This window comes from Schistocerca gregaria, chromosome X (genome assembly GCF_023897955.1).
Source record: "Schistocerca gregaria isolate iqSchGreg1 chromosome X, iqSchGreg1.2, whole genome shotgun sequence".
Lineage (NCBI taxonomy): Eukaryota > Metazoa > Arthropoda > Insecta > Orthoptera > Acrididae > Schistocerca > Schistocerca gregaria.
Genome location: NC_064931.1, coordinates 719,361,317 through 719,649,674, shown reverse-complemented (window position 1 = coordinate 719,649,674; position 288,358 = coordinate 719,361,317). Strand labels below are relative to the sequence as shown.

Genomic DNA, 288,358 nt, shown 5'->3' with positions numbered 1-288,358 from the left:
ACATGGGCGGAAGACGTGTGAAGAGTGGGACTGAAGTGGCTTCTCAGAGCTTCTAGAAGGTTGGCGTATGAGCGCGGGGGAATGAACTGGTACCTGACTCTGACCTGAGTGAGAAACGAAACAGTCCGTTAACAAAGATTCTGTTTGGATAAGAAATACACATCTAAAACTCTTGCAATAGTTGATCTGAGTGAATATAAGCGTTCGCGCCAGTTGGTGTTAAGCAAAGCATTTTCATTACGTGAGCAATGAAAATCTGACGTATCTGATGCCGCAGGCAGGGAAGAGTTTACAAATAGGTCTAGAGATCCCTGGTTTAAGGAAGACCGTGACGAGGTTTGGAAAAGCGCGGCAGACGACGGGCTGCCAACCTTGTGTTGGCGCGGCGTTGAGGTAGTATCTGTGACAATGATACTACAGGATTCATGGTGTCAGTTCCCTCCAGCACTACTTCAGACATTAGTAGAGTCCATGCCACGTCGTGTTGCGGCACTTCTGCGTGCTCTCGGGGGCCTTGCACGGTATTAGGCAGGTGTATCAGTTTCTTCGGCTCTTCTGTGTACAACTATTGTTCATCAATCAAAGACACTTCCCACGCGACTGTGCATACTACACGTAACTGCATGAAACAGACTTCTTTTTCTTTACCCCACTGAGATTCGAGCTATGTACGTAAAAAAAAAAAACAGTATTTCGTTTGAGTCCTTAGACGTATCACGGCACTGCACTGAATAGATATTTGAATATTGTGCAGGGGCAGTTGAATTTAGTGGATCTAAATTCTAATTGTTGTTCTTTATTGGTCGCCTAACTCTGACTTCAGAGCATTTCTGTTAAAGCTAGAGAGGGTTCTTAGTACACTTTATAGGAAGTACCAAAAATTAGGTATATGTGGTGACTGTAGTATTAATTTTGGATATGATCGTGCAAAGAAAAGTATGTTGGTAGATCTCCTAAACTCATATGACCTGATGCATTTTTTCTTTCTAGGGTGCAGGGGAACAGTACCACAGCCATAGAAAATATTTTATTCATTCTTCATTAATAGATGGACATTCTGTTAGTAAAAGGGTGAACGGCCTTTCGGACCATGATGCACAAATTTTAACACTAAAAGGCTATTGTACTCAAACAAATGTCACATATAACTATAAACTATGTTGTTGTTGTTGTGGTCTTCAGTCCTGAGACTTGTCTGATGCAGGTCTCCATGCTACTCTCTCCTGTGCAAGCTGCTTCGTCTCCCAGTACGTACTGCAACCTACATCCTTCTGAATATGCTTAGTGTATTCATTTCTTGGTCTCCCTCTACGATTTTTACCCTCCATGCTGCCCTCCAATACTAAATTGGTGATCCCTTGATGTTTCAGAACACGTCCTATCAATCGATCCCTTCTTCTAGTCAAGTTGTGCCACAAACTCCTGTTCTCCCCAATTCTATTCAATACCTCCTCATTAGTTATGTGATCTACCCATCTAATCTTCAGCATTCTTCTGTAGCACCACATTTCGAAAGCTTCTATTCTGCTCTTGTCCGAACTATTTATCGTCCATGTTTCACTTCCATACATGGCTTCACTCCATACAAATGACTTCAGAAACGACTTCCTGACACTTAAATCTATACTCGATGTTAACAAATTTCTCTTCTTCAGAAACGCTTTCCTTGCCATTGCCAGTCTACATTTTATATACTCTCTACTTCGACCATCATCAGTTATTTTGCTCCCCAAATAGCAAAACTCTCATTACTACATTAAGTGTCTCATTCCCTAATCTAATCCCCTCAGCTTCACCCGCGCTAACTCGACTACATTCCATTATCCTGGTTTTGCCTTTGTCGATGTTCATTTTGTATCCTCCTTTCAAGACACTGTCCATTCGGTTCAACTGCTCTTCCAAGTCCTTTGCTGTCTCTGACAGAATTACAATGTCACCGGTGAAGCTTAAAGTTTTTATTTCTTCTCCATGGATTTTAATACCTACTTCGAATTTTTTTGTTTCCTTTATTGCTTGCTCAATATACACATTGAATAACATCGGGAGAGGCTACAACCCTGTCTCACTCCCTTCCCAACCACTGTTTCCCTTTCATGTCCCTCGACTCTTATAACTGCCATCTGGTTTCTGCACATATTGTAAATAGCCTTTCGCTCCCCGTATTTTACCCCTGCCACCTTCAGAATTTGAAAGAAAGTATTCCAGTCAACATTGTCAAAAGCTTTCTCTAAGTCTACAAATGCTAGTAACGTAGGTTTGCCTTTTCTTAATCCAGCTTCTAAGATAAATCGTAGGGTCAGTATTGCCTCACGTGTTCCTATATTTCTAGGGAATCCAAACTGATCTCCCCCGAGGTTGGCTTCTCCCAGTTTTTCCATTCGTCTGTAAAGAATTCGCGTTAGTATCTTGCAGCCGTGACTTATTAAACTGATATATCGGTAATTTTCACATCTGTAAACACCTGCTTTCTTTGGGATTGGAATTATTATATTCGTTTTGAAGTCTGAGGGTATTTCGCCTGTCTCATACATTTTGCTCACCAGATGGTAGAGTTTTGTTTGGACTGGCTCTCCAAAGGCTGTCAGTAGTTCTAATAAAATGTTGTCTACTCCCGGGGCCTTGTTTCTACTTAGGTCTTTCAATGCTCTGTCAAACTCTTCCCGCAGTACCATATCTCCCATTTCATCTTCATCTACATCCTCTGCCATTTCCATAATATTGCCCTCAAGTACATCGCCCTTGTATAGACCCTATATATACTCCTTCCACCTTTCTGCTTTCCCTTCATTGCTTAGAACTGGGTTTCCATCTGAGCTCTTGATATTCATACAAGTGGCTCTCTTTTCTCCAAAGGTCTCTTTAATTTTCCTGTAGGCTGTACCTATCTTACCCCTAGTGAGATAAGCCTCTACATCATTTTTCCCTGCTTCATTTACTGCATTTTTATATTTTCTCCTTTCATCAATTAAATTCAATATTTCTTCTGTCACCTAAGGATTTCTACTAGCCCCCGTATTTTTACCTACTTGATCCTCTGCTGCCTTCACTACTTCATCCCTCAAAGCTACCCAGTCTTCTTCTACTGTATTTCTTTCTCCCATTCTTGTCAATTGTTCCCTTATGCTCTCTCTGGAACTATGTACAACCTCTGGTTTAGTCAGTTTATCCAGGTCCCATCTTCTTAAATTCCCACCATTTTGCAGTTTCCTCAGTTTTAATCTATAGTTTATAACCAATAGATTTTGGTCAGAGTCCACATCTGCCCCTGGAAATGTCTTACAATTTAAAACCTGGTTCCTAAATCTTTGTCTTACCATTATATAATCTATCTGAAACCTTCTAGTATCTTCAGGCTTCTTCCATGTACACAACCTTGTTTTAGGATTCTTGAACCAAGTGTTAGCTATGATTAGGTTATGCTTTGTGCAAAATTCTACCAGGCGGCTTCCTCTTTCATTTCTTACCCCCAATCCATATTCACCTACTACTTTTCCTTGTCTTCCTTTTCCTACTATCGAATTCCAGTCACCCATGACTATTAAATTTTCGTCTCCCTTCACTATCTGAATAATTTCTTTTATCTCATCATACACTTCTTCAATTTCTTCGTCATCTGCAGAGCTACTTAGCATATAAACTTGTACTTCTGTAGTAGGCGTGGGCTTCGTGTCTATCTTGGCCACAATAATGCGTTCACTATGCTGTATGTAGTAGCTTACCCGCACTCCTAATTTTTTTGATTCATTACTAAACCTACTCCTTCATTACCGCTATTTGATTTTCTATTTATAACCCTGCATTCACCTGACCAAAAGTCTTGTTCCTCCTGCCACCGAACTTCGCTAATTACCACTATATCTAACTTTAACCTATCCATTTTCCTTTTTAAATTTTCTAACCTACCTGCTCGAATAAGGGATCTGACATTCCACGCTCCGATCCGTAAAACTCCAGTTTTCTTTCTCCTGATAACGACATCCTCTTGAGTATTCCCCGCCCGGAGATCCGAATGGGGGACTATTTTACCTCCGGACTATTTTACCCAAGAGTACGCCATCATCATTTAACCATAGAGTAAAACTGCATGCCCTCGGGAAAAATTACGGCTGTAGTTTCCCCTTGCTTTCAGCCGTTCGCAGTACCAGCACAGCAAGGCCGTTTTGGTTAGTTTTACAAGGCCAGATCAGTCAATCATCCAGACTGTTGCCCCTGCAACTGCTGAAAAGGGTGCTGCCCCTCTTCAGGAACCACACGCTTGTCTGACCTCTCAACAGATACCCCTCCATTGTGGTTGCACCTACGGTATGGCTATCTGTATCGCTGAGGCACGCAAGCCTCCCCACCAACGGCAAGGTCTAAAGTCTTTTAAACATCGTTAAGGAATAAGAGTGGCAGGATGTTTATAGTGCTGATAAAGTAGATGACAAATACAATGCTTTCCTTAAGATATTTCTCATGTTCTTTGAGAATTGCTTTCCTGGGTGGCTGACTAGTGGGATAAGGATATCATATATAACAAAGCGGGGATTATATCAAAATGTTGTATTGTATTGTATTGTATGGAACTAGGGACCTAGAGACGACGGAGAGGCTTCGTCCCCGCCGTAGCTCGCAGTGGTACACAACCCCACAACAGGCTCCAGAAGTCCACTCACCCCACCACCGCCCCAACCGAACGCAGGGTTATCAAAATGTTATAAGTAGTCACAATCAAGCTACAGTAGCCCATTACAAACAGTATTGTAAGGTGCTTAAGAATATTATTTGGAAGGTAAAGAGTATGTCGTTCGCAAATAGAATAGCTAATTCACAGGATAAAATTAAAACCATGTGGTCAGTTGTGAAGAAAGTGTCTGGTCAGCAGCAAAAGGTCGATGATATAAAGTCAGTTCGTAGTAAAAATATTTCTGTTACTGATAAGTGATATATATGTACCGTATTTAAGAATCACTTTCTGAGTATTGTTGGTGAACTAAAGAAAAATTTAGTTTCTACAGGGAATCATATAACAGTCTTGGAAAATGCCTTTTCGAGTCTGATATACTCTGAAATACTTCTCTGTGACAATGACAAGGGGGAGACGGAGTCAATAATTAAATCATTGAAGACTAAGGGCTCTCATGGATAGGATGGAGTACCTAGCAGAATATTAAAGTGCTGTACTGTACATGTTAGCCCTGTACGTAGTCATACTTGTAATCTTTTCTTTAAGAATGGTCGGTTTCCTGAACGATTAAAGTATTCAGTAGCAAAGCTGCTTCATAAAAAGGGGAAAAGGATAATGTAGACAATTTTAGACCTATTTCTATGCCATCAATGTTTGCTAAAGTTATTGAAAAGGTTATGTATGTAAGGATCCTTGATCATTACATATCACATAATTTTGCTATCAAAGGTACAGTTTGGCTTTAGAAGTAGTTTAATAACTGAAAATACTATATTCTCTTTTCTCTGTGAGGTACTGGATGGGTTTCAACAAAAAGTTTCGAACGGTAGACATATTTTTTGATTTAACTAAGGAGTTTGATTGTGTTGATCACAAAATATGGCTTCAGAAGTTGGACTCACAATTGATTCACCTCTTACTTCAACAACAGGCAGTAAAAGGTCATTATTCATAGTGTTGAAAATGACTGTGATGTGGGGTCTGAATGGGGTACGGTCAAATGGTTGGGGGGGGGGGGGGGCGAGGGATCAGTGCTGGGGCCACTCCTGTTCCTTATTTATATAAATGATATGCTCTCTCGTATTACAGTTAAGTGTAAAACATTTCTGTTTGCTAATGACGCTGACTTGGTAGTAAAGGATGTTGTGTGCAACATTGGCTCAAACCCAACTTTTAATTTCACTAAATAGGTATATTATTAGTGGAACTGAACAGCTCAAATTTCTAGGTTTTCATATAGATAGTAAACTGTCATGGAAAGCCCACATGCAGGATCTTGTTCAGAAAGTTAATGCTGCTGTTTTTACTATTCGAACGGTATCTGAAATAAGTGATCGTTCGACATGAAAATCAGTCTACTTTCCTTATTTTCATTCGCTTATGTCATACGGTATTATATTTTTGGGGTAACTTTCTCATTCTCAAAGGATATTTTTGGCTCAGAAATGGACAGTTCGAGCAATAAGTGGTGTAAGTTCACGAACCTCTTGTCGACACCTGCTCACTAGTCTGGGTATTATGACATTGTTCTCTCAATATACACTCCTGGAAATGGAAAAAAGAACACATTGACACCGGTGTGTCAGACCCACCATACTTGCTCCGGACACTGTGAGAGGGCTGTACAAGCAATGATCACATGCACGGCACAGCGGACACACCAGGAACCGCGGTGTTGGCCGTCGAATGGGGCTAGCTGCGCAGCATTTGTGCACCGCCGCCGTCAGTGTCAGCCAGTTTGCCGTGGCATACGGAGCTCCATCGCAGTCTTTAACACTGGTAGCATGTCGCGACAGCGTGGACGTGAACCGTATGTGCAGTTGACGGACTTTGGCGAGAGCGTGTAGTGGGCATGCGGGAGGCCGGGTGGACGTACCGCCGAATTGCTCAACACGTGGGGCGTGAGGTCTCCACAGTACATCGATGTTGTCGCCAGTGGTCGGCGGAAGGTGCACGTGCCCGTCGACCTGGGACCGGACCGCAGCGACGCACGGATGCACGCCAAGACCGTAGGATCCTACGCAGTGCCGTAGGGGACCGCACCGCCACTTCCCAGCAAATTAGGGACACTGTTGCTCCTGGGGTATCGGCGAGGACCATTCGCAACCGTCTCCATGAAGCTGGGCTACGGTCCCGCACACCGTTAGGCCGTCTTCCGCTCACGCCCCAACATCGTGCAGCCGCCTCCAGTGGTGTCGCGACAGGCGTGAATGGAGGGACGAATGGAGACGTGTCGTCTTCAGCGATGAGAGTCGCTTCTGCCTTGGTGCCAATGATGGTCGTATGCGTGTTTGGCGCCGTGCAGGTGAGCGCCACAATCAGGACTGCATACGACCGAGGCACACAGGGCCAACACCCGGCATCATGGTGTGGGGAGCGATCTCCTACACTGGCCGTACACCTCTGGTGATCGTCGAGGGGACACTGAATAGTGCATGGTACATCCAAACCGTCATCGAACCCATCGTTCTACCATTCCTAGACCGGCAAGGGAACTTGCTGTTCCAACAGGACAATGCAGGTCCGCATGTATCCCGTGCCACCCAACGTGCTCTAGAAGGTGTAAGTCAACTACCCTGGCCAGCAAGATCTCCGGATCTGTCCCTCATTGAGCATGTTTGGGACTGGATGAAGCGTCGTCTCACGCGGTCTGCACGTCCAGCACGAACGCTGGTCCAACTGAGGCGCCAGGTGGAAATGGCATGGCAAGCCGTTCCACAGGACTACATCCAGCATCTCTACGATCGTCTCCATGGGAGAATAGCAGCCTGCATTGCTGCGAAAGGTGGATATACACTGTACTAGTGCCGACATTGTGCATGCTCTGTTGCCTGTGTCTATGTGCCTGTGGTTCTGTCAGTGTGATCATGTGATGTATCTGACCCCAGGAATGTGTCAATAAAGTTTCCCCTTCCTGGGACAATGAATTCACGGTGTTCTTATTTCAATTTCCGGGAGTGTATATACTCTTTACTGCCGTTTCTTGTTAACAATATTAGCTTATTCCTAAGAATTATCAGCATTCACACAGTTAATACTCGCCAGAAATGCAATCTGCAATTGGATCGCACTTCCTTGACTCTGTGTAGAAAGGTGTGCAGTATACTGCTACATCCATTTTAAGCTACCACAAGAATTCAAAAATCTTAGCAGTAATCCATGCGTTTTCAAATCGAAACTGAAGGGTTTTCTCATGGGGCACTCCTTCTATTCTGTTGAGGAGTTCCTTGAAAGATTAAGCTGATTCTTATGTTAAATTATTGATTGCGTTTACTTAAACTTATGGCTTGACTTTTTTTGGTTCATAAACACTTTATTTTATTTACTAGTACTTTTTTTGTTGCAATTTCATGTACTGACACGTTCCATGACCTTCAGATTGCTCCTCGACTTGGTCCTACGGAACTAGACCTGTAAATAAGTAAATAAATAAATATGCATGTAATCTGTATGGATGTGTTGTTACTCAGTAAATGAAAATCTTGCAGGTCAAGGAAATGATTTTATGAACTACTCTCAAATATGTTCAATGCAGTTGCGTGATAAATCGTATGAGAAATTTCTATCTTGGTATGTTCCAGTTTATACTATACTACTTTAGTATCTACACTACTATTTACTCTATATGTAGTTATTACTAGAAAAAATTATTATTCACCATTTAGAAGCAAAGAAATTGCAAATTAACTGGTAAATGTGGTAGGCAATTTCATTTTGTACACATTTTTTTAAAATTTCTAGTATGATCCCAATACTGTTTGCGCGATGGCTTGGATGCTAAATAAATAAATAAAGTAAGTGCCTTCTCAAACACGGCGCCACTCACCTGTAGAGACGGCAGTAACAGCTGGCTACAGAGCGTTTTCACTTACCGCCGAAAATAGGGTGTTAACTGTCCAATGCGGAATGGACAAACCACAGGCCGGCACTTAAATTGAGGATGATCTTTTTACTATAAAAATGGTAGTTGGCTTCATTACAAATAGGAAAAGAGGGACTTTGTTCCAGCACGTCATCTGGGGAAATTTTTTATTCTTATTTAACATACAGTTGATATAAAAATAATACTGAAAGCTGAAGTAAGGTGGGGGGAGGTGCCGGACCCTGACTCGCTAGCGCATCCACCAGTTGTGCGAGCCTGCCTGGAGACGAAGGTTCGGAAGGACACTTGTTGCTGGGATCTCGAGAAGTGCAGATATGCAGAGAATACGTCAGATTCGAGTTCTGTGCTTCGCTGGTGAGCTGTGGTACAACCAGTACTTTGCTGGTTCACCGTTGAGTCCTCCTCTTAACTATCGATCGTGGCTGAGTTAGTTTTAACGGAAAGGTTTAGTAGAGGATGCAAGTAGCGACTCCTGACAGTCAGTCAGTGCTTTAGCTGTGTTAAGTGAGCAGCCTAGTATTTAACTTGTGCATCTTGTGTGATTATAACAGAATTTTTAAATGTAATTACATGAAACAAATGTAAATGGGCGATGACTATAGTAATGAAACGCTGACTGACACGACTGTCAGGTGTTCGTTTCTGGGTTGTTATCTGGTGGCGACCTTGGCGCTTTAGCGATCCCTGCTGATGTTGTCCACCTACTATATACAGAGATTGAGTGTGTTCGTTGTGAAACAGGGAACAGAGATGACAATTTGGGGTTGGGAATAGAGGTTACAAGGTATTATAAAGCACATTTCGGTCTGTTGGATTCTGAACGTGATGGAATTCCGCATGCACTATCACGGCTATGTCATGGGGTCAGACGTTATTCATTTATATGTAGCTTTCCAAGCCGAAGGCATGCTGATAAACCTCCAACACCCATTTTTTTTTATTTCCCCAGACTAGTAATTTCAGCCCTCTGCTGATCCTTAGCCATATAAACGACTTAGGAGACAATCTGAGCAGCCGTCTTAGGTTATTTGCAGATGATGCTGTCGTTTATCGTATAGTAGAGTCATAAGGAGATCAAAACAAAATGTAAAACGATTTAGAAAAGTTATTTGTATGACGCAAAAATTGGCAACTGACCCTAAATAACGAAAAGTGTGAGGTCATCCTCATGAGTGTTAAAAGGAATCCATTAAACTTCGACCACACGATGAATCAGTCAGATTTAAAGGCCGTAAATTCAACTAAATACCTAGGAATTACAATTACGAACAACTTAGAGCCGGCCGCGGTGGTCTCGCGGTTCTAGGCGCGCAGTCAGGAACCGTGCGACTGCTTCGGTCGCGGGTTCGAATCCTGCCTCGGGCATGGATGTGTGTGATGTCTTTAGGTTAGTTAGGTTTAAGTAGTTCTAAGTTCTAGGGGACTAATGACCACACCAGTTGAGTCCCATAGTGCTCAGAGCCATTTGAACCATTTTTTAACCAACAACTTAAATTGGAAGTAAAACATTAAAAATGTTGTGCCCAAGGCCAACCAAAGACTGGGCTTTATTGGCAGGACACTTAGAAAATGTAACTGATCTACTAAAGAAATTGTCCGTCCTCTTTTAGAATACTGCTGCGTGCAGTGGGATCCTTACCAGATAGGATTGACGGAGTAAATCCAGAAAGATCCAATAAGAGCAACACGTCTTGTAATATCGCGAAATAGGGGAGAGAATGTCACTGAGATGATACAGGATTTGGGGTGTACATCATTAAAACAAGGCATTTTTCGTTGGGGCAGAAACTTTTCACGAAATTTCACTCACCAACTTTCTCCTCAGAATGCGAAAATATCTTCTTGAGGCCGACCTACAGAGGGAGAAACGATCATCATAACAAAATAAGGGAAATCAGATCTCGCACGGAAAGGTATAGGTGTTCGTTTTTCCCGCGCGCTGTGCGTTGTGAATGTGGTTCGATCAACCCTCTGCCAGGGTCTTAAATGTGAAGTAGAGTATCCATGTAGATGTAGATGTAGATGTAATTTAATCGTACTCATAACGACACTTGGATCTATGTACAGTTCGAAAGTTATATATCGCCCGTGTTATCTAGGTAGCTGTGCACTTGTTAGAACTTTAAATGGCATGCAGGACTACTTTGTTCTGGATACGATTCAAACACTGCACTCATATCCAATAGTCACTGAACAACATTGTCGTGCCTAGCCGAGGCTTGAACAAAGCACTTAACGTCATTGTTGGCTGCGTATCAAGAGATGCGAAATGTCTTATTTTTGACCAGTATCAATTAATAAGTGTCTACTTTAAAATTACACGAAAAAAAATTTTTTTTGAACCAAGACTTGTATCCAGTAATTATTGTCCGTGTCACCTGATCATGTAAGATCTTAAATATGGTTTCTTTCACAATCAACAATTTGTGCGCCTGTTTAAACTTGATATCACGCCACGTGTAACTTTGTGTTGGACGGCATTTCGACTCCAGCACCTAATTGGATTGTTAATTAAGCACAATCAAATGTAGATATCGAATTGTTGTTGCTTTCTAGCCACGAGTAGACGTTATGTTTCGGTTTATTTCACACGAGCGAGATGTGTGCATGTTTGACATAAAAATAACTTGACGATAATTTCTGTTCTAACCGGAAGTCGAAGCCTGCACATATCGCTGTTGTTGACTACGTTAGCTATCGAATTGTCTTTCACCAGTTACTAGGAGCAAGGTGTAAGAACCTGAAATGACGTGATGAAATGTTCTATATCTGACTGGGAGTCATTCCGCCAGTAGTTTGGTGTGCACGTGATACGGCTTGAAATGTCACGACGCAAATTTTTGTGCCCGACGAAGATTAGATCCCAGACAGGCTACTTTGGTGGAGAACTAGAGTAATTTGGATTCTTATGTAAGTGAAAAACGCAACGACTGAACCGTGTCGTTTCGAATGGGTAAAATCCCGTGAAAGAAGAGATCTGAATTCGAATCCCAGACCATAATCAGTATTTACATCTCAAGTTCAAGAACAATAAAAAGTGAGTTCCGTGAGATCTTACACGACGAATGGTTCATTAAATAAAATAAAATTTCTCGTGTAAGAAATTTTACTAGTGACAAGAGTTCCTACTTTCAAGACTTACACTTCTGTCATGGCCAACCTAAACCGACTCTCCTCCAGTTAGTACCTAAGGGACATCGTGTTTTGATGCGGATTTCAACGCGCGATGCAACCCTACGTTGTTCAATTAGCGTTACCAGAGATAAAGAGCGACTGTTGGTGCATGCTGGAGACGGTTGCCTGAAGCGTAAATCGAACCCAGATCTCGGGCATACTAAGGAAGAATCATTCCAGCGAACCGTCTAACTCCCTCGATTTCGTCGTAACGGAAGATACACTGCCTTGAATGAGAATTCTGACTCCTAGAGGTGGATTACAGCCTATTCAATACATTTACTTTCTTGTACGGCCACGTCATTCAGCAGCTGGCTCGGCTACCCGATGCACAGTTTCGACTTGGATTTTTAGTCACTGAAATAAAAGCACGTAACGGACAAACGCATGAACTGGCAGCTCTGTAGGGTGGGAAAATTCTTAAAGGAAATGCTGCTTTCTACTAGTGGTCCTCTGGTGCTGTTCGAGTTTGCCATCTAGTTGTAAATGTTGCGCAGAGAAAATACAAAGTACACAGCAGAAATTATTCCTTCTTTTTTTGTTTTTAATCGCATTTCGTGTGTGTGCTAAAAGTATCTCTCAGAAGGAAGTTCCAATATAAATTTATGTACAGAAAAAACACCTTGATCAAATATTGATAGGACGTTCATATTCACAGGGCATGTACATTAGTATATTCTGCAGAAACGATTAGCATTTCAGTTACCTGGGTTTGTCCTCCATGGACCCTGATAATTTTTTCCATGTGTGATAACATCGAAGCGTATAAGGCGCGAATGGTGCCCTGTGGTATAGCCATCTATGCTGCACCTGGTTCGAAAGTTCATCTGTGGTGGTTGGCATTGGGCCACAGTGCTGCATCCGCCATTTCACCATAACCCACAAATTTTCGATTGGCGACAAGTCTGGTCATGTGGCGGGCCAGGGCAATAGGCTAACATCCTGTGACACCAAGCAGGCACGTGTTCGTGCACTGTCTTGCTGAAAAATGGCGTCTGGGATGTTGTGCAGAAACGGCATAGCTACGGGTCGCAGGATGTCATTCACGTAGGTCACGCTGGACGCGCATCAACTTCTGATTGCGATTGTACGCAGTAGCACCTCCCACCATAAGGCCTCGAGTTGACGCTGTATGTCTTGTGCAAATGCAATCACTGATATGCCGCTTCCCCTGTCAGCAGCGAACCAAATTGCGGCCATCATTTTCAAACAAAGAGAACCTGGATTCGTCCGAAAACACTCTCTGATGACATTCGTGTCCCCAGTGATGTCATGCAATACACCATTGCCGTCTAGCGTGTTTCTGCACGTCCGTCAAAGGTAGGCAGATAAGTGGACGGCGCTCACGTAACTCCTGATAGTGTACGATGTATTACAATGTTACGTCAGAGCCGAGGACGATGCAAATCTGTCCTGCAATGCTATGAGGTGTCGATCTTCATGGGGGTTGGTCTGGGTGGTGCGACCTGACCCATCTCGTCGTGTTCTACCGCCTTCCGTGAACCATTCTACACACACACGTTGCACTGCCGAAACACTTCGTCCCACATAAGCAACAATTTCCCGGATGGCTGCATCACATTCTCTCATGACAAAAATCCACTCTCTTTAAAACTCACTGATTTGACGGTGCGGTTCACGCATTCGTCTGCAAGGCATCTTGAACGTCTGCTCAAGGCACACAGTTCCGTTACCTTCGGTTTATAGTGACACTGACAGCCGCAGGCACACTTTACCGGTATGTGGTGTTGCGCGGCGACATCGATGTTGGTCTTAAACCTAGGGGCCGACATGGTTCATATGCTAATTATTTCTGCAGGACACACTAATGTATTTGTCTTGTGAATATGAACGTCCTATCTCCAGTCGTTAGGTGTTCTGTTTTTTTCTGAACATGACTGTAATTTACTTCACTTTCTAACCTGCCAGTAATAGCACAACTTCAAAAAAAGGTTTCTGTGAAAAAGTCGTGGCTGTCTATCCAGAACAGAACAATTAATGCACAGGACCTTCTTCTGGATGCAGCAGATGCGGCACCCAGGCGATCGCGATGTTTCGTGCTATTTGCCTATGGCGTGCAGCTTACATGAGGGTATTGGAGGCAGTCCGAAACGCTTGTTCCATGCGTGGAGCGAGTGCCATCGAGGAAATTACCTCATAAGAATCACACGTCATAAAATGGTTTTCTCGTTTCAGGTAGGATAGTTGTGACGCGGATTATTCGCCATTCAGGAAGACAACAGGCTGTAATAAAAATCGTCTTCATGGGTAACACTATGGTCCACGTTAGGATACCTGGTAACTGCCAAATGTAGTGACTGTGACCATTTAAACTTGTGTGAAATTTACATCCCCTGGCTAAGATTCGAAAGTTGGATGCAGGTACACTACATGATCTAATTCAAAGCAATAAAAGTGAAATGGGTGGCCAGATTTACAGGTTTACTTGACCTCCATCAATCCCTCACCGAACATTCCTGTCCATGATCGTTGTAGCTAAAGGGATATGGTGCCCTTATCTCAATTACATAGGAAGATATTAATGTGTGAGCCCTAATGCAAAACATCTCCTCAAGCAAAAGGTAGTGTGCTATCGCCAGATGTATTATTTTGCATCCAGTGGCACAAAAAGCCTGTTGTGTAGTACAAACTGCTTCCCGGGAGTATGTCATCGCCGCTGATATTTGTTGGATCATCTGAGACAGATTCTGGTAAGAAAAACGACCAAAAAGATACCATTGAGTTTTGCACTGCTTATTTGACAGAAATGGCTGTCCAGCAGTTTGTTTTGGATGACATCCGTCGCCACACATCTTCTCCTGATATTGCACTCTAAAATCTATACCTTTTTCACTCCTTCTCAAATGACCATCAAGAAAATACCTTTCTGGATGAAAATGTACTGCAACTTGGATGACCGACATATCTGCCTTCAAACTAGTAGATTTCTACAGGTGTGGAATCGAGGAGGTACGTAATTATTGTCAGACTGTTGTATAAAATATGAAAGACTGTATTGTTGTTGGTAAATTTCTGTCACATGTTTTTCTGTTATATGAAGTAAATCAACGACAAATATTATAAAAAGCACAAATGTACATTCCTGGAAATTGAAATAAGAACACCGTGAATTCGTTGTCCCAGGAAGGGGAAACTTTATTGACACATTCCTGGGGTCAGATACATCACATGATCACACTGACAGAACCACAGGCACATAGACACAGGCAACAGAGCATGCACAATGTCGGCACTAGTACAGTGTATATCCAACTTTCGCAGCAATGCAGGCTGCTATTCTCCCATGGAGACGATCGTAGAGATGCTGGATGTAGTCCTGTGGAACGGCTTGCCATGCCATTTCCACCTGGCGCCTCAGCTGGACCAGCGTTCGTGATGGACGCGCAGACCGCGTGAGACGACGCTTCATCCAGTCCCAAACATGCTCAATGAGGGACAGATCCGGAGATCTTGATGGCCAGGGTAGTTGACTTACACCTTCTGTGGAGACCTCACGCCCCACGTGTTGAGCAATTCGGCGGCACGTCCACCCGGCCTCCCGCATGCCCACTATATGCCCTCGCTCAAAGTCCGTCAACTGCACATACGGTTCACGTCCACGCTGTCGCGGCATGCTACCAGTGTTAAAGACTGCGATGGAGCTCCGTATGCCACGGCAAACTGGCTGACACTGACGGCCGCGGTGCCCAAATGCTGCGCAGCTAGCGCCATTCGACGGCCAACACCGCGGTTCCTGGTGTGTCCGCTGTACCGTGCGTGTGATCATTGCTTGTACAGCCCTCTCGCAGTGTCCGGAGCAAGTATGGTGGGTCTGACACACCGGTGTCAATGTGTTCTTTTTTCCATTTCCAGGAGTGTATTATGACTTATCATGTTAACCTTGCGATGACAGTCTGTTTTAGTGAAAGAAGAAGTATATGAGCATACCCACAACTCCATGCATTACTAAGATATTCTGCATTTTTAATCTCTATATGATCAGTGTCAGCATCAAATCCTATGTCATACCCAAAAAGTATTTCAGTACTATCACGAAAATACGTAAATCTGGCAGTCAGAGTAGACCCAAAAAGAAATCCAGCTAACAAATTAGTCAGTGATACACAAAAATAAATCAAATTGTGTATGAACAAAAAACTACAAGAGTTCAGTGCTGCAGTTTCTTAAGTTTTGCGCCTTTAGGCCTAAGTGATGTTTAATTGAGGTTGCGAGTAAACTTATGATGGACAAGTTAAGATTTGCTCATTGATTTTCGATCTGGAAGCTTAGAGATCAGTAACAGAAGAAGTAAAAAATTGAGAAAGTGTCTTGCTCTCCGTCAATAGCTGAACCAAGGGCTAACTGATCTTTTCGTTCACAAGAAAGCCACGTCATCTCATACTTAGCGAGCAAGTGCTGTTTGTTCTACATTCCCATTGTCACAGTAATTGATTATACAGACAACTCGCAACATAAAATATGAGATTAGTTGTAGATTCTGCCGGGAATGACCTTCCAGGAATCAAATCATAAATTTGATAATCTGATGTTACATAATAAATGAGAATGGTTCATATTATTTCATGGAAATAACAAGAAAATACCAACTGGATTCAGCAGGATAATTGTAAACCACTCTTGGAAGTAAGTCAATGGTCACACAGTTGCTAAACATTTCTAGAATGTTGTCAGTTCTCCATTAGAGCAGCAGAAGGAACGATATATTTCTTGAGGTGGCTTGTACTTGGGAAGCTTGCTGTTCGAAGACACGACAGCTCAGTCTAACTCTGCACTGGTTGCGATCTGAAATACCTGAAATATAGACCAATGAGTTTCATTTCCATTGCTGTAACGAGGATTTGGAACTAATACATAGTTACAAATTAATATCCAGATGTGCCAACTGAAAATCGAACATCAATAATGAAGAACATTGGGACTTATTTGAGTATAGCTGTTGTAGTTACGTTTTTTTCACATTACTAGAAGCTATTCCCCATTTACTGGAAGCGATTCGCTTATTTTAGCATTACCAGATGTTATTAATAATATAAGTAAATAATTTTTAAAATTTTATACACTTAAAAACAGTTTTCGTTAAGAATTCTTTCAGTGTGTAACGGATAAATACAAATCTACTACCAAAAACCATAAAAGACTAGAAATTTTTTTAAAAAAATTGAATTTATCTCGGTTTAAATTTTTCTATGTAATTTCCTAATTAATTTTGCTAATATTTTTGTGATATTTTTGCCGAATGAATGTGTAGAATGATACAAGTATCTCCAGGAAAGTAGGTCTGTAAAACCTCATGGAAAACTGAAACCGATTCGTATTGATAGTATCATACCTGTGTATAACACAAGTCAGAATAAGATTTTTATTTTCCATTAAGTAGATATTTAGCTAGCCAGCCAAGTCCCCTTGAAAACAATCGGAGCATAGCACTAATCTATATTAGCATCAGTCGTAACATATGGTGCAAACGTTTGGGTTCGTAGATTGCATCTAGTGAAGCGAGCCTCATTAGCGAGAAGAACTCGTCAATGAGTGGTACAAAGATTAACGGCCGCCTACTACACTAGCCCGAATGATGCTTTGTTAGTAATTTTAGAAATATGTACACTAGACTTGAAAATTTTAAAAGGGGAGCTCTTTACTGGTTAAGAAAGGTGAAACTAAGTCTTTACATTTTTTATTAAACACTAAACAAAAAAGAATTTTCCCTGACAGACAACTCAGATTTAATCTATACATTTATTACCCACAATATACAAGCCAAACGCGATCTGGCTGCTATACATTGACAACGTGACTTCCAATAATTAACACAAAAGACTAGCCCTGAATTGCAAGAAATCCTAACAATAATACAAATCCAAACATATAAAATTAAAGAAATATGAAACTACCTCCAGCTCTGTTAATTGCCTAAACTCACTTCACTCACGAATCCCCATAGTGGAAACCCAGTACTGTGTCATAAATCACTTACCTCACAGAAAATCTTCATAACACGAACTACAGCAATTACAGGAAGTAGCAACAACAGCCAGCTAAATAAAAGGGTTCTAACTATTTAGACTCCAGCTACTAAGAGGCATATGGTTAGCAACAGAAAGATTTTGTTGAAGAGCAAACAATGAATTCAGAAAATTTTACCTTATTCATGTGACATCCGGTTCCAAAATTATATATTTGTCAATAATTCCACTACCCAAACATTATCAACCATACATCCATTATCATGCCTTTCCTTGCATCGTTTCTTGTAAGAAATTTCATCCACTTTACATTGTGTGTCCTACCAACACATAGTCTCCACTACAAACAACATTTCGATACACTTCTCTATTCACTCGCTAACTGCTAGTGTGTCCAACCACAGAATCTCTTGCCGATGGCGCAGAGCGCTGTCAGCGATATTAACACAGTCTACAGCGCTGCCAACATACAAACAGGCTACTTGCAAAGGCAATCAAATGGATGTATGAAGGATGCCTGGAACTGAAGACAATACGAAAAAAGTTAATAAGTGATAGCATATTACATCTGTGGCAAAATGAATGATACATGTCAGGCATAGGCAGGAGAACATACGAATTTGCATATTACAACTGTGACAAAAGGGATGATACATGTCAGGCACAGGCAGGAGAACATACGAATTTCTCCCTAATATCAGGGCTAGACTAAAAAAGAGTTTTCTTAACCCGTTGAGTGCATTCATACATTACCTGACTGGTCACGGCCCGTATGCTAAAAATCTATACAACATCAAAAGACTGATGAACGACAGTTGCTCCTCCAGCAGTGTGTATACACCAGAACACAAGTTGTGGGATTGCATGCTCCATGAAGATGCGGTGGGTAATGACCATCAGGTATTAAGGATGTTTAATCTCAAAGCCGCACTGGGGAGTGTGTCAGCCTGGCGCGTCTATGACGACGCTGCAGCCACATTATCCAGAAAGATCCAGGAAGACTTCACGAGGCATTCAGCCACACATCAGCGTCCTGCCATCCCAGCTGGACAACATACTCTGAATGTGGAGGAAAGACTACAGAGGTTAGCGACCACAAATGAAATGATTTTTCAAGAATTTACACTGCTTTGGTGCAAGTGATCATGAAAGTTTGGCCTCTAAGATGTAACAACAGTTGTTGCTTAGGGTAGTTTGGGAGGGGGGAGGGGGGGCGAATTCAGTTGTAGAAAAGACCATCTATAGGTTAGATGCATCAAAATAATAAAAAAAGGCAGAACAGATTGTTTAATCCTAACAGCAGAATTAGTAGCTGGGTAACTGGTTGTGTGGTCTACTGTATTTCTGCAGTGGTAGAATTTAAAAAAAAATTAATTATCAGAAATAAGCTGTTAATATACAAATGCATTATTATCCAAGAAAATGTGATCAGTATGCTCTCTTTTAGCTTTTCAGATAACAAGATGTAATTGTGAAGAATAAATAAATAAATAGCCAACAAAGTAAGGAAAATGTTGCTGCATTATTAGTTAAGAAATGTATTCTTGCTCAATTAAAGCTAACACATTAACAGTAGTTAAGCACACTCAATAATAATTCATGATAGTAAAACTATTCCACGATGTAAAAGTAGGCAGAAATTGGAGCAGTCATTAAGTTTTTTACCGTTGAAAGAATTACACACTGGAGGTTAACAGAATTATTTTACGACAGTAAACAGCAATAAATTTCACCTATGGACAGTCAGTAAAAATTGCTACGTCAATGTCAAAGTGAGACCATCTGTTTTCCTACACTGGTCATGTAGTAAGTAATAGTTAAACAGTCTCTGCAGTGTAACTATCTGTAACTTCATCATTTTAGTTTGCCAATGTATACATAGCCACAATAAACTATTGAATGCATACTGAAAAGTTCTGTCAAGTACAGGTAGTCTTTTTGCTTGGTAATTGATGAAAGTCCAGTTAGAGTACATTGACACTATGTTCCCATGTATCAAGGCACAATAAATGCCTGCTAAAGCATCCAGAGTTCATGCTTGTTTATCAGTTTTAGAAGTCACTTTAAGAATCAGAGCTAACTTCTTTAAAGACATTTTGAGCCAATCAAACTTTTCAAATCAAAGAAACACTAAATTTTAGGTGGAACATTTAATGGTAGGAAGCAGCTCTTATCTTTCTTGAATGTACAGTCTTAGACATAAAACCAGGCCGCCGGCTGGCCGTCGCAGAGACAGTCGTAGATGTGTTCATAACCCTGTGGCAGGCGTGCTTAAGACTGTTGCGTCAGCGGGCACGTGCGGCACTCAGTGCCGCCTACATTTAAATACATAAAAAAGCAGTTTTTTTAATTTTTTGGTGAAACTAATTATTTATTATTTATAACATCATTCTTAACAGCAACTTTTAATATGATCTGTATACATACACTCCTGGAAATGGAAAAAAGAACACATTGACACTGGTGTGTCAGACCCACCATACTTGCTCCGGACACTGCGAGAGGGCTGTACAAGCAATGATCACATGCACGGCACAGCGGACACACCAGGAACCGCGGTGTTGGCCGTCGAATGGCGCTAGCTGCACAGCATTTGTGCACCGCCGCCGTCAGTGTCAGCCAGTTTGCCGTGGCATACGGAGCTCCATCGCAGTCTTTAACACTGGTAGCATGCTGCGACAGCGTGGATGTGAACCGTATGTGCAGGTGACGGACTTTGAGCGAGGGTGTATAGTGGGCATGCGGGAGGCCGGGTGGACGTACCGCCGAATTGCTCAACACGTGGGGCGTGAGGTCTCCACAGTACATCGATGTTGTCGCCAGTGGTCGGCGGAAGGTGCACGTGCCCGTCGACCTGGGACCGGACCGTAGCGACGCACGGATGCACGCCAAGACCGTAGGATCCTACGCAGTGCCGTAGGGGACCGCACCGCCACTTCCCAGCAAATTAGGGACACTGTTGCTCCTGGGGTATCGGCGAGGACCATTCGCAACCGTCTCCATGAAGCTGGGCTATGGTCCCGCACTGCGTTAGGCCGTCTTCCGCTCACACCCCAACATCGTGCAGCCCGCCTCCAGTGGTGTCGCGACAGGCGTGAATGGAGGGACGAATGGAGACGTGTCGTCTTTAGCGGTGAGTGTCGCTTCTGCCTTGGTGCCAATGATGGTCGTATGCGCGTTTGGCGCAGTGCAGGTGAGCGCCACAATCAGGACTGCATACGACCGAGGCACACAGGGCCAACACCCGGCCTCATGGTGTGGCGAGCGATCTCCTACACTGGCCGTACACCTCTGGTGATCGTCGAGGGGACACTGAATAGTGCACGGTACATCCAAACCGTCATCGAACCCATCGTTCTAACATTCCTAGACCGGCAACGGAACTTGCTGTTCCAACAGGACAATGCAGGTCCGCATGTATCCCGTGCCACCCAACGTGCTCTAGAAGGTGTAAGTCAACTATCCTGGCCAGCAAGATCTCCGGATCTGTCCCCCATTGAGCATGTTTGGGACTGGATGAAGCGTCATCTCACGCGGTCTGCACGTCCAGCATGAACGCTGGTCCAATTGAGGCGCCAGGTGGAAATGGCATGGCAAGCCGTTCCACAGGACTCCATCCAGAATCTCTACGATCGTCTCCATGGGAGAATAGCAGCCTGCATTGCTGCGAAAGGTGGATATACACTGTACTAGTGTCGACATTGTGCATGCTCTGTTGCCTGTGTCTATGTGCCTGTGGTTCTGTCAGTGTGATCATGTGATGTATCTGACCCCAGTAATGTGTCAATAAAGTTTCCCCTTCCTGGGACAATGAATTCACGGTGTTCTTATTTCAATTTCCAGGAGTGTATATCCAAGGTGCATGAGAAAACTAAAACTGCTACAGAATGTCTGACATACGTTTCCAGGATATTTCCTAAGCGCTAATTTAATAACAAATACTAAATAAATTATAACCACAGATATGATTCGATTGTTTACCATTGTTAAAGCAAGTTTTACAAAAACGTGTAAAATGTATAAAAACTTTGATGTAATAATAAAGAATAAGGCAGTCAATAAATACAGTACATATCATGAATCACACACTTTATTCCTCCGGAGAAGCTCTGCAATCATTATATGTGAGAACATTGTGGCAATGTTGCTTGCAAACGAAACTTTTGCAGCTATTGCAAGTGGCAGTAGTTTTATTATTTTTTTACCACCACAAAAATGGCACGTCCCACACCTTCTTACAGTCTCATCGTGATTGGCGGGAATTGATTGATGAGGTGACAGAAATCCTTGACTATCTCGTGGTAGAGTAGAGAGCTGAGCCCTTTCTTTCAAATGGCAGTCCATCAGAGCCAAGGCCAGGTTTGTTACGTACGTTCTTCTTCTGAATCTTTTCTCTGGATTGTTTGCAAAAAACCAGACCTGTGAATTTATCCCAGCAGTATCCAGATAACGAAAAAACAATGCTAAGGGCCATCTTCTTGTGGTCCTTTATGTAGAGTATGATGTACACATAATGGCTCTGAGCACATGGGACTTAACATCTTAGGTCATCAGTCCCCTAGAACTTAGAACTACTTAGACCTAACTAACCCAAGGACATCACAAACATCCATGCCCTAGGCAGGATTCGAACCTTCGACCGTAGCAGTCACGCGGTTCCGGGCTGAAGCGCCTATAACCGCAAGGACATCGCGGCCGGCGATGTATACATATAATCCACAGTATCGATTCGAGCTTTTGTTGCATTGTAGTCCAGATTTACAACAGACTTGCCTGTAGCGGTGCCGATTTCAGCAGTTTCATGCATTGACGACAGGAAAAGCACAGCCTTATTCCTTTTTTGTTTGGCAAGAAACAAGACAGAAGTCATCTTGAAGTTCGAAAAAACAATTTCCAGTTTCTCACGATTTGTTGAGCAAAAATTCCGGAGGATTTTCCTTCTTGTTCTTTTTCAATGTTCCAATGAACGTTAGCTCATTTTCTAAATGATGGGCTACAGGGTAACTACTGTAGTAGTTGTCCGTAGTTACATTCCTGTGAGTTCCCTTGATTGGCTCAACCAATCTCTTCATAATATCCATTGGCTGGTTAGATGCAACATATGGTCCAGGATTCTGTCTGCCGCAGTATACTTCAAAATTAAAAGTATAAAATGTCTTGCTATCGCACAATGAATACAACTTCAGTCCATACTTAGCGGGCTTATTGGGCATGTACTGAATAAAACCACAACGTTCGCGAAATGGGACAAGCATTTCGTCTATGGTTGTGAAGTCCCCTGGACTGTAGTTATTTCAGCAGTTGTTCAGAAATTCTGAGTGGAGATTGCGGATGGCAGCAAGTTTATCAGTTGCTAGTCGTTCTTTTCTTGTACAAGTATCATCAAACCTGAGTGATGGAGCAAGAACAGGCAGCGCTTGTAGCTAAATGCTGCCCTTAGAATAATCATTCCTGTTCCATTTGATGCCCACAGTTCTAATACATTTGTGCGCCCTCCTTTTTGTTCAGCAATGAGAAACAGTGCTCCTAAAAGAGTCGTATTTCAGAAGCAGAAGTAGTTTTGCAATATCAAGCCTTTGAGTAATTCACAGATGATCTCTTGTTATTTATGTACTTGTTTGTGTATCTATTATCTCAGGATAAAACAATTTGAGAAAACTTTCAATTTCAGTTTTAGCTTCTCTACCATTGCGTTTCGGGCCAAGTAGGACTTTGTATTTTACGTTTTGGTTTCCCTGTTAGTGCTAACGGATTATTTATCCACAAAGTTTCTTGGTCCTTACCAATATAAAGATGGCAGTCATCATGTGGCATTCCTTTCACTTCATTGCCGTCAACGCATGACTGATCAGATTCGCTGGAATGATCTGCAGTTTCAATTATTTCTGCTTCCTCATCGCTGTAAGAGAAATCTGCGTAATCTTCTTCGTCAGATGATTGCAGAAGAAGACGCTCAATTTCTTCTGGCGTTAGTCCTTTCCTTTTTGCGGACCTGGAAGACAATAAAATAATTCTAAAACCAAAGCAATGTTAATAACTAAATCATCATTCACACACAGAGTTGTAAAACAAAGCATCTAATCATCAAAACATTCGACAGTGGTACGGCTACATGTACTTACATTACGGGGCGCGTGAGGTACGCAGTGCCGTCTCGCAGCAGTCGTCCACTTCACAGGTGAGTCGCAGCTGTTATGGTGGGTATAATGACGGCGCAGTAATGAAGTTTGGCGCGTGACTAAACAATCGAAGCATTTCTAGCACCACTGTTGTGTGCTCGGCGCGCTGACGTAATTATTGAACGAAAACAAAATTGGCGGCACTGTATGCCGCCACGGGCCCGCCGCAGGGTTAAGAAGACCAACATAACCGGCGCCCCTTTGAATTCTAAGTCTGGCCGTATGTATGATCTGGCAACACTGTAGGATGTGGAAACGTACAGGGGAAGTGCTGACGCTCTTCAAGAGCTGTTAAAATTCTCTGTCTGCCTATGGTCCTATTCTAAGCGTCGAGCAGTATAGAAATGAAGTCTCGAGTCCATTCCATCCCCTACATTTTTAAATCGCATTTCGGTTGGCCGCTACAGCTATCAGTTTGATGGAACCTCAAAGACAATTCGATTCACTTTCTAACCCATCTGTAATAGCAAAAATTTCCAGAAACTATTCTGCAGAACAGCTCATGGCAGCACCAAGATCGGTTTACGATCGAGAGTTTCCTTGCTCTACAGCGGCCACCAGCTACCGGCTGCTAGCTACACACAACGCGCCGCCACACGTCACGCGTCTTCCGGCCAGGCGACTGTGGCACAGCGCTGTGAGTGTATTTAGCGTAATTTTCCTATTTGAAGGTGTAGTATTCATTTTGCAGTTACGTATTGAAGTTTGTATACTTGAACATTAGGAACGTAAATGCTTCAGAATTAAAGAAGACCACTCACAGAAACGCAGATGCGTTGAGTTGTTGATAGGGACACACAAGAAGAAGAAAAATTGGTAGCTTACTGATTTTATGCTTTCACGTCATAGGGCAAAATAAAATACACGAATACTCACAAACACGCAAACACACGACTATGCCCCTACTAAACACCTTTTTCCAAAGCCGTTTCACAGAGGAAGACCGCACTGCAGTTCCTTCTCTAAATCCTCGCACAAAGCGAAAAGATGGCTGACATCGAAAAACGTGTCCAAGGAATGGAAAAGGAACTGAAATCACTCAACTGAGAAAAGTCCACTGGACCTGACGGGATACCAATTCGATTCTACACAGAGTACGTGAAAGACCTTGCCCCCCTTCTAACAGCCGTATACCGCAAGTCTCTAGAGGAACGGAAGGTTCCAAATGATTGGAAAAGAGCACAGGTAGTCCCAGTCTTCAAGAAGGGTCGTCGAGCAGATGCGCAAAACTATAGACCTATATCTCTGACGTCGATATGTTGTAGAATTTTAGAACATGTTTTTTGTTCGCGTATCATGTCGTTTCTGGAAACCCAAAATGTACTCTGTAGGAATCAACATGGATTCCGGAAACAGCGGTCGTGTGAGACCCAACTCGCTTTATTTGTTCATGAGACCCAGAAAATATTAGATACAGGCTCCCAGGTAGATGCCTTTTTCCTTTACTAACGGAAGGCGTTCGATACAGTTCCGTGCTGTCGCCCGATAAACAAAGTAAGAGCCTACAGAATATCTATGTGGTTGGATTGAAGAGTTTTTAGCAAGCACGACACAGCATGTTGTTCTCAATGGAGAGACGTCTACAGACATCAAGTGCCACAGGGGAGTGTTATGGGACCATTGCTTTTCACAATATATATAAATGACCTAGTAGATAGTGTCGGAAGTTCCATGCGGCTTTTCGCGGATGATGCTGTAGTATATAGAGAAGTTTCAGCATTAGAAAATTGCAGCGAAATGCAGGAAGATCTGCAGCGGATAGGCACTTGATGCAGGGAGTGGCAACTGACCCTTAACATAGACAAATGTAATGTATTGCGAATACATAGAAAGAAGGATCCTTTATTCTATGATTATATGATAGCGGAACAAACACTGGTAGCAGTTACTTCTGTAAAATATCTGGGAGTGTGCGTGCGGAACGATTTGAAATGGAATGATCATATAAAATTAATTGTTGGTAAGTCGGATACCAGATTGAGATTCATTGGGAGAGTCCTTAAGAAATGTAATCCATCAACAAAGGAGGTGGCTTACAAAACACTCGTTCGACCTATACTTGAGTATTGCTCATCAGCGTGGGAGGTTGACGGAGGAGATAGAGAAGATCCAAAGAAGAGCGGCGCGTTTCGTCACAGGGTTATTTGGTAAGCCTGATAGCGTCACGGAGATGTTTAGCAAACTGAAGTGGCGGACTCTGCAAGAGAGGCGCTCTGCATCGCGGTGTAGCTTGCTGTCCAGGTTTCGAGAGGGTGAGTTTCTGGATGAGGTATCGAATATATTGCTTCCCCCTACTTATACCTCCCGTGGAGATCACGAATGTAAAATTAGATAGATTCGAGCGCGCACGGAGGCTTCCCGGCAGTCGTTCTTCCCGCGAACCATACGCGACTGGAACAAGAAAGGGAGGTAATGACAGTGGCACGTAAAGTGCCCTCCGCCACACACCGTTGAGTGGCTTGTGGAGTATAAATGTAGATGTAGATGTTTTCAGCTGAATGTGTACAGTGCACTGAAATATAGTTTTGGGAAGATGCGGGCCACTGGCAAAACACCCGATCCAAAAGAGATAGGGCGTGGTTACTAATAATGCTCAGATACATCGCCTGCAAACTTAACGTCATAAATCAATAAGTTTCAGTGTTACTTATCTCAAGCCTACTGAAAACTAAAAAGGACATTCACCAGATGCGATTCACATTTTAGAGCATCTCCAGTGGTTATACTGTAAAAAGTATGAACAGGCAGCACATGTTAATTATAATTATAGACCCTGAAAATATGTTTCTCGAGATCGCTGTCATTGGCACTGTAGAGTCCGCGCAGCGAATGTTATGTAGAAGCCACTTCCAGCTGTTTGAAAACGGTGGGGATCCACCGATACAGTGAGGCATTGTCCTCATACAACAACGTAATGGCACATTGTTCCTTCTTGTGGAGAGCTTGGATCTCCGCGATCTGTACAGTCATTAACTGACAACTCTCCTGTAACTCGGCAGCAGCAGCAGAAACGCCTGTCGAATTCTTCTACTCAACGGACTGATATGCCTTCCGCATCGAGGCGGATCGATAGCCAACACTGTCGCCTCTACGCGGACGGCAGGACTGATGCAGATATCTTTGTGTGGTGTGACCCGCCGGCATCACAAAACACACGACCGGGTGCAGTAGATTGAACAGGAGAGTGTGGCGGTCTAACTAGTTCACTAAATCATGCATTACAGATGGTTCAAATGGCTCTGACCCTTATGGGACTCAACTGCTGTGGTCATTAGTCCCCTAGAACTTAGAACTACTTAAACCTAACTAACCTAAGGACATCACACACATCCATGCCCTAGCCAGGATTCGAACCTGCGACCGTAGCAGTCGCACGGTTCCGGACTGCGCGCCTAGAACCGCGAGACCACCGCGGCCGGCCTGCATTACAGAGAAATGATGTAAGAAAGCAGTGCCCAAGATAGCATGCTAACATCCGCCCCAACGTAGTACATTTATGGCGGAAATTATGATCTGAATCCAGAACCAAATTTATCCTTTCAGCCGCGCCAGTGGCCGCGGAGTCTTGGGCGCCATGTCACGGATTGCGCGGCCCATTCCGCCGGAGATTCGAGTCATCTCTCGGGCATGGGTGTGTGTGTTGTTCTTCGCATAAGTTGGTTTAAGTAGTGTGTAAGTCTGGGGACCGATGACCTCAGTAGTTTGGTCCCTTAGAAATTCACACACATTTGACAATTTATCCTTTCAAATGTTGCAGTTGGCGAATTGTTAAGGAAAAGGTCACTGTTTAGTTTGTCATTCACAATAAGTCTAGCCAAACCCGTCATTGCAGAAACTGTATCGGTTCGCATTGGTTGTAGGCGCTTCAACTGGCGGAGACGAGTGAGTGAGCCTACTACCACTCGCCCTTGGAGTTTGGGTAGACACATGACATGGAACATTTTCTTTCAGCCTTACCAAAACGTCGCTGAAAACCGACACCATTTGCCGCCCTGATTCCCAAGCGCGGGCGCACGACTTGCCTCTTCCTGCTTCTGAAATCTTGCGTTGAGGCGAGCTAATTCATCGACTAAGTTGTTCATAGATGGCTCCGGTGTCGGCCTGTGAGACGGTGGCGTTGTAATGCATAGTACGGTAGCAACCGAACCAACTGCCCATGATATGCGTGGTTCGGGGCCGACCGCCATATTTGCTTGCGAGTTCATCTTCAGGCAGATCTGTGAAGGCTGATAAGATAGCCCGAACATGCTGAGTTGAACGACGGAACCAAAACAGTTTGAGAGATTGTTGAGACAGTAGGCTCCGTCCAGGTAGTGCAGATGGCGAACGGACCACTTGGGATGGGATTCGACTGGCACTCGCTTCGCTGTCAACGATCTTATGCAACCGTGATTCTGGCGGCAACACAAAACGTTGCAAAACTGCTTCATTTAGAACTTGCGAAAGACTGGCACTTGTGCAATAACTGCCGTGAACTGTCACATATCCGACATAATGTCGAGCAAAAGGAAGATGGCTTCTACTTACGTCAACCACAACTGAGTAATGGTAGGCCAAAAGAGGTGGGGGGATCCTGACTTTCCTGTTGCCCATCTGATTGCCGTTTCTTGCAGTCGCCACACGTGTCGTAGTAGAATCTTGCTGATGAGTCTCAGGTTCTTCTTTTAGAGAAGTGGATCTGCTGAAGCCGCATTGCAAACAGGTTACAGCAATACATTTGCAGAAGATATTCGTCAAGTTCGATGTCATCACTGTGGCAAATGCATTATTTCCTCTTCAATAAAAGGATATACGCTGGACGTGAATGCACTGTATACTTTACTCTCAGAATTCATATGTATTAACTGAAACGCGTAAATGCACAGTACAATGCAAACATAGAACCAAACTCGGGCACCATAGAACCATGGAGACAAAGATAACATACAATTTTACGAAAGATCATTAAACTTTAATGCTCACACTGTTTCGACTTGTGTCGATCTTATTGTCTGACGTCGCCACAGCACTACCCCCAAAAGATAACACCCCTAATAAAGAGACAATAATACACAACTGACTGCAGAACATGAATATCCGCAGGGAGACTTCGGGAGATACGAACAACATAAAATTCCAAATCAGGAAAGGCTACTGTGCAGGAAACTGTACGCAATGACAGGAAATGCGGGCTCCAAAATCCGTTGAAAATCAAACCAGCGAACTTACGCAGTCTACGTCCGACTCCATGTTATGTTAACACGAAAAGGGAAACAGTTGTTGTCGGAGCGTGGAAAAAGAAACGCAAAGCGCTGACGTTAATGTCTAGAATAAGTCATCCTCAAGCAAAACTGTCATTCCATCTATAAAGAGTGAAAAAACGACATCTATCATTTACTCGTTATGAACACAATATGTCTGCTGCTGACGCATTGTCAATAAAAGCGAAGAGCTTTTCAACCTTCAGTACACTTAAGAGCGAACCTGAACGAACAACAGGTTCACCAAGCCGAGCCTAGTGCTGAGATTCTATGCAGCGCTGGTGCAAAGTGTTATTAATTTAGCCACTGCCGTTTTCATACGAACAACGCCTCTAGGCTACCACAAAGTTCGTATGAAAATTATCGAGTTGCAGTGCAACGCACAGATGGGCAGACGGTTGTAGAATTTGCCGATGCTATCCTACGCTGCTGATGTATAACGCCAAACTAACACTACGTCGCATGATAGCCCAGACTTAATTTTTGCCTGTCAATGACTTACTCGACAGTGCGTGAACAGTATCAACACCCCTACACCCCATATACGACACAGACCCATTACATGTCAATTAATCGCAGCCAAATGCACTATGGTTGTATTTTTCTACCATCATCATCAGTGTTCTGCCTAAAGGCAGGTTTACGCATGGTAGTTCTCCAGGCTGTCCGGTCTACTGCCATCCTCTTCAGGTCTGCATAATTTCCTCTTCCCTTTATGTCGTACATCACCTTGTATCTCCTTCTTCCTCTCAGTCTTCTCCTACAAACCAATCCTTCCAAAGCATCTACTAGCAAGCACTCCCTTCTCAATGATTGTCCCAACCAGTTCTTTTCTCCTTCTCTTACAACCTTCAGCAGACATCTTCTCTCACCAACCCTTTTTCTACCAACAAGCTAATTTCTTCCGCAACAGACTGACTGTCACCCTGTTGTGGAGTCCGCCCCGGTAACTGTGTGGTCAGCGAGACGGATTGCCGTCGTACGGGCTCGGGTTCGATTCCCGGATGGGTTGGAGATTTTCTCCGCTCATGGACTGGGTGTTGTGTTGTCTTCATCATCGTTTCATCCCCATCCGGCGCGCAGGTCGCCCAATGTGGCGCCGAATGTAATAAGACCTACAATTATATCAACAAGGCGGTCGGACCTGCCCCACAAAGGGCCTCCCGACCAATGTCACCAAACGCTCATTTCTATTACCCTGTTGTGGAGACGAGAAACAAGTGCTACGGTTTACCACATCACCGTTCGCGCTCACTCCCTCTCCCACCCGCCAAAACCTCCGTGGACGTCTCATAATTTATGACAATGAACTGAAAATTATACCCACAAGGCGATTGAGTGATGATGGTGTAAACTTTCAGGAAAGATGGAGAAGAGTAGATGTATCAATTTGAGATAAGGGACCCTGGTCCGGAAACGACTGAGTCATTAGTCATAGCCAGCAGTTGTGGCCGAGCGGTTCTAGGCGCTACAGTCTGGAACCGCGCGACCGCTACGGTCGCATGTTCGAATCCTGCCTCAGGCAGGGATGTGTGTGATGTCATTAGGTTAGTTAGGTTTAAGTAGTTCTAAGTTCTAGGGGACTGGTGACCTCAGCAGTTAACTCCCATAGTGCTCAGAGCCAATGCGATAGTCATAAGCGAGAATCGTTCTGATACCTCCGACAGCGGACCTCTGCTACCTCAGGCTCTTTGCTTTGCACATTTTCAGAGGTGGTAGTATGGATAGTATGGACTAAAACAAGACAAAAATGTATAGTAAGCATGGGCTCTAAAGTCAGCACCAAGAAAACTTGTATATCTTTGCCACTGTGAAAGACATTTCTTCCACCGAACAAGGGTTCATAGCTTTTAAGTAACACAATATGGAAGGCAAAGAGGTTACAGTAAAACAAGTCCAATGCCAGAGCTTTCAGAACAATTTTCGCTTATAACTTTCGATTCGGTCGTTGCCGGACGAGGGCCCTTACTTCGCATCCATACAGTTACTTTTCTCCATTGTCCCTGAAAATTTATACCATCATCACAGAATCACGCTGTAGGTCTACATCTGCGTCCATTGTCATAAGTTATGAGACATCCACAGTGTGTGTGATGGATGGTGGTAGGCAGTGGACGTGAACAATGGTGTGGCAGACTGTAACACTTATTTCTCGCCTCCACGATGGGGTGAAGTCAGCTGCCAAAGAAATTAAGTTGTTGGCAGAAAGATGCAAGCATAGAGCATTTTGCTGCAATTACGTGGCGTACAACGGGGCTGTATTCTGTTTGGGATACGGAATTGTTGATGCTATTCACTCACAATTGAGCAATTGTTTCACAGGCAGAAATCAAGTCCGGGCTATAATCCGACTTAGTGGTAGTTTGGCGTTATGAATCAGCAGCTTATGGACAGCAGCGTATCCCAAGACATAAGGGAGATTTTTTGCTCTAAATAAAATACACATACCCTCTATTTTTTTTGTTGGACCTTAATAACTCACATTCTAAATATTATTAGCATTAAATTATGAGAACACGTGCCGACTCGATGCCAAACGTGGGACATGAAAATCTGTGATGAGTGTGTAAAGAAGGATTTTGGAACTTAATGTTTATTTGGTAAATAAAACGCTGATATGCCCAAATCGTGTTTATATACTGTTCAACATGTAAGAAATATTATTCTTTAAGTTTTCTTCTCAAAGACTGCTTTCTGAAATCAGAATAAATCTTTCGGTATTCTTGTATGCAATGTAACAAAAATTTCTTTTGTTTCTCCTCAATTGTGATTAAACCATGGAATTCTTGCGTCAACTTAACCGTTCTTTCGGCTGTTTGGTTCACTGCCCTGAGCGTTGAAACCTCTTTTCTGGCTTGTTGAAGTATTATTAGACCATGTGGTAGGACATTCGTTGAGAAAACTCATCAATTTTAAGACGATCGAACAAGGACTTTCTTCTGACTGGAATGAAGTCGTAGATGTTTCTTTCTGTAGTTAAAAAAGAGAAAGTGAGTAAACAAAAGTGTGATGTAAAAAGAAACCTAAAGAAACAGCTTCTATATTTATTTATTTACCTTACTATGTGATGGGAGGTAACGTTTACCGTGAGATGATAAATTATATTTCGTTAAGTTTTCAGTCATTTTATCTGAGTTTCTACACTTATGTTCATAAATTAAGTATAATGCTGATACATGGTGAAACAACGCTCTGGTGGGCGGTTTGCCGGTTTAAATCACCTCGGGGTATGCCATGCGGTGCATTTGACGTGCGGTGGCGCTGGGAGCAGTCCAACGCAGGGGTGTGTTGGTGCATGTCAGAGTACGGTGCAGTGAGTAAGTGTGCAGACGTTTACAGACTTGCTAATGGTGACTGTGTGTTGAAAATGGCTCAAAGAACACATATTGATGACGTTATGAGGGACAGAATACTAGGGCAACTGGCGGCTGGTCAAACACAGCAGGTCGTAGCACGGACCCTCCGTGTGCTAAAAAGTGTGATCTCAAGATTATGGCAACGATTCCAGGAGAAAGGAAACGTGTCCAGGTGCTATAGCACGGGACGTCCACAGTGTACAACACCACAAGAAGACCGATATCTCACCATCACTGCCCTCACACGGCCACAGAGTACTGCAGATAGCCTTGCTCGGGACCTTACCGCAGCCACTGGAACAGTTGTCTCCAGACACACAGTCTACAGACGACTGAACAGACATGGTTTATTCGTCCGGAGACCTACAAGAAGGATTTCACTGACCCCTGGTCACAGGAGAGCCCGTAAAGCCTGGTTTCAAGAACACAGTACATGGTCATTGGAACAGTGGTCCCAGGTTATGTTCACGGACGAGCCCAGATATAGTCTGAAGAGTGATTCTCGCCGAGTTTTCATCTGCCGTGAACCAGGAACCAGATACCAACCCCTTAATGTCCTTGAAAGGGACCTGTACGGAGGTCGTGGTTTGATGGTGTGGGATTGGATTATGATTGGTGCACGTACATCCCTGCATGTCTTTGATGGAAGAACTGTAACAGGTCAGGTGTATCGGGACGTCATTTTGCACCAGTATGTCCGCCTTTTCAGGGGTGCACTGGGTCCCACTTTCCTCCAGATGTATGATAACGCACGGCCCCACCAAGCTGCCATGGTGGAGGATTACCTTGAAACAGAAGATATCAGACGAATGGATTGGCCTGCCTGTTCTCCAGACCTAAACCCCATCGCGCACATCTGGGATGCTCTCGGTCGACGTACCGCTGCACGTCTTCGAACCCCTGGGACACTTCAGGAGCTCCGACAGGCACTGGTGAAAGAATGGGAGGCTACACCCCAGCAGCTGCTCGACCACCTGATCCAGAGTATGCCAACCCGTTGTGCGGCATGTGTACGTGCGCATGGTGATCGTATCTCATACTGATGTCGGGGTACACGCGCAGGAAATAGTGGCGTTTTGTAGCTCATGCGTTTCGGGATGGTATTCTCAACTCATCGCCAATACCGTGGACTTACAGACCAGTGTCGTGTGTGTTCCCTATGTGCCTATCCTGTTAGCGCCAATTTTGTGTATTGCCACGTTGTGTGGCACCACATTCTGCAGTTATCCCTAATTTATAAGCATGATTGTAGATCCGCGTCATCGTCAAATAGTGTCAAGACATAAACTTCATGTCAGATACCAAAAATGCTGGCCTATCTTCTGTAAAGCTGCTTTTGAAATGCTTTTATGAATTTTCATTTCATTTTATCACAGCACAAATCTTGGTAAGCTCTTTTACTACCAAATTAAGTCGGAGTCATGGCTTGTCATATGATTCCACGATGAACAGACAAACGTCTAACGCCGCTACCTTTTCTTTGCTCGTTATTTTGAACTGAGCACAATGTAATGATATTTTTAGTAAATAAATAACTCTCGCCATCCATCGAGCTTGGTGCATGGTATCTGGAGCTCGAATCTTAAATTTTCTCTGCGTATCTCTAAAAAAATCGCAGAAAGCACTACCAGCTACTGACAGTCACCTCTGACTATTTATTTGGTCAGTCCAGTTCAGCAAAACTCAAACAGATTTTCAGGTTCGGAAACAGTCCGTTTCACTGCCAGCTTTTCTTTATAGCACTGTATTTTATCTGAATCGACGCTTTTCAAGTTATCTCAGACGTTTTGAAGACTGGAACATCAGAATTCGTTGTCACCTGATTGACTCTTACTTCGAACACGCATTTTAACACCAATTCATACACATGACGGCAGCAAGCAAAACTGGATGACTCTGTCGGTTTAAGCAGTTTCTCTCTTCATTTATTTTTATTAATTGGCGAGTGCAATGTCAAGCAAATCATCCAACTTGTTGACAAAGTCTTGTCATCGCTACTCAAATACGCTTTGGTTTTATTGCGCATTTTTTGCAACTCCCCCAATCTTGATATAGGTTCACTAGTTTCTCCACACAATTAGGTAAAATGCTGGTAGGTATAGGCGCCTTTTCCCAAAAGATAGTACATTCACTAATAGTGAGATTTGCCCTTTCACTGATAGTAAAATTCACTTCACGGGTATTATAAAACAAAACTGCCGGAACTTGTTCATTAGTGAATTTTGCATTTGATGTTTCAGAATGTCTAATAAAACAACGCACTTTTTAGAACGTCAACGTAATTCCACTGACATGTTCACTAACTGACAACAATACGTTTACTAACAGTGTCACAAACACATTGACATGGGAGCGTACGTTTGCCTTATTTAGCAAGTACTGCAACCTGACATGTTTCATTCGGAAGTCGGCATGGACTTCTGATTTTCTAAATTTCTTAAATTTTACGAAGAATTTGTTTTGACTCGTACAAATAAATTAAGAGAGTTGCATTAAAAAAAACTTCCAATTTTTTTGGAACACCGTAATGGACTGCCTCGGCAAAATTTAGTATTCAGTGTGCCTAACATAGGAAGAACAGAAATCATTGTCACAGTTATTGCTTTATTGTATTTAATTTGCAGTCAGTGCACTTAAGTACACTCCTGGAAATTGAAATAAGAACACCGTGAATTCATTGTCCCAGGAAGGGGAAACTTCAAAGTCCGTCAACTGCACATACGGTTCACGTCCACGCTGTCGCGGCATGCTACCAGTGTTAAAGACTGCGATGGAGCTCCATATGCCACGGCAAACTGGCTGACACTGACGGCGGCGGTGCACAAATGCTGCGCAGCTAGCGCCATTCGACGGCCAACACCGCGGTTCCTGGTGTGTCCGCTGTGCCGTGTGTGTGATCATTGCTTGTACAGCCCTCTCGCAGTGTCTGAAGCAAGTATGGTGGGTCTGACACACCGGTGTCAATGTGTTCTTTTTTCCATTTCCAGGTGTGTATTATGAGTAACCACGCACTGGTTCCTGAAGCTAGTTACAGATAAGGCACATTACTTTTCGTATTCCGACCATCAGCGGCCGCGTCTTTTCGCCTTTGAGACGTCAGCCGTAATCACTTCCGAGCCTGCTCAAGACACACATCGGCTGGTAGTATAATTGAATATTGGCAATAACGCAGAATAAGTTTGGCAACTCTGTAACTGACAAGTTACTTCCTGGTTCGCACAGAATTATCCTGCTAAATTCACTTTATTTTATGTGTCATTACCATTGTGATTTTCGCTTAAGGTGGGACATAAGATTATCAATTTATGGTTTTGAAACCAGGAAAGTCATTCCACGTGAAAACTTCTACTAATCTCGCCTTTCACGTCGTGATTTATCTGTCCTAGCCACCACCGGAGCAATAAGTAATTAGTACTGAAGATTATCGTTAGTTCAGGTGTAATGTGATCGCCTGTCAAATCAAGGCTGTGTTGGCTTGCAACTGCATTCTCACTTAATATCACATTTTTAGCCGTTTTGTTACAGAGCTTCAAGCAGCCACATCAAAAATCAATAAGGAAATCTTAAGAAAAGTTCTCCTTCAAATATCTTCTAGCTTCTCTCAGAACCTCATAGTATAAGAGTGAAAAACTTATGAAACTGCACAATTGATTATGCCTCTTTCCACTTCTGTTGACATAACTTTTGGTTTTTGTGAATACACAGTTTTATCTATGAAATTTCACATTTCCACACTACTTAAGTATAGCGCAGGACAGCAAGTAAGCCGGCCGAGGTGGCCGAGCGGCTCTTGTTGCTATAGTCTGGAACTGCAAGACCGCTACGGTCGCAGGTTCGAATCCTGCCTCGGGCATAGATGTGTGTGATGTCCTTAGCTTAGTTAGGTTTAAGTAGTTCTAAGTTCTAGGGGACTGATGACGTCAGAAGTTAAGTCCCATAGTTCTCAGAGCCATTTGAACCATTTGACAGCAAGTAAACACGGACCGTTTAGAAGTCCAAAGCAAATAATATCTTTCTAGTTCTTGCTGATGCCGGCACACTCGTGTTACATATAATTCTTGTTTTATTAAAATAGATTACCGCCATAAGGTTATCATGGGAAGTTGTATTTCATTTGTATTAATTCAGTGCATATTTTAACAGCGTGTTCCATTAACTTATTGAACACAGCAGTAAACATTAATAAATCACCAAAAATATACTCCCTCACCATATCTAAAACAGTCTGACAACGCTCAGGTAGTTTACCGATTCCAAACCTGCAGAAACCTATTAGTTCTGAGTTAAAGAGGTCGGGAAACCGTGTCTGAAGTGTATTTTAATCTTAAAACGAATCTTCTTGACGGTTGTTCAATAACGAGCAGGAATGTTATGCTTATGAGAATATAAAACCAGAATAATAAGTGCTTTTCGGATGATTTCCCAAACAACGTTCTGGATAGTTCTGTTTTTGAAATCAGCAGATGTGTTTCCGTTTAGTAGTACACACGATGTAGTTTTGTCTGCCATTTTCCTTACACTGACACCGAAAGGTGCCTCAGTTGTTTGCGACAAATACCAGCTGCAATGAACACATCCCTGGGGAGCTCCTAGTGCACAGCACCATCTATCAACGGATGCAAAATACACTCCTGGAAATTGAAATAAGAACACCGTGAATTCATTGTCCCAGGAAGGGGAAACTTTATTGACACATTCCTGGGGTCAGATACATCACATGATCACACTGACAGAACCACAGGCACATAGACACAGGCAACAGAGCATGCACAATGTCGGCACTAGTACAGTGTATATCCACCTTTCGCAGCAATGAAGGCTGCTATTCTCCCATGGAGACGATCGTAGAGATGCTGGATGTAGTCCTGTGGAACGGCTTGCCATGCCACTTCCACCTGGCGCCTCAGTTGGACCAGCGTTCGTGCTGGACGTGCAGACTGCGTGAGACGACGCTTCATCCAGTCCCAAACATGCTCAATGGGGGACAGATCCGGAGATCTTGCTGGCCAGGGTAGTTGACTTACACCTTCTAGAGCACGTTGGGTGGCACAGGATACATGCGGACGTGCATTGTCCTGTTGGAACAGCAAGTTCCCTTGTCGGTCTAGGAATGGTAGAACGATGGGTTCGATGACGGTTTGGATGTACCGTGCACTATTCAGTGTCCCCTCGACGATCACCAGAGGTGTACGGCCAGTGTAGGAGATCGCTCCCCACACCATGATGCCGGGTGTTGGCCCTGTGTGCCTCGGTCGTATGCAGTCCTGATTGTGGCGCTCACCTGCACGGCGCCAAACACGCATACGACCATCATTGGCACCAAGGCAGAAGCGACTCTCATCGCTGAAGGCGACACGTCTCCATTCGTCCCTCCATTCACGCCTGTCGCGACACCACTGGAGGCGAACTGCACGATGTTGGGGCGTGAGCGGAAGACGGCCTAACGGTGTGCGGGACCGTAGCCCAGCTTCATGGAGACGGTTGCGAATGGTCCTCGCCGATACCCCAGGAGCAACAGTGTCCCTAATTTGCTGGGAAGTGGCGGTGCGGTCCCCTACGGCACTGCGTAGGATTCTACGGTCTTGGCGTGCATCCGTGCGTCGCTGCGGTCCGGTCCCAGGTCGACGGGCACGTGCACCTTCCGCCGACCACTGGCGACAACATCGATGTACTGTGGAGACCTCACGCCCCACGTGTTGAGCAATTCGGCGGTACGTCCACCCGGCCTCCCGCATGCCCACTATACGCCCTCGCTCAAAGTCCGTCAGCTGCACATACGGTTCACGTCCACGCTGTCGCGGCATTCTACCAGTGTTAAAGACTGCGATGGAGCTCCGTATGCCTCGGCAAACTGGCTGACACTGACGGCGGCGGTGCACAAATGCTGCGCAGCTAGCGCCATTCGACGGCCAACACCGCGGTTCCTGGTGTGTCCGCTGTGCCGTGCGTGTGATCATTGCTTGTACAGCCCTCTCGCAGTGTCCGGAGCAAGTATGGTGGGTCTGACACACCGGTGTCAATGTGTTCTTTTTTCCATTTCCAGGAGTGTATGTTTACAATGACCTTTGCTTGACCATATGTCCTCGTTGCGAATCAGTCGTTAATTTCTTCCTGAGTAGTTAACATAATGGGATAGTAACTCGCCACCAGTAACGATGTTGCATAGGAATGCTCAATGTATGAACAGATGGCGTTCAAACAAAAATGCAGTAACATCACTATTTGATTTTTGTTGCTTTGAACTGGGGCTTGGAGTGCTACTACATCAGACTTCTGAATTTTGTCTATTGAAAACAAATGTCGCACGACACTTAAATGGTCACATTTTATCACATACAGTCCATCACACGTGTCTACTATCGAGACTTCCTGATGTCGCTAATCATTCGCCCCAGGACGATCTTTCTTGAAACAAGAAAATCATTTTCTGACGTGTTTTCCCCAAAACGCACTCGCCTCACACACAATACAAAAATTCTGAGTTGCCTTTGCCGCCGTCAGCCCTCTAATAAATGTTGGATCATTTTCCTTTTGCGAGTATATTTTATACCCCTTGAACAATGTTCTTAAGTTTCAAGCACATATTGAATAAAGTGTGCGCAACCGTAGTTTGTAAGTAATTTACTTTTTTTTCATGTAGTTCAATAATTGTCACCTGTTTGTATGGAATGGAGTGGACTGGAACTTGATACTTCATATTCATGCCTGCCGGTGTGGCGGTTCTAGGCGCTTCAGTCTCAAACCCTGCCTCGGTCATGGATGTGTGTGATGTCCTTAGGTTTAAGTAGTTCTAAGTTGTAGGGGATTGATGACCTCAGATTTTAAGTCCCATAGTGCTCAGAGCCATTTTATATTCATATTGCGCAACACTTACCACTAGACCATGAGCAGAAACAACACCATAACAGCTCATGAAGAATGACAGTATTCCCTCCATACACTTCCACATCCTACAGTGCTGCCAGATCGTACATAGAGCTAGACTTAGCATTCTGAGAGGCTGCCGGTTATATTGGCTGCCTTTAGTGAATGACTCCGACTTACTCTCTCCGGTGGTCGGTTGGCGGCTAGGTTTTATGTCTAAGACTGTACATGTACTGCACTATCCCCAGCATGGGCGCTGGAGAAAAAGATAAGAGCAGGTAGCAGGTGAAATGTTGATTAGTGGGCATTTTATGGTGTGTGGGGTCTTTGGATTCCGATGTTAAGAGCTCGATTATGGTCTAGGCACACTGCAAAGTATTTCAGTGAGTAGATGGTTAGTATTATACCTAAATACAAACAATACTTCTGCTTTTCATTAGTGAAGAATCAGTAGTAGTTTATTCTACAACATTTATATTTGCGGCATACAGTTTCAGCTAAAACTAATTAATAAAAGGCAACTATTATTTGTAGAGCAATGAGAGCAACTACTTAATAAAGGAATAAAATTGTAGGTAGTAAATTACATGCAGGAAAACACTCAATTTTCTTAAACGGTTTGGAGGTGAAGTAGTGAGGGGAAGGTGGTTACAGACCGTTTTCAGTGATTGAGGTTAACAGAGTCGGTAATATAAAACTGAACTGTTAGGCCGTTAAAGGGGCACCAGAATGGAAAGACACAGACTACTGAATCCGAAGTTTGATAAGCTGCAAATAATACAGGGTGGGCCAAATAAAGATAGCCCAGACGAGTGGATATGACTGGACATCTACACCTACATCATACTCCGCAAGCCACCTAATGGTGTGTGGCGGAATGTACTTTCGGTACCACTATCTGATCCCTCCAACCCTGTTCCACTCGCGAATAGTGCTTGGGAAGAATGATTGTCGGTAAGCCTCTGTATTGGCTCTGATTTCTCGAATTTTCTCCTCGTGGTCAATACGCGAGATGTATGAGGGGAAAAATAATATGTTGTCTGACTCCTCCTGAAAAGCGCTGTCCCGCATTTCAGTACTAAATCTCTCTGTGATGCACAATGTCTCTCTTGTAACGTCTGCTAATGGAGTTTGTTTAGCAGCTCCGTAACGCTCTCTTGCCAACTAAACGATCGCGTGACGAAAAGCGCCGATCTTCGTTGGATCTTCTCTATCTCCTCTATCAGTCCTACCTGATAGGGATCCCAGATAGATGAACAATACTCAAGAATCTGACGAACAAGCGCTTTCTAAGCCACTTCTTTCGTGGATGAGTTACATTTCCTTAATATTCTTCAGATGAATCTGAGTCTTACGTCTGCTTTCCCCACTATCTATTTGACGCGGTAATTTCACTTAAGGTCGCTCTGGATAGTTACACCTAGATATTTTACGGCAGACGCTGTCTCCAGCTGATTGTCATCAATTGTGTAGCTGTACAGTAATAGATTTCTTTTCCTGTGAATGTGCAATATGTTACATTTATTTACGTTCAGGGTCAACTGCCAGAGTCTGCACCATTCATCAATTCTCTGCAGGTCGTTCTGCAAATTCTTACTATCTTCTGGCGTTGCTACTTTGGTATAAGCAACTGCATCATCTGCGAATAGCCTAAAAAGTATCCGACGCTTTCTACTAGATCATTTACATATATTGTGAACAGCAACGGTTCCATCACACTTCATGGTAGTGCTCCGGATACTTTACGTCTGTCGATTTAGTTCCATTAAGAACGACGCGTTGAGTTCTACCTGCACGAAAGACTTGAATCCAATGGCAGATCTGCTCCGATACTCCGTAAGCTCGTATTTTTTTCATTAAACGGCAATGCGGGACGGTGTCAAATGCCTTACTGAAATCAAGGAACACGGCATCAGCCTGAGCGCCGTTGTCCACTGCGCTGTGGAGTTCATGGAGAAACAGAGTGAGCTGAGTTTCGCAGCATCTCTGTGGAATCCATGTTGATTTTTATAGAGGAGCATATATGAACATATGTATACAATCACACCCCGTGACCTACAGTTACTGACTCAGCAGCAGTATTGACGGAACATTTGAGAGGAAACTTAGAGAATATTTGGTCATGTTGTAGTTTTAGGTGGAGATTTTAACTCACCAGCTACAGACAGGGAAACTTAGATAATTAGGACGGTAAATACGGCCAGAGAAGCATGTGGAACTATTCTAAGTGCTTTATTCGAAAATTACCTTGAGCAGTTTATCAGCGACCCAACTCGTGAAGATAACATCTTAGACCTGCTAGTGAAAAACAAGACCCGAACTTTTCGACTCAGTTAGCGAGGAACAGGGACTCAGTGATCATAAGGCCTTTTCCGACTCTCGAAATACGACTGTAAATAGTAACAGATAGAAAGGTAGGAAGGTGATCCTGCTTAGAAATAGATGCAAGAAACAGATTTCAGATTACCTGAGCGGTCGGAACGTTGAGTATCAGTGGACCAAGTTCAGGAGCATTGTACACTGAAGAACCAAAGAAACTGGTATACCTGTCTAATATCGTGTAGAGCCCGCGCGAGCACGCAGAAGCACCGTAACACGACGTGGCATGGACTCAACTAAAGTCTGAAGTAGCGCTGGAGGGAACTGAAACCATGAATCCTGTAGGGCTATCCATAAATTCGTAAAGTAAGAGAGGGTGGAGATCTCTTCTGAACAGCAAGTTGCAGGGCATCTCAGATATGCTCAATAATGTTCATGTCAGGGGAGTTTGGTGGTCAGCAGAGGTGTTTAAACTTATAAAGGTGATCCTGGAGCCATTCTGTAGCAGTTCTGGACGTGCGAGGTGTCGCATTGTCCAGCTGCAATTTCCCACGTCCGTCGCAATACACAATCGACATGAATGGATCACGTGTAAATGGCTCTGAGCACTATCGGAATTACTTAAACTTAAAGACATCACACACATCCATGCCCGAGGCAGGATTCGAACCTGCGACCGTAGCAGTCCCGCGGTTCCGGACTACAGCGCCTAGAACCGCACGGCCACCGCGGCCGGCCGATGCAGGTGATCAAACAGATTGCTCAAGTAGGTGTCACCTGGCAGAGTCGTATCTAGACGTATCAGGGGTCATCAGGGATCCCTTATCACGCCAACTGTACACGCCTTACACCGTTACGGACATCCACCGGCTTGAACAGTCCCCTGGAGACATGCAGGGTCCATGGATCCATGAGGTTGTCTCCATATCTGTACACGTTTATCCGCTCGATACAATTTGAAACGAGACTCGTCCAACCAGGCAGCATGTTTCCAGTCATCAACAGTCCAGTGGTGTTGACTGGCCCAGGTGAGGCGTAATGCTTTGTGTCGTGCAGTCAGCAAGGGTACACGAATGGGTCTTCGGCTCCGAAAGCCCATATCGATGGTGTATCGTTGAATGGTTCGCACGCTGACACTTGTTGATGGCCCAGCGTTGAAATCTGGAGCAATTTGCGGAAAAGTTGCACTTTCGTCACGTTGAACGATTCTCTTCAGTCGTCGTTGGTCCCGTTCTTGCACGATCTTTTTCCAGCCACAGCGATGTCGGAGATTTGATGTTTTAACCGATTCCTGATATTCACGGTACACCCGTAAAATGGTCGTACGGGAAAATCCCCACTTCATCGATACCTCGGAGATTCTGTGTCCCATGGCTCGTGGGGCGACTGTAACAGCACGTTCAAACTCTCTTAAATCTTGGTAACTTGCCATTGTAGCAGAAGTAACCGATCTAACAACTGCGCCAGACTCTGGTTGTCTTATACAGGTGTTGCCGATCTCAGCGCCGTATGCTGCCTGCTTACATACCTCTGTATAAGAATACGTATTTTCTGGTGCTTTAGTGTACAATACATTTTAGACAGATATTTGCCGAGCAAAGTATTAAGGGACGGAAAAAATCCGCCGTTGCAGAAAATTGTTACGAAAACAAAGAGAGCTTCATTCCAAATTTAAACGTAACTAAAGCCTCACAAATAAACAAAATCTAAATGAAGCCAAAACTAATCTCAGGAGAGCAATGCGTGAAGCGTCCAACGATTTCGAAAGAAAAATACTGTCTGCCGACTTGACAGAAACTACTAAGATGTTTTGGTCTTATATTAAATGAATCAAAGCCATCTGTCTAGATATTATGTGAGATATAATGGCAATGAAACTCAGGACAACATAGGAAAAGCCGGAGGACTAAACGTCTTTATCCTAAACTGTTTCACAGAGGAAGATCGCTCTATAAAGCTTCCTTTGAATTGTCGCACGAACGACAAAGGGCCTATATCGAAATAAGTGACCTTGAGACAGAAAAGTAAAAGTCGCTCAAGGGAGGGAAGGCCACTGGAATTGACCTGATACTAGTACTGTTCTGCATAGAGTATGTGAAAGAACTTGCCCCTCTTCTAGCGGCAGTTCACCGTAGGTCTTCGGAGGAGTGAAGTGTTCCTGACGATTGGAAAAAAGCACAGGTCATTCCGGCTTACAAGAAGGGTCGTCGAACAGACACACAAAACAATAGACCTATCTCTCTGACATCGGTCAGTTGTACGGTTTTGGAATATGTACGGTTTTGCCCACGTACCTCCTCCGTGGATCCAAGGTGGGTTCTGCAAACAATGAGCGTGTGAAACCCAGCTGTTTCTGTTCGTCCACGAGACCCACAAATCAGTAAGTACAGGCGCCCAGGTATATGACGTGCTCCTCAACCTCCAGAAGGCATTCGATACAGTTCTACCCTGCTTCCTAATGAACAACATATGAGTACGTGGAATATCGAACCAACTATGTGATTGGACTGAAGAGTTTCTAGCAAACCCAACACATCAGGTAATACTGATTGGAGAGAATTCTTCAGACGTAAAAGTAACTTCGGGTTATAGGTATAGGACTATTACATTTCACATTATGTGACCTAGTAGATAATTTCAGAAGTTCCATGATGCTTTCCACGGAGGATGCTGTTCTATACAGGAAAGTTACGAAGCTAGAAAATTGTAGCGAAATGCAAGAAGACCTGTAGAGGACCGACATTTCATGCAGGGAGTGGCAATTGACCTCCAACATAGATAAATGTAATTTATTATGAACACATACACAGAGAGACCCCTTACTGTATGATTACACAATTGCAGGACAATCACTGGAAGCAGTTACTTCCATAAAACATCTAGAAGTATGCATACAGACGGATTTCAAATGGAATGACCATTTTAAATTAATCACGATTAAGACAGTTGCCAGACTGAGATTCATTGGAAGAATCCTCAGGAAATGTGGTCTATCAACAAAGGAGGTAGCTTACAAATCACTCGCTCGACCAGTGTGGGATCAGTACCATATCGGGTTGCTCGAGGACGTAGACAATATCCAAAGAAGAGCTGTGTGTTTCGTTACTGATTCACTTAGCACGCACGAAAACGTCACAGAGATAGTCAACCAACAACAGAGGAAGGAGCTGGACGAGAGGAGTTCTGCGTTATTGTTAAACTTCCGAGAGCTTACGCTCTTTCACATAAAACCTGGACGGAGGCCGGGCTCCGCAGAGTCCAAGTGCGCGCCAGTAGCACGTGGGACAAAAAACCTGACCAAGCTCATAATACCCTTACGGGCGCTCACAGGTGAGGCGCGAGCGTGTTTGGTATTTTTTTGCAGCGTTATCTGCTGATACACTATGTGGTCAAAAGTTTACGGACACCTGGCTGACAATGACTTATAAGTTTGCGGCGCCCTCCATCGGTAATGATGGAATTCTGTATTGTGCTGTCCCACCCTAAGCCTTGATGACAGCTTCCACTCTCGCCTGCATAAGTTCAATCATGTGCTAGAAGGTTTCTTGGTGAATGGCAGCCCATTCTTCACGGAGTGCTGCAGTGTGGAGAGGTATCGATGTCGATCGGTGAGGCCTGGCACGAATTCGGCGTTCCAAAACATCCAAAATGTGTTCTATAGGATTCATGTCAAGACTCTGTGCAGAGCAGTGCATTACAGGGATGTTATTGTGGTGTAATCACTCCGCCAAAGGCAGTGCATTATGAACAGGTGTTCGATCGTGTTGAAAGATGCAATCGCCATCGCTGAATTTACTCTTCGACAGTGGGAAGCAAGAAGGTACTCAAAACATCAATGTAGGCCTGTGCTGTGATAGTACCATGCAAAAAAACAAGGGGTGCAAGCCCCCTCCATTAAAAACACGACCACACCATAACACCACCGCCTCCAAATTTTACTGTTCGCACTACACACGCTGGCGGATGACGTTCACCGGTCATTCGCCATACCCACACCCTGCCATCTGATCGCTACATTGTGTACCGTGATTCGTCACTCCACACAACATTTTTCCATTGTTCAATCGTACAATGTTTACGCTCAAAACACCAAGCGATGTGTCGTTTGGCATTCACCAGCGTGATGTGCAGCTTATGAGCAGCCGCTCGACCATGAAATCCAAGTTTTGCGCTGCGTGTGTTGTCCTTAGCGTAAGTTAGTTTAAGTTAGATTAAGTAGTGTGTAAGCTTGCGGACCGATGACCTCAGCAGTTTGGTCCTACAAGACCTTACCACAAATTTCCAATTTTCCAAGTTTTCTCACCTCTTGCCTAATTGTCATCGTACTTGCAGTTTGGAATTCCTGTGCGATGGTCTGGATAAATGTCTGCCTATTACACATTGTGACCCTCTTCAACTGTCAAAGGTCACTGTCAGTCAACAGACGAGGTCGGCCTGTACGCTTTTGTGCTGTTCGTGTCCCTTCACATTTCGCTTCACTGTCACATCGGAAGCAGTGGACCTAGGAATGTTTAGGAGTGTGGAATTCTCGCGTACAGACAAGTGACAACAAATCACCTGTCCCTCGTTGGAAGTCCGTGAGTTCCTCGAAGCGCCCCATTCTGCTCTCTCACGATGTATAATGATTACTGAGATCGGTGATGTGGAGTACCTAGCAGCAGGAGGCAACGCAATGCACCTAATATGAAAAACGTATGTTTTGAGGGGGTGTCCGGATACTTTTGATCACATAGTGTACTTTCTAATATCGTGTACTCTGCGTGGAAAAATATCCAACATTCCATTCTTCCAGATCAACTGCATCGGTATCAAATGGGGATAGAAAAGCTCTTGCTAGTGAACGAATAACAATGATAATTGTAACAATAACAAACTAATAATGAATGAAGTTTATAGCATAGCATACGAAATAATTCAAAACAAAATTAAATAAGAAAAATTGATTTCAACTGGCGCAATGTAAACGTTTTCTGACATTTTGTTGCTGATTCCGTTCCCGCTATTTCGAGATAAAAAAGAAAAATAACTGAAGCGGTGCACGTCGGTAGTGCCACCGAGATCTGAACCAGCAACTACTCTCGCCTTAGATCACTACATGAATATGGTGTCACAAAGCAAACATGACACTGCTTTCTTTAGCTCTATGCCATTGCTCTTCTGATGCAAACTGTTCACAACACGGAATACAATACCAGCTGAAATTTAAGCGTAACATTATCTTCCTAAGGTCGAAAAATTAAAGGTACAATATCGTGTGAAAAACAAATATTACGAGAATTTAGCAGAATAACTCAGAGCCAATCGCAAATGTTAGTGAATGATCACGAGGTGCCAAACATAGTCAGAAATACTGCCAAGTCTCGACTGCACTAGCAGTATGAAGAACGTTACGGACACCTCCCAATGTCCTCTCCCTGTTATGCACAGCCTGCTCCTGTCAGACCTCTGTGGAGCTGCAGAGACAGACGCCGATCTGAGGGACAGCTTCACACCACCAATAGATTACACCATTGAAAAACACAAACGAGTTACACAATTGCCCTGTTCAGCTTGTGGCCAAAGCTTATTAAAAAAAAATAAAGTGTGCAAAACGACCTTGTCCAGAATGTCACTGAACAGTGAGAGGCTACGCGCTTTTGACCTTAAATGAACTGTATCTACGTCCAGCCCAGTGCCATACACAACCAAAATATCACAAATACGAATAATAAACGAATACATAGATGCCATAGAGTAATAAATCAAACTGAAGTTTTACAGGAAGAGCAGAACAGGCAAATGTACGGGAGTGCACGTTCATACGTTTATTCACTTCCAGATCTACCATGGTAATGAATACTAACAAGCTTGTTCATTATCTTTGTACGAGGGCTATTCGGAAAGTAAGGAACGATAGATCACGAAATGGAAACCACAGTGAAAATCAAAACTGTTTTATTTGCAACAGTTAGCTACAACTTCCAGCTACTTATCTACATTGTCACCGATCCGACTTAGACGTTTGTCGTAGCGTTGTACCAACTTTCCAATACCCTCGTTATAGAAAGCAGCCCGCCAGTGCTTGCCGCCAATTCCCTACGCTGGCCTACAGCTCGTTGTCTGTGCCAAAATGTAGTCTTGATAGCCAGCGGTTCATGAGAGCAGAGATGAAACTCAGACGGAGACAATTACGGGCTGTATTGCGGATAATCAAACATTTCCAATTGAAAACGATGCAAGACAATCTTCATTGCCCCTGCAGAAGGCGGATGAGAAATGCCTTGAAGAAGAAAACGCTCGACAGTTGTGTAATGTTGTCTGCATACTTCAGGCTATTGTTCTAGGTATCTTTATGTGCTCCCTAAGCGTTCAGAACTAAAAAGAACGACGTAACGCAATCGGCGGGCATACTAGAGACACTATCCAATACATCTGTGCAAAACGTCATCGGATTTTCACTGTGGTTCCCATTTCGCGACCGATCGTTCCTTACTTTCGGAATAACCCTCGTAATTTATCTCGTCTTGTTTGACAGCGAAATACCAATTCGCGTGACTGACATTTGCTTCGAATCTGTTCAGAAACATTCTCTTGTTTTGTTGACGATTTAAGTTGGTATTCGCGAAGCAGACGACGATGATACTCCTGCGAGGTTGCCAGGAGACATAAGACTCGGTTTGTTAAGATTCACCGCTTACTCGTGACAGTCAGCAGCGCAATTGAAGTAGTAGCGAAAGCTAGTGATAAGACACAGCTTTTGCAGAAAAATTGTTAATGATTTTGAAAGCAGTTATCGTTTTAGATAGTGAGCACTTTGAAACTACTGTATGTGGTCAAGGCAGTGCTGCAGTGGCACTCTTTCAATGCCATAATCGTAACTGTGGTAGAGACCTCGCAACATCAAAGATGAGACTACAGGTTGCTTACGCGTGAAACGACCATTTTGGAATCAAAAACTTTTACGTTAATAACTTAATATGGCAGCTTCAGTAGGAATTGTTCAGAATATTTCATTCAGATAAAAAGAAAAAGTCAAGCAAGTTTAGCGGAATCAATCAATCTGGCACCCGCAAAACACAGTTGTGACAACAGGGTTGCCAAGGCACGTTAATGTCGTTTCAATGTCTTGACTGCTCTAGTGGCAAGAAGATGGAATCGAGCAAGATTGGATTCGGACATGCACTCTAGCGCAAGACACTGTGCTCTATAAATTTCTGATACTCTTTACTTTCGAAACACTGTATGGGCAACTAGCAAGTTAAACGATTTGATGCTTTACAACAACGAAGGGCTTTCTGCATTAAGATCTGACTGCCAGACGAATTAACGCTTCGCGAATTGAACGAGGCAGGCAACAGTGAGAGACGTTCGTAATACATTCAGTACCTCATCAAGAGATGGGGTGAAATTAAGATAAGTCAGAAATTGAATGGGACCTAACGTAGCAAAATTAAACCTCGATAATAATTCCCATAAGAATACGCTGATATTTTTGTACTAACGACGCCTTTAGGAGCACTCAGGTGGTAAATTGGGAGGAAACTGTACACTTTCACGAACGCCATCAATCCTGCTCACACTCTAGATGATAAACATGCTGCTATTATTATTATTTATTTTCTTTCTGTCTAAAGCTTGTTCACCAGACGCTGTTTTGCATTTATTGGCAAAGCTTCCTGAGTGAACAAGGAGTAAACATTACTTGTACTTGACAGTTATCAAAGTTTTCATGTAAAGAGGTAAACAGAAGGGCAATAGACGGTAGCCGAATTAAGTCAGGTGATGCAAAGAGAGCTTTGCTGTCTAGACAGCAAAATACCTAATGGCAAAAGTAAAACAGACGTAAAATGTATACTGGCAAAAGTAAGGACAGCCTTCTTCAGAAGATAAACATCCTAACATCAAAGACAAATTTGAATGTTACGAAGTCTTTGCTGAAAGTCTTCCTGCTGTTACTTAATCGTGTTGGTTGTTGTCAGTACCCATAAACACAATCCCTAGATAAGCATATGTGGTGAGGATCACGGAAGTGAAAAAAAAAAAAAACACTTGTTGGGGTGTTATTCAGTGTAACGCTGTTTTTGGACAACAGGCCACGCTATGTATCTGAAATCTAGAGAGCACAATGTATCACGCTACACTGAACAGCTTTAGTATCTGTTAACACAGCATAACATGCAAGGAAATGAAGCGCTCCCAACATATTGTCTATAGAAGTGAAGTCGAAAAATGATCTCAACATTGTCACACTTTTTTATATAATGTGGGAGAACGCAGCGCTACTGATTTATTTATCTATTATGTTTATTGTTATCAGTAATAAACTAATGAACAGACACTATTTAGTATCCACTGTACGAATACAACTTATCATGATGGGGATAAGAGAAATATCTTTCTCTTTTTTAAAAATAAAACGAAGTATCCAAATTGTCACGAATTAGCAGGATAATACGCACTTTCGACTTCGAAACAATCTGTCTGCTCTCATGACTCATCGCCTATGGCCACTGGACAGATCATTCATACACAGCTACAGTGAAGCAGCATCTTCGTGGCTACGTCAAATCCCGACAGTGTCATAAGATGAGCTAACAATGACAACTCCTGGGTAATGCATACACCAGATCAGTTTGTATGGACATAGCACTAAACGGTTTTGAGGCAACAGACTTGTGGCTAAGAGAGAGAAATGTCGTCAAAGGATAGGACCGTGTAGCTACTACTGTACATATTGTTGATCAAGCTCACCAAGAATTGGGTGATGCAGCTGAAACAACAACGTGAAAACCGAGCGAGGTGGAGCAGTGGTTAGCACCCTAGATTCGCATTCGGGAGGACGACGGTTCAAACCCGCGTCCGGCCATCTTGATTTAGGTTTTAGTGATTTCCCTAAATTTGTGAAAGGGTGAAACCGACTTCCTTCTCCACCCTCCCCGACTCCGATGGGACCAATGGCCTTCCTGTCTGGGCCCTCCCCCGAATCGATCAATCAATCTATCAACAATGTGAAAATCTGGAAGGCTGCCTAATGTTGCAATACCACTCAATGATCAGTCTGAACCTGCTACAATGTCTCACGAATGTGGACCCGAGAACAATAATACAAGAACTGTCGAAATTAACGGCCAACAAATAAAGTCTTAGTTGAAAACTTTATCCCCTTCCCGTGTGCAACAGCTGTTATCAAGAACAATATGAAACGACCTAAACCAACAATGAAATTAACATCAAATCCTTACAGAAAGGAAATAGACGCCAAAGAAAAGGCATATAAAAAATAGAAACATGTGCACAAACCTATAAAAAAGAGACAGATAGATGTAAGCTTTGACAAGAATAACAAAATAAAGGACTGACTGAATTGGTTATGTCAACCGTCTAAGGAAGATCGAGAAGCAGACATGATTCAGTGCATGAAATGTACAAGTTGGGTACATGACCAATGCTTTGGCGTCGAAAGTAAAATAAAGTAGTATTTTCTGATATCTGTGTTCAAACAAATTGATATTTGACATGGAAAGTTAAGCAATAAAATTTGTTAAGAACTATATTTTGTTTCCTATGTATAATTTCATTATGTGTAACAATGGAAGTAACGTTACGCTTATAGATTGTAATTTGTTACTGTAACTTTTTGTTACATTATTCCATGGGTTAATTATGTCGCCGCTGACTTCGAATCCTAAGTACGACTTAGACCATAGGGAGTGCGGATTAGAAAACCAAGCGCCACAGTCGTACCGAAGGTACAGATTTGGAAAGGGCTGAAAGCCCATTTTTGAAAGGCTCTTTGTATTATTGTGGAAGATGGCTGATAGCTTAAAAAATAAATAATCTAAATAATCTGCGTGCGAAAAATGTATTGTGTTATTTAAATTACCCTGCCAAAAACAGTAATTCTCCCTTAAGGGGTACGACTTGAGCAACCTTACCCAATACCAGCCAGTAGAACGACATCATAATGTGCACGTAACAGAAACAACATCTGGAAAACTCACAAAAGATACTTATCATCAGTTTTTGGACGGAGTTTTATAACCTTACACAAAAAAAGAAGCGGTTTCTGTACATTACTGACTCGTCGGATGGGCAAAGTTATTCCTCCTTGTACGACGGTCTGGTTGTCGATGACATCGGAATATCGACATATTTATTGAAAGTACGAGGGGTGTTCAATAAGTAATGCAACAAATTTTGTTTGGAAGCAGTTTGGTTTTATCCAGGGTTCCAATACACCACGTCATTCCCATTGTTTAGACTACAAAACCCTATTTTTCAACACGATCTACGTTCAATGCGACGGAGGTACTCCACCTTACTGGGCGGGCCTGTATGACAGCATGGCGGAGGGCAGTGATGGGATGGCGAGGCGCGGTGACTCGAACTCACCGAGAATTTCTCGAGCCTCTAATTCTAAAGCAATTCTCGAGAAGCTCACGAGAAATGGCTCGGCGGCGTGTGCCGCTGCGCGCCAGTTGGCTGCGACAACATACGCCGCGCCGCTGTTGTTTTATGAATTGAATGCCGCCGCTAGACAAACACGCTCGCTGCTCGCTGTGCCCGTAACTAGTATGTCTCAGGTTTCATTCGAGTAAAGTTGTTATTCAAATCAATATGGACACTCGAAAACGAACGTCATGGTGCTGGCAATACTTTACGGAGGATGGAGATAACGTTACTTGCAACATTTGTCGTAAAACTCTCCGTAATGTATCAAAAAATACAACGGGCATGATTAGACATCGTAAACTGCACAATTTATCGAGCAATAAAACAGTGACGTCCGTGGATACAGATGCTCATTCTTCTAATAGTGCGAGGCAGACAAAATATCCAGGTACGCGTGGTACAAAACGAGAATTCCGTGCAAAAGTTCGGATAGTGTCCGAAGCGGTCCGCCACGCTTAAAACAAAAAATGATAATCTACAACATACCCCAAAATCAAACCTATACTATCCTAGCTTTTGCACGATACGATATGTAATTTTATTGGACTAGTTGTCGAGCAGAACGTATGCCCTTGCAGAAGCACTGATCTAAATCTTACGTTTCTCTTCATAGAGGGAAGTAAACGGCAACAACAGCTAGATGAAGCACTAGTGGCCATGATAACAGACGATTTTCAACAGCTTTCAATCGTCGAGGACACTGGTTTTCGACGTTTTGTTTCACTGTTGGACCCACAATACTCGAAACCAAATCGAAAAATGTTGCGTCTCATGACTGAGGACAATTACCATAAACAGAAAGAGGCTGTGAACTTGGCCGTGGAAGACTCTTACTTGTGTTTCTTTAACGACCGATATTTGGACCTCACTCAATATTGAGGCATATATTGCTGTAACTGGTCATTTCATTAACACTAATTGGAGTCTGAAAGCTTTAGCTCTCGAGACATTCCGTTTCCCGGAAAAGCATACAGTGCTAAATATTAGTTAGGCGTTAGATAACGTGATTTCAAAATGGAACATTGAAGAGAAAGTTGTAAGCATCACAACTGACAACGCCAGTAACATGACGGCGGCCGTACAACTTATTCACAGTGGCAACATAGATATACAACATGTGCCTTGTTTAGCACACACTATAAATTTAGTTGCGAAAAGTTCTTTGAACAGCAACAGTGAGGTCTGCATAATGCGGGAAAAGGCCAGAAAAATTGTTAGCTATTTTAAAACAAGTTGCAATGCTAATGAAAAACTCCATGAGATCCAGGATTTAATGAAAAAACCTGTTCATAAATTGATTCAGGAAACCGAAACCCGATGGAGCAGTACGTTTTATATGCTACAACGTCTAGTGGAGCAAAAGGAATGCATTGCAGCCTGTTTATCAACTTTGTATTCAGGTGTAGAGAACCTCACAGCTGACGAGTGGCGAAGTTTGAGCGAATGTTTATGTGTACTAGAGCCATTTGAAGTGGTAACAAGTGAAATCTCAACTGAAAACTACACCTCTCTTTCGAAAGCTATTCCAATAATCAGACAGCTAATCATAACCGTATGCAATGGGAAGTGGGCTACCACGACAGCGCAAGAGCTACAACGAAGTCTGCACAACTCACTAATAGCCCGGCTAGGCTTAATAGAAACAAACAAAGTACATGCCATTGCCACAGTTCTCGACACAAGATTCAAAACGTTACCATTTACGAATCCCATTCATTCAAAACATGCCGTTGCAAGCCTAATTACAGAGTGCACAAACGTGGTAGAGACCGTATGATCTACTCATTCGACTGCTAACGACACTAGCCACGAGTACCATGTCGTACAAAACGCCAGTAGTTCCTTATGGGCTTCTTTCGATGAAGAGGTTTCCAATAAAAATCTAATGAAAAGCGGTTGTGATAGCATAGACCTGGAGGTACAACGATATTTGGAAGAACCGTACCTACAACGCACGGATAATCCTTTACACTATTGGAAAAAAATGAAAACAGTCACCCAGGTCTATCTGTCGTGGCAAAAAAATATCTTGCAATACCTGCAACTTCTGTTCCCAGTGAAAGAATATTTTCGAAAACAGGACAATTTATAAACAAACAAAGAAGCAGACTAAAAGGCCAATTGGTTAATAAAATCATATAACAAAAATCGACGGCAGTGTAGCAATTCGATGTAAAAATGCCTTCTGCTGAACAACTTTTGTTTACTTTGTTTCTTCTGTAAGTAAACTCATGTATGCAGTTTCTGTATATAAAAGGCTATAGTACCTCTCTTTTACGTTTAAGCATACATGCATGCATGCAGAATGTACAAGGTAATTTATTTTGTAAGAATAAAGCTTCTGTTTTATGCGAATTCTGTGCTTTGTTTTAAACAACAATTCTATGATTTTTGTCTTATGAGACATATACTAATACTTCAGTAAACATTAATAACGGTAGTACAGTTGATATCAATCATAGAATTTCAAAGTTTTCCGAGCACGTACGTACGACGAGTACTACCGCTGCGGCTCAGTGCTTCGTGTACTGAAGGTTCGCGCAATTTCTCAGAGAGCGCAGCACTGTCAATTTCTCGAGCGTACCCGAGAAATTCTAGAGAAATTGCCTTCGCGTCGCGCGTTTCTCGAGCGCGATCATAGCTCATCCCTAGACGAGGGTGAGTCAAGTGAAAACCTTAAATTAGTAATAACAAATCGAAATTTCGCGCCGTTGTCCTGTAAGTTGGTAAGCGTGCTACAAACAGCATGCAGAATGGCCTGTAGGTGGCAGCGTAGTGCAGATGCATACATACCGTCGCAGTTTCAGTATAAAGATGGCCGCCCCACTTGCGACTTGCACCAGGGAAGAACAGCGTTCTGTTATTCGGTTTTTGCGTAGTGAAGGTGTGAAACGTATTGAAATCCATCGACGAATGAAGGTTCAGTAAGGTGATGCATGTTTGTCACAGCAGCAAGTCTAAGAATATAGTAGGAAGTTCGCAGATGGTGCGACTTCATTGGAAGATGCTCCTCGTCCAGGTCAGGCACAACTTGTGACTCCACAGAACATTTCAGCAGTTGAAACCATAGTGAAGGAAAACCGTCGAGTGACACTGAATGACATTGCAGCATGTTTACGGATTAGTCATGGGTCAGCACACGACATTGTGCACTGGGTGATCACAATAATTATTAGCTCAACGTCAGTTATCTAGTAAAACTATATGGCTCGAGCCCCCATGTGCTTCAGCACATAGCATGCATCCTCTTAGGGTTCCGTAAAATGTGGTTGGACCACAGGTCTTTTAAGGGCGGCCATTGTCTGTTAAGGGGGCAAGCATTCAGTTGAATTGAAAGGTGTAGCACGCGTGACTGGCAAAACTCCGTGCACGAATTGGACTTAGAATATTTTCGTACCGCGAAGTCGTGTCGATCTTTAACTCTGAACAACCGCTGTGGGACATAGTGATTTCTGCTTGCGGTTGGACTTCAATTTGTGTTTGGTTTATTATTATTTTTCGAGAAGTATTCTCCGCTCGGAACTTTGTTCATCTTGGGGTTTCAGGTATTTTAAAAGAAACATTAAGTGAATAATTGCTGAATGATTGTGATTAATATTTGAGTGGCGCTGTTGAATTAACTCGGTAAATATCTGAGGTCAAATCAAGAACACTTAACAGTATTTCAGTAAAAGTTCTCCAAGATGAAATCAAATTACACTTAACGTATTCCACTGAGTCAGCTCCTTCCATAAGTGCCTTAATATTTAACATAGCAGTCTATCTTAACAATTACACTTCGGTAATTCACACATGAATGTTGTGATAGCATAGAGGGATCGCTAGTCCATAATGCACCAACTGCGACATACTACACAGAAATTTTGTTAATCTCTCACCTGCTTATTATTATTCCTTTGATTCCTCTCTGTCTAAAGCTGTCTGAAAAATGGAAAATTCATTCATCATGCGCTTTTCACTATTATTGCCGAAGCATCATCAGCAGTTAGATTGTAATCACTATGAGTAGAAAATACTTTTCGACTCTTCGGTTTTTATGGAAAGAGTGGCAGTTATTCTTAAGAACAACATTTCTGGTACATTGCTGTCGGTATCTTTTGTTCCTTGTTTTACGTATCATCACAACCTCTCCTTTTATGTCATCCTCTCGAATCGAATTTTCACTTCAATGAAGTTTAATATTCTTCCCAGTTTTACAGTTCTATTTTTCAGCCATCTGTAATCTCACAGAAAGTACTTTAAATAAAGAATGTCTTTTAAAGTAAAACAAAATGTTGCATTAAAATCTCATTAGCAGTATATGTTCCAAATATGTAAGCCGTATAGACGTTACGTAATCGTGCAACGAACAAGCAAGAATGTACACACAACAACACTATGTCGTCTGTTCACTATAAAATGCATTCGTACTTACTGTCTAAATAAGTTCCCTAGGTTCTTGACTGGATAGTTAACTTTAAAAAATTGTTGCATGTTAACAGTTTCTATGTGTGACAAAGCGTACTAATAACGTAAAGTAGAAATCTTATAGCAACGACTAATCCAGAACGCAAATTATCTCTCAATAAACGGTTTTACATGTGAAATGTGGTGTAAACGTTTACTCTTCCTAGTATGTAGAGTTTCAACTTCAACGCAATTATCGTTTGGTATATGTCGATAAAGAATACTGCAATTTTTCTCAAAGTTAGCTTCTATGTTATTTTTCTCTGAGCTAGCTGGCGCACATGGCTGCCTGCGGTCCGAGTTATTGTCTACTGTCTCTATGTTGGCGCGCGTCGTTATTGGGATTAGGAGACCTAACTTCTACAAATTCACCTTGCCGAGAGGGCCCTGCCCTGTTTGAATCCCGCCAGTTCTGATGAAATTCAGGTCTGTCGTTATGATCATATCGTCTGTAGTCATGTCGGTAGTTTATGTTATTTCTTTCTTGTCAGTCACGTGGTGGAGAATTTCTTCATGAGTCGTAACTGCTCGGTGGACCGCTACGTCTGAAGTTATTCTGCCTGAAGTTATTCTTGCTTTATGGGTTTCCTTCAAAATGTTTGACAAGACTGGAGAATTCAGATTGTTCGAAATGTTTCATCATTATGACGCTATGTTTTACGCGATCTTGAGTAGCTTGAGACCAATATGCTGAGAGGAAGGCATGATAAAATTCTCCTTCACTGTGACAGTCGCGAATGACCGATCGCATTCTTACAGCTGGTTCATTTTCTAAGTAGCCACAAATAAATTCCAATCTGTGCTCTAATGACCAGTTGGGCGGAAAACAATGAGGGAATTGATAAAACCATGCTTGTGGATGAATGTCGTTGCCGGAATTCTTAAACGTTTTGAATTTACGTGCACTAATGAACAGCTTATAGTTAAAGTCATCATGGCGGAGAGTCGCATATCGGTCATTGTTACGTCGTGTCGGCGGCTCCATCTCAAAATTCGGTGCACCTTGCCAATTTCTTTCATAATTTCCGAAATGTCCTGTATTATTATTTCGTTACTTTTCCGTATTTGTGTAACCCTGTTCCCATACTGGAACGTGAGTGTCCTCTGAAATATGTAATTCTTGTATTACTTGTTCCAAATAATCTTGTACTTCCCGGATTTCTCTTTTGTGTTGCGTATTAATTTGATTCTGATTTTGTATGAATTTCCTAATCTGCTCGTACTCTTCTGTGTCAGTAAAGACTACCGGTCTTGTGGCATTCAGATTATCATCTACCTTCACTGATAAATTATTTAGCTCATCCGAAAGTTCGTCTACTTTCTCTGATAATGAACCGATTTCCTCCGTGTGTCTTTCTGAACAAAGTTTCAGAGTATCTACTGTGTCCTTTACGTTTTCCTGAGTTTTTGCAAGTTGCGTAACCTAATCAGTAGATGCAACTGAGTCAATTTTAGCTTGCAAGGTGTCGTAATTTTCATGAACAATAGTTTGCAGTTCTTTTAGGGCTGCTTCGTGACTCTGCAATGCATTTTCATGCCGCAAAAAAGGTTGAAAACGCTCACAAATTCGTGTTTTAAGTCGTTACAGACTTTTTGACATTTCGATTCGATGTTATGTAACTCAGTAGTTAAATCTTCATGCGTTTGTTGAAGTGTTTCTTTATTTTTTCCTGATTTTGTTCCATTTGTTGCTGTGAATGTTTTTGATTTTGTTCCATTGCGTCTAACTTTTGAAGCTGCTGCTGTGTTTGTCTCTGATTTTGTTTCATTTGTTGCATTAATTGCAATAATAATGTATTGGTGTCTGGAAGCTGTTCCTCTATGCTTTTCGGCAGTGAATTTCCGCCGGAAACATTCGCATTTTGAATAGCAGAAAATGTGTCTTGACTTAATTGAGAAAAAGGTGAGGACGCAAAACCTGAATCGACGGTATTTGCAAGATTGTGTCCTGTCATTTCGAGTTCCTGGGGCGAGCTGTTGCCGACCGGTCGATCGACAGTACTACGCTGTTCACTAATTGTTTCACTGCCTACACCATTATTTGGAGCCCGCTCCATTTCCCTATGCACAATTACCAAATTACTATGTTGAACATTACTTAATTCATTGCACGGTGGCGCTAACACACTACTCTCGTCTTCAATGCCCTTTCTCAGTTTACTTTGGAGCCTAATATTACGTTTTTCACACTCCATAATTGTCACAATATTTCACACGATAACACAGAAAAGCACAATTTGAAGAATAAAATAAGAAAACACATTAACATAGCACTTAAAATAATATCTAATTAATTGCAAGCACAGCTGCGAAATATTTGGAACAAATCTACATATATGCCACAACTGTTTCACAGTACGAAAATGAAAAACTACAACTACAAAAGAGATTCTCTCTACAATTACGAGCTAGCAATAAACAATAACTACACAAATTACACAAACTACAAGAAAAATCAGAAGATTCCAGTGAGGTATCCTCGGCTAAGTGTCGACATATGTAACGTCTTACAAAAATTATGAATTACTGTGCTGGTAAACCTCTTACGTTGATTTACAAACAGCTGAGCAAAACTCAACGTACTCATACAGTTTTCTCTTTACTTCTTCTGATCTTCACTAAACTGATACACAATATTTTAGCGCAATGCAATCTGACTTTCAATAATCCCTACAAAAGAATGGCCCTGACTAACAATAAGTCTTCCATGAATCACTTACCTCACAAAAATCTTCGTTACTCGAACAACTGCAATACAGCGAGCGCCAATACTGCCAGCTAAATAAAAAATTCTACCTACTGAAGGCACTATATATATATATATATATATATATATATATATATAATTTCTGAATACTATTAAGGTAAATACATTGTTTGTTCTCTATCAAAATCTTTCATTTGCTAACAATGCCTATCAGTAGTTAGTGCCTTCAGTAGGTAGAATTTTTTATTTAGCTGGCGCTGTTCACATCCCAACACTACACAAGCAAATATTCCAACAATGAGTCCAATCAGCCACAGACTGCACACAGCGCAGTCAGCGATTTTCATACAGAGCACTACGTGGCGTTACCAACATAAAAACCTAAACAGCTAACTTACAATACTCATGTCTTGCTTATTAATGTAATGCAATACACATGATATAGAAACGAGTCGTTTGCCTCCGTTGCTATGAAGCGTGAAATGAAAATCGAAGAATTATTTTGTGGAGTCTCATTCGACGACAGTACAGCATTTCATGTTCTCGAAAGCGATGAGCAGTAGCTGACGGTTTGGGCAAAGTGCGAGGAAGCGCAGATGCGCCGCAGCAGCCAATGCCGAACGCCAGCAAGTGGACACAAGACAGATCTGACGTAGCCGGCGTTCAGTGGCAGACAGTCTGTCAAGAAGTCTTTCGCAAAAATTTTATTGGACAGAAATGTTATTACCAGTGTATCAGAAAGTGAAATGCATTGTATCTGTGGTACATTTCACTAAGGACTTCGGTATTCAAGCGAAAGGCGCTATAAAAACTTCGGCAACGAGCGGCATCGACTGCGAGACGTTGCATTCATACGACGCGCTGTTTATCGCTAGACGATGGCGGTACACGTAGCGTAACGCCTCGAGCAGAAGACAAGATTTCCTCCAGGAACTGCTGCAGCCTACACTGTAGCCAGATTGCGCTGATAGCCTCACTTAAGAGTATTATCAGCGTGGACAGTTTATTTGTCCCATGTCGCGATCGCCGCGGACTTTGACTCCGCGGCGGCCGGCATCCGGTAAGGTTTTATGTCAAAAAGAGTGCGTTCCTACAGGGTGTTTCAAAAATGACCGGTATATTTGAAACGGCAATAAAAACTAAACGAGCAGCGATAGAAAAACACCGTTTGTTGCAATATGCTTGGGACAACAGTACATTTTCAGGCAGACAAACTTTCGAAATTACAGTAGTTACAATTGTCAACAACAGATGGCGCTGCGGTCTGGGAAACTCTATAGTACGATATTTTCCACATATCCACCATGCGTAGCAATAATATGGCGTAGTCTCTGAATGAAATTACCCGAAACCTTTGACAACGTGTCTGGCGGAATGGCTTCACATGCAGATGAGATGTACTGCTTCAGCTGTTCAATTGTTTCTGGATTCTGGCGGTACACCTGGTCTTTCAAGTGTACCCACAGAAAGGATTCACAGGGGTTCATGTCTGGCGAATAGGGAGGCCAATCCACGCCGCCTCCTGTATGTTTCGGATAGCCCAAAGCAATCACACGATCATCGAAATATTCATTCAGGAAATTAAAGACGTCGGCCGTGCGATGTGGCCGGGCACCATCTTGCATAAACCACGAGGTGTTCGCAGTGTCGTCTAAGGCAGTTTGTACCGCCGCAAATTCACGAAGACTGTCCAGATAGCGTGGTGCAGTAATCGTTTCGGATCTGAAAAATGGGCCAATGATTCCTTTGGAAGAAATGGCGGCCCAGACCAGTACTTTTTGAGGATGCAGGGACGATGGGACTGCAACATGGGGCTTTTCGGTTCCCCATATGCACCAGTTCTGTTTATTGACGAAGCCGTCCAGGTAAAAATAAGCTTCGTCAGTAAACCAAATGCTGCCCACATGCATATCGCCATCATCAATCCTGTGCACTATATCGCTAGCGAATGTCTCTCGTGCAGCAATGGTAGCGGCGCTGAGGGGTTGCCGCGTTTGAATTTTGTATGGATAGAGGTGTAAACTCTGGCGCATGAGACGATACGTGGACGTTGGCGTCATTTGGACCGCAGCTGCAACACGGCGAACGGAAACCCGAGGCTGCTGTTGGATCACCTGCGGCACTAGCTGTGCATTGCCCTCTGTGGTTGCTGTACGCAGTCGCCCTACCTTTCCAGCACGTTCATCCGTCACGTTCCCAGTCCGTTGAAATTTTTCAAACAGATCCTTTGTTGTATCGCTTTTCGGTCCTTTGGTTACATTAAACCTCCGTTGAAAACTTCGTATTGTTGCAACAACACTGTGTTCTAGGCGGTGGAATTCCAACACCAGAAAAATCCTCTATTCTAAGGAATAAACCATGTTGTCCACAGCACACTTGCATGTTGTGGCCGGCCGCGGTGGTCTCGTGGTTCTAGGCGCGCAGTCCGGAACCGTGCGACTGCTACAGTCGCAGGTTCGAATCCTGCCTCGGGCATGGATGTGTGTGATGTCCTTAGGTTAGTTAGGTTTAAGTAGTTCTAAGTTCTAGGGGACTCATGACCACAGCAGTTGAGTGCCATAGTGCTCAGAGCCATTTGAACCATTTTTTGCACGTTGTGAACAGCACACGCTTGCAGCAGAAAGACAACGTACAGAATGGTGCACCCACAGACTGCGTTGTCTTCTATATCTTTCACATCACTTGCAGCGCCATCTGTTGTTGAAAATTGTAACTACTGTAATTTCGAAAGTTTGTCCGCCTGAAAATGTACTGTTGTCCCAAGCATATTGCAACAAACTGTGTATTTCTATCGCTGCTCGTTTAGTTTTTATTGCCGTTTCAAATATACCGGTCATTTTTGAAACACCCTGTAGATTAATCCTCAAATACACTGAAGAGCCAAAGAAACTGGTACATCTGCCAAATATCGTGTCGCCCCCCCCCCCCCTCCCGATTACGCAGAAGGCCACAAAATGACGTGGCATAGACTCAATTAATGTCTGAAGTAGTGGTGGAGGGAATTGACACTATGAATCCTGCTCAGAAGTTAAGTCCCATAGTGCTCAGAGCCATTTGAACCATTTTTTGTATTTGAATATGCATGCCTATATCAATTTCTTTGGCGCTTCAGTGTACATTGCTTCCTCTTGAGGAGATTTCGCGAAAAGACCATGAAGATAAAATCAGAGAAAAAAATGGTTCATATGGCTCTGAGCACTATGGGACTTAAAATCTGAGGTCATCAGTCCCCTAGAACTTAGAACTACTTAAATCTAACTAACCTAAGGACATCACACACGTCCATGCCCGAGGCAGGATTCGAATCTGCGACCGTAGCGGTCGCTCGGTGTCAGACTGAAGCTCCTAGAACCGCTCGGCCACACAGGCCGGCTAAATCAGAGAGTTTCGAGCCCTCAAATGCTATTTCTAGATGAGAAACCTGATGCTTAATATTTCCTTGTGTATATTGCGTAGATGACGTTACTAAACAGTACAGTTTTGAATCCATAGCCTGTAATGTATCAAGGGAACAGACCTGCTAGTGCCTAAACAGTGGAGAACAGCGACAGTCCTAGATTCTAATGCGAGCACTGGCCTTGAGCTGCAATGTTGCTTTGAAGATCAGCTGACTGACACCCGTTTCACCTCCCTATCCCATCGTTAACTCGGGAATACCGTCGAGGAGCACTTCCTTTTAACATAACACATTTACATTCATTTTGCTGGGCAGGAAGGATTATGTTATGCCTCTAACATTACTTGGACGCTGTTGTCACAAGTTATTTATAATGCTGGCACCAGAACAAGAAAGTCGTCGCAATCAGCAATGACTATGGAGTCGTTCCCGATTCCTAACACACTCCTAAGCGGCGTCACTGAAGCCATGGAACGTATCACACTGATCATAGTGTCATCGAACGTGATCACTCTTGCAAACATCAGCTTACCATGCTACAATATACACGATTTTTTTTGTTTGCTATCTTTTACGGTTAACTCGATTTATTAGCGTAACTGCGTCGCATCAAACATAGGGCGAACGGACGGCGAGAGGCGCTATAAGGCCACTGCCCAACAAGAATGCCGGGTCTCTAAGCTCGTCTTGTCCTCTGGCGAAATTTCTCGTACGTCTTGCACTGTTGCCTTTTAATTATTCATCTGCCTCTAACGTGGAAGAAGCGATAGAACATTTGTAGCTATCTGTCAGATACAGCGTGACAATTATTGAACTAGAGGAAACAAAATCGTCATAACTTCTGGACGGTTTCCGTTAGGACGTTGAAACTGTACACTGGCTGCAGGGCATGATTAGAATTAGTATGCGCATGCATGGTTTGGCTCTTTCATTTGGATGGGTTCGTCAATAAGCAAAATTGGCGCATTTGGGGGACTGAGCATCCGCATTTCGCGATCGAGAAGTCTCTTCACCCTGAACGGGTGACTGGTGTGCAATGTCCAGTAACGGAATAAGTGGTGCGATATTCCTTGATGGCACGGTGACTACCGGACAGTACGTGAAGATTTTTAAAAATTATTTCATCCCCATTATCCAAAGTGACCCTGATTTCGTAAAGATGTGGTTCATGCAACACGGAACTCTACCCCATCGAAGCGGGAGAGTGTTTGCTGGCCGGGAGAAGCACTTTGGAGACCGCATTCTGGCTCTGGGGTACCCAGAGGCCACTGGCATAGGCCTCGATTGGCCGCCCTATTCTTCGGATCTGAACACATGCGACTCCTTTTTGTGGAGCTATAATAACCCCAAAACCACTTCTGATCTGAGAACAGCCATTCAGGCGGTCGTAGACAGTATCGTTGTTCAAATGGCTCTGAGCACTATGGGACTCAACTGCTGAGGTCATCAGTGCCCTAGAACTTAGAACTTCTTAAACCTAACTAACCTAAGGACATCACACATATTCATGCCCGAGGCGGGATTCGAACCTACGACCGTAGCGGTCGCGCGGTTCCAGGCTGTAGCGCCTAGAACCGCAAGACCACAGCGGCCGGCAGCATCGTTGTTCCGACACTTTAGTGGGTCATATAGAATTTGGCTATTCGTCTGCGCCACACCATCGCCAATAATGACAGGTATACCGAAAATATTCAAAAAAGTGTGTGTGAGATCTTATGGGACTTAACTGCTAAGGTCATCAGTCCCTAAGCTTACAGACTACTTAACCTAAATTACCCTAAGGACGAACACACACACACACATGCCCGAGGGAGGACTCGAACCTCCGCCGGGACCAGCCGCACAGTCCATGGTTCAAATGGCTCTGAGCACTATGGGACTTAACATCTATGGCCATCAGTCCCCTAGAACACTACTTAACCTAACTAACCTAAGGACATGACACAACACCCAGTCATCACGAGGCAGAGAAAATCCCTGACCCCGCCGGGAATCGAAACCGGTAACCCGGGCGCGGGAAGCGAGAACGCTACCGCACGACCACGAGCTGCGGACTCGCACAGTCCATGACTGCAGCGCCCCAGACCGCTCGGCTAATCCCGCGTGGCATACCTAAAATGTCATAACCTAAATGTGAATATCTGTAGTGACGTTTACATATTGTATAAAGTGTGTGCCCGCCGTAGTCTGTAACTAATTTACGTTTTTTTTTTCATGTAGTTCAATAATTATCACCCTGGAGAAACACTCTTTAAAATAAAATTTTAAGCCGTTCACTATTTATTGCCTGCCTCTGGACTGTGTCGTTTGCTCGTGTCCAGTCTTTCGGTGCCGTGCTTTCGTCTCGGCGGTAGAATTCCTCCACAAGTTTGTTCTAAAAGTTGCCGCGTCACGATTACACGTCGTCCCACTCAGTCCTGTTTTGTGCTTGACCATATGAAATGTTGCATCACATTGCTTCAGTTCTTACTAAGAGTAAACAAGTTATAAAATCTATTAGTACTCCGATACTCCTTTCTGTGGCGTGGTAACTGAAGAGTGGGTAAGTTTTAGACGTGGACTTAATGTCCCAACTTACGCTCTCATTATCTAGTAGTTGAAATTCAGGATGAAAATGTGGAATTTTCTGCTTAACAAGTAATTAGTTACAGAGGAGTGCCTTGAGAGCGTGAGTGTTTCTGAAATAGCTATGTTTGCTTTCACCTACAAACTCTGTAATTCCCACAGGAAATGAGAGACATTTTCTACATCTGCATCTATCCCCGGAAGCCATCTTACGGTTTGCTGCGAAGGGTACTTCTGGTGCCGCCACATATAATGCTGATGGGGGCATATAATTACCTGTTTCTTCTGTCTCTTCACATAGTTATGGCACCACTAGGGTTCTTATCATTCCGTTTAACTAGAGAAATTTTATCATTCTTGAACATTTATTGAAAAGTTAACGCTTTGGTCAAGAGGTGTGCAGTCCAGAAGTATCCGTCCGTGCGCCTTGACTAGGTCTTTGTACACGTTGCTAAAGTCCAACGGTTCATTACGACGGGTGTAAAACTTCTGAAAAAGTTTGCAAAGATTCATTAGATTCGTACGTAGCTCCTATGTATATAACTGAATCTTGTCTATATCGTCTTGATCTGGAGAGTCCAAATCGTCACGTTTAGGACACGCTAATAGCATTGTACGTCTACCAGTTTCTACAAAACAGTGTTCTCTTCTAATCTGTAGTCTCATGTTCAAATTTATACATGTATCTAGGGTCTAAATGGGTAAGTTACTACTAGTAATTGTTCAAAGGATTCACGAATTGAATTAACTTGTTTAACTACATTGAGCTTCGAAAATAATCTTTTGTGTCTTGATCGTCTACAGCTCGCTTTTTCCTAAGTTTTGGACATGTGTTAAGCCTGTTAATAGGAAAAAATATTTCTATGACACGGAGAAGAAAATAGAGAACAGTAAAACGAAACTCTGTGGTCCGTTCTCAAAACTTGCTTTAGCTGAAATTTGGAATACTGCAATAAACCTGAATGCGTGTTGCAGTATAACATCTCCTCTGCCACACAGTTCACGCTGATTTGCCGGCTAGAGACTCAGATAAGAGTTCGCATCCTGTCAGCACTATCTGATGTTTTATTAAAAACTGACTCCCGCAGTTAAACCTTAGCTAGTGATCCAACGTCTCCGGATCAGACCCGCAAATTGTCGCTAGATTCTGTTCTTGACCAAGAACAGTGGGCGTAATTAGTGAGAGAACCTGCAAGGAATGAGTATATCAGTACTTGAGACGAGTGCCAGCTCAGCATCTCCGGGTAACGCACCAAGTTCGCCACTCGAGATATCATCATGGTGATGAAATTGCGATCCTTCATCGATATATCAGAGTAGGAGCAGCAGCACAAGGTCACGTGCCGGCGGACTTATCTTTCGCCGCTGGCAGTGCAGGCAAACACTGGACACAGGACGGCTCGCAGCTCGCCATGGACGTTAGCAGGTCTGTACATTTCTGCCTGTCTTCTCTGTGCATACCGCTGCTGAGAAACATACCATGCAGACGTTTACTATTGCACAGCATTGTTAAGAGACAGCAGCTTTCTGAGCCGAGGAGCAACAGCGAGACCTCACAGTGTTGGGAAAGCTAGACAAACTCATTAAAATTACGTTAGTTCGCTAACAATAGCTCTACCCTATAAATTCGCTTTATTTAAGTAGTACATTTTTCTGTGTCATTTCGTAATAATTTCCAACGCACGAGTTGACATTATGTATCAGCCGAGTATTTGCTAATTAGGTCAGGACGGCGGCTGTTACGCGATGCTTTCGTAAGACAGTGGATTTCCTTATGAAGACCTAAGTTTAAATGCGTTATGGCGATCCTATTATTTCTTCATATTTTCTACCAATAACATCTAACGAACTACAGCATGGCTCCTTCATCGAAGTTGCGACCGATATCTCAGCATGTCCTCCGTTCCGCCGCCAACCAGACTTCACAGTGTCGGCCGCGGTGGTCAAGCGGTTTTAGGCGCTTCAGTCTGGAACCTCGGGACTGCTACGGTCGCAGGTTCGAACCCTGCCTCGGGCATGGATGTTTGTGATGTCCTTAGGTTAGTTAGGTTTAAGTAGTTCTAAGTTCTAGGGGAATGATGACCTCAGATGTTAAGTCCCATAGTGCTCAGAGCCATTTGAACCATTTGAGACTTTACACTGAAACATTCACGGAGGTTCGCGCTACTATGTCTCTCACGTGACACTACATTCATCCATCTCTGACGATTCTTCTAATTCACGGTAAAGCTACATCCTTCGTTAAACGTAACGTGAATGTGCTCTTACTAAGCCTATGATTAGCTTGGCTTTAATTTCAAACGTGTCTTTAAGTTTCAGAAACAATATGTATCTTCCTCTTTCTGACCCGCCGCACTGGAACAGATTAATCTGGCTTCAGCAGACTGTACAGTAGATTGTATGCGTAACTGGCTAGCTTTTCGTTTCAGGCCTTGTTTTTTAAACTAGAAAGGCAATCATTTTTATTACCATACTGAAATAAACATGAGAAAACAGTGTTTCAGTAACTTTGGGTTTCTTATGTCTATTTAAAGTATTCGCTTTTCTATAACTACTGGTTGTGCGTAAATAAAGTTAACAGAGAACGCACATAACTGCGAATGATGTTTCCAAGTAACACGGAGAACAGAAATGTTAAACGTATACTGTGCAATCGCTTAGGAACAACGGTCCTCTTCGTCTTCTGTTTGAGCTTCTTTTTTTTTTTTTTTTTTTTTTTTAAATCGCCAGGTGTCAATGGGCTACAAAGTGTTTAATCGGCACTTTCCTCCAGAAAACGTGCTCCAATATATTTCAAAATTCTCAATCCGGTGTGTATTTAAAATCTGGTGGGGCTGTTATGACGGGAAACGAATGAATGAATGTTATTTAATATTACGCATTTTAAGTATGTGAGGTAGCGGTTGTTATATTTTAACAGTAATAATTGGTATCATTCGACTGTTTTATGTCCTATACACAACTAAGTTGTGTGTAGAACATAAAAAGATTGAATTCATGACTGAAGAAACTTTATCATGTCATGGTTAATGAAACTGAACAGTTCAAATTTCTAGGTGTTCATACTGATAGTAAACTGTCGTGGAAAGCCCACTTTCAGGATCTTGTCCAAAGACTTATGCTGCAGTTTTTACTATTACATCGGTATCTGAAGTGAGTGATCGTTCGAAACGAAAATTATTCTGCTTTGCTTTGCTTAAGTCGTATCGTATTGTATTTTGGGGTAACTCTCCTAAAAGAATATTTTTGGCTCAGAAACGGGCGGTTCGGGTAATAAGCGGTGTAAGTTCACGAACCTCTTGTCGACCCCTGTTCACGAGTCTGGGTATTTTGACACTGGTCTCTCAAGATATATATTCCTTAATGTCATTTCTTGTTAAAAAATTTAGCTTATTCCCAAGAATAAGAAGCTTTCACTCAGTTAATACTCGGTAGAAATCAAACCTGCATTTGGATCGGACTTCCTTAACTCTTGTGCGGAAAGGTGTGCAGTATACTGCTGAAACCATTTTCAATAAGCTACCACTAGAATTCAAAAATCTTAGCAGTAATCCACGCGATTTCAAATCTAAACTGAAGAGTTTCCTCATGGGACACTCCTTGTGTTCTGTCGAGGAGTTCCTTGAAAAATGAAGCTTATTCTTGTTGTATAGTTGATTGCGTTAACTTAAACTTATGGATTGACTTTCTCTGGGTTCATAAACATTTTATTTTTGTCTGTTATTACTTTTATGCTGTAATTTCATGCACTGACACGTTCCATGACCTTGGAGATTTGCTCCTCGATTTGGGCCTACGGAATTTGACGTGTAAATAAAAATAAAATAAATACGAATCACGCATATTCGCGCACGGACGCCTAGTGTACGAGCAAACAATCTTCTCTCTGTGGCACTGTTTATATTAAAGTCACTGGATATATTGCAATCATAAACTAATGCGGTAATCTTATCAGTTTCTGTTACGTTACTATCATTTCTACATTTTTGAAGCAACGAGTTGTTTTCTATGTTGGTCGTACATTCTTTGGCAGGTACTGTATATGCCATTTTCGTAGGAATTTCGCATTGTTACTAAAAATACATTATGTTAGTCTCATTTTTGTACTTATTCTCTCAATCTCTCAAATTCTCTTAGTATTTATATACCTTGTGGAGTGGTTCCAGTGTGGTTACACCAAAATGAATGTCTCTAGAAACGTTTTTCCCGACCCACCTAATTTAGCACAAAAAATTAAACGCGATTACCGCTTTACGACTGTTTGGGGAGATACAGAGAGAAGGGGGGGAGAGAAAATCAAAACATTCTCACGTACCCACTCTACGTTAACGAATAAGAGGAAACATAATAAATACTTCGGAATGACGGCTGCAGGCTACAAGGAATGAGGATGGTTTGTTTCGTTTCATTTATTGCAAATAATATATCGTATAACTGTTATTTAAAACAAATTATTTTAGTTTAAACCTGAATCAGACAGTTTTCCGGCTGAAATAAAACTTTGTATTGTCACTGCAGTAGTTTTTTTCCGCCTGCTTGATAAGAGCAGATAAAATCCAATTTGAAAAAGTGATTTACTGTCGATCGGTTTCTGCAATTCGCGCCTTATATCACACTAGTGCGTTGCCTCATATTGCTCCTTTGTATGAGGCATAAGTCTTATGTCTACTAGGATTAAGACCCACTAGAGATAGTGTTGTATAAAGCGTCATACCATCCAAATGATTCTTATCGTTTCAGCACACATATGTGGTTTAAGTCTAATCCCTAGAAATTACCGATTTATTGATATCTCTTGCAGATATGATAGTTGTGGAACGTCTCTTTCTAAACAAACTACTCAGATAGGGACATGATTCGAACAAATGATGTGGATTTTCTGCAGATATGTGCTACTGCGCATCGTATTTGTCCTATTTGACCATATGTACTTGAGATTCTTTTCGCGATAACAAAGTCATCAGTAACGGAACTCTTCACATCTGCAGGCACCGAGAAGCTGTCCATTTGGCTCTCTCTCTCTCCACGCTTCCAAGAAGTCAGACCATATTAACTCAATACTTGCTGCACCACATGTGCAGCTTAGACGCTAAACAATGAGAGAACACGTGTGATGTAATGAAGAATATGTGTCCTTTGTGAACTTTGTTTCACGGTTATTAGCCTGTAATACAAGGCATATTTCTGTGGTTAACGTTTCGTCTCCTAATACTGGAGACATCATCAGAGGCTGTAAATACTGAGATAGCAGTTTCAAACATAACCTCAGCAAGCCGAACTCTTGGTCTTGCTGAGTTTATTTAATTTTGAAATCACTTCTGGCTGAAACTACAGACTCCACACGCCTTACTGCGGCGACGGTGCACGGCTTACATAATTTAAAAAGAGGCTCCTCATCGGAATACAGTAAATGTCTCCAGTCAGTGACTGTACAATTTCTGTTTTGTTTGGCCCAATGAAGACGTGTTGCGAGGAATGACCTTTTGCTAGGTACCTGACTCCAAAGGCCCATTGCATTCAGTACCCTTCACAGTGTTGTCTCAGAAACTTGTTGAAATTGATCTACATTCACCGAAATCAGCAATTCCTGTCAGGTATGAAACCAAGGCGTGACACTGTTGTACAGCCACTGTTGTTTACTATGTTTTTATGACCACTGCCTTTATGCCATGTTACACGCCTGCGACTGCTACGCAAACAAATCAAATCAACAACATATCAGTCAACTTCACTAGAAAAATTAAATGTGTGTGAATTCCTAAGGGATCAAACTGCTGAGGGCATCGGTCCCTAGACTTACACACTACTTAAACTAACTTATGCTAAGAACAACACACACACCCAAGCCCGAGAGAGGACTCGAACCTCTGGCGGGAGGGGCCGCTCAACCCGTGACATGAAGCCTCAAACCGAGCCGTCAATCCGCGCGGCAGTCAACTTCATTCACGGTTGGGTAATGGGCATATCAACACGATAGGAACTTTCTGCCATTCTGCGACGTCGATCCTACGCACTGCACTGCTTCTAAACAACCGACTGATACATATATATCCCCTCCCCCTCTCACTGTCTGACTTGTGTCGGTGGCGGAGGATCACGTGATCGTCTGCTACCTGGTCCATACCATCTGCGGCGCTCTGAAGCAAATAGTGTGTTCTCTTAACGTGGTCAGTAGTAGTCTGTCCGGTGAGATTACGTAGGAAATAGAATCGAAAGCAATTAGAGGCGCAGTGCAGACATGAAATCGAGAATAACAAAGGCAAAATTGGAGTTCTCTAGGAAGATGAGGATTTTCTGCAACGTTTTGGGAATGGGATTAAGAAAAAATTGGAGTATTTTGTCTGAAGCGTTCTAGTGTATCTCGTCGTAACTTTGACCATTAGACTGGAAGCCGGAAAGCCGTTGACGAATATGACGCGAGTCTTCACACTCTGTACTTTAGGTTGTCTGTAACATACAAATCTTCCTCCGCTTAGTGTGTTCGACACGACGAGATACTTAGCAACATGTATTTAATCTGAAGCCATTATTTCTAATAAGCACCGTCATTCGGTTATCAGCCTATTCACCAAAATTCTTTTTAGAGACCAGTCAGTGTTGAGTTAGTCTTTCATGTTAATTCTAGCTTCTGGTGGTATACAAGAACGGCTTAATTTGTATATAAACATTCGTGCCTTCTTATGTAAGAAAACCTGTAATTTTTGTATACTCGGTTCTCCTACCATTGCAGATGCTAAAATAACGCTAACTACCAGATATTTGGAACAACTAGTCTCTCCCAGTACTTCGTAAACTTCTCTGTATAAAATAAATAGGTTCAATTTGTTTGTTTCTGATTCTGTTAATTAGATATGGTTTGTGAAAGCCTGCGACTGTGAAAACAATGGATTTGTTTACAAATAATTTTCTGCTATTGAGACGGGGCGTTGTTAAAAATGTACGCCAACACTGAGTGAAGCAAGCTGCAAAACTAATGTCCACCTACCTCAGTATAGCGTTGGTTCACCGTCCGTTGCTCTACATTCGTAGGTACTATGCAGACGATGTTAAAAGCAGCGTATCATAGTCCATACTTACGATTGCATAGTCTGCGTAACTCAGGTAACAAAAATAGCCTGCAAATCTCTAGTAATAATGGGCGTAAAAGGATGCTTCCTTCCTTCATTGAAAATGTCTGCTTATCGATACTAATGTTTTTTATTGTCTTTTAGCCCACATTTACGTCGATAGAACATGCACTACTAGATAGTGCAGCTTATGTCACACGCAAAACAGCGAGAAATGTGCCAAGTCCAACCCGAAATATTACGAGGTTAATACAGTCAATACTCTGCTACGAAATGAGTTTCACTCTCGGTACTTTTTAGCGGATTCTTCAAATGAAGATGCTGGCCAAAAATGTTCTGTAAATGCATACTGAACACGCCATGCAGAATTCTTTACAAAGGCTGACAGTTTCACACGCGCTTTTCTCTACAACAAACACTCCCAAATTTCCCAAACTTCACAGAACTGTCCGTAAATGCATCTGCTTGCATGGCGATATAAACCGAAAGCGAAATAACAGTCACTTCTTCATTCTACAAATAACTTTTTCGGACACGTCTAACATGACCTCCTCGTCCAGCAGCTAGTCCACAACTGACTCAATGACGTTGCTTTTAGGGCATATAACTCATTCCAATGCGCGGGAAAGACTTTACTCTCATTGGTTGATCAAAACGAACAGCCAGTCAGATTAATCTTTCATGATCATATTCGCGCTCAATCTGCTTTACTTCAATCAACATGTGCAGATGCATCTACGTCATTTCATGCTGTAAGTATTAACAAAATGTTCCACCGACCCAAACTACACGAAAACTAAGAGAAAACTTTGCTTGAAATATACTTTAGAACTGATTATCCTCTTACTACCTTTCTGGCTGCCTTATTACCAAAGCCCGTTAGGGGGATTCACAGTTTTTCATGACATCCTGGTGGCGTAACACTTGTTAATTAATACAATATTGAATTGAAATTTGATGTATGTCCCGCATACAAACTCACATTCACTCTCATTTGCTCTCACCCTAACACAAAATATAAGTACAGTAAAACTTCTTTAACACGTATACGAAGGGACCGAAGAATCTGGAGTCCGTGTTAAAAAAATTCGTGTTAAGTGAAAAACACAGATTTGAATAAGTATACATGTACAACAATACACTAAAGTGTAATACACTACACTATCAATCACGTTATTGTAGAATTGTAACACTATAAAGTGATTGTAAAATCCATGTACTCACAAATTATCTACGTTACTTTCTTGGAAAGTTCATGGGAACGATAATATTTTGTAATTTCACAACCGATTGTAATGATAGCGTCCGTAAACCCAGCAGTGACGTCGGATGTTGAAGTGAACCGTTCTAAACAGTCCAAGCCTGTAAACATCTCCTGACGAGTAGGTGAAATGGTATCTGTATTCTCTTCCTCTTCGCTTCCTTCTTATGGCACTTCTTGCACCTCGTTCACAGCTTTTGGCACATCTGATTCCACAGAAGCACATACGGCAACATCGTCGTCTACACTAACGAATTCTTCGAAACGAATCCCAGGGTTCGCAACGTCCTGCAGAACTGTCCATTCATCGGGTCAAGTGGCGTCTTCTAACTCGTGGACATCTTCAGTGTTGCTATGTCTCCAAGCTCTGTTAAAGCACTTCCCTATATGATGTGGTGATACTGAGTTCCAGGCTGCTGCGATGGCTTTAATTGCGTCAAGCAGATTCCAATTTGGGGTTGCACTATTGTTTTCAGCAGCACGAATTGCAGCTTACCATAATCTCTCTTTATGAGAGAGATTATGCCTTGATCCAAAGGCTGAAGGCGGCTTGTGGCGTTGGGAGGAAAAACCTGAACCTTTATGTTGGATAGGTTCAGATCATGAACATTATGGGCAGTACACCTGTCCAATGTAAGAAGAACACGTCTATTTTGAGCAACCATTCGACTGTTGAAACGAAGAAGCCACTTACGAAATGATGTGCCATCGATCCCAGCTTTCTTGTGGTGAGAGTAGATGCAAGGTAAAGTGTCTATATTTATGTTTTTAAAACAATGTGGTTTCTCGGATTTACCGATAACCCAGGGACGAAACTTTTCACTGCCGTCAGCATTACAGCACAGTACAACAGTCACATGTTGTTTGCTTCGTGCTCCACCGTGACACTTATCACTTTTCATCCCCAGGGTGTGATTTTGAAAGAGATTGTACAAAAATCCAGTTTCATCCATGTTAAATACATCACACGAAGCATACTTCTCCCTCACTCGGTTGAATTCATGCAACCAGCTGTTCGCACTTTCTTCATCAACTTTATTTGCTTCACCACAAATTTGTACAGATGAAATTGAATGTCTCTTTTGGTACCGATACAACCAACCAGCGGAACAACCGAAGTCTTCGATGCCCATACCTTTAGCAAAATCATTTGCTTTTGACCGAATCACAGGGCCAGTTAAAGGTATGTTAGATGCACGCATATGATTGAACCATTCTAGCAGTAACGTCTCGATGTCTTCATATTTGTCGGTACGAAGTCGTTCAGATTTGTTTCCAGAACCTGATGCCGCAGCATTAATAATTTTTTCTCGATTCTTAATAATCGTAGATAAAGTAGATTTAGGTATTCCAAACTGCTCTGCAATTGCTGTTTACTTGGTACCACGGTCCGCTTCATCTAGAATCTTAAGCTTTAACTGTACATTTAGAGCTGTCTGTTTCCTCTTTGCCATTTTCGCGTGCTACGGTACCGGTTGTAACTGTAGTTTTTATTCAGTATTCCAACTCGATACGGCTACGACTAACAGAACACCTGTCAAATCTGGCACTGAGTACATTCCTAAATGCTGCTGCACACTTTATTGAATGTCTTACAATGTACAGCATACGCTGATTGTTGAGGTGATAATCGCGGCTACCGACCTACAATACGTTAAAAACGAGTCAACAATAAGTATAATTAGCTTTGTAGCTACATTTCCTACAATCATTTCGGAAAAAAATTACGCTTTAGAACACCCTAAGGTCGGAAGTTTGAGTGAAATTTAATTACGCTAGGAACTGAATCAGAGTTCGCAATTCGCCTTAACCGAAATTCGTGTTAACCGATAAAACATACCATAAGAACTAATGTATTCCTGGCGGGACCAATATCTTTTTCGCGTTAACCACGAGTTCGTCCTACGCGAGTTCGCGCTAACGAGTTACCTGTATTAACTTTTAAACTGTTATTTCCATTACGAATGAAAAATTATTGGAAGTTTAGAATTGAAAGTCTTTATAAAATAAATCAGCACACTAAGAGTGCTACTACTGTTTTCAAATTACACAACCAATATAAACTGTTATTCTTACTATTTGAATTTATTTTCTTAACTGTCGGTTAACTACTTTTTAATGGGTTTTTTACATCTCCGAAACTATTACAGGTAGCGGTATCAAATTTTGGCACAAAGTTCGTCTGAATAATAAAAGGTCAAGTACCAAATTTGGAATAAAACAGCTAATATTTAACGTAGTTATTTAGTTCGCCACAGTGAGCATTCTCATGGTCGGCTTCAGCGACAGGCGTGGCTATGGCGTATACGGCAGGCCACATGCCGGCCGCCACCGAACACTACTGTACTTCAGGCTTCCAACACAGCGACAGGCGTGGCTATGGCGTATACGGCAGGCCTCATGCCGGCCGCCACCGAACACTACTGTACTTCAGGCTTCCAAAACAGCTTGCCATAACGTAACAAACGTACTGCAGTAATCTGCAGTAGCGTAATAGCTGCGACGCTGCACTGCCAGTCACAATTTTATTCCTGTTTCTCATGACTCACTTGGGAAATGATTCCCAGAAAAAAACACTTGAAATTGGGAGTCATTTCCGGAAACGTGGGACCGGTAGCAGAAAAATTATTTATAACCAAATCCGTTAGTTTGTGTCTTCAGAATTTGCATCTAGGTTGGATGGCAGAGGGGAACATAAATGAAGTGATCATAAAGATGAAGAGTTTTCTCAGAAACGTTTCTTGTGCATAACAAAAGGCATCACTTACTACATTTCAAGATGTGCTAATTGTATATAATAAAACGTTCAACTGATATGGTCACAAGCACAGGAGAGGCGCTGCAGACGATGTCGATCTGTCAGCAAAGACACTCGCGTCATTTGTCTGCTGCCATAGCCCATTAACGCCAAATTTCGCCGCACTGTCCTCCACTACGCAAACGTCACTGCTCCCGGTCTTCACGTGATGGCTGTCGGCCACTGCGTTGCCCGTGGTGAGAGCTAATAATCGGAATTTGGCAGTCTCGGCACACTCTTGACACTGCAGATCTCGGAATATTGAATTCCTTAACGATTTCCGAAATGGGATGTCCCATGTGCGTAGCTCCAGCTACTATTCCGTGTTCCAGTTCTGTTAATTCCAGTCATGCATCCATAATCACGTCGAGGACATTTTCACATGAATCACCCGAGTACAGAAGACACCTTCGGTAATGCACTGCCTTCTTATATACACTGTGTAAGCGATACTACCGCCATCTGTGCCTTATAAGGCGCTTGTTCGCCCGATTCTTGAGTATTGTTCGACTGTCTGGGATCCCTATCAGGTTGGTAGAGGAGGTAGAGGAGATCCAACGAAGAGCGGAACGTTTCGTCACGGGATCGTCTTGCTGGCGAGAGATCGTTACGGAGATACTAAACAAACTCCGCTGGCAGACGTTACAAGAGAGGCGTTGTGCATCAGGGAGAGATTTACTATTGAAATTTCGGGACAGCATTTTTCAGGAGGAGTCGGACAACATATTACTTCCCCCCATATATATCTCGCGTATTGACCAAGAGTAGAAAATTCGAGAAATTAGAGCAAATATGGTGGCTTGCGGAGTATAATAGAGATGTAGATCTGCAATATCGCTATCTCATGACTTTTTTTCACCTCAGTGTACTGTGACAGCTTTTCAACCTGTTATAATGAATGTAAACTGGTCACAAATGTAAGCAGACCTGAAACCGCACCCTTCAGAAAACGTGAAAACGGAAAATGCTGCTGACTGCTGTATTAACCACAGGCAGTCATGCCTTTTCTATATCTATCTGTTAATAACACATTTTCAGTTTTTCTTTTAATGTGTAGAGATATCAGGTAAGCTGTTATAGCCCTGAGTTTAGTAATTGAATGAAGAATTAAGAAAATCCACAGGTTGCTTAGCACATGATGATTAAAGCAAGGGTGACGTTAAAAACAGTTGGACGTAGTCTGTAAAAATCGTCTTAAACAAAAAAGGTGAGATGTGACACAGATCTTCTGACGTATTTCCATTTATTCACTTACATATTCTGTGGTTGTGTGGTGTAACTTATTCCTCGAAATTGGTTGTAAGTTTTCTGCTTCATAAATTTTGGATACTAGACCAAGTGACTTTTTAACATTAGCTGAATTTTCCGTCGGTACTTAGCCGAACGTAATAACAGTATTCAAAAGGAAAACACTTCCTAATGTTCTGCAAAATTATATTTATTAGGTCACGAACCGGCTTTCGGTTTCTCAGGTCATCTTCAGGTGACAAGTGTTACCTGAAGATGGCCTGAGAAACCGAAAGCCTGTTCGTGACCTAATAAATATAATTTTTCAGAACATCGGCAACGGCCTTGCATCAGTGGATACCCCAATTCCCGTCAGATCACCGAAGTCAAGGGCTGTCGGGCGTGGCCGGCATTTGGATGGATAAAACCATCCGGGCCGCCATGCACTGTTGCTATTTTTCGGGGTGCACTCAGCCTCGTGATGCCAACTGAGGAGCTACTAGACCAAATAGTTGCGGCTGCGGTCAAAGACACCATCATACCGACTGGGAGAGCGGTGTGCTGACCCCACGCCCCTCCTATCCGCATCCTCAGCTGAGGATGACACGGCGGTTGGATGGTCCCAATGGGCCACTTGTGGCCTGAAGAAGGAGTGCTTTTGCAGAACATTAGGAAGTGTTTTCCTTTTCAGTATTAAGTAACGTTCTTCTCGCAATACCTCTCAGCAAATCAGGTAACCCCAAAAAGCATCTCATCGATTCCTGATAACTCGTTTGGGTTCAGTTTGTTCAAAATGTTCAAATGTGTGTGAAATCCTAAAGGACCAAACTGCTGTGGTCACCGGTCCCTAGACTTACAGACTACTTAAACTAACTTATGCTAAGAACAACACGTACGCTGGCCGAGCGGTTCTAGGCGCTACAGTCTGGAACCGTGCGACCGCTACGGTCGCAAGTTCGAATCCTGCCTCGGGCATGGGTGTTTGTGATGTCCTTAGGTTAGTTAGGTTTATAGGTTCTAAGTTCTAGGGGACTGATGACCCCAGAAGTTAAGTCACATAGTGCTCAGAGCCATTTGAACCATTTCTTGAACAACACGTACACCTATGCCCGAGGGAGGACTCGACCCTCCGGCGCGAGGGGCCGCGCAATCAGTGACAAGGCGCCTCAAACCGCCTGGCCATTCCGCGAGGCTCAGGTTATTCGGTGATACGTGGAGGGTAGACTGCATTACTGGATCACCGATATCTTCCACGTCAACATGTTGCTTTTCTTCTTTCATTCTACGAGACATGTCTTACAAACTTTCGATATGTACTTACCATATATTAACCTATTATTATGTACTTCACAGGCGTTTATCATGTGAACTTCTTAGGTTAAGTTAACGCCTTAACTATTTCTGGTGTCGGGCGCCACAGAGGTTGAATGCCCACCAGAGGAGATGAACTTACATTGCGCCACATTCTATCCACGTGAGTACGACAGCCAATAACATTCCACGCAGGCAGTATACAGGCAGTTCCGAAATTGCCCTTTCAAACTTCTAGAACGTGTAGAACGGAATAAATACATAATATTTTGAACGGGAACCCACATCAGGAAACGTACAGTTTCCGTTCTTTTTAAAATTCAGTCTTGATCACACCACGCATGTTACAAGAACATCGGGGACTGGCTTCGTTCATATCACATGACCATCATCAGACGCATGGCATTCTTCGAAGATGGTAGGTGGAGCACTCTTCTCAGCTGCTGTGATGTCATTTTAAAAATCTTTGATCACTGTTCCAAAAAGTTTATTAAAATCATCGACTTCTGCCTGAGGAATTGAATTAGACTTGACGCAATACGTTATTAGGTCGCAATTCAAAAGGAAAGATAAGGAAACGTGCATTTGTCACTGAAGCACAGTTGTTTGTACTAACACTTAAACAATACGTGTTTACGTATTTGACATCACAGTAGCTGAGAAGAGTGCTCCACCTACCATCTTCGAAGGATGCTGTGGGTCTGATGATGGTCATGTGATATGAGGAAAACCGGTCACCTATGTTCTTGTAACATACGTGGTGTGATCAAGACAGAATTTTAAAAATTCTCTCTGCGGGAGTCTCGTAAATTAAACTTTGCATACGACCCCACAAGTTAGTAGCCCGCAAGAGTTAATCGGCAATCGTGGCGGCTTCTAGGTTGAACCACCTCGGTTTAACCATCTTTCCCCTTATCTTTAACCCGATGCAGTACCATATGACCATGTCTCCAAACCGCAAGTGAGAAGTGACGTGGTGCACCATCACACTGAAACCACACTTCCTGAAGGACACAGCTTTTAAGAAAGCGTTCAATACGTTTCGTAGTAGTGTCAAGTACGCAGAACCAGTTAGCTGGAACGGAATGAGATATGTCCCAATCACATGGCTGTACAGAATACCTACCCAAACCTTAATACCAAACCAGTGCAGAAATACCAGAACATATGTAGTGTGCGGGTCTTCGTTTGCCCAGACACGTTTTTTTCGCGAATTCAGAACATTTAGAGCATACCTTTTGTAAGTGATACGGATGTAGCTGTCGCCCCTGCAGAACGTCCCAGACGATACTGTGACTAACAACAGTTGTAAGTGCAACTGTTAGAATACTCGTTGGCGGGTTCTCTTTAACCCGATGCAGTACGTCCTCTTCAAATTCGGGAGTGCGGCTTTACCGTGGAGCACCGCAGTCCAACCTCCTCACGGTGAAGGTAACTGTTTCTCGGACTTGCTGCGAATATTGGGCAAAAGTTTGTGCGATTGCGTGATGCGGTGCGAAAAACGTTCGTGATATATCCGATAGCAGCTCTTCCGCTACCTCGAGCTTCGCCATACTGAAGGATCATGTCTGTGTATTGCGAAAACCATGTTTGCTGTATCGAAGACGCAGAGGCATTCAATAGGTCTCGTAAGAAGGCAGATGTTAAGTGACATCAGGTGACCGTCTGACACAGTACACTTCACCGTGTCTGCCCGATTGTATACCAGGGCAGGCAACTCTGACACTTTCTCTTACCGTCAGCAGATATGGACTCGTTACAAATCTGAAGTGAAACCGTCGTAGAACGGAAACTGTACGTTTCCGGATATGGTTTTCTATTCAAAATACACTAATGCTCGAAAGACTCTGGTATATGCATACCTACTCAGATGCAGAGATATGTAAACAGGCAGAACCCGCTGCGGTCGGCAACGCCTATGTAAGACAACCAGTGTCTGGCGCAGCTGTTACATCGGTTACTGCTGCTACAATGGCAGGTTATCAAGATTTAAGTGCGTTTGAACGCAGTGTTATAGTCGGCGCACAAGCGGACACAGCATCTCCGAGGTAGCGGTGATGTCGGGATTTTCCCCTACGACCATTTCACGAGTGTACCGCGAATATCAGGAATCCGGTAAAACATCAAATCTCCGACATCGCTGCGGCCGGAAAAAGATCCTGCAAGAACGGGACCAACTCGACTGAAGATAATCGTTCAACGTAACAGAGCTGCAGCCCTTCCTCAGATTGCTGCAGATTTCAATGCTGGGCCATCAACAAGTGTCAGCGTGCGAACCATTAAACGAAACATCATTTTCACGGGATTTCAGAGCCGAAGACCCACTCGTGTACCTTTGATGACGGCACGACACAAAGCTTTACGCCTCGCCTGGGCCCGTCAACATCGGCATTGGACTGTTGATGACTGGAAACATGTTGGCAGGTCGGACGAGTCTCGCTTCGAATTGTATCGAGCGGATGTACGTGTACGGGTATGGAGACAACTACATGAACCCATGGATCCTGCATGCTAGCAGAGGACTGTTCAAGCTGGTGGAGGCTCTGTAATGGTGCGGGGCGTGTGCAGGTGGAGTGATATGGGATCCCTGAAAAGTCTAGATTCGACTCTGACAGGTGACACGTATGTAAGCATCCTGTCATCTGTATCCTTTCATGTCCATTGTACATTCCGAAGGACGTGTGCAATTCCAGCAGAACAATACGACACCCTACACGTCCAGAATTGCTACAGAGAGACTCCAGGAACACTCTTCTGAGTTTAAACAGTTCCTCGGGCCACCAGACGCCCCAGACATGAACGTTATTGAGAATGTTTGGGATGCCTTGCAAAGTGTTGTTCGGAACAGATCTCCACACCCTCATACTCTTACGGATTTATGGACAGCCCTAGAGGATTCATGGTGTCCGTTCCCTCCATCACAACTTCAGACATTAGTCGAGTTCATGGCACACCGTGTTGCGGAATTCTACATGCTCGCGGGGGCGCTACGCGATATTAGGCAGGTGTACCAGTTTCTTTGGCTCTTCAGTGTATTACGTACTCACTCCCCTTGAAAGTGTTGTTAATAAAAATTCTCTATTTAAACTAGACTGAACTGCATGTGACTGCTTTAGTCTTTAATAAAACTTGCATCTGACTGCGTATTTAACTTAACTGAACTTTATCTGACTGCATGAACAGATTGTTAGAAAATTAATACTCAAAATACACATCTGACTACATGAAAGTTTAGTGGTAAAAATAAATGAAAGTCACCAAGCTGCACCTGACTGCGTCTGTGGACTTAGCTCGTGCACTCCTTCCCGTTTAGCCGATAATAAAACTTATATTCAACTCAGCCGTAGTGCAATGGCATAAAATTGTCATTCTAGATAACTTAACTCATTTTGGTCCTGTTTGTTACTTAATAAAAATTCTGTCCTGATTTGAATAATTTGCCAACTGTGCAATGGCATATAGGTTATTTTACTCTGATAAATGAAATTATTAGCTTTACTCATGGGAACTTTACTTTAATGTACCTTTTGGTTCAATGCAAGCACAGGATGCGGAGAACGACATAAGGTGTGAGATGAAACTCTAATATTATGTAAAAAATATATATTGTTCAAACTTTTAAGAAACACGTGAAAAACTAAAAAATACTTATATAGCATGGACGTGCGAGAAAGTTTCACAAAACGCTTATTGCATCAACAATGGGATTTCTATCTAGCTTTTAGACATTATTTAACCAAAGAAAACCTATTTTATTAATTATTATTTCTAGTTTCCCCAGGTATGTGCCGAGTTTCGCTCAATATATAGCTTATTATGTGCGTAGCGCCAATTCTTACTTTGATGCTATCACGACCCGGCTGCCTCCTGCAGGTATCTAGCTCCGACTCGAAACACGTTTGCTCTCTCTGCGCATCTCCTCACCACTGCTCAAACTTTTACCGCGTGCACCTAGCTCTGTTAGCTGTCAAAGATCTTACTACTCGAAGATGAACTACTCGTCCAACCTTGCGGTTGGGAACTATCAACATTTTTCACTGGCTCTATCCTGATCGAATCTCAGCACATACCTTTCACCCTCTACAAGTGCAAGAAGTTTGTCATGGGAATTTCCGAACACCCTGTATAGATGTACGCCCAGTGCACAGTTGGTCAGTTGAGTACTCACACTTCATATTGTCGAATCCATCTTCGCTGTACTAAGACTGCTTAGCTTATCACCCGATTACCCTCTTTGGTCGCGTCTTGGGTATGTCTCATCGCTGCTCCTGGCCACGTTTTTATGGTTGGGACGAAGGCTTGGCATGGCGCCTCGTTGTCGTCTAGATTTGTTGTCATTGTCCTGGTCTGTTGCCTCGTTCGCACCCTGTTTGTCGCATTTCGCTCGTCTACCCTTAGTTTGGGTTACTCTTCCGCAGGTGGCTCTCCTGCCTGGCGTCTTCCTCTATTTCTACAATGTGTTCACCGATATACGAATTTGTGACAGTTGCACCGAGTGACACTTCTAAGGAGAGGGAATGTGTTGACATTTGTACGGAGCCCAGGACTGTAGTCAGTGGACATATGTTCCAGAAGTATGGTATACAGCCTGTCCGCCGCTACCTGCGATGTATTCTGGGAAAGTTCCCTGTCTTCGCACCAGTTCGTAGTGTGCGCGGCGTTCTCCCAAAGTTCAGTACTGCAGTTTGCCTCTGGCTGGCAAGTAGTGTTCCGTGTTTTAATGCCGAGGTAATGGAGTTCTCCGAGACCGCCAAAGGGAATCCTTCACCGATTTACAACCTGTATTAGTATATGGTGGACTATACAAACAAACAAGAAGTGACTTACGGACGTTGTGTAAACTTTAAAACAATTAATACAAAGGACGAGTATCCAAAAGGAATAACACAGTTTTAGGGGAAGACAGACATGTTTGTATTCCAGAGGAAGCAGCAAATGAAGTACGAAAACATTTTGTCAGCACAAAGAAACAGACGCTACAGTTTCATCAGTGTATGTTGAATAAGTAGAGCAGATCTTCAATCGAGGCTACTACTTAGTGACATCGTTACAATCACAAAGAGGTACGTAACATTCTTTACATCACATTAGGCGAAAATATATGGAAACTGCACAAGATCCCACCGATTTTGGAGGAGTATTCAAATAGTTCAAATGGCTCTGAGCACTATGCCTCTGAGGTCATCAGTCCCCTAGAACTTAGAACTACTTAAACCTAACTAACCTAAGGACATCACACACATCCATGCCCAAGGCAGGATTCGAACTTGTAAAGTTGCACAGGTCACACCAGTAATCAAGAAAGGTAGTAGGAATAAGCCACTTAATTACAGGCCCATATCATTAACGTCGATAGGCAGCAGGATTTTGGAATATATATTGTGTTCTAACATTTTGAATTACCTCGAATAAAACGGTCTATTGAGACACAGTCAACTTGGTTTAGAAAACATCGTTCTTGTGAAACACAACAAGCTCTTTGTTCACATGAAGTGTTGAGTGCTATTGACGAGGGATTTGAGATCAAATCCGTATTTCTGGATTTCCGGAAGGCTTTTGACACTGTACCACACAAGCGGCTTGTAGTGAAATTGCGTGCTTACGGAATATCGTCTCAGTTATGTAACTAGATTTGTGATTTCCTGTCAGAGAAGTCACAGTTCGTAGCAATTGACAGAAAGTCATCGAGTAAAACAGAAGTGATTTTTGGCGTTCCCCAAGGTAGTGTTATAGGCCCTTTGCTGTTCCTTATTTATATAAACGATTTGGGCGACAATTTGAGCAGCGTTCTTAGATTGTTTGCAGATAACGCTGTCGTTTATTTACTAATAAAGTCATCAGAAGATCAAAACAAATTGCAAAACGATTTAGAAAAGATATCTGAATGGTGCGAAAATTGGCAGTTGACCCAAAATAACGAAAAGTGTGAGTTCATCCACATGAGCGCTAAAAGTAATTCGTTAAAGTTCGGTTACACGAGAAATCAGTCAAATCTAAAGGTCGTAAATTCAACTAAATACCTAGGAATTACAATTACGAACAACTTGAATTGGAAGGAACACACAGAAAATGTTGTGGGGAAGGCTAACCAAAGACACTTAGAATATGTAACAGATCTACTAAGGAGACTCCCTACACTACACTTGTTATTCCTCTTTTAGAATACTGCTGAGCGGTGTGGGATCCTTACCAGATAGGACTGACGGGGTACACCGAAAAAGTTCAAAGTAGGGCAGCACGTTTTGTGTTATCGCGAAGTATGGTACAGAGTGTCACTGAAATGATACAGGATTTTGGCTGGACATCATTAAAAGAAAGACTTTTTTTTTTGCGACAGAATCTTCTCACGAAATTCCAATCACCAACTTTCTCCTCCGAATGTGAAATCATTTTGTTGACACTGACCTACATAGGGACAAACGATCACCCCGATAAAATAAGGGAAATCAGAGCTCGTACGGAAAGATACGGTGTTCGTTTTTTCCACGCGCTATACGAGATTGGAAAATAGAGATTTGTGAAGGTGGTTCGGAGAACCCTCTGCCAGCCACTCAAATGGGATTTGCAAAGAATCCGTGTAGATGTAGATGTAGAACACCTTTCAAACTGAACATTTCCACCCCTTATAGGAGTATTTGGGTGGTAACTAGTGTTTCTTTTAATTTTCTTGCTTTTCAGCAACTTTTCTTAAGGCACAGGGACTCCTATTGAAAACCATAACTACACTCTTGACTTCGCCAACAGTTTTCTTTATTGACTTTTATATTGTGTGTGTTTCACAATGTGATACAAATAATGTGCAAAATAGAGGATATATGGGAAGTTCAAAAGTATGGCAGCTGACTTCATGTCTGAAGCATTGTCCATTTTTATCACAGTGACTTAGAACTTGAAACTGTATTTGATCATGACAGCCTCTAGAATGTATAACTTCAATTTAATCCTATCATCAACAAAATGTGATGGGAGAGCATACTGACTTATATTATTCATGGTTGTCCGCGGCTGGTCCCGGCGGAGGTTCTAGTCCTCCCTCGGGCATGGGTGTGTGTGTTTGTCCTTAGGATAATTTAGATTAAGTAGTGTGAAAGCTTAGGAACTGATGACCTTAGCAGTTAAGTCCCATAAGATTTCACACACATTCGAACATGGTTGACCACGTGTTGGAAATCAATAACAAATTTACTAATGTCATAACAACAATCAATGACTGTATTACCATCAAAAGTAATAACGCTGTTTTAACCTATTTCTGTGACATAGCATCAAATCATGTCAGTACAAAAACGTTAACAAACTTCGAAAATTGGTTGTACATTCTGTCGACCTTATTTATGTTATTTTCAATATATTATATTATGGTTTGTAGATGTTTGAAAATGGTACAAATGAAGAAACTGCAGTAGTGAAATAAACCCGTAACAACTAAAAGCGAATATGACATCATTTAAAAATTTATAGAAGCTATTGGCCCATCTGGTTGGGAACTAAATAACAATGGCAGGCTGGAATCAGATTGAGTTCCTCGATTAAGACTTTTGTGTGAAGTGGAAGCAGTCATCGGCGAGGGTGATTCCAAAAACAGTTTCTAGAATTTCTGCAGAAGAGTCGTTGGCTGACTGCGGTCTTTATGTTCCTGACTCGCACCATTCCAGACGTACTGTTAAATGCTTGAACTTTAGATGTGTCTTCAGGTCTGATGAGGATCCAGAAGAGCAGGGAGCTATTGCTGGTACTAAAGACATTTCCATTTTTATCCATTTTGGTAAAATGACACGATATATCACTTGAAACTCTCTGTGCAGAGGCTATAAGGTTGACTTATATTCTGCAGTTTTGAAAAATACATTGTATGGGAAAATTAAAATACTTGCTACAAAGATGCACTATTTAAAAACTGTAAAATCCTCAAATGAGAACATGCAGTGTATTCTATAATTTATAACTTCACTGATATATATGTAAAATTTATAAATGTAAATACGTACCATTAATGTTACAATGAACAATATCCACAGCGAGATGAAGGAGAATGGAGAGTGATGTCTCAAGTCGAGCTTCGAGCTGAATTAGTGAAAGTGACCAGAATTAGTGAGTGGGCCAAGAATGCAAAGATCAGTGTTACTCCAGAGTCAGTTTAGGAGCCTCTATGCACAGATTTTGGAGCACTGAGTGGCTGGCCAAATACAAACCAATGAGTGAGCCGAGAACACAGTGACTCCACTTCGTGCTGACAGGGGAATGACAGGGGAGTCGAGCACTTCCCCTCTGCCGAGCATAATCTCTCACGGTGAAGTGTCGAATGTGCTGACACAGTAGCTCCATGTGAGAGCGGTGTGCTGGTCCCATGCCTCTCTGTACTGCATCTTGAGAAGTGGAAGGGGTAATATTTCGGGAAAATGTTTGTTTTACTATTCTGTACTTCTTGCTGCTTGCTTAATGTAAAAGTAAATGACTAAAGGAGAAATTATTAACTGTTGCTTCCACCAAAGAACGACTCATGAGCCTGCATGTGCGTCATCACAAATAAAAAAATAAATAAAACAAGAAAAGCAGTGTTCGCAGGGCTTACCAATCCATGGTTTTATTTCAAAATATTGTTTTGGTTTTATTTAGAGTTTCCCTTATTTCGGCCATGGAACCTACCCTTTGCAGTTCCTTCAAAAGTTGAGATTTCCCAATTGCGCCAAGATAGCTGACCTGCAGTTAGGATTTCTCATACTTGGAGTTCCACCAACCATCGCCCATTAACGGTGCTGCAACCTACCGACTAGGCCGCAAAGCTCGTCCGCCTAGCATGGGTCACAACTGTCAAACCACCCTAAACTGGCCGTTACACATGCCCGCTCGGCTTCCAGTGTTACGATAGGACGCACATATACGGCCGCGTCTGTTCTTAAAGTTTTTCGCGGGTATTTTCGGGACATACCGTTACGGAAAGTTGAAAAAGGGAGAGTGGCGAGAGAGAGAGAGAGAGAGAGAGAGAGAGAGAGAGAGAGGGTTATTTATATTTGTGTATGATCAACCCCTTCCCTCAAAAATGTTTCTTGTCTCCATACCTCCTCTGTTTTACCACAGATGACCTGTCACTGATCTCATCTGTACTTCGATTGCAGTATACGTGAGGTGCCTGTCTGCTCCCACCGCCCTAAGTGGAATACATAAATTCTAATAAATGCTCACCAACCTGCAGTCTTCTACAGTTGTCCCCTGCGCAGAAAACAGCACGTAGGTCGTGAATCCGTAATCTTGAGACTGTAAGGAACTCTTTGGGAGGAACTGTTATTCTAGAAATGATTAAATTTCTAATCTGCTTATACGGGATGCCACTCGCTTTTTATTGGCAGAACACGAGAAACTGCACACTTACATTCCTTTTTAGAGCCACAAATGATTTCTATTCTTCAACAAATTAATGAACTGCATATTTCTGTAATTTAAGTATCATACTGTTCTCAACTCTATGTCCAAATAACCTCACATTGCTAATAAAGTCTTAACTAACACCGACCGCGGCAGACAACAAGTTTCTTCTCCGACAATCCCGAACCAGCTCTGATTTTACACCCAAACCACTTCGCCCGCCATCCAAGTTAGGCTCGATCCGAAGATCAACGAAGTGGTTCGTCTATCTGCCTTTTCGTTTTGCAGTTGTTTATTATTCTGCTGGTTATTACTACTTGTGAAATAATGGAATGATTGCGCGCTATTGAGAGATGCTTTAATTATGAAATGCAAGTAAATACGCTGTTTAGTTTGTCTAATATTAAGAAGATTGTCAATTTGGCGCGAGCTTCCGAATACAGTAGCCAATCGCGGAGAAGGATCACAATTTAGGAGGTTTTTCCCACGATACTCGTAGCTAACAAACCATCTGTCATCGGTACCTCACACCACACCACGTCATCTTGCAACTGCTGCCTTCTCAACTGGTCTAAGAAAAGCTTCTTGTTCCTGAATATGATAGTTGTAAAGCCAGAAATATTACACCGTCTCACTCCGAACGACGCCATAGATCGCGAAATTTTTGTTTCTTAAAATCTTGTACATGAATGAAAATACAAACTCAGGGAAATTTTAATTTATGTATTAAACTAAAGGTTTATCTTCGTGGAAAAGATGGATACAGGAATCACGTACCTGGGTGTGTTGGAGATCTGGCTTACATCCATAATCGCAAGAACATGCCGAAAACGTCATTTTTTAAGACGACGGAGAACTATTGCAGTGGCTCCAGCTTTTAGGAGCATTCCTAACTGAGTTGTCTAAGCAATGAATCAGCCGTGAGTCGTGTACCAATATTGCATTGCACCATGGACCGCCAAGGTCTCACGATAGCACGGTATGTGTTTTTTATGCACAGACTCGCTCTGTGTGTCTCCCCTTCCAACAACTTCGCCGCTCGGGGTAGCCGCGCTGTCAGAGGCGTCTTAACACGGTACGCGCGGCTCCCTCCGTCGAAAGGTCGAGTCCTCCCTCGGGCATGGATTTGTGTGTTATCTTTACCATAAATTAGTTTAAATTAGATTAAGTATTGTGTAGGCCTACAGACAGAAGACCTCAGCAGTTTGGTCCCATAGGAACTTACCACAACTTTCCAGCAACTTCAGGTGGGCTGCGCCGTTGTATAGCCACAGTGTTGAATGCATTAACTCCAGATATGCTTGCAAATATATGGAACGGACATGACAATCGTCCGGATATTTGTCGTGCTTTATGTAGAGGGCATGTTAAACATTTGTGAAAGGCACATGAAAATTTATTTTTAATTTATTGTCATTCTGAAAGTGCTCATACAGCCATGTCAGTAGTGGAATATCAGTTATGAAAATACAAACGTAGGGACGACACCCAGTCTCCGAACGGTGATAATTTCCAACCCCACCGGGTATGGAAACCGAGCCCTTTCGCTTAACAATTCGCTGCGCTGGTCGCACTGCTACCGAGGCGGACGGATGAGAACTTTGATCTAACACGTAATAGTAAAAAATACTCCATATGCATGCCTCAAAAAGATATCACGTTGCAAAGTTGGATGTTCCTTTTGAAAATAAAAAGTTTGTTGTCCTATGCGTCAGTTGCAATTTACTCCAAGTTTCTACACTCCTGGAAATTGAAATAAGAACACCGTGAATTCATTGTCCCAGGAAGGCGAAACTTTATTGACACATTCCTGGGGTCAGATACATCACAAGATCACACTGACAGAACCACAGGCACATAGACACAGGCACCAGAGCATGCAGGCTGCTATTCTCCCATGGAGACGATCGTAGAGATGCTGGATGTAGTCCTGTGGAAGGGCTTGCCATGCCATTTCCACCTGGCGCCTCAGTTGGACCAGCGTTCGTGCTGGACGTGAAGACCGCGTGAGACGACGCTTCATCCAGTCCCAAACATGCTCAATGGGGGACAGATCCGGAGATCTTGCTGGCCACGGTAGTTGACTTACACCTTCTACAGCACGTTGGGTGGCACGCGATACATGCGGACGTGCATTGTCCTGTTGGAACAGCAAGTTCCCTTGCCGGTCTAGGAATGGTAGAACGATGGGTTCGATGACGGTTTGGATGTACTGTGCACTATTCAGTGTCCCCTCGACGATCACCAGAGGTGTACGGCCAGTGTAGGAGATCGCTCCCCACACCATGATGCCGGGTGTTGGCCCTGTGTGCCTCGGTCGTATGCAGTCCTGATTGTGGCGCTCACCTGCACAGCGCCAAACACGCATACGACCATCATTGGCACCAAGGCAGAAGCGACTCTCATCGCTGAAGACGACACTTTTCCATTCGTCCCTCCATTCACGCCTGTCGCGACACCACTGGAGGCGGCCTGCAGGATGTTGGGGCGTGAGCGGAAGACGGCCTAACGGTGTGCGGTACCGTAGCCCAGCTTCATGGAGACGGTTGCGAATGGTCCTCGCCGATACCCCAGAAGCAACAGTGTCCCTAATTTGCTGGGAAGTGGCGGTGCGGTCCCCTACGGCACTGCGTAGGATCCTACGGTCTTGGCGTTCCTCAGGTCGACGGGCACGTGCACCTTCCGCCGACCACTGGCGAAAACATCGATGTACTGTGGAGACCTCACGCCCCACGTGTTGAGCAATTCGGCGGTACGTCCACCCGGCCTCCCGCATGCCCACTATACGCCCTCGCTCAAAGTCAGTCAACTGCACATACGGTTCACGTCCACGCTGTCGCGTCATGCTACCAGTGTTAAAGACTGCGATGGAGCTCCGTATGCCACGGCAAAATGGCTGACACTGACGGCGGCGGTGCACAAATGCTGCGCAGCTAGCGCCATTCGACGGTCAACACCGCGGTTCCTGTTGTGTCCGCTGTGCCGTGCGTGTGATCATTGCTTGTACAGCCCTCTCGCAGTGTCCGGAGCAAGTACGGTGGGTCTGACACACCGGTGTCAATGTGTTCTTTTTTCCATTTCCAGGAGTGTGTTTTTAGTCATGTAGAAGATAACGTCTTGTGAAACTAAGACTGTCGACAGCACTCTGTATAGACCCGAATTTCCGTAATTTTCTGGTCGTGATCATTACACGAGCTGCACATTAGAGGACGTAACATGTTTCATAACTCGTTTAGGGTTATGGGCTTTCGGCATTTGGTAGGGCTCTGAGCGATATACAACTCCTTGACTGTAGCATCTCGTGCTGAAATTTGTGGAGCGTTGCTACGACATTCTCACGCAGACTAAACGAACCTGTGACGAAGTGTCCAGCTCTTCTTTCAGTCTTCTCTAACTCTTTGTTTAATGCAACGTGGTAAGGATCCCAGGCCGTCGAACAGTACTCCAGAATTTGTCGAATAAGGGTTTTGTAAGGGAACTCTCCCGTGCATGAATCACACTTCCTCATTATTCTTCCAATAAATCTGAGACTAACGTCTCTGTTTCTGACAGCTGGATGTAGGTTGTTGCTCTAGTTGAAACTGCTCGTGAGAGGTACATAATGATACAGTACGGTGGTTGCCGGCTGCCGAGCGATATTTGCATCTACATACATACTCCGCAAGCCACGATACAGTGCAATGCCAGCGATCCCTTGTACCACCGTTAGTCCATCCCTTTCCCGTTCCATTCACAAATGGGTCGAGGGAAAAACGACTCTCTGAATGCTTCCGCAAGAGCCCTGGTGTCCCTTATCTTGTCTTCGCGGTCTTTTCGGGAGAGAAATGTTGATCGCAGTTCGATCGCTCTGCAGTGTGTCACAAATGTCGGTTTTCAAAATTTTTTCAGTAGTGTTTCGCGATAAGAACGTCTTCTTCCCTTCAGGGATTACCATCTCAGTTCACATACCAGTGCCGTAGTTCTCGACAGTTAGTAGATCTTACTGGTAGCAAATTTAGCACCACGCCTATGAACTGCTTCGATTCATTCTTTCAGTCCAGCTTGGCGACGATACCAAAAACTAGGGCAGTATTCAAGAATAAGTCGTTCAAGTGCTCTATACTCGGACTTCTTTATAGGCGAGCTACACTTTCCTAGAATTGTCACAACGTACCGAATTCGCCTTCGACACAACTGCCTTTAGACGCTCGGTCCAGTCTTTCCCTTTATTTACAGTCATTGCAGTACTTTTTTTTATGTTGAGACGCAGCTGCCCATCTTCGGACCAAGTACTGATCATCCGCAAGTCTCTTTGCATCCTATCAAAAAGAAGAGTGCTGTTTAACCTATCGTCGACGACGAGGTCGTTAGAGAAGAAATGCAACCTCGAACTGGGGAAGGATAAGTTACGATGAAAACAGTTGTTGAGAATTGATTAAAACAGGGTTGTAGCCTACGCCCGATGTTATTCAGTATGTAATTGGGCAACCTCTGTAGGAAATGGAAAGCGAATTAAAGTTCAGGGAGAAAAAATAGAAACTTTGAGGTTTATGACGACATTGTAATTATGTCAGAGACGACAAAGGATTAAGAAGAGCAGTTGAACGGAATAGGTACTGTGTTGAAAAGAAGTCTTAGGATGAACATCCGCACAAAGAAAAAGGAGGATAATGGCATGTATTCCAATTAAATCAGGCGATGCTGAGGGAATTAGATTAGGAAAAGAGACCCTAAAAGTAATGGATAAATTTTGCTATTTGGGCAGCAAAATAAGTAATGACGGCCGAAGTAGAGAAGATATAAAATTCGGTCTGGCAATAGCAAGAAAAGCCTTTCTGAAAAAAAGATAACTTTATTAATACTGAACAAAAAGTAAATTTTAGGAAATCTTTTTTGAAGGAATCTGTGTGGCGTGTAGCCTTATGCGCAAGTGGAACGTGGGTGACAAACAGTCCAGTCAAGAAATGAATAGAAGCTTCTGATCTGCGTTGCTGCATTAGAATGCAGAAGATTAAACGGGTAAATTGGATAACTAATGAAGTGGTAATGAATCGAACTGATAAGAAAAGAAGTTTATCACACAACCTGACTAAAAGAAAACCTGTTGACAGTAAATGTCCATATGCATTAACGAAGCGACAATGTGGTAATGGAATGAAGCATCGGGGATAAAAATTGTAGGTGAAGGGCGAGGGTCGAGCACAGTAAACAGGTTCAAATAGGCGTAGGCTGCAGTTGTTATGAGAGATTAGTGTGAAGAGCTGCATCAAACCAGTTTTCGGACTGAAGACCACAACAACAGGGAATAAAATCGGCCGTGCCCTTTTAAAGAAATCATTCGGGTATTCACCTGAAACGATGTAGGTAAAGCATGGAATCTATACGTCTGGACAGGGATTTGAACTGTTGTCTTTCAGAATGCAAGTCCTACTTCAAATCACTGCACCAGCTTGCTCGATGTCTCCTAGCGATGTACTTTCCCTCTATACGACTGTTTCATCGCGAACAACCTTATAGGGCTACTGAAGTTATCTCTCAGCGTATCAACATACGCTATGAACAGTACTGGTCATATCACAGAACGTTGAGTTATGCCGGTCACTGCGTTTGCTTTTAAGATGCCCCCCCAATTGGGAACAACATATTGAGCTCTATGTTCGTATGAGGTAGTATAACTTGACGTGTACACTGGATAAATCACAGGTTGATGACAATATTTCAATATTAGACTTAAGTGGTGTTCTGGATGGAGGAGCTCTGGGCCCAGACTGGTGGCTAGGAATTCCACTGTAAAGGTGACAAAGGAAGAACTAACACATGTACTTAGTGAGTTTTACCATAACAGCTGCGAAAGAGATGCCGGCAGCTCGCCTGTTCTGAAGTAAATGAATTTGGACACTGGAAAGCATTTAAGACTTCTAAAACACGGACATTCTTAAATACGTTTATGATCCGTAATGAACCATGAAAAAATGGTAGAGCAAATAAAGCATATCAAAATAAATACCGCAGTGCGATTCATATAATGAAATGTCAACCCCATTTTTATCAGTAAAAACGTTGACGTTAGAAATTACAGCAAAACTAGTAACATTACAACAAACATTTCAAATATTAAATATTATACGATGTAGTCAAGCACGTTCAGCCAGGTGTTGCATAATACCATAGCATTGTAGCTGTTATTGCAATAAGCAAAATTACAATACATTCTTCATTTCCAGCATAATGATTGGTTTCAAGTATTTTGTTATGTAAAAGTGTTGAACCACAATGGTACTCACCATTCGCACAACACAATTAAGCAGTACGGCGTTTTTATGTTCATAATTTTATTCATCCTAACTTAACTGTTGTTTCATTACAAGCTCATGTGCAGTAGATTCTTATGTATTTATTTAAGTTAAAGCGTTGATTTGAAGAATATTGTGTTTAGTATCGTTGGAAACGTTAGCAAGTAAGCTTTCATTTAAAATATATGTCTGGTTAGTAGAGCTTTTAGTATTAAAATGGTGATCCATTTTCTGCATTTTATGACAATGCGAGGAAAGTCGTGCTTTTGGCGCGGGTGTCTCCAGTCCTCATTGGTGCGAGCGTAGGTCGCTGGAGATGGTTGGAAAGTTCAAATGGCTCTGAGCACTATGGGACTTAACATCTTAGGTCATCAGTCCCCTAGAACTTAGAACTACTTAAACCTAACTAACCTAAGGACATCACACACATCCATGCCCCGGCAGGATTCGAACCTGCGACCGTAGCAGTCCCGCGGTTCCGGACTGTAGCGCCTAGAACCGCAAGACCACCGCGGCCGGCAATGTTGGAAAGTTGGGCGCTCTTAGGCACAAGGGAGAAGCGTGAAGGGCTTCTGTATGGGCCATTGGAGGATACGGTGGCGTACCTGGTAATATGCTCATGTGATATAAAAGTTTTGTAAGACTTCTGTTCTGGGGCGTCGGAGATGCTGTCTTATATTTAATAAAATTCAGCTACAAGTGGGGCTTGTAGGTTTGGAACCAACAATGAATTGTTAAATTATTGGAGCCTCTACTACTCCATTCTATGTTTCATGCAATATCAAGTGCTGTTTACTATTTATTACTTTATTTCTGAATAAATTATCAGATTTGTACAATTTTAAACTCGTGGCACTGCCTTCATTAATTAGCAAATATTTCCCAATTGTATCATATCTCATCATTCTCGTAACTGCAGTTTATTATTGTTAATTAATACGTGCGACTTGCTTCTGCTGAATTTATTCCAATGAAAGTTGTTTTTACGCTACTCACAGACAGAACATAGTTGCTCTCATCAGTGATGCTGTCTTGCGGTCTGGTGTTTAAATGAGTAGATTACCACAATCCAGCCTTTTGAAGAATTTATTGTTCCATATTATCTACTCGAGTGCTTTGTTTAATGTCCTCGATGTTGACGAGACGTCATACTACAACGTCACGCTGATGTAAGTCAGTCTCGTAGCTTCATTTTCCTCCACCGATTCGATAAGATAATATGCTGCTCTAAATTGTATCAAACGACGGCCTGGCAGTACTGCATTAGCAAGAATGGAATTACAACTTTTACACCGAAACAATTACCGGGATGTCAAACCGTTCCAACTTAGAATAAAAAATTGCCCAGATACGCTCACAGAGGTTACTGTATAAACTTAGTAATGTGGATACACAGTTTATCCACTCCCGGCATCAAGGATCTCGACGATTTTTGCCTCTTATCGACACTAATATGCAGGATATCAGCCCCAGGGATTGAAAGACTTTCGAGAATGTTTTAAATTCAAAACTAAAGTCGGATCACAAATGACAAATATTTTTCGTAGGATATAATTACAAATTAACAATTTTCTGATTTTTTTATTTGTACTGTGAAACCATTCTTTTCGCCAAATTTCACGATTCTACGTTAAGGCAACGTACCGTGCAGGTTTTAATGAGTGAGTTTGCGAGTGTCAAAATATGTGGCATAAATGACCGTATCTTTTGATTGCACTGACTGAGAAGCTACTTTTTTACATCGCCAAGGAACGTTAGACCTTAATGTGTGGCATAAATTTAAACTTGATACCTCTACCCGTTCCTGAGAAATAGGGTTTTGAACGGTCGGATGGACAGACAGACAAACAGACGGACAACGAAGTAGTGCTACACTGAAGAGCCAAAGAAACTGGCATACCTGCCTAATATCGTGTAGGACGCCCGCGAACACGCAGAAGTGCCGCTACACGACGCGGCATGGACTCGACTAATGTCTGGAGGGGATTGACACCATGAATCCTGCAAGACTGTCCATAAATCCGCGAGAGTACGTGGTGGTGGACATCTCTTCTGAAGAGCTCCTTGCAAGGCAATCCAGATATGCTGGTTCAGATGGCTCTGAGCACTGTGGGACTTAACATCTGAGGTCATCAGTCCCCTAGAACTACTTAAACCTAACTAAGAACATCGCACACATCCGTGCCCGAGGCAGGATTCGAACCTGCGACCATAGCAGTCGCGCGGTTCCAGACTGAATCGCCTAGAACCGTTCGGCCACAACGACCGGCCCAGATAGGCTCAATAACGTTCATGTCTGGGGTGTTTAGTGTTAGTGGCCAGCGGAAGTGTTTAAACTCAGAAGAGTGTTCCTGGAGCCTTTCTGTAGCAAGTCTGGACGTGTGAGATGTCGCATTGTAGTGTTGGAGCTGCCCAAGTCCATACACAATGAACGGATGCAGGTGATCAGACAGGATGCTTACGTACATGTAACCTGTCAGAGTCGTATCTAAACGTATCAGGGGTCCCACATCACACCACCTGCACATGCCCACACCATTACAGAGCCTCCACCAGCTTGAACACTCCCCTGCTCACGTGCAGGGTCCATGGATTCATGATGTTGTCTCCATACCCGCACACGTCCATCCGCTCTATACAATTTGAAACGAGACTCGTCCGACCAAGCAACATGTTTCCAGTTAACAGTCTAATGGCGGTGTTGGCGGGCCCAGGTGGAGCGTGAAGCTTTGTGTCGTGCTGCATGAAGGGTAAAGGAGGGGGCCTTCAGCTCCGAAAGCCCATGTCGATGATGTTTCGTTGAATGGTTCACACGCTGACGCTATTGGATGTCCAAGCATTGAAATCCGCAGCAATTTGCGGAAGAGTTGCACTTCTGTCACGTTGAACGATTCTCTTCAGTCGTCGTTGGTCCCGTTCTTGCAGGATCTTTCTCCGCCTGCATCGATGTCGGAGATTTGACGTTTTACCGGACTCCTCTCGCTTCCCGCGCCCGGGTTCCCGGGTTCGATTCCCAGCGGGGTCAGGGATTTCCTCTGCCTCGTGATGTCCTTAGGTTAGTTAGGTTTAAATAGTTCTACGTTCTAGGGGACTTATGACCATAGATGTTGAGTCCCATAGTGCTCAGAGCCACATCGCCACCAGCCACATCGCCGGACTCCTGATATTCACGGTACACTCATGAGATGGTCGTACGTGAAAATCTCCAGCGTCTTTATACTTCAAACATTCCGTGAAATTTGATTTATCCTTATGAATTACTGAGAGTATGTTCTGACGGCACTCAGTCTCTTAATATCCCCACAAGAAAAATAGTTAAAAAATTATCTTATTTCATGTACTTTCACGACGCCTCTCAGTCTGTTTCTTTCATCAGAAACAGGTGTTTAAAAATCTTATCTTAGTACATGCATAATTATTCACCTAAATTATTTCTGTATCCCTTCACAATTGAAAAGTCAAAATGTCAACTGTTGTAAGCGCTATTTTTTTCACAAAACGCGTTTTCAGTACTATTGGCTCCAGTACTCTGTTCTATGTCCATGACCTGTTCCAAATGCCAAATAATCGACAAAGTGTTTAAAATATTCATTACTAGATGGCGTGTGGAATTCGTCCCAAGAAGCGCTCCTCTCTTGAATTCCAAGTGCCCTGTGTCAACGTCTCCTCCATTTAGTTAATGCAGTTTATTTGGTGAGCAGAGTGCATGTAAGATTTTGTTTTTACCACTAAAACGTCTATGTATTGGAAGGACACAGATTTGGTTTCAAAACTAGTAAAAAAGTTGGAGAAGTGAACAGAAAAACAACGCGAGACTGGAAAACGTCATGAAAAGACTTTTCTTCCTCAACAGACTGGGGAGCTCAACAGTATACTTCGCAACGTCTGAGTTGTGTAAGACACAGAAGTCAATACTGAAAGATTTTTTTTCTGTAATTTCGTTTCCTTCTTGTCTTGTAAAACATTTAAAACACGTGAGAAATAGTTTTTTGTTGGCTACATTTCCACCAGTTAAAATATTACTACTGTATTTCTGTACTTGTATTATCACAAATAAAACGTAGTGCCTCACTATTAATGACACTAGAAACAAAAACTTCCTGACTAGCACTTAGAACCAGTCAGTTTCCTGGTATGGCTCCTAGATCGTTCTTAGTAAATTATTCATTTTACAATTTGTCTCATTGTTTCCAGTTATGAAGTGAGCAGCATGATTCTGTGGTATCAGAATAATATCTCAATTTTTTGGATAAAAATAAGTTATATACAAAAGAAGATACATTGTTTTTTGTTCTCCTGACAAATGAGAGATTTGGCACTTACAACGTTTAGCATTTCCACTATCTTGTTGTTTACAGACCCATCCAGGCTGGACTCCTACTCTCCATTAATACCGTAGGAAAAAATTTTCTGCAGTTTTACTTTGGAAATCTATGCATCCTGCCTCACTGATTAAAAAAATACACTCCTGGAAATGGAAAAAGAACACATTGACACCGGTGTGTCAGACCCACCATACTTGCTCCGGACACTGCGAGAGGGCTGTACAAGCAATGATCACACGCACGGCACAGCGGACACAACAGGAACCGCGGTGTTGGCCGTCGAATGGCGGTAGCTGCGCAGCTTTTGTGCACCGCCGCCGTCAGTGTCAGCCAGTTTGCCGTGGCATACGGAGCTCCATCGCAGTCTTTAACACTGGTAGCATGCCGCGACAGCATGGACGTGAACCGTATGTGCAGTTGACGGACTTTGAGCGAGGGCGTATAGTGGGCATGCGGGAGGCCGGGTGGACGTACCGCCGAATTGCTCAACACGTGGGGCGTGAGGTCTCCACAGTACATCGATGTTGTCGCCAGTGGTCGGCGGAAGGTGCACGTGCCCGTCGACCTGGGACCGGACCGCAGCGACGCACGGATGCACGACAAGACCGTAGGATCCTACGCAGTGCCGTAGGGGACCGCACCGCCACTTCCCAGCAAATTAGGGACACTGTTGCTCCTGGGGTATCGGCGAGGACCATTCGCAACCGTCTCCATGAAGCTGGGCTACGGTCCCGCACACCGTTAGGCCGTCTTCCGCTCACGCCCCAACATCGTGCAGCCCGCCTGCAGTGGTGTCGCGACAGGCGTGAATGGAGGGACGAATGGAGACTCGTCGTCAGCGATGAGAGTCGCTTCTGCCTTGGTGCCAATGATGGTCGTATGCGTGTTTGGCGCCGTGCAGGTGAGCGCCACAATCAGGACTGCATGCGACCGAGGCACACAGGGCCAACACCCGGCATCATGGTGTGGGGAGCGATCTCCTACACTGGCCGTACACCTCTGGTGATCGTCGAGGGGACACTGAATAGTGCACGGTGCATCCAAACCGTCATCGAACCCATCGTTCTACCATTCCTAGACCGGCAAGGGAACTTGCTGTTCCAACAGGACAATGCATGTCCGCATGTATCCCGTGCCACTCAACATGCTCTAGAAGGTGTAAGTCAACTACCTCCGGATCTGTCCCCCATTGAGCATGTTTGGGACTGGATGAAGCGTCGTCTCACGCGGTCTGCACGTCCTGCACGAACGCTGGTCCAACTGAGGCGCCAGGTGGAAATGACATGGCAAACCATTCCACAGGACTACATCCAGCATCTCTACGATCGTCTCCATGGGAGAATAGCAGCCTGCATTGCTGCGAAAGGTGGATATACACTGTACTAGTGCCGACATTGTGCATGCTCTGTTGCCTGTGTCTATGTGCCTGTGGTTCTGTCAGTGTGATCATGTGATGTATCTGACCCCAGGAATGTGTCAATAAAGTTTCCCCTTCCTGGGATAATGAAATCACGGTGTTCTTATTTCAATTTCAGGAGTGTATAAATAACTCTACTCTTAAGTTTCTGGATCACATCCCTGTTTTCTAATACATCTTAGATTACACTGCATCCATACAAAAGAACCAGGACTGTTACCATTACAGAGGAATTCTTTTTCATGTTACTAAGCCACTTCGACATTTACCTGTATCTTTACGCTACAACATTTTTCACAAAAATATATCAACCCAGTGTCATTGGACGAACGCTTTGCTACAGGCTGAGAATCTGGCTGTATTATCGTGCTTGTTGTGCACTAGTATATTGACTTTCACTTAAAATTTTATAAAATGATATGACAAAAGTGACGGGATGGCGATATCCAGATATACAGACGGCGGTAGTATCGCGTACACAAAGTATAAAAGACCAGTGCATTGACGGAGCTGTCATTTATGCTCAAGTGATTCACGTGAGAGGGTTTGCTACGTGATTATGGCCGCACAACAGAAATTAACAGAATTGGAACATAGAGTAGTTGCTGGAGCTAGACGCATGGGACATTCCATTTCGGAAATCGTAGGGGATTCAGTATTCCAATATCAACAGTGTCAAGAGTGTGACGAGAATACCAAATTTCGGGCATTACTTCTCACCACGACAACGCAGTCAACGAGTTTGCGATTGTCAAAATATGTGGCATAAATGACCGTATCTTTTGATTGCACTGACTGAGAAGTTTCGCTTTTTTACATCGCCAAGGGAAGGGAGACCTTAATGTGTGACATAAATTTAAACTTGATACATCTACCCGTTCCTGAGAAAAAAAGGGTTTTGAACAGTCGGATGGACAAACAGACAGACAAACGGACAACAAAGTGGTCCTACACTGAAGAGCCAAAGAAACTGGTAAACCTGCCTAATATCGTGTAGGACCCCCGCGAACAAGCAGAACTGCCACAACACGACGTGGCATGGACTCGATCAATGTCTGAAATAGTGCTGGATGGGATTGACACAATGAATCCTGCAGGGCTGTCCATAAATCCGTGAGAGTACGAGGTGGTGGAGATCTCTTCTGAACAGCTCGTTGCAAGGCACTCCAAATATGCTCAATAATGTTCATGTCTGGGGTGTTTGATGCCCAGCGGAAGTGCTTAAGCTCAGAAGAGTGTTCCTGAAGCCACTCTGTAGAAATTCTGGACGTGTGAAGTGTCGCATTGTCCTGCCGGAATTGCCCAAATCCATCGGAATACACAATGGACATGAATGGATGCAGATGATCAGACAGGATGCTTACGTACGTGTGACGTGTCAGAGTCGTATCTAGGCGTATCAGGGATCCCATATCACTCCACCTGCCCAGGCCCTACTTCATTACAGAGCCTCCACCACCTTGAACAGTCTCCTGCTGACATGCAGGATCCATGGGTTCATGATTATGTCTGTTCTGTCACGGTGTTTTAGTGCTATTACTATTTTTTGTACTGAGTGCTATCCTTCGCGAATCACGCCATAAACACATATTTGCTCTACCGCTATTAGGACGTCAACTCAGGCGTTTATTTGTCTTTATTATTAGTGTTGTGGCTTTACCGTCAGTGTATTTACTTTCACTGGTTTATTTTTACGTAGTTTTCTGGAGATGTTTCATCACTCACATTTTTGAAGTAAAATTATTTTGTACTATTTTTATGCTATAGATCTATGCAGTAAGAGTCTCGGTTTTACTAACGAGTCTATTATAGTGGAGCTAAGGAATACCGATTTTCTTTTCGAGAAACTATATGTGACACATTTTCAACATCTGACCATATTTCACGGTTTTTTAGATGTGAGATATTCTCTTTTAGACGTCTCTTCACTTGTAAGTTTGTTGCTTTTGAAGGCTTATCCGGCAGTAGTAACCAGTACGACAGGAAACATGGAAGGGCCACATTTCTTAGATACCTTTTTTGTCGATTTCTTGAGATGTATGTTGTGTTAAGTCTGCTTGCAACTCCATTTTTTAATATATTGAAACACTTCCTTTCACATTTGGTTCATTTGCGTAAATCCAGAAAACGAAGATTTGACAACCATTCTAATAGTTCAAAACAATAAGTAAAGTAGGGAATCGTGATAGTGTGGGTTCTAAATTTTTTCTTTGAGTGAAATTAAATCACTGACCGAAGAGGGGAATCAGATTTCATGATACCATATAAGAAACCAACGCACAATAAGCGCCTGCAAGAGAGAAATAATCAATAAAAGGTACCACATCGATTTGTATGAATAATTTTTCTCTCTTCGATGTTTGTATTCTGTCATGTCTTCTTATGTGCTATCATGAAGCCTGATATCTTCCTTAGTAAACGTAATATTATTTTAACAGTTTTATTATTTTGATTTCCTTTCTATCCTCTTTTTATGGTAGAACCTATCGATGGCAGCTTGCCGAAACGCGCTACAACAGTTGATCTAAAAAGTAAATTGCGGCCCTGACATTCCTTTTATTGTTTTTCATTTGTGCATGGAGCGATCTCGGGAGATGTTTCCATTGTAGCTGCTTACGCAAAACTTGCATCCGTTTCTCTTTCCACCCAAAATTTTCTTGGTCTGAGGTTATCTGCTACACTGATTTTTTTCTTTTGAAGCTTCACCAGAAGCGTTTTCAATGCCTACTTATCCAACAGAAATTTCATAGACCTAGAGAAACTAACCAGTTTTGTGATGGTATTCTGCCTAATATCTAGGTAAACATAGACTTCCAATGCAAATCGATTGTTAGCTGGGTTCTACATGTCCTCGTCTTGAACAGGCGGCCTCCGTAAAACATCAAAGATAAGGAGTACTATTCTCGTTTTTAAACTGCGAGATCAACAAGTCTTTCACTTATATAGTGCGGCGGATTCCGGAAAATACCTTATTTGCTGCCATCTGATGCTTAATTTAATGACTTTTGTTGAAATTTGATTCCAAAGAAAAGTGAAATTTAAATTTAATTCAATGTGGTTTTCGTTTTTTCTCCGCATTTCTGATATCTCTAGCATTTCTATTTGATCTTGACTTAACTCTTCTTCCAACTCCAGTAACCACTCTTCGGCTCCTAGAGTTCCGCTTAGTATCATATTCTTTATAGAATAAAAGTTAACGGATCCGAGATACTAGGTAAATCGACTCCTTTTTAATTATATGATTTCTTTTACAATTTCAGGTACACGAAACGTTTCGAAATTCATCGTTCTATGCGACGTAAGATATCGTTGAGTGATTGATTATCTGTCGCACTCGAAAACGAATCGGTTGCCTGTTGCAGATCGTTTTAGATAATATCAGTAACATGCTGGCTACCGAAGATACTATCTTGTGTTTGCGTATTTTCCGGATGTATTCGAAACCTACGGTCTACAGAAGATTAGGGCTGCTTATCGGACTGTTTGGAGTAGTTTTCAAACTGCCTCTGTTCTTGCAGCAACTTCATAACAGTTGGTTCATGGCAAATGCAGTGGTAGAACGCATTTCTGCGCAGAGAAATGGCTCTGATGGCTGCCTCAGGTTGTGAACGTTTTGTAATGGGTTCGTAATAATCATCAGGCCGTCGAAATCTGGGTACTTATGGAAGAAAATTTTACCTTGGAACTGTACTGTTGCTCAAAGTCCGATATTGCGACATACGTACACTATTAAAATATGACCTTGCAGCGGCAGGGAGGCATACACACGTTCCAAGTCATTACCATTACTATTATTATTGCAGCTGAAATACAGCTGTAAAATTGACGAGAGCTTATCTGATAATACACACGTCGGAAATTCCGCTATCCAGCGGATAGAGCAGTAAGATCTTCAGTTATCAAAATCGTACATTTCAGTATTTGCAAGATCATCTACAGCTGATTCAGGTCCTGTGAGTTACTGTGTTCAGCGATGCGACTGTTACTGTTCTTCTTACTGCCACACGCCCTATATTACGTAATAGACGACAACCCACACAAATGATAGTTTATATCTACATTAATGCAATGAACTGCCTTCATGAGTCCTGTGTGAGTGTTATGTTGACACCTCAGACGTTCTTAAATTGCTCTGTGAAAAATGATACTTGAAATATGGAAAGGAGTATCCCTGGAGCAATCGGCCTTTATTGTGTGGCGCTTACCATTTGAGGCTGTGCAACATAACACAGAAGAACAAACTTACATACTGTTATTCTTTGTTTAAGCTCCCCAACTGTTGTTAATCAAATTGTAACTGATCCCACAGAATCGATATCTTAACAGCGAAGTCACCTGATGCGGAAAAGCTAACTGTACTGGAGGAGAACGAGACAGAGAAGCAGCTGTCGTTTTACTGACGAAGCAATGTGCTCAGTTACTCAAGGCATGCAGGGAAAATTGAAATAATCCTGTCCGGTGGCTCCTGTTTTGCCGTAGTGCTCTGCCATTTCTATCGGCAGTAGTATTGACGGACTGCGAAGCCAAAAGTCTGCCTCATATATATATATATATATATATATATATATATATATATATATATATATAGGGTGTTTCAAAGATGACCGGAATATTTGAAACGGCAATAAAAACTAAACGAGCAGCTATAGAAATACACCGTTTGTTGCAATATGCTTGGGACAACAGTACATTTTCAGGCGGACAAACTTTCGAAATTACAGTAGTTACAATTTTCAATAACAGATGGCGCTGCAAGTGATGTGAAAGATATAGAAGACAACGCAGTCTGTGGGTGCGCTATTCTGTACGTCGTCTTTCTGCTGTAAGCGTGTGCTGTTCACAATGTGCAAGTGTGCTGTGGACAACATGGTTTATTCCTTAGAACAGAGGATTTTTCTGGTGTTGGAATTCCACCGCCTAGAACACAGTGTTGTTGCAACAAGACGAAGTTTTCAACGGAGGTTTAATGTAACCAAAGGACCGAAAAGCGATACAATAAAGGATCTGTTTGAAAAATTTCAACGGACAGGGAACGTGACGGATGAACGTGCTGGAAAGGTAGGGCGACCGCGTACGGCAACCACAGAGGGCAACGCACAGCTAGTGCAGCAGGTGATCCAACAGCGGCCTCGGGTTTCCGTTTGCCGTGTTGCAGCTGCGGTCCAAATGACGCCAACGTCCACGTATCGTCTCATGCGCTAGAGTTTACACCTCTATCCATACAAAATTCAAACGCAGCAACCCCTCAGCGCAGCTACCATTTCTGCACGGGAGACATTCGCTAACGATATAGTGCACAGGATTGATGACAGCGATATGCATGTGGGCAGCATTTGGTTTACTGACGAAGCTTATTTTTACCAGGACGGCTTCGTCAATAAACAGAACTGGCGCATATGGGGAACCGAAAAGCCCCATGTTGCAGTCCCATCGTCCCTGCATCCTCAAAAAGTACTGGTCTGGGCCGCCATTTCTTCCAAAGGAATCATTGGCCCATTTTTCAGATCCGAAACGATTACTGCATCACGCCATCTGGACATTCTTCGTGAATTTGTGGCGGTACAAACTGCCTTAGACGACACAGCGAACACCTCGTGGTTTATGCAAGATGGTGCCCGGCCACATCGCACGGCCGACGTCTTTAATTTCCTGAATGAATATTTCGATGATCGTGTGATTGCTTTGGGCTATCCGAAACATACAGGAGGCGGCGTGGATTGGCCTCTCTATTCGCCAGACATGAACCCCTGTGACTTCTTTCTGTGGGTACACTTGAAAGACCAGGTGTACCGCCAGAATCCAGAAACAATTGAACAGCTGAAGCAGTACATCTCATCTGCATGTGAAGCCATTCCGCCAGACACGTTGTCAAACGTTTCGGGTAATTTCATTCAGAGACTACGCCATATTATTGCTACGCATGGTGGATATGTGGAAAATATCGTATTATAGAGTTTCCCAGACCGCAGCGCCATCTGTTGTTGACAAATGTAACTACTGTAATTTTGAAAGTTTGTCTTCCTGAAAGTGTACTGTTGTCGCAAGCATATTGCAACAAACGGTGTATTTCTATCGCTGCTCGTTTAGTTTGTATTGCCGTTTCAAATATACCGGTCATTTTTTAAACACCCTGTATATTTGAGCAGCAGCTACCCGACATTTTGATCTGGAATCTGCCATATTCTTCCTTATCTTATTCATTGAAGGAATAGCGTGGCGTCTCACTCTGTAATCAAAAATATTCAGTTTGCATGTCCAGTGAAGGCCTGTGCTTCACATTCGTCTTTATCAATGATTTCGCAATTCTGTGATGTTTTGAAGATAAAATTCGATATTTTTCCCATTTCCCCGCAATTAAAGCTCATTGTGACGAACCATCAATTTATATGACAGTCTTTATCTACGCTTGATAATGTCGGCCTACTTATGAATACAAGATGCCACAGACCTTCAGCGTCAGAATTATTAGGATAATAAAGAATGCCTAAACTGCGTATTTTGAAATAAAGTATTGATAGAAATAAATCTTTTGTTTGTTATTAACATAAATAACTTAACGTTTTGCAGCAACAACTTAAACGCATATAAACTCTTCAAAGTGACGACCGCACGCATACCAGTGCAGTTATCAACAAAGATGAACTCTGAGCTTAATACCGTTGCTTGCAGTGTTCGGACATGCTATTTGCGCTGAGATGACAAAAGGCATGGGATACCTCCTAACAGCCGGCCGCGGTGGTCTCGCCTTTCTAGGCGCGCAGTCCGGAACCGCGCGACTGCTACGGTCGCAGGTTCGAATCCTGCCTCGGGCATGGATGTGTGTGATGTCCTTAGGTTAGTTAGGTTTAAGTAGTTCTGAGTTCTCGGGGACTGATGACCACAGCTGTTAAGTCCATTAGTGCTCAGAGCCATTTGAACCATACCTCCTAATATCGCGTTGGGCCTCCTTTTGTCTGGCGTAGTGCAGAAACTCCACGTGGTATGGACTCAACAAGTCGTGTGAAGTCCCTTGAAGAAATACTGACCATGCTGCCTCTATTGCGGAAGTGATACCTGTTGTGGTTGGCACGAGAGCCAACTGTGTTTTTCTAAAGGAGGCCGAAATGCACGCGTCTCAGCTCACGCAGGCTGGCGTGAGGCCTGGAACATGACAAGGGAATTAGAATTGAGAAAAACGGACGTAGCTGGTGGAATAGTTAACTTTAATCCATTAATGGACAACGTCGCTCTTTACGGTACATGATTCACAATATCAATAGTACGGATACTGGCGCCTTGCTAGGTCATAGCAAATAACGTAGCTGAAGGCTATGCTAACTATCGTCTCGGCAAATGAGAGAGTAGAAGTCAGTGACCCAACACCAGCAAAGTCGGCTGAACAACTGGGCTGAGTGCTAGGAAGTCTCTCTAGACCTGCCGTGTGGCGGCGCTCGGTCTGCAATCAATGATAGTGACGACACGCGGGTCCGACGTATACTACCGGACCGCGGCCGATTTAAAGGCTACCACCTAGCAAGTGTGGTGTCTGGCGGTAACACCACAATACCGGTGCAGGACTCTGCGCACAAACTGAACTCTCGATTATGACCCGTATGAGATTCATACCGGGTGATATGCTTCGTCAAATCTCAAATTGTCCAGAGTGTTCTTCAAACCAATCACGAGCAATAGTGGCCCAGTGACGTGGTGTACTATCATCCATAAAAATTCCATCGTTGTTTGCGAACATGAAGTCCATGAATGGCTTCAATCGTCTCCAAATAGCCGAATATAAACATTTCTAGTCAATGATCGCTTCAGTTGGACCAGAGGACTCAGTAAATTTTATGTAAACACAGCCTACACCGTTACGGAGCCACCACCAGCTTGCACAATGACTTGTTGACGATTTGGGCCTCGCGCGACCTGCACAAAACTCGAACGCTACCATCAGCTCCTACCCCGTGAAATCGGGACTCTTCTGACCTGGCCACGGTTTTTCAGTCGTATACTATTCCATCTATATGCCCACGAGACCAGGAGAGGAGCTGCCGGCGATTTCGTGCTCTTCGAAAAGGCACTCACATCAGTCGTCTGGTGCCGTAGCCCATTAACGCCAAATTTCCTCGTACCTTTCAACTAACGGGTACATTCGTCGTACATCCCACATTGTTTTCTGCAGTTATTTCACGTAATGTTGCTTCTCTGTTAGTACTGACAACTTTACACAAACGCCACTACTCTCGGTCTTTAAGTGATAACCGTCAGCTACAGCGTTGTCCGTGGTGAGAGGTGATGCCTGAAATTTGTTATTCTCGTCACACTATTGACACTGTGAATCTCGGAATATAGAATTTCCTAACGACTTCCGAAATGGAGTGTCCCATGCGCCCAACTCGATCAACCTTTCCGCGTTCAAAGTCTATTAATTCCTGCCGTACGGCCACAGTCGCGTCGCAATCCGTTTCACATGAATCAGCTGAGTACAAATGACAACCCTGCGAATACACTGAAGAGCCAAACAAATGGTACACCTGCCTAGGGCCCCCACGAGCACGCAGAAGTGCCGTAACACGACGTGTATGGACTTGACTAATGTCTGAAGTAGTGCAGGAGGGAATTAACACCATGAATCCTGCAGGGCTGTCCACAAATCCGTAAGAGTACAAGGGGGTGGAGATCTCTATTGAACAGCATGTTACAAGGCATCCCAAATGTGCTCAGTAATGTTCATGTCTAGCGCGTTTGGTGGGCACCGGAAGTGTTTAAACTCAGAAGAGTGTTCCTGGAGCCACTCTGTAGCAATTCTGGACGTGTGGGGTGTCGCATTGTCCTACTGGAATTTCCCAAGTCCGTCTGAATATACAATGGACATGAATGGATGCAGGTGATCAGACAGGATTCTTAAGTACGTGTCACCTGTCAGAGTAAACGTATCAGGGGTCCCATATCACACCATCTGGACACGCCCCAAACCATTACAGAGCTTACACCAACTTGAACAGTCTCCTGCTGACATACAGGGTCCATGGATTCATGATGTTGTCTCGATACACGTACACATCCATCCGCTCGAAACAATAGGAAACGAGACTCGTCCCACGAGGCAACACGTTTCCAATCATCATCAGTCCAATGTCGATGTTGACGGACCCAGACGAGGCGTAAAGCTTTGTGTCGTGCAGTCATTAAGGGTACACGAGTGGGACTTCGGCTTCGAAAACCTGTATCGATAATGTCTCATTGAGTGGTTCGCATTGTTGATGGTCCAGCATTGAAATCTACAGCAATTTGAGGAAGTGTTGCACTTCTTCGCGCAGGATTTCATTCCGGCCGCAGCGATGTCTCAAATTTGATGTTTTACCGGATTCCTGATATTCACGGTACACTCGTGAAATGATCGTGCAGGAAAATCCTCACTTCATCGCTACCTCCGAGATGCTGTGTCCCACCGCTCGTGTGCCGACTATACGTTCAAACTCATTTAAATGTTGATAACCTTCCATTTTTGCAGCAGCAACCGATGTAACAAGCGCGCCAGACACTTGTCTTATACACTCCTGGAAATTGAAATAAGAACACCGTGAATTCATTGTCCCAGGAAGGGGAAACTTTATTGACACATTCCTGGGGTCAGATACATCACATGATCACACTGACAGAACCACAGGCACATAGACACAGGCAACAGAGCATGCACAATGTCGGCATTAGTACAGTGTATATCCACCTTTCGCAGCAATGCAGGCTGCTATTCTCCCATGGAGACGATCGTAGAGATGCTGGATGTAGTCCTGTGGAACGGCTTGCCATGCCATTTCCACCTGGCGCCTCAGTTGGACCAGCGTTCGTGCTGGACGTGCAGACCGCGTGAGACGACGCTTCATCCAGTCCCAAACATGCTCAGTGGGGGACAGATCCGGAGATCTTGCTGGCCAGGGTAGTTGACTTACACCTTCTAGAGCACGTTGGGTGGCACGGGATACATGCGGACGTGCATTGTCCTGTTGGAACAGCAAGTTCCCTTGCCGGTCTAGGAATGGTGGAACGATGGGTTCGATGACGGTTTGGATGCACCGTGCACTATTCAGTGTCCCCTCGACGATCACCAGAGGTGTACGGCCAGTGTAGGAGATCGCTCCCCACACCATGATGCCGGGTGTTGGCCCTGTCTGCCTCAGTCGTATGCAGTCCTGATTGTGGCGCTCATCTGCACGGCGCCAAACACGCATACGACCATCATTGGCACCAAGGCAGAAGCGTCTCTCATCGCTGAAGACGACACGTCTCCATTCGTCCCTCCATTCACGCCTGTCGCGACACCACTGGAGGCGGGCTGCACGATGTTGGGGCGTGAGCGGAAGACGGCCTAACGGTGTGTGGGACCGTAGCCCAGCTTCATGGAGACGGTTGCGAATGGTCCTCGCCGATACCCCAGGAGCAACAGTGTCCCTAATTTGCTGGGAAGTGGCGGTGCGGTCCCCTACGGCACTGCGTAGGATCCTACGGTCTTGTCATGCATCCGTGCGTCGCTGCGGTCCGGTCCCAGGTCGACGGGCACGTGCACCTTCCGCCGACCACTGGCGACAACATCGATGTACTGTGGAGACCTCACGCCCCACGTGTTGAGCAATTCGGCGGTACGTCCACCCGGCCTCCCGCATGCCCACTATACGCCCTCGCTCAAAGTCTGTCAACTGCACATACGGTTCACGTCCACGCTGTCGCGGCATGCTACCAGTGTTAAACACGGCGATGGAGCTCCGTATGCCACGGCAAACTGGCTGACACTGACGGCGGCGGTGCACAAATGCTGCGCAGCTAGCGCCATTCGACGGCCAACACCGCGGTTCCTGGTGTGTCCGCTGTGCCGTGCATGTGATCATTGCTTGTACAGCCCTCTCGCAGTGTCCGGAGCAAGTATGGTGGGTCTGACACACCGGTGTCAATGTGTTCTTTTTTCCATTTCCAGGAGTGTATAAGCGTTGCCGACTGCCGGCCGGGGTGGCCAAGCGGTTCTAGGCGCTACAGTCTGGAACCGCGCGACTCCTACGGTCGCAGGTTCAAATCCTGCCTCGGGCATGGGTGTGTGTGATGTCCTTAGGTTAGTTAGGTTTAAGTAGTTCTAAGTTCTAGGGGACTGATGACCAAAGAAGTTAAGTCCCATAGTGCTCAGAGCCATTTGAGCCATTTTGAGTTGTTGACGGCAGCTGCGTATATTTCCTGTTTACATATCTCTGTATTTGAATACGCATGCCTATACCAGTTTCTCTGGCGCTTCAGTGTATCTTGTGTATGCGATACTGCAGCCATCTCTATATGTGACTACCTCATGACTACGTCAACTAAGTGTATGATAGGTGTTTAACGCCTGACATGAAACCCGTGTAAAAGAGAAGTTTTGTTGTCCCAAGGTGGCCATATAGTATGTGATGAAGACAATTTTAAATTGTTATGACAGAGAGCGGATGGCGGGCTTTCTTGTAAGTATCATATTCAATCCCTTGCACGAAACTGAATGCTGCTATCTTTAGTATAAGAATGATCTCCTCTGTCTATGAAACTGAAATGCAAACTTCTTCGCTTGACTTACTTTCATTCTGTTACATCGTACTGTAATATATTTTGGGCCAACACTGTGCACTCGCCAAAAATATTCTTGGCCCAAAAGCAAGGAAGAAAGTTTAGAGTTTAACGTCCCATCGACAGTGTGATCATTAGAGACGGAGCACAAGCTCGGAATGTTTCAAGGATGTGGAAGGAAATCGGCTGTCCCGTTTCAAAGGAACCACATCAGTATTTGCCTGGAGCGATTTAATGACATCACGAACAATCTAAATCAGAAGGTTCACGCTCGGATTTGAACAGTCCTCCGTCAGAACGCGAGTCCATTGCTGCTAACCACTGAGCCACCTCGCTCAGTCTCGTAGCCCCGAGAACGGTGATCAGACTGATATTTGGTGTTAGTTCCCACACTTCGTGTAAGCCGTTTGTAAAGGTGTCTTTAATTGTAGCTCTGCCATTTCTGTACATTCCACCATGGAATTTGTTGTTGGCTGTATTGACACTTGTATAATGAGGTGACGAAAGTCAGGGGATACCGATATGCACATATACAGATGGCGGTAGTATGGCTTACACAACGTATACAAGACCGAAGTGCATTGACGATGCCGTGAGGTGATTCATGTGAAAAGGCCTCCGACGTCATTATGTGCGCACGACTGGATTTAACACAACTGGAACACGGAATAGTAGCTGGAGTTGGGCACACGCGACATTCCATTTTGGAAATCATTAGGGAATATAGTATTCCGAGATGTACGGTGTCGAGAGTGTGCCGAGAGTGCCAAACTTCGGACATTACCTCTCACCACGGGTAACGCAATGGCTGACGGCCTTCACTTAATGCTCGAGAGTAGGGGCGTTTTCATAGAGTCGCCAGGCTAACAGACAAGCAACACTGCGTGAAATAGTTGCAGAAAACAATGTAGGACACACGACGAACGTACCCGTTAGAACAGTATGGCGATATTTAGGGTTAATGGGCTATGGCAAAACACGACCGACGCGAGTGCCTTTGCAAACAGCAAGACATCGCAGCAGCGCCTCCCCTGGGCTCGTGACCATAGCGGCTGGACATTAGACGACTGACATATGGTGGCCTGCTTCTTGGTAATAGCTGATGGTAGGGTTCGAGTGCGGCGTAGACCGCATGAAGCCATGCAACCAAGTTGTCAACAAGTCATTGTGCAAGCTGGTGGTGGCTCCACGAGAGTGTGGGCTGTGTTTACATGGAATAGATTGGGTCCTGTGCTCCTCCTGAATCGATCATTGACTAGAAATGTTTAAGTTCGGCTATTGGGAGGCCATCTGCAGTCATTCACGGACTTTATGTTAGCAAACAACGATGGAATTTTTATGGATGTCAGTGCACCACACCACTGGGTCACTATTGTTCGTGATTGGTTTGAAGAACATTCTGGATGATGTGGCCACGCAGACCACCCGATGAATCCCATATGGGCCCTAATCGTGCACAAAATCCTGCACCGGCAACACGTTCGCAATTATGGACGACTAGAGAGGCAGTCTGGCTCAATATTTCTGCAGGGGACCTCCAACGATTTGTTGAGTCTATTCCGCGTCGAGCTTCTGCACTACACCGTGCGAAAGGAAGCCCGACACGATATTAGAAGGTATCCTATGACTCTTCCCACCTCAGTGTAAAAGAAGCCGTAGCATTCATTCAGTGAACACCATAGATAACAGATGTGCGACGTGCACTTGAATAACACTTCCTTATCCACTGTACTGAAAGGTGTGCTCTATTCTGCAGGCTTTATTTTCAATAGGCAACCAGCAGAAGTGATAAGCCCCCGCTATCCAAATCCAAGATGAAAAGTTTCCTTGTGGCAAACGCCTATTGTGTATAGTTCCTCTGTGACATGTTATTTATTTGTGCGTTCTCTTACAATTTTGTTGTATTTTATTAATTCTTTAATTATTTTGTTAATAAAATTCCTGACCAGCATTCTGGGAAATATGTGCCTATGGAACGTGATAGGCAAATAAATAAATAAAGTAAAATAAAATAAATGGTGGCCAATCACTTGGGTATCACCAAATCCGAATTGTGGTGAAAAGCAGCTAGATCACGTTGCTATGAGTAGACACTCTGCAAAGGAAGTACTCAATGTAAAAGTTGCTAAAACTGCTGGTTTAGATTCAGACCACTACCTATCTATCATTAAGTTCAAGGTTAGACCAATATTTAGAAAAAAAGAACCAATACCAATCCACAAAGTTTAACATACAGACGTGAGCTAAAGAAAATTATTTTAAAATGCTTTTGGACAAACGAATACCTAAATGTTGGGAACAACTCTAAAAAGGCAATATTCATACTGCAGAAGACACTATTCTTCTTAAAAACAAATGGAAAACACCTGGTGGAATGACGAGTGTGATGAATCAGTTATAAAGAGACACTTGCTTCGAATATCTGAGACTCAAATAAAAATGAGGAGAACAGGGAAAATTGTAGACAAACCAGGAAACGTGCATGAGAAGGCCTCAAAAATATCAGCGTACAATGTATAAAAGATCAACTAACGTCAGTTGTATCATACCTTAAGCAGAACAGCACAAGTGCTTGAATGAAACACTCAAAAATACTTTAAGGAGGTACAAACAACCGAGTTTACAGTTTGCATATCCAAAAACACAGAATGCTGCACATAATAACACTGAGAACAGAATAAGAATTACGCAACTGCGATCCACCAAAATAAGAATTTAACTTTGCTAACGTAATCCAAATACAACCAAATTCAAAGTCACCAACAATAGAGGAAATCAGAGAAATCATAAAACTGGTTAAAAATAGCAAAGCATCAGGAGAAGATAATACGGTTTAATTATGGAAACATTCTAGTGACAGCATTATTCTGTGTCTAACAGAAATCATTATTGAAATTTGGACAACAAACAGCATACCGTTAGCATCAACATCCACATCTACATCTACATCTACATTACTACTCTGCAATTCGTAATTAAGTGTGTGGCAGGATACTCATCGAACCACCTTCAAGCTATTTCTCTACGTTCCACTCTCGAACAGCATGCAGGACAAACGGACACAGATATTTCTGTGCGAGCTCTGATTTCACTAATTTTATTACAAATGTAGATTAAAACTGAAGAAACTGCAAAAAGGTGGGAATTTAAGGAGATGGGACCTGGATTAACTGAAAGAACCAGAGGTTGTACAGAGTTTCAGAGAGAGCATAAGGGAACAATTGACAGGAATGGGGGAAAAAAATACAGTAGTAGAAGAATGGGTAGCTTTGAGGGATGACGTAGTGAAGGCAGCAGAGGATCAAGTAGGTAAAAAGAAGAGAGCTAGTAGAAATCCTTGGGTAACAGAAGAAATATTGAATTTAATTGATGAAAGGAGAAAATACAAAACTGCAGAAAATGAAACAGGCAAAAAGGAATAAAACGTCTCAAAAATGAGATCGACAGGAAGCGCAAAATGGCTAAGCAGGGATGGCTAAAGGACAAATGTAAGGCTTACCTCGCTAGGGGTAAGATAGATACTGCCTACAGGAAAATTAAAGAGACTTTTGGAGATAAGAGAACCACTTGTATGAACATCAAGAGCTCAGATGGAAACCCAGTTCTAAGCAAAGAAGGGAAAGCAGAAAGGTGGAAGGAGTATATAGAGGGTCTATACAAGGGCGATGTACTTGAGGACAATATTATGGAAATGGAAGAGGATGTAGATGAAGATGAAATGGGAGATACGATACTGCGTGAAGAGTTTGACAGAGCACTGAAAGACCTGAGTCGAAACGAGGCCCCCGAAGTAGACAACATTCCATTGGAACTACTGACGGCCTTGGGAGAGCCAGTTCTGACAAAACTCTACCATCTGGTGAGCAAGACGTATGAAACAGGAAAAATATCCTCAGACTTCAAGAAGAATATAATAATTCAAATCCCAAAGAAAGCAGGTGTTGACAGATGTGAAAATTACCGAACTATCAGTTTAATAAGTCACAGCTACAAAATACTAACGCGAATTCTTTACAGACGAATGGAAAAACTAGTAGAAGCCGACCTCGGGGAAGATCAGTTTGGATTCCGTAGAAATGTTGAAACACGTGAGGCAATACTGACCCTACGACTTATCTTAAAAGCTAGATTAAGGAAGGGCAAACCTACGTTTCTAGCATTTGTAGACTTAGAGAAAGCGTTTGACAATGTTGACTTGAATACTCTCTTTCCAATTCTGAAGGTGGCAGGGGTAAAATACAGGGAGAGAAAGGCTATTTACAATTTGTACAGAATCCAGATGGCAGTTATAAGAGTCGAGGGACATGAAAGGGAAGCAGTGGTTGGGAAGGGAGTAAGACAGGGTTGTAGTCTCTCCCCGATGTTATTCAATCTGTTTATTGAACAAGCAGTGAAGGAAACAAAAGAAAAATTCGGAGTAGGTATTAAAATCCATGGAGAAGAAATAAAAACTTTGAGGTTCGCCGATGACATCGTAATTCTGTCAGAGACAGCAAAGGACTTGAATGAGCAGTTGAACGGAATGGATAGTGTCTTGAAAGGAGGATATAAGATAAACACCAACAAGAGCAAAACGAGGATAATGGAATGTAGTCGAATTAAGTCAGGTGATGCTGAGGGAATTAGATTAGGAAATGAGACACTTAAAGTAGTAAAGGAGTTTCCCTATTTGGGGAGCAAAATAACTGATGATGGTGGAAGTAGAGAGGATATAAAATGTAGACTGGCAATGGCAAGGAAAGCGTTTCTGAAGAAGAGAAATTTGTTAACATCCAGTATAGATTTAAGTGTCAGAAAGTCATTTCTGAAAGTATTTGTATGGAGTGTAGCCATGTATGGAAGTGAAACATGGACGATAAATAGTTTGGACAAGAAGAGAATAGAAGCTTTCGAAATGTGGTGCTACAGAAGAATGCTGAAGATTAGATGGGTAGATCACATAACTAATGAGGAAGTATTGAATAGGATTGGGGAGAAGAGTAGTTTGTGGCACAACTTGACCAGAAGAAGGGATCGGTTGGTAGGACATGTTCTGAGGCATCAAGGGATCACCAATTTAGTATTGGAGGGCAGCGTGGAGGGTAAAAATCGTAGAGGGAGACCAAGAGATGAATACACTAAGCAGATTCAGAAGGATGTAGGTTGCAGTTGGTACTGGAAGATGAAGAAACCAGGATAGAGTAGCATGGAGAGCTGCATCAAACCAGTCTCAGGACTGAAGACCACAACAACAACATGACAATGATCATTTCTTCCTATGTAAATGTGTGCCAACAAAATACACCGCCGGAAAAAAAAATTGTACATCTAGAAAGACGACGTCGATTTTTGTCCGTTGACGGCAGTTGCCACCTGGGGGATAATAGATGTACCGAAAATGGTTTCAACGTCGTCCGCCAATGGATTGCGTAGTGGCAGAGCTACCAGGTCGCCATCTGGGCCTACCCTTTAATAGAGAATGCTCACAGCCAGAAGGATCAGTGTGGTGGCAACCATGCCGTGGTCATGGTTCGTGCTTCCTACTGCCATCTGAGTGAGATTGAAAGGGATCAAATTGTGGCCTTCCGAGTGGCGGGTGGTCCTTTCGGAGAACTGCCACACAAATTGGACGTACTGTGTCAGCTGACCAACGATGCTGGTATCGGTAGTCACGTGAGCATTCTCACAATTGTAGACGAGTTTCTGGACACCCACGCAGCACAGACGCCCGCGAGGATCTCCGTATTTTAATGTCAGCAATGGCAGTTCGTACAGCCACCACAGCACAGGTAAGAGGCATGTGAGCCCATACGTGTTGACATGAACTCTTGCCAACCGGTTATTAGCAGTGGGACTACGGATACACACACCTCCGGCAAGCCTTCCACTCACTCCACAGCATTGACGTGCATGGCCCGACCGGTGCCGTCAGAGGATCGCTTGGAAGGTTGGAATGGCGCACCGTGGTCTTAACGATGAAAGCAGATCCTGCCTGTACACAAGTGAGAGTCGTTTGCGCGTACGACACCGATCTGGCCTTGTAGAGTGCATTCGTCCAAGACACACGGCCCCACCCCAGGCCTTGTGGTCTTGGATGAAGTAATCTCGTTCATCTTTGGTGTTTCTGGAGGGGACGCTAACCAGCGCTCGGTACGTGCAGAACCCTGTTAGATCCGTTCCTTTGCCGTTCTTGCAACCTGAAGGTGATGTGCTGTTCCAGCAGGATAATGCTCGCCCACACAGTGTCGGTGAAGCTCAACGTGCTCTGCAAGAGGTGCAACAACTTCCCTGGCTAGCACGATCTCCATACTTGTCTCTAATAGAATACGTGTGAGATATTATGGGACGAGAAGTGACTCGTGCAACTTGCAACCAATAACTCTTGCAGAACATCGTGCACAGGTCGAGCAGGCGTGGCAAAACACATTCCACGACCAGTATCCGCTCTCTGCACGATCGCCTGGCCCAGAGTCAGCGCCTACATTGCCACTTGTGGATGATGTGCCTTGTACTATTGCGGGTTTCCTTTAATTTTTGTCTATGGTCACAAACATTTTGTTAACAGATTAACGGTTTCGGGGTATAAATAGTTCAAATGGCTCTGAGCACTGTGTGACTTAACATATGAGATCATCAGTCCCCTAGACTTAGAACTACTTAAACCTAACTAACCTAAGGACATCACACACATCCATGGCCGAGGCATGATTCGAACCTGGGACCGTAGCAGCAGCGCGGTTGCGAACTGTAGCGCCTAGAACCGCTCGGCCACAACGGCCGGCACTCGCAGATTGTCTACAGCTTAAAAACAATAAACAGATCATAATGAAAAATACTACTGACATATATATGCATTTGTTTGTGACCATAGACGTAAATTAATGGAAACTTATTGTTTATATAGGTCACTGTTTTGTTTGCGACACTAATACGGGTGTTCCAGCATGGGTCAAAACCAGCTACCTCAGAATCGCTTGTGCTACTAATCTGCAAACGTAATCATTTCATGTACTCCATATGCACTGCTGCAACTATAAATCTTGACTGAATTGGAGACCTCTAAAAGGGTGTACCAATTTTTTCCCAGTAGTGTATTTTCGCAATCGGAGGAGAAAGTTGGTGACTGAAATTTCGTGTAAAAATTCTGCTACATCGAAAAACGCCTTTGTTTTATTGATTGTCACCTCAAGTCATGTATCACATCCGTGACACTCTCACCCTTATTTCGCGATAATACAGAACGAACAGTCCTTCTTTGAACTTTTCTATGACCTCCGTCGATCCTATCTGATGCGGATCCCACATTGCACAGCAGTACTCCAGAAGAGGACGGACAAGCTTAGTGTAGGCAGTCTTTTCAGGAGACCTGTTTCTTCTTCTAAGTGTTCTGTCAATAAATCGCAGGTTTTGGTTAGCTTTTCCCACAACATTATCTGTGTAATCGTTCCAACTAGAGTTATCCGCAGCCTTTAGGTTTGTATGGTTTACCGTGTAACCGAAATTTTGTGGGTTCCTTTTACTATTTGTATGGATGACTTCACACTTTTCTGTGCAGTGCTCACTGCAGCCTCGTGTTGTCACCACGATGTTAAGCGTGCTTCAAAATAGAGCAGAATGCAGAGAACATCATCCTGATACAGGAAAACTGCGAAGAAACGTTGTGTAAAATATATATAACTATATATACTTATCCCTTGGTTTTATTGACTGAGTCGTGTTTGTATCTTTCTTCTTAGCGTTCCCCAAGGAAGTGTTATAGGCCTTCTGCTGTCCCTAATATATATAAACGATTTAGGAGATAGTCTGAGCGGCCCTCTTATCGATTCGAAAAAATCTCCTCTTTGTTGATAAAGGCTCAGTTAATGAACTTGATTTTATTTATTTTTTCATTTATCTAGCCATGTACGTAGAAGGTTAGAAGTGAAATGGTATACTTTTATAGTTCTCAAGTTATAACACTAAAAACATCAAATACTGGCAGCTGAGTAAGTTACATCGCCTGTGCAACACTTTCAAAGTGTATGCCTGTTTTAGCTGATTGGTACTTCCACTGGCTATCTTTTACGAGGGTTACCCAGAAAGTAATGCAACGCTTTTTTTTCTCAGCCGTAAACAATGCTACGAATGCGAAACGTTACGTATGTATTATTTGAAGTCTCCTGAATGAGCGCACTAGCTTTCCGTCACTTCCGACAGAGAGTGTAGCTGCAGGTCAGTTTCAAAATGGTGGCTGTAGGTGATGTACGTTACGAGCATTGACTTTCTCACTGCAGGGAAAGAAACTGTAGGGAATATTCACAAACGCTTGTGCAAAGTCTATGGAGCATCTGATGTCAACAGAAGTACAGTCACGGAGGATGAGCTCATCAGAATGCGGTTCTGCAGAGCTCCATGATTTGCAGCGATCAGGGAGACCGTCCTCTGCTGTCACACCTGATACACCTGACCTAGCACTCTCAGACTTCCCACGTTTTGGGGCCATTAAAGGTTGCAATTTATGGAAGACATTTTGAGAACGATGAGGAGGTGATTCACACAGTGAAGCTTTGGATCCGCCACCAGGATAAGGATTGGTACAGCCAGGGCATACACGCCCTTGTTTCACACTGGAGGAAGACCATAGAACGGGATGGAGTGTGTAGATAAAACACCATGCTGTAGTGTGTGTAATTCTCATTATGTTCAACGAAGAACTGTTGAAGAAAAAATTTCGGTGCATTACTTTCTTGGTAACTCTCGTTACATAAAGAAACTGTATGGATTTTATTTGTGACCAACAAAATTGAATTGTAGATTATCTCCATCCTTTCATGTATTACACGATCATGGAAAATATTTATTTATTATGTTTCTAAGTTATGTAACAGACTGCAGCCACCAGGAAATATCCTGTGAGCTACATGTATTTGATCAGAAACTTTTGTGCATGTTTGGTACAGTCATGGCTTTATTGTATAATATTTAAGGTTACACAGGAGCGTCTTCTTCTGGGGGATATGCATGTTATATTTTGTATATTGTTCAAATGGCTCTGAGCACTATGGGACTCAACATCTGAGGTCATCAGTCCCCTACAACTTAGAACTACTTAAACCTAACTAACCTAGGGACATCACACACATCCATGCCCGAGTCAGGAATCGAACCTGCGACCATAGCGGTCGCGCGGTTACAAACTGAAGCGCCTAGAACCGCTCGGCCACTTTGGCCGGCTATTTTGTATATTTGACATTGGATTACCTTTAATCGTTTTTGCTTATGTTACAGTTGTGCGTGACTAAATGACAGTGCACTACATATAGTGACGCAATGATCTATGTATATAGATGGCATGTAATGCATGAATCAGAATTTCTTCTTTATAACGAATAACGATTAGACTGCTGTTCCTTCGGATCTGGCCATCACCAACTTTACAGCCAGTGTGTCCTGTGTAGGCAAATCAGTTCTATGCTTCATATCGGAATATCGTATGGAGAGTGCAGAGGGTGTATTGAATAAGGCTCACTGCAGCATTTGGAACCACCACAGCACAGCCACTGCTTGGGATTTTAGACAGTTTCACAACAGATATTACCGCCAGATACCTTGTTACGTCATGCTGGCTCAAAAAGGGCAAGCTGAACAAGGTACAAACGTTAACCATTAATGGGAATTGTAATAAGGTCCAGCTATGCAAATGGCAGGTGGATACCTGGCAAAAGCAGCTGTGACTTATCTGAGAAGGGTAGTGAGGTCTATCACATTTTCCAAAACAACTGGAAAAGCTAAAACTGAACCATGTCTCAGGCGTCTTCACTTGTTGACTGTGCATGTCCCTAATCCACAATACTTGTCTAGAATACAAGGCAAACAGGGAGGAGTATGTGAGTCGGAGCTGTTGGATACCCAGAACGCATTGTATTCCAGTGCCCACTAAATAACCCAACAAGACCAGAGATGATACGAGAAACCGATTAAAGTAATTTTTAAAGAACTGGAGTAGTGAAAAATCGGGAACAGTATGGCAGATGCCATTTCATTTCACTTGTACAATGAATACTTCTACATGCCCCAGCGAAATTCGCAAGACAGGCTTAAATCAAGGAAAACAAACAGTTCAAGTGACAGTGAAAGAGAGAGAGAGAGAGAGAGAGAGAGAGTGATGCAAGTGGCGAAGGAATCAGTTAAGTACTACGCATAACAGACATGACGCATCGATGCAGACTGTCACCTTCGTCTGCGTCACCCACATCGCCGTGACCACCTAGGCCTGCAGATGATTTGAGCAGTCTCAAACAGTGTGGTGTAGGGCATCCGCATGTTTACTTAAGTGTTAAAAATTAGTATTTTATGTAGCTGCACTTTTAATGTGTTATAGCGCTTCTTTTCATTTAGAAAACACAGGCAGCGTTGAATACGTGGTATACATAAGAAGCAGTCAAATGAAAAAGAGACAGATGGAAAAAAGTAAGTAAACTATTTATTATTGCAAATGTAATCGCCATAACTGTTAATATACTATAACACAAAAAAGCTATGCGCCATAAAGAGGTTATGAAAATTGGTCACAAATCAATATTCACACAGGTACCGACGGAAAATGCAAAACTGCAAACTTTGACGGCCGATGGAAGAATGTGTGCCGCTGCGGCGCTAATTCGCCACACAGCTGGATAGGGGAGTATGCAGAGGTCATGTCGATACCAGGACATGAAATCTTTGAGAATTTCATTCTGTTTACTAATCTGCTCAGTAACAATGCCTCTCTGACAAGCATGTGAACAATATACACACATACCAGCATTTGTGAGCGGAAATGTAGTTGGACTCGCAAAATCGGGTTGGAGTAATGGGAAATCGCGCGACATTTGAATAGGAGCGATGCCACTATTCGACGATGTTGGCAGGAATGTGTGAACCATGGCCGTACACAGCATCAGGAAGGGAGTGGTCGACCTAGAGAGACTACAGAACGTGAGGACTGAGCAATTGTTACAGAGGCACTCAGAACCTGGATTCATTATTATCATACATCTGACGTGCAACTGGTGCTCCAGTGACCACAAGGACTATTAATAGGCGGCTCTAAGAAAGAGGGCTATGCTCACGGCACCTCTTGTACTGACTACCGTTGACCTCTGTACACCAACAAGCCAGTTTGCAGTGGTGTTGGGCACATTTGGCCTGTAATCTCATTGACTTGAGTATAAGCGCCTTCAGTGAAGACTTCCGCTTCGTACTGAGCCCCGATGAACAGCGAAGACGTGTCTGGAGATGACGTGGACAGCAGTGGGATACCAGCCTGACTATCGCCCGCCTATGCCTCGACAGCCAGGAGTGATGGTCAAGTGTGCCACTTCATTTCACAGCAGGACCCCTTTGGTTGCCATTTTTAACACCCTTACAGCACAGCGGTACGTCGGCGATATTCTACACCCCGTTTTGTTGCCTTTCGTGCCAAACATTTATGGGTTTATATTTCAGCAAGATAATGCTCGACTCCGTGCTTGCCAAGCCCTACCTTGTTCAGCTAGGTCGCCTTATCTGTCCCAGTTGAGAACATGAAGCATTATGGGCAGGGCCCCCCAACAACTCGGGATTTTGACATCTAACGCTCCAATTGGACAGAAGTTGGCACAACAGCTCTCAGAAGGACATCCAACAAGCCTGTCACTCAGTGACAAGAGAATAGCTGCTTACATAAGAGCCAGAAGTTGACCAACGTGGTATTCACTTGCTCATTTAATCAAACTCTTACACTTGAATAAATGATCCAATTTTTCTGAAACTATAATCAATTATTTGTCTGCGCACGTACATCACATATACCGATTTCAGTCCCATTTGGATAATTCATCTGTGGTGCGAGTTTTTTTTTTTTTTTTAATATGTTTGTACGTGCCTGCTTGCCTACTGAATTGTGACTGTATACAGGCAAAGCACCTCTTTGTCAAAATCAAACTGAAGGCCTCGAATGTCTTTCTATAGGGCTCTAAAAACATAAAAGTCACATGGGTAGAGATCGGGACTGTGCGTAGGACATGTAAGGGCTTTCCAACGAAACTTCTGCAGTGTATTCGAAAAAACCTTGGCATCCTGTGGTCACAGAGCAACTTCTGCCTACATTGCAGTCACACGACACACCAAATTATTCCATTTGCCATGAAAACAGGATCGCACACTCTGTTACACAGCAGCTATATCTTATGTAATTGCTCACAAGTGTATGTAGAGTGCACCCTTATTTTTCGAGTATGATATTTTCACTGTCCAATGAAGCCGTTTTGAAATGTCCTGGCAGAGTAAAACTGTGTGCTGTTCTTCAATACAAACCCGGAACGTTTTTTTTTTTTTTTTTTCAGGCACTGCTCTTATCAACTGAGCTATTTAGGCAGGTTCCAGGATCGTGATCGTCTGTGGTACACAGTTTTAATCTGTCAGGCAGTTTCAAGGCAGCTCACAATCTGCTGCAGAGTGAAAATATCAGTTTGGAAACAACCTCATAGTTGGCTGTTCCTGCTCAAGTGACCATGCAAGGGCAGCGGTGAGCATACAGCCGATGCGTGCGGAGAAAGGCAGCCAGACTAGCATATGCGACCGTACTGCCATAGCCTCGTGCTCTTGGGCATGGTGGTCAAGTGGTTCGCACACATACGGAATGTGCGCAAAAGGGTCACTGTGGGGGTAGCCAGCCGTGTGGGGTAGCCCCACGGTCAAGGATGCCTTGTCACGGTTCACGTGGCTTCCCCCGTCGGAGGTTCGAGTCCTCCCTCAGGCATGGGTGTGTGTGTGTGTGTATTGTCCTTAGCGTAAGAAGTTAGATTACGTAGTGTGTAAGCCTAGGGACCGATAACCGCAGCAGTTTGGTCCCATAGGAACTTACCAAAAATTTCCAAAATTTTGTGGGTAGCCTATAATATTTGTGCCTACACGCAAGTGAGCTGATGGACGTTCCCCAGCGCTAGTACCCCATGGGACAGTGTTGGAACTGCCTGTGAACCAAGGCTGTGACTTCAGGGTATAATTATGCCGCACTGACTGCTGGCTCTTCGTTGCTGGCACATCGCACAATGCTGCTCACCGGAAGCCTTGTTACATTTACACTGCAGCTTGGCTGCTCATTGTTCGCTGGGGATAATTGCCCTGCAGCTGTTCACACAGCAGGCAGAGCCAAACACGGCACTGCTCGAGCGACCTTGAAGCAGCCTATCACGGCTGAAGTTTCAGGAGATGTGGCAATGCTTGTGGCACAAAACACAAATAGGCTTGATATTATGGCCTAGTGAGGATTGTAGTTAGCAGTGAGATGAGCCACGATGGTGCAGGTTCAGCATGTCAGTAAGACTTCATGGGCTTGTTTCATCAGCATTGGTTCATACCGCATGCTAAAGCCGTCCTCACTTGGGACAAGCACACCAGACATTGTGTCCGAAGTGCTTGCAGCGCACTCTGAAACGACTTGCCACAAGGCACGGAACGTGTTCCTCATTGTTATCTGCGACCTCAGCGCTCTCCAGCGGCAGTCTGCGGCAACTGGAGCGCAAATCGCACTGTTTCTTTACGAAAAGGACGCGGGTAAATTAGCTGTGTTAAATCTGGTAGCCGTTGTCGAAGAAATGCGAAGGAAATCGCGAAAAAGGATCTGGACTCATCGATGGCTTCAACAGTGAGTAATGCTGTACAACGATCTGAAAAACAGCCTAGTAGAAGTTACTTGTTAACTCAATTGAATCTTGGTCATATTTTCAGTTTGAAATGGTATATAGTTAAAGTACAGTGTTTAATGTCAGTTTATGCATATGTAATATTCATATTCTCGACATTGCGTTGAGTACCATCATTCTGAAGTAACATACTTCATCAGATACATTTTAAGATCGAGATTCATTTCGGAATTTCATTTGAATGGAAGAGGAGATTTTTTTCGAAGCTGCTCACCATAATCGAAAAAGATATTAACCAGAAAGATATAAACACGATACAGTCAATAAAACAAAGGGACAAGTATATATAGGTATATACATTTTACACAAAGTTTCATAACAGCGAAAACTTTCAGCATGTTACCTGTGTTTACTTACTGACACAGACCAGCAAGTATGTTTAGATTTCTAGCCACTGTTGCAACATTCCAGTCATTGGCCTCGAAACAAGAAATGTTGCAAATGTATTATTTATAATAAACAACATCGACTCCTGCATGTAATGCTTCTATTAAACTAACAAGAAAGACTCAGAATATTTTAGAAGACAAAACGTGAAAAAAAACTGGAAGGAAGTTGACATAAATCTGTTACTTTGCTCTTCATAACTCATGATGCAATAAACTTAGCTACGGCTTTGTCACTACAGGCAACCCACCGTATACTGGATACATCATCTAATGACTGTACCTACAAATTTCATCATTTGATTTTTAATTATGATTAATTGTAACGAAACGACGCTCATTTGATAGACCATCATTGTGCCATAGAATTGAAATGGTATACTTTTATAGTACTCGAGTTATAACACTAAAACATCAAATACTGGCAGCCTTTATCTACCCTTATGTAGTTTCTTGTCTTTTATTATAAAAAATCGTAACTGAAAGGATGCACTTCCGAGTCATCCTCAATTAGCTGATGCTTCAAAACAACTTACATTCATACCACGTACTGTATGATAAAAAAACGCCAAATACGTAGCTTACCTCAATACAACATCGCGGATCCTAAGTTCTGCTTGGAACGTGAAAATGATGTCGCATCTCACTGACTACGTTCCTCTCCATCAGCTTAAAATCTGACATGCCAGATTCTTCATTTCATGCTCCACAGTTAGCCGAGTGTGGGATTCCACACTGGAATAGCCACAGTGCAGCCCCACAGTGAATGCTGTTCTGGAACACGGGATAAGTTAGTTGACGTTTGTAAGCAGCTGGAAATCGCTCTGACTACTGTCAGACGATTTGAAGCTGATGAGCATGGGTGTTTTGGGAGAGTTCTTGAGGGTCATGTACCGGGGATACCAAAGGTACCGCAAGTACTGTCCTCCCAAGATGATCATGTCCCGTCCACAGGAAATATGGTATTTGTCTCTACCAGTCCACATGACCGTGAGTGGCGTGTCAGTGGTGGAGATAGGCACCGTGTACATGGAGACAGGGACCAGGAAGAACTCAGGATACTGTACCCTCACTCCCCCCCCCCCTCCCCAACGAACAAGTTAGAGATTGCTGTCTTCCACTGAAACCGAAATTAAGCTACTGAGACTCACTCTACCTGTTAGGAAAGCTACTGTGTCCTGTGTCAAGAGGGGTAAAACGCTAAAGAGTACAGGGTATCCATGAAGGAAATGACATGACGGATCTGAAGGAACACCAGATGCACTCAGTGTGTACGCCTGGGGGCCTCATTCAATATGTTGAAGTCTGGCGGCCACCTAGGGAGCAGGGTGCAACCAACTGCAGATTAATGCGCACATTGGAACAAATGATGTCTGCAGTCTAGGTTATGAGGTCATACTAGGTTCACTCTTGCTACTGGTAGAGAAGGTTGAGAACTCCAGCCTTGCTCATGAAATTTGCAATGAAGCTTAAAATTTGTAGCATTTTCCCCAGGACTCACAGTGACCCTCTGGTTCTGAGTCGAGTGGAAGCACTGAACCATATACTTCGAAGGTCCTGTGACAATCTACGCTGCGACTTTCTGGATTTACACCATAGGGATGAAAACTGTAATACTTCCCTAAATGGGTCAGGCGTACCCAACACATAAGGGGGTGCTGTCCAGGTAGATGAATATGTTTCGTGTGCACACAAGGGTTTTTTCCATTAGGCGACTTTCCATCCATTTCAGATACGATAATTGTAGGGGACACTGAAGTGTCAGTATAAAATCCAAATAAATACTCTCTAAAGGTCATAGTATCAAAATCTTAGTAATTAACTACCAAAGCAATCCCAGCAATATGCCACAGTCTGAAACGCTCCTGAAAAATAGTGGAGCTCAAGTAATACTAGGTACAGAAAGTTGGCTAAGCCTGAAATTGATAGCAGTGATATTTTTGGAGAAAAGGATAGGATTATAATAAGTGGAGGTGACGCATTTGTCATAGTAGACAAGAAACTCAAATCCATCGAGATATAAACTGAAACTATGTGTGACGTTATTGTCTGGGCAAGACTGAGTGTCAAGGGTGGACATAAACTTATAATAGTATCTTTCTATCGTTCTGTAGTTTCACTCCAGGACGTAACGCAAAACTAAAGAGGTACAACATCAATAGAACGTAAATTACCCAGTCACACTGTTGTCATTGGAGGAGAATATAATCAACCAACAATCAGTTGGGATAATAAGAGTTTTTTAAGGGATGGGAGTGACAAGACGTCCTTGAAACATTACTAAATGCGTTCCCTGAGAACTTGCTAGAACAGATTTTCGGAAGCCGACTCATGGTGGAAATATATTGGATTTTATGGCAGAAAGTGGACCTGATCTCTTTGATGATGTCAACAAGAAACTGATATCAGTGTCTATAAGGTAGTTGTCGCAACAATGATTACCAAAGTACGAAGGGAATTTAAAACAAGTAGAAGGATTTATGTGTTCAGAAAAATAGATAAAGAGGCAATAGTGTCATATCTCAAGAAAAACTTTAAACTTTCAGCTCTGGAGAAAAGCGCGTGGAAGAAATGTGGTTCATGTTTAGAAGAATAGTTGACCATGTGCGTGACAGATATGTACCTAGTAGAACAGTTTATGATGGGAACGACCCTCCGTAGCAGAATATTATGAAGGATATCTCAAAAAACCCAAAAAACGCCAGGTCATATGTAAAGGCTATTAGTGACTCCAAAGATAGTGTCCAAACAATGACGGATGAGACAGTGACTGAAACTGAGGTTAGCAAAGCAAAAGCAGTAATGTTTAACTTCGTTTTAAAATGTTGTTTTACAAACGAAGATCGTGGGATACTGCCTCAGTTTAATTCTCGTACCACTGCACAGATGAATCATAAATAAATTAATGCCAGTGGTGTTTAGATGCAGCTGAAATCATTAAAATTGAACAAATCACCAGGGTCCGAGGAAATCCCTGTCACATTCTATACCGAATCTGCGGCTGAGTTAGCTCCTCTTTGAACCACAATTTTACGTAGATCCCTCGAACCAAGAACCTTGCCAAGTATTTGGAAGTGAGCACAGATCACACCTTTCTACAAGAATGGCAGCAGAAGCAATCCACAAAATTGTTGTCGAGTATCCTTGACAGCATTTTGTTGTAGAATCTTAGAGAATATTCTGAGCTCAAATGTAATGAAGTATCTCTAACAGAATGAGCTCACACATGCCTGCGCTTTTCTCACATGATATCCGGAAAACCATTGATCAAGACAGTCAGGTAGACGCCGTCTTTGCTGACTTCTGAAAGGCATTTTACTCACAAGTAAACCTATCCAAGCGATACACTTCGATTTTGATCGGCTTTGAATATGCTGTAGTGTAGAGCAAAATAAGACGCATATAGTTATCTATACGGCCGTTAGGGGGAAATACCCTTGAAAACGTAGAGTGTATTATTTCTGAATGAATACCGTTGAATCGTTAATGCATGTTTAAAAAAAAACCTCAGATAAAAGTTCTGTGGTTTTTAATACCCATTACAATGAGACACCCACTTTTGTCCAAAAAAATCATTTTTTTCAGAATCCTCTCGTCCCCCACCATTTTGTTTCTCATTTAGACATTTGACCAATAGCAAAACGTACAGCAACGGTAATACCAAATTCAATCGTATACGATGATGTGGTATACCGAAGACTTTTTTGTCAGAAATAAGGTGAAAACATCTCTATATAGCTGTACACGCCCCGCTGTGTGTACACTTCATAACAGTTGTCACATTGGGTTGTTTAATAAATCTTTCCCTGATAAATACATTCTAAATGTATATTCTACATATTTAATTTTATGAAATATAAAATATCTTGTGTTGTATTTGTGTTTTCTTTTTACATTTGGTGTGGTATTTTTTGTTTTCAAGTTGTACTCTTTTCAGATTTAATTACGTTGTGTTTGAAATTGTTTGTACATTATTGTTGTAACATTCCTGAGAATCTGTACAATACTGAGGAAGCACAGAATTGTTCGTGTCAAAAACATGCTGAATGCACTTAGCACATCAGGCAATTGTAATTTAATGACAGGAACGGGAAGGAAGAAACGAATTCTCCTCTCTTTCCCTAGGCTGGCCACCCTTACCCAAGCGCACGGGCAGTGGAGTAGGAACAAATGGTGTGAGGTAAACGCAACACGCCGGGACACCTAGTTCGCATCGCTGATCGCGATGCCGACACACCCAGTTTACTGTTTTTCTTGTCTCATTTCTTCGGAAAACGTCGAGAAATCCAAAAATATTTTGCAATTGCCACGTATCAAGTTTGATCAGCCACAATATAGTGTGGAAACCATGATCACTTTTGCATCACAGTTAGAAGATTTGATTAAAGATGCTACTGATAATGCAATATGGATAGTCACACTACTTTAAGGTTTGAAGACGTAAGTGCAATTTCAGGTCCTATTCTAACTGAAGCGCAGTATGAAGAAGGTTACTAAGAAACTGTAAAAGATGATAAAAAAGCAAAACGTGACGTAGTGGTTGCGTATAAACAAAAAGCAGTTACATTTTGGCTCTCTGATAAAAACAAATTTGAAACTGCAAAACATAAATACAAAACGGTCACAATGAGAGAACATCTGTATGAATGGGAAGCACAGATTGCTGCAGGTTGGACGAGAAAGGAAAAGTTATTTGGTATTTCCAAGTATGTATTAGATGAAATGAGTACCGATACATGATCCGGATATAAACAGTTGGGCTTTACAAACAAGGGGTGATGGTAATTTCTCACAACATTTGTTCAAGGTTTCCTCAAAATGGATTCACAATTTTAAAGCAAAGTGCTGGATTGTTTCAAGCAAAATCAATAAATTCATCACTACAGCGCAAACAGGGAATAAAGAAGAATTGAAGGGAAAAGCTTACGAATTTGTGGAAACTGTGAAAACGAAAATTGTATTGACTGCAGAGGCAAACGTGAATAACTCTGACTAGTCAGATTTCAATTTGGAAATGAATGTAGGATGAACATTATCCTTCAGAGGAACATCAAAAGTTGAACTTCTAGAAAAATCCCTGAATGTCTTAACACGAAGTTACACGATGCAGCCCATTATATCTGAAAGCGGAAATTTAAGGTTGTCCTTGCTCATTGTTTTGAAAGAAAAAGATGGCAAATTCCGAGCAAAGTTGAGTAAGATTTATACAATGCAAATATCTTTATGTTTGCTTGTACATCTGGTAAATTAACATCGGAGATCCTGAGGGTATGGTTTGAACAGCTTTATGTACCTAATACGAATGAAAAATATGTGTTGTTTAGTTTCACGTACCGGAAAAAAAACATTTAACGCCAATTTTAAATATAGAAAAAGGTGACTATTTTAACGATTCATGCCGGTGCGATAGGTATGATTCAGACATTAGACGTATATACATTTTGGTCGTGGAAAAATTTCTTGAATCATTTTTCAGACGTAGTTCTATACATTATTGTGATGTTAACTTGAATTTAAGAAATAATATTCTAAAAATTCCATCCATCATTCAGAATCAGTTTTCTTCTCCCTGATTCATCAACCTTTTTAAATAGACACGGTAGAAGAGTAGTTACACTGAACAGAAACCACCTAAATGTGAGACACCTATCCACTTTTGCTTTAAAAACTATGACCCTGTTTGTTCCTCTTGTCACGGAATTGCAGTTCTCTGATGTGCTTGGTGCGCAAAATCAAAATGTATTCAGTATGTTATTGACCCGAACAATCCTATGCTTCCTTATTACGGTACAGGTTTTCAATAATGTTACAACAGTAATGTACAAGACTCTACAGGGTGGATGTGCTGCGCTAAGCATGAATAAGCTTGTGGAAAAATGTCTTCTTCACGTGGCTCGCTTTATTTCATTAGCCTCTGTAATAACAGAATATTCCACAGCAGACAATTGCTGGAACTTGCAAAGAACGCTCACGAGCTAGCGCACTAGCGTTTTGGCCGCTTTGAAAGAGAAAACGACTAATTCTGATCACATCTTAATCTCCCGGATACTGACATACTGCCCTCACATGAGTGCAAAAACAAGGCTCTTTCCTACAGAGGGGTCGGAATGCGAGTGACGTTTCTCACAAATGTTAACCAGGGCCCATTCGGCTATGTGAATCAGGAGTCGCTACCGCTAACCAGAGTACGTGTTTTGAATTGTGTTCAAATCTGGAATCCTCGCAAACGTTGTTTTCTGGAGTCTCAACGCTTTCGGTGATCAGAAAAGAGTTTCACTTCGATATCTTACATGGAACAATCTCTTTTGTACGTTTTCTTGATGCTACTACTTTTTGCACTGCTACTTTGCACAGCCTTTCTGGCCACAGTTTCGCCAATCGCGACCGACCGATCACCGTGTCATCCTCTGCCAATGGCGTTATTCGGATGCGGTATGGAGGAATGGGGCTCAGCTCGCCGCACTCCCAGCCGTTACCTTAGTTTGAGGAGTTGCATAATTTCATGTATGCCTTCATTTGGTAGATTTTTATGACTATGAGATTATGTTCTATAATATCTATTGTTTGCTTAACACCAATCACTCCAACGCAAACAAGTACTTACAACATTCCAATTCTAACCACGCATTAAAGATCTTACAAATATATCTTTTGCAAAAGATGAAGAAAACCTACTAAACAAAGGACTTCAATACAATCTTATCCAGAAAATACATCACAAATCGATAAAACACATCATTGCCAAGACAAAAATAGCTATAGATACGAAAAATTACTAACTAAACAACAAAACGAAGTTACTGTTAACTTCGCTAGCGCCATAGAAAAAGAAATTTTAAAAAATCACACACTGGAATGTAACACTGTTACAAAAATAAATAAAAAAATTGACAGACAACAACGCTATAGCAGTTAAATCCGTTAAGGGTAATACAGTAAAACTTGCTCAAGACGGAATCGCCTGGGACTAAAATAATTTTCCAAATCGGAGAAGTTTCCGGATTACACAAAACTCAGTCAGGAATCATGCACAAATTTACAGTAAAAATGTTTAATTATGCATATACTGTACTTACGTACCTTCACTCCAGCACAGTTAATGTTCACTTACTGTGTACTGGACAATAGAACACTGGACAATTACACTAACTGATAAATAACACGGAATTTCTATATTTTTACTCGAACTATAAATTAGTTTATTGTTGTATGTAGATACATATTATTCCCATGTTTATTTGCTTTACATTTCACTTTTCTCGCCACACATCAAGGAGGGTAACTTGTTTTAATTTCCTGTTCAAAACTGCTTTTTCTAGGCAATTTTCTGCACCATACAATAGTTACAACAAGTCGGGAGAATTTGTGTTGCTACAAATTACATGGCTACTTCAGGTGCAGTAATTTTTCTAGGGACATTTTGCTTCACTTCTTCTTCCTTTGTTTCTTCTTCATCATCCTCTGTGTTGCGGATTTCTATTAAGTCTGTTGCTGAAGTGAAAGTGGAGTGGGTTGACAGAAAGTCATCACTTCGAATGTAATCATCTGCACTACATGCAATGTTTCGCATTTTAATTGATTCATTAACTGCTGATTCATTTTCTTGAACTTCGACAGCCACAGAAGCATCTTGTTCTTTACGCCCAAACCCCATTTTGATGAAGCGCTTGGTGACATTTTCGGGTTTTATTTCCTTTACTGCCAACCAATCCATTTTACTGCATCCAGGACAGAAACTGACCGCGCAAGTGCAAAGGCACTTTTGACTTCTTCAACACTAAGAAGAAGAGATTGCCTCAGTAATCGACTATAACGACACTTGAATATGTAAATAACCCCCTGGTCCATGGGTTGTGTGAGACTGGTTAAGCCTAGAGGGAACCAAGCCAATTACACATTTTATAATGTTACTTTCAGGTGGCATTTTGCATTCTCTAAGAAAAGGAGAACTTGGCGAGTTCCTTTTTTCATTTTGGCATTGAGAGAGCCCAGCCATTATTCCATAAGACCACTTAGCATCCACGCCTTGTTATTGCTTCGCCATGTGACTGGAAGCTTACTAACGTCTATGTTTTTGAAACAGCTCAGTTTTGCCGCCTTTCCAATCACCAGTGGCTTCACCTAACATGTTTCCACATAGCAGTACAGTGAGTATTTCGTTGGACATTTTTCTGCCGGTGCACTTTCCACCTTAAACTGCTAGTGATTTTGAAGGCAGCGCGTGATAAAACGGTCCCGTTTCATCGGCATTGAACTCGTCTTTCGGGTGATAATTCACAATTAAGTTGGACACTTTCCTGCACATCATTAGCTTCCCCACACACTTCATTCCACACGATGTTGTGCCTAGCTTTGAAACTGTCCAGCCATCCTGTGGCTGCCTTAAGCTCCGTAATTCCAAGCTCAAAAAGCGACTTCCAAAGCCTCACTCTGCAACATGGGCCCATAAATCCAGATAACGGTAAGATTTTTGCCCACGCACTTTCGAACCATTCCCACACTATTTCCTTAATTTCTTCATTTCCGGTCTTCCTCGCCTTTCTTTTCATCTGCCCGTTCCCCTTCATCCATTCGTCCCGAATCTTATCCTTCTTTCTTAAAGTCTCATAAATTTGTGTTTTACCGCATTTGAAATGCAACATAATTTCCCGCACAGGGAGTTTGTCTTTCTCATTCGCCTAGATTACATTAATCTTTTCGTGAAGTGGTAACGACACATACCGTTTGTTCGACATCATGTTACTGTACCTCTTAAAGTGCTACTGGTCAAATGAAACTGGCAGAAAATAGTGACCTTCCCGGGTAAAACTATTGTTTAACGGAACAATACCCACCTCTTTCACTGCGCATATTGCAGCAGAGTGTTGGTAGATGCGCAACAATGTTCCTGTATGCGCCGGCGTGCGTCAATAATGAGGAAAACGAGAAAGCCGACAGACAGAGCACTGACGAAAGAACCGTTTCCTTTGATCTACTGTAGCGACACTGAGCGTAACTTACTCTCTGTTGAACAAAGCGGCGCCGTCTTAGGTCCACACCAGCAGCGCAGCGCTGCGCTAGACCTCTTTTCTTTGTTTTGCGCCGCTTAACAGAGGTGTTAAAAGTTACATTCTCATAGAGTCGTGAATAACTAATGAAATGTAATATAGTAGTATTGTATTGGCTCTTTTCCACATTATATAATGAATTATCAAGTATGTTCTACGACTTGCTTTCCGTTTCCGCGTTAGGCACGTTGTGCTTTACACAAAACATCAGCATATAAAAGTGCACTGAATGCGTAGGGACTGAAATACTTGTACGGTTCGGGCTGATTTCCGAATTATATACTTGGCGATTTGAGCAAGTTTTACTGTAGTACAATTATCATTAGCCACAATGATTACTAAAACAAAGAGAAGCAATTCTTTGCAACTAAGAACATTAATGAACTACACACCAATCCAATAAATACATTTGCAGCACAAAACATAAAACAAATAAAAAATTACAACACAATATTATCGGAATACAAAACAAAACAAATATTGTAATGAAACCAAGAACCCCAACACTTTCGGCAGTTAAAGGTATGTGAACCTTTGGCTCCTTTATGTCCAATTGCAACAGTATTAACATCCCATCTTACCAAATTAATTAAACACTCAACAAACTGCTAATGAAATATTTCACATATGGGAACAGCTACATCATAAAAAAATTCCAGACTACTTGCAAATACAATAAAGACCATACAAATCCCACACAACGTCATACTCGTTTCACTCGACATAACAAACCTCTACACTAATATACTTATGCAAGAAACAACAGAACATAATCTCATGACTCATAAAAAACCACCAAATAAAGCACACATGAAATTATACAACTTGTCAAACTATCCTTTTCACGAAAATACTGATGGGAAAAAAAATGACCACCAGCTTAATAGTTTGTTGGGCCATCTTTTTAACGCAGTATATCACCGATAATGCGTAACATCGATTCTACAGTTCTTTGGTAGATTTGTGGAGCTATGTGGCACCAAACGTCTACGCATAATTCATGTAATTCCCGTAAATAACTGACCGCTGGTATGTGTACGCGGTGATGGCCCTCAACAGCGACCCAGATGGAAACCATCGTATTCACATCAGTCGCATTTTGTGACCAAGACATTAACGTGATTTCACTGTCATGCTTTTCGAACCACTGTAGCACGATTCTGGCTTCGAAACACGGACAATTATACTGCTGAAAGATGACATCGTTATCAGGGAAGACATCAGGTATGAAGGGATGCAGACGTTCCGCAGCCAACCTGCTCTCTTCGATTACTATCACTGGTCCCATGCAAGCGCAGAATAATGTCATTCATAGTATACTGCTGCTCTCACCAGCCTGCATCCCTAGCGGGTGCACCTTACGTTCCCCTGGATGACGGCGTTTATGGTGACGACCGTCGACCTGGTGTAGCAAAAACGTGACTCAACCGACGATCTGACACGTCTCCAGTGACACACTGTCCAACCTCGATGATTCCGAGCCCACTACAATCGTAACTGACGATGTCGTTGGGCCAACATGTGAACACGCAAGGGGCGTCAGCTGCAGAGGCCCTTATTCAACAATGTGCGCTGAATGGTCTGCTCCAAAAGACATGTGCGTCCATCTGCATCGTACTCTTTCAGAGGAGGTGCCACAGATCGCCCTCTATCTTACTTTACAGTGCAGACAAGCCTCCAACCCCCATGTTCTGTGGATAGTCGTGGACTTCGAACCTCTAGCGCATCTTGGTAGTTTCATTGCCTTTCTACCACTTTCTGTAGAAGCTCACAACCGGGGCACATGAACATTCAATCAGCTTCGCCGTTTTCGAGATACTCGTTCACAGGTTCTGCGTAATAATAATCTGCCCTTTGTCAAAGTCGAATTTCTCAATGGATTTCTCCAATTTTAGTACATCTCTTCGCTAGTGTAATCCTCCATTCATCTCTGTTCGGCTGACGTGCTTTTCTTACTGCGTCACGTGCCCACAATTCCTCCAGAAGGCATCCAATTTTGCCGTGGGCAGTCACCATAATGTTTTGGCTGATCAGTGTTCTGCCAGTTTAACGAAAAAAATTACTCACATCCAGGTGGTGTGGCTATGGAGAGTAATATACCTGACACCGTAGCAAATATATTCCTCAATAAACTCGAAACAGAATTCTTCAGGTCACAGCTGCCCTTTCTAAAAAAACATAATATCCTACTATCGCTATGTCGGAGACACATTGCTTCTCATATAAGGAAATAATCACAACATACAAACCATACGCCAGGATAACTTTCATCCTAAAATGAAATTCACTATAGACCTTGATAAAAACAAATCGATAAACTTTCTGGATCTCAGAATAACCAACCACAGCTACAAACACACTTTTGAAATCTACAATAAACCTACTACTACAGACGAAAAAAATTAAAAAAGTAAACCATCTACGTACCAACAAACTATTTGGGAAAACTATTCCATAAAGTGAATACCCTCCTAAAAAATACAAACGAGAAATTATGTTTCACAACAACAAATAATATTTCCACATAACTACGTTCGAGAAACGCCACACTCCCGAAGAACGTTGCCCCAGTCCACCTTCTTTACACATACCAAAAATGAAAAACGTTAAGTTGACAACATTGAAAACGCACTAAAAATCCTGCACGAAATCTCATATGGTCAAATAAAATCTTGGAGGAATTTGAAATACACATACACACTAAAGATTATCTCTACAATATACCAAATAAACAAACCGATTTCTAACACACACAGTTTAACAGAAAAAGATTGAGGTTTTGCATAGGTCTAACGGATTATCGAAACACCAGAGATTACAAATACATCAATAAAAGTTCCATAGACATACGATCCGCAACAACATAAATATCCTTGAGTAAACAACTAACTGACATCCTTAAATTTCTACGACTGCCAAAATAACAAAACCGTATTATAATATGCGTAGAACATCAAATCATCGAACAACTTTAATACGTTACTGAAAAAAACATTTCATTCAACAACTACGTTCAGCTGTAATACTTTACTCAAAGTTGACATATGACCGTCTACAAAGTCAGAACGTAAGTACAACATCCAACGTAGAACGCGTTTATAAATTATATATTATGTTAAACAGAACCGTGGAGGCAATAAAAGCGAAATAATCTTATATACAAAAATAAAATATCAAGCAGTACACTGTCTAGTACTTCTTTGCATAACACTAATTCTATCTGGCGGGTCGCTTGAATTTGCATGCGCAACAGCCTGATTGGCTCACTTCAATACTAATTAACTCGGAAACTGCGCAAAGTATTAGTATTTTTTCTTCACAGTTATTTCTCAGAACAACCTACCCTGCATTCCCCTTACAAGATTTTCAGACTCTTTCTGATTATCCCGTATAAAACGATTAGGAACGCCAGCCACAATAATTTAAGGGGATTAGTTATAAACATTTAGTTGGAGAAGCAAAATGCCTTTGCACCACGGTTATTCAAATAATTTTACAAGTCACGTTCATTCATAAGAAAAGGAGTAACAATTTGGCAATTATCAATCACAAAATTCTCAATGTCGTTACCAGCGAGTTTACATGGTGTTTGCTACAATACAAACAGAACTGGCAGGCAGACCTACGGTCAGTTCGCAGTTCTCGTGCAATCCTCCGTATGTGGGTCATCTGGTAATGAAATACCGCGCTACATAGATAGTAGCTGCCCACTGTGCACAGTCCTTTGATGACTAAGAGAAAAGCTGAGAGTTAAAATGCATTATCACTCTTAGCGGTCGTACAGTTGTAATTGTGTGTGAGTGTTGCTTGAGTGAAACATTGATGATTAAAGCGTTCGAAAGACACATAGTCGCACTTCATGAAACCACAGTTGCTTCAGTATCTTCGTAGATGAGAAGCTATAAACTTAAAAAAAAAAATTCTGTGTCTACTAGTTCTCAAAAATTTTGAATACCATGTTTTGATATCTCAGTTGGTGGAAATACATCCTCTCCCTCCCCTCCCTGAACAGAATTTGTGTTCTCCATCTGTCTGCGTCTAGTATTATCCCATATGGAAGTGTGAAGACGTTTTCGAAATCTTTCCGAATCGTGTAACTGAGGCGAGAAATGGATGCAGGCCCAGTATTCCCCTAGTTGAATCTGTGGTCTGCCCGAATCCCGGCAGCGGCCCATAAAAGCGCGAGGCTCTCCGGGCTGGTCATTTAATAACATTACTTGCGACATACAGTTATATTTTAATAGTAAATTTTGGAGCAAACATTCTGCTAGACAGCAGAGGCCCGAGTAATAATGTTTCCTTCGACGAACTTCATAGTAATGGTTCAAAAAAATGGTTCAAATGGCTCTGAGCACTATGGGACTTAACATCTGAGGTCATCAGTCCCCTAGAACTGAGAACTACTTAAACCTAACCTAACCTAAGGACATCACACACATCCATGCCCGAGGTAGGACTCGAATCTGTGACGGTAGCGGTCGCGCGGTTCCAGACTGAAGCGCCCAGAACCGCTCGGCCACACCTGCCGGCGCTCATAGTAATGAAACAAATGTTTACTTTGGAGTAAATATACTCTCTGCCCATGGTTAGCAGTTGGTTAAGATAGAGAATATAATACCAGACGGCACAGGCACTGTTTCGTAGAGGTCAGTGCCACTAACAAACGGGAAATAGCCAGTTTCATGCCCAAGGATCGATCGTTGTGAACAATACAAGAATAGCTCGTCGCTGTCCTGAGCGAGATGAATGTCAAGGTGGTCTGCCGTAGCATTTCTTATATCTGTCATCAGGTGTCAAATGTGCTTCCAGGTCGTGTCGATGACTTTAACGAGTGCTCATACAGTACAAAGTTGCATGCGTATTGTTACGAACTAATATCAAATAAACTTAAGAGAGGACACTGGCAAAACATAGACTACTGCTTTTGATTATCACTAACCCACCGAGCCTACATCATGACACATGAACCACCCTAGTCGACACTGTGGCGATGTTTGAGATTTGCTCCAAGACAATGAAGTATATTTCGATGCTCAGGAACTACACTGTCCAGTCAAAAAGCCTGAATAGCCATCTTTTCCAGCGTGGACCAATGCGAGACGTACAGGAAGAGAGTCGATGAGATTCTGGAAGGTATCGACACGAATGTGGAGCCATACTGGCTCCAGTGCCCTGCGGTAAGTTTCTCGCTTGAGGACCCGTGGAGCGAAGAGCCAGCTGGAGGTGATCGAACAGATTCTCGATTATGTTTAAATTCGGGGAGTTTGGTGGCCAGAGTTGTACGGTAAATTTATCCTGGTGCTCTTCGAACCACGCACTTATACTGAGAGCTGTGTGAAACGTTGCTTTGCACTGATAGTGAATGCCGTCGTGCCGAGGAAAAACAAACTGCATTTAGGGTTGGACATGGTCCCCAAAGATAGATGACTACTTGTATTGATCCACTGCGCCTTCCAGAATAACGAGATCACCCAGATAATGCCACAAAAACATTACCCAGACCGTAACACTCCATCCTCCAACCTGAGTGTTTGATTTCAGACGTACATGCCAAAGGCCATCTGTCCGATGGAGCATAAAACGTGATTCGTCTGAAAACGCCACTGTCGCGACTCAGTGTACGTCCAGCTGGATTACTGGCGTGTAAATTCCACTCCTCGTCGCCGACGAACAGCAGTCAGCATGAGTGCACGAACCAGGCGCCAGCTGCGCGGGCTCAAACGCAGCAACATTCGCTGAACACTATTGGTAGCCACTTGGTTCATCTGGGCTGTCATTTGCTCAGCAGTTGCACGTTTATTCGTCCATACACACCTCCGAAGCTGTCGTTCACCTCTGTCATCAATGGCCCGAGTGCACCACAGTTGCATCGGCGAAGGTTTTGGATAGCACCATTTTGCCATGTATAGTCTACATTAACCACGGTGGCACACGAACAGTTTATAAACCTAGTCATTTTGGAAATGCCTCCATACTTCTCCCAGAAGCCACTGATCATGCCCTTTTGGACGTCAAATAAATCGCTCCGTTTCCGTTTTACGTCAAAGACTGCCCTTTTTTTAAAGGACGTCATTTTAACCTTTGACTGTAGAAATTCTTTAGTTCACAGTTGTAATTACGGCCACTTTTCAAGTGGTACCACTTGAAAATTGCCCAAAAACCGAAATTATAATTGTAAAATAAATAATTTCTGCAAAAAAATGATTAAAATGCCTCTAAGCCCTATGGCACTTAACATCTGTGATCATCTGTCCCCTAGAACTCAGAACTACTTAAACCTAACTAACCTAAGGACATCACATACATCCACGCCCTAGGCAGGATTCGAACCTGCGACCGTGGCCGCAGCGCGCTTCCGGACTGAAGCGCCTAGAACCGCTCGGCCACAGCGGCCCGCAATTTCTGCAGTCAACAGCAAATATGATTTTCTTAAGAAATTCTACATCAAAGTAAACCTCGAACATGAGAAAACAAGCAAAGTCTGCACTGTCTTCCACGTCTCCCCGACACGACTTATATACCCTCCACAGCTAGTGGTGTCACATGCCGTCTGTGAGTGATTATTGCACGTTGACGTCGAACGTAGGCTATGGTCACATTAATCTGACCGGACCGTGTACACGTCACTCTCTCTTCTCCTCTCACTGGCCAGATGTACGTGGTAAAAATTTATTTTACTGGCAGGATTGAAGCTATCTACATACCACCAAACCTAGCGCCGGCACCCTAGCGTACATCACTCGTCTCGATTTTGGAGACAGGTTGACAGATAAAATGACCACATATTTTTAAAAACTTACTGGAGGAAGAACGAACCCCTTTAAAAAGAAATGCCTGTTGCCATAATATTTATTTAATTGATTTTTATTTGATGATTATGGGCATCCAGTACCTCTCTTACATCTAACCAGGAATGTTACATATTTTGCTTTATATTCATTATAATAAACTTGTTATAACTTACATCTAATACACAACATTATAAAATATTTAGTAATTATCATACTACGGAAAGAAGAAAAGAAACACAGTCCCATTCGTCCATGGGAAGTGGATCACTAGTGACAAGCTAAAGGCAGGTATATATAAAGTATGAAGGCTAGCAACAATGGACATGACAGAAGGAGCGGAAGAGGGAGAAAAAGAATAAGTGATAACACAGATAGTGAGGATTGGAAAAGAAATCTCAGTGGTTTCTGTCCTAGGTAGAACACAGTTTCCGATAAATCACAATGGTGGTGATGCAGAAACCAGTGGAACCAACAGGCGGTTTCTGTGGTTGATGATGGCAGAGTTCGCAATTGAACTACCAGCCAGAAGCAAAGATCAGAGCATAGCGAAGGTTCGCGTAACCATACGCTAACAGTCCAGGAAACAATACGAATCGAAAACCGCAAACATTGGCATGGACATTCACTCTCCTGTCAATAGCGCATAACGAAGGCTTCAGAGACTTGGAGCAACTACTGGACAAGTGCGGGCAGCAGTATTTAAGGGCAGTCTCGCGCCGATGGACCCATGTGGCATTCTGCAGCTGCGGCGGCGCCCTCCACGGGAGCAAGCTGTGGCCGTGCTACGAAGCCCAAGTATTGTTCACCTTTCCCCATATCGACACTCGGGCTGGGTAAGGAATCCGAATCACTGTCGCATATTAACAAGTGTGGTGCAACTATGTGGAGCAAGTAGGCATCAGGCCACGGCGATGTACTCGTGCTTCCTACAACCAACTGAGTGAGCTTGGGAAGGGTCATACTGCGGGCTTTCCAACACTGCCCCCTCTAACTACGTGAGCTTATGCGCGGTGGCGGTCAATGTCGTATTCGCAACCGTGTGTCACGCCTAAAAAGTGAATTAAATTAGTCCTGCCGCTGACAACCTGCAACCGGGAGTAACGTATGGGTTAATTCAAAAATATTCGAAATCGTATGGGACTTAACTGCTAAGGCTATCAGTCCTTAAGCTTACCCACTACTTAACCTAAATTATCCTAAGGACAAACACACACACCTATGCTCGAGGGAGGACTCGAGCCTCCGCCGGAAAGAGCCGCACAGTCCAGAACTGCAGCGCCTCAGACCGCTCGGCTAATCCCGCACGGCTGCGTTAATTCCTCAGGTTGTATGACGATACTCCACTCTAACTTGATCAGGATCGGTACTTGCAGTCTAATCGTAGGAAGAGCAGAACAACTGGGTCCTCATAATATGTTTACTATAAAAACAACTCTCAAAAAAACATGTGTAAAGTAAACAAGCAGAGACATAGAACGTTAACGCCTATTCATTAATCTTAATTTGAGATTGGCAAAATGTCTAGGAGGCGACTCAAAATCACGCCCGGTTTATACGACGGAAACAATAAGTGGTTGATACTGATTCATGCTATTCCTGCATGGGGGCAAAATCTTGCGGCCTTACATCTTGCGATTAGCGGGAGAGTGCTTACAGAGAATTGCAATAGAAGTTGGACGTGCCATGTTAGTTGTGCTGCAATGGTAGTATCACTGGACATGCAAACATTCCTATACTCTTAGATGACGTCCTGGATGTTCAATAAGCACTCAGATCGTCTTTTGCAGTGTCGTCAATAGCAGATTGCACAGCTTCCATGGCACAGATGAGAGCAAATGTGACCCGGAAGTGTCACTGCGGACTGTTGTGAACCAGTTACTACCACTGGGACTACGAACACGCACGCCTCTAACCCGTTTTTCACCCCCGCCAACAATTTAAAAGGATGTGGGATATCATATCTCAAGACCGTATTCATCATCAGTATGAGCCACTGTATTGCCATCAGTGGATGGGATGGATGCATATGTTGGTACGGGCGCACAACAGCGAGGTCTTCAGCGCCCGCTCGAAAAGAGTTTGAGACGAGTGTCGGTAAAATACACTAAACAGGAGTACAAATAGCACGGAAACTAAAAGTAACGAAACGTGGAAAACTATACGTGTACCCACACGGAAGCACGGAACAAAGTATCGGGCGAATATTAAAACATTAGCTAAATAGGAAGAATATGGTGTAAGGAGTTAAAACAATATAGCAGATGGACATGGCTGGCTGACTGCAAGAATAAAAAAGGATGAGCCAGCCACTCTGTAACACACTAAAATCTCCAGCCCAAAAGCTTAGGCCAGAGTGCAGACACATCACAAAACTTCAAAACTTTGGTCACACTAGTCTCATCATCGGCTAAAATGGAGGGCAGATCCCTGCAGATATTTGCTTCTGCCCTTGCATCAGAGTATAAAATGCACTCTGTCGAAATATGGCATACAGAGATTTATACGCCGCAAGCGTCACAAAACTGGGAATCCTCTCGACATAGTAAAAAGCCATGCGTGAGAGGGCAGTGCCCAATTCATAGACGTGTGAGGATCACTTCATCCACCCGAGGAACTGGCAGGAAGAACGCCACGGCCGGATAGTTAACTACACCAACCGCAGCTTATTGTCCAGTACTGCCAGCCATTCCTCCTCCCACAAATGCATGAACTTCCCATGAAGTGCAGAAACGACAGCCAGCAGGGGCATATGACACCGTGCCACAGCCTGTCCTCTGAGGGCGTCCTTTGCGCCCTGATCGACTTGTCCATTTCCCCGTATCCCCACATGTCCTGGCATCCAGCAGAATAACACCTGCCTTCCCTGCCGTTGGAGCAGGTATAGTTGGTTATGTATCAGGTGGGCCAACTTCTCAGCTGGGTACGGGTTCTGTAACGATTGTAAGGCACTAAGGAAATGGGAGCAGATGAGAAACCGTTTGCCCTGAATACGTCACATCTGCTCCCTGCCTTCAGGATCGCGCGGAGCTCCGCTGAAAAAGCGGTATACTCATCAAAATGGCGAATCCTGGTGATATGGTCGGGGAACACCACAGCGTAACCAAGGTAATTCCCTTGTTTGGAGCCATCAGTGTAGACTACTGTGAAACCGTAATGCTTACATAAAATGTTAAAAAAACAGAGACTGAAATGTAAAATCTGTACTGACTTACGTTAAATTGGTCAAGTCTAAAATAAGTCTGGGCCTCTTGAGAAGCCAAGGTGGAAATCTGCTCCAGCGTGCCGGCCGCGGTGGTCTCGCGGTTCTAGGCACGCAGTCCGGAACCGTGCGACTGCTACGGTCGCAGGTTCGAATCCTGCCTCGGGCATGGATGTGTGTGATGTCCTTAGGTTAGTTAGGTTTAAGTAGTTCTAAGTTCTAGGGGACTAATGACCACAGCAGTTGAGTCCCATAGAGCTCAGAGCCATTTGAACCATTTTTTTGCTCCAGCGTCGATGTAAAACATTAAGACCAACCACACCCATCTCTAAAGGGCAATCCTTTGTTCGTTGCCGTTTGCGAAAAAAAACCTTTCAATTGTAGATCGAAGAATGGTATGGTATGCAGATGTGTGTCGTGTGAACAATGTTTTATATCCTTGGCGCACCGTAACTAGCCGTCGCCTGATGTGAAGTGGCGGTACACCAACTCTGCACAGAGGCTTGGTATGGGGCTTGTTCTGTACGTCCCAGTGGCCAACCGGATCCCTTCATGGTGCATCACGTCAAGCATCTTTAAATAATAGGCTCTCGCAGACCTGTACACCTGCACCCATAATCTAGCCGAGACTGCACAAAGGCTCTATAAAAGACAAATCCTGTCTGTTCCCCATGTACCGTGGCTAAGACATTTTCAAATACTTAGAGCCTTAAGGGACCGTTTTCTTTCTTCAGGTTCTTCATATGTAGCAACCATGTGAGTTTACAGGCCCAGAAACCTCACCATGACTTTAAAATGAATAACAGTCTCCCTCAACCTCAACTCAGGAAAGTATAAAAAGGACCAAGAACGATTAAAAAAAAAAAAAACACGAACACAGACTTCTTGGTTGTAAACTTAAAACCACTCCTCTGCTCCGATTCATCCAAACGTCCAAGAGTTAGTTGTAAACGACGATTTGTCGTTGCAAGGCTTGAAGAAGGGCAAAACACAGAGAAGTCATCCACAAACAAAGAATACTGGACAGAACCTTTTCACTACTCACGTAATGTTATTACACTACTGGCCATCAAAACTGCTACACCAAGAAGAAATGCAGATTATAAACGGGTATTCATTGGACAAATATATTATACTAGAACTGACATGTGATTACATTTTCACGCAATTTGGGTGCATACATTCTGAGAAATCAGTACTCAGAACAACCACCTCTGGTCGTAATAACTGCCTTGATACGCCTGGGCATTGAGTCAAACAGAGCTTGGATGGCGTGTACAGGTACAGCTGCCCATGCAGCTTCAACCAGATACCACATTTCATCAAGAGTAGTGACTGGCGTATTGTGACGAGTTAGTATATCGGCTACCATTGACCAGACGGTTTCAATTGATGAGAGATCTGGAGAATGTGCTGGGCAGGGCAGCAGTCGAACATTTTCTGTATCCAGAAAGGCCCGCACAGGACCTGCAACATGCAGTCGTGCATTACCCTGCTGAAATGTAGGGTTTCGCAGCAATCGAATGAAGGGTAGAGCCACGGGTCGTAACACATCTGAAATGTAACGTCCACTGTTCAAAGTGCCGTCAATGCGAACAAGAGGTGACCGAGACGTGTAACCAAAGGCACCCCGTACCATCACGCTGGCTGATACGCCAGTATGGCGATGACGAATACACGCTTCCAATGTGCGTTCTCTGCGATGTCGCCAAACACGGACGCGACCATCATGATGCTGTAAACAGAACCTGAATTCATCCGAAAAAATGACGTTTTACCACTCGTACTCCCATGTTCGTCGTTGAGTTCACCATCGCAGGCACTCCAGTCTGTGATGAAGCGTCAAGGGTAACCGCAGCCATGGTCTCCGAACTGATAGTCCATGCTGCTGCAAACGTCGTCGAAATGTTCGTGCAGGTGGTTGTTGTCTTGCACACGTCCCCATCTATTGACTCACGCATCGAGACGTGGCTGCACGATCCATTACAGCAATGTGGATAAGATGGCTGTCATCTCGACTGCTATTGATATGAGGCCGTTGGGATCCAGCATGGCGTTCCGTATTACCCTCCTGAACCCACCGATTGCATATTTTGCTAACAGTAATTGGATCTCGACCAACGCGAGCAGCAATGTCGCGATAGAAGATGCAACAAGTCCACTAAAGAGACAGCTTACACTACACTCGTTCGTCCTCTGTTAGACTATTGCTGCGCGGTGTGGGATCCTTACCAGGTGGGATTGACGGAGGACATCGAAAGGGTGCAAAAAAGGGCAGCTCGTTTTGTATTATCACGTTATAGGGGAGAGAGTGTGGTAGATATGATACACGAGTTGGGATGGAAGTCATTACAGCATAGACGTTTTTCGTCGCGGCGAGACCTTTTTACGAAATTTCAGTCACCAACTTCCTCTTCCGAATGCGAAAATATTTTGTTGAGCCCAACCTACATAGGTAGGAATGATCATCAAAATAAAATACGAGAAATCAGAGGTCGAACAGAAAGGTTTAGGTGTTCGTTTTTCCCGCGCGCTGTTAGGGAGTGGAATGGTAGAGAGATAGTATGATTGTGGTTCGATGAACCCTCTGCCAAGCACTTAAATGTGAATTGCAGAGTAGTCATGTAGATGTAGATGTAGATACGATAAACCGCAATCGCGATAGGCTAAAATCCGACCTTTATCAAAGTCGGAAACGTGATGGTACGCATTTCTCATCCTTACACAAGGCATCACAACAACGTTTCACCAGACAACGCCGGTCAACTGCTGTTTGTGTATGAGAAATCGGTTGGAAACTTTCCTCATGTCAGCACGTTGTAGGTGTCACCACCGGCGCCATCCTTGTGTGAATGCACTGAAAAGCTAATCATTTGCATATCACAGCATCTTCTTCCTGTCGGTTGCATTTCGCGCCTGTAATACGTCGTCTTCGTGGTGTAGCAATTTTAATGGCCAGTAGTGTAATAGCTGGATGGAGAAAAAGGACCCTTCCATAATCCTTTCAGACAGCGATATCCTCGAAATGTAGCTGCAGGATTACTGTTGTTTTTATAATACAGCTTCACTAATAATGTCCTGCTCCTTTTGTCCGATGTTGACACGTCAACAAGTGCACTGCGACTGGTGAGGTGTGTGAGACTATGAGTCACGATGACTAGTCACGGCACTTAGTGGCCACAGTTGGAACTGGACGGTTCCCCACAGGGGATCTCAAGTTGATTCCGTATTTCTAAATTTCAGGAAAGCTTTTGACACCGTTCCTCACAAGCGACTTCTAATCAAGCCGCGGGCCTATGGGGTATCGTTTCAGTTGTGCGACTCGATTCGTGATTTCCTGTCGGGAAGGTCGCAGTTCGTAGTAATAGACGGCAAATCATCGAGTAAAACTGAAGTGATATCAGGTGTTCCCCAGGGAAGCGTCCTGGGACCTCTGCTATTCATGATCTACACTCCTGGAAATGGAAAAAAGAACACATTGACACCGGTGTGTCAGACCCACCATACTTGCTCCGGACACTGCGAGAGGGCTGTACAAGCAATGATCACACGCACGGCACAGCGGACACACCAGCAACCGCGGTGTTGGCCGTCGAATGGCGCTAGCTGCGCAGCATTTGTGCACCGCCGCCGTCAGTGTCAGCCAGTTTGCCGTGGCATACGGAGCTCCATCGCAGTCTTTAACACTGGTAGCATGCCGCGACAGCGTGGACGTGAACCGTATGTGCAGTTGACGGACTTTGAGCGAGGGCGTATAGTGGGCATGCGGGAGGCCGGGTGGACGTACCGCCGAATTGCTCAACACGTGGGGCGTGAGGTCTCCACAGTACATCGATGTTGTCGCCAGTGGTCGGCGGAAGGTGCACGTGCCCGTCGACCTGGGACCGGACCGCAGCGACGCACGGATGCACGCCAATTTCGTAGGATCCTACGCAGTGCCGTAGGGGACCGCACCGCCACTTCCCAGCAAATTAGGGACACTGTTGCTCCTGGGGTATCGGCGAGGACCATTCGCAACCGTCTCCATGAAGCTGGGCTACGGTACCGCACACCGTTAACCCGTCTTCCGCTCACGCCCCAACATCGTGCAGCCCGCCGCCAGTGGTGTCGCGACAGGCGTGAATGGAGGGACGAATGGAGACGTGTCGTCTTCAGCGATGAGAGTCGTTTCTGCCTTGGTGCCAATGATGGTCGTATGCGTGTTTGGCGCTGTGCAGGTGAGCGCCACAATCAGGACTGCATACGACCGAGGCACACAGGGCCAACACCCGGCATCATGGTGTGGGGAGCGATCTCCTACACTGGCCGTACACCTCTGATGATCGTCGAGGGGACACTGAATAGTGCACGGTACATCCAAACCGTCATCGAACCCATCGTTCTACCATTCCTAGACCGGCAAGGGAACTTGCTGTTCCAACAGGACAATGCACGTCCGCATGTATCCTGTGCCACCCAACGTGCTCTAGAAGGTCTAAGTCAACTACCCTGGCCAGCAAGATCTCCGGATCTGTCCCCCATTGAGCATGTTTGGGACTGGATGAAGCGTCGTCTCACGCGGTCTGCACGTCCAGCGCGAACGCTGGTCCAACTGAGGCGCCAGGTGGAAATGGCATGGCAAGCCGTTCCACAGGACTACATCCAGAATCTCTACGATCGTCTCCATGGGAGAATAGCAGCCTGCATTGCTGCGAAAGGTGGATATACACTGTACTAGTGCCGACATTGCGCATGCTCTGTTGCCTGTGTCTATGTGCCTGTGGTTCTGTCAGTGTGATCATGTGATGTATCTGACCCCAGGAATGTGTCAATAAAGTTTCCCCTTCCTGGGACAATGAATTCACGGTGTTCTTATTTCAATTTCCAGGAGTGTATATAAATGACCTGGGTGACAATCTAAGCAGTTCTCTTAGGTTGTTCGCAGATGATGCTGTAATTTACCGTCTAGTAAGTTCATCCGAAGACCAGTATGAGTTGCAAAGCGATTTAGAAAAGATCGCTGTATGGTGTGGTAGGTGGCAGTTGACGGTAAATAACGAAAAGTGTGAGGTGATCCACATGAGTTCCAAAAGAAAGCCGTTGGAATTCGATTACTCGATAAATAGTACAATTCTCAAGGCTGTCAATTCAACTAAATACCTGGGTGTTAAAATTACGAACAACTTCAGTTGGAAAGACCACATAGATAATAATGTGGGGAAGGCGTGCCAAAGGTTGCGTTTCATTGGCAGGACACTTAGAAGATGCAACAAGTCCACTAAAGAGACAGCTTACACTACACTCGTTCGTCCTCTGTTAGACTATTGCTGCGCGGTGTGGGATCCTTACCAGGTGGGATTGACGGAGGACATCGAAAGGGTGCAAAAAAGGGCAGCTCGTTTTGTATTATCACGTTATAGGGGAGAGAGTGTGGTAGATATGATACACGAGTTGGGATGGAAGTCATTACAGCATAGACGTTTTTCGTCGCGGCGAGACCTTTTTACGAAATTTCAGTCACCAACTTCCTCTTCCGAATGCGAAAATATTTTGTTGAGCCCAACCTACATAGGTAGGAATGATCATCAAAATAAAATACGAGAAATCAGAGGTCGAACAGAAAGGTTTAGGTGTTCGTTTTTCCCGCGCGCTGTTAGGGAGTGGAATGGTAGAGAGATAGTATGATTGTGGTTCCATGAACCCTCTACCAAGCACTTAAATGTGAATTGCAGAGTAGTCATGTAGATGTAGATATAGATGTAGACGTGGCGCTGTGACGCAAGGAAATCATGCACCCCACACTCTGGAAATTAATGCTACCAAGTTTAATTATGACCACCCGGTATAGTCAAGGTGATGATGGCCACTCATCCCTTCAGTGCAGGTGCGTATTAAGTTCGAAATCGCACGGGAGTCGACGAGACGCCGCGAGTAATGATGGTAATTAACAGTGGCACTACTTCATTAGTGTGTGGTATAAGTTGATAATTTGGGTCTAATGGGAGGCGTGTTTAGGTAGTCGATTCTGTTGTTGTAACCACTGTGTGCAGATGGCGTAGTGGTCAGTGCATCTGCTTAGTAAGCAGGAGACACGGGTTCTAATCCAGTCCGGCACAAATTTTCAACTTGCCCCATTGATATAAATCAACGTCCACTGGCAGCTAATATCGTTAATTCCCTTGTGACTTAAGTCATGACTCTTTAACGAGTGGATCCCTTGTACCAACATACTCATAAGGTATCCCTGAACAACCTGTGGAAGTCTGTCGGTTTATTCCTGGTCACCCTGTACATAAGTGTCATTCTAGACGGCAAAACAGCAAGTAGCGGCTGCATTATCCACTCGTAACTTAAGATGCGTACACAGTTACGAGTTTGGCGGCTCATTAGCTACTGTCTAGCACGTTGCTAGCAAATGTATTCGTTGCTTGCGAGGACGAAGGGGCGCTCAAACTCAATGAGGACGGCACTGTCGCGATTGTGAACAATGTGGGTTACACAATTCGCAGGTGAGCATCTCCACGTCACTTCTTTCCACAGAGACTCGCAAATGTCTACACACCTTTACGTCGTCTGCCCTTGACACACCGACACCGATCTCGTTCGCAGGAGTTCCGTTGCCTCCGGTGGCATGTACGACTGATCACTCTGCGGATTATTTTTAGCGACGGATCAAGATTTTGCCTCTGCTTGCAGAACTACTGTACCCGAGGACTTAGGTTCACTGATGAGTGCGAAAGCTCAACCTAAGTTATTGATCAATGCACAGCCAGTGCAGGAATGCAAAAAGATCTATTATTTCTAGACTCCTCTTGTGGTAAGTGGAAACTTAAAGAGAGAACGACAATTTCGGAACATATTGGGACGACATGTGGTTCTCTTCGTGACGTGGCTCAAAAATGTAATCATTCAACAAAATAATGTCTACGTTCATAAACAACGCTTGTTTTCTAGAACTGTCTGCGCTATATTGAAACATTTCTTTGGTCCTGCGCGTTAGTATTTCCGGCCATAGAACCTACAGGGTGACAATTATTGAAGTATATGAAATAAAATCGTTATAACTTCTGAACGGTTTGCGAGATGACATTCAAACTGCACGGTTGTCCGCGGGACATGATGAGAATTAGTATGTGAACGCGCGCGCGCCTTGTTGGCCCTTTGCACGTGAAAATGTCACGGTGCAGCGTGCCTTAGCCTATAGCGCTTGTGAAAGCCTACTATGCGAGCAATAACAGTCGAACTGCGGCTCAAAGGAAGTTTGCGATCGAGTTCAAACTGAAGACAACAGGTCCAAATGTGCTCACAATCAATAATTTGATTCGCACGTTTGAGATAATCAATCAGACGAGCTGCACAACAGGTGGGAATCAACTGGGAGACACTGCGACAAACTGTTGTTGAAGACGTTCGTCAATAAGTGAAATTGGCGCATTTGGGGGACTGAGTACCCGCATTTCGCGATCCAGGTGTCTCTTCACCCTCAACGGGTGACTGTGCGGTGTGCGATGTCCAGTCACAGAACCAAAGAAATGGTTCAAATGGCTCTGAGCACTATGGGACTTAACATCTATGGTCATCACTCCCCTAGAACTTAGAACTCCTTAAACCTAACTAACCTAAGGACAGCACACAACACCCAGCCATCACGAGGCAGCGAAAATCCCTAACCCCGCCGGGAATCGAACCCGGGAACCCGCGCGTGGGAAGCAAAAACGCTACCGCACGACCACGAGATGCGGGCCCAGTCACAGAACAATCGCTGCGATATTCCTTGGTGACAAGGTGACTACCGAATGGCATGTGAAGGTTTTGGAACATAATTTCATTCCCATTATCCAAAGTGACCCTGATTACAACAAGATGTGGTTCATGAAAGACGGAGCTCGATCCCATCCAAGTGGGAGAGTGTTTGATATCCTGGAGAAGCACTTTGTGGACCGCAAACTGCCTCTGGGTACCCAGAGGTCACTGGCATGGGCCTCCACTGACCGCCATATTCTCCGGAACTGAACACATGCGACTCCTTTTTTGTGGGGATTTATTAAAGACAAGGTGTACGCCAATAACCCCAAAACCACTGCTGAGCAGAAACAGCCACTCACGAGGTCATCGACAGCGGGTCATTCATAATTTCCCTATTCGTCTGCGCCACATCATCACCTATGATGGCAGTGCATATTCAACACGTCATCACCTTACGCGCACGCCGTAGTTTGTTAGTAATTTATGTTTTTCTCATATAGTTCAGTAATTGTCACTCTGTATATGGGACCAGCTGCGATGGAATCTGCAACATGTTTTGACCGATTATCAGCAGGACAACATGAAAGTCTCTACAACGATATGTTATACTACATCGCTGACGATACGATAAATCACGCAAATCTAAAGGCTGTCAGTTCAACTAAACACCTAGGAATTGCAATTACGGGCAACTTAAATTGGAACGATTACATATATAACGTTATGGAGACGGCAAACCAAAGACTACGTTTTGTTGGCAGAACACTTATAAGATGCAACAGGTCTACTACAGAGACTGCTCACACTACGCTTCTCCTTCCTTTGATAGTGTGGTGCTGTGGAGTATGAGATCCTTATCGGACTGGACTGACAGAGGAAATCGGGAAAGTTCAAAGAAGGGCAGCTCGCTTTGTATTATCCCGAAATAGAGGAGAGAGAGTGTCACGGATATGATACGCGAGTTGGGTTGGCAATAGTTAAAACAAAGGCGTTTTCCGTTGCGCCTAAAACTTTTCTCGAAATCTCCAACGTTCTCCTCCGACTCTGAAAATATTTTTTTGACATTCACCTACATAGACAGAAATTGTCACTGTAATAAAATAAGAGAAATTAGATCTCGCACAGAAAGATTTAAGTGTCCTTTCTCCCCGGGTGCAGTTATAGAGTAGAACGGTTGAGAAAAGTGTGATACTGATTCCATGAATCCTCTGCTAGGCACTTAAGCTTCAACTGGAGAGCAGTAATGTAGATGTAGATGTACACTGAAGCGCCAAAGAAACTGGTATAGGTGTGCCTATTCAACTACAGAGATATGCAAACAGGCAGAATACGGTGCTGCGGGCCAGCAAATCCTATACAACGCAACAAGTGTCTGGCGCAATTATCAGATCGGTTACTGCTGCTACAACGGTAGGTTATCAAGATTTAAGTGAGTTTGAACGTGGTGTTATAGTCGGCGCACGAGCGATGGGAAACGACATCTCTGAGGTAGCGATGAAGTGGGGATTTTCCCATACGACTATTTCACGAGTGTACCGTGAATATCAGGAATCCAGTAAAACATCAAATCTCCGACATCGCTGCGGCCGGAAAAAGATCGCGCAAGAACGGGACCAACGACTACTGAAGAGACTCGTTCAACGTGACAGCAGTGCAAAACTCTTCCACAGATTGCTGCAGAATTCAATACTGGGCCATCAACAAATGTCGGCGTGCGGATCATTCTACGAAACATCATCTATATGGGCTTTCGGAGCCGAAGGCCCACTCGTGTATCCTTGAAGGCTGCACGACACAAAGCCTTACGCCCCGCCTGGGCCCGTCAACACTGACACTGACCTGTTGATTGTTGACGACTGGAAACATGTTGCCTAGTCGGACGATTCTCCCTTCAAATTCTATCGATGGACATGTTCGGGTATGGAGACAACCTCATGACTCCATGGACCCTGTATGTCAGCAGGCGCTATTCAAGTTGGTGGAGACTTTGTAATGCCTTGGTGTGTGTGCAGTTAGAGTTATATAGGACCCCTGATACATCTAGATACGACTCTGACAGGTCTGTTCCCCTACATCCATTTATGTCTATTGTATATTCCGAAGGACTTGGACAATTCCAGCAGGACAATGCGATACCCCATACGTCCAGAATTGCTATAGAGTGGCTCCAGGAACTCTCTTCTGAGTTTAAACACTTCCGCTGGCTACCAAGCTCCCAAGACGTGAACATTATTGAGCATTTCTGGGATGCCTTGCAACACGTTGTTCAGAAGAGATCTTCACCCCGTCATACTATTACGATTTATGGACAGTCCAGCAGGATTCATGGTGTCAATTCCCTCCAGCACTACTTCAGACATTAGTCGAGTCTATGCTACGTCGTGTTGCGGCACTTCTGAATGCTCGCGGGGTCCCTACACGATATTAGGTGTGTGTACCAATTTCTTTGGTTCTTGACTGTAGATTTATACTGCTGAGCCAAAGTATTAAGACCACAGCCCAACGCGAGATTGGATGTCACCTGTTGGCATTGGGGCATGTGACGCGGTAAGGGAAGTATAAATGGCGGTGAACTGATCGTGACCGGGCCAAATATCTCACGAAATAAGCGTCAAACGAAAAAACTACAAAGAACGAAACTTGTCTAGCTTGAAGGGGGAAAACAGATGACGCTATGGTTGGCCCGCTAGATAGCGCTGCCATAGGTCAAACTGATATCAACTGCGTTTTTTTAATGGGAACCCCCATTTTTATTACATATTCGTGTAGTACGTAAAGAAATATGAATGGTTTAGTTGGACCACATTTTTCGCTTTGTGATAGATGGCCCTGTAATAGTCACAAACATATGGATCACAATTTTAGACGAACAGTTGGTAACAGCTAGGTTTTTGAAATTAAAATACAGAACGTAGGTACGTTTGAACATTTTATTCGGTTGTTCCAATGTGATACGTGTACCTTTGTGAACTTATCATTTCTGAGAACGCTTGCTGTTGCAGCGTGATTACCTGTAAATACCACATTAGTGCAATAAATGCTCAAAATGATGTACGTAAAGTTCAATGCATTTGGCAATACGTGTAACGACATACCTCTCAACAGCGAGTAGTTCGCCTTCCGTAATGTTCGCACATTCATTGGCAATGCGCTGACGCATGTTGTCAGGCGTTATTGGTGGATCACGATACAAATATCCTTCGACTTCAGCCGGCCGTGGTGGTCTCGCGGTTCTAGGCGCGCAGTCCGGAGCCGTGCGACTGCTACGGTCGCAGGTTCGAATCCTGCCTCGGGCATGGATGTGTGTGATGTCCTTAGGTTAGTTAGGTTTAAGTAGTTCTAAGATCTAGGGGACTAATGACCACAGCAGTTGAGTCCCATAGTGCTCAGAGCCATTTGAACCATTTGAACCTTCGACTTTCCCCACAAAAAGAAATCCGGGGCGTCAGATCCGGTGAACGTGCGGGCCATGGGTGTTTCGACGACCAATCCACCTGTCATGAAATATGCTATTCAATACCGCTACAACCGCACACGAGCTACGTGCCGGACATCCATAATGTTGGAAGTACATCGCCATTCTGTCATGCAGTGAAACATCTTGTAGTAACATCGGTAGAACATTACGTAGGAAATCAGCATACATTGCACCATTTAGATTGCCATCGATAAAATGGGGGCCAATTATCCTACATCCCATAATGCCGCACTATACATTAACCCGCCAAGGTCGCTGATGTTCCACTTGTCGCAGCCATTGTGGATTTTCCGTTGCCCAATAGGGCATATTATGTGACCGCTGTTGGTGAATGACGCTTCGTCGCTAAATAGAACGAGTGCAAAAAATCTGTCATCGTCCCGTAATTTCTCTTGTGTCCAGTGGCAGAACTGTGCACGACGTCCAAGTCGCCATGCTATTCCTGGTGCATAGAAATATGGTACGGGTGCAATCGATTTTGATGTAGCATTCTCAACACTGACGTTTTTGAGATTCCCTATTCTCGCGCAGTTTGTCTGCTACTGATGTGCGGATTAGCCGCGACAGCAGCTAAAACACCTACTTGGGCATCATCATTTGTTACAGGTCGTGGTTGACGATTCACATGTGGCTGAACACTTCCTGTTTCCTTAAATAACGTAACTATTCGGCGAACGGTCCGGACACTTGGATGATGTCGTCCAGGATACCGAACAGCATACATGGCACACGCCCGTTGGGCATTTTGATCACAATAGCCATACATCAACACGATATCGACCTTTTCCGCGATTGGTAAACTGTCCATTTTAACACAGGTAATGTATCACGAAGCAAATACCATCCGCACTGGCGGAATGTTTCATGATACCACGTACTGTTACGTTTGTGACTATTACAGCTCCATCTATCACAAAGCGAAAAAATTGGTCTAACTAAAACATTCCTATTTCTTTACGTACTACACGAATATGTAATAAAAATTGGGGTTCCCATTTAAAAAAACGCAGTTGATATCCGTTTGACCTATGGCAGTGCCATCTAGCGGACCAACCATAGTGCCATCTGGTTTCCCCCTTTAAGCTAGACGAGTTCCGTTCTTTGTAGTTTTTTCGTTTGATGCTTACTTCGTGAGATATTTGGCGCGGTCACTATCAATGGACTACCCTGTTTACGCGCAGCAGAGATGTATGAGAATCAATCTAGAGACGATGCGGGAGAAAAATGAAATCGACTGACATAAGCTTCTTTGACAGAGGACAGATGTTTATGAAACGGCACTTGAGAACGAGCATCTCAAAAACGGCGAAGCTCATCGGCTGTTCGCCTGCTTGTGCCGTAGGCATCTATGGTAAGTGGTTGAAGGGCGGTGAAACCACGAGTAGACCGCAGGATGTTGAACGTTCACGCCTCTTCAGGCGGTCGGTGGCTTGCCCTCCCTGAAAAGCAGGATAGACGGCGATCTGTGGCAGATCTGTTGACGGACTACAATGCTAGTGGAAGTACAAGTATTGCGGAGCTCACTGTTAGTGCACATTGTCGAACATGAGGCTCCACAGCATACGACCTCTACATGTCCCCATGTTAACCTAGCGACGACGTCATTACTGACACAGTGGACATGGGATCATCGAGGTTGGGCCTTGGATCAGTGGAAAAGTGTCACCTGGTAGGATGAATTACGTTTCTTCTTACACCAGATCTATGGTCGTCTCCAGAAAGGCCGTCTTCCAAGCAGTCGGCTGCTCGAACCTTGCAACCTGCCTCGGACCCAGGCCGATGGACCTATTATTATGTAGTGGGGGACAATCAACTGGGCCTCCATGAGATCTATGATAGTAACCGAAGGCACCATGGCAGCTTTGGATTACGCGTAAGTTACCGTGGACCACCTGCATCACTTTATATTAGCTGACTTCCCCGACGGCGATGGCATCTACAGTAGGATGTCTACCTGTGTCACAAGGCCAAAACCATGCCCACAATGGTTTGTGGAGCATAGTAGTGAACGCAACCATCGGCCAATAACTTACTGGAATTGTATGACCAGTGTGCAGATTTCAGATGCTGCATACCTCTAAAAACCTACCAAAGTGGACCATCATGCTGTTAAGTAGGTGTTCATAATGTTTGGCTTAACCTCGAGTAAGTTAGGAGGGCACGAGAAAGTACTGGTAGATACTGCTCAGATGAATGAAGCAGATGAAGCGGGAACAAGCAACAATGCTTCTCATCTGTTCCGATTCCCTTAGTAGTATTCAGGCACTTCAACAAATGTGCTCAGCAGAAAATATTCTGCAATATATGCTGGACACTTCTATCTTGCTACGACAGCATGGGAGGGAGGTGCTGTTCTGATGGGTACCGTGTCGGTCTGGACTCAAGGGAAACGACAAAGGTGAAGCAGCAGCAAAGGAAAACTGTGGGGGCGACAGTTGAGCAAATTTCCATTCCCTTACAAGCAGTAAACTCGATTTTAACCGCGAAGGTCATGTGTCAATGGAAGAAAGAGTGATTGATGGCGATGGATAACACGCTGCATACCATGAAACAAACTATCGGTAAGCATAGGATAAATGGGTAGCCGCTTTACATATGGATTTTTGCTCCAGTGGCTGTAACGTGCACATTTCGGTACGTCATATTGTCATCCAGCGCATCTTATATTCTGACGTGAATGCAGCAGCAAATTTAGGTAGAGACCTGATTTCTATTTTAGTAAACAACAAAAAGAGTGTGATATGCGTCTTAAAGTTTTTTAATTTGTCCAAACTCCAGTCTAAACTCTTAGGTTGGAGGTTGTAGTGTGTTGCAGAGAGCCTGGCTCATCCTTTTTTAGTCTGGTGAATAGCCAGCAATACATCTCATGTAATATTTTTCATTATTTTACTGTGTTATTTCTCATATCATCGAAAGTTTTAGAAAGTGACGATTGGATACATTTTATTGCGTGTGTGTGCTTTAATGCAGTGGGAAAACAGGGATTGGAGATCGTTTAATTCTTCTTAAAATTGTCTGTTAACAACAATATACGTGTGCTGAAGACCTAGCTGTGGCGCGTCAAGTCAAATATATCATCATCATAGTCATCATCGTCATCAATGGCACAAAGTTATCTGAGTGAACAGATAATTTTCCTTGATATTATAATGCTTAATTCTTGTCAATATATGCACCAAGTTGAACTCCATTTCCACTCCCCTTCTATCCGTGGTTCTATTTCTTTCTTCTTTTAAGAACTGGTATGGAATAGCTAGTTGTACTCGCAACTACAACCGATTTTCAGGAAAAAGTGTAATACGTCATTAATGAAATAAGATGTCTGCATATTATTTGGGGATTAATAATTTAGGTAATAGAGAATATAGGGTGATGAGAACGAGAAAGACCAAAAATTCCTCTTAAGTAGGATGACAAGATAATAAATGTTAATTCCCTCTAGAAACTATTTTTAATAAATGTTTCTGAAATGTAACAGAGGAAAGAGCATAACCAGACCAACTGAAAACGAATAGCATTGTCTTTATTAAGCAATTTCCAAACACTTGTGCCAGTAATAAATCTCGCCCACTATCCACTTTCGAAATTACAAATATTATAAATTCTATAAAAATTAAATCTCATATGCTACTCATGATACTTCCAATAGAATACTCATAAAGAATAATGTCTCAACTGAAATATTTAAAACATTACAACCACAATGTATTTTTAACAGAGATTAAAATATTCCTTTGTTGAAGCCCTTTGCAAGAAAAGTCACAGGAGAAATATTAGTCATTAACGACTTATTTAGTTGCTGACAGTTTTTCCAAAGGTTTTGAGGAAGTAGTGTTCTGTAAGTTGAAAGAAGTGATATCCTTAGTAAAACACAATTTGTAATTCAGAAGAATTGCTAAACTTGTATGTACCAAATAAGACGAGCAAAAAGTAACAAAATGGAACCAGATGGTATATTTTGTGACCTATCCAATAAATTTGACGGTGTCAGTCACAGCATCTTGCTAGAAAACCTAAGTTTTTGTAAATTAATGGTTTATTAAAGATGACTTCATGCACTTTTAGTGAAAAGAAATCCAGAAAATTTTACTTAATAATTCAAACTATGGAAATGCAAACCGACATTGCTGCCACAGATAAATCATTAGTAGTGTCTGGCTTGCTTTGATCTTGTAACTTCTCCAAACCATCGCTAACAAGTGCTTCCTGTCGATGACATTAGTGTTGTAGTCAGTCCTAATACGTGTACATCAATAAAACAGGTTCAAGTTTTAATCGTGTTATAAAGTTGGTAGTTTATAAGCGATGCAAAACTTGTAATTTTTTTATTAGACTTTGAACTATAAGAGGCACATTCTAAAGCTTCATAACTGTTAGTTTCGGTAAGTTTGACACTAATTCTCCTCGAAAGCCCCTGACATAAAAATGTAGTATCCAGTACAGTTACTCTTCAGACAGTGAAACTTGAGTTTCAACTTAAGGAGTTCCTTCTAGAAAATCCCTTCTACAATTAGAAGAATATCATAGTTACTCACAGAATAATAAGTGTTTTGAAAAAATATCTAAATAGCTGTAAATCATTTACGTGTAATTTCATATCATGCAAATCACTGACATATTCAGTAGAATGTATTATTGCGTTGGGTATCAAGAGTTTTTCCCCTTTCTGTTTTTGTACGTACAAAATTAATCATTTGACATTGTATAAAGTATTATTATTATTATTTAATTAGTTATTACATTCTCATCTTTATTCAGTTACACCCGAAGGACTAAAATTCAGAAGCAAATTACCTTTTGTTAAAACGTTTCCATCGAAAAAAAAAAAATGTGTCATAAGAATGATCTCGCGTGCTCACGCTCAAACATCTTGGAGAAGCGTCCCTAAAAAACTGTACTTTAATGAAATTTTTGGCAAAGAAATCAATATTCAGGCATTCTTAATATGCAAAACATCGTTAGATGTGGGATAGTGAAATTACGAGAAGTAGGAAATTTCCTATCGTATGTAGTGCAGCTAACTGTGAAGACACCAAGATCTGTTAAATTTATAAACCAAAACTAATGCAAGCACATAATGTGAATACATTGCCATTTTTATGCTACGGCACCCTTTTCTAGGAAAATCGTGGACAATGTCTTCAAAAGTTGAAGCTAGCTGTGAAGAGAAGAAAATTTGAAACAGATAACAGCCGACGAGAGAAGTGCCAGATTCGTTTAATGTCTTTTGATATATCACAGATTGTTGTTTCGATCTATAGCAGGCACGCTATATACATATTTCGTTATTCCATGTGGAAATAAACTAAATACATTGTTTTGAATAAAAGTTACCAATTATAACCACATAAAACAAACAGAATGTAACATGTGCAGAAATAGGATATGGGAATAGTCCTCAGGATATCTTATGGTAGAATTGGCCATGGTGTGGAAATAATCCTCGGGATGTCTTATGGTATAATTCAACAATAATTAATACTTTGTAAACGTTAAACGGCAAGTCTTTGGATACTGAAGCCTGTAATTTGGACTTTTTCTTATGTCCAGTGAATTTTACATGAAATGCGTGATGATATCATTTTATTTTCGTAGTATACGTTTTGCAGTTATACTTTAAAATTAGCAAAATTTTTTATTAAGTCAGTATCACTAACTGTTATGTTTCGTCTGAAGTTAAAGAAAATTGTGTTATATACATTAATGCTAGCAATGATGAACATAATGTTATCAACATGAGTATATTCCATTGCAAAATGTAATACACTTTCCGTGTTTTGTAAACTTAAAATAACAAAAATGACAAACACTGCGAGAATATAATTTTATTAGGCCATAACTCCACTCGTGATGTGTTCCCCCTTTTTACTGAAGACAAGGGAACAGACGGACAGAGTGAGTGAGAGCGAGAGAGGGAGATCATTAGTGAACACTACTAGGCTTTGCAGCAGATAATATTGATAATTTTGCAAAGAAATGTGAGAGGACTAGTTAGACAAGTATTTCTGTTCATATTTTCTATGGTAGACTTATCACTTCTACTTGTTTATATTAAAAATGAAGAAATTCCTCCAGCTCTATTTAAGGTGTCGATTTTCTTTTGGGAACTAGTTTCAACGTTGTAACGTCATCTTCAGGCCCATACACTTGTTGACGTCCAATCACGCCACTGACTTCTAGTATCAGCCGCACGCAGTTGACGTCAACAAGTGTATGGGCCTGAAGATGACGTTGTTACAGCGTTGAAACTAGTTGCCAAAATAAAAACAACACCTTAAATACTTAAATACAGCTGGAGGAATTTCTTCATTTTTAATATAAATTTATACCAACTGACGTCCCACTGTCCTCAATTTCAACTGTTGATGTACGAAGATTCTACTTGTTTGTCTGATGCAAATTACCACTGTCTGGATTTAAAGATAATATTTCACAAGATGTGAATCCATTTCTTTCTCTTTCACAGCCTCAGTCTACACGATCCACGACAATATGTTCCTGATTTGGTCAGGCTGGAGGATGAAACCCTTGAAAATGAACATCAAGAACTCAAAACACTAAATAATGTTTATTCCTCGACAACAAGTGAGATAGACAAGACATCGGCAGTACCTCAGGTAATCGTCGATTTTTTAAAAAATATTATCGAGGATGGATATTTTGTTCACTAAACCTTCTGAGAGCTGAGTTACCTTGGTACATAAATTATGTTTCAGCTATTGTAAGTATACCAGATGTCATGCTGCCCATCCTTCTAAAATGGCAGAAAAATAGTTGTATGAAACAGTTCCTAAAACATTGCCACACGGTTTCTTCAAGTTTTCTTTTCAATCATGCAGTGTTATTATAGCGATTCTTGAAGTTTTCCTGGCATAGTAAGTGTTCCATGAGGCTTCTGGGTTGCAGCCAAACTGCATCGATATCTTCCCAGGACATTTGGCCTGACAACCATTCAGACATCTTAACATACCTAAAGTTGGCGTAATGAAGCTGTAAGACCGAAACCTCATGGAATAGTCAGTAGGTTATCACTGTGTGTTCTGGTACAAAAATAGCTGCCATCACCGTCAGATTTCCTGAAATAGTAATGCCTTTCCTGGTACCCATTCCCCTCGCTCCCTCCCTCCTCCCATTTGGCCTTAGACGTTGCGTGACCTCATCATGTCACCTCAGAATCGCTGCTGGTCATGGAGCACAAGACGTTTCATTCAGTAGCTTGAAAGCTCAGTCCCCATCCCTCGAGAAATTTTAATTTTTATAATCAGACTGCGTGAGCGTCATCATTCTTCGCTGTCCTTCGCTTTCGATCGAAGAGATGCTTCCGTTGTGGCTAGGTCCTCACTAATCTTAGATCAGTGGCTATTAACCGCCCCCAGCTCCCACACTTACACAGCCAGAAGAAGAAAAAAAAATTAGTTGCGTATATTTTTTCCGACTACATACTCGATACTCACATGGCGGCTAGGAGTGTTAAATTTGTTTTCTGATATGTATTTTTTGGAACACTTTACAGTTTAGAAATCATGGAGACAGTTTAGTCAGTGACACTAAACGTGTTAAAATCAGTCATTTTGTAGAATATGCTGTGACGTCGCTAATTTGCAAAATAATCCGATCCCTTCACTACAGAGTATAAACGCAATTGCTCAAAAGTGGATGTTTGAATTAATTCATTATCTTAATGCCAGGCAGCTAATTATTTACAGACATCTTCATTTTTGGTCGATTCTATGAATATCATGCCGATTTACCAATTTACAGCCAATTTGTGTGCCTGGTTTTTGACCTGTCCATCCAAAGCAATGAATTTTGTGGAAATTTAACCCCACATGTTAATGGCATACTATTGTGACCAAAGAATATTGCCAATTGCAAATAATGCGCCATATATAGACAGTTGTGTATTTCAGACTACTTGGTTGTTTGTTTCATATCTTAATTTCATTAACATACATAGATAGACTGCAACAACAATGACTATGTGTGTAGTCCGTTCATTTATCTTATAAAGTTGTTATTATTATTGGGATATATTGCATCTTCACAATTCTAAACCCATGATATGAACTGATGCACTATGTGTACTTGGCTTCTAGCATTGCGTAGTTCTCGTTATTGTTATTATTATTATTATAGTATTCGTATGTATGAAGGTGGACACATACTGCACTAATGTGATACGACTGTAAAATTTGTATTGTACCACCACCGAAGGCTGACAGTTACAGATAAGCAATATGGATCTGTTGCTGCATAGTCTCCCATGTACTTAGAATTTTTGCAACTTCAGCTAGCTATTACTGCTGGCACTCAGGTTCATACTCGAGCTGCATTATAAACAGCAAGTGTGTGTGTTCTCTTATTGTTGATAGTGTTCAAAATAAATACGATTTTATAGGAATAAAGTGGGATATAATTCCAGTAAATGCAACACATTGTGTTGGAGGACCCAGTCAAGTAATGGATTTTCTTCCTGTTCTGTTGCATTGCCATTATTTGTTGAACAGTACTTCTTTTGATTGCTGGCTAAACTGTAATAGGCTCCTCCATTATCACGGCTTTCCATTCTTGATGCAAAAAGGCTGTGAATACATTTCTCTGAAGGATGTTTACACCAAGTTCTTGTTAAAGTCTTCTTTCCTCAATGCAAGCATCTCTTCAATTGGGTGCGAGACCTGGACGTATATACAGACAGTGAAGTGGCTCTCACGCAACGGAACCATAAAAATTAAAATTGCTCAAGGGTTCAGGGGGGGGGGGGGGGGGGGGGGCGGCTGGGCTCGCTCGCCACTGGCTATGCTCTGGTGTCCCGCAGTAATGCATTGCCAAGAGGGAGAGGGCGAGGGACAATGGAATTCCAGAAAACACTGTAATTCCAGAAAAGCTGATGCTGACGTCAGCTATTTTTCGACCAGAACCCTCAGTCATACCTTACTATAGTTTCCTCGTTCTTGTCATCCGTGAAATTTTCTCGGAAAACTAGATTAGTTTTTAGAAATAAATTACTACAAAATCACTATGGATGGACCCCCAGAGCAATGTTCTGTATGACTTTTCAGAATTGACGAAAAACATGTTCAACGATTCTCATATTTATATAAAAATAATCAGAGTCAGAATCAAGCATTGTTGAAGAGCTGGTTACATGCACTGGCACACATTTATTCTACTATAAAGAAAAACACTTACTTTCCCAGGGATAATGATATATATCACACAATGCTGTAAAATGTCATATATCACTTATTAGCATTTTTACAAATATTTCTACAAATATTTTACAAATATTTAAATAAGACAGTAAAGAAGTACATTCTGAAACAGAAATATTAGTTTATGTCAAACATCAACACATCAGCAGTAACAAAAGTTTTCATCACACTGTCTTTAAAATGTGGTCAGTCTTAGAGACAATTTTTTTAATAATGTGCGCTAAGGCAATGACCTGTAAAATTCTCTATAGCATGGCTTTCAGTACTGAAACATAGAGAATAAATCATTTTTTCGAGCGAATGCGGAATTAACTCTTTGTGTCGTGATGGGAACAGCTGTAGTTGTACTAGAACCACACGATGCGGTTGGTGTCCTCTTTTCTTCTTGAGAAGAGAGTAAAGATGCCAAGGTTGTAGGACATTGTGACTTTCCCTCGCAAAAACTGCGTCTGTGTCATCAGACAAAAATTTTAGCCACATAACTTTGGTAATTTTTAGTTCAGGATCTCACTTGATATCTGCCTCCATCTATGAAAAATCGGAAAGTCTTGTTGGATCTCTCTTTGATCACAAAATGCCTTTTGTCACAAGCACTTACTAAATCATATTTCCACTCAGGTGGAATCATCATATCCATTTTCTTTCTTTTTCTGTCTATAAGAGCGAAATCTCTGTCGCAGAGCATACACTGATGCCCTGAGGCAAGAAATTTTTGCTCAATCTGAAAAGTGTGTACACTGATAACAGTTTCCAGTTATTATTTTGGCTGACACAGCTCTGAGACCAAATAACATGTCGACGTTGTTGGCCACGCTATAATGTCTTGTACATGTCTATTACATATTTAAACATGCAAGAAGCAATTTCAGCTGATGCACTTTTTCCCAAGCATTCACGTCATATGCGCTTTGTTACCTCTTCTGTTCGAAGGTTATTTATGGTCACATTGTAACAGGAAAGTTGCCATTGGCGTTCTCCAAAGAAGTGTTATGGCCCGTCCACTGCTCCTGATCTATATTAACGACATAGGAGACAATCTCAGTAGCCGTCTTATATTGTTTGCAGATGATGCTGTCATTTACCGTCTTGTAAAGTCATCAGATGACCAAAACGAATTGCAAAATGATTTATATAAGGTATCTGCAAGGTGCAAAAAGTGGCAATTGACGCTGAATAAAGAAAAGTGTGAAGTTATTCACATGAGTACTAAAACAAATCTGCTAAATTTCGATGACGCGGTAAGTTACACAAATCGGAAGGCTGTAAATTCCACTAAATACTTAGGGGTTACAATTACAAGTACCCTAAATTGGAACGATCACAAAGATAATGTTGTGGGTAGAGCAAACCAAAGACTGCGATGCATTAGCAGAACACTTAGAAGGTGCAATAGGTCTACTAAAGAGGCTGCTTACACCACGCTTGTCGGCCATATTCTGGAGTATTGCTGTGCAGTGTGGGATCCGCATCAGATGGGACTGGCTGATAACATCGAAAAAGTACAAAGAAGGGCAGCTCGTTTTGTATTATCGCGAAGTAGGGGAGATAGTGCCACAGACATGATATGTGAATTGGAGTGGCAGTCATTAAAACAAAGGTGTTTTTCGTTGCGACTGGATCTTCTTATGAAATTTCAATCACCAGTTTTCTCCTCCGATTGCGAAAACATTCTGTCGGTACCCACCTACATAGGGGGATATGACCATCACAAGATAAAATAAGAGAAATCAGGGCTCGCACAGAAAAATTTAAGTGCTCGTTTTTCCCGCGCGCCGTACGAGAGTGGAACGGTAGAGAGACAGCCTGAAGGTGGTTCATTGGACCCTCTGCCAGGCACTTTATTGTGAACATCAGAGTAATCACGTAGCTGTAGATGCTATAATGTTTTAATGTGGGGCAAGACAAGATGTTCAGTAGATCTTTGCATAAGACAACAACAACCTTATTTGCCTGTGCTATTATAGAGTCGGACGTCAATTAAATCCATATCTGCGTTATTATCAGCCGCAATCATTTTATACAGAGTGTTTCAGAATTGATGGTCAATATTCAAGGATATGATAGGAATGATCATTCGAAACAAAAACGTCAAGTAAACATGGTTTCCAAAACGCATACTTAAGAGCAATGATCAATTCATGATCTACGACAGTGTTAAACAAACCTCTTCTACGGCAACCTCTTTGCTTTCAATAGTTTGGAGAGTGGTAGTATCCACCTAAACGAGAAAAAAGTCCAGTAAACATGTGCTATAAAACGCATACCTTAAAAGTTAGGAGCACTTGTTCATTAGAAGAGTTGTGTTTCAAAGAAGCGAAGATAAAGAAGCGCTCATAGCTCTTAAGGTATGCATTTCAGAGCACATGTTTACTGGACATTTCTTTCTTGTTTTGGTCCATAATACCACTTCCCAAAATATAGAAAGCAAAGAGATTGCAATAAAAGGGATTTGTTTCACACTATCGGAGATCAACAATTGCTCGTAGCTTGTAAGGTATGCGTTTTAGAGCCCATGTTTACCTGACGATCGAATGATCGAATGATCATTCCTGTCATATCACTGAATATTGACCATCTCTTCTGAAACACCCTGTATACAGCTCATCACAGTATTCACTAGTGTCTGCTTTAGGAAGACGAATTTGAGATTGTACTCAGGTCTGGAAACATCTTCAGATAGGTATTTACTTGCATTAACATCCGGGTATTTTTCCTTAACTTAAACAGCATATACATTTAACATAAGCTCAGTTATGGCGAAAGGTATTTAGAGTCTGTTTGTTCACGACTGTAATATCTGATTTGTTTCGGGAAACTCTCAAATTGTTTCGTAACTGAAGTCTTTACGTTAACTGAGATAGCATATGGTCGGTCAATTGGCATGTTCTCCACGTAAATCGTTGGGAATCTGGACACCAGCTTTCATTTTATCTTGTAAAACCTGCAGCGTTCGTGCTGTCACAGAGAAAGAGTCACAGAGAATTTTCATGCACATTTATGTTTCTTCGTTGTTAAGTGTAATGAAATACCTGAAAGCGCATTTTCTTCGCGACGATGTATCTGTATTGTCGCCTCGACGTTTTCTTGGGTCATTAATGTGTATACACTTATAAAGTAACTGCAATTTGTCCCTTGTAATCAAACCATGAACTCATCATAGAAGGTCATCTTTCGTTTAATGGTGTGTTTAGCGTAACCTTCTTTGAAACAGCGTATAGGATTACAATCACGATTCTTAAATAATAACAATCACAAATATATCGTATAATACATACTACACTGATCCATACAGACATACATACATACATACATACGTATTACTTTAGGCTAATCGTTTGTCCGGTTCTAGATATACGCTATCATGCGCTTTTTAGCACTCTGGTTGTAAATATAACCTATGACTCTTCTTGCATAACGTATATTTACCTACATATGCATGTCAACCTCGGAAGATGTAATATGTTTACAGTAAACAATATGGGGAGGTCAAAGCATTATTTTGAACATGAAAATAATCAACACCCAGCTTTCAGTACTGGTATAAACACTCACACCTATAAGTGATAAACAAGTTGTTACGCTTCCCTTATCTGAAGGTGATTTCCCATATATGTTATCACCATTTTCAGTTAAGCGTGGTTTTCCAGCATTCCGAAACTTCTTTCTCACATTATTTGACCATTTATCTGGCTTCATTTTTCGTTTCCTTAGTTTGTTTGTTACATTAGAGGCACGAGGAGAAATACTGATGCAACTGACGCCGACTATCTTTGGTACGACATACAACGTTATTCCAGGGAGGCGTATTTTCCAGAATCTGTGCAGCAGCGCATAGATGTCGTAGTCACGTTATGTTAGCAACAATAGATTTCATATTCCAGGAATGATTTACAACATTAGGGGTATACTATGTGTATAACTGAACATGTCCAAAAAGTATATACAACGTTGTTCCGGGGAATATTCACTTGGATAGGAAAACTTCATTACTAATGTTAGTTTTAAATACTTTTTAATCTGTATATTATACCTCGCAGTAAGTTCGTACAATGTAAAAAGATACTTTCCTGCAATTTCTTTCCAAAGTCACTGCGGGATATCAGTGTAGTCGCTTTGATTCCACCCAGAAACATAAAAATGGAACGTTAACACACTGGTGTGTATTTGTGTTCCACCTTGATCTTCGTTTAGTCTGTATCATTTGAGATAAATACAATATCAGAAACACTTTTCTGTTTACTTATGTACAACTTTGTAACGTACTTGGCTCGAAAGTTAGCTGCAAACTCGGAAGTTCACTTCAAAATTATTGCACTTACATTTTAATTATTCTCATTTTTACAAATATTAACATCACATGAAACGTAATCATTTATGTTATAGATTTACGCAAACAAAAAATCATTAATTGGTGTTATACGCACTGTGCTATATATGAATGGTAGTGCGCCCATGAGATCTTTTTTATATTTAATCGTGAACAAATATCAAATTCTGTTTTGTAGTGATGTCGTGCATCTTTATAATTCTGATGCCATACGTACTTACGACAGTAGTATTTGCTTGAAAAAGAGCTTTATCAGTGAGATTTGATTCAGAAAATGGGATAAACTTGTTCGTCTTTGTGTTACGAAAAGCTTTTCGAATTTTGATACCATTTGTGAAACTTTCTTGGCGGCCAGCTATATTTAGGAACTTTGTTTCCCTGTTTAATATTGTCGGTTTATTATTAGTGAGTTACTGCACTCTGCAATGTTGGTGTGACAGGCATGGTTCGACGCAACTAAACGTAATGAATATTGTTACTCCTGCTGCAACAAGCTCCCTTACAGTCTATCCGAGTACAAACCCACGCTGGCTATAATTTCGACGCTCTATGCAGCGTTGCTTGACGCTTCCGGACATGGGTTCCTGTACTCAATTTGTTCCTCAAAACACATTACAAACTCTTGAAGTTTGTCGGTACTGTTTTGTTACTCCCTTTACCAATGATGTGGCGGATAATTTCAATTGCTCTATTGGGATATTCGCATATGACAGTTTTGCACTGGGAGGTGACATCGTTAGCAGCTAGTTTTGAAATGCAGAGTTATGCAAGTGATCTGGTGCCTGGTGCGAAGATTGACAATTGATTCTGGACATATGCAGATAAAATGTAGCGGACGTAAATACACGAAAAAATCAGATATTGTTTGACTGCGCTATCGGTGATCAGTTAGTCCGTGAACGAACCGACGCCTCCTCCCGATTTCTTGATCCTATTACCCAGCATCAAACATATCTTAATCACCAATCACAAAGACATCTTGCAAATACCACACGAAAAGCGAAACTCCGCTCTCGGTCACGAATGTATTACCTATCGGCATATCAACAAATGCCCTCATTCCTTCCCAGAGATCCCGCCAACGTGTGCAGTGCGAACCTTTACACAGGCTGCTATCCTGAGCCGTGAAAAACTTCCCATGTACTAATTTTCTTTAAATCCACCAAACACGACAGTGATACCTCCTCCTAACGAACTATCAGTCACTCCACAGTGTTCAGCAAGGTGTTATCCATTCCATTCTAACTTCTCCTCTGACGACTAACACTTGTATGTTATCCATCTTTCATCCCACCAGTTCAATAACGACAAATCTTCCTGACCTCTGACCTCGATATAGCAAATGCTCACTTTTGGCATTCCAGTTTCCTTTTCAAACTTCAGGCATATTCACTTCCAGCAAACCTTATTGTACTCTTTCTGACCTCTCTCCAATCCTATGTAACTATAAATAACACTAATTCATTAATTACATTGCTGATACCCCTAAACACCATGGTCCAGAAATCCGAACGATTCCTTCAACCAGTTTACCTCCGAACGCTCCTCGAAATCATCCCATCCAAGACCCAGGAAATGATTATGGCTACTGTCTCGATGACTTCTACGTCACTATTTCCAATTGTAGTATCCAATTCACTCACACATTGAAGTACCCTTGCCTAACTCTCAACCGTAAACGAACATTGGTACACACCTACTAACCATCCAAGACAAAATCCATGAATGGACTGGAACTACTGACCAGCTGAGCATGTGATTGCACTTTCCGCCATACTCCACACTTACAAAGCAATAATTAGACCAGTCCTTTCTTTTGCTAAGTGTCTCCTGGATTTGTGCTCGGATCGCCCACACTTCCTGCGAACTTGACAGTAACACTCTTCCGCTTCATGCCTGACTGTTAACTCTCGTACCCTGCCTCACTTATAGAATACATCCTCCGAAGTTTACATCTCCACACTCTGCATATCCTATTCCAACGAAACTTTAACCACCACACCTACCTGCACAAGAAATCCGCCCAGTGATCTACTTCCCTTTCAGTTTTCACACAACACTCCTCCCCATCAAGGACTCCTTCTGCCCCTACCCCCTCACTTTCCTTCCTCCCTTTCCAAATGCTTGTTTTGGGGCCATCCTTCCCAACTCTTCATTCGACATCCTTTCCAAAGTACTCCTTCCCAACGCCCTACCTCCACCCCAAGAATCCTAGTCACCTACTACGCCTTCTTATAATTCGAGTAATGTGAAGAGCACCATTTTTATAGACTGTAGTCAATGAACTTTACTTTAGAGACATTTTTTACTTAAAATCTTCAATATACAGCCAACCACTTTAATAATTTTAAAAACATGTACGTGTTTTATATCTTTAATTTTTTTAGAAACATTGCTTGTACGTCAGCCCAGAAAATGAAATGACAATGAAGAGACAAAAAAGATGGATCAGTAATTAATATCTTGTAGTTGAAGCCTCAGTTTTCCAACTCATAATACTGCTGTTCCCACGATTTCTGGACCTGGACTTTTGATTTAGATCTCTGTTCTTGTGTTTTGTTGCCTACGACGATTCTGGCTTTGTTCGTCGGTACTAATTTGAGCTGAGAATCACACTGGTGCCATCATAAAATACCAAAACTGATGATTTCACTGGTCATCAGCAATACAGAAGTGAATTTTCAGGTGATACCGGAGCTAGCGTATCCCTAATTAACACTGAAACATAATGCCTTTGGAGGCAAATACACATCGTTTTGTAACACACATTAATCAGCATATCCCTTCAAAAGCTCAAGTAAAGGTCAGCGCTACGTGTTAATATGTATATAGATCAATAAAGTTTCGAAGTTGTGGAGAGTTTTAAACATATATCAGTGCTCAGTCGAATGTAGATGTTTATCTGGCTGAAGTCAGCGGATCATTTATGTTCTCAGATAAGTTTAGTTGATGCTTACCGTTAATTACTTTTAGACGCAGAATCTGAGCGTTTTATGCTAATTGACATGCCTTTTAGGCTACGTAAATATAATTGAATACCTTTTGAGCCTGTGAGGACTCTCATAATACTCCAGAAATACTTAGAACATCTCATACAGGAAATATTACATGCTGCAAACTTTTTAAATGGTTTTATAGTCACTGGCTCCATCCAGGAGCAAAATCTTTACAATTTTAAACAGTTATTTAATACACTTAGAGTTATTTAGCTCAAATGCGAATTAAGTAAATGTAATTCTTTCCAGTCGAGCGTTCAGAACACGGGCGACATACTGAGCGAAGATGGTCTGAGGCCCACGTCAGCCCATGTAGAAGTGATTGACAATCTCCCGGCGGCCAAGGATTTGGACTATCTCAGATCGTACTCGAACAAGATAAATTACTGTGACATATTTATACCAAATGCTGCACATATATCACACCTCCTCAACTAGTTTCGAAAAAAGTGAGATTAATATTAGTGGTCCGTTCACTTTTCAGGCAGCTTTCATTTAACGAAAAAAGCATTTTAAGTCTGCTTTCCAACTGACCACATTCACGTCACGAAAACATTGAGTCCTGGTGACAGATGCTTCGAAATTAGCGACTGTTGCTGTTATCTCACATAAAACCATTGACAGCATGGAGTGACCGACTGCATATGCTTCTAAAATACTATACAGAACCACAATTGAATTTTAGCCAGATGCAAAATGGGGTCAGTCGTTATTATTTACAGTATTAGAAAATCCAGGTTTCTTTATACGGTACAAAATTCCACCTCGTTCTGGCTACAAGCCACTAATTTCGGTCTTTGTCCCGCTGCGCTCTCGATCGAACCTACCGGATAAAACAGCGGAACGATTACAGAGGTGTCCTCTGTTTTTGAGAAACTACTATTGCAAGATTCACTACAGACCAGCCACTAAGCTCTTCAATGCCGACGTCCTTTCGAATCTAAGATGTACTTTGTTTCCATGTTAATAAAACACTGGGAACTCGCTGAACAAATTCCCCGTGATGGACCATGAGGTACCTACGTAGACTCACTAATCAGGATCCAGTGTTCCGTAAGTAGTATGATACACAGTTTCAATTGCCCAAAGCACCTGCCCAAAGTTATGGACCCTCCCCTATGGATCTATTTTGCTATGTGCTACAGACTCAGCTAACTATGGGTTATTTCTGTTAGTCACAGAATAGTCTGAGTGCCAGCTGCTAATCCCGAGTACAGTCCGGCCTCATCCTCAAATCACTACACGAGGCACGCTGGGGGGATGTCGAGGATGAAGGCATTGGCATTACATCATGTATACCGACTGAGCATTGATGCCTACATGGAACATGTCATCCAGGGCTGTGAGACATGTGCGCAAAACCAGTCAGAGGAACGTGATGTTTCTCCCCTACAACAATGAGACAACATGCACATAGAATTTGCAAACCATTTCAAGGGGGCAATAACGTTACTTCAAGTGAATGCTTGCAAGCTTCTACTCTTTCAATTGCGATCAAGACTTTAATAAAAATGTCAAAGGCAATGTTAATCAGAACACTGAGAGGAGCTGTGGTCTAAATAACAATAGGTTTATTCTTTCGTAACATCACATGACAAAAAACGGCTAAAGGAACCCCACAGAAACATTTTTATTTGACAAACGCTTTCTATAATATGGGGGTCTATGTTAACGAAGTGATCAGCTGGGGATCAACGCAGCACACCAACCAGAACTTCATAAATGTGAATTCATGGTATGGCCCAAAAACTACGCTACTATCAAGGATCTGTACTATTATTCCATGAAGAAAAATATGGTTCCAAAAAACAGGGTGCTGAGAAGCGTGTATTGGAGCCCTACGCCGCAGCAGTAAATACTTTACCCTCCTGCAACTCAGGGCGACACACCACGATGCGATCGTCGACTGCAGTCATGGACGGCGGCAGTCTGTTATAACGTCGCCCGCCCGGGAACATTCAAGTGTGCGGTCTCGCGTTCAGCTGATTCAGAACGCAGACACTTCCCTATGAGCCTCTGAAACCCCGGTGGGTTCTATTGTGCAGGTGGATCCGTTTCCTGACCTGCCAAACCAATTTGACTCCGTGACACGACTATGCGTGGCGGAATTGTCAAATGTTTACACGGCCGACTCCAAACAAATAAGTACACCCACGCACCACTCGTTGCGCGCGTGATGCAACAACCAGATAGTAACTGGCACAAGGTCTAAGTGGCACAGTAGCGAAGGACACATGTCTCACCTTTTAGGTAAAGACCAGCCGTTCTTTACTAGCGAAGTGCCAGTACAAGTGTGTCCTTCGCTTTCTCTACAGCTTTCCTCCCCACCTCGGTAGCATAGCACATTTACATGCTTAGACAACTCCCACTTCAGCACAAGCCAATCATGAGCTGAAATTTCCTGGCAGATTAAAACTGTGTGCCTGACCTAGACTCGAACTTGAGACCTTTGACTTGGTTTACAGGAGAGCTTCTGTAAAGTTTGGTGGGTAGGAGACGCGGTACTGGCAGAAGTAAAGCTGTGAGGACGGGGCGTGAGTTGTGCTTGCGTAGCTCAGACGGTAAAGCACTTGCCTGCGAAAGGCAAAGGTCCCGAGTTCGAGTCTCGGTCTGGCACATAGTTTTAATCTGCCAGGAAGTTTCATATCAGCGCACACTCCGCTGCAGAGCGAAAATCTCATTCTTCAGTCATGAGCTGGTGCACGGCATTAGATCTGGGAGACCGCCCCCTGCTCTGCGTACACAGATTTGACCAACCAGCTACTTTAAAAATTAGTTGGGAGAAAAGGAAAAAAGATTCAGCTTCGTGGCCTCTTTCCCCCGCATTTACACACTGTCTTTGCCAAAAGCATGACCTGGGTGGAACCAAAGCCCTCTATGAAAAGATAGTTATCTCTCACGTTGCGTCCATGCATCCATTTCGAACTTTCCAAAGAATGGCCATAAGCTCGCTAAAAGCCTCGTGCCTCCACAGATATGTTTTGTAGCCAAGTCGGCGCCTGAACGCCACTGCCCTGTCCCACGGAAAGTCGCAGAAACTCACAGCCGTCTTATCGGCTTCCTACCTAACAAGGGCCCATCCTCTGCTTTACTGCCAGTCATCAGTTCGTACAAACCTCTGCACGTATACCCCCGCCGGCGAAACATTGCACTTGACAGTTCGCTTTTTGTCTAGTTAGGTTGGCTATACTGTAATAGCGATGTTGCAACAGCAGCCTCTATATACACAGCAGACGATACAGTTTTTCGTCCCGTCTCGTAAATACAAGCGATTGAGCAATTACAATGTATATAAAAACTCTTTTTTAGTTGTACTACAATGACAGGAAGTAAACAACCGTATAATAATGCATGTTAAAGCATAACAATGCCCACCCTTTCGATAACGGAGCAAAGAAATACAAAAAACAAGCATCTGACGACTGGTACTTTAAAATCAATAATGTACGTAGTTTACAAAATAAATAATAACCGAGATTGCAATAAATAACCAATATCAGAATTTTTTCACTCACCAATTTACAGCGATAATGGCGCAATTCCATCCAGCTCTCCATCGTCACTGTTGTCCGATTCATCGCTAAAACCGTCTTCATCGTCGTCATCGGCAAGACAAATCATTAATTGTTCATGGTCACTGATAATGCCTTCTATTGTCTGTGCTGCTCGTATAAGCTTCTCGACGTGCTCTACTTTTTTTCTCCATGAGGCTGCAACCACAGTCACAAGAGCTTCACGCAACAGCTTTTCCACCTCTGTTATTGTAAAGGACTTTGTTGTTGTTCCTTACATACATTTTTACGTCACTCCATACTAACTCAATAGGGTTGAAATGGCAGTGATATGGTGGCAGCCTTATTACAGTATGACCCTGCTCCTTGGCAATTTCGTCTATTACGTATGTAGGTGTCGTAGGCTTATTTTCTTTAACAAGAGAATATAACAGAACCTTTGTCATACCCATATCCGCTGCAATATTTCGAGCCTGTAACCACTGCACCATAACTTCTTTCCGATCATTTGTAGTTGGGGCTTTGTTCTGTATCACCGAATGATATGGAGCATTGTCCATTACAATTGTTGTAGGGACAGGAAATTGTTTTAAAAGGTTCCTGAACCACTCAACAAATTGTGTGTGATCCATATCTTCATGGTAATCACCAGTCTTTTATGATCTAAAAACTAAAAGTGCGTCAGGGACAAAACCACTGGAGGAGCCTGCATGGACCACAATTAATCTAGCTCCTCTTCCCGTCGGCTGATGGCCGCTACTGCTGGGTGTGTTATCCGTCCAACATTTACTGACAGCTTCCCCGGCATTAACCCACGTTTCGTCTAGCCAAATTATGGAATGAATGTCTCTGCCCACAATTTTGTGCAAGAAAATGCTACGAGCGGTAACAATATGTGCCCTCTCTAACAGTACTTTGCGTCCGTCTAGCGTTTTGTAACGGAAACCCATATTTTTAGCACAATTTTTAGTGATGTTTTACCACCCCTGAAGAGTTCACTTTCTTTTAAAGAGATTAATAACTTAGCTACAGTCGGATACTCTTTTCTGCTGTAGTAAGCATAAACATGCCTACAAACTGCATCAGTCTGGAAAGAATCTAAATCTTCTTTCCCGGGGTTGATAAAAATGTATTATTTGATCCAGACAGCTCGGAATCATTACGGCTCACTTCAGTATCTTCCAAGTTTTGTAGTAATACTCCCTTACTTACTACCGTTCTTGCACTAATACCAAGAGTTTTCGACGTACGTTCCACCACTTTGTCGGCAGGAATTGATGGCTGTCCATGAATGCTTACGTAGTTTTTCTCCTCCTCGTAAAACTCACGAGTTCTGCGTAGCAACTCCAGTGCCTGGCTCCTCCTCGGCGATAGTCAGCCTACCTGGACGCGGTCGCCGGCTGACCGGCGCCACCCAATGTGTCTGCATAATGAGACCGAGGAACTTGCCTGTCCACAAAAGTTTTCACCCAGGTTCCGCAGAAAAAACGCTCCCATCGGCCCTCAGTCGCCTTACGCTTTTACTGCAGTCAGTTAACTTGGCACCCTCTTCCTTTGAACACAGGTAAAGTTAACCGCTATGTTTTCATTAAAGCACACAAGCAAGAGCGTTAACAACTGCCATCCATTTCACCATATGAATGAAGTCAGATCACATCAAGTAATAAAGGTCATATTCCTAAGAACATTAAGCACCATCACACCGTATCAAAAGTGAGAGTGCCCTGCCATCTCTCACGCTCTCTCTAGCATCCTTTATGTTGCCCAGCTGTCATCAACGACGTCTGCAGATACAATCTGCCACTAGAGACAACCTTCGCTACAGAGGGAGCGCCACATGCCATCGTATATGACAATAGGTCGTAGTTCTCATAGCCAAGTTCCTTTTTGCCAAAGGAACTGTGCAGCACAAGTGACCACCATTTGTTTCCACCCTGCATCTAACTTGGAAGCAGAGCAGGTGGTCAGAACATTTAAGACGCAAATGAACTGGATGATGATGGCAACGACTTCTGAGTAATTCCTGACGCGCTTCCTCAGTATGTATTATTCAATCCCTATTACACACAGTTGTATGCGCCATACCTTTTCCGATATTATGCAACTGAGCCTGCCTACTCAGTCCTCATAGCCACGCTTGTACTAGTATCTGCACTATTTATTCAACGCTCTGACATATGGGCAGTCGCTAAAGTGGACTCAAGGTTCAAGAGTCATTGCTGGTGATTCTGGCTGAGCCATGTCCAGACCATTGCCTCCCAGATTTCCATACACCATCAACCTCAGTTCCTCACCCCCACCATCGACAACCCATGGGTATAACCTCGGCCCCCATTGTAGTCTACTATGCAGAAATCACTGTGTACAATGAACTACGGTCACCGATCCTGGATTTTTTTACCCTGGATATTTCAGCGCCTATGGCATAATAAAGGCAGCGATATCGAAATAGATTCAGAAAGTTGGGGCGAAGCATTTGTGTAGCAGCTGGTTCCGTAAGCGACAGCCGCGATGCCAGAGTGTCACAACAAAGAATTCATGTGGGGATGGCCGCTGGTCTGCTAAAGCACATAAATGCCCAGCCTCGTGGCTTGATCACCAGGTTGTATCTTGCTCAAGCCTCAGTATGCTGCGGGACCGCTATGGTCGCAGGTTCGAATCCTTCCTTGGCCATGGATGTGTGTGATGTTGTAACTAACCTGTTTCTACGGGTTATTACTTTATTATTGGGAATGTAAATATTTAATGCTTGGGAAGTTAACGTGAGAAGATTAGGGTCGCCACAGACTCTAACCATACAACTAATCGATGGTTTGGTCGAGTCGGAAAATAAATTAATTTGATCACAGACCAAAAACTCACAAAAATGCATACGTTGTGATGTCGCTCATAGCGGATACAATGTAATTAATAGTATTGCCCACGACAATCAAACATTTAAAATAAAGTAGAAAATGCATGAACACTGCATAAGATCAGCTCCCAGAACACACCTAAAAATAAGACTTGATCTAAAGCACTTGTTTTAAAATAAAAAAGGAAACTAATGACTGGACCTGTGCGTAAGGAAACGCGTTGGATGTGCTAACGGGAAAGCTATGAGGTCAGTGGCTTAGGTGCAAAAACGTAACCTCTGAACACAAGAGAAAATTGTGGATAAAATCATTTATTCCTAAGACATTAAAGAAAAGCATCGATACATTCACCGTTATAATCTACTCCTAAAATCATTGGTGTGAATCATTCATACCACTGCGGTTGCCTGGTCGCAATAACTCGTAAAGCGGTACATGTTTCGCAGTACATCCGCGTGCCCACGTGGTTTGTGGAGACGCAATTCGTAGGTATCGTGTCCAAGTTGCAACAATATCACATCACACAATCATGAGCGGTTAAAGTTATTTAAAACAAGCAAGAGACCGGACAGTTAGTGATGACAGTAACCCAACAAAACTTTAATGTTCAACCAAGTGGTCGGCTGCCCACGGACGAAAGATATATTACGCAAGGAAGGCAAAGCTATTAATATTTAGAAAAATGAAAGCTTATACAGGCACAGCTGAAGGTCAACAGAGATTCATACAGAAGCGAGTGCTCACTTCTTATCGACACCTTTGTGTGGCGCTCTTCCGGTGGATCCAAGTCTACTATAGAAATTTACTAAGTGAAACATCTGCCAAAGTTTTGCATTCCTTGCTGCGACAAGGCAAAGCAATCTTTCAGAGTTGAAAAGCGAGACCAAAAGCTAACAGCTCTCCCCTCGACAAGTAACAACGCGCCACGCGGTCAGTCTAACTCACCCTTCTTCTACTGGAACACAGCTGTGGACACTCCCCGTACCAGCGGCAGAATGCCTCCCGCTTCTTCTCCAGCCTCTTCCACGCTCCGCGAGGCCCGGAAAACCCAAAGATGCCATTTCCGCCACCAACCAAACGCAGGTGGATTTCTCACAAGTAGCGAAAACCTCTTTGCCTACTTGACCACTACGAGAGTTGGCTATTCTGTACAACTGCTGCTGAATCTGTACGACTATTCCAGACTTTCTGCAGCAGACTACGCCACCGTCTAGCAACGTGACACACAACCACATTCATTCAATCACACCACTATGATAATTGTGAGAAAAGAGAAACAAGGAAGGAAAGAGAAATACTAGTGAAAATGGGCTACCGGACTAATGAAAGGTGGCTACAGGACCCTTTCATCACCCCAAACGTCTCGGAGAAGACTGTGCCGCGAATTTTCTCGCCATGCTAGGAGATTCGCCAACAGTCTTCGAAACAAACATAGCCTGACGAGCAACAATTGCAACAGGCAAACAGCAGCACAAAAGAATTGATTAATCTCTTATATGCGAATGAGTTTCTTCTGACCTTAGTCAATAATTGTGACCTCATGTGGTCCGCAAGGCAAACAGAACAAAATAAATTAAGCGTGACATTGTACACTAACATCATGTCATCTGACCTACTACGACAACAAACGTGAGATATTATATTAAAATTGCTTTAACTAATTATCAGAGTTAACATAGAGACATAGATGAACAGGTACACAAAATATATACATATATAAACCAATACAATGATGCAAAATCATTACCAAGAGCCAAAGGAGTGTCAGCTGGTGCTGACATATATAAAAACTTCTACGTGAAAGTGCAAAACTCTGAAACGTCCCCTTAGAAAAATTATACAAGACTGTGCTTAAACTGACACACAATATTTTTTTTGCGCGACGCAATCTGACTTTCAGTAGTCCCTACAAGAGAATGGCCCTGACTAACATTAATCTATATGTTTCACAAATCACTTACCTCACAAAAATCTTCGTTACTCGAACTACTGCAATACAGCAAGCGCCACTACTGCCAGCTAACTAAAAGATTCAAACTACGGAAGTCACTAACTACTGATAGGCACAGTTAGCAAATAAAAGATTTTAATAGAGAACAAACAATGTATTTACCTTAATAGTCATAATATATATAGCAGTTCATGACACCAATTCTTACAAATTTCAAAACTCCGCCATCTCTCTCCCCACGTCCACCACTGCTGGCGGCTCACCTCCAACTGCGCAACGCTACGCGCTGTTAGCATCCAGCTGCCGCTGCCCAACACTACAATGGCGAGTATTACAACAATGCCAACCAGCCACAGACTGCACACGGCACAGCCAGTGATTTTTATACAGAGCGCTACGTGGCGGCAGCGTTACCAATAAAAAAACCTAAACAGCCTACTTACAACTCAATGTGCATAACAAATACACTGACAGAAAATCATTAATGAAATCAATGAACTAATGGACTGACAGCTGGTAAATAACCAACTATCGAAAATAAGGCATGAGTACAAAAACCCATCCAGAAACCAGTTCGTTGACACGCTGTCATTTTGTAGTTTCGTCACATGGTATTTTCACTGGGTATTCTCTTTAGGTGCTGGGGTGAGCGTCTCTTCTAAAGGCGACTTGGAGGATAAGCTACTAGGGAACCACAACACTGAACTGGGGAGTTCGCAGCGGCGTTGATTGTAACGTCCGTTGTAACCCAGGTTGTTCATCCTAGACAGCATCTCGCGACGTTGCCTCTTGCCCGTTTCCACCCTCTGCGTCCATACTCTGGGATGGTTCGGCGTTGCAGATTTGCAGGACATCGCCGCTTGTGGGGTCTGCCTCATCATCGAGTAGGCGGCTTGGCGGTCGTCGTCGGTGTGTTGCGGAGGAATGTGTTTTACGACACACGCCCCTGTCTCCGGTCGTGTCAATGGAGAGACACGTGCTCTTCTCCGTCGCATCGAGGTCGACGTAAACTCGTGCGGGTGTCGGGCTTGAGACCCGCTTATCACCTTTTTGCACCGTCGCAGCTGATGCGTCAGTGGTGGGACCCGTGTCCCTCCGGGCAGTGGGCGTTACCTCACCGCAGCGGCCGTTTGGACTAGCGGCGCTCAGGGGTCGGCGGCCTCGCCTGGCGTGCGTCATACTTTCTCTTTCGCTTGTCAGATGACTAGCGCATGGAGTGGAACGCCGGCCATCAGCTGGCGCTACCGTGGTGACACACCTGCGGGCTCCGGTGTGAGCCTGGGCATGGGGGAAGACCAGCATCCCCTCTGACAGACTGATGAGGAAACAGCTGTGTCCGCTCGCCGCACCACTGCCTCGCCGTTGATAGAAGGGTTCTGCAACGCCTGCCGGTGGACCAAGTCCTGTGCTTTCTGATGCGAAGGCTCCCTAGGCGGCCTTGCACCCACTTAAGAACTGCACTCACAGAGATCGTTACAAAATATCATGTGTACAGATTACCACAAAATCAGCGGAGTTTCTTACTCCTGATCAATACGTGGAATATTGCCCAAAATTAACTTGACAAGAAGGGCCTTGTTAACAATACCAATAAAAAAACAATGAGGAAAATTACATAACCAATATTCAAACAACAACAAAATTCTTTTTATAAAATATAGTTCCAGCATTACATTTGCTGTCAATCATTCAGGGTAGATCTTGTACAAGGTTTGATCAGGATTTGGATAGGATTTGGCGCCGCTGCTTGCTACAGACACAAAACTCTACCTACTCCTAACTACGCTCTCACACACAATCTACAGAGCTCGTACTAGTCACCATCACCATACAGCCCGACTACAATTCCCACATATAAACAAAATATTCCTTTCAACACCAATACCCATATCGTTGTTCATTGAATGCTCCTCCAAGGTTTGAAGAACACGTTTGCTGATCTGTGAAAAATTTCAGAGACTTCTTTTCTAAGGACATTGCATAATAAAAGTTATGATTAATGAGACACAGAAGGTTCGTTCAAGTCACATCTGTAATGGTAAATGTTTCAACATCTACTCATCAGACTAATGCAAAAGGTCAGTGGGCATAAAAATTGAAATAAAAATCATCCTATCCTATTAGCAAACACATAAACACTTCGTCCTATAAGTACATAAAAAAACACTATCAAACGAAATCCATTGTCCAAGGCCATGTGTACCCAACTTACTCTTGTCATAAGATACTCATAATGATTACACAATTACTCACCACATGTCCCCAGGTGTCCTCACCTACCGTCATGTTATTTCAGCTTGGAGGTAGTCGCACTGATTCTCTATTAAATATCAAGTTGCTTGAGTTTATTAGTCGTTTCCATATACTTCTTCTGGGGGTCCACATCCTGGTGCCCTCAACCGTACCTAGTAGTATGTGGCGGCAAGTTACACTTTCCAAATATCTTATAAGATGGCAACTCTGAAAATGAAACACTATTAATCTCCCTTCATACACAAATCCTTCACCTACGAGTCATCAAGTCGCTTCATCGACATCGCAGTACATTTGAAAAATCTCACTGAATCATGCGCACCTATTGGGAATAAGAACATTACAACTGTAATTTATCATCAAGAATTACCTTACGTCCAATGACTCGCCACGCCAACACACCCGATACCTTTTTAGTCATCAAGAAACAGAAGCCATCTTACTATAAAAGGAAACGCTTGATCTGAGCCTCATAATCATTCACATTTAGACGTTATAAAGCTGCACACCACTACTCTTTTCTGCTCAGAAGAAGAAATAATTACACATATATTGGGGGACCCTTTACAATTCACAGAAAATATACACTGTAATTTTAATCACACCAGAGTGAATCAAAACATTGGAAAATATGCACTGTAATTTTATTCACGAAAGAATGAATGCGAGAAAAACATATGGGCAATACATCATTCCGACCTCCGAGGAGCAAGATCGTCTGCTTCTTATTCAATATAAGGTTTTGCGTTGGAGATGTGGTGCAGGCCCTTCGCCTTTCGAGAGCGGAGTGTTTCTACTTCAAGCGCATTCGGATGTGGAATCCGCTTGATTCTGTATGGCCCGTTGAATAAGAAGAACTTCTTTGACAACCCAGCCCGTTTATTAGAGAGCTTGTGCGAGCGTACAAGTACTTTCTGGCCTACGTGAAAAGTTATGTTCCGCACCTTCTTTTTGTAGGCTCTTATCCGAGCCTCGGCTGCACTCTTTATATTTTTCAGGGCAAGCTCCACAATTGCAGATCTTCGTGACCTGGGTTCTGCTGGCCAGAGAACCACCTCTTTTATTTTACTCGGAGGCTCCTTGTTTTTCAGGAACAGAATAGGTGGCAACATCGTCGAGGCATTTGGCAACTCATTTAATATGTTCTGGAAACCGGCTAGTTTCGTGTCCCACGTCCGGTGGTCACGGTGGCAGTACAACCTATATAATTTTCCAATCTCCTTCATCCATCTTTCACAAGGATTTGCTGAAGGGCAGAAAAGGGAGATAAAGATCGGTTTCACTCGCTTTCTCCGAAGCATATGCTCCCAGTGACGTGACCTGAATTGTGGCCCGTTGTCTGAAATCACACGCTTCACAGTGCCAACCTCTCGTCAGAAGTGATTTGCGAACGCGGCAGCTACTGTCCTCCTAGTGGCCCTATGCACCGGGGTGAAGCAGACGAATTTTGAGGTCAGCTCTACTGCCACAAAAATGTACGCAAATCCGTTCCTAGAACGCACTAGCGGACCGAATAGATCTACTGCTGCAAGATCCCTAAGTTTATTGGGAACGATCGGGTGTATTGGTGTGGTAACGACACAGTGAGTGGCTTGGCTTGCTGACAGGGCTTGCATACCCTAATTACTTTACGTATACGCTGAAGCATATAATTAAAGTAACAGGTTTCCCGCAGCTTCTCCAACCATTTCCCTGCACCAAAGTGACCGTAGCTCAAATGCACGTACCACACGAGCTTGTTCACCAGTTCCTCCGGAATCGCTAACAGCCACCTGGAGTCATCCAGAGCTCGCCTCTTAAATAGGATGCCATTCCGGATAATATAATACTGCCTGATGGCCTCGTGGGATTTATCATGCCATTTCTCTTTGGTGTCACGCAAAACTTCGTCCTTATCTTGTTCCACCCCGATATTGCCTAGTGACGTAGTGACAGAATTCTCGAATGCCACATATTGAAGGTATAACACACTGAAATTGTTTTCATCAATAGCGTTATCCTCAGCATGGATGAGCCCGAAACGCATCCGAGATAAATCATCAGCAATGGTGTTCTTGTGCCCTGGAATATACTCTATCGTGAAATTTACTAAGTGGAACATCTGCCAAAGTTTTGCATTCCTTGCTGCGACAAGGCAAAGCAATCTTTCAGAGTTGAAAAGCGAGGCCAAAAGCTAACAGCTCTCCTCTCGCCAAGTAACAACGCGCCACACGGTCAGTCTAACTCACCCTTCTTCTACTGGAACACAGCTGTGGACACTCCCCGTACCAGCGGCAGAATGCCTCCCGCTTCTTCTCCAGCCTCTTCCACGCTCCGCGAGGCCCGGAAAACCCAAAGATGCCATTTCCGCCACCAACCTAACGCAGGTGGATTTCTCACAAGTAGCGAAAACCTCTTTACCTACTTGACCACTACGAGAGTTGGCTATTCTGTGCAACTCCTCTGAATCTGTAAGACTATTCCAGACTTTCTGCAGCAGACTACGCCACCGTCTAGCAACGTGACTCACAATCACATTCATTCAGTCACACCACTATGATAATTGTGAGAAAAGAGAAACAAGGAAGGAAAGAGAAATACTAGTGAAAATGGGCTACCGGACTAATGAAAGGTGACTACAATGTCCTTAGGGTGGTTAGGTTTAAATACACTACTGGCCATTAAAATTGCTACACCAAGAAGAAATGCAGATGATAAACGTGTATTGATTGGACAAATATATTATACTAGAACTGACATGTGATTACATTTTCACGCAATTTGGGTGCATACATCCTGAGAAATCAGTACCCAGAACAACCACTTCTGACCGTAATAACGGCCTTGATACGCCTTGACATTGAGTCAAACAGAGCTTGGATGGCGTGTACAGGTACAGCTGTCCATGCAGCTTCAACACGATACCACAGTTCATCAAGAGTAGTGACTGGCGTATTGTGACGAGCCAGTTGCTCGACCACCATTGACCAGACGTTTTTAGTTGGTGAGAGATCTGGAGAATGTGCTGGCCAGGGCAGCAGTCGAACATTTTCTATATCCAGAAAGACCCGTGCAGGACCTGCAACATGCGGTCGTGCATTATCCTGCTGAAATGTAGGGTTTCGCAGCAATCGAATGAAGGGTAGAGCCACGGGTCGTAACACATCTGAAATGTAACGTCCACTGTTCAAAGTGCCGTCAATACGAACAAGAGGTGACCGAGACGTGTAACCAGTGGCACCCCATACCGTCACACCAGGTGATACGCCAGTATGGCGATGACGAATACACGCTTCCAATGTACGTTCACCGCGATGTCGCAAAACACGGATGCGACCATCATGATGCTGTAAACAGAACCTGGAGTCATCCAAAAAAATGACGTTTTGCCATTCGTGCACCCAGGTTCGTCGTCGAGTACACCATCGCAGGCGCTCCTGTCTGTGATGCAGCGTCAAGGGTAACCGCAGCCGTGGTCTCCGAGCTGATAGTCCATGCTGCTGCAAACGTCGTCGAACTGTTCGTGCAGATAGTTGTTGTCTTGCAAACGACCCCATCTGTTGACTCAGGGATCGAGACGTGAGTGCACGAACCGTTACAGCCATGCGGATAAGATACCTGTCATATCGACTGCTAGTGATACGAGGCAGTTGGGACCCAGCACGGCGTTCTGTATTACCCTCCTGAACCCACCGATTCCATATTCTGCTAACAGTCATTGGATCTCGACCGACGCGAGCAGCAATGTCGCGATACGATAAACCGGAATCGCGATAGGCTACAATCCGACCTTTATCAAAGTCGAAAACGTGATAGTACGCATTTCTCCTCCTTACACGAGGCATCACAACAACGTTTCACCAGGCAACGCCGGTCAACTGCCGTTTATGTATGAGAAATCGGTTGGGAACTTTCATATCAGCACGTTGTAGGTGTCGCCACCGGCGCCAACCTTCTGCGAACGCTCCGAAAAGCTAATCATTTGCATAACACAGCATCTTCTTCCTGTCGGTTAAATTTCGCGTCTTTAGCACGTCATCTTCGTGGTGTAGCAATTTTAATGGCCAGTAGTGTAGTTCTAAGTTCTAGGGGACTGATGACCTCAGATGTTTAGTCCCATAGTGCTCAGAGCCATTTGAACCATTTGAACCTCGCTTTTTACAGCTAGACTTTGGTTCTGGAACTATGATTGTGTGTGTTGTTGTTGCTGGCAATTCTAGCTCTGTTCTTTTATACTAATTTTCAGGTAAATTTACTTGTAATCGTTATTTTCGCTCTCTACGGTGTTTTTGGCCATGGATTTAACTTCAGTCTCGGTTTCCATACCTTGTGTGATCTGCCTAGTTTGTGTCAGGCTGCGATCCAAAGTCGCGGATACACCTGTAAGACGTGCACCAACAGTCTACCATCGTTAGTAAGCTGTACGAGGAGAGTTTTTTTCCCAACTTCCGATCGCTTAGTATAGAAGCTACGCGAGCGGTAGAAAGTGGACATGCGCTGTAGGCTGCTGCACAAATCTCGCTCTACACACGCCGCCATTGCCTACCTCAAACGTATCAGTCTGCGTTGCACTACAGCCATGTAAACATGACTGCCGTCATTGTTGCTCCCACCAGGTGTGAATTATGAGGTATAATTCGGTTTCTGCAAGCAGAAGGGAATACTGCAGCTGAAATTCGTCTGAGAAGGAGGAATGCTGACTTCAGGAATTGTATTGATCCATGACAACGCTCATTCACACACTACTGGCACAACCCAACGGCTCCTTGAACAATTTCAATGGGACTTTTCGATCATCCGTCGTACAGTCCTGACCTGTCACCCAGAGACTTTCACCTTTTCCCTGAAGTGAAGACGTGGCTAGGAGGGCAGTACTTCAAACCAACGAAGATCTTAAAAACAACGTCAATGCACAATTGAAATCATTGGTGGCAACATTTTTTGAAGAGATTATTGCAAAGCTTGTCCACAGGTACGATAAATGTCTCAATCTTTTCGGTGATTATGATGAAAAGTAACCATAAGTGTACAAAACTTTTGGTAATAAAATAATTGTTTTCTATGAACTTGTCTTTTATTTATAGCTTATCGGAGGTTGAATAAAAAACGACCCTCGTCTTTTAGGATGTCACGGTAAAGCTCCACAGCACCATATCGACAACACACGGTCCAGAATATTTGTAGAGATAATTTTAAACATAATTTTTTGCCGTTGCTAATGATGGTTCTACAAAATGTAAGCGCTGCTCTTCTGACCAGAGCATTCACGAGCGCGACTAAGCCTGTGTTTTACAATCTCTTTGTAGAGCTTTCGTGGTGCAAGTATAAAACAAAGGAAAACTCCTGTACATTAAAAGTAAGTTGTAAAACCATTTGCGTCAATGAGTTGTTTCCAGAAGAGTGTTGATATTATGTTGTCCAACCCCAGCACCTTCCAACGAACTCCTGTGAGCACAGCACGTCGTAGCTTAGAGTGCAATCCTATGTATGTTACTTTACCTGTGAATCATTCATTCACAAACGATTGCATTTTTTACGTTTAGGAAACAGCAACGCTAGACAGTTACGAATAATTAGCACTATCATCTTTTCACTGCAATTTTGTGAACATTCTAATAATATAACTCGGTAATAATATCAGCATCGGCACACGTTTCGGTAAAGTAAAGTAGTCATCAATCCCGAACTTAATTTGAAACCAACAGTGTTTTCGAGGCGTGCTACTACTGGAAACGGTATGCCATTGAGTTCATTCGACCCCCAGGTAACAGAGAAATCAAAATAAGTTTCATCTATTTAAATAACTTTTCATGGCCAGTTCCATTAATGTCAATGACATTCTTCTCAGCGCTGGTACCGTGGCTAACGAAAGCAGAATGTTTGAGATGAAAGAAGAATTTGTACACAGAGTACTAATTTATATTCCATTTTACTGTTGATTTCACTGTCATTGTGACTCAGCACATACATTTAAAATGCTAAGACTTTTCACATAATTTTACACTAAATCATTGTACAGTAATACGAAGAAATGGCAAAGTCCCGCCGCCAAATCCTAGACGCTCTCTCGGTATTTTTCGCGAGATATTGCATCTTAACACTAATAATTAGATGCAGACACACAGCTTCTTCCTTTCGATGAAACAAAGCACCGACAGCATTAAAGTAACATACTATAGGTTAATTTCCGTCCACAGACTCTTCCGTTCTCATTCAGTAAAACAGTGCGGAGACGTTTATCATTTAACTCAGTACAAAAGCTGAGACTCTGGCGTGAAATGGCACCTCCATCCATTTAGAGACCAAATCTTGTGATAAAATTCTTTCATCGCATGTATTGTGACCAGCGTGACTTGCCTCACTGCAGACGATTCATCAGGAAATTCTCCAGCAGAACTCAAGTCCTTCAAAGATCTGTACATACAACACTTTACAAAATAGTAACATTTTCCTCTTAAACTGTTCCCTTGAAGACAAATCACTGTACTGGTTTCTTTACATTAAATTTCGTCACACCTCATTCCCTGTAGTTTACTAATGTTTCATAGAATCTACTTTAATTTCCTGACAACTCCAACGCTTCTCAAAGTTAACGGAGTTTAAGGAAAACTGCTGAAGTAAACAGTAAATAGTTTGATGGCTGCTAAAAGAAAGGCCCAGGAAAAATGAAAGAAAGGATATCGCCAAACAAAGACGTACTAGTCTAGGCGAGCCCCCTCTACCGCTATTATAGTTAGAGGAGAGACTGAGCTTCCTGTTGATCTGCGGCTCAGAGATACTGCACAGTGGCCTAGTCGGAGCTCTCTCCATGGGCCATAAACAGGACATCCAGTCTGCTGATCTTCGGATTGGTATCAGCAAACCATTATATGAATGCTTGGTATCTCTCCTTTCTGACGTGTCCGAAAGAACAGACACCACGCGGAATCCGTAGCTGTGATACAAATAACGTAAACTGAAGGTGAACGAGGGAGGAAGGAAAGGAGAGGGGAAGGAACTATTGATGTCAGGTGCATCATGGCTTTATGCAGAATCAGCAATGACGAGTGAAAATGTGTGCAGGACCGGGATTCAAAGCGGGAATTTCTGCTTACTTGGCAGTTGGTTTGACCGCTGCGCCATCCAGGCAGAGTGTTTATCGCAATTCGCCAACTATCTCGCCACACCTCCCTGCCGACCCACATTCCTACCTAGCGCCACCACCCAGACATATCCGAAAGAACAGACACGACGCATTCACACACTGAACCGCCAAAGAAACTACTGTCGGCATGCGTATTCAAATACAGATATATGTAGACAAGGCGAATACGGCGCTGCGGTCGCCATCGCCTATATAAGACAAGAAATGTCTAGCGCAGTTGTTAGATCGGTTACTGATGCTACAATGGCACGTTGTGAAGATTTAAGTGATTTTGAACGCGGTGTTAGAGTCGGCGCACGAGCGATGGTACACAGCATCTCTGAGGTAGCGATGAATTGGGGATTTTCCCGTACGACCATTTCACGAGTGTACCATGAATAGCAGGAACCCGGTAAAAAACCAAATCTCCGACATCGCTGCGGCCGGAAAAAGATCCTGCAAGAACGACGACGTGACAGAAGTGCAACCCTTGCGCAAATTGTTGCAGATTTCAGTGCTGGGCCATCAACAAGTGCTAGCGTGCGAACCATTCAACAAAACATCATCGATATGGGCTTTCCGACCCGAAGACTCACTCGTGTACCCTTGATGACTGCACGACCACGACACAAAGGTTTACACCTCGCCTGGGCCTGTCAACACCGTCATAGAACTGTTGATGGCTGGAAACATGTTGCCTGGTCGGACGAGCCTCGTTTCAAATTGTATCGAGCGGATGGATGTGTACGGGTAAAGAGACAACCTCACGGATCCTATGTGTCAGCAGGGGACTGTTCAAGCTGGTGGGGTCTCTGTAATGGTGTGGGGCGTGTGCAGTTGGAGTGATATGGGGCCCCTGATACGCCTAGACACGACTCTGACAGGTGACACGTACGGAAGCATCCTGTCCGATCACCTGCATCCGTTCATGTCCATTGTGTATTCCAACGGACTTAGGCAATTCCAGCAGGACAATGCGAAACCCCCCACGTCCAGAAGTGCTACAGAGTGGCTCCATCAACACTCTTCTGAGTTTAAACACTTCCGCTGGCCACCAAACTCCCCAGACATGAACATTATTGAGCATATCTGAGATGCCTTGCAACGTGTTGTCAAGAAGAGATCTCCACCCCCTCGTACTCCTGCGGATTTATGGACAGCGCTGAACCATTCATGGTGTCAATTCCCTCCAGCACTACTTCATACATTAGTCGAGTCCATGCCACGCCATTATGCGGCACTCCTTCGTGCTCGCGGGGGCCCAACACGAAATTAGTCAGGTGTACCAGTTTCTTTGATTCTTCTGTGTATAAGTGATTCGCCTCGATGGCCAATGAATCCACCACCTTCAGTGCGGATGTACTGTTTCGTGGGAATATCAAAGTAGCGAGTATGGAAGACATGGCGCAAACTGTAGATAGGTGGCGCTAGGCGCAAGGTGGGAATGTGTGAGGCGTGCCGAGATAGTCCGCGTAGTTGCGATAAACGCTGTTTCCGGGTGGCACAATGGTTAACGGAACTGGCTACTAAGCAGGAGGTCTTGGGTTTGAAATCCAATCTGGCACACATTTTCACATATCGCCGCTGATTCTGCATAAAGTCCCGAAGCAGCTAACATAAATAGTTCCTTCCCTTTCCTTTCGTTTTCCCCCATTCCACCTTCAGTTTACATAAAACTATATGTTATTCTGAAATGTTTTTAGACAGAACATTTTTTAGTAATTGCGTGTTTTACAGCAAGGAAAAAAGAGGACGTTCCTTCAGCGCAACGACAGCTGTTAATAAATTATCTGATTTATAAGATTTAGATCAATCAAAAGAAAGAACACTCGTTAAGTGATCTTTTGTAGAACGCCAGAGGACACATAGTTCGATACATTCCTACTGTGAAGTACTTTCTGATTATGTCTCAAGTAAGATCCTTCAAATTCTGCTGGAAGGTCATTCAAGACCTTGGTGGCCAACATGACCAATGATAATCAGTCAGTCACTGGTGCCACAAGCTTGGTCCAGTCCAGCCTGGCTGTAATCTGTAAGTCAATGCTGCCATCTACTGCCTGACGCATGTAGTGGGAAAGCCTTTCCACGGCTGTCTACAACAATAATAACACACCAGTCATCGCCTGGTAATATTCTGCAATAAAGCATCTCAGAAAAAGTCCGCCACGCAGTGTAATAGACATTATAAAGTAGCATCTAGGAAAGCGGCCTAGCATTATTATTAATAAAAGGGGAATATTATTGTTTTTGAATCATGTTTTTTTTAGGAAGGGTGTTAGTAGTTTCAGTTGAAACACTTGGAGTAAGCCACTTTGTAATAACTAGCTACCATCAATTTATTATGGTCAAAAATGGGCAATTCATGTGGAAATAAGAGGCGCTATGATGTATCATACTTGTATTTATCCAGCTGGTCCATCAAATCCTTCAGTTTTATTGAGTGCAAGTGTCACAAGTGCATTAGTTTATTTGATTGCACTTTATTGCACGTAAGTGCATAATTTGGAATTAATAGTGTAACTAGTGTGTATTACCTTCCAAAGCTGGTTAGTAAAAATAAGTCCATCATCGTGTAAATGGCTTTAGCAGATTGTTCTTGACAAATAACACAATAGCTAACACAAAATTAAAAGAATTTCCTATCAGAATAAGTATACCACACACAACGTGACACGTCTTACCGTCAGAGACAACTGAGAGCATGTCGGAGTCATACTGTTACTGGTTGGTTGTACTGAAATCAATGAGAGACCAAACCCGTCAAACCAGTAGATACTGGCAGGGGCCAAGCGCCGCAGGACAATGCAGTATTCAGAGGAGCCGTTTAGTGACTTCATCGTGCCTCCGTGACTCCAACGCCCATGGCTTTCTGCAGGTTTACAATTTCAGATTTTTTTTAGTGGTTTGCGAACAGCGACAGCTTCGTTCCTGCACTGACTGTAACAGCTAAAGCTTGGAAGGGGCGAAGGCTGCAACTCCACGGTCCCTCAAGACAAAGATATCAGAAACAGCTAACTAAACTGATGGAAAATCTTTGCTTCTCTTTAAACACTCCTTGTAATTTGCCTAAATCATTTAAGTCTATCATTAAGTATCTAGCACTCAACACAGTGACTATTTATGCCTTTGTCTTATATACACTACAAGATGAACAGTAGTTAATTATTGTAAACTGTCGTTGCTGGCAGATGCGCCACTTTCGAGACAAGTGTCAATTATCGAGCAGTTAGTAAGATATTACCTCAAATGTTGCAGATTCTGGCCACCGCTGCTGTTACAGGCTTCCACGTTGTATGTGGAGTGTCACTGGGTTTCTCTGCGATATTTATAGCCAGTGTGATGAAGGAAGGAAGCGATCTCAAACTTTCGAGTACACAATCAGCATGGACAGGTAATAACATATCAACAGTTTCCAGAATGAGATTTTCACTCTGCAGCGGAGTGTGCGCTGATATGAAACTTCCTGGCAGATTAAAACTGTGTGCCCGACCGAGACTCAAACTCGGGACCTTTGCCTTTCGCGGGCAAGTGCTCTACCAACTGAGCTACCGAAGCACGACTCACGTCCGGTACTCACAGAATTACTTCTGCCAGTATCCGTCTCCTACCTTTCAAACTTTACAGAAGCTCTTCTGCGAACCATGCAGAACTAGCACTCCTGAAAGAAAGGATACTGTGGAGACATGGCTTAGCCACAGCCTGGAAGTTTCATATCAACAGTTGTTCGTTGAATTGTTTATTTACACATTATGATTTCTTTGTGATCCTCCGTTTCTTATATTCCCTTTTTGTTACCCCACAGTAGTCATCTTGAGTGAGAAACATAAAAAAAAGGGATATAAAAATCATATTCTGAGCAGGAAGCATACATCTAACATTCTTGACCTCTTTCCAATGTAGTTCCAGCGTAATGTAAGGAATTTGCTTCAGTTGTGCTGCAGTTTCTGTGTACAATGTTTGTTAGTTAGTTACATGTACCATAGATCAGTTGATCTATAGTTCAATAGATTAATTCTGAGATATGAAGTAGTAACTGGAAAAAAATTAATTAATTATTTTGTGTAAAGAAAACTTATGTTAAAGTGACACGTTTCACATCATTACGAAACGTCGTATTTTTTTGTCTCCTATTGAACTCTTTAATGGTAGGTAATAAAGGTAATTTTTCACTCTAGTATTGTAGTTATGGATATCATTGTTCTTCTCAGATTGTGATGGATTATTTATGACGAACGTCATTGGCGAATATGTATTGTGATGTCGCAGTTAAAATATCCAGCTCCTTGAAGGAATACCTACATGATGTCTTTGGGTGAACACCGCATGTTATTGTTACTGCTTCGCTTTTGTGTAATCAGTACTTTCTTTCTAAGAGATGAGTTACCCCAGAAAATTATTCCATAATACATTACTGGGTGGAAACGCGCAAAATATTTCAGGAAGCCGTTTCTTTTGTTTACACGTTTAGCAATGTTATATGAAGAGCAAAAGTAGCTGAACTTAACTGTCTGAACGCTCACTAATGTGCTTTTTCCAGTTCAGGTTTTCATCGATATGTACACTCAAAAATTTTGCGCATTGTACCCTACTTACTGACTCTTGCTCATGTGCTACATCAATTGTTGGTATGACTCTGTTTATGGTACAGAACTGAATATAGTGCTTTTTTCTACACTTAGGGAGAGTCTGTTTTCTAACAACCACTTTATAATTCTTTGGAAAATATTATTTAACAAGGAGAATAATTAAGAAAGTGAAGTTTCGCCTCAATTCGAACAACCGACCTTCCCATAGCTGATACATTACCATTATACTAATCAGATACAAAGATGTGGCCAATACTGTATTAACTACAAAACTGAACTCAGCATAAAAATGTTGTGTTTAGAATAGGGTATTTGACTGTGTACTGGAAATTGTCTTAAATCATTAATTATGTCATTTATGCTCTTCACATGCTTTTTTTTGCTTGAATTCAGTATTCTTCGATAAAAACGGAAATGAAATTCAGATAATTAGAAAGCCCGCTAAAACGCTCCGTTCGAATCATGTGATACCTGTAACGTCACTGTATAGCTCGCTCTCCTACCGTCAAAACGCTAATTCAGAGTGCTGTCTTGTTTTGAAATTTACGTTTCGAAAAATGGGTTACAAATGGTGTGTAGTACCATACTGTACAATTACATCCATAAAAACTCCGGAAAAATTATTTTTGAGTGTTCCAGAGAATGAGAAGATGCGTAAAATGTGATTGCACTGTACCGGCAAATTGCCATCACGTCGACGCACAAGTCCACTGACTTAACGAAAAATGTGTTGCACTGTGAAGTTAGCATTAATTTACCTTCGATATATACTCTCACAGTTTTACAACGAAGGGTAGCGTCATTCAACGAAATTAAACTGCTCTTGAAAATTGTCGTCTTACACAACTATACGTCAACTTTTCACTAGTCCAGTTGTTAGAACTTTAGACAGTCGAATTGCACAAAATAGTGTCCTTAGATCGCTGGTTCGAATCTAACCAAATATTTATAAAACCATTCAATACTCCTGTCACATGAAAACTAAAACACAGTCATAAAATTTCACCACACCGATCAGAAACCGAGTGTTATTGTGTTTTCCTTGCTATGTACATGCGCTTACATTTGCATCGCTATTCACACACGCTCAATTACATATTTTCAAGTTAATGTGATCATATACATTTTACTTTATTAGAAACAATGCTTTTATCTTCGTGCTGTCCAGCTATTATCCTTATTGTTTAAGCTTTTTTCTGTTTCATTATCCTACATGAAGATGAAGTAAGTCTGGTTTAAGTTGTTTCTATTGTGGGGTGTATAATATGCAGCTTAACATTAGTCTTAGTCTGAGTAATGGGCAGCAGGGGATAAATGGATTTACTTTGCTAACAAACAATTCAATTCACTGTTTTGGAAAGCATTGTTAGTAGTGAAGACATCAGAATACGACAACAGTACAACGAGGTGTAAGACGACGATGTTATACGGAGAGATATAACGCATGAACAACATGCATATGACACAAACGTATGGGCTGTGATGTTTGTGAGTGTAAACTAACATTAGCGTTTGAAGCAGACTTACTTCGTCTTTATGTAGGATAATGAAACAACTGCTACAATCAGTTCCTGCTAACGCTATTTTCGCATTTCGTGTAAACCCTTTCAATAAATATTGAAAGGTTTTACACGAAATACGAGGTGCATTCAAGTTCTAAGGCCTCCGATTTTTTTTCTAATTAACTACTCACCCGAAATCGATGAAACTGGCGTTACTTCTCGACGTAATCGCCCTGCAGACGTACACATTTTTCACAACGCTGACGCCATGATTCCATGGCAGCGGCGAAGACTCCTTTAGGAGTCTGTTTCGACCACTGGCATCTGTTGGGACTGTGCTCATTGACAAAGAAGATTTGGAGAACCGCCAATGTTGAATGTGATGGTCGTGGAAGCCACAACGTGCAATCTACGTACTGTTATTAAACAGTTCATTGGCAAATTTTTCGATTCCCTGTGAATTTAAACATGTAAATGAACATATCCACGACGTTATTGGATACCACACTTACCTTTTACTATTCTCCAGTTTAGAGGTAGTTGTACACAGCTTCTCTTCAGGTCTTGAAGTTTGTTTCTCGTTTGACAGAAGAAATTAAACGATAAACTTTTTCATAATAGGTTTGCTAATTTATCACCCAGAAACAGAAACAGACGCTAGCACAGATGTCCAAGGGGAAACTACAGTCGTTCTGTTTAGCGAGGGCCTGCAGCTCTGTTGTATGTTTTAAAGATGATACCATCCTCTTGGGTAAAATATTCTAATAGTCCCCCCATACGGATGTGCATGGAATCCCTGTAGTCACAGCGATTTTATTTCACTCCTCACAGTACTTCCACTAACATCCTTACCATCCCAACGACGACCGAACTCGTTCTCAGTTACGTCTTTTGCATATAACCATTTGTGTTCTCTACCTTCTGCTTCAGGGTAGTACTGCAAGGATTACTTTCTGAACCCGTGTATCTTTTCAGATAAACATTATTGGCGCGTCCTTCTCTTTACATCAATGCATGAACTTTTCGGTCATCAGTTTATGCACACACATGATCTGTCAGCCCTAATATAGACTGTTTACCGCATGTAGAATGAAACGTATTTGCGAGATCACAGTATTGAACTGTATCTAAACAAACTTTTCTCTGAAGCACAACGTTATTGTTTCTTCAAGTCCTTTATTCATATATTAAATGTAGTTTACGTCCCTGTGATCTATATCTTAGTGAAAAATAAATTATTCATCAAGGAAATATCTCAACACCACTTTAGAAAAGTTTTCGTATCTGTCGAAAAGCTTGTGCAAAATTATCTTTATTGTCACTATCTGAGAATCTACATCTCAAATATTGCGGTTGATGCTAGATTTAAATAAATCTGCTTGGGTTTCTTATATCAATAGTATACTTTTTCGTATCTCACACAGGAGATACGAAAATACGGAGTGGATGTACCGGCATTTCTCCTGCAGCACAACAAGAGCAACATGTTCACTGTTTGACAACTTGTGGCCTGGTAATCTGAAAGCCGTATGCCTGATATCTGTGAAGACATGTTAGATTACACCCTTCAGCCTTCTTTGCCCCTTATACTGACATTCTTTGCGATCAAACACTATTGCAGCACAGGCGTAATAATTTTAATGCGTTGTTTCGCTTAATTTCACTCGTATTCTGAACGACTGTGGTTCAAAGCTCTATTCAGCTATCCAGGAATAAGTTTTCCATGTTTCCCCTAAATCTCTTAAGGCGAATGCCGGAACACTTCTATGACGTTGGCAATGAAACTGTCACATCACCTGCCCCATTGGGACTAAAAACAAAATCTCTTAAGTAGAACGAACTTCATGTGTACAAAAAATCTTGCTAGAGAGCATCAAAATCCCACACAGCAGAACCTGTCGACTTCGAAGAAATGCGATGTTTTCGAGCAAAAACACACAAAATCCAGCGTTAACAGACACACAAAATCCTGTGATAGTTCGCCTCTTGAAAACTGTGCACACTGCGTAGTCTTGCACTGATAAACAGATCTGCAGAAACACCAACAGGTTATCAAGAAAATTCAATGTTATGTTAAGATTTTCTTTACTGAAAAACGATGGTTTACTGAAATGGGTGGAACAGATAGGATGTGTACGACAGTTTGTCTCCACTGACGATACTATATTTCAGCCACAGTATGTGCTGTCATACCGTATCTTACAAAGGCTATCGATGATTGCAACACAGAAGAGACAGGTGACTGAAGTGAGTTTTATACCATAGACTAGGTGGATGACAAATGATTAGGATTGCAGAAGATTTTGATCACCCGGTGCATCTCTGCTACGTGTCAGGTGGATATGAAACCAGGGAAGCATTGGTAACCATAGAAGACTTGCACGTTAGTCCTCTCTGGTGGCCCATCGTTGTACTGCTGATACGCGATATGTGGAGCCGTCTGAAGGAGCGGCAGTGTCTCAGGCTCTGAGATCTCCCTGATATGGCAGTTGCTGTTCAGATCACTTTCAGTATTCGAAATCAGTTTCCATCACTATAACTATTACTGTCTCTCAGTGGAGTCAGTAAATAAACCTGATTGTGTAAATTACAGACGTTCACTGAGTGGTGTAGTTCATTACATGTAGAAAGCACATGTCCAGATTCCACATAGTGCTGTGAAATACACAAACAGTAATCTTGACGCGGTTGAATTCTGTATTACAGATTTTGAAAATAGACTAATACGTATGTGACGAAACTTCTTTTTTTTCATTTTCAGAGGTACAGGATGACCCTTCTGAATGACTGTGAAGGACAGGGAATAACAAAAACGCCAATAGGCGTCACTGGATGCGGATATGGAGGGGCATGTGGTCAGCACACTGTTCTCCAGGCTGCTGTCAGTTTTCGAGATTGGAGCCACTACTTGTCAATCAAATACGCTATGAGATCAAAAGTATCCTGACATCTCCAAAAACATACGTTTTTCATATTAGGTGCATTGTGCTGCCACCTACTGCCAGGTACTCCACATCAGCGACCTCAGTAGTCATTAGACATAGGGAAAGAGCAGAATGGGGCGCTCCTCGGAACTCACGGACTTCGAACGCGGTCAGTTGATGAGGTGTCACTTGTGTCATACATCTGTACGCGAGATTTCCACACTCTTAAACATCCATAAGTCCACTGTTTCCAATGCGATAGTGAAGTGGAAACGTGAAGGGACATGTACAACACAAAAGCGTACAGGCCGACCTCGTCTGTTGACTGACAGAGACCGCCGACAGTTCTACATCTAATGGGTCGTAATGTGTAATAACCAGACATCTATCCAGACCATCACACAGGAATTCCAAACTGCATCATGGTCCACTGCAAAGGCGGGAGATGAGAAAACTTGGATTTCATGGTCGAGGGCTGCTCATAAGCCATACATCACGACAGTAAGTGCCAAACGACGCTTAGCTTAGTGTAAGGAGGGCAAACATTGGACGATTGAACCGTGGAAAAACGTTGTGTGGGGTGACAAATCACGGTACACAATGTGGCAAGCCGATGGCAGGGTGTGGATATGGCGAATGCCCGGTGAACATCATCTGCCAACGTATATAGTGCCATCAGTAAAATTCGGAGGCGCTTGTGTTATGGTGTGATTTTTTTTTTATGGAGGGGGCTTGCACCCCTTATTGTTTTGCTTGGCACTATCACAGCACAGGCCTACATTGATGTTTGAAGCACCTTCTTGCTTCCCACTGTTGAAGAGCAATTCGGGGATGACGATTGCATCTTTCAACATGATCGAGCACCTGTTCATAATGCACGGCCTGTGGATCGACAATAACGTGCCTGTAATGGTCTGGCCTGCACAGAGTTCTGACGTGAATCCTATAGAACACCTTTGGTAAGTTTTGGAACGCTGACTTCGTGCCAGGCCTCACCGACCGACATCGATACCTCTCCTCAGTGCAGTACTCCGTGATGAATGGGCTGCCATTCCCCAAGAAACCTTCCAGCGCCTGATTGAACTAATGACTGCGAGAGTGGAAGCTGTCGTCCAGGCTAAGGGTGGGCAAACACGATAATGAATTCCAGCATTACCGATGGAGGGTGCCACGAACTTGTAAGTCATTTTCAGCCAGGTGTCCGGATGCTTTTGATCACATAGTGTAGCTCCTCAATTGGCCTCACAAGGACAGAGTGCACACCAATTGCCAACGGCTCTCGGCAGGCCCAGACGGTCACCCATTCAAGTGCTAGCGAAGCCCGACATTGCGTAACTTTGATGACCCGATGGGAACCAGTGTAACCACTGCGACAAGGCCATTCGATAGTAATTATAGGTCCACTACAATTGCTTCTGAATTTGAAAGGATTAGTTGTATTGGACCTGTAATTAATTTTAAGTTACATGTAATTGATCCTTTCCCTTATTGGTGTTCCCTAACTTTCACTTTAAAGAATATAAAAGTTTATCTAATGTAAAGGGCAGTTATAATTAAACATTCGGTACCAGAGACGGCCCCTTGGTAAAACGAGTGATTGTGGGGCAACGAAACTTTTGTAGAAACATTTATAAAGACACGAAGAAGAGAAATCGCGAATGAACAATTGAATCAAACATATTCTCATTTCGACATAAGAGTTTAACATTTGTTTACTGTCTACCACGTTTATATTCTAGTTTACAAATGTTGCTCAATATGACGACCACCTGCATTTAAGACAGCCTCAAAATGCACTAAAGATACCATTTCACAACTGTTTGCAGCACTTTTCGAACGGTGGACCGTGGGATATTCAGCTGCCGTGGCGCAACTCGGGCGCTACTTAAATATGGCACACTGCTTCTAGAATTCTCACCCACGGCGACAGTAACTTCTTCAATAGTTTGTCCGGCAGCTGGGCATCTGTGTTTCCCAAGAAGAATTCCAAAATCGCAAGCTAATTCTAACTTCCGAATCATCTTGTTCAACCCCGGTGCGGAAAGAGGACCAATTAGTATTTCTTTTATGAGTTGATAATCGCGAAGACTAACAGCACTATTTTCGTTGTTTTGATAAAAAAAAAATTAGGAGTAAAGCCCTGTTCGTCTTGTCCAGATCCATGTGTACTGTCTGTAAATGTAATACACACGTATCCAAGTGCTTCAACCCTACGTCGCAGTGCTAGTACCGGCAAGGCATTACATAAAAACTGCTTAACAGCAAGCCATTACATAAACACTACTAACAACGCAAATCCTGCAGCGCACATTACTACAAAGGTAGGTACGCATAAGTTAAATGGTTTTCAGTCTACCCTGACTCAAGAAGCGGAACTTTATTTACACATATAACCATCCTGTACATTACTGGCTGTTAATATTGCAACACCATAAAGGACACCAAATAACGAAATTGTACTTATTGTGTGCGTATAGTAGGAAGAACTCATGATATGTGATTCAGGGTATACAGGATGCGAAATTTAATATACAGATCTGCCACCCCCTGCTGGACATCAAGTCAACTGGTCTTAGATGTGAGATATGGTTATGTCACTACATGCCACTTCATCTCATAAATCGTAGTGGTTTGTGAGTCGTGGAGTATTATTAGTCTCTCCGCAATCCATGCCCACATGTTTTCAGTGGGTAAGACATTTGGAGTAGGTGCTGCCATACTGACAGCCGAACACGCTCTGTGTAGAGGTAAGGCAGGACAACACAGGCAACATGCGATCTTGCGTTATCTTGTTGAAAGATAACGTTGCAGAGTCCTCCAAGACAGGATACAGCCACCACTCTTAACATGCCATCAATTTAACACCTACTGTCAAAATTACTGCCTATGCAGACCAGGGATGATCGTTTTGTGTAGTCAGTGCAATCACCATACCATCATGCCAGGTGCTCAAACAGTATGATGATGAAAAATTCAGTGTGGCAACGTTAATTCTCCTAGGAGTCGCCATACATAGATTTGCCTGTCACGATGCAGAATCGTGACTCACCTGAAGAGACAATGTTAAGAGTTGTTAAATCCAATTGTCTTGCTGCAAACAAGCACATGTCCTGACTCATTGTATGTATCCTCTCGGGCACTAGTCGCTTGGGGTGTTTAAAATTTTGCATGGCGTTGAGCATGGCCCTCTTGAATGCACCGAGACCATATTCCCAAGACAGTCGCGGGATACCGACCAACGCGAGCAGCGATATCACAGAATAAGACAGGGTACAAAATCTCCGCACTCCCTAGTACGTGTACTTCTCACCAAAAAAACCGAGGTTCAAATCTGGTTTCTGAATTCGGAATGTGCTGTTTAATAGTTCCTTATATACAAAATTTAGATGACGTTGCTCCTGCCTAATCTGTGTGGTTGTGCTGAAATGCTAATAATTTGCCTATCGAAACATGTGGCACATTTCCTGCCAATTTGACTTTTGCTGAATCCCGTTTTAATGGTGCTGCAATTTTAATAGCCAACACTATACAATACAAAGCAATTCGTTATAAGTACTTTCAGCTTCTACTCATTGTACACCCTCGATAGTTCTCCATCATATGGTAATCTGTACAATAATGTTTGAATGGAAACGCGTGCTGGATTTATCCTGTGGTAGAGGTTTTTTCTGTGAACAGAGGAGTTCTGGATTCGAGTTCAGACAACCATATACTTATAATACAATTTCTTTTTATGTCTAGATATATTTATTGCCAGAATATTTATCAGTTATTACTAGTGTCACGGAATATCTCATTTCTAGGCCTTTCATTGATTCACGATGTTCTAAAACGAGATGTAGCTTTATTATACGCAATTATCTTCTTATTAGTATCTATATGAGAAATATTTACTCGCAAGCAATTATACACTCCTGGAAATGGAAAAAAGAACACATTGACACCGGTGTGTCAGACCCACCATACTTGCTCCGGACACTGCGAGAGGGCTGTACAAGCAATGATCACACGCACGGCACAACGGACACACCAGAAACCGCGGTGTTGGGCGTCGAATGGCGCTAGATGCGCAGCATTTGTGCACCGCCGCCGTCAGTGTCAGCCAGTTTGCCGTGGCATACGGAGCTCCATCGCAGTCTTTAACACTGATAGCATGCCGCGATAGCGTGGACGTGAACCGTATGTGCAGCTGACGGACTTTGAGATAGGGCGTATAGTGGGCATGCGGGAGGCCGGGTGGACGTACCGCCGAATTGCTCAACACGTGGGGCGGGAGGTCTCCACAGTACATTGATGTTGTCGCCAGTGGTCGGCGGAAGGTGCACGTGCCCGTCGACCTGGGACCGAACCGCAGCGACGCACGGATGCACGCCAAGACCCTAGGATCCTACGCAGTGCCGTAGGGGACCGCACCGACACTTCCCAGCAAATTAGGGACACTGGTTCTCCTGGGGTATCGGCGAGGACCATTCGCAACCGTCTCCATGAAGCTGGGCTACGGTCCCGCACACCGTTAGGCCGTCTTCCGCTCACGCCCCAACATCGTGCAGCCCGCCTCCAGTGGTGTCGCGACAGGCGTGAATGGAGGGACGAATGGAGACGTGTCGTCTTCAACAATGAGAGTCGCTTCTGCCTTGGTGCCAATGATGGTCGTATGCGTGTTTGGCGGCGTGCAGGTGAGCGCCACAATCAGGACTGCATACGACCGAGGCACACAGTGCCAACACCCGGCATCATGGTGTGGGGAGCGATCTCCTACACTGGCCGTACACCTCTGGTGATCGTCGAGAGGACACTGAATAGTGCACGGTACATCCAAACCGTCATCTAACCCATCGTTCTACCATTCCTAGACCGGCAAGGGAACTTGCTGTTCCAACAGGACAATGCACGTCCGCATGTATCCCGTGCCACCCAACGTGCTCTTGAAGGTGTAAGTCAACTACCCTGGCCAGCAAGATCTCCAGATCTGTCCCCCATTGAGCATGTTTGGGACTGGATGAAGCGTCGTCTCACGCGGTCTGGACGTCCAGCACGAACGCAGGTCCAACTGAGGCGCCAGTTGGAAATGGCATGGCAAGCCGTTCCACAGGACTATATCCAGCATCTCTAAGATCGTCTCCATGGGAGAATAGCAGCCTGCATTGCTGCGAAAGGTGGATATACACTGTACTAGTGCCGACATTGTGCATGCTCTGTTGCCTGTGTCTACGTGCCTGTGGTTCTGTCAGTGTGATCATGTGATGTATCTGCCCCCAGGAATGTGTCAATAAAGTTTCCCCTTCCTGGGACAATGAATTCACGGTGTTCTTATTTCAATTTCCAGGAGTGTATATGAAAGATTTCCTTTACACATAAACATTATTTGAGCTTATTCTGGTTTGTGCACTAAATGTTATTTAACATTTTTAGCAAGTGTCTTAGTTCTTGTCGTTCCGATTGGAGCATTACTTGGAGGTATCCTCATGGAAGCATATGGACGACTGAACGCCATAAAAATGGCTGCTATCCCATGTGCAGCTGGATGGATATTAGTTGCTGTTGGACAAAGTTTCCTACCTATATTTATTGGACGTGTACTGACTGGAATATCAGGAGGTAAGTGTTTTTTCATGATTATTACTGAGAATTATGCTTGAGTCTTAAGGATTTATGACTTTCATATGTACATGTGTCTCAATATCATATATGCTCTGGCGTAAACATTAGGTGAATACAAACATTAATTTTTCTGTAATACAGATACTTGCAACATCTCTGACTGTCTTGAGCTTATGTGGGAAATTATCTATTCTCAAAAATATGGTACCCTTTTATAGCGTAATTAAGAAGCCACTATCTTGGTATAATTTTCAGCTCAGCTTGTCACAAACAGTTTGTCTAAGTATACGATTTCACAATTTAGCTAAGTGCATTCCTCAAGTATGCTCGAATGCTGTGAAATTTGGAGTAACACGAAATTGTGAGTGACGGAATTAGATACCATGTGCATTGAATCTGAGCCAATGTGACGCATTTGTTTCGTTGGAAAGCCTGTAACATCCCATGTCATATTAAATCTAGTGCTGACGGGGACTGTAGTTCCCTTAGTGCAGTGGTGACAATGGATACGAAGAGATACCGTTTACATTGACTGCATACGCTGGGGACTCATTTAAAATACTGAAGAGGCTATCCAAACAGTAATTCAAGGCACAGGATGTAACCAGCCACAAACTGAGAGCCGCTCGTTTCTGAAGTTGTAAGTGGTTCATCTTGACGATTGTCAAACAAGGTTAAACCAACTGGCCATGCTCTTGGCGCTCCGACGAAGCTCATAGTCTGACTCGATCTTTAGGTTTGTACCGAGTGCAAGTCCTGAGGCAACTACATTGGCGATTCTATGGAAATCTTGGTTTTGACTCCTTGTCTTGGACCATAGGGATGAAACCTGTGGGGTCCCATTGAAGGACTCAGGAGTGCATCACCAGTTTATTTAACTGAGCGTCCGAAAACCATAAATTGATAATAGTGATATCTAGAGGGTAAACCTGAGTATTTGCCGACAAGACAGGTCATATCAGATGATAGGTAGCGTACTAGTGCAAGACGAGAGAAAACTAAGTCAACTAAAGTAGAAATTCACTCTGCAAGGGAAATAATGTGGCTGAGAATACCCAATAAACGGGTAAAAAGTTGTTGTTATTAGTCTTCTGTGGATCAGCAGACTCATCCTGCAGAAAAAACATCATTTTAGTAGCACATACAATCACGATACACGCCATAGTAGTTTGAGCAGATTTTAAACACCCCAAAATAGACTGACAAAACACAATGTTACAGATTCGAGTCCCCGTTCAGCACTTTTACTTTATTTATTTATTTCGAGTTCTATAGATCCAAATGAGAATATATCTCTGGATTTAGAACGAGTCAAAATTTTACTAATCATTGTTCAGTGCACAAGTACTTTGTCTTAACATGTAAATAACAGAAACAGATAGGCTAACATATAACGTTACGTATGAGTTACCATACTTGACTTCTGAATGAGCATACAGTTATACATACAGATACACACTATGTGATCAAAAGTATCCGGACACCCCCAAAACCATACGTTTTTCATATTAGGTTCATTGTGCTGCCACCTATTGCCAGTTACTCCATATCAGCGACCTCAGTAGTCATTAGACATCGTTAGAGAGCAGAATGTGGCGCTCCACGGAACTCACGGACTTTGAACGTGGTCAGGTGATTGGGTGTACGCGATATTTCCACACTCCTGAACATCCCTTGGTCCACTGTTTACGCTGTGATAGTGAAGTGGAAACGTGAAGGGACGCATACAGCACGAAAGCGTACAGGCCGACCTCGTCTGTTGACTGACAGAACCGCCGACAGTTGAAGAGGCTCGTAATGTGTAATAGGCAGATGTCTCTCCAGACCATCACGCAGGAATTTCAAACTGCATCAGGATCCACTGCAAGTACTATGACAGTTAGGCGGGAGATGAGAAAACTTGGATTTCGTGGCCGACAGGCTGCTCATAAGCCACACATCACGCCGGTAAATGCCAAACGTAGCCTCGCTTGGTGTAAGGAGCATAAACACTGGACGATTGAACAGTGGAGAAACGTTGTGTGAAGTGACGAATCACGGTACTCAAATGTGGCGATCCGATGGCAGGGTGTGGGTATGGCGAATGCGCGGTGAACGTCGTCTGCCAGCGTGTGTAGTGCCAACAGTAAAATTCGAAAGCGGTGGTGTTATGGTATGGTCGTGTTTATCATGGAAGGCACTCCTTGTTGTTTTGCGTGGCTCTATGACAGCACAGGTCTACATTGATGTTTTAAGCACCTTCTTCGTTCCCAGTGTTGAAGAGCAATTCAGTGATGGCGATTTGATCTTTCAACCTGTTGATAATGCACGGTCTGTGGGGGAGTGGTTACACGACAAAAACATCCCTATAATAGACTTGCCCATGTTCACGTCTGTCGATGGATTATTCACAACAGTGTTTTAGTGCCAAATTTGACACAGTTTGTATTGTTCTCAGATGAGGTCTCATTCACCAGTGGTGGTGTTTCCAACAGCTACCACAGCCATGTCTGGAGTGAGCACAATCCTCGTGCCACCCATATTGGTGGCCACCAGTAACAATTCTCTGTCAACACATGGGCGAGCATTGTCAAAGCCCACATAATAGAACCTTATTTGCTGCCTCCAAATTTCACTGGGCCATGTTACGTACTATTACACTGAGATGTGCCACCACAGTTCTTGGAGACTGTACCCCTTGTTTTCTGTGAAAGGATGTTGTTTCAACATGATGGTGCACCAGCCCACTCCGATGTTAATGTCCATGAGTACCTGCACAACACAATCCTCATTGTTAGATTGGAATGGGAGGCCCTGTCCCATGGCCAGTGTGATCACCATTTCTCATAATTCTGGACTTTTTCCTAGGTATGAAACCCCCCATAGAAATGGATAAAGACCAGCTTGCTACGGTCCAAACTGCCTGTGTCCTGGTACAACAGAAACCAAGCATCTTTGAGAGAGTGCAGCAGAACTTCATGCGCCATTGCCATTCGTGCACTGACACTGCTGGTCTTCACTTTGAACAGTTACTGTGAGCTATGATGTTGTTATGTGGTGTACATTGTGTATGTCTGTAACACAATAAATACACATTTCCAACCATTGGTTCCCTGTCTCAAACACCTGTTTTAGTTCGACCCAAAAAGTTTGAGACAACCTGTTTCTGTATACATCTTTCCAGGTGAAATGTCCGACTCGCTGCGGGAATTTCTCTTATTATCAAAGGAACATTACCTATTTCTAGACACCTGTCTAGGCTGCATCTGTTTACTAAGTCCACTGAAATCTATTTGGGAGCAAAAAAAGTTTTCTGACTCAGTAGTTGCACTTTGTTTGTCATCTGAGGGACAAATTTGAGGATGATTCCAAACTCAGTTGCCCATAGCTATTCTTACAACTACGTCTCTACGCAACAAATTAGAATATGAGATACTGCAATTAGTACATTCAGACTTGCATTTCTGGGGAAGACCTTGCAAGTCTGCTATCCAGGATCCATAAAATTGGTCCCTGCGCTTCCTGCATGGCTTAAACTGGTATCTCGCTGCCACAACATGCATTTTCTGCCAGAAATGCTCACTCAGTAAAGGGCACAGTTCGTTAATTTCTAATGCTTCAGGGCCAGTGCACGGACACAGCTTTTGCGCGATCTCCTACAAACTATTCCTGCTGAAAAAAAAAAAAAAAAAAAAAAAAGAGCTTTGGACTGTGGGATCCTATATGTTTCTGATCTTGCAGCACAACATAAATCTATGGAGGCAGCTTTGCCACCTCTCTACCGGGTGTTACAAAAAGGTACGGCCAAACTTTCAGGAAACATTCCTCGCACACAAAGAAAGAAAATATGTTATGTGGACATGTGTCCGGAAACGCTTACTTTCCATGTTAGAGCTCATTTTATTACTTCTCTTCAAATCACATTAATCATGGAATAGAAACACACAGCAACAGAATGTACAAGCTTGACTTCAAACACTTTGTTACAGGAAATGTTCAAAATGTCCTCCGTTAGCGAGGATACATGCATCCACTCTCCGTCGCATGGAATCCCTGATGAGGTGATGCAGCCCTGGAGAATGGCGTATTGTATCACAGCCGTCCACAATACGAGCACGAAGAGTCTCTACATTTGGTACCGGGGTTGCGTAGACAAGAGCTTTCAAATGCCCCCATAAATGAAAGTCAAGAGGGTTGACGTCAGGAGAGCGTGGAGGGGATGGAATTGGTCCGCTTCTACCAATCCATCGGTCACCGAATCTGTTGTTGAGAAGCTTACGAACACTTCGACTGAAATGTGCAGGAGCTCCATCGTGCATGAACCACATGTTGTGTCGTACTTGTAAAGGCACATGTTCTAGCAGCACAGGTAGAGTATCCCGTATGAAATCATGATAACGTGCTCCATTGAGCGTAGGTGGAAGAACATGGGGCCCAATTAAGAAATCACCAACAATTCCTGCCCAAACGTTCACAGAAAATCTGTGTTGATGACGTGACTGCACAATTGATTGTGAAAATTTACAATTTGATCATGTTGGAATGAAGCCTCATCCGTAAAGAGAACATTTGCACTGAAATGAGGATTGACACATTGGTGGATGAACCACTCGCAGAAGTGTACCCGTGGAGGCCAATCAGCTGCTGATAGTGCCTGCACACGCTGTACATGGTACGGAAACAACTGGTTCTCCCATAGCACTCTCCATACAGTGACATGGTCAACGTTACCTTGTACAGCAGCAACTTCTCTGACGCTCACATTAGGTTTATCGTCAACTGCACGAAGAATTGCCTCGTCCATTGCAGGTGTCCTCGTCGTTCTAGGTCTTCCCCAGTCGCGAGTCATAGGCTGGAATGTTCCGTGCCCCGTAAGACGCCGATCAATAGCTTCGAACGTCTTCCTGTCGGGACACCTTCGTTCTGGAAATCTGTCTCGATACAAACGTACCGCGCCACAGCTATTGCCCCGTGCTAATCCATACATCAAATGGGCATCTGCCAACCTCGCATTTGTAAACATTGCACTGACTGCAAAACCACGTTCGAGATGAACACTAACCTGTTGATGTTATGTACTGATGTGTTTGATGCTAATACTGTAGAGCAATGAGTATAACGTCAACACAAGCACCGAAGTCAACATTACCTTCCTTCAATTGAGCCAACTGGCGGTGAACCGAGGAAGTACAGTACATACTGACGAAACTAAAATGAGCTCTAACATGGAAATTAAGCGTTTCCGGACACATGTCCACATAACATCTTTTCTTTATTTGTGTGAGGAATGTTTCCTGAAAGTTTGGCCGTACCGTTTTGTAACGCCCTTTATACAGTCATCAAACACAGAGAACGGTGGGGGTTTGGGTGAAGGCCACCCCACAGGTGCTCATCTCACTGGCTGCATGCTCACGTTGCAAACCAGCTCTGCCTTTTGGTTGAGGTGCTCCTGCTGCAGTAGTTGCTGCAGCCACATCTGCTCCTGCTGCTGTTCTTGCTGCGTCATTTGATGTTGCCTATAATCCAAAAACTTTTGATCTACCAGTATCATTACGACAAGAGTCAGCCTCATCACCACTGTAGTAACACTCTACCAAGGTGTGGGAAAACCACGAGTCGTTTTCTGATGAAATGGCGGTTGACCAAAAAGACCAAGTGGTCGATGAAAGAAACAAGAGTAATCTAAATGTGGTAGCCTAGAATCATGAACAGTGTACAAAACCACAATAGCAAATTGGGAGAAAAATCAAAATAAATTGAGTAACTGTGTGTGAAAGTAATGTCAGCTAGCAGAAAGCTTTGGAAACGTCAACATAACTGGATGAGGAAAGTGCACACACTTTCCTCCTAGCTTACATCACCAGAAGATGTTGTGCTTGCATCCGGTGAGTATACTAAACTTGTCTTGGCGCAAAAAAAGACCTAAAACATTATGAGCTGATGCAGTGCATTAAGGACATGGACATTTTGAAGTTTGTGCAGCAAGAAAGAGTCAGTCAAGGGCAGCGACGATTAAAACCACAAGAGCAGCGGTATTAACAGCAGCTACAAATACAACAAGAAAACTGGTGGTAAGTGCACAGCCAGTTGGCGCAGTCACAGCTACAGTCAAGCGAACAGCAACTACACCATTAAGAACAGATACAGCTCTTGTTAATAAGAAAATCAGCAGCATCAAATGCTTCTCCGCCAACTATGGCATCCTTTAATGAAGTGTCACAGGAATGGGAGCTATCTTTATCTTTGCCTTTTGCAGCATCATTTTCAAACTTTCATGTAGCCTCACCATATGGAAAGGCTGCTTCTTTGGTATCACCATCTTCTTCTCCTGATATGTTGTGCTTCTACAGAAATTAAAGTCACATGCAAATACTAATCATTTGTCTTTCTCTGAGATTTATGACTTGGTAATAAACAGTTCATGTGGAAGAGACACGTAACAACAGCTAAGTTAGAATTGGAGGAAGTTGCCGATGCAAACTTACGAGACCTAAATTTCTGGTTATAGACGGATTGGTCACCACAGCCATTTTGTTTGTACTTACTCTCACTGCCAACAGTACAACACAAATTCACTGATCCATAACATTGTTATTCCTTACAACCCAGGTCAACAGACACAAGCAGTCTGTACTGCAGCTTCTGGACATGTCCCTCTAGCAAAGTCTGGCAACAGCTTCAACACTGGATGTTTCTGTCACTGCAGAACAAAATTTTCAGAACAAAATGCAGACTGCAGCTTTCAGTACAGTCCAAGAACATTCTACAAGACTCCTGAGCACTATGTCTATGTTAGCACTCTACAAATTTATCCCACAGTGACATGGCGAGACACAAAGACAATAAACTATGGTATTGAATCATGCCAGCCTTCCCCAGCAACACCTAGTTCAGCTTCACATGGTTGCCAAAGGCTACCATTTTGCTGCGATTGTTGATAAGCCTTAAGACTGGATTAACTGCTATAATAAACCTTCTGAATGTGCGTATTGTCACTGAATCACCCACATAAAATGTGGGTGCTAAACAGCAACCCAAAAAGGCTCCGTAGTCAATGAAAATTCAATATCAGCAGCTTGGAATCTAGTGTTGGAGACATGACTTGAATTTGTCAAATTAAAGTTTTGTTGATTAACTTACCAGTGAACACAGGTGTGTCCACTTTTTGGTAAATTTGGACATGTTTAGTGCGCCAGGGATCACCAGAATTTGCTTCTATGCATTGATTGTCGAGTAATAGCTAGCACATTCCTGTAAGGGGGACTTAAAAACAGAGTTACTATGTAGGAAGGTTACATGTCATTTAGCATTTTAATAGTAGCCATTATTAACGCTAGGAGTATTTTTCCTTTTCATTCTTTTACTGCATTTGGAATCTTGTAACAACAGTATCAGCTGTCATGTTTTTCCAAGTTTTGGAAGCTCTTTTGAAGGAATAATTGTAACTGTTTATGCTCATATTTGGTTGGGCTTATTCATCTGAAGTCAAATTTCTTGCTTTCCACAGCCATGTTATGAATTTTTCTGTTCTCCTCAGTACCTCATGAGCTCAAGGATGAATTTGGCTCTTTAGTGGGTCAAAACACTGTGTAGCTTTGGTAATTCAGCCAGGGGCGCAGGATCACCTTGGTATGGCTCTACTCGCAGTTTAGCATAAAAGAAAATTAGGGTTCATGTACAACAATGATTTTAAGAGTGATGAAACTGTATTAGTCAGAAATTGATAAATAAACACTAAAACAAGTCTATGTGGTAGAAAAGTATTATGAAGCAGCTCCTCATTTGACCTCATGTGCCTGAGTAGACCATGTTCCATAGATTTCCAGCACAGAAAAGTATGAGACTGTTACAAGGAAACAAATCTGGGACATCAATGACAGTAGTTGTCAATGCTGATTGCTGTGCCCAGAAACAGTCTTTGACTATCATGAAGTAGTATGTTTCTAGCTAAAAAAGAAAGCGGTGGAAATGGTTTAATAATTTCAGGTGACGATAACCAAGTTCATGGCCCAGGGTCTCATTCTTTAGTATGTGGCATATATTGTCCAACAAAGACTGATTTGGCCCTTACAGTTATTACTCACTGCACCATCAACTTGTGGTATCCCAAAGGGTACTGCTGCTTTAACACAAGAGTATTTCAAAAATTATGCCATTATTCCTCCCAGGCTCTGAATCCGCATATTAACTTGATTACCTTGCAATCTCTGGGGTATAAAGCAGCAAATGGGTTGTATATATTGACCAGGATTATACAGAGATATTGACTGCTTTGCCCATGCCTGCCAAGAGTGAGCACCTTTTAGTGGGCCTTCTAGTCACAGTTCATACCAGAGAAACATTATTCCAGGGTTTTCATGAGTTGCAACAACTGTTTATAAAGACAGGGGTTGCAAGGAAGAGCAAATAAGAGATACTTAATGCAAATAGCTAACAAAGATACATTGAAGAGCTGAGATCAAACAATTATCAGTTCAATTGGTTAACTGAAGACTTACTGAGTAAAGTAGTTAATTTCAAACTGTATATTCCCTTCACCTGTCACCTGACCCCCTCCCCTTTTCCCTGCTCTCTCTCACACACACATATCATTAGACTATCAAAATATTGTGTGTTGTCACATGAGTCAGAGACCCTGAAAAAGAGTTGCGAGATGTTTGGTCACTGACTTTACACAATACTATTATAACATACTTCTGTAAAATATTCAGACAGTTTTTATCAAACAAATGAATGAATAGCAATTCTGGCAGACATTTTTACTGCCTTGAAATTTACATCTTCCAGTCTAATACAGCCCTATATCCAGTGTCCCAAATTGACATGCTTGTTTTCATTTAAAATAGCTTTAAACAGCGTAACATAATCTGTTTTCTTCTCTCAGTGGAGCTGATTATGATGTTTATTGCACAAAAAGTGGTTTTTACTTGAAAGAATCATGTTACATCATTAAGTGTAATGATTAATAAAATATAAATATTTTATGTTACTTCTCTTGTTGTGAATAAACCTTTAAATAACCATGAAAAAGTTAAATGTGGAATGGTGATGGAATATGTTCTAGTCTTATTCTGGAGTTGACATTAAGAACATTTGTGTTTAAACATTCAATTCTTTTACTCAACCCCTTGAAAATGAGTAAGTCAATAATGATTAAACCATTTAATAGATCAGTTGTAATAACAAATGTGAGAACAAAGTAATGGTTAAAAACAAAACAGTTGAACTGTACTATTCCACCTTCAGAATTTGTGCATGAATGCCAAAACTTTCCATATATCTATTCATACAACTTTAATTTCAACCATTAGTGAAGTTTCAGTAATTCTGTAATTACAGTTTTCTTCATTGCAGACATATAAAATGAATCAAAATTTTGAAATACAGCTATCTTTTTAAGTGATTCAGTGATCACTGCTATCAAGCAATCAAGTATTTTGTATTTTTGGTGTGTTTTGAAACCCCTTTTATGTTAAAGAAACAGAGTCTTATTGTCTGGTTGTAATCATACAGAAAATTTATAGATTCTGAAGTTTTAATTGCTGATAGTGTCATATCCTGTGAGGTTCCTAGTTAAGTAAATTTTCACACTTGTACAGACATTTTACCCCTTTTCACAACATATACCTGTTTGCATACATACTGGCAGTGATGTAGAGAATGTTACAAACTTAAAAGCAGGTGGGAAGTATAAATGGAAAGATGTTAAGGAGTCAAAGATTTTTAAATGTTAGCTTCTCATTGTAAGGAGTGACACTGATCTATGGTAATCTTAAGTGAAAATACGAAACAGTACATTACAGTCAGTGACATTACTTAAGCGCTGTAACTATTAATACTGTAAGTAGCTGTTTTAGATAGATGCTGCACTTCATTAGAATGATGTTTTTCATCACTCAACAGTTACAAATTACAGGTATGGGAACGAGTCCAGCTGTTGTGTACACAACTGAAATCGGAAGACCAGAAATCAGAGGAGCACTTACAGCATCAGGGCCATCACTTGCATCACTGGGTATATCTTTACATCAATTACTTAGTAGAGCTAAGATAAATGTTCCAGAGATTCACTGTTAAAGTATAAATGTCATATATTAATCATGGTAATAACAACAGAAACTCAGCCAAATGTGTCTCACGTAAAATGATTGGAAAGGTAAGTTTTTACACTGTATGGTATTCTTCTGTAGTAACCAGAAGCAACTTCTGGATAGTGCATCAGAATAACTTCTCTTGAAACTGCCCTAAGCTTAGATAGTGTTCAGGAAAGGAAAAGTTTGGTACTACTCTGTGTATAACTAAATTTCATTAATTTTGCATGCATGGTAATTAGGGAAGATGTAGGTGGGAGAAAGTAATATTGTCTAATACATTTCTTGATTTGTATTGGAATTCATGGTCTCAGGATCTTGGGAGTGAGGCTCTTCCAATAGTGGTACTGAAACATCTCTGGCTGCACCCAGTTTCTTACTGTGTCCACCTTCTCCGTGTGTTATTGCTGTGAACTGACAGTCTAAAATATTAACAGTAGTGGTGCATCAGAATGTGGCATTGTAATAGAGTTAACTGAAAACACTGCCACATGAAATCAATATTACTGGGCAATTTAATGCCACAAAACAAATATCTCTGTGATGATACAGATATGATTTACAAAGTCTTGGAATACACACACAGTGATAACTGTGCAGTGCCTGCTTACATACCACTCTGCTGCCATTGTCTTTATATTAACACAGCCAGTTACTTCCATAGTATCCACACATACCATGCATCTACACTTTTCAAATAGTATTTCACAATTGTGAGCGGCATAGTCTACACTATTGTGAATAAACTGCCCAATTGTCTTGTATGCTTCACCTTTTGATGACAATTCACAGCTTCATGTTTCTGATAAGAGCAATTAAAATTTTGTTGTTATGATAAAGAGATAATGACACATGTCAACAGCATGTTAATGATTGACTGAAATATCAATGTTTTAGTACTCATTCAAGTTTACTGGGCATTTCTGATGGTCTTTTACACTTGCTAAACAAACTCATGATGAAGTGTAAAGCTCTTATTCAGTTATTCTCTATCTCATCCAGCTTTGCAAGAGTGTAATAACAATGGTCACCACCCTGTATATTTGTACTCCAGCTGGAGAGTATTCACTCGAGAAATAATCAAAAAATATACCTATTCAAATAAACAGATAATAATTCACTTGACGCCTTCCTGAGAGACAATCTACACTACTTCCAAATAAATAATATAAGTGTAGACCAGATATGGCTTGAATTCAAAAAAATAGTATCAGCAGGAATTGAGAGATTTGTACCAAATAAAAAAAAAACACACAACTGAGCTGGTCCACCTTGGTACACAAAATGGGTAAGAACACTGTTGCAGAAACAATGAAACAAAAATGCCAAATTTAAACAGATACAAAATTCCCAAGATTGGCGATCTCTTACAGAGGCTCGGACATCAATGCGAGATGCTTATAACAGTTTCCACACTGACAAAACTTTGCAGAAAATCCAAAGGGATTCTGGTCATACGTGAAGTATGTTAGCGGCAAGGAACAATCAATGTCTTCTCTGTGTGATTGCAATGGAGGAATTATCGAAGACAGTGCTGCCAAAGAAGAGTTATTACATGCACAAATAAAAGTTGACACTTGGCGTGGTGGCTGAATGGAGCGACTGTAAGAGCATTTCCCATTTACAGTTGCTCCATCAGCCAATGTGCCAAGTGTCAACTTTGTTTGCATGAGTAAATCTAAACACAGCCTTCCAAAATGCCTCCACAAAAGAAGATGACATAAATATTCCAGAATTTGAATCAAGAACAGCTGCCAACGTGAGTAATGTAGAAGTAAATATCCTTGGAGTAGTGAAGGAACTTAAATCACTCAATAAAAGCAAGTTTTTTGGTCCAGACTGTACACCAATTAGGTTCCTTTCAGAGTATGCTAATGCATTAGCTCCATACTTCACAATCATACACAACCATTTGCTCAATGAAAGATCAGTACCCAAAGACTGGAAAGTTGCACAGGTCAGGCTGATATTCAAGTACGGTAGTATGAGTAATCCACTTAAATACAGGTCTGTATTATTAACGTTGATATGCAGCAGGATTCTGGAACATATACTGTGTCTGAACATTATGAATTACCTCAAAGAAAACAATCTATTAACTCACAGTCAACATGGCTTTAGAAAACATCATTCTTGTGAAACACAACTAGCTCTTTATTTGCATGAAGTGTTGAGCGCTATTGACAAGGGATTTCAAATAAATTCCATATTTCTGGATTTCCAGAAGGCTTTTGACACTGTACCACATGAGTGACTTGTAGTGAAATTGCATGCTTATGGAATATTGTCTCAGTTATGTGATTGTATTTGTCACTTCCTATCAGAGAGGTCACAGTTCATAGCAATTGACAGAAAGTCATTGAGTAAAACAGAAGTGATTTCTGGCGTTCCCCAAGGTTGTGTTATAGGATCTTTGCTGTTCCTTATCTGTATGAACGATTTGGGAGACAATCTGAGCAGCCGTCTTTGGTTGTTTGCAGATGACGCTGTTGTTTATTTACTAATAAAGTCATCAGGAGATCAAGAGAAATTGGAAAACTATTTAGAAAATATATCTGTATGGTGCAACAATTAGCAGTTGATCCTAAAAAATGAAAAAGTGTGAGGTCATCCACATGAATGGTAAAAGGAATTTATTAAAATTTGGTTACACAATAAACCAGTCAAATCTAAAGGCCATAAATTCAACTAAATGCCTAGGAATTACAATTATGAACAACTTAAATTGGTAGGAACACACAGAAAATGTTGTGGGGAAGGCTAACCAAAGACTGCATTTTATTGTCAGGACACTTTGAAAATGTAACAGATCTACTAAGGAGACTGTCCTCTTCTAGACTACTGCTGCACAGTGTGGGATCTTTACCAGATAGGACTGATGGAGTACATCGAAAAAGTTCAAAGAAGGGCAGCACATTTTGTATTATTGTGAAATATGGGAGAGAGTATCACTGAAATGATACAGGATTTGAGCTCGACATCATTAAAAGGAAGGCATTTTTTGTTGAGACAGGATCATCTCACAAAATTCCAATCACCAACTTTCTCCTCCCAATGTGAAAATATTTTGTTGACACTGACCTACATAGGGATAAATGATCACCAAGATAAAATAAGGAAAATCAGAGCTCCTACAGAAAGATATACTTGTTCGTTCTTTCTGTGCATTACATGAGATTGGAAAAATAGAGATTTGTGAAGGTCTTTAGATGAACCTTCTACCAGGCACTTAACTGTGATTTTCAGAGTATCCATGTAGATGTCGATGTAGATAAATAAATATTATATAAATAAAAATTCAGCAATTTTGAGTGCACACTACATATGTGTTATGTGTACAAATACAGTCAAATGAAAGAGGAAAGAAAAGTTCTTTGAAAGGAGTAGAATGATAGCATGTGATGTGAAAACCTTACTGTGTTTCACACGATGCCAGGAGTGACACCACAGGGCCTTTCCAAAACACTAGAAGAATGGGACCTCTGCCAAAATTTCTGATGATGGTCGTCCAGGGCAGTAGAGAATTACTAAATACAATGTGACACCATTCATCAACAGTCCAAGCTAATTGGTCACAGTACCATTTCAAATGCAGTCATGTGTTTCAGTGTTAATGGCAGCCTACAAATGGGTGCTAATTCTCTAGACCATCTGCTGCTAGTCTCCGACCGGTGTTGTGAGATGACACAGAAAGTTGCAGGGAGTCTGTTACTTGTTCTCTGATGCAAGTGCAAATCTGAAGATTTTATGGTGTGCTTTGAGCACAATATGGTGATCATTCCATGCTGTGATCAGATATGGTCAACCAAAAGCTTGACGATGAGTATGCCTGCCCTCACATTCCCACACAGTCCAGCATCAGGATAGGTTCACATCCAAATGCTCCACAGATCTGGATATTGCACAATTTGACCACAATGTCAAATAGAGACCCACATCTCATGTCCCGATAACACTGTCTCACACAAGCAAGCAGCATCTCCATGCCCTTCACAGTTATCACTCAACATCTGACATAGTTCACGCCCCTTATATAGCCTACAAGGCCTGGTAACAACACTAAGCACCAACAACACTAATGCGCGCTGATGGTCATTCTATCTGTTGGAGAGTATTGTAACTCCAATCATTTACATAACTGCCAATGGTGTGTATGTGTACTATTTACATGGACATCCTACCATGTCTATTGGGTGCTTCACTTTTTTGTCAGGTTGTGTATGTTTTAGGACATTAGATCCCTTCTTAGCACATTTAAATGGAGTCCATGAGCAGTATGGTATGTTCAGTGTAAGCTGCTTATGTCAATAAGTTCAGCATTCTCAAAATATTCTATAATATATTTATTCACAATACTGATTTCATAGTTTGCAAGCAATGCAGAAGCCAAATGATGAGCAACAGCCAGATTCCATATTCCTAGATTTCTGAAAAGTGTTTAATACAGTTCCACACTGCAAACTGTTAATGAAGGTAGGATCCCAGATATGCGAGTGGCTAGAAGACTTCTTAAGTAACAGAACCCAGTTCATTGTCCTCAACAGCAAATGTTCATCAGAGACAAGGGTATCATCAGGAGTCCCTGCAGAAGTGTGATAGGATTGTTATTATTCTCTATATACATAAATGATGTAGCAGACAGGGTGAGCAGCAGTCCGTGGCTGTTTGCTGGTGATGCTGTGGTGTATGGGATGGTGTCATCTTTGAGTGACTGTAGGAGGATACAAGATGCCTTAGATAAAATTTCTAGTTGGTGTGATAAATGACAGCTAGTTCTAAATGTAGAAAAATGTAAGTTAAACAGCTGGGTAGGAAAAACAAACCTGTAATGATTGACTACAGCATTATTTGCATGCTAGTTGACACAGTAACATTGATTAAATATCTAAGCATAATGTTGCAAAGCAATATGAAATGGAATGAGTGTGTAAGGATTGTAGTAGGGAAGATGAATGGCTGACTTTGGTTTATCAGGAAAATTTCAGGAAAGTGTGGTTCATCTGTAAATAAGGCCCCTTACAGAACACTAGTATGACCTAGTCTTGAATACTGCTCTACTGTTTGGTATTCCCACCAGGCAGGATTAGGGGAAGACACTGAAGCAATTCACAGGTGGGCTGCTAGATTTGTTACTGGTAGGTTTGATCAAGGTGCAAATATTATGGAGATGCTGCAGGAACTCAAGTGGGAATCCTTGGAGGGAAGGCAGTATTCTTTTTGAGAAACATGATTGAGAAACTTTGGAGAACTGGCATTTGAAGATGAGAGAAGAACAATTTGACTGCCATCAATGTACATTTTTCATAAGGACCAAACAGTTAAGATTAAAGAAATTAGGGCTACTACAGAGGAATATAGATAGTCTTTTTTTCCTCAGTCTGTTTGCAAGTAGAACAGGAAAGGAAAGACTAGTAGTACCCTTTGCTCATAAATGTCTTGGGGTAGAGCCATACACCATCTGCTTTATGCCCTGATGTAGTGATCAGTCAATCCACTATGCCGGTGGGCCTGTGGTGAAATGGTTGAGGGCAGATACATAATTTGAGTTAAATACTATTTAGTATAAAAGATCAGACAAGCCACAGTAATAATGTACACTACATTCCTGATTAGCGTATTGTGTGACTGGTGTTTTCAGCAAGATATGGTTTCCTACTTAATGGTGGCCCTTAATTTGACTAGCAGCATATGAGTGATAGTAGTCTCCACTTAATATGCTCAATTTACAAAGTGCACTTAAACACCAGGTCTTTTAACCCCCTATTCAGATACATCAACTTAAGTCCATCTGTAACAAAATACAATCTTATGCTCCAACAGCCAAAGTCACAATTGCAAGTCTCTGTTTATAATCTACCACTTGCTTGCACTCTCAATTGTGAGAAACACAAGCCTCTGATGGTCACAACCAAATAGCCACTCTCACATCATAAAACCAACCCAGCCCTCTCTGTCCAAAGGCCATAACATAATTTCCCTCTTGCATTTTCCATCAGCTCCCAAGAGCACATCTCCCACCACCATGCCCACCAACATTACCAAATTTTAGCCAATGGGATCTCAAGTAGCTCCCCACCGCATAACACAGTTCTTACAAAATTTTTACACATCATGTACAATTCAAATTGAATGAAAAGGAAATAGAAGTGTCAATTAAATAGAGTTGGTAAACCATTCCTACACTACAATTAATTTACATATGTTGTATGAAACAATATTTAATTGAAACTTCCTGGCAGATTAAAACTGTGTGCCCGACCGAGACTCGAACTCGGGACCTTTGCCTTTTGCGGGCAAGTGCTCTACCAACTGAGCTACCGAAACACGACTCACGCCCGGTACTCACAGCTTTACTTCTGCCAGTATCCGTCTCCTACCTTCCAAACTTTACAGAAGCTCTTCTGCGAACCTTGCAGAACTAGCACTCCTGAAAGAAAGGATACTGCGGAGACATGGCTTAGCCACAGCCTGGGGGATGTTTCCAGAATGAGATTTTCACTCTGCAGCGGAGTGTGCGCTGATATGAAACTTCCTGGCAGATTAAAACTGTGTGCCCGACCGAGACTCGAACTCGGGACCTTTGCCTTTCGCGGGCAAGTGCTCTACCAACTGAGCTACCGAAGCACGACTCACGCCCGGTACTCACAGCTTTACTTCTGCCAGTATCCGTCTCCTACCTTCCAAACTTTACAGAAGCTCTTCTGCGAACCTTGCAGAACTAGCACCCCTGAAAGAAAGGATACTGCGGAGACATGGCTTAGCCACAGTCTGGGGGATGTTTCCAGAATGAGATTTTCACTCTGCAGCGGAGTGTGCGCTGATATGAAACTTCCTGGCAGATTAAAACTGTGTGCCCGACCGAGACTCGAACTCGGGACCTTTGCCTTTCGCGGGCAAGTGCTCTACCAACTGAGCTACTGAAGCACGACTCACGCCCGGTACTCACAGCTTTACTTCTGCCAGTATCCGTCTCCTACCTTCCAAACTTTACAGTAGCTCTTCTGCGAACCTTGCAGAACTAGCACTCCTGAAAGAAAGGATACTGCGGAGACATGGCTTAGCCACAGCCTGGGGGATGTTTCCAGAATGAGATTTTCACTCTGCAGCGGAGTGTGCGCTGATATGAAACTTCCTGGCAGATTAAAACTGTGTGTCAACTTCAGCAAAACCTACTATCTTTTGGCCAGCCTACATTCATATGGACTGCACAATGAATAGTTTTCTGTAGTAATTCCATGCTGGATGCATTTCCTGAAAGGGAACTATCCCTGGCATTCTTCAGCAGCCTAAGCTAATGGTTATGCTCACTCACCACTCTTGTCTTTCCACACTATTTGTTATGGGCTGTCTGTTATTGTTTATAGTTATCTGCTTCACCTTAGCAGTGGATCCTTACCTCATTTTTTTATTTATTTACTTACTTATTTATTTATTATTTAACAAATAACTCTTAATGGCAACCTGAGGCTTCCACTCCAGCCTTGTCATGTTACACCTTCCACCACACACCATATGATGGTGTGCAGAATATGTATGTAGATGTAGATTTAGATGTAGAAGTATCCAGGATTCATAAATATAGTGTCCTGTGGCTGCTGTGGCAGCACATATGGCCCAACAAGATGATAAACAATACTCCACATCACATACAGACACCATGTTTTCATTGGTGTGCTCAGACACACATACTGAGTGGGTTTACGTTTAACCACATCTGCGTTTCCTGAGAATTCATTGCAGTTACCTTCATGACATGCATTTCATTGGTGGAAATGAGGGTTCTTCGAAATAGTTACTCTAGCCTCTGATGTCTTATAATGAAGTTGTAAAACTTCATTGTTCATTGGCAGTGTCCCAGCTGCAACACCTGCATCTGCTGCACATCAAGGTTCCTGTTAACTGCTCGCACAATAAAATTTTGTGAGATTCCTAAATAAATGCTGATATGCTTTGTTTTTATTCTTGGATTCTTGACAAAATTTCAAAACAAACTCTAGTCATGATCTACATTGTTTAGGGATGGTCTTCACATGCCACAAATGCACTGTACTCTCCAGGGAAATCAGTTGTATAAAATACTTTTGCTGATGGGAGGTATCTGTAATACAATTTTTCTAGATACATTTGTTTAGTCCTTCTGCTCTTCCACAAGAAAGCCAATAGCTGAGATGCATACAGGTATACATCACAGATGTGAAAGTTGTCATGGAGGTATTCCTCCAAGATATTTATTAATAACTGTTGGGGTGACACATGTCATTTAGAGTGAACAGTGAAACACTGATCAAAATACACTCCTGGAAATGGAAAAAAGAACACATTGACACCGGTGTGTCAGACCCACCATACTTGCTCCGGACACTGCGAGAGGGCTGTACAAGCAATGATCACACGCACGGTACAGCGGACACACCAGGAACCACGGTGTTGGCCGTCGAATGGCGCTAGCTGCGCAGCATTTGTGCACCGCCGCCGTCAGTGTCAGCCAGTTTGCAGTGCCATACGGAGCTCCATCGCAGTCTTTAACATTGGTAGCATGCCGCGACAGCGTGGACGTGAACCGTATGTGCAGTTGACGGACTTCGAGTGAGGGCATATAGTAGGCATGCGGGAGGCCGGGTGGACGTACCGCCGAATTGCTCAACACGTGGGGCGGGAGGTCTCCACAGTACATCGATGTTGTCGCCAGTGGTCGGTGGAAGGTGCACGTGCCCGTCGACCTGGGACCAGACCGCAGCGACGCACGGATGCACGCCAAGACCGTAGGATCCTATGCAGTGTCGTAGGGGACCGTACCGCCACTTCCCAGCAAATTAGGGACACTTTTGCTCCTGTGGTATCGGCGAGGGCCATTCGCAACCATCTCCATGAAGCTGGGCTACAGTCCCGCACACCGTTAGGCCGTCTTCCGCTCACGCCACAACATCGTGCAGCCCGCCTCCAGTGGTGTCGCGACAGGCGTGAATGGAGGGACGAATGGAGACGTGTTGTCTTCAGCGATCAGAGTCGCTTCTGCCTTGGTGCCAATGAATGTCGTATGCGTGTTTGGCGCCGTGCAGGTGAGCGCCACAATCAGGACTGCATATGACCGAGGCACACAGGGCCAACACCCGGCATCATGGTGTGGGGAGCGATCTCCTACACTGGCCGTACACCTCTGGTGATTGTCGAGGGGCACTGAATAGTGCACGGTACATCCAAACCGTCATCGAACCCATCGTTGTACCATTCCTAGACCGGCAAGGGAACTTGCTGTTCCAACAGGACAATGCATGTCCGCATGTATCCCGTGCCACCCAACGTGCTCTTGAAGGTGTAAGTCAACTACCCTGGCCAGCAAGATCTCCAGATCTGTCCCCCATTGAGCATGTTTGGGACTGGATGAAGTGTCGTCTCACGCGGTCTGCACTTCCAGCACGAACGCTGGTCCAACTGAGGCGCCAGGTGGAAATGGCATGGCAAGCCGTTCCACAGGACTACATCCAGCATCTCTATGTTCATCTCCATGGGAGAATAGCAGCCTGCATTGCTGCGAAAGGTGGATATACACTGTACTAGTGCCGACATTGTGCATGCTCTGTTGCCTGTGTCTATGTGCCTGTGGTTCTGTCAGTGTGATCATGTGATGTATCTGACCCCAGGAATGTGTCAATAAAGTTTCCCCTTCCTGGGACAATGAATTCACGGTGTTCTTATTTCAATTTCCAGGAGTGTAGTTAGTGCATGTAGCATTCTTCTTGAAGCCATATGTTTTCCATTTACTGTTCAAACTTCAAAACTTCATCTCATGAGCTGACACATGAAGATCAGAACTTGAGGCATTATTTATGCATCAACAGCCATTCATCATATCTAAATCACAAAGTTACTCAATGTCACATTAAATGATTAACATGTTTTCTTTCTTTTGCTATCTGTAAGTGCATAAAAAATTATAGTCATCATTTATGACTTGTACTGTATTTTTACATGTGTATGAAAACTATTGCACTGTTAATGAAAATTAGTTTAAATTTTTTAGCCCTTTCCATATTTTAGTACTTTTCCATGAAGGATGTGTAAAATGGATCTTAAGTTTAAGCATATTCACTCTTGTGTAAAATCTGTATTTTAAACTGGGTTCCTATGACATGTTACACATCCCTGAGGATCTACTAATCGTGGGCCTGTGAAGTGAACTACATATGTAATCTTAATTTTGATCTTTACAATAAGAGAAAGTGTTTTTTTATTAATTTTCTGTTCGCAACTAAATCACTACATAACTTGTTGTTACCTTATTATGATTACTTGATTATAATTTGGAAAGAATTATTCAAATATAAATAAACACTAAATCTGACCTCAGTTAGGCAGAAGTCAAAGTTAACATGTGGTATATTGTCATCATGATTGCAAAGCTGTGTTTTCATCTCTTGTTTGTTGATCATCCAGAGATAAATATACGCTTGATTTATCTATGCAGATAACTCTATAGAGTTTGTTTACCATTAATAGGGATGCTAATTATTTATGGAGAGGGTGCAATATTAGATTGGCGCCTCTGTGCCTGGCTCAATTTAATCTACACATTTGCGCCAATAATAGTGATGGCTATCTGGATACCTGAGAGCCCAGTGTGGCTTGTTACAAAAGGAAGAATTGATGAGGCAGAAAAAGCACTGAAATGGTTAGGAGGAAACAATGTAAGTATTCTAAGAGTTTCTATGCTTAAGAGTGCTATTACTCTATCCGTTCACATTATTTATTTATTTGCTGTCCTTATATTCATCCTCATTGAATGATGTTTTTTTTTTTTCTCGGAATAAAATGTTCCAGTTGTGAGTGAAGTAGTAATATTGTTCGTACAGTCAGTTTTGGTTCAATAATGACCCATTCTCCAAGTGAGTGGAATGTGACTCCAGCTGACAACAGTGTGAGTTGTCCAATTTTGTGCAGTTTTTTATGTGACTGCGCCATCCTAAGCATAGCTACCAGCACACTTGAGAATGATATGTTACTTAATCAAAACCTATTGTGTGAATAGCAACAATCCAAAAAAACATGCAAATGACAGCAGAGAAAGGCCTCCATAACTTCAAGGAGTGGTAACTTGCCCACACTTTCTGTAAGCAATGCAATGTGAATACAGTTTTCAATTAAAAACTGTGGACAATATGAGACACACATATTCATAATGCACTAAATTTGCAAGGCTTACAGAATGATAGTGCATACAAAAATAAATCAGTTAATGAATAATGGTGATTAATAAACAATAATTTGCCTTGTATACAAAAAAGAGTGAATCTTATAAAACATGTAAGACACATTGAGTGCATTAGATACAGATTCCTAATAAAAGATGTTTTATGTAAACCTTTATAAACTGTATCAGTGAAATCAATTATTTAAAACTTGTGGCATTTATTTGACATATCTATAATGTACAATATTTTAGACACAAACACCACCCTCCCACACACACACACACTTTTCTAACATTTGCTTCCTGTATATTTAGTCATATGCAGAAATAATGTATAACTTTGTTAATTGTGTAAAAAAATACTTTTTTTAAAATGCAAAAATATAATTTATTCCAATCTTGAGATTTTTCTTTGATATACATAATAGCTGATAACCAATAGATAGAAGGAAGCTAAACAGTGTTAAGCTCTGTTTTTCAGGGTTTTCTGTTGCTTGGACAATTCATAATTCTTATACTGGTGTTGATTCTTGTTGCTTATAGGTTGTGATAATCAGGAGAATTTCCACAGGATATGCAACTTCACCTCTGCAGTGATTGTATGTGTCCAAAACAGACATGTCTGACTTTTTATCTTCATTATATGCATGACATCAGACAGTTTCAATTTAAAGAGTAATCTGAGAGATCCATTTAAGACTGTCTATATTAATCTGCAGATACTGTGTTCTCAATATCACTGTTTATTGTATGAAACAGAGAATGAGGAAGTAAAGGAAAAGAATGGGTGGGAAACTTGTGACTTCTGGCGGCACAAGTCACTGTGGTAATGCAATGATAAAAATTGAAAATTTGTACCAAATTAGGACTCAAACCCAGATGCTCCACTTATCTAGAATGGTTGCCTTAAATGCCTTGGTCATCCAGACATGCTTCCCAACCAACTCAAATTCCCCACTGCTGCTCACAACTGACGTTTCATTCATTTTCTCTGTTGCTCACAGTCCATTGATCACAGTTTCCATCTGAACCAAATTTTCAAATTATCACATGCTGCAGTGCAATGTCTCTTGTCCATTAACCCACTATGCACAAATTATTAAATCTCATAGGAACTCAGACAATATTACTGTATCCACAATGAAGCAAATGTCAAGGTGCCATTGTGCTCATACAAAAACATGTATATTTGAGTGGTATCTGTTGTGTCAGACATGTCCAACAGAACAGACACCACCTCCAAAAACAAAGATAGTGCATATATTGTATGGAATAGGGAATGGAGAAGTAAAAGTACAGGATAGTGGGAAACACGTGACTTCCAGCAACACAGAGCCTTGTGGTAATGCAGTGTTGAAATTTGAAAATTTGTGCCAGACCAAGACTCAGCCTGGCTGCTCCGCTTCTGTAGACTGGCTTTATTAACTGCCTCAGCCATCAAGACATGCTTTCCATCAGGTCCAAATTCTTAACTTATCATATGCTGCAGTGCAGTGTACCTCATCCTTTAAACCCCTACTTACAAATTATTGATTGTGTTAGGACTTTGGACGAAACTACTGCATCCACAGTGAAACAAATGTCAACAAGCCAAGTAGAACTTCATTAATGTGACCCCTAGGGGACTAACAGCATGGTCAGAATTCAAAAAAGGTTGGATTATCAGAGGAACACTTTTATTGGCCCATAACATCACAATACAGCACAGGAAAACTTTAATTTTCAACTGGAAATACTGTCTCAAGTATAGTTTCACGTTAAAACAGTGACAAAATAACAATAAACTGTCAACACACTAAAAAGTCTTCTACAAAAGTTTAACACAAGTTAGTGTCCATACTCTAACAGAAATCTGTATGGCACAGTAAAATTTTGCTACTGTGAGTAAATAAAAAAATGTGTAATGAACTTTTCTTTAGAAATCAACAACCCTGATTTTGCCACTATGTTCCACCATTACTTGTCCACAAAATGTCTTCTGGTGTAGACATAGAGCTTTGTTTGATGTATTGAAAGGCTATATAAAATGCAGTTTCACCATCTGTATGTGATATTCGAGCCATAGGTTCATTGCCTTCATCACCATCATCATCTTTCTCCTGCTCATTGCTTCTTTGACTTACAGCATCAATGATTTGATCATCAGTTAATTCTTCTTCCATAATGCTGTCAGTGCCAGTTGTACTGATCTACTCACTTATTTCACTGGGCTCAACATTCAGGTGTACAGTTTGAAAATCACGCAAAATCGTTACTGTCCACGTCTTGAATTCATCACTTGTTGTATGGTCTGCTTCAACTTTATTTTCTTCACTCATTTCTTTTGATGTTTCATCTTTAATTTCACTCATTTTTGGCCACAACACACCAAGATTTTTCAGGCATTGATGCCAGCATTTGTTCCTAAACTTTGGCAACTGTATAGATCACATCTTTCATATTTATTGATTTCATCACTTGAAACAATGATGCTGCCTCCTTGTGTCCTCTCTAACACTGATAAAATTTGTTTTTGACAATATCACCTCTTCAGCCATTCACTGAACCCCCTGATCCATGAGTTGGCTTAGACATATTACACTGACACGAAGAAATAAAACTTTTATTTCACCTTTTGAAGTTCATCTTCAGATGGATGAAATGTTGCATTGTTGAGTATCAGTATGGCATGTTTAGGGAGTTCTTTTCCATTTAGGTATTTTGTAACTGCGGTGACCAATTGGTCATAAAACCATTCCTTAAAGCGGCTGGATTCCATTAATGTTGACTTTTGGTTATGATAATATACAGGCAGTGATCTGATATAAATGTTTCCAGAATGAGATGAGGTAGTGCACTTGCCCACGAAAGGCAAAGGTCCCGAGTTCGAGTCTCGGTCCAGCACACAGTTTTAATCTGCTAGGAAGATTGATATAAATGTTGTTTTTTTCCCCTGTGTGATCACAAACAATGGCATCTTGTAGTTGTCATTAGCAGTACTACAGAGAACAATAGTAATTCTATCTTTGGCAAGTTTTGTACCTGTTACAGACTGATTTTGTGTAGCAAGAATTCTTGTAGGGGGCATTTTCTAGTTCAAACCAGATTCATCAATGTTGTTTTACCTGATCAGGGGTCACATTAAGCTCTTTAACTAAGTTTTAAAATTTCAGAATAAATTTATTGGCAGCTGTTTCACCAGCAGACAACTTCTCACCTAAAATTATTATATTTTGAATGCCACATCATTTTTTCCACCAATGTAACCAGCCTTCACTCACTGTAAACTTTTCACTTTCATGTAAGTTTTCATACAAAATCCATGACTTATCTTTTATGGGTGGTCTGGCCAATGAAGTTCCCTTTCTCCTTCCCTGCTCAAACCACACCCACAAAGCATTATCCAGAATTTTACTTTTAGATTTCTTCAAAGTCTTACATATTCTGAGTTCTTTTACATCATCGATCATTATTGTATGACTATCTATAGTTTTTTTTTATTTTTCTCAAGTCTTTAACAGTTGTCATGCTAACCCCTGCCTCACTTGCAATGTTTTGAAGAGACTGACCTTACCTAACATTTCAAGCACTTTTAATATCTCCACTAAATCATCATATGCTTAAGTTTAGATGATGCCACAATTTAGTTTTACACTATTTAATATACTCAGAAGAACATTGTTACTAATTTATAAATGAGCACAATAAACTTATTGATCAAGTTAGAAACATAGCTAATTCCCATGCCTATTGCTGTTAAGACTACCTTATGATCAATATTGTGGATGATGAGTTATTGACAAGTCCTAACAAACACCAGGAATGGAATGGTCAGACTAAGCAGGAGTCAGACCATCTGAGGTCAGATAAGTGAGGTTCTACCATATTTGAGTGGTGTCTTTCCAAAAGAATGGTCACTCACTGCACATGTAATTGTATAGGTATATCTCGATGGGCATAGGACTAATATCAATGTGGATGCTTAGCATTGTTCATTCTGTTGTGGGAATACAGTGAGGCTGTGAGCAATGGGGAAAATGAATGGGATCACATCAGTAGTGAGCAGCACTTGGGAATTGAGTCAGACAGGAAGCATGTCCGGATGGCTGAGGCAGTTAAGATAAACATTCTAGAGCAGTGGAGCATCTGGATTCAAGTATAAGAAGGGGAAGAAAATCAGGTGTGTCTTTTAAAAGGAACCACCCAAGTATTCACCTAAATAATTTTAGGGAAACCATGGAGAAGCTAAATCTGGCTTACCCATTACACATGTGAGCTCCGTGTACTAACTTCAGTATCAGATGTGACACCAAATCACAAGTCTTGTGTTTTATCGGCACAAACACTGAGTTTGTGATAAATATATCAGTTTGGCACAGCTATGAAACATTCAACACCAAATACCATTTACCAAGAGTTGTGAGCTAACCAAGTCAACAATCAGTTTGCTAGCTAAATAAGTGGCTCCACTCATCTCTCCAACAGAAAGTAACTGGTTGTACTCTCCAAGACAACAAGGAAGGAAAGTTCATTCAAAGGAACCATTAGTAACCTTTGGTATCCCACAGGGCTCCACCCTTCGGTCTCTCCTCTTCCTGATGTACATCAATGACCTACACAAAAAGTTATCATCCACAATTCCTGTCTAATTTGCTTATGATACAAACCTGCTTTCCAGAATGCCTCAATGGAAAGAACTAACATAACTGAGAGCAGCGAAAGACTCCTGTACTGCCTGTGTTGTTGTTGTTGTCTTCAGTCCTGAGACTGGTTTGATGCAGCTCTCCATGCTACTCTATCCTGTGCAAGCTGCTTCATCTCCCAGTACCTACTGCAAACTACATCCTTCTGAATCTGCTTAGTGTACTCATCTCTCGGTCTCCCTCTACAATTTTTACCCTCCACGCTGCCCTCCAATGCTAAATTTGTGATCCCTTGATACCTCAAAACATGTCCTACCAACCGATCCCTTCTTCTAGTCAAGTTGTGCCACAAACTTCTCTTCTCCCCAATCCTATTCAATACCTCCTCATTAGTTACGTGATCTATCCACCTTATCTTCAGTATTCTTCTGTAGCACCACATTTCAAAAGCTTCTATTCTCTTCTTGTCCAAACTAGTTATCGTCCATGTTTCACTTCCATACATGGCTACACTCCAAACAAATACTTTCAGAAACGACTTCCTGATACATAAATCTATATTCGATGTTAACAAATTTCTCTTCTTCAGAAACGCTTTCCTTGAAATTGCCAGTCTACATTTTATATCCTCTCTACTTCGACCATCATCAGTTATTTTACTTCCTAAATAGCAAAACTCCTTTACTACTTTAAGTGTCTCATTTCCTAATCTAATTCCCTCAGCATCACCCGATTTAATTTGACTACATTCCATTATCCTCGTTTTGCTTTTGTTAATGTTCATCTTATATCCTCCTTTCAAGACACTGTCCATTCCGTTCAACTGCTCTTCCAAGTCCTTTGCTGTCTCTGACAGAATTACAATGTCATCGGCGAACCTCAAAGTTTTTACTTCGTCTCCATGAATTTTAATACCTACTCCAAATTTTTCTTTTGTTTCCTTTAGTGCTTGCTCAATATACAGATTGAATAACATCGGGGAGAGGCAACAACCCTGTCTCACTCCTTTCCCAACCACTGCTTCCCTTTCATGCCCCTCGACTCTTATGACTGCCATCTGGTTTCTGTACAAATTATAAATAGCCTTTCGCTCCCTGTATTTTACCCCTGCCACCTTTAGAATTTGAAAAAGGGTATTCCAGTCAACATTGTCAAAAGCTTTCTCTTAGTCTACAAATGCTAGAAACGTAGGTTTGCCTTTTCTTAATCTTTCTTCTAAGATAAGTCGTAAGGTCAGTATTGCCTCACGTGTTCCAACATTTCGACAGAATCCAAACTGATCCTCCCCGAGGTCTGCATCTACCAGTTTCTCCATTCGTCTGTAAAGAATTCACGTTAGTATTTTGCAGCCGTAGCTTATTCAACTGATAGTTCGGTAATTTTCACATCTGTCAGCACCTGCTTTCTTTGGGATTGGAATTATTATATTCTTCTTGAAGTCTGAGGGTATTTCGCCTGTCTCATACATCTTGCTCACCAGCTGGTAGAGTTTTGTCAGGACTGGTTGTCCCAAGGCCGTCAGTAGTTCTAATGGAATGTTGTCTACTCCGGGGGCCTTGTTTTGACTCAGGTCTTTCAGTGCTCTGTCAAACTCTTCACGCAGTATCGTATCTCCCATTTCGTCTTCATCTACATCCTCTTCCATTTCCATAATATTGTCCTCAAGTTCATCGCCCTTGTATAAACCTTCTATATACTCCTTCCACCTTTCTGCCTTCCCTTCTTTGCTTAGAACTGGGCTGCCATCTGAGCTCTTGATATTCATACACGTGGTTGTCTTCTCTCCAAAGGTCTCTTTAATTTTCCTGTAGGCAGTATCTATCTTACCCCTAGTGAGATAAGCTTCTACATCCTTACATTTGTCCTCTAGCCATCCCTGTTTAGCCATTTTGCACTTCCTGTCGATCTCATTTTTGAGACGTTTGTATTCCTTTTTGCCTGCTTCATTTACTGCATTTTTATATTTTCTCCTTTCATCAATTAAATTCAATATTTCTTCTGTTACCCAAGGATTTCTAGCAGCCCTCGTCTTTGTACCTACTTTATCCTCTGCTGCCTTCACTACTACATCCCTCAGAGCTACCCATTCTTCTTCTACTGTATTTCTTTCCCCTATTCCTGTCAATTGTTCCCTTATGCTCTCTCTGAAACTCTGTACAACCTCTGGTTCTTTCAGTTTATCCAGGTCCCATCTCCTTAATTTCCCACATTTTTGCAGTTTCTTCAGTTTTAATCTACAGGTCATAACCAATAGATTGTGGTCAGAGTTCACATCTGCCCCTGGAAATGTCTTACAACTTAAAACCAGGTTCCTAAATCTCTGTCTTACCATTATATAATCTATCTGATACCTTTTAGTATCTCCAGGGTTCTTCCACGTATACAACCTTCTTTCATGATTCTGAAACCAAGTGTTAGCTATGATTAAGTTGTGCTCTGTGCAAAATTCTACTAGGCGGCTTCCTCTTTCATTTCTTAGCCCCAATCCATATTCACCTACTATGTTTCCTTCTCTCCCTTTTCCTACACTCGAATTCCAGTCACCCATTACTATTAAATTTTCGTCTCCCTTCACTATCTGAATAATTTCTTTTATTTCATCGTACATTTCTTCAATTTCTTCATCATCTGCAGAGCTAGTTGGCATATAAACTTGTACTACTGTAGTAGGTGTAGGCTTCGTATCTATCTTGGCCACAATAATGCGTTCACTATGCTGTTTGTAGTAGCTTACCCGCATTCCTATTTTCCTATTCATTATTAAACCTACTCCTGCATTACCCCTATTTGATTTTGTGTTTATAACCCTGTAGTCACCTGACCAGAAGTCTTGTTCCTCCTGCCACCGAACTTCACTAATTCCCACTATATCTAACTTTAACCTATCCATTTCCCTTTTTAAATTTTCTAACCTACCTGCCCGATTAAGTGATCTGACATTCCACGCTCCGATCCGTAGAACGCCAGTTTTCTTTCTCCTGATAACGGCATCCTCCTGAGTAGTCCCCGCCCGGAGATCCGAATGGGGGACTATTTTACCTCCGTAATATTTTACCTAAGAGGATGCCATCATCATTTAATCATACAGTAAAGCTGCATGTCCTCGGGAAAAATTACGGCTGTAGTTTCCCCTTGCTTTCAGCCATTCGCAGTACCAGCACAGCAAGGCCGTTTTGGTTAATGTTGCAAGGCCAGATCAGTCAATCATCCAGACTGTTGACCCTGCAACTACTGAAAAGGCTGCTGCCCCTCTTCAGGAACCACCCGTTTGTCTGGCCTCTCAACAGATACCCCTCTGTTGTGGTTGCACCTACGGTACGGCCATCTGTATCGCTGAGGCACGCAAGCCTCCCCACCAACGGCAAGGTCCATGGTTCATGGGGGGAGGGTACTGCCTGTATAACAATAAATTACTGATAAACAAGAGCAAAATAGTGCTCATTATCCCTAGCCCCTCATGAAACAATGGAATTCATACAAAGCCCATATGTTATCATAATGAAGTAATTGAGTACATAAATAAAATAAAGTTTCTTGAACTATGGATAGACACCTCTGTATAATAAAATATGCACAGAGATAAGCTACTTAAAAGAATGTGCAGCTTTAGGTATGGACTAAGAGTAATACATCAAAGTTGTGACTTAGTTACCTGTGGATCAGTTTATTTTGCTCTAGTACATTCACTGAGTGGGGTAGTGCAGTGGTTAGCACACTGGGCTTGCATTGGAGAAGATGACAGTTCAAACCCACATCCACCCAGCCTGATTTAGGTTTTCTGTTATTTTGCTAAATCACTTAAGGCGAATGGTGGGATGGTTCCTTTGAAAGGGCACGGCCACTTTCCTTCTCTGTCCTTACCTAATTTGACTTTGTTCTCTGTCTCTAATGGCTGTGATGTTGAGGGGATGTTAAATACTAATCTCCTCCTCCTCCTCTAGTGCATTCAATTATATCATATGGTACTGCTTTCTGGGGCTCAAACAATGTGAGACCCATAGCTTGAAAATGAATTTGTGGCTGAAACAGAAAGTGGTTACCAAAAATAACAAGGCTACTGGTGCTGTTATTTGGTTCCAAGTAAAGTAACTGCCATCACCAGATGACCAATAAGCACAACACTGATTGCTGTATACTTGGACACAGCTATATTGTTAATGAATGCTCTTTGCACCACTGATGTTATGCCAAAAGATTGAGTAACTTTGACAGCGTCACCAAGACAATGTTCCAAACCAAATGGTAAGCTACTTGGTTCTGAGAGTGATTTCCAGTTCTGAATTGCTTTGTGCAAGTAGCTTCCTGAAGAAAGCTACAATGTACTTTAACAAATACACTGGCTGGAAATAAAAGTGAAGTATCTAGAAGACATGGTCAGATGTCAGTGTAACTTGCCTGTATCTTCATGAGTTACTTCTCATGCAACAGTATCGTGGTGTCATTTTTCAACCAGAGTGGTGGAATTGCATGTGTCTTATGGCCTGTCTGCATGATGTTCATATACTCGAACACCCACCAAGACCACAGATCCATTCGTGATAGAACATGTGTGGGACAAGCTTTGACATAACCCCATCCCAGTGACAGTATACAGGATATCAAAGACCACTAACAACAATTGTGAGCCAGATTGCCCCAGGAAAGGATACACTTGCTTTAAACTGCCCTTCCCAACAGAATCAATGCATGCTTCCAGTCCAAACAGGGTGCAATATCATACTGATAAGTGGGGCTCAAATTAATAAGTTCTTTTTTAATTTGACTTGATTGTGTAATAATTGAAATAACATCTCATGCCCTCTGAACCTCAGAAGTTTCATTTCATTTCTTCCTCTGCTTCTGAATGCCTTACTTTTTTGCAGGCAGTGTAAAATTATGATCTTACTTGCCTGACAGTACAGCCGAGAGCAACTGAGGTAAATCTCACCAGTCTCATTATGAGGTGTAAGAGGAGCAGAAGGAGTAACTGCTGCCTCAAGTATTGCAGCAGGTATACTGGCAGTGTCGTTGATGTTTCAGCTGTTATGGTGGCATCTGTGACTGCCACTCTATCTGCTGATCACTGGGCTGCTGCTGGTGACTTTGTTGCTGCTGCTGATGCATTAACTTTTGTTGTTGCCATAACTTCCTGAACTCTATACTCATTTTGCTTTTGTAATTCCACTGAATTTTACCATTCTGAAACTAATTGCATGAAACTTCAGGAGGGTAGCCTTACTACCACATTAGTATTGCATACAATACCCATGTATTAAAGTCATAATCACGTGTTCTGCAGGTAGAACACCAAGTTCATGACAAATATATCTGTTTAAAGTAGTCAAGAGCCAGTCAAAATCAAGTACCATTTGCCCACTTAAGCCAATTCTATGAGCAGTTTGTGAGCCAACTCACAATATATAACAGAAACCAAAATCACTGAATGCCAGAGGATAGCATCCAAATAGGAACCACAGGAATATGAAAAACATACATGTGGTCATTACAATTAGACTGTTAGTAGTGTACGATTGAAAAATTCATATTAACAGGAAACTGCCTAGTGATCACAGTGTCAATAACTTTATTGGGCTGGGTATATCAGAAATTTAGCTCAATGTATTTCTGGAAGCCTCTCTGAGTGTGTTGGAGCAATGTTTTGAGCACCAGCATGCTAACACAATCAATGGCATCCACTATAACATAGTTATTTGGCAAACATACAATACTAAGCACTGCACCACCTCACTCAGTGAATGTAGAGGAAAGTGTTGAATACTGTTGAGTATTTAGGAGAGAGGCACAAGCTTGACTTCAGTGCTGGGGTATGGGAATAAGAGGTGTGGTAAGAATGTCAGTTTAGAGACAGAGCAGACATCTACTACTGTGGCTAGAAGATTGGATTAATGTTAGCATGAAATTCTAGGTCAGAAAAAATTAGTCTGTTAATATTACTGAGTGTTAGGATATTTTAACTGAGAACATAAGGTCTTGTACATTGCTGAAGAAACATCTGGGTTCAACCAAGTCATATATATTTTGGAACAGGAAGCAATCTTTCAACAAGTTCCAGCAAAACAAACAGAATTACAACAAGCCCTAGATACAGAGAACAAGCAGTCATGCCAGGAAAGAGATCCAGCATTCCATCAGTATGTCTCACTGAAGTATCATCTAAGACCTGTCTGTAGATACATGTGTATACATACATGTGTAGCACTCCACAGACAAATAAGTAAATGGTATATACTAGTTACATAGAAGAATGTTTGTGTGCATGTGTCGCAGAGAATTAACATGATTGCTTTTACTGTGAGAATTTCTGCTACTGAAGACTTCATTGCACACAACTGTTTATCTATAAATTAGATTACTGCCTACATGTCTTGTTCAGAAGCTACTCTCTTCCTAGTTTTACGCTTTCTCTGTCTAGTGGTGGTTATTATCCTATTAAAAACCACACTCCCCGCCATTCTGTTTGTGTTGCTCTTCCAAATCTCTTCAAGTTCAGTTTCATGAGACCACTTCCTTCATTTTTCTCATCTTTCCAGACTGTTGTCACACTCCCTGTCCAGAAGATGAAGACTCTAGCTCTTAAACTGAAATTTAGTGGCTGTTTGTTAATTTATTTTGATATTACTTTTTCTCTATCATGAGAAGTGCTGTTTGAAACATAGTTATTTGTTGTTGCAATTACAGCTTAATGTAAAAGTAGTTACTGCAGACACTGAACTCAAATTACATGAACTCAAATTACATCAGGAAAATACCATTTATGTTGCAGAAAACAAGCCACAAGAAACAACTGGCAGCTATGGTCAGATCACAGGATATGAGAGCACTAACAGCTCCAAATTTCTTTCAGGGATTGAAAGTATTTCTGAAACCCACAGCATATAAGCCAATAGCAATTATGTCAGTGCTTTTCATCTTTCAGCAGTTTTCTGGAATTTACATGACTTTATTTTATGCAATAAATTTTTTTGAGGTAAGGCATTTTACATTTTTGTGGACAATACACAACATTTATATGATAGCCTTAAGTCTAAAAATATTATAGTATTATAAAAAAGGTATTAATTACTCAATTACCTTTAAAGTGCAGCAGAGATAGATTTTGACATAAGAAGTAATGCCAAATGGGCAAAAGAAGGAATACTAAATGAACACATGATAGTGAAGTTCAATTTTTTCACACATTCATTTTTTATTTTGCTTTGGGAACTACAGATCCTTTTGCCTCTCTAGTGGTGACTGACTTCACTTCTCTGTATTTACTGTTTTGGTAAACTAAGGGTCTTCAACACTATCATTTACTGCATGTTATGTATCCAATACTGAATTATTTCCTTCTTTTGTTGCTTTCTTTTTAAAAAAAAAAAGTGGAGTGCCTTGTACAAGTCACATGACCTCCAATTGTAGCTAAAGTCTCTAAGGTATAGTAACCATGATGTTTACTGCAACATTCACATACAAATCACAGAGTGTTGAGTTCATATGCCAGTGGTGAAGGAAATTCATCATCCAAAATGGGCTAGCAATGAAGGCTAAGAGCACCATTGTCACAGTTTCAATCATAACTTTGATACAGTCATCTTTCTAGGGCTAGAATTTCTAACTGATTCATTTTCCCCATGTTCAAAAATGACATTTAGGTTCTGAAAAACTCCATTTCCACAAGACATAATGTATTCCTTTTTTCTATACTTTACCCCAACATCTTTTGACATTTATGTGTCATCCTCAGTGGCTCTCATTTTAGTAAACATTTATTCATTATTATTAATAATTATTAATGTGTTCATATGAAACATGGTTACATAATAGTTCCAAAATAAGGAACTTCGACAACATGGTATATGTACAAAATCTGAAATACCTATATACTCATGATTAACAAGGATAAGTATGTTGTATCAGCAAATGTATGAAGTCCAGGATTCTGTGATCACAGGTTCCATTGGTGTCAGAATGGACATTAAAGAAGCAATCCCCACAGTATTATACTAAAAGTGAAATGAAGATTCCTCAACAAGGATGACATTAATCAATGTAATGAATTATGAAGTCATTGTTAGACATCTATCAGAGTATTAATGTAGATAATACATTCATCTTATTTTTAAATTCTCTAGTACTGCATTTTGAAACATTCGCATCTTTACCCAAAGTAAATGTTAGTAAGAGGACTGCAAATAACTGGATCCCTAAGGAAATTAGAGCTCCATACCAGAAAAAAAGGATATTGAATGCACGTTACAGCAAGTTATATTGAGAAACAATATCTGAAGAGATAAAAGAATGTATAATTATAACAATATCTATACTGCAACAAAGAAAGTAAGAACTATGGGGACCTCATTGGAGAGGAAATAGGTGAATACATTGTCCTGACACATAACAATAAGAAAATTGTTAGCCAAACAGAAAAACCTTCAATCATTCCTTTAATAGAATAGCTGGAGAAAAGGACAGTCCTACAAACACTACATGTTTATTACCAACATAACAAATAGCAAAACGATATTTAAAAAAGTAAGAGGCAAGTAATGACATGTAAACCTCCATCTACACTCCTGGAAATTGAAATAAGAACACCGTGAATTCATTGTCCCAGGAAGGGGAAACTTTATTGACACATTCCTGGGGTCAGATACATCACATGATCACACTGACAGAACCACAGGCACATAGACACAGGCAACAGAGCATGCACAATGTCGGCACTAGTACAGTGTATATCCACCTTTCGCGGCAATGCAGGCTGCTATTCTCCCATGGAGAAAATCGTAGAGATGCTGGATGTAGTCCTGTGGAATGGCTTGCCATGCCATTTCCACCTGGCGCCTCAGTTGGACCAGCGTTCGCGCGGGACGTGCAGACTGCGTGAGACGACGCTTCATCCAGACCCAAAAATTCTCAATGGGTGACAGATCCGGAGATCTTGCTGGCCAGGGTAGTTGACTTACACCTTCTAGAGCACGTTGGGTGGCACGGGATACATGCGGACGTGCATTGTCCTGTTGGAACAGCAAGTTCCCTTGCCGGTCTAGGAATGGTAGAACGATGGGTTCGATGACGGTTTGGATGTACCGTGCACTATTCAGTGTCCCCTCAACGATCACCAGAGGTGTACGGCCAGTGTAGGAGATTGCTCCCCACACCATGATGCCGGGTGTTGGCCCTGTGTGCCTCGGTCGTAGGCAGTCCTGATTGTGGCGCTCACCTGCACGGCGCCAAACACGCATACGACCATCATTGGCACCAAGGCAGAAGCGACTCTCATCGCTGAAGACGACACGTCTCCATTCGTTCCTCCATTCACGCCTGTCGCGACACCACTGGAGGCGGGCTGCACGATGTTGGGGCGTGAGCGGAAGACGGCCTAACGGTGTGCGGGACCGTAGCCCAGCTTCATGGAGATGGTGGCGAATGGTCCTCGCCGATACCCCAGGAGCAACAGTGTCCCTAATTTGCTGGGAAGTGGCGGTGCGGTCCCCTACGGCACCACATAGGATCCTAAGGTCTTGGCGTGCATCCGTGCGTCACTGCGGTCCGGTCCCAGGTCGACGGGTACGTGCACCTTCCGCCGACCACTGGCGACAACATCGATGTACTGTGGAGACCTCATGCCCCACGTGTTGAGCAATTCGGCGGTACGTCCACCCTGCCTCCCGCATGCCCACTATACGCCCTCGCTTAAAGTCCGTCAACTGCACATACAGTTCACGTCCACGCTGTCGCGGCATGCTACCAGTGTTAAAGACTGCGATGGAGCTCCGTATGCCACGGCAAACTGGCTGACACTGATGGCGGCGGTGCATAAATGCTGCGCAGCTAGCGCCATTCGACGGCCAACACCGCGGTTCCTGGTGTGTCCGCTGTGCCGTGCGTGTGATCATTGCTTGTACAGCGCTCTCGCAGTGTCCAGAGCAAGTATGGTGGGTCTGACACACCGGTGTCAATGTGTTCTTTTTTCCATTTCCAGGAGTGTATTCAGTAAGTGAACATTTTGGCATTATCTAATAGTAATGTACATTTTAATTCACAAATCGTAATTTAATGTGGAAGTCATACATGTTATATATCTATATTTACATATGTACTCCACAAACCATAGTAGAGTGCATGTCAGAGAGTATCCTGCACCCTGTACCCTGTATCACTAATAGTCTTAGTCCTGTTCCACTCACAGATAGAGTGAGGGAAAAATGACTATCTATGTTACTCCATTTGAGCCCCAATTTGACATATATTATCTTTGTGATCCAGACAAAAAAACGTATATTGGTGGCAGTAGGATCATGCTGCACTCAGCTAGGATCAGAATACCATGTTACCAATTTTTTTAAACCTAGTGCTTGTCTGGAGCAGGTGACAGAGGATTTAGGATCACTTTGCAAAGATTTCACTAAGGAAGACACCATGGTTATAGTGAATGGGGCATTCACTGGACTGATGTTTACAGTGTTCGGACTGATGTTTGCAGTGTTCATGACATGAATAAAAAAATAACACTTTTGCTAATAAAGTGCTTACCTTATTTGAACACTGTTTTCTCTCAATACTTACCAAGGTTAGAGCAAAGTCTACAAAGAAGCCATGGATTACTCAAGGAATAGGGGTATCTTGTAAAACAAAAAGAAAACTGTATATGTCAATCCGAAACAGTTCTGATGCTGATGCTATAGCACATTACAAGAAATACTGCAAAATATTAAAGACTCTATTACGGACATCAAAGCAAACATATTAAAAGGAAAAAATAGTCATATCAGATAGCAAAATAAAGACAATATGGGATATAGTGAAGGAGGAGACTGGTAGAACAAGACATGAAGAGGAACAAATAGCATTAAGAGTAAATGATACATTGGTGACAGATGTTACTGAAAAGATGGCGTTGTCAGATTCAGTAGATGCTGCTATGGAATACTTCAGACCAGACATTTCAGAGTAACTTCCATAATATGAATTTGACCCTCACTACTCAAGCAGAAATAATGTCCATCACAAAATCTTTAAAATCAAAAATATCTAGTGGGTATGATGAAATATCAACAAAATTAATTAAAGAGAGTGATTCTGAGCTAAGTAACATGTTAAGCTATCTGTGTAACCAGTTGTGTATCAGTGAAATATTTCCTGACTGGCTGAAATATGCTGAAGTTAAGCCACTGTTTCTACATCTACACCTACATCTACATCTACATTTATACTCTGCAAGCCACCCAACGGTGTGTGGCAGAGGGCACTTAACGTGCCACTGTCATTACCTCCCTTTCCTGTTCCAGTCGCGTATGGTTTGCGGGAAGAACGACTGCCGGAAAGCCTTCGAGCACGCTCGAATCTCTCTAATTTTACATTCATGATCTCCCCGGGAGGTATAAGTATGAGGAAGCAATATATTCGATACCTCATCCACAAACGCACCCTCTCAAAGCCTGGACAGCAAGCTACACTGCGATGCAGAGTGCCTTTCTTGCAGAGTCTGCCACTTGAGTTTGCTAAACATCTCCATAATGGTATCACGCTTACCAAATAACCCTGTGACGAAATGAGCCGCTCTTCTTTAGATCTTCTCTATCTCCTCTGTCAACCCGATCTGGTACGGATCCCACACTGATGAGAAATACTCAAGTATAGGTCGAACGAGTGTTTTGTAAGCCACCTCCTTTGTTGATGGACTACATTTTCTAAGGACTCTTCCAATGAATCTCAACCTGGTACCTGCCTTACCAACAATTAATTTTATATGATCATTCCTCTTCAAATCGTTCTGCATGCATACTTCCAGATATTTTACAGAAGTAACTGCTACCAGTGTTTGTTCCGCTATCATATAATCATACAATAAGGGATCCTTCTTTCTACGTATTCGCAATACATTACATTTGTCTATGTTAAGGGTCTGTTGCCACTCCCTGCACCAAGTGTCTATCTGCTGCAGATCTTCCTGCATTTTGCTGCAATTTTCTAATGCTGAAACTTCTCTGTATACTACAGCATCATCCCCGAAAAGCCACATGGAACTTCCGACACTATCTACCTGGTCATTTATGTATATTGTGAAAAGCAATGGTCCCATAACACTCCCCTCTGTAGATGTCTCTCTATTGAGAACAACATGCTGTGTTCTGTCTGCTAAAAACTCCTAGGCTCTTACTTTGTTTATCAGGTGACAGTGCAGAACTGTATCGAACACCTTCTGGAAGTCAAGGAAAATAGCATCTACCTGGGAGCCTGTATCTAATATTTTCTGGGTGTCATGAACAAATAAAGCAAGTTGGGTCTCACACGATCGCTGTTTCCAGAATCCATGTTGATTCCTACAGAGTAGATTCTGGGTTTCCAGAAACGACATGATACGCGAGCACAAAACATGTTCTAAAATTCTACAACAGATCGACGTCAGAGATATAGGTCTATAGTTTTGCGCTTCTGCTCGACAACCCTTCTTGAAGACTGGAACTACCTGTGCTCTTTTCGAATCATTTGGAACCTTCCGTTCCTCGAGAGACTTGCGGTACTAGGCTGTTAGAAGAGGGGCAAGCTCTTTTGCGTACTCTGTGTAGGATCGAATGGGTATCCCATCAGGTCCAGTGGACTTTCCTCTGTTGAGTGATTCCAGTTGCTTTTCTATTCCTTGGACACTTATTTCGATGTCAGCCATTTTTTCGTTTGTGCAAGGATTTAGAAAAGGAATTGCAGTGTGATCTTCCTCTGTGAAACAGCTTTGGAAAAAGGTGTTTAGTATTTCAGCTTTACCTGTGTCATCCTCTGTTTCAATGCCATCATCATCCTGGAGTGTCTGGATATGCTGTTTCAAGCTACTTACTGATTTAACGTAAGACCTGAACTTCCTAGGATTTTCTGCCAAGTCGGAACATAGAATTTTACTTTCAAATTCACTGAACGCTTCACATATAGCCTTCCTTATGCTAACTTTGACAATGTTTAGCTTCTGTTTGTCTGAGAGGTTTTGGCTGCGTTTAAACTTGCAGTGAAGCTCTCTTTGCTTTTGCAGTAGTTTCCTAACTTTGTTGTTGAACCACGGTGGGTTTTTCCCATCCCTCACAGTTTTACTCAGCACGTATCTGTCTAAAAAGCATTTTACGATTGCCTTGAACTTTTTCCATAAACACTCAACATTGTCAGTGTCAGACCAGAAATTTTCATTTCGATCTGTTAGGTAGTCTCAAATCTGCCTTCTATTACTCTTACTATACAGATAAATCTTCCTCCCTTTTTTCATATTCCTATTTACTTCCATATTCAGGGATGCTGCAATGGCCTTATGATCACTGATTCCCTGTTCTGCACTTACAGAGTCAAAAAGTTCGGGTCTGTTTGTTATCAGTAGGTCCAAGATGTTATCTCCACAAGTCGGTTCTCTGTTTAATTGCTCGAGGTAATTTTTGGATAGTGCACTCAGTATAATGTCACTTGATGCTCTGTCCCTGCCACCCATCCTAAACATCTGAGTGTCCCAGTCTATATCTGGTAAATTGAAATCTCCACCTAAGAGCATAACATGCTGAGAAAATGTATGTGAAATGTATTCCAGATTTTCCCTTATTTGTTCTGCCACTAATGCTGCTGAGTCGGGAGGTCGGTAAAAGGAGCCAATTATTAACCTAGATCGGTTGTTGAGTGTAACCTCCACCCATAATAATTCACAGGAACTATCCACTTTTATTTCACTACAGGATAAACTACTACTAACAGCAACAAACACGCCACGACCAGTTGCATGCAATCTATCCTTTCTAAACAGCGTCTGTGCCTTTGTAAAAATTTTGGCGGAATTAATCTCTGGCTTAAGCCAGCTTTCTGTACCTATAACGATTTCAGCTTCGGTGCTTTCTATCAGCGCTTGAAGTTCTGGTACTTTACCAATGCAGCTTCGACAGTTTACAATTACAACACTGATTGCTGCTTGGTCCCCTCATGTCCTGACTTTGCCCCACACCCTTTGAAGCTGTTGCCCTTTCTGTACTTGCTTGAGGCCATCTAACCTAAAAAACTGCCCAGTCCACACCACACAACCCCTGCTACCCGTGTAGCCACCTGCTGTGTGTAGTGGACTCCTGACCTATCCAGCGGAACCCGAAACCCCACCACCCTATGGTGCAAGTTGAGGAATCTGCAGCCCACACAGTCGCAGAACCATCTCAGCCTCTGATTCAGACCCTCCACTCGGCTCTGTACCAAAGGTCCGCAGTCAGTCCTGTCGACGATGCTGCAGATGGTGAGCTCTGCTTTCATCCCGCTAGCGAGACTGGCAGTCTTCACCAAATCAGATAGCTGCTGGAAGCCAGAGAGGATTTCCTCGGATCCATAGCAACACACATCATTGGTGCCGACATGAGCGACCACCTGCAGATCGGTGCACGCTGTACCCTTCATGGCATCCGGAAGGACCCTTTCCACATCAGGAATGACTCCCCTGGTATGCACACGGAGTGCACATTGGTTTTCTTCCCCTCTCTTGCTGCCATATCCCTAAGGGCCCCATTACGTGCCTGATGTTCGAGCTCCAACTACCAGTAAGCCCACCCTCTGCGACCGCCCTGATCTTGCAGACTTAGGGGCAACCTCTGGAACAGGACAAGCAGTCATGTCCGGCCGAAGATCAATATCAGCCGGAGACAGAGCCTGAAACCGGTTTGTCAGACAAACTGGAGAGGACTTCTGTTCAGCCCTCCAGAATGTCTTTCGCCCACTGCCACACCTCGAGACAACCTCCCACTCTACCAAGGGTGAGGGGACGGCCTCAATGTGAGCAGTATCCCGGGCAGCCACAGCTGTAGTCCGATCGGGGGATGCGTGGGACGAGCTGGTCGTCCCCGACTAACCCCCATCCAGACCCCTGAAGTGATGACCATTGGCAACAGCTTCAAGCTGCGTTGACCGAAGCCAACACTACCTGAAGCTGAGAGTGAAGGGATGCCAACTCAGCCCGCACCTGAACACAGTAGTCACATTCCCTTTCCACACTAAAAACTGTTGTGCAAAGAACGTCTGAACTAATCTACAGAGCACAAACAATTCGACACAAAATTTAAACAGTTATTAAAATACAAGGTTGCCTAGTAAATGCAGTAATGCTGCTACTTGTGCACTGCTGACACAGTGCTCGGCAGCAGAAGGAGACTACGTGATTTTTCACTATTCAGGTACTGAAGCGCGATGCTACAGCTCTCAAAAACTATAATACCCCAGAAATTTATGAATTAAACAATGCAAGTACCCAAAACCATGCAAAGAAATTAAGAATTAAACTATGTAACAAATAAGTAAGCTAGGAGTATACGACTTTCTGCTAGCATCAAATTTCCATCCAATTACACTGTTGCCAGCATTCTCAAAAATTTTAGAAAAAGTAATGGCTTTATAACCATCTTATAACAAATAACATACTGTCAAAGTCACAGTTCGGATTTCTAAAGGGTTCTGATATTGAGAAGGCTATCTACACTTACAGTGAAAATGTGCTTAATTCATTAGACAAAAAATTGTAGGCTATTGGTATATTTTGTGATCTGTCAAAGGCATTTGACTGTGTAAATCACAATATCCTTTTAAATAAATTATAATATTATAGTGTAATAGGAAATGCTACAAAATGGTTCAAATCTTATATCTCTGGCAGGAAACAAAGGGTGTTATTAGGAAAGAGACCTGAATCAAGCTATCAGGCATCATCCAACTGGGAACTAATTACATGTGGGGTCCCACAAGAGTCCATTTTAGCGCCTTTACTTTTTCTTGTGTATATCAATGACCTTTCATCAATAACATTACCAGATGACAAGTTCATTTTGTTTGCCAATGATACAAACATTGCAATAAATAGCAAATCAAGTGTGGTCTTTCGAAGATCAGCTAATAAAATATTTGTGGACATTAATCACTGGTTCCTAGCAAATTCTTTGTAATTAAACTTTGAAAAAACACACTAGATGCAGTTCAGAACTTGTAGGGGTGTCTGACGAGTATATGCCTAACATACGATGACAAGCAGATAGAAGAAGTGGACAGTGTTAAATTCTTGGGATTACAGCTTGATAATAAATTCAACTGGGAGGAGCAAACCACAGAACTGCTAAAGTGTCTTAACAAATCTCTGTTTGCAATGCGAATTGTGTCAGACATAGGGGATATAAAAATGAAAAAGCTGGCATACTATGCTTACTTTCATTCCATAATGTCATATGGGATTACTTTTTGGGGTAATTCATCAAGCCAAGCTAAAGTTCTCTGGGGACAAAAATGTGCAGTAAGAGTTATATGTGGTGTGAACTCAAGAACATCCTGCAGAAGCCTGTTTAGGGAACTAGGGATACTAACTACTGCTTCCCAATATATTTATTCCTTAATGAAATTTGTCATTAAAATATATATATCTTTTTCAAACTAACAGCTCAATTCATGGAATCATTACTAGAAATAAGAATAATCTTCACAAGGATTTAAAGTCACTCAGTCTTGTACAAAAAGGAGTGCATTATTCAGGAACACACATTTTCAAAAACTTGCCAGCAGCTATAAAAAGCTTAAGAACCAATGAAATTCATTATAAGAGAAGCCTAAAGGATTTATTGGTGGCCAACTCCTTCTACTCCATTGATGAATTTTTCAGTAAAACCAACTGATTTGTATATATAAGTACAATATAACTTCTGCACAAATTCAGTGCAGTAATGTGTTCATTGTAAATATGTGTGTGTGTGTGTAAGTACAAATTAACTTCTACACCATTTCAGTGCAGTAATGTGTTCAATGTAAATAAGTATTATAGTAGTTGTATAAATAAATAAAAAAACTTTTTTATTTTAAATTCAGTGCATTAGTGTTTGTAAAGTGACTCTTCCATACAGTGTTTATTAAAAAATGATGATCATTCCACGTGGGACCTGTGGAATGGAACATTAGCTTATTTGTTTTAGTTGTAAATATTTGTCATGTATTGTTGTTTTTCTGACATGCTCTACATCCTGGAGGACCTCCTCACTATGGATCAAATGGAAGGAAAGTAAATCTAATCTAATCTAAACTAATCAGCTTCAAATGCCGATTCCCAAAATTTTCTCAATAGTGTCCCCCGAAAAGAATGTTGCCTTCCATCCAGGGATTTTCATTTGAGTTACCAAAGCATCTCCATAACTTTTGCATGTTACTTGAACCTACTGTAACAAATCTAGCAGCCTGCCTCTGAACTGCTGTGACCATACACATCAACCATAACCTCTAAAACAGAATGTGAAAACGTAAATAGCTACTGTACAGTATAACCCTGGGTTTAAGATGTCCAATATCATAAAGGACACTGAACTGTGCATATGTGGCACACAGATACCAGTAACATATAACAACTGGGTTTCTTTCAACATTTACACATTTCACAAAGTAATTTATTGCTCCAGTTATTTCCTTCTTCCTGTTAGACTCATCAGATGCATATTTGCAATTATCACTTCACACTGAATAACAATAGATGATGATGATCAATAGACCTATGGTTTATATAGGTATGAGCATTTACTTTCCTGAATAGCCAGTATCTCGGTGATTTTTCCAAGGATATATATTCATGCATGTTACAAGTAAGGATTATATTAATTACACAGTGCTAGGCAATTATTTTACTTTGTAGAGACCAGAATTTTAATCAGTTAGTTGTATACCAGTAAACCCTTGATTCTTTAAAGAATCGAACTCCCATATAAAAAATAGCTTCAAATGTCTGATTACTTCACATACACTCCTGGAAATGGAAAAAAAAAACACATTGACACCGGTGTGTCAGACCCACCATACTTGCTCCGGACACTGCGAGAGGGCTGTACAAGCAATGATCACACGCACAGCACAGCGGACACACCAGGAACCGCGGTGTTGGCCGTCGAATGGCGCTAGCTGCGCAGCATTTGTGCACCGCCGCCGTCAGTGTCAGCCAGTTTGCCATGGCATACGGAGCTCCATCGCAGTCTTTAACACTGGTAGCATGCCGCGACAGCGTGGACGTGAACCGTATTTGCAATTGACGGACTTTGAGCGGGGGGGTATAGTGGGCATGCGGGAGGCCCGGTGGACGTACCGCCGAATTGCTTAACACGTGGGGCGTGAGGTCTCCACAGTACATCAATGTTGTCGCCAGTGGTCGGCGGAGGTGCACGTGCCACTTCTTATATTATGGTCATGAACTGTCTTCCTTAAGTCAAATTTAATCAGATTCTCTTTAACGAAGACAAGGCAGTTGTAAATATACAGCCCAGGCACTGTCATTATATTCAGTTTCTTAAAATAATCTCGACTCAACTCGTATGGGGTGAGTCCTGCTATGCACCTTATGGCTTTCTATTGCCATTTGAACACTAATTTTGAGTCTACAGAATTGCCCAATGATAGTATTCCATACTTCAGATGGAAGAATGCAAAATATACATATAACGGAAGTTCCTTACTCATACTGCTCCTCAGCTTGTAAAGCAAATAGATGACATTTGCCAATTTGCCACATATCTTCCCTGTGTGGGTATCCCTGCTGAGCTTTTGATCTAAATGAAATCCCAATAATTTTGCTGTTTTATCATGACTGGGAGCGTTCATATTGAATACAATAGCTAGACTGGGATGAAGTGTATATGGAACCCGATGCAAACTTGAAATATAACTTATTTCACGATACATTTTTAAGGGTATTTGAAAATTGTTTTCCCATGAAAATAGTTAAACATAATTCCAAGAAAACGTATAAAAAACCTTGGCTAACTAAAGGAATAAGAATATCTTGCAACTGTAAAAGAGAACTGTATCTAACAGCAAGAGGGAGTACTGACCCCGAAATTGTTCAATATTATAAAAACTATTGTGCGGTACTAAGAAAAGTTATTAAAAAGTCCAGAAGCATATGTATCATGTCTGAGATCAGTAACTCTGATAATAAAATTAAAGCAATTTGGAATATTATTGAAAGGGAAACAGGGCAACCAAGAGCACAGGAAGACTTTAGTGCCATAAAACTGAATGACAAGTGTACTAACAAACAATCAGAAATTGGAAATATTTTCAATAATCATTTTTTAGATGTTGTGGAGAAAATAGGATCTAGATCTTCACTAGAAGAGGCAAGGCTTCTAATAGAAGAGACCATACCCGTGCAGTTTGAGACAACTGTATTTCCACCAACCTATCCCTCTGAAATCAGTAAAATAATAAACTTACTGAAAAGTAAAAGCTCTTACGGAATTGATGGCATTTCCAGCAAAGTACTTAAAGCTTGTTCCCCACAGATAAGTAGGATTCTCAGCCACGTATGTAATAACTCTTTGGAGCATGGTGTTTTCCCCGATAGACTGAAATATGCCATTGTAAAACCATTGCATAAAAAGGGGGATACGTCGGATGTCAATAACTATCGCCCAATCTCTCTTCTGACAGCTCTATCAAAAATTTTTGAGAAACTAATGTATTCAAGAGTAGCCTCCCACATTTGTAAAAGTAAAGTACTAACAAAATGTCAGTTTGGTTTTCAGAAAGGCTTTTCAACAGAAAATGCTATATACGCTTTCACTGATCAAATATTAAATGCTCTGAATAACCAGACATCACCCATTGGTATTTTTGTGATCTCTCAAAGGTCTTTGATTGTGTAAATCATGGAATTCTTTTAGATAAGTTAAATCATTATGGTTTGAGGGGGGCAGTGCACAAATGGTTTAATTCATACTTAACTGGAAGAATGCAGAAAGTTGAAATAAGTGGTTCATGTAATGTTAAAACAACAGATGATTCCTCAAACTGGGGGGCTATCAAGTACGGGGTCCCACAGGGTTCGGTCTTAGGTCCTTTACTGTTCTTGACATACATTAATGACTTACCATTCCATATTGATGAAGATGCAAAGTTAGTTCTTTTTGCTGATGATACAAGTATATTAATAACATCCAAAAACCAAGAAATAAGTGATGTAATTGTAAATGATGTTTTTCACAAAATTATTAAGTGGTTCTCAGCAAACGGACTCTCTTTAAATTTTGAGAAAACACAGTATATACAGTTCCATACAGTAAATGGCACAACTCCAGTAATAAATATAGACTTTGAACAGAAGTCTGTAGTTAAGGTAGAATTTTCAAAATTTTTAGGTGTGTCCATTAGCAACACATTGACGGTCTGCTGAAACGTCTGAGTGCAGCTACGTATGCTATTAGGGTTATTGCAAATTTTGGTGATAAGAATCTCAGTAAATTAGCTTACTATGCCTACTTTCATTCACTGCTTTCGTATGGTATCATATTCTGGGCTAATACATTGTTGAGTAGAAAAGTATTCATTGCTCAAAAACGTGTAATCAGAGTAATTGCTGGAGCCCACCCACGGTCATCCTGCAGACATCTATTTAAGTATCTAGGGATCCTCACAGTAACCTCACAGTATATATATTCACTTATGAAATTTGTTGCTAATAATCCAACCCAGTTCAAAGGTAAGAGCAGTGTGCATAGCTATAACACCAGGAGAAAGGATGATCTTCACTATGCAGGGTTAAATCTGACTTTGGCACAGAAAGGGGTAAATTACGCTGCCACAAAAATCTTTGGTCACCTACCAAACAGCGTCAAAAGCCTGACAGATAGTCAACCAACATTTAAAAATAAATTAAAAGAATTTCTAGATGACAACTCCTTCTACTCATTGGCTGAATTTTTAGATATAAATTAAGGGAGGGAGAAAAAAACTAGCTTAAACATTAGTGTCATGCAATATTTTCTGTAATGTAATATCTTGTACAGGCATCTTTCATTAACCTGACACGTTCCACATCATTACAAAGTGTCGTATTCATGGTCTATGGAACAAGTATTAATCTAATCTAATCTAATCTCAGTTTTACTATCATTCTTCTGTGGTACATTTCCCTCAAACCAAGTAGTGCATTGCCACTGCCATGCTGTGTTGCACATATTCAAAGTTGGTATCACATGTGATGAGTGTTGTGTCATCAGCATTTGGCACTGCATCACATGGTACAACTGCAGGTTAATCATTTATATAAATAATGAAGAGGAAAGGTCCAAGAACAGATCCTTGAGGTACACCCTTTACAACTGAGGACATTCTGAGATTTGATCATTTACCTTAAATCTTTTCTATTGTCCAAGTAAGACTGCATTAGGCATAGAACATTCTCTCTCACGCCATAGTGGTAGATCTTTTTTATCAGAATATTGTGGGACACCATATCAAAAGGTTCCCTGAGGTCCAACAGTGTTGCACAGATAATATCTTTATTTCAAAGCAGTTGTATATTTTTGCCACCACACTTTCTGCTTTGAATGTAGAAAGGCTGGATCTGAAATCATACTATGAGGAGGTAAGTATATCATTATGTTCAAAATATTAACTTATCTGTTTATGCAAGTAGTATTTTATTATTTTTGACATTATGGGTATAAGTGATATTGGTCGATAGTTATCTGGAAATGCTATATCTCCTTTCTTATCTAGTTGTGTAACTACAGATATTTTTACACATTCTGGATCATTACCCTCATTTAAAATTCCTGCTTACTGCTCATTTCTGCCAGCAATGCCTCTGCCTTACTCCCATCCTCCATTATGCAGTTATCTGATTGAGGCCTGACAGGTGGAACTGGTGTCTGGTATACTTTTTCGTCACAGTTTATTTCTGTTTTAATAATTTCTTATGCAGCTTTGCATTTATTTACTGAGTTCAGTATAAATGTGTTGTTTGTTTTGCACTTAGCTGTCTAGATTTCAGACCTGTAAATCTTTTTCATTTTCAAATAGATTTCCTTGTCTGCATTATCTACATCTACATCTACATCCATACTCCGCAAGCCACCTGACAGTGTGTGGCAGAGGGTACCCTGAGTACCTCTATCAGTTCTCCCTTCTATTCCAGTCTCATATTGTTCATGGAAAGAAGAATTGTCAGTATGCTTCTGTGTGGGCTCTAATCTCTCTCATTTTATCCTCATGGTCTCTTCGTGAGATATACGTAGGAGGGAGCAATATACTGCTTGACTCTTTAGTTAAGGTATGTTCTCGAAACTTTAACAAAAGCCCATACCGAGCTACTGAGTGTCTCTCCTGCAGAGTCTTCCACTGGAGTTCATCTATCATCTCCGTAACGCTTTCACGATTACTAAATGACCCTGTAACGAAGTGCGCTGCTCTCCGTTGGATCTTCTCTATCTCTTCTATCAACCCTATCTGGTACGGATCCCACACTGTTGAGCAGTATTCAAGCAGTGGGCGAACAAGTGTACTGTAACCTACTTCCTTTGTTTTTGGATTGCATTTCCTTAGGATTCTTCCAATGAATCTCAGTCTGGCATCTGCTTTACCAACGATTAACTTTATATGATCATTCCATTTTAAATCACTCCTAATGCGTACACCAAGATAATTTATGGAATTAACTGCTTCCAGTTGCTGGACTGCTATTTTGTAGCTAAATGATAAGGGATCTATCTTCCTATGTATTCGCAGCACATTACACTTGTCTACATTGAGATTCAATTGCCATTCCCTGCACCATGCGTCAATTCGCTGCAGATCCTCCTGCATTTCAGTACAATTTTTCATTGTTGCAACCTCTCGATACACTACAACATCATTTGCAAAAACCCTCAGTGAACTTCCGATGTCATCCACCAGGTCATTTATGTATATTGTGAATAGCAACGGTCCTATGACACTCCACTGCGCCACACCTGAAATCACTCTTACTTCGGAAGACTTCTCTCCATTGAGAATGACATGCTGCATTCTGTTACCTAGGAACTCCTCAATCCAATCACACAATTGGTCTGATAGTCCATATGCTCTTACTTTGTTCATTAAGCGACTGTGGGGAACTGTGTCAAATGCCTTGCGGAAGTCAAGAAACATGGTATCTACCTGTGAACCCGTGTGTATGGCCCTCTGAGTCTCGTGGACGAATAGCGCGAGCTGGGTTTCACATGACCATCTTTTTCAAAACCCATGCTGATTCAGACTGAGTAGATTTCTAGTCTCCAGAAAAGTCATTATACTCTAACATAATACGTGTTCCAAAATTCTACAACTGATCGACGTTAGAGATATAGGTCTATAGTTCTGCAAATCTGTTCGACGTCCCTTCTTGAAAATGGGGATGATCTGTGCCTTTTCCCAATCCTTTGGAACGCTTCGCTCTTCTTAGACACCTACAGTACACCGCTGCAAGAAGGGGGGCAAGTTCCTTCGCGTACTCTGTGAAAAATCGAACTGGTATCCCATCAGGTTCAGCGGCCTTTCCTCTTTTGAGTGATTTTAATTGTTTCCCTATCCCTCTGTCATCTATTTCGATATCTACCATTTTGTCATCTGTGCGACAATCTAGAGAAGGAACTACTATTGTGCTTGGACCTACCATGATAGAGTAATATTATGATTCTTATTCTACTGGGATATGAGGTGTACCAGCTTTTTAGATTTTGTCGTTTGGTGTAACGATTTTGCTTTGATATTTTCTTGCAGCATTTAGGACAACATGCTTCAAAATTTTCAGTTAACAGTTCTAAAAATTTGTTGGTATATTCATTGGCACCTGCAGTGATTATTATTTTATCCCATTTTATTAAATTCAGTTTACTTATCAACTTGTTTAGCATTGATTCATTAATTGGTCTTATAATCTTTCTACAATGGGCAGTCTATGACAGCATTTTACATTTTTAAACTGAATCAATAATAACATGAAATACTGAAAATCTTTGTTGTTCTTATGCTGCAACTGGTACGGAGTTCCAGGTTCTGGAATAGTGTTTCAATAATACAGATTAGATATTATGTGGCTTTAAACGTTCTAGTCTAGTGACAGTTTTAGAAAGATATGGAGGTTTATATTAGTAACGATTTCATTTCACTAATAGATGAAAAACAGTTTGGTCAATCAGATTAAGTGAGGTGGCAAAGTGGTTACAATTTTGTACTCATATTTGGAATGAATGGGTATTAACTCATCACTGTTTCCCTAAACTGCTTAAGAAGAATGTGATTATGGCTCCTACAATGCAGCCACAGTAGACTTCTTTGCATGTCCTTGTATACTCTGGATTCTAAAGACCTCAGTGTTGATAAGACCTTAAACTCAAACCTTCATGTTTATAATCATAACTGTCTTACCTCAAGACAGGAGAGCATAAAAAAATATTGAGTGTCTGCTTGTACTGGTGTGAATACCTTTTCCACACAGTGAATCCAAAGAAGTCTTGAACATCATCCTCCACATTCCTTAATTCCTATCCAGTACTCTTTATCCAGGCAATGTTGAGTCAGTACTGGTATGGTACTTTACCAGTTTTGCAGAGAACCAACCATACTCATATACAGGCTGTCATTACAGTGGGGTTGCCACTCCCCAAGGCATGTTAAAGATACTGTCTGCCTACTCCCCCCCCCCTCCCCCCCCCCCTCCATCAGGAATCAGTGTATCCCTTCTGTCTGTGTCTAGTGTAATCATAGGGTCAAATGTGACCTCATTTTTCAAAGTGTTTGCGCATCATGTATCTGAGGTGGGGTGGGGGAACCAGCCTGGTATTTACCTATAAGGGGCCTTCAAAAAGAAACAAGTCAGAGTCTGGAATGTGCAAACCAGTGCCAGGAGGGTAATATTGAGCCATGTGTAATGAGGTGTGGTTCCAAGCAGAGTGTGGAAGTTGACAGCCCATCGCTAGAGGGCACGCGTGCACATCATGTGACTATACAGAGCTAGCAGCAGCATGCATCAATCGTCCAATGCTGCCAGTCGCAATGCAAACAGGAGGCATCAAAAGAAGAGCAATGAGATGTTGTTTGTTTTCTGACAGTGGAAGGAGTAAGGGGAACAGGCATTCATCGACGAATGTCACAAGTGTACAGTGAACACTGCATGTCCCTTGCAAGTGTCAAGGTGTGGCACAAGCGCTTCAGGGAAGGACAGGTGTCGTTAGCCAATGATGCACAGTCTGGAGCACCACACTGCATTACCGATTACATTGTCCAACTGGTGGATGCACTCATTACCCAGGACTGCTAAGTGACAGTGAAAGCCATAGCTGCCCTGGTTGGATTTAGCATTGGAAGTGTTCACACCATCATGGAAGAATGACTGCACATGTGCAAAGTGTGTGCCCAATGGGTGCCCCACAGTCTTCAACCACACCAGGAAGCATGTCAAATGGCCCATTGTTCTGCATACTAATAATGCTGTATTCAAGCATTACAGGCTTGTTTTTCCTTTGCATCTGCATTAACTTACATTTTTCTACATTTAGAGTTAGCTTGCATAGATAGTGGCCGAGTTTTCAAGTCCACTGTTGATGGCTTACAGATGATTTCATTGTTAAGTGTAGCTTTGCCCCCACAGGTACACTGACAAGTGTATGTACTCATACTTGAATCTGTGGTTTGGATTTGTGTAGAGGCATCACACTTGGCAAAGGGCTTCTTAAGGGCTGATGCAAAAGAAGCAGCAAACACCAGAGGTCACACAGCTTTGAAAGCTGTTTTAGCTTCACTATATGGCAGGCTCCTGACAACTTTTAACTCCTGAATTTTCCTTTCCTCATTATAAACCTCACACTTTCTACTCCATACTAGATGATCCCCAGAGCAGTTTATACATTTCAGAGGAAGTGTGCAAAAGTTGCCTGATTAATGAGCTGAGCCTCCACAATTTCCACTTGTAGCCCTCCCATTACATTCCATAGCAGTATGGCCAAATCTTTCACATATGAAGTATTACATTGGATTTAAGATGGATATAGCCTGCAAGAATATGTTCAGGTGTTTCCAGAGTGTTGAAAATTATAATAGAACAGTGTGTCATTGAGTCTTTTCATATAGTTCTGCACTTGCATGACACCCATATTTTTCCATCCGTATAGCTCCTCAGGGTCCATCCCCATTATATAGGAGCAGGTAACTGCACCTTTACAGAAGTTAATGGTGTCATGCAAGTCAGCCACAACAGGCTGGTCACCTAAGGCCTTGCATCCCAGAAGCTTAGATACTTGGTTTGATGTGACGGTTTCAACTAGAAGTGTTCCATAACAAAGTCATTTAACACTTCTTGAGGACCCAGCAATACCCTCCCATACCTTGTTGATATAGAAAGGGGAGACCTTTACAAAGGTTCCCTCTGCTCTCTTGATTAGAATGAAAGTGTTATGGCAGACTACTGCCCTGTTACTATAATTTTAGGGCAGACTGACAAACCAAGCTCTCTTTGTTGGGGAGGAGTGGGGAGAGGGGTAGGTACTACTTGAAAATACACTTGTCCTGTCAGGTGCAGGTGTGAATTTAGATTGCTACATAGGGATTCCAGCTGCTAGGGAAACAAATGTCAAGCCACACAGAGCTCCGCATGCCTGAATGAGCCTTTCACAACTGCAGAGTGGCAGTTGCCCCAGAGGTTGCTCACTAGAGACTATTTTACCTCAACAGCCATTCCCCTCATCAGCACATATCACACCTTGAGTGTTTCTTGTATAAAAAAAGAGGTGAAGAGGTGAGTATCTTCCTCGTAGTCGAGGTAGTGAAGCCAAGGCTCTGAAACACACAATTTTCTACCACTGTGCCTCACAATGGTCCCTGAAGTATTTTACCGTAGAAGAGGTCTGGCAGCACTGGTTAGTCCCTAGCTTGGGAAACCTGGAGTCACCTTAAACAAACACAGTAACTAAAGAACTAAAGATGGTGTCCCTTGGAAGGGGATCACATTTAAAGGATGCCACCTGAATGCCTATCACGACAAGCACTACATTTTAACCAAACTGAAGATTGGGTACAGGATGACCAATGAAGAGATGGAGGCAACAGTTTTGTTAAATTTTTGTTCCTGAACTTTCTGCATACCATATTTGTGACCTTCTTACACTTCATGATCCACCCAACATTACAGCCTAACAACTTACACTGGAAATTCACCTTCATTATTGTTTCTGACAGACAAAATAATTTGTGAATTATTACTATGTTTACTGCTGAGTCATCAGATGTCAGTGCCTATTCTTAAATGAAAGAAAGTTACAGTCTATTTTGCGTAAACTAAAGCCATTTGATACCATGGCTGAAAAACTTAATTAGTATTTTTTTCTTTTCATGACAGGAGGTTGGAACTGAACTTGATCCTAATCTTGCAACAGTATTTTTGGGACTAATGAGATTTGGAATGAGTATAGTAAGCACAATTTTGATGAAACATTTTGGTCGACGGAAACTAGTTATAACTAGTAGCCTTAGTATGGCAGCTTGTATGACAGCTTCAGGACTGTCAACGATGCATATAAAAAATGGTGAGAGTTTGTTTCCATCTGATTTATTTATATTTGCTGAATATGTTGACTGCTGAATTTTGTTGATTCATGCCCTCTGCAGACATTTGCCAATCACTGGAGCAGTAATGCATATCAAATAGGTATTTTGTTTCTAGTTTTATACTTTCTATATGGCATCTGACTGCTTCCTTAAATATAAAATTGCTTGCATTATAAGGTACCCTAAATCACTATTTTGTATCTTTAAATAAAATCCTGAAATTAAACTGGCTAGGTGAACTTTGTCAGTATGTGAAATCTTGTTGTTTGCAATATCTCCACAGAAAATTCTATATTCCTTAGCTAACAGTATGTGTATAGGTATAATTAGTTGATATGATCAAATTTACATTAGAGTATTTCTGTACATGTGAACATTTTATGTAATCATTATTGTCAGTGAATTCAGGTATATAAAAAGCATGCATGCTTATGTCACAATAAGAGAATTTTGCACCAGTTTCATTAGAAAACACAACTGCAAAGGCTAATCAGCTAACATTAAGCTAGTACAATGCTACAAAAAATACACAGATAGATAGACAATGAGCATAGGTATAATTCTTATTGCTTGTATACAATGATAGTTATCATTGCACAAGTTGCTGAAGTGGCATCAAATCAAAAGACTTGCACCCGGCAAATGTTCTACCTGATGGGAGGCCCTAGTCACACGAAATTTACATTTTTTATGATAGTTAAGGAAAGTTAATGATATAAGTGAGCAGTATATTTATTACTTTGTACAAAGTGGAAGGAAGATTAAAACATAATGTGCCATTGATGATGAGGTCATTATAGGTGGAGCACAAGGTCATATTGGAGAAGAATACTGGCCCTATTGAAGAAACCATCCTGGTTTTAACTTTAAGAGATTTAAAGAAATCATGGAAAACCTAAACCTGAATGGCAATATGGGGACCTGAACTACTATCTCACAGTGTTATTTTGTAATTCTTCTGATCACATCTGTAGTTGCTTCATTCAGAAAGATATTTGTTAAGTTGTTGCAAAAACGTGTGTCTTTACAGATGATTGATTTGATTTGATTTTAACAGGAGAGCTAAAACAGCTTAGGTCTACCCCGCCACTGCCCGCACCGAAACTAGGTTTATTGTGAGGTATCACTCCCTTTATATCTAGTAAAGCCAACCAGTGCCCTTAAATAGTGCAAGGAGTCCCTCTACCAGTTTTTTGTTAGATACAATTTCTTCAGGTCTAGTTGTCCCGAAGATTCTGTATCTTTTACTCTCCAATGCCATGCATTCAAAGATTAGGTGTGATGCAGTTTCTTCACCCTCATCACAGATCCTACATTTGGGGTCCTCTTCCATTATACCCATTGTGTGTAGGTGCTTTTTGAAGTTCCCATGGCTGGTCATCAGTCCAGTCATGAGTTTGATCTCTTTCCTGTTCAATCCCAGGATTACAAAGCTTCTTTTAAAACATGGCTTGGGCATCATTACCTTAACATGTTTTTGTTTATGGACCTTGGACCAATATCCTATGTGCTGTTTCCTCAGCCAGTTCTGTAGTTCTAATTTGATCATAGCCTTGATGATTGTCAAGACAGGTTCTGGTCCAATAAATGGAGTTGTTGCCCCATCCTAGCCAATCTACCGGCTTGTTCATTGCCACAGATCCCTGAGTGGGCAGGGACCCACACTAGGTACACCCTTTTGCTTGCCCATAGATCCACCAGAGCTCTGTGGCAATCTGCAACAATCTTAGATCTTGTTGCAGGAGCTGCCAATGATTTCATGGCTGCTTGGCTGTCTGAATAGATGTAGATGCTATGATCATTGTAGCACCTACTCATATTCTCATCCACACATGCCCTGATTGCAGTAATTTCAGCATGGAATACAGAGGCCAGTTTCCCTAGAGAAATACTGCTCTCCAGTCTTAGCTGAACCCCAGACAACCCTGCCCCAATGCCTTGATCTGTTTTCGACCCATCGGTGAACTATGCAATGTCCCCCATACAGTGTCGAACTGTTTTCTTCCATTGCTCACTACTTCCAATTATTATGTTGTAAGGCTTGTCAAAGCAGTTAGGAGTCATTATATAGTCAGCAGGCATTTCCCCAGTCATACCTATATTTACCTCACTCACTATGTTAGTGTGTGATTCTGGATATCCAAATGAGACCCAGTTTTGGCCAGTTTTAAGTCTGTATGCCCCAGCTGCTGCCTCCATCTTAACCCAGAGGTGAAGTGGAGGCGTGTCCAGCATGGCTTCCATTCCAGTGGTTGGTGTGCTGCTAATTCCACCTGACGTGGCTAAGCAGGCCAATCTCTGCATCTTAGCAAGCTCTTTAGCAGCAACCTGCTGCTCTACCTTCTTCCACCACACTACGGCCCCATAGGAAATCCTAGGTCTAACCACTGTGGTGTATATCCAGTGCATATTCCTGGGGCTTAGGCTCCAGTTTTTGCCACAAGCCCTCCTAGTACTCACTAAAGTGCTTTTTGCCTTGGAGCAGGTACTCTTAATATGAGGGGTTCAAGTTAGCTTGTCATCCAAGGTTACCCCTAGATATTTCACTGTCCCCTTCACAGGTTGAGTTTCATCAAAGAGCTTTAGATTCCAACTTGCATGCTTAATATATCTCTTCGTAAATGGCGCCACGACAGTCTTCTTAGGATTAACTCTCAGTTCCTGTTTAATGCACCATTTTTGCACAATGTCCAATCCTCCTTGTGCCATATTCCTGACTGTGCCAGTGAATTTGCCAAGTATTACTGTGACAAGGTCATCGGCGTATCCTTGGCACAAGCATTGTCTGGGATTTAGTTCCTCAATGAGTTCGTTCACCACTAGATTCCACAATAGAGGAGACAAAACTCCTCCTTGTGGGCAGCCTCTAGTGGTCGTAATTACCATCTTTTCATTCATCATGGTAGCCTCTACCTTCCTTCCACTAAGCATGGCACTGGTCCACCTACGCATAGTGGTCTCCAGATCACACACCTCTGCTGCCCTTACCATGGAATCAAAAGTCGTGTTACTAAAAGCCCCCTCAATATCCAGGAAGATGCAGAGGGCTATTTCTTGGAAGTGACGTGCTTTTACCACCTTCCCGATGAGCTGGTGGAGAGCTGTTTCACATGATTTACCTGGCTGGCATGCGTGTAGAGGGACCCTACATAGCCTCCTCTCTCCAACGTATACATTAACCAGTTTTTCCAGTGCTTTGAGAATGAAGGAGGACAGACTGATTGGTCTCATATCCTTGGCCTTGGTATGATCAATTCTCCCTGGCTTTGGAATGAAGACAACCTTCTCTGCCATCCAAACATTGGGAATGATTCCTACTGCTAAGCTAACCCTAAATAGCCTGCATAGGATTCTTATAAGCTTTTCCCCTGCCTGTTGCAGGAGAGCTGGAAACATTCCATCCAGGCCAGGTGACTTGAATGGCTGGAATGTTCCCACCGCCCACTGGATTTTGTTGAAGTTCACACACTCCTTGGCCACTTCCCAGTCCTCTCTTTGAGTGTCTGAGAACCGTTGTCTCTCTGGGGTCACATACTGATCTGTGTTATCCGGCAGAGCATATTGAGGAAAGTGAGTTTTTAGGAGCAATTCCAGCATCTCATGTGCTGTGTTTGTATATTCCCCATCCTCCTTCCTCAACGTACCTCATGGATTAGTTGGTACTCTAGTGAGAATCTTGTAAAGTCTGGCTTCTGCAGCCATGCCTTCCACTTCCTCACAGAATGCCTTCCAGGATGCCGCCTTTGCTTGTCTTATTGCAAGGTTGTAACTGACAAGGGCCTCACGATATTTAACCCATTGTCCTTTGCGTCTCGCAATATTAAACAGTCTCCTTACCTGTTTTCTTCGTGTTTCCAATTTGTTATTCCACCAAGGAACACTCCTATTTGTGCACTTCCTGGTGATTGTGCAGTTGTCCTGATATGAGGTCACTATGGCAGAGGCAACAGCCTCTGCTACTTCCTCAAATTCTACTGGCTTCCTCATTGTGGTTTTAATTTCCGATAAGCCTAAGTGAAGGTCTCTCCTATATGTCTCCCAGTCTGTTTTCCTTGGATTTCTATAAGTCATGGTCTGTCTGATGGTACTCACCTCTACTGTTGGTGTCCTTGCTGCCCCACACTAGGTTGTGGGTATTGGCGTCCCACCCCAGCAGCAGTTGGTTACCTTGCCGATGGCAAGTCTCTACCAGTCTCCTCACCTCCAAGGGAGTGGGAGAACTGTCTTCATAAGGAAGGTATGCTGAGGCCAAGACAATTTCCCTTGTGATACCTTCCTCACATTGCTGCATTTTGATGGCCACTAAGTCCCTAGAGCAGAAATCCATCATTGGCATGAAAGAAATGCCGTTTCTAACATAGATGCATGTTCTGGAGTTTCTTAGATTTCTAGCATAAATCAGTTTACCTCCAGTGCCTCTGAAGCCCGATACACCCCCTTTGTATAAATAGGGTTCTTGTGTCAGGGCCACATCCACTTCCCGTCTCCCCAGGCAGTGGCTCAGGGCAGATTAATCTGCAGCACCTCCAGGCTCCATCTTATTGCCATCTTTGAGGTCTTTGACACCCCTGACAGTGACCTGTGAGAACCCTAAAAACAGTTTCAGGTCCTGCTCCCATATCGCCTTCAGGTACTTCTCACCAAACTCCACCACCAGGGTTCGTCCTTCCAGAGCAACTGTCTGGTTAATCACTCTCCAGTCTTCTGTCTGGACGTTTGGGTTCTGGGCCCCTATTTTCCTGAACAGAGTCTTGGGAGAAACTTCCTTAAGGATCTTGGGTAGCCATAATGATATCTTTGCGGTCTTAAGAAGCTCCGCCGCCTTCTTGATGAGCAGCTTCACATCTTCCCATGGGGATATCATGGGCACCATGTCCTTGAGTCATTCTACTGTGTGCACCCCCTCACAGACAAAAATGAGTGCACTGCAGTCTAGAAGGCCCTCCTGAATTTGGGACCTGGGCCAGTATCCCCCCCCAATATTTTCAAAGAGGCCCATCTGTACTAGTTCCTCCTGCTGCAAGGTAATGGCCACCAGTGGATAACCTTCCTGGATAACTGTCATTCTAAAACCCGAGACTGCAGTACTATAGGTCTGTTTCCCTATTTTCTGGACTCGCTTATCCAGGGAGGAGGGAGTCTTTGATTCCTCCCTTATCCACTTACTACCTGTCTTTGACGTTTTGGGGGTCTGTGTGTCCCCTTCAACCAGAGATGGTTTTTTCCTGGGGGTCTTTGGTTCTAGTCCCTTTACTTCCCTCCATTTGTGTTTAGGAAGCCATTCTTTTCCTTCCTTTTCCCTCTGTTCCCTGAGTAGCTTCATCCTTTGGGCCCCAGACAAGCCTTTGATCTTAATCTGGTCTAGCTTCTCAGTTACAGTTCCCACTTCTCTAAACCCTGATTCAGTAGTGGAAGTGCCTTCCATCGGTTCAGTCCCCGATGTTTGGGTATCTGAGGTCTCAATTTGCCCCTCAGTTTCTTTTACTTTTTCTGTAGTCGTGTCCATGTTGGTCCCACGAGATTTGGGGATCTAGAAGGACCACATCACGAATACCCGGCGTGGTGTAAGGCTAATTACTCAGGGAGGTTGCCCGGTATGCCTGAGGCTCCGTTTGTGACACATCTTCCCATGTGCCATGCACCCCTCAGCACCTTGGGTTGGATCAGGGAATAGGGTAGGACTAGGAGTGGATAGGGAAGAAGGTACGTTGTGGGACACTCTTAGTCTGATCCATCAGCTGAGGCCTTTCTGGCAGTAGGTCCTCTACCTTCGGCATTACCCTCAGATTCCCGCAGATACGCAAGACTCTCCACCCGCACGGACAGTGCTTCATCAAGGTGGTGTTCCCCGGAGAGGTTACAGATGATAAATTCAGTTTAACTGTAGAGCAATTTCTCAATTACGTCAAGCCTTGGTCTCCTTTACAATTTTATGGGGATAGATCCAGTCACCTTGCTGGCCAAGGTAGATTTCACAAATACTAAGACAAGTTTAGAAACTCTTGCTGCATGCAGGCTGGCATTATCTTGCTGAAATATAACCCCAGGATGGCTTGCCATGAAGGGCAACAAAACAAGGCATAGAATATTGTTGATGTACCATGGTTCTGTCTTTGCTGGCCATCGGTGTTCAATTCAAAGCAGGGCTCATCACTGAAGACAATTCTACTCCAGTCAATGAGATTCCAGAGTGAACAAGAACCTGGAGATGCCTCGGACAGTGGTGGGTTACCAACTTGACTGTCACCCACCACATGTCCTGACAACCAGCAGTGAAAGTCCGAGATGCCATTTCTTTTCATAGCAGGATGCCATTTGTTCTCATCCATGGTACTCTTATAACACAATGGTATGTCAATGATCTTTTATGCACCATTTTGTTGTCCTTCATGGCAAGCCATTGTGGGCTTACATTTCAGCATGATACCACTTGCCTGCACATGGCAAGAGTTTCTACTGCTTGTCTTTGTGCTTACCAAACCCTACCTCAGTCAGCAAGGTCACCAGAACTCTTCCCAACTCAGAACATTTGGAGCAATATGGGCAGGACCCTCCAACAATCTCACTATTTTGATGATTAAATGTGCCAATTGGACAATATTTAGCATAATATCCCTCAGGAGAACAAAATGGTTCAAATGGCTCAGAGCACTATGGGACTTAACATCTATAGTCATCAGTCCTCAGGGGAACATCCAACACCTCTATCAATCAATGATAAGCTGAAAAACTAGCATAAGGGCCAGAGGTGAATCAATATGTTATTGACTAGCTCAATTTGTGAAGCTCTTTCTCTTGAATAAATCAGGTAATATTTCTGAAATTGTAACCACTTGTTTGACTGTACATGCACATATGAGGACTATCCACAAAATACATTACGTTTTGGAATTAAAAATAAATAAAGTATTGGAAAAATGTTTTATTATATACAGATGAAATCCACACCTAAATACTACTTTTCTACATAGTTGCCATTTAAATTAAGGCACTTATCATAGCGATGGACGAGCTTGGAAATTCCTTCATCGTAAAATTCGGCCGCTTCCACCTTCAACCCCGTAGCGACTGTCATTTGGGACAGAAAAGGTGTGATTTTTGTGGATTTCCTGGAAAGAGGCAATACAATAAACTCTCAAAGGTATTGCCAAACTCTGCACAACCTCAGAAGAGCAATAAAAAACAAGTGCAGGGGAAAGTTGGGCTCAAAGATATTGCTGATTCACGACAATGCCCGGGCCTACACGGCAAATACCACTCATGAAGTTCTTGAATCTTTTAAGTGGGAGTTGTTTCCTCATCCGCCATACAGTCCCAACCTGGCACCGAGCAACTTCCACTTATTCCCAGAAATGAAGAAGTGGTTGGCTATGCAGCGTTTTGATGACGACGCACAGCTTCAAGAAGAGATAACCATGTGGTTGAAGGCGCAGGTGGCCGAATTTTACAACGAAGGAATTTCCGAGCTCGTCCATCGCTATGATAAGTGCGTTAATTTAAATGGCAACTATGTAGAAAAGTAGTATTTAAGTGTGGCTTTCATCTGTATGTAATAAAAAAATTTCCAATACTTTATTTATTTTTAATTCCAAAACGTAATGTACTTTGTGGATAGCCCTCGTAACATCTATTGCCATTTGGATAATTTCTTCATGGTGCATTGTGTGTGTGTGTGTGTGTGTGTGTGTGTGTGTGTGTGTGTGTGTGTGTGTGTGTGTGTGTGTGGTTTTTTCTCCCTTTCTTAGAGTGTATTATTTAGATAGTATCAGAGTTCAAATAATTTGGACTTCAACTGATGTAAGCATATTGTATTCCCAATATCTGAAGCAGCATTAAATAAAGCAGTACAGTTAATATGAAGGTAGAAATTATTTTTGTATGCACATAAATTGGACAAACCAGAAATCAGGGGATTATTGATAAATCTGTAATTAATGAGATTTTCATCATGCTATAGTGTGCAGGTGAGAAAAAAAATTCATGTAGATCTTGATATTTGTTACATGACTGATCCTTACTTATCCTTGCAGGAGGTGGTGGGACATGGATCCCTGTGGCATGTATTTTGGGATATGTGTGTGCAAGTATGATAGGACTACTTGGAATTCCATGGACTATGACAGCGGAACTTTTTCCAACCCAGATAAGAGGTCTTGCACATGGCATACTTATGTCATTTGCTCATATAGTCATGTTTGTTACCATACAGTATTATTTTGACATGCTGAATTTCTTTGGAGGAGCACATGTGTTGCAATGGTTTTTTGCAGTGGTCTGTATAATGGCTGCTGTACATGTATGGATTTTCCTGCCAGAAACACATGGTGTTACGCTATCAGATATTGAAAAGTATTTCCGTGAAAACACATTTTATTTTATGTATTCTAGGAAACAGGCAAGGGAAACAAAAGTCACAAATTCTTAAAATAAAACAACTAAAAAAAATAAAATAACCAGGTAGCCATTATTTGACATTTCAATTATTACATTGTCCTCAATTGCGCAAATTCAGTGAATGTGTATTAAACTTAGTCTAGCTTTGTATGATACACCTAGCAAGACCTAAATAGGCCACAAACCAATAACAAGGCTTTTTTTGCTGATTAAATCATTTTTATGAGCTAGGACCCATTTGCTCACTTTGGATAAGTTGTATATTTTGTATTTGTAAATAGTGTTACTTTTTTGTCAGTGTTACAGGTGTACAATAAGGTCAGTGGAGATTTCAAATCCCACAAAATTATTTATTGATATCAATTAGTAAACAAATTATGTTAAATTAAATATTACATCATACGTTGTATCATCAGATGTTAATGAGGATAATTGGAAAGATCTAGGAAGAATTGTTGTTTTAAATGATCAATTTAATTACTGTGTGGATTACCAATGCTCTGTATAACACATAAAGCTTCATAGGTGTTATTGTTAATGTTTGGGTATCATACAAGATCTGCTTCTTCTTTCCCCTCCCCTCCCCCCCCCCCCCTTTCCCTAGCCACAGCAAAGCCTTTCAAATGCTGTACATAACAGTCTACCATACTGTCTCCACTGTATCCCTGTACAGTCCTGTGGGCAGCATGACACTATCTTTCCCCACCCCTGTCCTGCTATTCCTCCCATGTCCCGAACCAAACCTCTTCTGTACCCCTATCCAATCGAGCCAAGATCGCTACTCACTTCAGTCTGGTCTCAGTGCCCAGAGACAACAGTGGCCGTGTGTGTGTGTTTGTGTGTGTGTGTGTGTGTGTGTGTGTGTGTGTGTGTGAGAGAGAGAGAGAGAGAGAGAGAGAGAGAGAGAGAGAGAGAGAGAGAGTACTTAGTTTTCCTTCAAATGTTCTTGGCTACTGCTCAATGCTTCCTTAATGTGGTGAGCAATGGTCTTTCCTAATGCATGTTGTTATTCCATCTTGGATAACCCGTTGTCAGATAAAATATTGCTTCACATCAATTCTTAAAGGAAGGAACTTACAAAATGGTAAAACTGATAGCTACTATCAGTTCCACATATTTACAATAGGACAGGCAATATGCAGTCTTTGTGTATGCTTTGACAAATGTATTGCTTTCTCTTGCCTTCCTCTGCATATACAGAAGTTCTCATTATTTCACTGTAGAACAATAAGCAATGTTATTTTCATTATTTTAATTATTATGAATCAGTGACCAGTACCTTTCTAGGTATAAGAGAGTATATGAGAGTAAGAAGTACATGTAGCAGAAATTAGTAAAAAATAGATCCTCAAAAATTGCTAGACACTAGCAATTCATAACAGCAAAACTGTACTGTCTGTTAACACTAGAATATTATTTATTATCTATAAATTTGTAAAAATAAAAATCTTTAAAAGCAGTAACATTACATCAGTTTGCATGACCACCCCCTTAACCCCCACCCCCACATGCACACTTATGGTCAACTTTTATAATTGAGTTCTACACATCGAAATGGTCAAAAGATATATGCTAAATTCCTGCTTTTATATATGGAGTTATTGGAACACAACACAAGTTGTAGCTTATTGCATTGAGTGCAGTTACTTAGTATCAGGTATCAGTGGTATAATAAACACATTGATTGCCATGAGACCACTGGCAGACACAGCAGAGGTTCATACTTGATGCTGTGTACCAACTGGTGTTCACATGCTCTGTTTAGTGCAGTATATCTTTGGATGGTGTGTAAAGCTGAAAAAAAAAACAAAGTTGAAAATGTTGAACTAGATATTATAACTGATTTCTTGCACACTGATGTCAACTTAGTCCAGAAAAACAAACGAATGCACTGTACTGCAGTGCATAGTGTACTAAAAACAGTGGAGCATTTGACAGCTGACGGGCACATGGTGTTAACCTCTGCTACGTTCACTGGCAACCTCATTGTTGTCAATGTGTAAATCTTAATGATGTAAAATGAGACATTTTACATTCCCATCACACATATTTATATGTGCATGTATTTGTAATTTTTAATACAGTTGTTAGTAATTCCTACCCAACACCTTTTTAACACATTACAAAAATAAATATTCTTCCATGGGACAGAAGGAATAGTCAATGAAAAACTTTTTCAGTTCATTTCCAAATTTAGCCTTGCTGTATGTTCGACATCTTATATAGCTTTGTAAATGACCAAAAGTTTTGGTGGCAGTACTGTGCAGCAGTTTTTGTGCTAAAGACAACCTAAATATGAAGTAATGAATGTCATTTCTCTTCTGGTATTGTAATTATGTACATGACTGTTCCTTTCGAACTATAGTAGATCATTTACAGTAAAACTTTGTGAGAAAATAAATATACTGCGCAGCTGTAGTCAAAATGTCTAACTCCTTAAACAGTTGTCTACAAGACGATCATGTGTGAGCACCACATATTATCTGTATAGCACATTTTTCAGCAATGGAAACTTTCTTTATTAAACATGAGTTACCCTAAAATATTATTATATGACATTATTGAATGAAAATGAGTCAACTTGCATTTGCATTGATTCAGAATGCAAATGTGGCTGGAGTTCCAAAATCTTTTTTTCCCAGTTTAAATTCTCAACAATACTGACAAGTAAACATTTTGATTTTTTTTTTCAGTTATTATTTTCTCACCACATTTTACACTTAACATTGGTGTAATAACTCTAGATGTGGAGAACTGAATATGTTGTGTCCTTTTGAAACTGAGACTGATACAATTCACAGAAAACCACTCAATAATGCTTTTAAAAACATTATTTACCACTTCTTCTTTTCATGTATGTATATTTTGGGCGATTACAAAATTAATACAATCAGCAAAAATAACTAATTCTGCTTGTTGTGTATTAGATGGAAGGTTGTTTACACATATCAGAAACAGTATTGGACCCAAGACTGAACCATTTAGAACCCCATAAGTGATTTCTCCTGTCAGTACAGTCTTTACTGCTTACATTTGTTGACTTATCAAGTAAACCTTTCTGCATCCTTTTGGTTAGTTATGACATTATTAGTTGGTTGGCTCTTCTATCAGTTCATATAAACCAAATTTATTTACAATACTGTAATTTGCACAAATGATGTCAGTGGTGAAACGGGTCAATAGCTATTGACATCTGTCCTATCACCTTTTTCATACAGGGGTTTAACAATGGCATATTTTAATCTCTCTGGAAAAATGTCCTGAGTTGGTAATAAATTACATTTCAGAAAGACAGTACTTATTATAGGGCAACAAATCTTTCGTACTCTGCTGGTAAAACCCTCAAATCCACACGAACTTTTATTTTTGACAAAATATATCATTTATCATTTAATTTCAGAACAATAAGTGAGTGAGACATCCACATGACTGAATTTTATGAGTGTTGCTATTTCAATATACTGATTTGACTTGTCCCTTGACCTGGTTTATAGGTTTAAAGGAGGAGGAAGGGGGAGGGGGGGGGGGGGGGGGGGGGGGGACTAAACAGTGAGGTCATCGGTCCCTTGTTCCCACTAAAATAACTACACAAGGGAAAGGAGGAAAGAAAGGAGACATACAGCACAATAACAGGAGAATGGAAAAACCAGAACGACAGAAGGATAACCAACACTGCTATGGATAAAACAGGAAAAGAAAACCACAGAGAGAAGCAAGAAACATGTAGAAGGGATAGAAACAAGAGGCATCAGCAGAGTGACCCCTGTGTGGTCATGGAGCTACAACCAACAGGGTACATGGCGGCGCCACCACAAAGGACTGGTTACTGTGCTGGATATCAGGTGCAACCAAGCAAACAATTCCATTATCATCATCAGCTTAGAAAACGATACTGCGCAGTTCATGGAAAAATATGCACCCAGAATGGTGACCTCACGCAACACTTAGAGAATGAGCAGAAGTGCAGATCCACATTGATGAAGGATGCGATAGGTCTCAGCACATGATGGATACGATGCACCATGTAAGGCGCCCTTCCCCATTTGGCTCACTGTTCGGGAAAATTTTGAAAAACGGAGGTCAAACCCTACAGGAGACCATCACATAAAGGCTAAAATGTGTGGACTCCTTTTAGTCACCTCTTATGATAGGCAGGAATACCTTGGGCCTATTCTAACCTCTGGACCCACAGGGGGTCGAGCTGGTTGTCCCTATATTTTAACTATATGTAATATGGATGTCATATTGTTTTACGGCCTGTCTTTCATTTCACTGCATTCTGTATAGCCCTAAGTCTGTTGTTGGAATTATGTTTTGGGATTCTAGTTCCTGACATAATGTGCACCTTCCTTCATTTTTTGAAAACTTTTCTTGGTAATATTTGTGGTGCAGAACTACTGCAAGATCTTTACTTGTTCTTGTCAACAGATACATAACCCTTTCCTTTCACATGATAGTGAGCCACGGATTTTTACGTGGCTGTTAAATGTCCTTTCTGATGAGTACAGCTATTTTCAAATAATGATATGCATTTATCATGGAAGAGATTAAATTTGCATCAGCACTTCATTCACTATTAACTTCATTCCATGTCATATCTTGTAAATTAGCCTTAAAAATGTTTGTTCTAGAGTGATTTTTACTGAGGAGTATCTATATTGTAAGGCAATATACTGTGTATACAGTTATTTTCTTGTGCTGAATTTCATCAAAGAAAATACTTTTTGCAGCAATTGTCTGTAATATTAGAAATATTAGATTCTGAAAGTAAATCTTTATTTATAAGCATACATGATCTACTAGCTTTCTGTATCTCTCACCACCCTTCTCTCTTTCACATTTCTATTTCATTTTTAGGCATATTTCACAGGAAATATGAAGGAGAATGACAGTTTTCAATGGAACTTATATTTTGTAATCCTGTTGTGAATAACATTCTCCATTTGCAGAGAATCCTCAAACATGGGTCAGAAACTTTAAAGATTTATTATAGAGATAAAAACATAAAAAAGTTTATATGAACATGGGTTCAAAAATCCCTCATTGGGAAGGTACGATGGGCTTTATTATTCCTGGCCCGAAACTGATATGTTTATATGTATGAAAGGATTCATTATTCATGGCATGAAAATAACACAGCTACATTTACAAGATTTTCTTGGAGTGATCACCACCTGCTTCCTTGCATTCCTCGAGCCTGCATTCCATTCTTTGCAGTACACTAGGGAAAACTCCTGGTGTGTTCTGTATTTTGTGAAATCCATTTCGAATACGCTGGTTATCAAGACACTGATGAACTATCTTTGTACAGTGAGGTGAAGCACCATCCTGTATAAACTACATTCACTGGATGATGCCAAGAAATAGATCATCAAGTAAATGAAGGAACTCACGTCTGTAGATATTTTTAAATGAAAAGCCAGCTCATCAGTGAATCAGGTACATGCTAAGAATCAGGTACATGCTAAAAATTGCAGAAACATAATGCATTCCCCTAACATTGATTGATAAATTCTTTGTTAAAAGTCTGCCTCAATTAATCCTTGCATCTGCTGAAAATGATACAGCTACAGAAGATTTTCATACAGAATGTTCGAGGTCATAACGTGATAAATGCCTTCCATTCTCGCAGTTCTCCTTGTACTAGTTGATGGAACTTCATGCACAGTACATTTCATGACCTTCCACCATCCACAACTTTCTTCTAACCTGAGCCATCTCTTGTAAGCATTGGTGGTGTTGTAGTAGTAATAAACTGTTTTTTAACACTTTAAACTAATTTATTACGTTAATTATAGTGCTCTGCAAGCGTACCATTAAAGGTTTTTGTCTTACTCGCGTATTTTCACAGTAATCACGTAAAGTTCGTTTTGTTTACATATCGCGGCCAGGCCGAACTTTTGAGTTTTCAGATTAAACTTCATACCGCAATCTTAAGTGCATTTACTGATAGTTTAGTGTGCTAAATACATTTGCTGCCCCTTTATATCTGTAGAGTATCGTCATCTCTTAAGTAATTTCCAGTAAAAACTTCTGAACCACTGTTTACATAGTCGCGAGTAGGCCTAATTTCTCGTACACGTATTTTCATTGTTTTCCGGTAACTTAATTGTCTTTCTGTCACTAAAATCGATTTGTACCATGAGTGTAAAGTGCCTGACGTGCCGTAGGATCGTTAGCTCCGGGGTCTGGTGTGATGGATGTAGTAACTTTTTTCATTGGGGCGACTGTAGTGGCGTGGGAATTGGGAAAATAAGCGAGACTCATCAGTGGTTCTGTAGGCTATGCAGTAGAGATAGGAAGATTGTGGAACAGGAGGGGAAAATTGCTGCCCTTCAGGCTGAGTTAGATGAGGCTAGGCGAGAACTGGGCAGGTTAAGGGGGGAGAAGGGTAAACAGGGGTGGGAAGTGGCAACAGGCATGAGGAACAGGCCTAGAAATTCCTCTGACAGCTTTGTTATTAATGTACAAAATAGGTTTGACCTGTTGCCTCAGTCAGAAACTGATGAGCCTCTCACAGAAGTAGATGTAGACAGGGCTCAACAAGCTTTCAGCAGCAAATTGATTAAGAATGTAGGGAAGTCTGCAAAGAGAAAGAAAGTCTTGTTGCTAGGTAGTTCGCATGCTAGGGGTGTGGGCCAACTTCTGCAGGATGAATTAGGGTTGGATTACCAGGTCACAAGTTTTTTCAAACCTAGTGCTGAACTTGGGCAGGTTACAGAGGATTTAGGTTCACTATGTAAAGGTTTTACTAAGGAAGACACCGTGGTTATTGTGGGTGGGCAGGGCAACAGTATTGACAGAGATCCGGGGTACAGCATAAAGTGTGACCTGGCAAAGATTGCATCGGCATCGAATCATACCAGTGTTGGGTTTGTGTCGGTTCTGGAGCGCCACGACCGACCTCATTTGACCTCTTCTGTCAGGAGAGTTAATTTGGAGTTGGAACGGCTACTTGGATCTGGTGCAGGGTCACACATTGGTGTGGTTCCTGTTGATTCACTCTGTGTGTGGGACTATACTAGACATGGCCTACACCTCAACAGGAAAGGGAAGGGTAAACTGGCTGGGCTGATAGCAGGAAATTTAAAGGGGGGAGGAACTACATCTCATGGTGGAAACTCTTTTTTAGTGTAAGATCAGTGTCCAGTGGGAAACTCAGCCAGGCAAGTACTAAAGATGTTAAAAAAGTTCAAGATACTCACAAAAGTAAAGTGAAAAATAATGTTAGTATATTTCATCAAAATATTGGGGGATTGAAGAATAAAAGTACTAAAGATGTTAAAAAAGTTCAAGATACTCACAAAAGTAAAGTGAAAAATACTGTTAGTATATTTCATCAAAATATTGGGGGATTGAAGAATAAAATTGATGAGCTTCTGCTTTGTTTAGAAGATATAGAAACCAAGAATGTAATAGATATACTATGCCTGTCTGAGCATCACATTGTCACTGATATGCAAAGGTTAGCATCAATGGGTACAAATTAGCTGCACATGTAAGTAGAGATAATATGATGAGAGGAGGAGTTGCCATATATGTCAAAAGCTTCCACAGTGCAAAAAATTTAGAAACTAAAAAATTTTGTGTAGAGCAACATATGGAAGCATGTGCCTCTGAACTAAAACTAAATGATGGCACTTTCATAATTGTAACAGTGTATAGGTCCCCCTCAGGGAATTTCCAGCTATTTCTAGAAAACTTGGATGCTTTGTTGTGCTATCTGTCAGACAGGGGGAAGCAAATTATCATTTGTGGGGATTTCAATGTTGATTCCCTGAAAGAGTGTAATAGGAAGAATGACCTTTTAGTATTACTCAGTTCTTTCAATTTGAGCTCCGTCATTGATTTTCCTACTCGGATAACAAAGAACAGCAGTACATTGATAGATAACTTTTTTATAGACCAAGATAAGTTTAAGGACATAAATGCTTATCCTGTTGAGAATGGTCTTTCAGATCATAGTGCACAGCTTGTTACAGTACATGACATAGCTCCATGCAGTATAATAAATCAGACTTTCAAAGCAGTGCGTTCAATTAACAATATAAATATTGCAAACTTTAGGGAAAGCCTACAGCAGCTAGACTGGGATGAAGTGTATAAGGAACCCGATGCAAACTTGAAATATAACTTATTTCACAATACATTTTTAAGGGTATTTGAAAATTGTTTTCCCAAGAAAATAGTTAAACATAATTCCAAGAAAACATATAAAAAACCTTGGCTAACTAAAGGAATAAGAATATCTTGCAACCGTAAAAGAGAACTGTATCTAACAGCAAGAGGGAGTACTGCCCCCGTAATTGTTCAATATTATAAAAACTATTGTGCGGTACTAAGAAAAGTTATTAAAAAGTCCAGAAGCATGTGTATCATGTCTGAGATCAGTAACTCTGATAATAAAATTAAAGCAATTTGGAATATTATTGAAAGGGAAACAGGGCAACCAAGAGCACAGGAAGACTTTAGTGCAATAAAACTGAATGACAAGTGCACTAACAAACAATCAGAAATTGAAAATATTTTGAATTATCATTTTTTAAATGTTGTGGAGAAAATAGGATCTAGATCTTCACTAGAAGAGGCAAGGCTATTAATAGAAGAGGCCATACCTGCGCAGTTTGAAACAACTGTAATTCCACCAACCTCTCCCTCTGAAATCAGTAAAATAATAAACTCACTGAAAAGTAAAAGCTCTTACGGAATTGATGGCATTTCCAGCAAAGTACTTAAAGCTTGTTCCCCACAGATAAGTAGGATTCTCAGCCACGTATGTAATAGCTCTTTGGAGCAGGGTGTTTTCCCTGATAGACTGAAATATGCCATTGTAAAACCATTGCATAAAAAGGGGGATACGTCGGATGTCAACAACTACCGCCCAATCTCTCTTCTGACAGCTCTATCAAAAATTTTTGAGAAAGTAATGTATTCAAGAGTAGCCTCCCATATTTGTAAAAATAAAGTACTAACAAAATGTCAGTTTGGTTTTCAGAAAGGCTTTTCAACAGAAAATGCTATATATGCTTTCACTGATCAAATATTAAATGCTCTGAATAACCGGACATCACCCATTGGTATTTTTTGTGATCTCTCAAAGGCCTTTGATTGTGTAAATCATGGAATTCTTTTAGATAAGCTAAATCATTATGGTTTGAGTGGGGCAGTGCACAAATGGTTTAATTCCTACTTAACTGGAAGAATGCAGAAAGTTGAAATAAGTGGTTCGTGTAATGTTAAAACAACAGCTGATTCCTCAAACTGGGGTGCTATCAAGCACGGGGTCCCACAGGGTTCGGTCTTAGGTCCTTTACTGTTCTTGATATACATTAATGACTTACCATTCCACATTGATGAAGATACAAAGTTAGTTCTTTTTGCTGATGATACAAGTATAGTAATAACATCCAAAAACCAAGAACTAAGTGATGTAATTGTAAATGATGTTTTTTACAAAATTATTAAGTGGTTCTCAGCAAACGGACTCTCTTTAAATTTTGATAAAACACAGTATATACAGTTCCGTACAGTAAATGGCACAACTCCAGTAATAAATATAGAATTTGAACAGAAGTCTGTAGCTAAGGTAGAATTTTCAAAATTTTTAGGTGTGTCCATTGATGAGAGGTTAAACTGGAAGCAACACATTGATGGTCTGCTGAAACGTCTGAGTTCAGCTACGTATGCTATTAGGGTTATTGCAAATTTTGGTGATAAGAATCTCAGTAAATTAGCTTACTATGCCTACTTTCATTCACTGCTTTCGTATGGCATCATATTCTGGGGTAATTCATCGTTGAGTAGAAAAGTATTCATTGCACAAAAACGTGTAATCAGAATAATTGCTGGAGCCCACCCACGGTCATCCTGCAGACATCTATTTAAGGATCTAGGGATCCTCACAGTAACCTCACAGTATATATATTCCCTTATGAAATTTGTTGATAATAATCCAACCCAATTCAAAAGTAATAGCAGTGTGCATACCTATAACACCAGGAGAAAGGATGATCTTCACTATGCAGGGTTAAATCTGACTTTGGCACAGAAAGGGGTAAATTATGCTGCCGCAAAACTCTTTGGGCACCTACCAAACAGCATCAAAAGCCTGACAGATAGCCAACTAACATTTAAAAATAAATTAAAAGAATTTCTAGATGACAACTCCTTCTACTCATTGGCTGAATTTTTAGATATAAACTAAAAAAAAAAAACCTTAATCATTAGTGTCATGCAATATTTTGTGTAATGTAATTTCTTGTACAGACGTCTTTTATTAACCTGACACGTTCCACATCATTACGAAGTGTCGTATTCATGATCTATGGAACAAGTATTAATCTAATCTAATCTAATCTAATCTGTAAAGATGTTCTTGCTCACTCTATCTACATCTACATCCATACTCCGCAAGCCACCTGATGGTATGTGGCGGAGGGTACCCTGAGTACCTCTACCGGTTCTCCCTTCTATTCCAGTCTCATATTGTTCGTAGAACGAAGGATTGTCGGTATGCTTCTGTGTGGGCTCTAATCTCTCTGGTTTTATTCTCATGGTCTCTTCACGAGATATACGTGGGAGGGAACAATATACTGCTTGACTCTTCGGTGAAGGTATATTCTCGAAACTTTAACAAAAGCCCGTACCAAGCTACTGAGCGTCTCTCCAGCAGAGTCTTCCACTGGAGTTTATCTATCATCTCCGTAACGCTTTCATGATTACTAAATGATCCTGTAACGAAGCGCGCTGCTCTCCATTGGATCATCTCTATCTCTTCTATCAACCCTATCTGGTACGGATCCCACACTGCTGAGCAGTATTCAAGCAGTGGGTGAACAAGCGTACTGTAACCTACTTCCTTTGTTTTTGGATTGCATTTACTTAGGATTCTTCCAATGAATCTCAGTCTGGCATCTGCTTTGCCGACGATTAACTTTATATGATCATTCCATTTTAAATCACTCCTAATGCGTACTCCTAGATAATTTATGGAATTAACTGCTTCCAGTTGCTGGACTGCTATTTTGTAGCTAAATGATAAGGGATCTATCTTTCTATGTATTCGCAGCACATTACACTTGTCTACATTGAGATTCAATTGCAATTCCCTGCACCATACGTCAATTCGCTGCAGATCCTCCTGCATTTCAGTACAATTTTCCATTGTTAAAACCTCTTGATACACCACAGCATCATCTGCAAAAAGCCTCTGTGAACTTCCAATGTCATACACTAGGTCATTTATGTATATTGTGAATAGCAACGGTCCTATGACACTCCCCTGTGGCACACCTGAAATCACTCTCACTTCGGAAGACTTCTCTCCATTGAGAATGACATGCTGTGTTCTGTTATCTAGGAACTCTTCAATCCAATCACACAATTGGTCTGATAGTCCATATGCTCTTACTTTGTTCATTAAACAACTGTGGGGAACTGTATCGAATGCCTTGCAGAAGTCAAGAAACATGGCATCCGCCTGGGAACCCGTGTCTATGGCCCTCTGAGTCTCGTGGACGAATTGCGCGAGCTGGGTTTCACACGATCGTCTTTTACAAAACCCATGCCGATTCCTACAGAGTAGATTTCTAGTCTCCAGAAAAGTCATTATACTCGAACATAATGCGTGTTCCAAAATTCCTTACAACTGATTGACGTTAGGCCTATAGTTCTGCACATCTGTTCAACATCCCTTCTTGAAAATGGGGATGACCTGTGCCTTTTTCCAATCTCTTGGAACGCTACACTCTTCTGGGACACCAGGGTACACCGCTTCAAGAAGGGGGGCTAGTTCCTTTGTGTACTCTGTGTAAAATCGAACTAGAATCCCATCAGGTCCAGTGGCCTTTCCTCTTTTGAGCGATTTTAATTGTTTTTCTATCCCTCCATCATCTATATCGATATCTACTATTTAGTCATCTGTGCGAAAATCTAGAGAAGGAACTACAATGCAGTCATCCTCTGTGAAACAGGTTTGGAATAAGACATTTAGCATTTCAACCTTCAGTCTGTCACCCTCTGTTTCAGTACCATTTTGGTCACAGAGTGTCTGGACATTTTGTTTTGATCCACCTACCGCTTTGACATAAGACCAAAATTTCTTAGGATTTTCTGCCAAGTCAGTACATAGAACTTTACTTTCGAATTCATTGAACGCCTCTCGCATAGCCCTCCTCACACTACATTTCGCTTCGCGTAATTTTTGTTTGTCTGCAAGGCTTTGGCTATGTTCATGTTTGCTGTGAAGTTCCCTTTGCTTCTGCAGCAGTTTCTAACTCGGTTGTTGTACCATGGTGGCTTTTTTCCATCTCTTATGATCTTGCTTGGCACATACTCATCTAACGCATATTGTAGGATGGTTTTGAACTTTGTTCACTGATCCTCAACACTATCTGCACTTGAGAAAAAACTTTTGTGTTGAGCCATCAGGTACTCTGTAATCTGCTTTTTGTCACTTTTGCTAAACAGTAAAATCTTCCTACCTTTTTTAATATTTCTATTTACGGCTGAAATCATTGATGCAGTAACCGCTTTATGATTGCTGATTCCCTGTTCTGCGTTAACTGTTTCAAATACACTCCTGGAAATTGAAATAAGAACACCGTGAATTCATTGTCCCAGGAAGGGGAAACTTTATTGACACATTCCTGGGGTCAGATACATCACATGATCACACTGACAGAACCACAGGCACATAGACACAGGCAACAGAGCATGCACAATGTCGGCACTAGTACAGTGTATATCCACCTTTTGCAGCAATGCACACTGCTATTCTCCCATGGAGACGATCGTAGAGATGCTGGATGTAGTCCTGTTGAATGGCTTGCCATGCCATTTCCACCTGGCTCCTCAGTTGGACCAGCGTTCGTGCTGGACGTGCAGACCGCGTGAGATGACGCTTCATCCAGTCCCAAACATGCTCCATGGGGGACAGATCCGGAGATCTTGCTGGCCAGAGTAGTTGACTTACACCTTCTAGAGCACGTTGGGTGGCACAGGATACATGCAGACGTGCATTGTCCTGTTGGAACAGCAAGTTCCCTTGCCGGTCTAGGAATGGTAGAACGATGGGTTCGATGACGGTTTGGATGTACCGTGCACTATTCAGTGTCCCCTCGACGATCACCAGAGGTGTACGGCCAGTGTAGGAGATCGCTCCCCACACCATGATGCTGGGTGTTGGCCCTGTGTGCCTCGGTCGTATGCAGTCCTGATTGTGGCGCTCACCTGCACGGTGCCAAACACGCATACGACCATCATTCGCACCAAGGCAGAAGCGACTCTCATCGCTGAAGACGACATGTCTCCATTCGTCCCTCCATTCATGCCTGCCGCGACACCACTGGAGGCGGGCTGCACGATGTTGGGGCGTGAGCAGAAGACGGCCTAACGGTGTGCGGGACCGTAGCCCAGCTTCATGGAGACGGTTGCGAATGGTCCTCGCCGATACCCCAGGAGCAACAGTGTACCTAATTTGCTGGGAAGTGGCGGTGCGGTCCCCTACGGCACTGCGTAGGATCCTACGGTCTTGGCGTGCATCCGTGCGTCACTGCGGTCCGGTCCCAGGTCGACAGGCACGTGCACCTTCCGCCGACCACTCGCGACAACATCGATATACTGTGGAGACCTCACGCCCCACGTGTTGAGCAATTCGGCTATATGTCCACCCGGCCTCCCGCATGCACACTATATGCCCTCACTCAAAGTCCGTCAACTGCACATACGGTTCACGTCCACGCTGTCGCGGCATGCTACCAGTGTTAAAGACTGCGATGGAGCTCCGTATGCCACGGCAAACTGGCTGACACTGACGGCGGTGGTGCACAAATGCTGCGAAGCTAGCGCCATTCGACGGCCAACACCGTGGTTCCTGGTGTGTCCGCTGTGCCGTGCGTGTGATCATTGCTTGTACAGCCCTCTCGCTGTGTCCGGAGCAAGTATGGTGTCAATGTGTTCTTTTTTCCATTTCCAGGAGTGTAGTTCGGGTCTGTTTGTCACCAGAAGGTCTAATATATTATCTCCATGAGTCAGTTCTCTGTTTAACTGCTCAAGGTAGTTTTCAGATAAAGCACTTAAAGAAATTTCACTGGATTCTTTGTCCCTGCCACCCTTTATGAACGTTTGAGTCTCCCAGTCTATATCCGGTAAATTAAAATCTCCACCCAGAACTATAACATGGTGGGGAAATCTGCTCGAAATATTTTCCAAATTATCCTTCAGGTGCTCAGCCACAACAGCTGCTGAGCCAGGGAGCCTATAGAGACATCCAATTACCATGTCTGAGCCTGCTTTAACTGTGACCTTCACCCAAATTATTTCACATTTCGGATCTCCGTCAATTTCCTTCGATACTATTGCACCTCTAATCGCTATAAACACGCCTCTCCCTCCATTGTCCAGCCTGTCTCTGCAGTATACATTCCAATCTGAGTTTAGGATTTTATTACTGTTTACATCTGGTTTCATCCAACTTTCTGTCCCTAGTACTATATGGGCGTTGTGATCGTTTATTAATGAGAGCAGTTCTGGGACCTTTCTATAGATGCTCCTGCAGTTTACTATTAGCACATTAATATTGTTATTCCCTGTTACATTTTGCCTACTCCTACCTTGCCACGTCTCAGGAGGCATCCTGTCGGGCCTAGGGAGGGAATTCTCTAACCTAAAAAACCCCCACGTGCACTCCATGCGTACTCCGCTACCCTTGTAGCCGCTTCTGGTGTGTAGTGCACACCTGGCCTATTCAGGGGGAACCTACATGTCTCCACCTGATAGTGAAGGTCGAGAAATTTGCACCCCAGATCTCTGCAGAATCGTCTGAGCCTCTGGTTTAAGCCTTCCACTTGGCTCCAAACCAGAGGATCACGATCGGCTCTGGGAACGATACTACAAATAGTTAGCTCTGATTCCACCCCGCGAGCTAGGCTTTCTGCCTTCACCAATTCTGCCAACTGCCTGTACGAACTGAGGATGACCTCTGAACCCAGACAGCAGGAGTCATTGGTGCTGACATGAGCAACAATTTGCAGTTGGGTGCACCCAGTGTTCTCTATCGCCGCCAGCAGGGCCTCCTCCACATCTCAGATGAAACCCCCCCCCCCCCTGCAACCAGACAGAGTGAACACTGGCCTTCTTCCCTGACCTTTCTGCTATTTCCCTAAGGGGTTCCACCACCCGCCTAACGTTGGAGCTCCCAATAACTAATAAACCCCTCCCCCCGTGTGCCTGCTCGGACCTTGCTGAAGGAGCGGCCACATGTCCACTCACAGGCAGAGCAGGTGATGCCACACGGCCAGCCTCCACATTGACCCTCCGCCTCATGCGCCGCGAACACCGCTGAACCCGCCACTCCCCTTGGGGAGAGGGTGGCCCAACCGCGCCCGGTACCCACGAAGATGTCTCGACAGCAGGGACAGTGGGTGAAGCATGTAACACCTGGGGTGTACCATGCGATGCACCAGACTCCCCACTGCCATTACACTCCAAGGCAGCAGCCTGAAGACGGCTGACCACGGCCATCAACACGCTCAGCTGTTTGCTAACAGTGACCAGCTACTCCTCTGTCTGTACACAGCAGTCACACATCCTATCCATCATAAGAAATCAATTTACTGTAGAGAGTTAATCAACTTTTAACTAGACTGCTGATTCACTGAACTGTGGTTGCTAGCCACTTCTTGTAGAAAACAATGAAAATAGCCTCCCTGGGTAACATTAGCATAAAGTTAATGTGCTGCACCCATATTCCCACCTGCTAGGCCATATGTGTAGTGCATATTTATCATTTCAGACACTGAATACATTGTTGTGATGGATGTTACCCTAAAACAAACAAACAACAATCAACCAAAACAAAAAAATTACATAACCAAATGTAAACAATAAAACGAATAAACATGCACATTTGAGGTAATTTACACAATCAACAGTCACAGCTACAGAAGATTTTCAGAATTCTTTTTCATACATTCCTAGCAAAGGATTTTCAGACCCACGTCCATATGATCTTTTTGTAATGTTTTCATGTCACAAATAAATTCTTAAAATTTCTAACACATGTTTTTATACACGCTGCATGCTGATAGGAAAATTTCAATGCTCTCAGTGAGACTGATACATGATATATGATTATAAAGTTCCCATGATATCCTCAGATCACACTACTGTAAAACGTTCCCTTGAAATTTAAATTAATTTGAACAAAAATATGTATTTTAAAGTGGCTTAGAGATAAACAATTGGCAAAACATCTAACTGTTATTGTTTAATCTCTGACTGCCCCCAAGCACTGAGTATAACTGACACAGTTTCTTAACCAGTTCATTCAACATCATGATATCTTAAATAGCTAATATTCAGAACACCTGTATTCTCCACATAATTTCGTATCATTTATGAAACACTAATTGTACATAATAAGATAATTATTATTAGGTGGAAACTTGAGCTGAATATCATGAGCAATTTATCTAATTGGGGCATAAAACATTTCTACTGAACTGGAAATCATTTAATTAAGAAATATATTTGCTATAATGTTCCAGATATGGTTTTCTGCAGTCATTCCATTTTTATCTGCCTATGTTTTTATGGAAGTTTCTTTATTTATTACAAGTTCAACACATAATTTTGTAAACTTTAACTAGAATGAATGTGGGTGGTTTGTGCAAACTACCCCAAAAACATAGTTAGGATACCTAACATAGCTCATGTTCTGTCTCTTCCAGCAGAAGCTGCTTCTCTAGAAAAAATTGACCTATATTTTATTCATACAGTTAATGACGAATAAAATATCAGTGGCAGGTCTGGGTGTTCTGTACAGGAGAGACAGTGTGACAAGGGAGACTAGTGTACTAGACCCTTCACTTCATCTTTCTTACCTCACTTTACACAATCAGGACCAGAGGTCTGTGTGATGACACAGGTAGGTCTCTCCATTTGCTTTCATTGGCAATACTCCAAGACTCCAACTGCATAAAATCTTGTCTTACACTATTCACCTACCCATCCATCCATCCCTTCCTAAGTCTTCCCACTGGTCTCCTGCCTGATGGGATCCAGTCCATTGCAACTTGGGCCATCTCGTTCCTCCCATTCTTACTACGTGTCCAGCCCATGAAAGTCTTTTGGTTCTCACAACGCCAATGATGTTAGGGTCCTTGTATACTTTTTCCAGTTCTGTATTGCAGCATCTTCTCCATTCTCCAGTAGTTAGGTCCCAGACTGGTCCATATATTTTCCTGAGAACCTTTCTCTCAAATGTAAGGAATCAGTTAAGGCCTTGTTTTCATGTTCTCCAAGTCTCACAACCATATAGTACTGCTGGCATTATTAATGTTCTATATAATCATAGTTTTACTTGTTGTGGTGTATTTCTACATTTTAATGGTGGGTTTAGTGAGTAATAGCATCTGCTTCCCACCGGCAACCTTGCCTTAATCTCTCCTTTAGTTAATTTCACTCCAGTGCAAACTTGAACAAAGATATTTAAATTCTTTTACCTGTTTATACCTGGTACACTTCACTGTTAGATCTTGGAAGTTATGGAGTTTTCTTCCAGTGGCTAACTACTCAGTATTTAGAGTACTAACTTGTAGCCCAAACCTTGATGCCACTGATTCCAGGGTATGAATACTTCTTCTCAGTTCTTCTTATGAGCATCCTATTAGGGCAATATCATCTGCATGGGGCAGAGAGGTAATATTTTCATTGTTGGTTTGAATAACCCGACAGTTCTTTCTGTTAAGCTCCTGCATTGCCTTTTTGAGTGCCATACTGAAGAGAACTGGTGATTATATATCTCCTTGTCTTAATCCCATCTCCCCTATTTTATTGCCTACACTAACCTTAGGTTTTGTATCATTTAGGCATATCTCTACTAGTCTCATCAGTTTCCTTGGTATGCTAAAATCTTTCATGGTTCTAATTAGATCTGGTCTATGGATATTATCATAAACATTCTTGAAGTCCGTGAAGACAGAGATGTATTTGTTGGCCTTATTCGTACATTTTCTCACATATCTGTTTTAAGACAAAAAAATCGGGTCAGTGGTTGAGTGTCCTGTTTGGAAACCTCCTTGGTACTCTCCAGTTATTTTTGTTGCCAAGGGGTTTGATTCATTCTATCAGATGTTTGGAGAAGATCTTGTAACAGATGTTGAGTAGCACTATGCCCCTATAGTTGTTGAACACTGATTTATCTTTCCTTTTGTGTATGGGGCTTATCACAGACACCTTTCATTCCTCTGGTATTGCCAGCTTTATTTATCCAGATTAAGTCAGTTAGCTAGTGGACTTTGGAGCATAGAGCTTTGTCACCAGATTTGAGCAGTTTAGTGGGAATTCCATCTTCTGGACTCTTGCCATTCTTAAGATTTTTAATCTGTTTTCTTACCTCCTCGATGATGGATGGGGGATTTTCTGGATCAACTGTTACTAGAGCAATAAAGGTTATAATTCACTTGGTTCTTCACAATTTAGTAGGACCTGAAGTATTCTACCCATCTTCTCTCAATATTTTGATCTTCCATTAGCACCCTTCCATTGGCATCTTTTAAGCATTAGTGTTGGTGGCTTGATCCTCCTTAAAACCTCTTCACTTTCCAATATAGTTCTTTTCATCTATTTATAAAAAATTCTTGCTGAGTTTCCTCCATAAGTTAGTTTCACACTCTGTTGATAATGTGTACAATTGATTGTGGTAATGCAGTATGGGTTAGTTTACATTCTCATTACACAATGATATGTACAAGGGTTATTCGGAAAGTAAGGTGTGAATTGCCATAGATAATCGAATATCATGCAAACACTGAATGCACATGTGCACCACCTCCTGGCATGTCTTATTCATCAAATGACACCACTTTCATCGGTATTGTTGCAGTGTGCTGTTTACAGTGTCAATTCAAAATGTTTAAAACAACTGGTTAGCCTGTTGACTGGGAAATATGGTCAGTGATTCAGTTTTTGACAGCAGTTTTGCAGCAGTGAAAATTCAACAACAAAAAAGTGAGGTGCATGGCCAAAATGTGATGAGAAACAGCAAAGTGTGTAAGTGGGTGAGAGCTTTCAAGGATGGATGGGAAAATGTCAATGATGAACCACGTAGGCCAAACAACAGGGATCTCAGATATTTGTGAAATCTGTGGAAGAAAAGATTCAAGAAGGCTGGTGAATCACAGTTTCAACTTTAGCATTGGAATTTATGAATGTGGATAGAGCAACTTTGCACAAAACTGCCTCTGAAAAGTTGCAATTTCGCAAATTGTGCACACATTGGGTTCCCAGGCTGCTTATTGAGAAACATAAAAATGTAAAAAATGGCTGGTGCTCTTGAGTTTTTTTAATCATAAGGAAGGTGATTAATTTTTAGAGAACATTGTCACAAGGGATGAGACTTGTGTTTCTTACATGAAAACAGAGTCTAAAGGACAGTCAATAGAATGGCGTCATGTGACGTCACTGGCCTAGACCACCAAGCAGACAGTCTCAACATCCAAGGATCTGTCAGCTGTGTTTTGGGACAGACATGGAGTCTTGTTAGTAATGCTTATGTAGCAAGTGAAAACCATAAACACAGCCACTTGCTGTGCTACCCTGACTAAACTTTGATGTCCAGTACAGAATAAGCAATGTGGACTTCTGTCATCTGGAGTTTTGTTGCTGCATGACAATGCTAGACTCCATTCTGCTATTCACACCCAAAATCTGAACAGATCTTTTGGATTGGAACAGATTGTCCACCATCTTACAGCCCAAACTTGGCAGTGAGCAGTTTTCACTTGTGCTGTTACGTAAAAGAGTTTCTCTGCAGCGAGCATTTCACAATAGATGAAGTGAAAGCATCACTTAAAAAATGGTTATCCTCAAAGGCAGCAGATGTCTATGACTTAGGGATACAAAAGCTTGTAGAATGTTATGACAAATGTTTAAACAAACATGGAAACTATGTAGAGAAACATGTAAGGAATTACACAAAAACAGTTTTTTGAAAAAATCTGTGATGGTCTATTTTTATAAGAAGTTAGACCTGACTAGCTAAATAATCCTCTTAAATATGGCTACATGCTGATCATCTGCAATTTCTTTTAACATATTTTGCTTTTGCTTTCCTTAGTGTGGCCTGTATTTACTGTTGTATTTCTTCAAACTTTGATTTTCTTTTTTCTTGTATATTACTTTGCACATGTAGTAATTTGGCCTGTTTTTTCTCTTTTATATCTTCCTCACATTCCTCATCAAACCACACTCATTTTCCCTTAGTTCACTCTGGAATTATTTCTAGGGCTGTTTCTTTAATTGCATCAACAATGACATACAAATTCTGATCTATCTTAGTATTTTGTCCTCTTCATTCTCCAATACTTTAAAATGGTTGGGCTTTTTGAGCTTGAAGTGCCTCTTACCTTTGTTTAGACTTTGCTGATGATATTGAGTGATTTTTTGCATTCCTTGGCACTTTATGGGTCTCCATATTGGCTTCATCACTACTCTGACAAGGAAGAGGTCTGATCCATTGCCAGTGCCTCTTGCAGTCTTGACATTTTGTATCCACTTCTTAATTCTTGTCTCTACCTACACATCTCGGTGTTGTTCCCTATCTTCTCATCCAGAGATACCCAGGTTCCTTTACATATTCTTTCCCTATTGAAATCAGTACTACCTATGAGGATTCCATTTGCAGTGGTGAAATTACTCAATCTAATGCCGTTATCATTCACTACTTTTGCATTAAGATCTCTGATGGTAATCTTGTAGTGTTCATTTGATATATTGTCCAAGAATGTCTCTAGTCCCTCATAAATATATGTTTTGATATCACCACTCTCTTCATCATGTGCATGAAAATTTACACATATGATTTTGCATTTCTTGGTATATATTATTACAAGAAAGTTTCTGGGGTTTATTGATACTCCATACGTATATGCTTCCCTTACAACACATCTTGTAGCTCCAGCCTGGTATAGACTTTTGACTTTCCAGGTTGCTAGTCATATTTCATTTTGAATACTATGTTCTTGCTCAGGTAGTTTTGTAGGAATCAGCCTTGTCCAAGTCCCTTGTGTGATGTTTTTATCAATAATTGTTTTTCCAGGATGGGTTGGTATCCTGTCACCAACGGCCAACCTGGAGGACCAGGATTTGTCAGTTGGGTTTTTCTCCCATTGAAAGAATAGTTTCTCCACACATATAGAAGTCTTTCTACCCTTTGATTTTCTGTTAGGGTCTTGTTTCCCTTTGTCTATGGGCTAATACATGCTCACAGGATAGTAGGGGGCATCACTTAAAATGGTGCTTCCTCACTTTGACACAGGATCAGCACTGAGTATATGTGGTGTTTACTGAGTATAGCTCTGCCATAAGCTATGCTCCCACACCTCATCGTGCTGCTTCAGTCCATGACTACTTATTCAGGTCTTCCCTTATTAGCAGCTAACCATTATATATGAGGACCACCTGCTATCTACCACATGCAACCTATCCAGTAGCTGAGCTTGTCCCAGAACCCTCTTCATCATATCATACAAAATTCTGTCACACTAATATTGAATCTCAGCTAGTGCAACACATTTCTTCTGTTACAAAGCCTTCAATAACTCATACCATCATTCATATTTCACTATTTTTACATACCCCAGACTTGATTTAAACCCCCCTCTAAGCCTTGCTAGCCCCAGAGTAAGGATAATTGTGCTATACTATAGCTCTGTGCACCCGTTGACTGTCTGTGTTTGAAACTCTCAGGCATGCCATAGCAGGCACAAAGAGCAATATATAGTACCTAGGCAGATAATTAT

General features: G+C 42.2%; 1 protein-coding gene and 1 non-coding gene across 2 annotated transcripts; one reads left to right on the top strand and one right to left on the bottom strand.

Annotated features, from left to right (window-relative positions):
• Window positions 1-66,310: 66,310 nt before the first annotated feature.
• On the top strand, window positions 66,311-268,018 carry LOC126299218 (facilitated trehalose transporter Tret1-like). Its single transcript, XM_049991002.1, has 9 exons — window positions 66,311-66,637; window positions 162,591-162,741; window positions 193,588-193,723; window positions 204,757-204,942; window positions 214,841-214,939; window positions 225,513-225,700; window positions 237,589-237,792; window positions 257,953-258,139; window positions 266,192-268,018. The coding sequence occupies exons 1-9, from the start codon at window positions 66,624-66,626 to the stop codon at window positions 266,584-266,586; spliced, it is 1,560 nt and encodes a 519-aa protein (XP_049846959.1). The 5' UTR covers window positions 66,311-66,623; the 3' UTR covers window positions 266,587-268,018.
• Window positions 221,265-221,339, bottom strand: Trnal-caa (transfer RNA leucine (anticodon CAA)). Its single transcript has one exon. It is a non-coding gene; the product is annotated as a tRNA-Leu (tRNA).
• Window positions 268,019-288,358: the final 20,340 nt, after the last annotated feature.

Bases quoted from the DNA above. Each gene is read 5' to 3' on its own strand.
- LOC126299218 (XM_049991002.1), top strand. The intron at 204,943-214,840 runs GTAAGTGTTTTT...TACAAATTACAG, and splicing joins ACTGACTGGAATATCAGGAG to GTATGGGAACGAGTCCAGCT. The intron at 214,940-225,512 runs GTATATCTTTAC...TACCATTAATAG, and splicing joins GCCATCACTTGCATCACTGG to GGATGCTAATTATTTATGGA.